The sequence below is a fragment of the Mesoplodon densirostris genome, chromosome 10, assembly GCF_025265405.1.
Source record: "Mesoplodon densirostris isolate mMesDen1 chromosome 10, mMesDen1 primary haplotype, whole genome shotgun sequence".
In the NCBI taxonomy this organism is placed as follows: Eukaryota; Metazoa; Chordata; class Mammalia; order Artiodactyla; family Ziphiidae; genus Mesoplodon; species Mesoplodon densirostris.
Genome location: NC_082670.1, coordinates 42,853,553 through 43,141,910, shown reverse-complemented (window position 1 = coordinate 43,141,910; position 288,358 = coordinate 42,853,553). Strand labels below are relative to the sequence as shown.

General features: G+C 36.5%; 2 protein-coding genes across 4 annotated transcripts; one reads left to right on the top strand and one right to left on the bottom strand.

The window, feature by feature from the left end:
* The first annotated feature begins 73,160 nt into the window (after nucleotides 1–73,160).
* Nucleotides 73,161–209,384, top strand: HMGCLL1 (3-hydroxy-3-methylglutaryl-CoA lyase like 1). 3 transcript variants are annotated; one of them, XM_060110213.1, is made up of 9 exons: nucleotides 73,161–73,268; nucleotides 114,722–114,802; nucleotides 115,030–115,137; nucleotides 134,687–134,782; nucleotides 137,112–137,260; nucleotides 147,906–147,969; nucleotides 152,268–152,456; nucleotides 204,979–205,104; nucleotides 209,283–209,384. In XM_060110213.1, the coding sequence occupies exons 1-9, from the start codon at nucleotides 73,161–73,163 to the stop codon at nucleotides 209,382–209,384; spliced, it is 1,023 nt and encodes a 340-aa protein (XP_059966196.1). The 3 variants fall into 3 exon arrangements, with proteins under 3 accessions (XP_059966196.1, XP_059966197.1, XP_059966198.1); XM_060110214.1 differs by lacking the exon at nucleotides 134,687–134,782; XM_060110215.1 differs by lacking the exons at nucleotides 134,687–134,782; nucleotides 137,112–137,260; nucleotides 147,906–147,969.
* Nucleotides 209,385–227,964: 18,580 nt separating this feature from the next.
* GFRAL (GDNF family receptor alpha like) lies at nucleotides 227,965–287,179 on the bottom strand. Its single transcript, XM_060111459.1, is given in 10 exon segments — nucleotides 227,965–228,018; nucleotides 228,020–228,038; nucleotides 230,469–230,538; nucleotides 230,625–230,720; nucleotides 261,596–261,846; nucleotides 267,069–267,399; nucleotides 268,304–268,360; nucleotides 280,663–280,821; nucleotides 282,942–283,076; nucleotides 287,158–287,179. Coding segments are annotated over 10 exon segments (1,194 nt in total).
* Nucleotides 287,180–288,358: the final 1,179 nt, after the last annotated feature.

Sequence of the window (288,358 nt, the reverse complement as noted above, 5' to 3'; positions counted from 1 at the left end):
TTTTTCAGGTAGACTGCCTCTTTCCTCTTCATTTGTTAGGTCTGGTGGGTTTTTGCCTTGTTCCTTCATCTACTGTGTGTTTTTCTGTCTTCTCATTTTGCTTACCTTACTGTGTTTGGGGTCTTCTTTTCTCAGGCTGCTGGTTCTTAGTTTCTGTTGTTTTTGGTGTCTGTCCCCAGTGGTTAAGGTTTTTCAGTGGGTTGTGTAGGCTTCCTGGTGGTGGGACCCTTGTCTGTGTTCTGGTGGATGAGGCTGGATCTTGTCTTTCTGGTGGGCAGGTCCCATCTGGTGGTGTGTTTTGGGGGTGTTTGTGTCCTTAGTATGATTTTAGGCAGCCTCTGTGCTAATGGATGGGGTTGTGCTCCTGTCTTGCTGGTTTTTTTGGCATAGAGTGTCATGCACCATAACTTGTTGGTCATTGAGTGGATCTGGGTCTTGGTGATGAGACGGAGATCTCTGGGAGATTTTCACCCTTTGATATTACATGGAGCTGAGACGTCTCTTGTGGACCAGTGTCCTGAAGTTGGCTCTCCCACCTCAGTGGCACAGCCCTGATGCCTGGCTGGAGCACCAGGAGCCTGTCCTCGACATGGCTCAGAATAAAAGGGAGAAGAGAAAGAAAGAAAGAAGATAAAGTAAAATAAAGTAAAATAAACTAAACAAAGTTATTAAAATAAAAGTACAAAATAATTTTTAAGAAAAAAAGTTTTTTAAGTAAGAAAATAAAAAAGACAGACAGAACTCTAGGACAAATGGTCAAAGCAAAGCTATACAGACAAAATCACACACAGAAACATACACACTCACAAAAAGAGAAAAAGGGGAAAAAAATATATATATATCATTGCTCCCAAATTCCACCTCCTCAATTTGGGATTATTTGTTGTCTATTCAGGTATTCCACAAATGCAGGGTACATCAAGTTGATTGTGGAGACTTAATCCGCTGCCCCTGAGGCTGCTGGGAGAGATTTCCCTTTCTCTTCTTTGTTTGCACAGCTCCCGGGGTTCAGCTTTGGATTTGGACCGGCCTCTGTGTGTAGGTCACCTGAGAGCATCTGTTCTTCTCTCAGACAGGACGGGGTTAAAGGAGCAGCTGATTCAGGGGCTCTGGCTCATTCAGGCCGGGTGGAGGGAGGGGTTCGGATGCCGGGCAAGCCTGTGGTGGCAGAGGCCAGCGTGATGTTGCACCAGCCTGAGGTGCGCCATGCGTTCTTCCAGGGAAGTTGTCCCTAGATCACAGGACCCTGGCAGTGGCGGGCTGCACAGGCTTCTGGAAGGGGAGGTGTGGATAGTGACCTGAGCTCACACACAGGCTTCTTGGTGGTGGCAGCAGCGGCCTTAGCGTCTCATGCCCGTCTCTGGGGTCAGCGCTGATAGCCGTGGCTTGTGCCTGTCTGGAGCTCCTTTAAGCGGTGCTCTGAATACCCTCTTCTTTCTCACCAGGAAACAAGGCGGCTAGAAAAAGTCTCTTGCCGCTTCGACAGCTCCAGACTTTTTCCCGGACTCCCTCCCGGCTAGCTGTGGTGCACTAACCCCCTTCAGGCTGTGTTCACACAGCCAATCCCAGTCCTGTCCCTGGGATCTGAAGGAAGCCCGAGCCTCAGCTCCCAGCCCACACCTGTCCCGGCGGCAAGCAGACAAGCCTCTCGGGCTGCTGAGTGCTGGTTGGCACCGATCCTCTGTGCAGGAATCTCTCTGTTTTGCCCTCCGCACCCCTGTTGCTGTGCTCTCCTCCACGGCTCCGAAGCTTCCCCCCTCTGCCACCCACAGTCTCCGCCCGCTAAGGGGCTTCCTAGTGTGTGGAAACCTTTCCTCCTTCACAGCTCCCAGCCACTGGTGCAGCTCCCGTCCCATTCTTTGTCTCTGTTTTTTCTTTTTTCTTTTGCCCTACCCAGGTACGTGGGGAATTTCTTGCCTTTTGGGAGGTCTGAGGTCTTCTGCCAACGTTCAGTATGTGTTCTGTAGGAGTTGTTCCACATGTAGATGTATTTCTGATGTATTTGTGGGGAGGAAGGTGATCTCTGCATCTTACTCTTCTGCCATTTTTAAGCTCCTCCCTCTATGATATTTTTAATAGTCGGATTTATTTTTCAACACATTGTACATTTATTTGGATTAAGAATTATTTTAAAAATATTAGCAAATTGAATTTAACAACATATATAAGAAGGATCATACACCATGATTAAGTGGGATTTATTCCAAGGAGGCCATGATCATTCAATATCCTCAAATCAATCAATGCGATACACCACATTAACAAAAGGAAGGATAAAAACCACATGATCATCTCAATGAATGCAGAAAAAGCATTTGACATAATTCAACATCCATTCATGACAAAAACTCTCATCAAAGTTGGCATAGAGGGAATATATCTCAACATAATAAAGGCCATTTATGACAAACCCACAGCTAACATCATATTCAATGGTGAAAAGCTGATAGCTTGTCCTCCAGAATCAGGAACAAGACAAAGATGCCCACTCTCACCACTTCTATCTAGCATAGTATTAGAAGGTCTTAACCATAGCAATGTGACAAGGAAAAGAAATAAAATACATTCAGATTGGAAGGAGAGAAGTAAAACCGTCACTTTACAGAGGACATTTCCAAGGATAGAGAATTGGCTAAACAAATTATGACCTAACAACACAGTGGGATAATTTGCAACATCCTTAAACCTCAATTGTTTCATTTGAACGATTGGGATAACACATACCATTGAAGTTGTGAGGTTTCTATGAGGTTATATAAGTAAAATATTGAGCACAGTGCCTGGGACAAAGGCACCTTCATCTTATAAATTCATGTATAGATGCATAGAAATATATTTGGTAGTATATAAAAGTAGGTGTAGATTATGGTTGACTTTGAATAGTTTTATGACTGTTTAATATTCTTGTATAGGCCAAGTTTCTTATACTTATGATAGAACTGTGATATTTTATTTTACTTTATACATTAGTAATTTGGACTACAGCAATGACAACAGTAATTGAATGGAATCAATAAACCCATAATAAAGAAATTAAAGCAAAGGATCTGTTATTTAGAAGGATTATCTTATCCAAGCCTTTCCTTCTTTTTCCTATTTTTCAATTTATTGCACCTGCTCTGATAATGAGTTAATATTTTAACATGTATAAATTTTCATTTTGTTTTATTTCTACTGAGTTTATATATCTTATTACTCTGGCATACACATACATATTGATTTATAAACTAAATTAATATGACTAATATAAATAGGGAAAAACAATAATATTTGAATGAAAATGAAATTGAAAAAATCAAACAAGTATAAAATCTTTCAAAACCAACAAAAATTCTGAATAAAAAGTCAAAACTTCTCAGTGATGTTTCAAGGGAAGTACTTTGTGGGATTCATTTCTTACCAAATAATAATTTTGCCAAAAAACCTTATCTAATTAAATAGTTTCTTCTAAATTACTTTCAGCTGAATTGCATGTCCTTATTTTGGAGCTGGAGAACATAAAGCAGGGTAGTCAAGAGATTTGTGTCATAGGGTAAATTAGAATGCATGCTTAATTCCAAATCTTGCATATTGTATTAAAAAAAAAACGTGAAGTTTTTCTAAAGCAGTGGAAAGCACTGAAGGTTTTATTGGACAGGAGAGCAACATCATAAATGTGATCTTTAAGCAAAATCACTGTTGGCATAGTGGTCAATGGACTGAAAGGGACAGAGTTAATTGAGCTGAAAACCAGTCTTGACGAGCAAAGACTCATTTGTGTGTTGCTTTATGTGTGAGACTCTAGTTTCAGGCTTGGTTTAATGCAACAGGGCATTTTTCCTGGAAAAGTTGTTTTCACACCAGAGGACTTTCCCAGTGGTACTTACAACCTTTCTAGCATTATTACACAAGGACACCTTCCAAAGAAAGGCATTCTCTTTCCCATTGATCTGTTTCATATGTTTGGATATTGACTACAGAGGTATGAGGGGTTTTACTTGAAAAACAAGACAACTGCTGCTAAAACTCACTTGAAAAGAATCACAATTCTGTAGACCCTGGAGTGTATAGGTAGACAGTCTTCAGTTCCATTATTTCATCATTTTTATTGGGAGATTTCATTATGAAACCACCTGCTTAATATCTATCTTGAAGATATTGCAGCACTGCTCCTTATTATAGCATGTTTCATTTTGGCTATTATCTGCTTAGAGTGGGAACTTAGTCTTTGGAGATACAAGTCCTCATTAGAAATTTAGTAAGGGAAAATATGTAACCTCCTTATTACAATCTATTCTGTGAAAGGAAAGCAGGTGTTATTAAGACCTTCAGTTTTAAGCTAATGTGGATTGAGAAGCAGTGTTAATCACAGTGTGATCTCTGTACAAGCAACATGGGTATCTCATTGCAACCCGAGCCTACAAAATCAGAGTCTGCATGTTAACGTGATGCCCACGTGACCCTGAGCCAATTAAAGTCTAATAGCAGCACAGTACAGAACACAAGAGGCACCTAAGCCCAGCGAGTGAGATGCATGGGTGTACACTGTGCATTTGAGTATTCATAGGAGAAACTACACCCAACTTATCATACAAATAAATATTTAATAATACTATGTGTTGGGGATCTGTCCACTCTCTTCCTTTTCTCCTTTTCCCCCATCTCATTTGTTTCCTAACTAGTTAATACAGAGAATTCTGGTGAAGCCTTGTGTCTTTTTTCAGACTCGTACTTTCCAAGGACAGGAACAAACTGAAATGTCAATAAGATGATTGTTTTTCTAAATGATAGAAAACTAGTTTTTTTTTTAACTAAATGACAGTGAATGAGATCACATCCCATCGAAACAGCCACCTTCTCTTTGTGGTTTCTCTTCTTTTTTGCTCAGTATCACTAGGCATGTCGGATGTCACAAGCTCTATACCTGACAATGCAGGTCCGTTTTACTATTACCTCACTTCTAGTCCTTGCACGTGGGTTGGTCCCCTTAAGACCATAAATCATAAATAAATTTTTTATTTATCCCCTGTGTTTCCTTTTATTCCACACGTCATTTTTCTGGTGTGTATAATAATATGCAATGGGGCTTTACAGCTTGTGCCATTGGTCTTTTCCTGCCCTTGGTACATTCAAAAGTCTTTGCAGCTATATCTCCATTTTTAATCTAGGTGAAGAATAATGATAAAGGATTTAGAAGAGAAAGGCAAGGATAGACCTGGAATGACCTTTCCAGAGTAAATATATTGGCCCATGCCAAATATTTAAATCCCTACTTAATATTATTGTAATAGGGAAAAACAAATCTGGCTTTATATTAGATCTGTTCCTTTTATTTTAACCCTGTACTTTGTTGCCTGTGTTTAGTCATGCTGGCCCTGCACCTTTTATAAAAGAATGTTTCCTATAGCCTGAAATATACAGGATAGCCTGTTCTCAGGGCTCTGACCTTTAAGAGTCCATTCATATAGAGATAAAAAGTTTCAGAACAGAGTATAACATTCCTCTTGTTGGAGGTTTACAGGAACATCATGACCTGACCTATGGGGACAGCTACAAGAACAAAGCATTCTGACTCCAGGAAGTTTGTAACAATCAACCATGCCCCTCCCTCACCTTGCCTTTAAAATGACTTTCCTGAAACCCTTCTGAGAGTTAGAGGTTTTTGAGCACAAGCCACCGTCTCCTTGCATGGCCCTGCATAAACCTTTCTCTGCTTCAAAATCGGACCTTTTGATTTGTTTGGCCTCACTGTGCATCAGGATAATGTCAGATAATGTCAGTAACATTATCTCAGCCATAGCTCTTGCCTTTCAAAATACCAGCCATCCATGAGGTGATGTCCTGACCCAGAGAGGTTAATAATTCTTCACATGAGGTAGCTTTCTGGCTGTTAACATACCATGTAGGTGTTTTCAGCATGGCGTTGTAGGAAGATTCTGGGGCCTGGGGTATGTCCTTGAGTCTAGTCTGTGGTACAAGGACACAGTCTCACTGAGTGCCTACAGATAAGTCATCATCATCATCAATACCACCATCACTGTCAGACCCTAATATTAGGTTCTTTCACATGACAGGTGGAAGAACTGAGTCAATCAACATGCCTAAAATATATGCTTCCTATCATTACCTATGGGATAAATGTGAGAATGAGACAAGATGCATGTGAACAGCCATGGAAAGAGAGCATGGCCACTGTGATATTATCATGTAAAGTTTGCTTCACACTTACTCTCAATTACTAAAGATTGAGCTGTAAATAGATGTGATTAGGTTATTTGGCAAAATAAATACCTCTTTACGTAATCATTTGATAGCAGGGATAGTCTGAAGTAGGATTATAGCATTCTGTGACACATTTAAGACATATTTTAATTGAAGAATGACTGTAACAGAATGCCCAATCAGAGAAATCTCAAAAATCCTTTCGAATCTAACATAGCGGCCAGTCACATATATCAATGGAATATTACTCAGCCATAAAAAGAAACGAAATTAAGTTATTTGTAGTGAGGTGGGTGGACCTAGGGACTATCATACAGAGTGAAGTAAGTCAGAAAGAGAAAAACAGATACCATATGCTAACACATACATATGGAATCTAAAAAAAAGAAAAAAAAAGGGTTCTGATGAACCTAGGGGCAGGACAGGAATAAAGATGCAGATGTAGAGGATGGACTTGAGGACACGGGGAGGGGGAAGGGTAAGCTGGGACGAAGTGAGAGAGTGGCATGGACATATATACACTACCAAACGTAAAACAGATAGCTAGTGGGAAGCAGCCACATAGCACAGGGAGATCAGCTTGGTGCTTTGTGACCACCTAGAGGGGTGGGATAGGGAGGGTGGAAGGGAGATGCAAGAGGGAGGAGATATGGGGATGTATGTATATGTATAGCTGATTCACTTTTTTATACAGCAGAAACTAACACACCATTGTAAAGCAATTATACTCCAATAAAGATGTTAAAAATAAAATAAAATAAAATAGCAGCCAGTAGGTATTAGTAGTCTTTACTATTGTAAGAAAAACTGTCTTGGGTTTAGATGTGTGAGTTTTAATGGGGTAAATTTCTCCTTACAGTATATCTCAGACTGTGAAAGTATTATAGAGGACATATTTTGTAAAGTCATATCATTGACTTTTTTGTTATTCGGGCTTGATTAAGCCTAGGAAATAATAATTAGATGACATTTGCTAACACTCAGATTATATCTAACATAATACCACCTCTCTCAGCCATTGTAACTATGTGCTAACTGCCTCTGTGTCCAAGTATATGAAGTCATAAATAAGCCCCAAGTGTCAAGCAAATACAAAAGCAGACATAACATTTTTCCCTGCATATGGGAACCATCTCTTATGAACTTAATTTCAATCACGTTAGGCAGTTTAAATTGTTTCTTGATTTCCTTTGTTAAGAAACTATTTATATTATTAAAAACAAGCTTTCACTTGTGGTTCTTACATGAAAACAGTGGACAACTTAAACATTTTGCAAACTGGAGTGTTCTAGTACACAGTGTTTGTCTGAAGCCTTTTTTGAGAGAAAGTGTATGAGGATTATAATAACTTTGGATATTTCAGGTGCTATAAAGATTAGTCTCCACATTCGGTCCCATGTTGGGCCTGCACTGATGTTATTAGGTTTGGGCAAATGTGTATAGTGAGTGAAGGAAATGTTTGGAAATGGGCCAAGCAGAAAGGGTGAGGAAAAGCCAGACATTTAGGCTACCCTGTTGCCATCAGCACTTCCTCAGTGCAAGGCTATTTAATGAACTTAGCATTTACAGATTTTTACTAGTGTCAAAATTTTGGAAGGCATCTTGTTTGAATATTCACACTGTTTTGCTTTTTTTACAAAAAAAGAAGAAAAGAATTGAAAGAGCATTTGCTACACCTCTGTATTGCCAGTGCTTTATAGTAGCTGTAGTGCAGCACCTTATTTTTTGTTTATCTTTGCCTGTTTTTATGTTGTCCCTTAACTGAGCATAAGAATATCATTTCTCTGACATGCAGAATTGTACTTTGATGGTCATTAAAAGTTTGGAAATGAGTGGTGTTTGGTAGTAACCAGCTGTGGCCTTGAGTGATGAAATTCTAAAAATATGTAGTGTGCCTTCTCAAAAAGCATATGCCTTAAATATGTAGAAGTAATTAAACATATAAGACCAAACTTTAGGCAAAATTGGCTGAAGGTGATATAAGCATCCCGTTCTTGACTCGAGGGACTGTAGTACAGGAGCTGGAGACTTTGATATGTAAATGGGAATAATTGCATAACTATCAATTCTCAAATGAACAATAAAATAAAAGCATTCCTATTTTATTTTATTTATTTAATTTTATCTGTGTCAGGTCCTCGTTGCTGCACGCGGGCTTTCTCTCGTTGCGGCGAGTGGGGGCTACTCTTCGTTGCGGTGCACGGGCTTCTCATTGAAGTGGAGCATAGGCTCTAGGTGCATGGGCTTCAGTAGTTGTGGCTCACGGGCTCTAGAGTGCAGGCTCACTAGTTCTGGCGCACGGGCTTAGTTGCTCCGCGGCATGTGGGATCTTCCTGGACCAGGGATCAAGCCGTGTTCCCTGCACTGGCAGGCAGATTCTTATCTACTGCGCCACCAGGGAAGCCCCTATTTTACATACAGGTATAATAAAAATGAGCACATGCACATACCCAAAGAATGCCATAATTAGGTCAGATCTATTAAAGGAGTCTTAAGGATTTCAAGAAGGTTGATGCAAGACAGAAAAGAAAGTCAGTGACTGTCACTGTGTATGTCTCCTGCCTAAATTCATTGACTGCTTGTTATTTCACTTTGTTGATCTTTCAAATGCCTTAGGAACCTAGGATCCCAAGAATTACAATAAGATAGCTAGTCATTACAGCTTTAAAAAAAAAAAAAAAAACAACCAACCAAACATTCCTGGATACTTTAGTCAGTTAGAACATAGCCACTGACACCTGAGAAGATTTGTAATTTATTCCAAGAATGAAAAACTTTTTATTATTACTAGCAGTGTTAGTATCAGTGTAATTGGAAAGAATAAGAATAGACCAGATAAAAATGTTTGCATTTTTTCTTTTGCCTGTGTTAAAACATAAAATTTATTCTTGAAACTCCCTGTAAAGAGTTTTTAGTATATTCTATACTAATTTTAATGACTATGTTCTACCTTACGCCTATGATTACATGGAACTTTTCATTTAAGTATTTTAATCAAACATATTTATTTAGCATACTAGCAGATGATGCAACAAAAAAATACTACTTAGGCACAAGTAAATGTTTTTGTTTCTTTCCTGGAGAATGTACTGGAGTGACTCGGTTTTTGCCTTTTATGAAATTGTTTAAAAATATTCTCAAACATTAACTCATGGATTTTTTTCTTTTTTTTTAGCTTCAAAAAATATGGGGTCATTATATCAGCTCAGCAGATGTCAAACCTAAATTTCTCTTGTCATAATTGAAGCCTGTCTCCTCTTCCTCCTCGTTCACTGGGAAAAGATAACAGCTGTTGGACATCAACCTCTTACAATAACTGTTTCCTCCTTAACTTTGTCTTTTTCAGTTCATTTGAAAACCCCAAGTCCTAATTTTCCTCATAGTTCCTATTATTCTTGCTAAAATTGTTGGATGTGATCTTAGAGTCACACTGCCATGGCCTCACATGTGGGGAGCCCCAAATTGAGAAGAGCTGCCTCAAAAAGACCACAGTCATCAGAAAGGTATGTTTGCCTAGCTCATTTGCATAACATGTCAAGTAATTATGATAATACCATAGAGGAATGGTACATTTACATATTCCATGTGATTCTTTCCTTGTTTTTCACAATTTAGTAATTTTGTATTGCATTTTGTTTAAATTAGTTCTTCTTGTGACTTATGACCTAGATTAATTTAAGCATTTTTCAAATCATTCATTCTATCTTAGATTAGGTATTTCATTTGTAAGTAGAGGTCAGAACGAGTCAGGAAGTATCTCAGTTTTCCTCAGTTTTCCTCAGTTTCCCTACTAATTCACTAAAGTCCTTCTTGGAGTCAGGATATATAGAAATGATGACATCTAGAGAATAATTTGAAAATGGTGATATGTATCTACACATTTTCATGTATAAACATTGCAAAATGTGAGTAACTTTTGAAGCAATCTCTTCTTCCTTCCTTACTCTCAAACTTCTGAATCTATTTTTATTCTATTTGTATTCATAGATGTTAACTGTATATATGCTATACATGTATGTATATATATACATATATATTTATTATATATATATATATATATATATATATATATATATATATATATATATATATATATTTCAGTAGTTAAGAACATGGATTTTGAGTTTTACCTTTGGCATTTATTAACTCTCTGATACACATGGAAGTACTGAAAAATTTTAAACCTCAGTCTCTTCATCTATAAAATGACAAAACCAAAGCTGACCACAATATCACAGGGTGGCTATGGGAATTAAGTGGGCTGATACATTTGGTACTTTGTAAAATATCTGACACACAATGAACATACAATACTTATTATCACTAACACTGCAATTCTATTATTATTTTTATTATTATCATCATCCCCTGAGTGACATCACCACTAACATAGAGTACTCTGTTACACATTACTCATACTTAAGTTGTAATGTATTAATGACCTTAGGAATATTTTAACCTGACTGCTTTCCAATCATGTATTTTTGTTGTTATTGTTTATTTGCTTGTTTAAATCTGTTAATTGTTGTTTACTATCTTTTCACAAGCTGTATATTTGCACCTGTGCACCTTAAACCTTTACTTCTGTCTTGGTTTAATGTTTTTTGGTCACACTACATCATTTATCTTTATGTGGATAGTGTTTTTTTATGTTCGACAATCATAGAACACAGGGAGAAGACAATAACCATATAAAACAACTAATACAGGCTCAATGAAGCTCACAGTTGGAGGCTGGCTCTCCACAATATGTCTACTTTGTTTCTAAACAATAAACTTAGGCTGAGTATAGCTAGATTCCCCATGAAGAGAGGGACCCCATTTCCTGTCTCTTTTGACATTTATACAGGAGCCACAAGGAGGCAGAGCCTCACTCAACAGAGTTGGAAAACTCTGGACTTTCAAGCTGACTCTGAAATCATGTTGGCAAGAGAAACACTTTCTATTTGGACAATGGCTCCCTAGAAAATTTGCATATTAGTATTTATATCAGTGGAGGTCTTGGAGCCCAATTTGCTAAGCTACTTCTTCTAGAGCTTCTGAGGAAGACTGTTAGGGTCATCCACTGGCTAAACTGAGTCATCAATGATGATTGTCTATTTGAGAAAATTGGAAATCTTAGTCCAGCAAAACTTTAAAAAAAATTCCAATATTTGTGTGCCTCACAGTTTTCCATGCTAATGGGTAATACTTAGAGTCAAATAGTTCCTATGGCAAAACCAATCATTTTACATTTAGCATGCAGGAGTGCTAATTATTAATAACCCAAAATGGAAAATTCAAGTGGGATACAGGCTCCTATAAAGAATAAAATCTATAGACTATTATAATGCTATACAATTACATAATAGTAATTTTAGTGAGGCATATGCACTCTTGAATAGTTCTTCTTATGTTTAAACCTGATGTTAAGTAATAATACATGTCGGTGAATGTCAGTTGCAAAGTGTCTACATCCTAACTTGACCTTGTTATTCTTTTCCATTATTACATACCCTTAATCTCTGAAAGAAACAGGGTTTTTCAGGAGAAACAGTATATTTGAGCCCTTTGGCAAGAAAATGCAAGATGTATTCAAGGAAAGAGGAAGTGGTTCCATTTGATTATAATAGGAGGCTTAGTAAGGAAGCCAATAGTGTGGGTTAGGAAGTTAGATTAGGTATAAATGAGGCAAAATCTGGAATGCTAGCACAAGGAATTAAAGTGTACTCTTTAGGCTAAGAATTTGAGCATAATAAGTATACTTTTATTTTATAAAACTTAAATTCATGAAATTTGTTTTTTATATTTATTCTAAACAACATGGAGGACATAGAAAAGTATGCAGACTCAATTTTAAGGCATCAGAAAAATTTAAAAGTAGTATACTACTTTATTTCTCTCTCCTCTCTTTTCTATAAAAGTATTTTTAAATATGACCAGGATAATATGGATTTTTTAAAAATTAAAATTAGTTATTGATATTTGAAAAGGTAATACATTATTAAGGTTTAAGATTCAAAAAGCACAAAAGGGCATACATTGAAAAGCTCCCTCTCAACTCTGTTCCCCGGCACCCAGTTCTGTCCTCCAAAGTGTCAATTCACTCACCCTCCCAGGCTGATCACAAGCACACATCCACATAAACACGTGTCCTTACCTGCTAGCAGATTTTTACTTTCTTTTGTACCATACCTTTTTCAACTAACAATGTATCTTAGAGATCATTCCATATCAGTATCTAGAGAGCTTTCTCATTTATCTAACGTTCATATGGAATCTTATTACATGAATATTTTGTAATTATTTAAATAGTACCTCTTTGATGGAGGTACTATTTAAATAATACAGTTTATTATTAAATAATAAACTGTACTTGGGGATTTTTGTCATTGTTACTGCAATAATATCTAGCTTCTTTGCTCAATACAAGACTGTATTGAGCAAAGAAGCTAGATATTATTGCAGTAACAATGACAAAAATCCCCAAGTCTCAGTTGTGTATATAACAGAAGTTTAATCTGGGTATCTGACTCCGTCTATTCCTTCCTCCAAGGACTGAGTTGAAAGCCTCCACCATTTAAACATAAATAAGTGACAAATCTCAATGTTAAGTTCTTACATATCTTTGCTGGTTTTCTGTCTACTAGTTCTATCTATTACTGAGAGAGGAGTGTTGAAGTCTTCAACTAGAGACTAAAATCTTTAATTCTCCTTTCACTTCCATCAGTTTTGGCTTTATGTCAAAACTCTTTAGTTATGTGCTTGTATTACTTTTCTATTGCTCATAACAAATTACCACAAACTTAGTGGCTTCAATCAACTTAATTTATTACCTCAGGGTTCTGGAGGCAGGAGTCCAGGAGGGCTTGACTTGGTTCCAAAGAGAAGGCAAGGAATGGTCAAGTCACCACAAGTTTGATGATACTCTGAATTCTAGGGCATTTCCTCTGCCCATCTGCTGTGTCCACTTTTCGTAGTCCTCCAAGTGTGGCACATTCAACCTGTGCAAGGTTTTATAATTGTTCTCAGGGAAGGAGACAGGGTGGCATGTGTTTACTCTCCCTGTACCCAGACCCAGAACCCCCAACTTGAGGTTCTTAAATATAAGTGATGGAAGTTGACTCTGGTAGTTTTTTTGTTTTTTTGTTTTTAGGTTATTGGATAACATAAGGAATTGGGAGTGTTGAAGAATGAGTCTAGAGGTCATGCTCCAGTGACAATGCTGCTAATCCCATCACAGAACCTGCTTAACCAGGGAACAGCTTAGCAGGGAACAGAAATTCGGGTTTTCCACAATGGCTACTGCTGTCAGTAGGAAGTCAATCTCCATATCCAGAACCCAAACCAGTGTTCATCTTCACCTCTAATGTTTTCTTGCTCAAGCCACTCACTTCTAAATCCAAGCCTCTCATAGGTGAATCTAATTTATGAAAATCATGTCACACACCTCTATGTGCAAATCAAGTCCCATGCCTGTATTTTTAACACTAAAAGGCCATGGAAGTGAGTTCTATGGGTAGTACCTCATGGAGGGAAATGCCCTCAGCACACTGAGGATGTTCAAAACGTGTTGGGTAACCAGGAAATGTGAAAAATGTATACTGCATTTTGAGTATATTGTATAAAGCAAGAGAAACTTTGATCCTGCCTTATTTACTAAAACTGTGTAATCAATTTTCCTGATAAAAGTACTAATGTGTTTTGTATACCTAGAAGGTTTAATGAAATCAACTGGTATTTTTAAGTGCTTTTATTGTGACATTGGCCATAGATAGATGAGAAAAACATTATATAGATAATGGTACTCTTGTGCTTAAGAATTCATAATGTCATGTTTCCATTATAGGACTGTGCTATAAACAAACAGACACACACACACACAACGGATTCTTGCCCTCTGTAGTATTTACATCTTGACGTGTCGTGGTTAAGAGCACAGACTTTGAAGTGAAAAAAGCCTGCCTTGTACCCTCTCCTGTTACTCAATAGCTGAGCAATCTTGGGCAAGTTAACTTCTCCGCTCCCATGCTTTGTATCTGTAAAATGAGGGTGATAATGTCAGTTCCAAGCTCATAGAATTACTGAGAGGATGAATGGAGATCAATGTAAAGCCTGGTACATAGTAAATGTTCAGTAAATTTTAGTTATGCTTAATAGTATGAATGCTTTTTCTTTGATATGATAATAAAATGTATTCATTTTACCTCCTAAGATACTCAAAGAATCTTCAATGTCGAGTAAAATGAAAGTATCTGTTTGCAACAAGTGGATATTTTTGATTTATTATGTACTCTTAGTAAGTGAGTAGAAATAAATTGAAAGGCTTCTAAATGTTAAACAGGTCCACCTTCTTGTATATTGTGGTCTTAGCAGGTAGCTGGAATCTGGACTATCTCTGCTGGAAACCCTTATGCTTATCTTCAAACAGAAGTCACAGGGCTCTTCAAAGTTAAGAAGCCAGGGCAAAGGTCAATGGAAACTCAGCTCATGATTATTATAACCTAGTCTGTATAAGCACATCATGTACAGAAGTCCAAACTTTTGAAAAATATTGTGAATGTTTTTTGGCTTCTGTGGCTAATGTTATGATAAAAGAGACTCGACTGCAATGTCTTTTGGTCCTTCCTCCCTGTCTGTTTAAGGGTGTTCCATGTAGCTTTGGCAAATGATGTTTCCAAAATTTTGAAAAGTTTAACTGGTACAGCTTTCTGAACTGGCTGACTCCCATGAAGTAAGATTTATTTCCTTTCGGTATAAATCAACCCTTTAAGATGATAGCTCAGAGAAGATAATTGGAATTTTATTGCTTTGAAAAGAATATCTGTGTGAGTCCTTCATACTCTGTTAGAAAATATTAACAGAAAATTAATGAATCCTACTATGAATCTGTGATAATTTGTGGCCTGGTCTCCCATAATAAAAAAATAAAACTCTAATCTTTACTAAACTTTAACATGTAACATTAGATGTAACATGTAGGTTTTATTTTTTTCTTTCACATGGCAACAAGCGAAAAAAAGAATGTAAGTGTTTTTGCTTAAGGTCTTAGAAAAAGTACCTCCCTTGACTAACTCAGAAAAAGTACCTCCCCTGATTAACTCAGACACTTCGGAAAGATCACTGATTTCTGATACTTTGAATGGATAAAATGTGGTTTTCCATGAAGAGGGTTAACTTATTACTGAGGACCCTGTGGATTAATTCTTGAAATGGGATCCTATTTCTGGCATATCGCAGAGTTTCATTAATGCTGGGCTTAGGCCTTATTTGTAAAAATTATTTTCATGGCTGGGTCATGTTGGTTCCATTACCTTTTAGCATACAATTGGGGCTGCAGAGTCTCTAATTGATTCAGAACCAATGAAGAGGGTTTACAAAAGTGTGTTCCTGTGGAGGAAAAGCTTGGGAGCTGAGAATTTATGAGCATAGGGGTTCCTTTCCTCTGCTTCTCTATGTTCTGTCATTGTCAGAAGCATATGTTCTCATCAAGGGAGCAGTAGATTTTTGTATGGATATTGTGGGGCCATGTGGTCCTTCCTGTAGGTTTCGGATTTATGGATTTGTCTAACTTCATAGTGGCTGTATTACATTGTTTTGTCTTTATAATAAAAAAAATTATTGAAGAATAATTCACTTACAATGTTGTGTTAGTTTCAGGTGTACAGAACAGTGATTCAACTATACATACATATGTCTACTTTTTTCAGATTCTTTTCCCTTATAGATTATTCCAAAATATTGAATATAGTTATAGTTCCCTATGCTATAAAATATAAACTAGAGCTCAGGAAAATAGACATTTCAATGATACTTTCCATTGATTTACCTACCAAATTTTAGAGTAGGTTACATCAAGGATTTTTAACAATGATTTCAAAAACTCCCTCCTGTAACTAGATCAGTTCACAGGACGATCTTTTGCACCACAGCTGAGATTTGGGACAGATGACTTTTCAGTAATGTTTTAATTCCAGTTAAAAGCTCAAGAGGATTTTCCAACAAGAACAAAAGGAAGGGTTTGGAGCTGACTTGGATGAGAAAGCAACTTCTCCAGCTGCAAAATTGTTGCATGGGAGAAGCAGACAGATCACGTGTTAGTGAAATTAGCAAGAAAGGGGCACCCCCTTGTTTCTGCCCTGGAATCTCCTCCTAAATCTTATATTCCCCAGTCAACCGTAATCTGACTACCATTTCCCTGTTCACAACATAAAGGAACAGCCTAATTAGGAAAATGTGCGTACTTGAAAATTACCTTGTAGCTGCTGTGATGAATGAAAACATCAATGACTCAACCAGGGAGTATATTCTTACTTTACGGTCACAACCTTATTTGGAGTAAATCACATCACCTAACTTATTATCCACCATACTTTTCATTTTCTATTTAAGAAGATAATTGTTTGCTTCTAAAAATCAAACCAAAAACATCAAAAAGATTGCCCATGAAGGCAAAATTAAAATTTTCTTGCGTGATTTAGATACACATCTATCCCCTTAAATAGAGATGTAAAACCATGCAGTAGGCAGCTCCTAAACAGCCTGAACGATTTCCATTTCCTTGTATTCATACTCTTGTATAATCCCTTCCAATTGAGTATGATCTAAACTTATTCACTCACTTCTAAAGAATTGTATATGGTAGAAGAAATAAGGTGACACTTCTAAGTTTTGCTTATTTAAAGGATCATGGCTTTTTCTCGGTCTCTGTCACTCTCTCTCTGATCACTCGCTCTGGGAGAGGCCAGCTGCTATGTAGGTGAGGAAGGAGTCACTATGTGTGTGGAGAGGACAATGTAGAAAAGGATTGAGGGCTGCCAACTATGATATAAGTGAGCTTGGAAGTGAATCCTTAGTGCTAATGAAGTTTTGAGATGACTACAGCCTGGCTAGTAATTTGTACTGATTCAAGAGAGACCTTGAGCCAGAGGCATTCACCTAAGTTTCATCCAGATCCTAACTCACAGAAATTTGTACATAAAAGTTTATTCTTCTAAGGCTACAAATTTGGAGGTAATTTGTTACCTGGCCGTAATAGATAGCTAAATCAAAATATTTCAGTTGATTGTTTAAAAATATAACATTTTACTTAATAGACATAGCTTTGATAGTATATTCACTAACGCATATCTGCACATACGTAATTCATCTCTGTAGATATTTGAAAAGTAAGTTTCTCTCTCATCCTTTGCTCCCCATTCTCCAGTGTCCTTTCCAAGAAGTAACCACTGTTACTGTTTCATGTATCCATCTGAAGATAGTCAATACATGAGTAAGTAGGTATGGTTATACATCTTTCAAAAATACGTAGTAGCCATCCACATAACTATTATACATGTTGCTTTCCAGGTTACAGACATGTTTTAGAATCAAGTTATCAATTGCCTTATTGTTTTTAATGGCTACATGCCATAATTCATCCATCAAATTCCCAACTGATGAACATTTTGGTTTATAGTATTGTGTTATCACAAACAATGCTAAAATGAACATCTTGTATTTATGCCTATAGGATAACATTTTTAAAAAATGGAATTGCTGTGTCCAAAGATTTTTAAAAATTTTAGTTTAGATAGATGTTGCCCAGGTTTCCTCTGTGAACTTTGTTTCAGTTTACACTCCCACCAACAATGTAAGACAATGGTCACTTCCCCACACTTGTATTACATGGTTTTACAACTTTTATCTTTGCCAGTCTCAAAGTCTAAATAAATAAGTTCTTAAGATCTAATATTAATTACAAGTGAGGTTGAACATCTCCCAAGGTATTTAAAAACCCTCTGTATTTCCTTTCCTATGAACTGTATATTTATATTCTTTCCCCATTTAAAAAAATCGGATCGCTGACTTTTTTCTTTGTGATTTATAGAAGCATTTCTTATTTAAGGACATTAGTCTTTTATCTATTTTATATGTTCAAAAATTTTTGCCCCATTGGTTATCTGTTTTTCTATTATTATTATTTTTTTGTCTGTGTGCAAGTGGACATGGAATTTTGAGATAACTGAACCAGTCACCAAAAGATGATTAATGGGAGTTCATCTTTACTTAGATCACTTTGTGTTTATTGAGGGCCACCTACAAAGTGTCAGTGGAAGACTCTATGGATGAACAAGGATCAGTCACTTTCCTTTGGTGATATGACTTGTGCAGGGGCATAGAAAAAACTTCAGGGAAGTGCTGTAGTTAGCATTTCATTTTGAAGAAGACGCAACCATAACAAAGACAAAACCGTTCAACAGATGGAAGGGGAGGAAGTCAACTGAAGGGACCTGAGCAAATTTTAAAAATAGAAAAAAAGTAAAAGCAAAATAAGAGGCATTAAGTACACTGGTTTAGTCTCCGACTTTCTGAAGCAGCAGACAGAATGCCGAACTACTTATTAATTATGTAACTAAACTTACATAACTACTTACTAAATACTTACTAAATATTTGTTAGTCATTCAGGTATGTCAAGTGAATTATTGAGAATTCAGTTCACTAACCAGTTGTTCAATTGACTCCTTTCTGAATTAGGGGGAGGGTCTAGCCTGGATGAAAACACTAAAGGATGCATTTACTTTTGAAGTAGCTTTGCCCCTCTATGACATTGGTACTATGATACCCTGTGAATGTAGTGAATTAAATGAATTGTGAATTCTGCAGCCCTCTGTCATGTGGTCAGAGAGTGATATTTCCAAAATGTAAAGAGAGATTAATAACTATATGATCTTACAGCTACATTATAAACTGCCATATCTCTGAGAAATGCTTTGGTAACTTTATGCCTAGAGGGTACTGTGGGGTCATTTACCTCTCAGCTGTATTGAGGAAGGATTATCTGGTACCTACACAGCATAAAGTTAAGAGTGAAGATCCATGCTGTGGAACTTCAGGGAAATTCACTTTTTTATAAGAAAATCAACGTCCCAGAAAATGTAAAAAATATAAATATATCAGTAAACCAGTCAATGAAAAATTATACTTCATGTACACCTCTTGAACAGAGGAAGAAAGAATATGATAGATATCTGAAAGGTATGGAAAATCACCAGCTTCTAATTGCATTTCCTTCCCTTCTCAGTTACTTGACAACCACCAATTAAGCAATTACACCAGTTATTTTCTTTAGCATTCACTTTGACGTCTAAGACATATGTTTCTGATTCTACCTCTGTAGACTGTATTGCCCCCTTAGAGGGAAGGAGAGAGAAAGAGAGACAGACAGAGACAGAGAGAGAGAGAGAGAGACAGAGAGAGAGAGAGAGAAATAGAGAATAGATTCTCAGGTTTCCATTCCTGAGAGTCTTTGATTCTATAATTGAGACAATATCCAATGAAATCATACACTGTTTCAGTTAGGTGTATCATATAATTCTATTGCATTATTCATTTAAAAATAGCCATTTGCCCTTCCCTGCTCCCACTCTCTATCTTTTTCCTGTATTCTCTCTCTCTCAAGGAATGACATCTCCATCCAGTCAATTACATAAGCCAGAAATATGGAAGTAACCCTTAACATGACCACCTATATCTCTCTCTCACCACCTATATCCTCCCATGAGTGATAGATTATTTCTCCCAAATATTCCTTGTATCTCTCCACTTCTCTTCATTTCCCCTCATATCACTCAAGTTCAATCTACTATATGAATACATATTTTATTTTATATATATTATAATAAATGGTATATATATGTACCATTTTATTTATCTATTCATCTATTAATGGAGACCTAGGCTGTTTCCATATCTTGGCTAGTGTGAATAATTCAGCACTGTACATGGGAATGCAAATATCTCTTCAAAATTTTTATTTCCTTCGTATATAAACCCAGAAGTGGTATTGCTGGATTATATAGTAGCTCTATTTTTAAATTTTTGAAGAAACTCTATACTTTTTCCCATAATGTCTGTACCAGTTCATATTCCTACCAACGGTGCACAAGGATTTCCTTTGCTCCACATTCTTCCCAACACTTATTATCTTTTGTCTTTTGGTTAATAGTCTTTCTAACAGGTGTGAGGTGATATCTCATTGTAGTTTTGATTTACATTTCTGTGATCATTAGTGATATTGAGCAATTTTCATATACCTGTTGGCCATTTGTATGTCTTTGTTTTTCGAGAAATGTCCATTCAAGTCATCTGCCCATTTTTAAATTGTGTTATTTATTTATTTATTTATTTGCTATTGAGTTGTTTAAGTTCCTTGTTTATTTTGGATATTAACTTCTTACCAGATGTATGGTTTGCAAATATTTTCTTTCATTCCATGGTTGGCTCTTAACTCGATTATTTCCTTTGCAGTGCAGAAGGCTTTTAGTTTGATGCAATCCAACTTGACCATTTTTTCTTTTGTTGCCTGTGTTTCTGGGGTCATATTCAAAAAGCCATTGCTCAGACCAATGTCAAGGAGATTTTTCCCTGTTTTCTTCCTAGTGAAAACTATGAAATTAGTTTCATAGTTTCAGGTCTTACACTTATGTCTTTAATCCATTTTGTGTTGATTTTTTTTTTTTTTTTGTGGTATGCGGGCCTCTCACTGTTGTGGTCTCTCCTATTGCTGAGCACAGGCTCCGGACATGCAGGCTTAGCGGCCATGTGTCATGGGCCCAGCCACTCCATGGCATGTGGGATCTTGCCGGACCAGGGTACAAACCCGTGTCCCCTGCATTGGCAGGCAGACCCTCAACCACTGTGCCACCAGGGAAGCCCTGTGTTGATTTTTATAAATGGTATGAGATAAGGATCCCAGTTCATTCTTCTGCATATGGATATCCAGTTTTTCCAACACTGTTGAACAGACTGCCATTTCCCTATTGTATGTTCTTGGCACTCTTATTACAGACTTCTTGACTGTAAATGCATACATTTATTTATTTATGGGCTCTCTATTATGTTTCATTGGTCTATATGTGTGTTTTGATGCCAGTACGATACTGTTCTGATTACTATAACTTTGTAATATATTTTGAAAACAGGGAATGTGACCCCTCCAGCTTTGTTCTTGCTTAAAGTATCTTTGGCTATTTGAAGTCTTCTGTGGTTCCATATGAATTTTAGGAATTTTTTTTCTATTTCTTTGAAAAACTGGCATTGGAATTTTGAGAGGGATTGGATTGAATCTACAGATCACTTTGGGTATTATGGACATTTTTACTATATGAATTCTTTCAATTCATAAACATGGGGTATTTTTCCCTGTATTTGTATCTTCTTAAATTTCTTTCATCAGTGTTTTATGGTTTTCAGTGTATAGATCTTTCACTTCCTTGGTTAAATTTATTCCTAAGTCATACTCAACAGTGAAAAGCTGAAAGCTTCTCCTCTAGGATCAGGAACAAGTCAAGGATGTTCCCTCTCACCACTTCTCTTCAACATATAGTGGAAGTCCTAGCCAGAGCAATTAGACAAGGAAAAAAGAAAGCATCCAAATTAGAAAAGAAGAGGTAAAATTGTCTCTGCTTTCAGATGACATGATCTTATATACAGAAAACCCTAAAGACTCCAGACACAAACACACACAAAACTGTTAGAACTAATAAGCAAATTCAGTAAAGTTGTAAATACAAAATCAAAAATACAAAAATCAGTAGCATTTTATACACTTGCAGTAAACTCATTGAAAAAGAAATTAAGAAGAAATGTCATTTACAATTGCAACAGCCTTTTAACTGTTCTCCCTCAACCTGCTTACAAGTTGCCCCCTACTCTTTTTCATCGCACAGAAACCAGAGTAATATTTTTAAGTTTAAGTCAAGTTGTGTCATTTCTCTACTCAGAAAATTCTAGTAGATGAACTAATAGATGAATTCATTGTTTGTTGCTAAGTCATTGTCCTGCTAGTAATAGTATCAGTGGTAGTAAAATGTTATCAGTAAAAGTAGTGATGGTAGTGCTCATGCCAGTGATAAAATGTTGTTGTTAGTGGTAATAACCACTAGTATTTAGTGAGATTGCACTATATGTCAGGCACATTAATTATTTAATCCAATCACTTAACTATCCTTTCAGTAGGTAAAATTAGCATTTCATGAGTAAGGAAACAGCAAAGAAAGTTTAAATAATTATTGCTAATTAGAATTTACAGAGCAATTACATATGAACTGAAAAAAATAGTCTTTATCTTTCAGATGTAAATATTATCATTTCAGAGTTCACTTGGGCTGCTAGGGAACACAGATTTAGAAATGTGGCTCATCTTTAACAATATTTAGGAATGTATGGTAAAAATTTAGTTTTTATTATACTCCTGGCTTTATTTTCCTGTTCTTATTTTCCATTTATCTTAATTTCCTAAACCCTTTAATCAACCTGTTTTACTGTATATACTTTTGAAAACTACCAGGCTACCTAAAAAAAAAAAAAAAAAGGTCAGGGATACATCAAAATAAATTTTTCCCTTGCCCTATTTCTTGTCATTTGTAGAAGAACCTATAGATTAGGCAGGCTTACCACATACACTTTACATATGAAGAAATAAAATTTTCAAGATGTTCATGATAATGACAGTTCAAGAAAATAACAGTTGAAAATGAAAAATCCAGGACTCAATTCGGATTGAACTTTTCTTTTTTTTTTTTTTTACTTTGTTGTTTTGTTTTGTTTTGAGGTTTACTTTTCTGGTATTGAACTGCTCTTTGTCATTAAAGTTAGTTTGGAAAATATTGATAAACTCTTTCTCAATGGGATGAAATTCCTATTTCTAAAATGTCTTTTTATGTCTAATTTCTAGTATCACTTTGTCCTATACTCTATACTCCTAATCAAACTGTAGTAAAATGATCAAGATTGCAATGTTGACATAACTGTATCAGTTTTAGGCATTGAATTCTAGGGTCAAAGACATTTAGAGCACGTGAAGATGAGTTTTGTAGTTCCAACGTTTGGCTGTAGTATGGGTAAAATAAATGACGCTTTGGGCAGCCACTGGGCAATCTTACCTGTATACCTTCTCACTGCCCTTTGCCTTGAATTCACAAACCCCCTGTCGTGACAAATGGTTTACACCCAATTCTCTACTGGGTAATTTTGTCAACAACATTATACATTTATGTATATGTGCACATCAAATTGTAGAAGAAAGACCAGTGGGCATATGTGTCATTTTAATATTTATCCTGTGCTTCATTATTCCAGGAGAAATACAGAAAACTATATGATCAGATGTCATCTCTACTCAGATAATCATTTAGTAGTTCTCTGGCTGAAACATTTAAATGAGTATTAACAGAGATGTTCAGAGAAGAGAAGAAATGTCTTGAATGTGTATATTTCAGAAAGAGAATTATCTCTTTGTTTTTATTTTTCAATTGACTTTTTAAAAGTCACTTTTCAAATGTGTTTTTTTGTAGGAGAAGTAATTTTATTATCACACTTCTTTCAACTTTTGAGGGACAATTGAATTGGGGTTTTAAAAGTTTATATCACTGCAGGAAGCTACTTACAGCATCCCTCACCCCAGGGAGTCTGTCAGATGTGAGTAATGGTGCCAAGAACTCTCTTCCATCCACCTTTTTATACAGCACTTTTTTCCTTTTATTAAATTTGTTAAACAGTTCATCACCTTGGTCTCTAAACTTTCTTTCTTTACTATGGCACAGATTTTTAAATGATACTATTTGGTCTGCAATTGTTATGAGAAAAATATCTGGGGGACCTGGTGTGAATACAAGGCACCTCTTGGTTTGAACTCTCTAGAGGCATATTATTCACATGTTAGTTTAACACATCCCCACAGGCAACAACTCATTGTTTAAACTTAAGAAATATGAATCCTTACACTATGCCATAAGCTATTTAGCTTACCAGCAATTGAGTTGAAAAGATTTAGGTTGTGAGTCCAGCTGTAACACTGGAAACAAAGCATTTATAGTAAGAAGGACATATGGAAATTCAAGGGAGCTACGAAAGGCAAAGCCAGGAAACTTCGACCATCTGTTCTCAGTGAGAACATGTTACTATAAGTTGGACTCATTCTTCATATTATCCTTCCAAGTTCTATTGCTGTCTCTACTGAATTCCATCCAGATCTTTATCTGAAGATTGATGTGTCTGCTATGCCTAATATTTATAGAATGTTATCGATACATCAACCTTTTAGAAATGCTCAAAATGTCTATTTCTAATTTCGAATATTTTTGACCAATCCTTGCTTATATCTCCCTTGGAGATGGTCTCAGTTTTATTAACGTGTGAGTAGGTTCTGTAACACATCCTGAGTCATCTTACTGATTGGCTTTGAAGGTGACAAACACATCCTAAAAGCCAGTGCTTCCCTTGATGATGAGATTTACAGTTTCAGCATTTCAGAGTGGAGTCTGGTTCTATCCAGTGGTTCAGTGCACTGTGGAAGAACTTCTGGGTACATGAACATCTGGGTCAGATGGCAGGAAATGCTAGCAGACAAGTCAGATTCCCAGAGTAGCTTCTGTGCTCCATTCTCTTGGATACAACAATTCTCTAAAACTTTAACTCTGCTCCTCTGGTCACATTCTTTATGACACATCACCATATCTCTGAGTTCAGGGTCAAAAAACTGAGACAAAGTATTTTTCATTCAGAGTTTCTGCCCTGGCACTTGAGCCCCCTTTATTCTACCCCTGCCACATTCCCCTAGAGATGAGTAAAGGTGAAATACTGCTTTTGATGCCTGGCAGAGAATTCAAAGTGATGGACCTTCTCCACAAATGTAAGCAAAAGTGAAAATTGACCTCCTGTAAAAATGGCATCTAACTGACAGCTAGTATGCATTTTTGGAAAGAAGGTACATAGTCTTAGTAATTTGATATGATCTTCAATTCAACCACAGAAAATTAGATAAAATATATATGAAATTCAGTTCCTTGTTTTCAGCTAGTATATTCCACTAAAATGGAGTGTTTCTCACCGAGGACCCTTAGCTAGGCTTGGAACATCTGTTCTTCATCATATGTAACTTCTAAAGAACATCCCTAGCTCTCTGATTTCTGATGTTGCAGACTAAGTTATGGGCTGGCCTTTACCTAGTCAGTGTTTCCCTTAGCTGTGTAATTATGTGAATTCAAAGCTAGGTCTCAGTTGTCTGTTTAGCTTTCTATTGCACGTGGATGGAAAGAGAAAATTTACATGGAAAAAAGTTCCACATATAGTTCAATTCTTCTATTTTTGTTGTCAGGGCATACAATTTTTTTCTGTAAATTACAGCTCTCCAGAATGACGTGACTACACATGTATTAGAATCAGCTCATTTTGTCTATCCAGATGATATAGTTTTAAGTGTTTTGTCTAGGTCAATTTATTTCCAGTTTGTAGGAACATCTAACTATCCCTTAGGGAGGGTTTGAGTTATTGCATTCGGAAATTTGTTTACTTGGAGACTCAGGATATGTGTGCCTTAAAGATGATAAACTGTCTCAGTTATTTTTAGAATTTGTAGAAATCGTCATCTGCAAATTACTTTCATGTGATGAAATTTTCCACCCTCATATTAAACAGTGTTTGATTGTATTCACAAAAGGTCCCATTAGGTGGTGAGCAAGAGAAGTAAAACATATTCTAGGGACTAAAATGATCTTCCAAGATATCTTCCTTTGTCCAGGATAGGAACTATGTACCACAAATGGATGTGAATTTACTTGGAGTGCCTTGAGGGTTACTATTATTTCAACCAAGTAACGTTTTGGAATTCAGGAGAGGTCTCAACAGAGTGATCTACTTAGGAAGGAGCTGTGATGTGTTTCCCTTCATTATCACAGACATTTGCCCGCAGGAATGATGGGCAGAAGCGTCTTAGTCATTTTAGAAATGTCATTGATCACTTCTGGCTACGTGGATTAAGATGTTCCAAGTCATTTCTCCAATTCCTCTTTGTCTTAAATTCCTGCTGGGTTCGCAGCAGTAACCTTGAGGAAAGAGTGCTAAAGTCAATAGCAAAACTTACTCAGGGATTCTGAGGTTTCAGACATAAAGCTGCTCTGTTATCTCCCTTTCCTTCCCATTTCTTTTACTCTTGCTGGCTGTTGTAGCCAAACAGATGTTTCAGCAAACATTGAGCAGACACACACACACACACACACACACACACACACACACATTTTCAGTAAGACCTATATCCATCAATTTTATTATATTTGTCATCTGGCTAATGGCCTCCCTACTTTCAACTGCTGGTTGACACTTAATCCAGGATGCCCTGCTCTGAGTCTCACTCATTACACATCAAGTTTGCTTTCTGTCTTTGACAAGAGGGCTTCAATGCTGTTTTTAGCAAACATTTCACCTTCTTTCAGGTAAAAAAAAGTCATGGTAAAACCTTGACAAAAAAATTAAAAATTTAATTCTTTCATAAGTGTGAAAGTGTTGATAGTAATAATATACGAGAATACATTACTGATTTGAGTGTAATATTTGCTAAAAGGCAGGCTGAAGCAATTGTAAAAGCTAGATGTTTTGAGATTTGCAAATTTCTTTGGAAGATATTTTCAACAACTGAGGAAACTGGCTTAGAAGTAAAACAATTTTTTGGCACTTTTATCTCTCCTTGCCCAAATCCAGTCACGAAGGTTTGGCCATAATACAATTTAATGTTTTTAGATTTCTACATTCCTCATCACTTCTCATTGCCCATAGTTTAATGAGTCATTTCAGAGCTTTTCCATGATTATTCTTGCTCTAAAATTGTAATCTCTTTGGTCTGTTCTGCTCACCAACATTGACTTACTTTTCCTAAAAACACTATTTGCTTGCATCACTTTATTTTTTTTATATATTTATTCTTTTATTTTAATTTTTTTGATTTTTTGATTTTTTGATTTTTTGCTTTATAACAAATTTAATCAGTTATACATATACATATGTTCCCATATCCCCTCCCTTTTGCGTCTCCCTCCCACCCTCCCTATCCCACCCCTCCAGGCGGTCACAAAGCACTGAGCTGATCTCCCTGTGCTATGCAGCTGCTTCCCACTAGCTATCTACCTTACGTTTGGTAGTGTATATATGTCCATGCCGCTCTTTCATTTGTCACAGCTTAGCCTTCCCCCTCCCCATATCCTCAAGTCCATTCTCTAGTAGGTCTGTGTCTTTATTCCTGTCTTACCCCTATGTTCTTCATGACATTTTTTTTTCTTAAATTCCATATATATGTGTCAGCATACAGTATTTGTCTTTCTCTTTCTGACTTACTTCACTCTGTATGACAGACTCTAGGTCCATCCACCTCATTACAAATAGCTCAATTTCGTTTCTTTTTATGGCTGAGTAATATTCCATTGTATATATGTGCCACATCTTCTTTACCCATTCATCCGATGATGGACACTTAGGTTGTTTCCATCTCCGGGCTATTGTAAATAGGGCTGCTATGAACATTTTGGTACATGTCTCTTTTTGAATTATGGTTTTCTCAGGGCATATGCCCAATAGTGGGATTGCTGGGTCATATGGTAGTTCTATTTTTAGTTTTTTAAGGAACCTCCATACCGTTCTCCATAGTGGCTGTACCAATTCACATTCCCACCAGCAGTGCAAGAGTGTTCCCTTTTTTCCACACCCTCTCCAGCATTTATTGTTTCTAGATTTCTTGATGATGGCCATTCTGACTGGTGTGAGATGATATCTCATTGTAGTTTTGATTTGCATTTCTCTAATGAGTAAAGATGTTGAGCATCCTTTCATGTGTTTGTTGGCAGTCTGTATATCTTCTGTGGAGAAATGTCTATTTAGGTCTTCTGCCCATTTTTGGATTGGGTTGTTTGTTTTTTTGTTATTGAGCTGCATGAGCTGCTTATAAATTTTGGAGATTAATCCTTTGTCAGTTGCTTCATTTGCAAATATTTTCTCCCATTCTGATGGTTGTCTTTTGGTCTTGTTTATGGTTTCCTTTGCTGTGCAAAAGCTTTGAAGTTTCATTAGGTCCCATGTGTTTATTTTTGTCTTTATTTCCATTTCTCTAGGAGGTGGGTCCAAAAGGATCTTGCTGTGATTTATGTCATAGAGTGTTCTGCCTCTGTTTTCCTCTAAGAGTTTGATAGTGTCTGGCCTTACATTTAGGTCTTTAATCCATTTTGAGCTTATTTTTGTGTATGGTGTTAGGGAGTGATCTAATCTCATACTTTTACATGTCCCTATCCAGTTTTCCCAGCACCACTTATTGAAGAGACTGTCCTTTCTCCACTGTACATTCCTGCCTCCTTTATCAAAGATAAGGTGACCATATGTCTGTGGGTTTATCTCTGGGCTTTCTATCCTGTTCCATTGATCTATCTTTCTGTTTTTGTGCCAGTACCATACTGTCTTAATTACTGTAGCTTTGTAGTATAGTCTGAAGTCAGGGAGCCTGATTCCTCCAGCTCCATTTTTCATTCTCAAGATTGCTTTGGCTATTCGGGGTCTTTTGTGTTTCCATACAAATTGTGAAATTTTTTGCTCTAGTTCTGTGAAAAATGCCAGTGGTAGTTTGATAGGGATTGCATTGAATCTGTAGATTGCTTTGGGTAGTAGAGTCATTTTCACAATGTTGATTCTTCCAATCCAAGAACATGGTACATCTCTCCATCTATTTGTATCATCTTTAATTTCTTTCATCAGTGTCTTATAATTTTCTGCATACTGGTCTTTTGTCTCCTTAGGTAGGTTTATTCCTAGATATTTTATTCTTTTTGTTGCAATGGTAAATGGGAGTGTTTCCTTGATTTCATTTTCAGATTTTTCATCATTAGTATATAGGAATGCCAGAGATTTCTGTGCATTAATTTTATATCCTGCAACTTTACCAAATTCATTGATTAGCTCTAGTAGTTTTCTGGTAGCATCTTTAGGATTCTCTATGTATAGTATCATGTCATCTGCAAACAGTGACAGCTTTACTTCTTCTTTTCCCATTTGGATTCCTTTTATTTCCTTTTCTTCTCTGATTGCTGTGGCTAAAACTTCCAAAACTATGTTGAATAAGAGTGGTGAGAGTGGGCAACCTTGTCTTGTTCCTGATCTTAGTGGAAATGGTTTCAGTTTTTCACCATTGAGGATGATGATGGCTGTTGGTTTGTCATATATGGCCTTTATTATGTTGAGGAAAGTTCCCTCTATGCCTACTTTATGCAGGGTTTTTATCATAAATGGGTGTTGAATTTTGTCAAAAGCTTTCTCTGCATCTATTGAGATGATCACATGATTTTTCTCCTTCAATTTGTTAATATGGTGTATCACGTTGATTGATTTGCGTATATTGAAGAATCCTTGCATTCCTGGAATAAACCCCACTTGATCATGGTGTATGATCCTTTTAATGTGCTGTTGGATTCTGTTTGCTAGTATTTTGTTGAGGATTTTTGCATCTATGTTCATCAGTGATATTGGCCTGTAGTTTTCTTTCATTGTGACATCCTTGTCTGGTTTTGGTATCAAGGTGATGGTGGCCTCGTAGAATGAGTTTGGGACTGTTCCCCCCTCTGCTATATTTTGGAAGAGTTTGAGAAGGATAGGTGTTAGCTCTTCTCTAAATGCTTGATAGAATTCGCCTGTGAGGCCATCTGGTCCTGGGCTTTTGTTTGTTGGAAGATTTATAATCACAGTTTCAATTTCAGTGCTTGTGATTGGTCTGTTCATATTTTCTATTTCTTCCTGATTCAGTCTTGGCAGGTTGTGAATTTCTAAGAATTTGTCCATTTCTTCCAGGTTGTCCATTTTATTGGCATAGAGTTGCTTATAGTAATCTCTCATGATCTTTTGTATTTCTGCAGTGTCAGTTGTTACTTCTCCTTTTTCATTTCTAATTCTATTGATTTGAGTCTTCTCCCTTTTTTTCTTGATGAGTTTGGCTAATGGTTTATCAATTTTGTTTATCTTCTCAAAGAACCAGCTTTTAGTTTTATTGATCTTTGCTATCGTTTCCTTCATTTCTTTTTCATTTATTTCTGATCTGATTTTTATGATTTCTTTCCTTCTGCTAACTTTGGGATGTTTTTGTTCTTCTTTCTCTAATTGCTTTAGGTGCAAGGTTAGGTTGTTTATTCGAGATGTTTCCTGTTTCTTAAGGTGGGATTGTATTGCTATAAAATTCCCCCTTAGAACTGCTTTTGCTGCGTCCCATAGGTTTTGGGTCGTCGTGTCTCCATTGTCATTTGTTTCTAGGTATTTTTTAATTTCCCCTTTGATATCTTCAGTGATCACTTCGTTATTAAGTAGTGTATTGTTTAGCCTCCATGTGTTTGTATTTTTTACAGCTCTTTTCCTGTAATTGATATCTAGTCTCATAGCATTGTGGTCGGAAAAGATACTTGATACAATTTCAATTTTCTTAAATTTACCAAGGCTTGATTTGTGACCCAAGATATGATCTATCCTGGAGAATGTTCCATGAGCACTTGAGAAAAATGTGTATTCTGTTGTTTTTGGATGGCATGTCCTATAAATATCAATTAAGTCCATCTTGTTTAATGTATCATTTAAAGCTTGTGTTTCCTTATTTATTTTCATTTTGGATGATCTGTCCATTGGTGAAAGTGGGGTGTTAAAGTCCCCTACTGTGATTGTGTTACTGTCGATTTCTCCTTTTATGGCTGTTAGTATTTGCCTTATGTATTGAGGTGCTCCTATGTTGGGTGCATAAATATTTACAATTGTTATATCTTCTTCTTGGATCGATCCCTTGATCATTATGTAGTGTCCTTCTTTGTCTCTTTTAGTAGTCTTTATTTTAAAGTCTATTTTGTCTGATATGAGAATTGCTACTCCAGCTTTCTTTTGGTTTCCATTTGCATGGAATACCTTTTTCCATCCCCTTACTTTCAGTCTGTATGTGTCTCTAGGTCTGAAGTGGGTCTCTTGTAGACAGCATATATATGGGTCTTGTTTTTTTATCCATTCAGCCAATCTGTGTCTTTTGGTGGGAGCATTTAGTCCATTTACATTTAAGGTAATTATCGATATGTATGTTCCTATTCCCATTTTCTTAATTGTTTTGGGTTCGTTATTGTAGTTCTTTTCCTTCTGTTGTGATGCTTGCCTAGAGAAGTTCCTTTAGCATTTGTTGTAAAGCTAGTTTGGTGGTGCTGAACTCTCTCAGCTTTTGCTTGTCTGTAAAGGTTTTAATTTCTCCATCAAATCTGAATGAGATCCTTGCTGGGTAGAGTAATCTTCGTTGCAGGTTTCTCTCCTTCATCACTTTAATTATGTCCTGCCACTCCCTTCTGGCTTGTAGAGTTTCTGCTGAGAGATCAGCTGTTATCCTGATGGGGATTCCCTTGTGTGTTATTTGTTGTTTTTGCCTTGCTGCTTTTAATATGATTTCTTTGTGTTTAATTTTTGACAGTTTGATTAATATGTGTCTTGGCCTATTTCTCCTTGGATTTATTCTGTATGGGACTCTCTGTGCCTCCTGGACTTGATTAACTATTTCCTTTCCCATATTAGGGAAGTTTTCAACTATAATCTCTTCAAATATTTTCTCAGTCCCTTTCTTTTTCTCTTCTTCTTCTGGAACCCCTATAATTCGAATGTTGGTGCGTTTAATGTTGCACCAGAGGTCTCTGCGACTGTCCTCTGTTCTTTTCATTCTTTTTTCTTTATTTTGCTGTGCAGCAGTTATTTCCACTATTTTATCTTCCACCTCACTTATCCGTTCTTCTGCCTCAGTTATTCTGCTATTGATCCCATCTAGAGTATTTTTTATTTCATTTATTGTGTTTTTAATTGATGCTTGATTCATCTTTAGTTCTTCTAGGTCCTTGTTAACTGTTTCTTGCATTTTGTCTATTCTATTTCCAAGATTTGGGATCTGGGAAATAGAATCTTGGATCATCTTTACCATCATTATTCTGAATTCTTTTTCAGGTAGACTGCCTATTACCTCTTCATTTGTTAGGTCTGGTGGGTTTTTATCTTGCTCCTTCTTCTGCTGGGTGTTTTTCTGTCTTCTCATTTTGCTTATCTTACTGTGTTTGGGGTCTCCTTTTTGCAGGCAGCAGGTTCGTAGTTCCCGTTGATTTTGGTGTCTGTCCCCAGTGGCTAAGGTTGGTTTAGTGGGTCGTGTAGGCTTCCTGGTGGAGGGGACTAGTGCCTGTGTTCTGGTGGATGAGGCTGGATCTTGTCTTTCTGGTGGGCAGGTCCACGTCTGGTGGTGTGTTTTGGGGTGTCTGCGGACTTTTTATGATTTTAGGCCACCTCTCTGCTAATGGGTGGCGTTGTGTTCCTGTCTTGCTAGTTGTTTGGCTTAGGGTGTACAGCACTGTAGCTTGCTGGTCGTTGAGTGAAGCTGGGTGCTAGTGTTGAGATGGAGATCTCTGGAAGATTTTCACCGTTTGATATTATGTGGAGCTGGGAGGTCTCTTGTGGACCAGTGTCCTGAAGTTGGCTCTCCCACCTCAGAGGCACAGCACTGACTCCTGGCTCCTCAATTTGGGATGATTTGTTGTCTATTCATGTATTCCACAGATGCAGGGTACATGAAGTTGATTGTGGAGCTTTAATCCGCTGCTTCTGAGGCTGCTGGGAGAGGTTTCCTTTCTCTTCTTTGTTCTCACAACTCCTGGGCCTCAGCTTTGGATTTGGCCCCGCCTCTGCGTGTAGGTCACTGGAGGGCGTCTGTTCTTCGCTCAGACAGGACAGGGTTAAAGGAGCAGCCTCTTCGGGGACTCTGGCTCACTTAGGCCGGGCGGGAGGGAGGGGCACGGAGTGCGGGGCAAGCCTGCAGCGGCAGAGGTCAGCGTGACGATGCACCAGCCTGAGGCGCGCCGTGCGTTCTCCCAGGGAAGCCGCCCCTGGACCCCGGGACCCCGGCAGTGGCGGGCTGCACAGGCTCCCAGAAGGGCAGTGTGGGCAGTGACCTGCGCTTGCACACAGGCTTCTTGGCGGCGGCAGCAGCAGCCCCAGCATCCCACGCCCATCACTGGGCTCCGCTCTTTCTGTCGCGACTCGCGCCCGTCTGTGGAGCCCCTTTAAGCAGCGCTCTTAATCCCCTCTCCTCGCGCACCAGGAAACCAAGAGGGAAGAAAAAGTCTCTTGCCTCTTCGGCAGCTCCAGAGTTTTCCCGGACTCCCTCCCGGCTAGCTGTGGCACATTAGCCACCTTCAGGCTGAGTTCTCGCCGCCAGCCCCAGTCCTCTCCCTGTGCTCTGACCGAAGCCCGAGCCTCAGCTTCCAGCGCCACCCGCCCTGGCGGGCAAGCAGACAAGCCTCCCGGGCTGGTGAGTGCCGCTCGGCACCGATCGTCTGTGCGGGAATCTCTCCGCTTTGCCCTACCCAGGTATGTGGGGAGTTTCTTGCCTTTTGGGAGGTCTGGGGTCTTCTGCCAGTGTTCAGTAGGTGTTCTGTAGGAGTTGTTCCACGTGTAGCTGTATTTCTGGTGTATCCGTGGGGAGGAAGGTGATCTCCGCGTCTTACTCTTCCGCCATCTTACCCGGCTATATTTATTCTTTGTATCACTTTATCTTGCTGAAAAACCGAATTGTTCCCTGAGCCTTCTGTATCAAGGTTGAATTTTTCAGGTTAACTTTAATGTTTGTTTGTTTGGGGTTTTTTTTTGGCATAATATCATTCCTCAATAGTTTCCTGACCTCATTTTCCATCTTTTCATACATCTACCTTCTACTTGCTTTCAATTGGTTTCTTCATTGTTTCATGGTCATCATTCTCATTTTGACCTTTATTCCTAAATTATGCTCATTTACGTACTTGGAATTCTCTCTTTGTTTATTCAAACGCACCCTTCTTCTGAGGCTACGTATTTCTCTTCCATGAACAATTAATGACTAGACAAACTCATTTTGGCCTACCCATTTTTTTGATTCCTGTAACTCAAGTGCACACTTAACCACATATTAGACCATAGACATTCTCATATTTACACTGGTGGTTTTGACCTTTGCAAGATCACAAAAGTCCATGTAATTTTTCCATGTAACTTGGTGAGGCAGACCTCTGAATCATAGAAGATTGAGGCTGGTGTGGACTAGTGAGTCACTTAATAGTCAGCAAACTGGCCAATACCTTAGTCCTTTGCTTTATATTCACTTTACAGTCTTTTGTAGAGTAATAAAATTTAACACCCCCCCCAATGCAAATCCTTGTCAATACAGAGATTCAAACAGGACTGTAGATGATCCTCTCAGAGATGTCAAGAGCTTTGTGCTTTATGTGGCTTCCTCTTTGCTTCATGTATAGATATGTTGTCTGCCCAGCCAGTCAATAAAATTCACAGGAGAATGAATCATTCCAAAAATCCCTAGAAAAGTCCAAGGAAGAATACAATAATACCTTTACTAAACCAAAATGTATTGATTACCTACCAGACATGGTACCTGTTACTGTATTTTACTCATTCTCAGGACCTCAGCATCCCCTGTGATATGATATATGCTATCATATAAATATTTACAAAATTCACCTGTCTCTCAATTGATGTGGTGAATAGGTCCCTTAGAAAGGAAGTTAGTACTTCCAAAAAACATAAACTGACATGACTTTATCATAAAATTCTAAAATGGAACAAGAAATCTATTCTGCTAGTTTGATTCAAAATGTCAGGCTTGTTTTTTTTTTATATTTTATGCACAAGAAAAATAAATTTTCAATTAATAAATTACATATATTATAGAGAGCTTTATTTAAAATTTAAATATAGATAGTAATTATTAGTTAATAAAAACTACATATATAACATAAACATATTAAAATATATTCATTCAGTTAATAAAGATGCAGTGGTTAAGCCCTGATTAATTTAGCTTATTATGACTAGCTATGTTATTCCCCATTTTCTCTCAGTATAAAAATTCTTACATATAATGGATTAGAACTTTATTTACCCTTCTTTGGATTGCCACCGTATGGTATGTTTTTACTAAGGTGAAACGTGAAGCAAGTAAAAATGGTCCTCTAACCTTTTTTTGTTTTAAATGCATCCTTCAGCTTGGCTCAAATGTCGTTAGACGTTCACTGCTTATTTATTGGGCAGCCTTCTTTTTTTTTTTTTTTTTGCGGTACGTGGGCCTCTGTCTGCTGTGGCCTCTCCCATTGTGGAGCACAGGATCTAGACGCGCAGGCGCAGCAGCCATGGCTCACGGGCGTAGCCACTCCACTGCATGTGGGATATTCCCGGACCGGGGCACGAACCTGTGTCTCCTGCATCGGCAGGTGGACTCCCAACCACTGCGCCACCAGGGAAACCCTGGGCAGCCTTCTTGATGTATTCATCTACTTCAGTCCTGGCCTCAGTTAAAATTTTTAAAAAGAAAGAAAAACCTCAACGGTTAGGAAACACAGGAATTCACAGAGATTATGCTCAATGCAGGAGTATGAGAACAGAAGTAAGGCTAATAGAATAAAACATATCCTTGAAGTGTTCTGCCCTTTCCTTTGCTATTCTTCAGGATTTCTAAACTACAGTGTCAGTACCAGACCTGACATAAGACAGCGGGGAGTATAAACATTATTACACCAAACTTAATTTGTACTTAAAATGTATTCCTTTACTTATCACGTTGTATTCAGAACATATGAATCAACTCCAGAGTCAGTTGTGGAAGTGGTACCCAGTAATGGTACTAAGGAAATCAATAAATTGTTACTGTTTTTTCATATGAAGTATTTTATTTTATTTCCAGTTTACATTTTTAAATGTGTGAGACAATTGCTCTAACAATAGCATCCTTTAGTTCTCACTTAGAATCAGGGGACTTAATAGGAAATGCACTGTGCTGCAGGGGTCCTGGGTACCAATGCCAGGTGTGGGCTATCTGTTGGACAGCCCACTTCTGAAAGATTCTGTACTGGCATCTTGGCTTTTGGCAGACAACCATGATCTTAGTGTCTTTATCGTATTCTTTCTTTCCTGGGGGAATTGTTCTTAGTTGTAGTGGTGTGAATAGTTCATTACAAAGTATTAATTAGCTCCTTGGTTTGTGGAGGAATCAAAAGCATGTAATTGACCAAATTTAAATCTAGGTAGCCTACAGAAATCGTCCACTCTTTCAGTTTTGGTTTGAATTTGAAATCTGTGAAAAGGCATTAGAATCAGTTGCCTTATTAACTCTGCAGAAATATAATTTTTAGTTTATATTAAAAGCAAAATTACATTTTTTAGATACTGTTTTATGGAAAGTACTCATTTGATGCATTTATGCACAATTCTTCTATATCAAGACATTTTTCACTACAAGTACTACGCATATTCAACCTCATAATAAGTGAGTGCATGGAAACAAGCATGAAAGTCCTCTCTTCCCTATCCACGTTTTCCAAATGCATCCAGCATCCTATCAATTCTATCTTCTTTGTGACATCCCTCTTAGAATCCTCCCTCCTCCCACCTCAGTGTTGCTGGCTTTTTCTGGAGGGCTGCCGATGGTCTCCGTCATCCTGTAATTGATCCATCATCCCCGGAATCCATGTTTTCCCCTTTTCTGGTTTTGACTTCTCTTTGGAGGAAACACCTCCTCTGGTAATTTCCTGAGAAAAGTTGAGTGAGAAGTCAAAACTTCAAAACTTTCCATGCCTGAGCAATGTCATTAGCTCCTTTTCATATAGGATACAGTTTCACTGGATGTATAATTCTGGTTGAGAATTATTTCCCTTCAGTATTTTCAACGTGTTTAGTTTTCAGTGCCTTTAAACTTTCAATGGTTTTTAGCTTCTTCTGCTCCAGTACAAGAAAAAGTTACTTTTATTACTAAAATTACTAAAAACGTAACTTAAAAGTTACTTATCTAACAGTCCTATAACGTTCTCACTCCAAGTACTTTGTATATGAACTCTTCTTCCCTTTCCTCTCCTCTCTGTAAGTTTTTAGGATATTTGTTGTTAGAGTTGTAAGGTTTCAAAATCATATACCCTACGTCAGTCCTTTTTAAACTATTGTGCAGTAATCTGGAATATTAATGTTCCTAACTTTTAAAACAATTCTTGAATTATTTATCTGAAAATTTCTTCTCTATTTTTTCTGTCTTCTATTTCTTAAATGTCTCTTACATTATTTATACTCGGATTCTTAGACTTATTTTCAAATTTTGTTATCCTTTCCTTTCTATTTTTTTCTCCTTGTTTTATTGTCTTTGATTCTGGAGGCTTTTCTCAGTTTATCTTCCAATGTTTCTATTCAGTTTTTCATTTCTGTTATTGTATTTAAAATTTCCAATAGCTCTTTTGTTGTTGTTGTTAAAGATTCTGTTTCTATAATTATAGTTTCTTGTTACATAGTGAAATATGATCTCTCATCTCTCCAAGAATATTAAATAAGTTTTCATGAGCTTTTATTCTTTTGTCTTTACTGGTTTTGGGTTTTCATCCTGAAATTTTAAAGAAAATCTGTTTTGGTCTCAGTTTTCTAAGTGCTTCTTTCATATGTGAGTTAAGACTGTTCTTGACTTTTAGTGTTTTTTTTAAAATTTTTATTGAAGTATAGTTGATTTACAATGTTGTGTTTGTTTCAGGTGTACAGCAAAGTAAATCAGTTATACATATACATATATCTGTTCTTTTTCTTTTTTAGATTCTTTTCCCATATAGGCCATTACAGAATACTGAGTAGAGTGCTACACAGCAGGTTCTTATTAGTTATCTATTTTATATGTAGTAGTGTGTATGTGTCAATCCCAATCTCCCAATTTATTGCTCCTCCCCTTTATCCCCTGGTAACAATAAGTTTGTTTTCTACATCAGTGACTCTACTTCTGTTTTGTAAATAAGTTCATTTGTACCTGTTTTTAGATTCCACATATGATACTTGCCTTTCTGTGTCTGACTTACTTCATTCAGTATGACAATCTCTAGGTCAATCCATGTTGTTGCAAATGGCATTTTATTCTTTATTATGGCTGACTAATATTCTATTGTATATATGTTCCACATCTTCTTTATCCATTCTTCTGCTGTTGGACATTTAGTTTGCTTCCATGTCCTGACTACAGTGAATAGTGCTGCAATGAACATTGGGGTGCATTTATCTTTTTGTATTATGGTTTTCTCTGGGTATATGCTCAGGCATGGGATTGCTGGCTATACCAATTTACATTCCCGCCAACAGTATAGAAGGGTTCCCTTTTCTCCACACCCTCCCCAGCATTTATGTTATTGTAGATTTTTTGATGATGGCCATTCTGACTGGGGTGATATGACACCTCATTGTAGTTTTGATTTTCATTTCTCTAATAATTAGTGATGTTGAGCATCTTTTCATGTGTTATTTTGCCATCTGTATGTCTTCTTTGGAAAGATATCTAATTTTTTCCTAGTTAGGAATTAGCTCCTATAAAGCTAGTACGAAGTTCCCTGTTCAAAAATGGGTCTTTTCTGACATAGGAAACAAACTTATGGTTTCCAAAGGCAAAGGAGAGGAGGGATAAATTGGGAGTTTGGGGTTACCAGATACACACTACTGCATATAAAATAGGTAAGTAACAGGGACCTACTGTATAGTGCAGGGAACTATATTCACTATCTTGAAATAACCTATAATGGAAAATCATCTGAAAAACAATATATGTATATATATGTATGTATATCATAAACTGGGCAGCTTAAATACCAAACATTTACTTCTCACAGTTCTGGAGGCTGAGAAGTCCAAGATCAAGGTGGCAGCAGATTTGGTGTTTGGTAAAGGCCCCTTTCCTGGTTAACAGACAGCTACCTTCTTCCTTCTTGCTGTATTCTTTGTCTATGGTGGGGAGGGAGACAGAGAGAAAGAGAGAGAGCGTGCATTGGCTTTTGCTCTTCTAATAAGGGCACTAATATCATCATGAGCAATCCACGCAAGGGATCCTTCCTCATGACATAATTACCTTCCAAGGGCCCCATCTCCAAATCCTATCACATTGGGGGTTATGGATTCAACATATAAGTTTTGAGGGGACACAATTCAATCCACAGCATATAATCTTTTTAAATGAAATTTATTTATATAATGAATCTACACATTTCCATATATAAAGCTATATATAATATCATATAGAAAAGCAGCATGGTGAAAATGTGTATATTTTGAAAAAATACAATATTAAAGTCATATTAGTATTGAATCATACTATTTTTCAGAATATAACATCTTTTTGGTCACTAAAACAGAAATATTAGTACTTTTCAATATCCTTAAATGCAACTTTAAGAATGGTTATTCAAACAAATTTTATAACACTCTAGGGCTTCTGCAGTGTGAGTTTTAGAAATTATTTTAGGTGAGACTGGAAGGAAGACAGTTATTTTTCTTTGATTTTCCCACATGCATTGGATGAAAAAAAAATATTAGAAAAAGAGGCATTATCTTACCAGAATGAATTGGGCTTTTATTTTCTCTTTCTTTTGGTACAGTTTTTCTTTTTTTTTTTAAAAAAAATTATTTATTTGGTTGTGTTGTGCCAGGTCTTAGTTGCAGAAGGCAGGCTCCTTAGTTGCAGCTCACAGGCTCCTTCATTGCGGCTCATGGGCTCCTTTGTTGTGCCATGTGAACTCTTAGTTGCAGTATGCATGTGGGATCTAGCTCCCTGACCAGGGATGGAACCCGGATCCCCTGAATTGGGTGTGCGGATTCTTAACCACTGCATCATCAGGGAAGTCCTTGATGAAATTTTTCTGACTGGTCTTCTTGGCTGCCCTAAGATCAACTTTAGATGAGTTAGCTCAGTGCTCTTCTAACTTCTTTTCTGTTCACAGTACTTTTGTCTAAATGATCTGATTCTCTAGCAGAAATATGTAGATGTTAGCAGGGTTTCAATCTGGAGCAGGGCAAGGGAGAAACTAAACATGTGCAAATTTTCTGGAACCACTGACTTATTCACCAGTAAACTTAGAATTTATCTCTGGCAGAGACAAGTGCATGGTGTTGACTGTCTGTAAAGATAATATATGTAACTGTGGGATTCCATGAAGGGGATATTAAAAGACAGTCTAAGACTTTTGAAGGAGGATCAGAAGTTAATTGCTGGCAATAGATTCCAGTTGACCAAGGAAATGGTTTAGAATAGGACCAACTCTGTGTAATAATTGAGAAAACTAGGGAGACTGCCAAGATTTATATCCTAGATGCTTACTAAAATAAGTAAATTAACATTTACTAAGAAGATAGAAAATGATCTCAGTACAGCAGGAAGAGGGGCTACAGTTAGCTGCATTAAAAGAAAAAAAAACATTTTTAAAAAATATTGTTTTTCAGATGAAAGTAGAAATCACAATTAGAGGAACAGGAAGAGTTACTTTCTCTTCATCTCACAAATACTTAATATCAGAGAATTTCAAAGAATCTTCTGTCTTGCAGGTTGGGTTCTGAAAGAAGTAGAGTTTTGAGATGTAGTTTAGCTGAAGTTAAGAGTGCTCTTGGGATCAACAGGTGGAAAAGGAAGGAGGTATAAACAAGAATGAATAGAGGAAAAAGTCAAGCCTTGTGACAGTCACAGTGGACCCCAGGGAGCTCTGGTGCTGGTGGCCTTTGCTGTGTCTTCAGTTGGCTGAAGTGCTAGGGCTTTATACCCATCCTTTGGTGTAGAAATATAGATCAGCCTTTTTTGGGGAGACCTGCTAAAAAATCCCTAGAAAAATTTGCTTAATTCTTAGTTTACACTGTGCTGAAGATTAAATGAAGAACTGTGAGTAGATAGTTCATGAAATGCTGATTGACTAATGAAAGAGTTTTGGACCAGGAATCCAGGTATTTGGGTTTAAATCTTGCCTCTGCCATTAACTGATTGTGAAAACACATGGTTCTTAGTTTCTCTTTCTAAACGTAGGGTGGTCCATTAGAGGTATAAAGTATAAAAAAACTTTTTTTTTTTTTTTTTTTTTTTTTTTTTTTTTACAGTACCCGGGCCTCTCACTGTTGTGGCCTCTCCCGTTGCGGAGCACAGGCTCCGGACGCGCAGGCTCAGCGGCCATGGCTCATGGGCCCAGCCGCTCCGTGGCATGTGGAATCTTCCCAGACCGGGGCACGAACCCACGTCCCCTGCATCGGCAGGCGGACTCTCAACCACTGCGCCACCAGGGAAGCCCTAAAAAAATCTTTTTTCTACAAAACTTTAATGGGTTATTTATCTCAATCATGGGGATATGTTATATGTATAAAAAAATCACCTAGATATCTCAAATTTTATGTATTTTTTTCAAATTGTAATATCCTTCAACCAAAGCTTTGATTAGAGAAATGAACTTCATTCAGTAGCTTGAATTCTCCTTCCTTGTTTCCTTTAAGGCTCTCTTAGTTAACCAGGAAGCAGAGGCCTTACAGAGAAATGAAATATTCAAAAGGCAGCAACAGAAGTACAGAGAAGGGTGATCTTTGTATTGGATGACTAGCCTTTCAATAACCTGTATCTTTTCAACCTACCGAATAGGAAAATTATAAAGACTTTCTACTACATCTATTTCAAAAAAGTAAACATTACAAGTTGTCCTGCATTGTTATTTTGGTGGAGGAAAATTGCAAAGCACGTATGATATTGATGAAAACTTAATCCTAAGATTTATATAACAGTTAGGAATGATTTATGAAAAAAATAATAGTACAATATTTGGAACAGATTTCTAAGTCAGGGACTTGGGGAGGTGATTCTGCGAATTGCTGTAGTGGTGATGTGGCTCAATCATTACTGCAGAAAATGACAAAGAGAATAGATAAGGAGATCATTAGTCTTAAAAGATTTACTGTTGGAGTTGGTTGGGAGATTTACAATTAGAGAGCTATTGCGTTAGGAGGTTGGGATTAACAGATACACACTACTATATATAAAATAGATAACCAACAAGGACCTACTGTATAGCGCAGCAAAATATACTCAAATTTTGTAATAACCAGTAAGGAAAGAGAATCTGAAAAAGAATATGCATACATATATATATATACATATACACATATGTATACACATACATATATATATATACACATATATACATACATATATATATCTGAATCACTGTGCTGTACAACTGAAACTAACATGATATTGTAAGTCAACTATACTTCAATTTCTAAAATTCAAAAAAAAATGTGACTTTTGCAAATCAAAATATGATAAATCCTTAGGATAGGCTATGGAATACTAACCTGAAGCAAAATTAGCCATCAAATTAAAAAAATCATATCCATTTGAGTATGAAGTTTCACCAATACCTATACATATATGTACAAGGATGTTTACTGAAACACTACAAAGAGTAATTGGAAATGTGTATTGTAGACAAGTATGTTTCATTATTAGGCAGACACAATGTTCCAGGTTAGGTTCTCTGAGAAGTAGATTCGGAGATGGAGTTTAGAACATAAGGTATTTATTAGGAAGTGTTCTTGGAATCAATATCTGGGGAAGGGAGGGGAGAGGGGAAGGACTGAGTGAATAGTCAAGCCGAAATGTATGCCTGACTCTAGCCTCTGGAGCTAATAGAACTAGTCAGAGTTGGCCCATCTTGGAGAGAACGGCCAAGTCTTTTACCCCTGCTCCATCGATCACTGGACAGAGGCCGCCCTGGCGAGGGTGCAGATCCCTGCAGCTGAGATAATCTTTGCAAGCGCTGCCAGCTGAAGACTTTATGCCAACAGTATTTCTAGTAGCTGGGGCTACAAATTCTTTGGGAGAATCTGGATGGCAGATCTCCTTGTCCATCACATACACAGCACATGATGGGTTAAAATATCAACAAATTAAATACTATGACCAACAGTACATGATCTATGACTAACTGACCATGGACTTTACTTTCCTCATTTTTTAATGGTCACTTTTACCCAGGATTGTTGAAAATTAATACATGTCAATATGCTTAGAATGCACCTGTAATATAATGCCCACTGTATGAAAATAGTGATTTTATTTTTATTTATTTTTTATTGAAGTATAGTTGATTTGCAAGGTTGTGTTAATTACTACTATATAGGAAAGTGATTCAGTTATACATAAATATATATATATATATATATATATATACATACACACATTATTTTTTTAATATTCTTTCCCATTATGGTTTATCATAAGATATTGAATCTAGTTCTCTGTGCTATACAGTAGGACCTGGGTATTTATCCATACTGTATATAAAAGCTTACATCTGCTAATCTCAACTTTCCACTCCATCCAAGAGTGATTTTAAAATAGTACTATAAGTTCCTGCATTCAGAGAGGGTGAAGTCTTCATAGCTTTTATCTTCCTAATAATTGTTCTGTATATTTAGGTTTTCTGCCAACTAGAATGTTTTCAAGGAAACCATTTCATTTATCATTAATTTAAAAACCAGAAAAAAGCCTTAAAATTGCAAGCTTTATATCCCAGTAGCCCTCGAAAATTCTGTTGACTTTCCATTATGTTTATAATATGTTTCCCTAGTATAAGTATCAGTGTTTCTACACTAATATTTTAAAATTTCTTTTGTCTTTGAAAGTTTTAGGAAGCTAAATGTATAATCTTTGAGAATGTAATTTAAAAATTATGACATACACACTTAGATAACTTGAACAATACAAAAGTTAATTGAAACTAATCTAGAAATACAAATTCAGTCTTAAGGCTTAAAATGTATCTGGTTATGTGTTTGTCACATACTTTGGCAGAGGTAGAAGGAGTTTGTTTTGTTTCAAAATAACTATGGAAGTTAAAGAATGTGTGTGATTTTCTTTTCCTCAAACTAATTTATATGTAATATTTGTTTTCTGAGGAATTGACTTAAAGGTTCATATTTCAGGGCTTCTTTGTCAGTAGGAAACTTGGCAAAGACCTCTGCAGATAAAACATTCACTGGTGGTGGAGCCGTCCACTAAAGGGCCAGTTCTCTGCTACACTTGACTTTTCTTCTACTTTAAAAGGAAAAAGCGGCAGAAAATTTTGGAGGAGACAATTTTATGAATGACCTTTCTCTCCAGCAAACTCTCTAGACACACCAACAAACAACTTTTCTATGGAAATAGATATTGAATAAATATAACTTTTGTATGTACTTATGGAATAAAATCAATTTTTTTTAGTTGAATGCTTCTTATGCTTCTGCTCTTTTGTTTGCCCCTACTAAGAAAAAGTAGAACATTCTTGTTGAAGAAATCATAAAATACAAGAGAAATTACTGATTTAAAAAAATAAAATTTAGGGAAACATAAATATGCTATATAACTCTGGGTTTTTCAGCTTAAGCAGGTAACCTAATAACTTTCAGACTGATGAGATGTAATAAAACTCTAAAGCTAATGAGCCATAGGAAGGAAATCACCAATTTTTCTGAAAGAAGACACAAAATTGAGCAAGCTGGTGGCATGGACATTTCTATCCCCCAGATCATGAAGTGAATGAAACAAATACTGAGACCACTGAGAAGAGTTTAGCGTTCAGAATCTGTACATTCTTGTGTTGAATGAACACAAGAGGTTTTATCAGCTAAAATGGCAAACTATAACTTCTCCCAAGTTGAGCAATGAGAAACCCAGATATGAGTAGATAAACACCGGTAGCAAGGGCACTCATTCACGAATTTCTCCCTATCTTATATTTCAAAATGGAGATTAACTAAAGATAAAACCTAAAATAAATTAAAACCTAAATAAACTTGAAATAAAGCAGTTCAAAGTCATTACCAAGTGTATGAAATTATCAACTAAGAATAAGTTAAGGACGTGATATCAATGTTCTAGATGACAAAAATTTCAAACTTTTCTTGGTCATATCATCCTTAATCTGAAGGATTAATCTGAAAGCATCTGCTTTCAGGTTAGCACAGAGAGATAGCCAGTTAGATTAAGGTACCTAGAAAATGGATTAATTGATCCAAAGAAGCAGTAAACTGGAGACTCAAGGATAATGAGTTATATAATTTTTATCCTGTTTCATCAAATCCCTCTGAAATCAGTAATTCTCAAACTTTGGTCCCTGAAACTGCAGGATCATCATTATATGGGAACATGTTAAAAAAGGCAAATTATCAAGCACCACCCCAGACCTACTAAACCAAAGACACTGGGGTGACTCTTTGTCTTAACAGGCCCTCCAGGGGATTCTGATGCAAGCTAAAGATCGAAAACCATTGTTTTAGAAAAAAAAAATCATTAAAAAAATGTCATTCTATTAAATTATATACATAGCTAAATTTTCATATGTTTGAATTTCAGATAAAATGTACTTTAGACATTAGCTGACTCATTACCAATTGGTTTCATCATACAGTGATGCCAATAGTTTGTCTTCCTTGGGGTCATTTCTTAAACAGTATGTAAGTCTTGTTTGATTGTTGAATATGATTATTTTTATTACCTTTTTTTTTGTAGAAAGAATGAAAAATACCAAAGGACTGATATTACTTATTGAAACAGAATTCTCATAACTTTTATGAGTGAAACAATACCCGAAATTATTAGATGCATAAGAAGTTACAAACTTTTAGTTCCACTTGGATGATTATGGACTTAATCTTACTGATTCTGTGCTTAATTGTGGAAGAAAATACAAATGAGTCAAGAGAATGTATGAATTTTGGAAATGTATCATCAAAGATTGTGATTTAAAAGGAAATATAATTACAGGTTGTAAAATATTTTTTGGCTCTCTGGGAATGGAAATACTCTTAAAACAAATGTAGAAAAACCCTATTCTCTCTTATAGTTTTACTTATCGAATTTTGTGTGTGCATGTAAACAACATTCAATCAATTGTTCTCAAACTAAAATATCTATGAAATTTCTTTTGGTACCAAAGAGTCAAATATAAAATACCAGTTCTATACTACTCTAAGCTCTACACACTTACTTTTTGCTGATTTCATTATTTGGCTAGGAATTATTTAAATTGTAATCTTCATATATTTTATTTAGCAAGCTAAGAGACCTAGAACCAAATGTAAAAAAAATTAAAGAGATAACATAGCTATTTTATTAATAAGATATTATTACTCATATTAATCCCATTTTAAAGTTGAGAAGCTTTCATAGAGGTTATAAGAAAATGAGTATAAGGGGAAAAGCTGTAGGATTGAATAGATTTCATTTGTCTATATTGGAAAAAAGTATAAGAAAATAATTTCTAGGGGTGCTGAACCAAGATGGTGGAGTAGAAGGACATGCTCTCACTCCCTCTTGTGAGAACAATGGAATCACAACTAGCTGCTGGACAGTCATCGATAGGAAGACACTGGAACTCACCAAAAATATATCCTACATCCAAAGACAAAGGAGAAGCCATAATGAGATGGTAGGAGGGGAGCAATCACAGTAAAATCAAATACCATAACTGCTGGGTGGGCGACTCACAGACTGGAGACCACTTATACCACAGAAGTCCACACACTGGAGTGAAGGTTCTGAGCCCCATGTCAGGTTTCCCAACCTGGGGGTCCAGCACCAGGGGGAGGAATTCCTAGAGAATCGGAGTTTGAAGTCTAGTGTGAATTGATTGCAAGGCCTCAACAGGATTGGGAGAAACAGAGACTCCACTCTTGGAGGGCACACACAAAGGAGAAGCAGCAGTGACCCCAGGGGAGACTGAACCAGACCTACCTGCTAGAGTTGGAGGGTCTCCTGCAGAGGCAGGGGGTGGCTGTGGCTCACTGTAGGGACAAGGACAAAGGCAGCAGAAGTTCTGGGAAGTACTCCTTAGTGTTAGCCCTCCCAGAGTCCGCTATTAGCCCCACCAAAGAGCTCAGGTAGTCTCCAGTGTTGGATTGCCTCAAGCCAAACAACCAACAGGGAGGGAACCCAGCCCCACCCATCAGCAGTCAAGCTGATTAAAGTTTTACTGAGCTCTGCCCACCAGAGAAAGAGTCAGCTCTACCCACCACCAGTCCCTCCCATCAGGAAACTTGCATAAGCCTCATAGACAGCTTGATCCACCAGAGGGCAGACAGCAGAAACACGAAGAACTACAATCCTGCAGCCTGTGGAACAAAAACCACATTCACAGAAAGATAGACAAGATAAAAAGGAGCAAGCTATGTACCAGATGAAGGAACAAGATTAAACCCCAGAAAAACAACTAAATGAAGTGGAGATAGGCAACCTTCCAGAAAAAGAATTCAGAAAAATGATAGTGAAGGTAATCCAGGACCTTGGAAAAAGAATGGAGGCAAAGATTGAGAAGATGCAAGAAATGTTTAACAAAGACCTATAAGAATTAAATAACAAACAAAGAGAGATGAGCAATGCAATAACTGAGATGAAAATTACACTAGAAGGAATCAACAACAGAATAACTGAGTCAGAAGGACAGATAAGTGACCTGGAAGACAGAATGGTGGAATTAACTGCTGTGGAACAGAATAAAGAAAAACGAATGAAAAGAAATGAAGACAGACTAAGAGAAATCTGAGACAACATAAAATGCAACAACATTCACATTAAAGGGGTCCCAGAAGGAGAAGAGAGAAAGGATCCGAGAAAATATTTGAAGAGATTACAGTCGAAAACTTCCCTAACATGGGAAAGGAAATAGCCACCCAAGTCCAGGAAGCACAGAGAGTCCCATACAGGATAAACCCAAGGAGAAACACACTGACACACATAGTAATCAAATTGGCAAAAATTAAAGACAAAGAAAAATTATTGAAAGCAGCAAGGGAAAAATGACAAATAACATACAAGGGACCTCCCATAAGGTTAACAGCTGATTTCTCAGCAGAAACTCTAGAGGCCAGAAGGGAGTGGCATGATATACTTAAAGTGATGAAAGGGGAGAACCTACAACCAAGATTACTCTACCCAGCAAGGATCTCATTCAGATTCGATGGAGAAATCAAAAGCTTTACAGACAAGCAAAAGCTAAGAGAATTCAGCACCACCAAACCAGCTCTACAGCAAATGCTAAAGGAACTTCTCTAAGTGGGAAACACAAGAGAACAAAAGGACCTACAAAAACAAACCCAAAACAATTAAGAAAATGGTCATAGGAACATATATATTGATAATTACCTTAAACGTGAATGTATTAAATGCTCCAACCAAAAGACACAGACTTGCTGACTGGATACAAAAAGAAGACCCATATATATGCTGTCTACAAGAGACCCACTTCAGACCTAGGGACACATACAGACTGAAAGTGAGGGGATGGAAAAAGATGTTCCATGCAAAAGGAAATCAAAAGGAAGCTAGACTAGCAATACCCATATCAGATAAAATAGACTTTAAAATAAAGAATGTTACAGAGACAGAGAAGGACACTACATAATGATCAAGGGATCAATCCAAGAAAAGAGATAACAATTATAAATATATATGCACCCAACGTAGGAACACAACAATACATAAGGAAAATGCTAACAGCTATAAAATAGGAAATAGACAGTAATACAAAAATAGTGGGGGACTTTAGCACCTCACTTACACCAATGGACAGATCATCCATAATGAAAATAAATAAGGAAGCACAAGCTTTAAATGACACAATAGACCAGATAGATTTAGTTGATATTTATAGGACATTCCATCCAAAAACAGCAGATTACACTTCCTTCTCAAGTGTGCACAGAACATTCTCCAGGATAGATCACATCTTGAGTCACAAATCAAGCCTCAGTAAATTTAAGAAAATTGAAATCATATCAAGCATCTTTTCTGACCACAACATTATGAGATTAGAAATGAATTCCAGGGGAAAAAAAAATGTAAAAAACACAAACACATGGAGGCTAAGCAATACATTACTAAATAACCAAGAGATCACTGAAGAAATCAAAGAGGAAATCAAAAAATACCTAGAGACAAATGACAATGAGAACACGACAACCCAAAACCTATGGGATGCAGCAAAAGCAGTTCTAAGAGGGAAGGTTATAGCTATACAAGCCTACCTCAAGAAACAAGAAAAACCTCAAATAAACAATCTAACCTTACAGCTAAAGGAACTAGAGAAAGAACAACAAACAAAACCCAAAGTTAGCAGAAAGAAAGAAATCATAAATGTTGGAGCAGAAATAAATGAAATAGAAAGAAAGAAAACAATAACAAAGATAAATAAAACTAAAAGCTGGTTCTTTGAGAAGATAAACAAAATTGATAAACCATTAGCCAGACTCATCAAGAAAAAGGAGAGGACTCAAATCAATAAAATTAGAAATGAAAAAGGAGAAGTTGCAACAGACACAGCAGAAATACAAAGCATCCTAAGAGACTACTACAAGGAACTCTATGCCAATAAAATGGACAACCTGGAAGAAATGGACAAATTCTTAGAAATGTATAACCTTCCAAGATTGAACCAGGAAGAAATAGAAAATATTAACAGACCAATCACAAGTAATGTAATTGAAACTGTGATTAAAAATCTTCCAACAAACAAAAGTCCAGGACCGGATGGCTTCACAGTAGAATTCTATCAGACATTCAGAGAAGAGCTAACGCCCATCCTTCTCAAACTCTTCCAAAAACTTGTCGAGAAAGGAACACTTCCAAACTCATTCTATGAGGGCACTATCACCCTGATACCAAAACCAGACAAAGATACTACAAAAGACGAAAATTACAGACCAATATAACTGATGAATGTAGATGCAAAAATCCTCAACAAAATACTAGCAAACAGAATCCAACAACACATTAAAAGGATCATACATCATGATCAAGTGGGATTTATTCCAGGGATGCAAGGATTCTTCAATATACGCAAATCAATCAATGTGATACACCATATTAACAAATTAAAGAATAAAAACCATATGATCATCTCAATAGATGAAGAAAAAGCTTTTGAGAAAATTCAAAACCATTTATGATAGAAACTCTCTAGAAAGTGGGCATAGAGGGAACCTAACTCAACATAATAAAGGCCGTATAAGAGAAACCCACAGCAAACATCATTCTCAATGGTGAAAAGCTGAAAGCATTTCCTCTAAGATCAGGAACAGGACAAGGATGTCCACACTCACCACTATTATTCAACATAGTTTTGGAAGTCCTAGACATGCAATCAGAGAAGAAAAAGAAATAAAAAGCATACAAGTTGGAAAAGAAGAAGTAAAGCTCTCATTGTTTTCAGATGACATGAGACTATACATAGAGAACCATAAAAATGCCACCAGAAAAACTACTAGAGCTAATCAATGAATTTGGTAAAGTTGCAGGATTCAAAATTTATGCACAGAAATCTCTTGCATTCCTGTACACTAATGATGAAAAATCTGAAAGATAAATTAAGGAAACACTCCCATTTACCACTGCAACAAAAAGAATAAAATACCTAGGAATAAATCTACCTAGGGAGACAAAAGACCTGTATGCAGAGAACTATAGGACACTGATGAAAGAAATTAAAGATGACACCAACAGATGGAGAGATACACCATGTTCTTGGATTGGAAGAATTGATATTGTGAAAATGACTATACTACCTAAAGCAATCTATGGTTTCAATGCAATCCCTATGAAATTACCAATGACATTTTTTATGGAACTAGAACAAAAATCTTAAAATCTGTATGGAGACACAAAAGACCCTGAATAGCAAAAGCAGTCTTGAGGGAAAAATATGGAGCTAGAGGAATCAGACTCCCTGACTTCAGACTATACTACAAAGCTATAGTAATGAAGACAATATGGTACTGGCACAAAAACAGAATCATAGATACATGGAACAAGATAGAAATTACAGAGGTAAACTCAGGTACCTATGGTCAACTAATCTATGACAAAGAGGGTAAGGATATACAATTGAGAAAAGACAGTCTCTTCAATAAGTGGTGCTGGGAAAACTGGACAGCTACATGTAAAAGAATGAAATTAGAACACTCCGTAACACCATACACAAAAATAAACTCAAAATGGATTTGAGACCTAAATGTAAGACCGGACACTATAAAACTCTTAGAGGAGAACATAGGAAGAACTCTCTTTGACATAAATCACAGCAAGATCTTTTTTGATCCACCTCCTAGAGTAATGGAAATAAAAACAAAAATAAACAAATAGGACCTAATGAAACTTCAAAGCATTTGCATAGCAAAGGAAACCATAAACAAGACAGAAAGACAACCCTCAGAATGGGAGAAAATATTTGCCAACGAATCAATGGACAAAGAATTAATCTCCAAAATATATAAACAGAACATGCAGCTCAATATTAGAAAAACAAATAACCCAATCCAAAAATGGGCAGAAGACCTAAATAGACATTTCTCCAAAGATGACATACAGATGGCCAAGAAGCCCATGAAATGCTGCTCAACATCACTAATTATTAGAGAAATGCAAATCAAAACTCCAATGAGGTATCACCTCACACCTGTTAGAATGGGCATCATCAGAAGATCTACAAACAACAAATGCTGGAGAGGGCGTGGAGAAAAGCAAACCCTCTTGCACTTTTGGTGGGAATGTAAATTGATACAGCCACTATGGAGAACAGTATGGAGGTTCTTTAAAAAAATAAAAATAGAATTATCATATGATCCAGCAATCCCACTACTGGGCATATACCTAGAGTAAACCATAGTTCAAAAGGACACATGCACCGCAATGTTCATTGCAGCACTATTTACAATAGCCAGGTCATGGAAGCAACCTAAATGCCCATTGACAGATGAATGGATAAAGAAGATGTGGTACATATATACAATAGAATATTACTCAGCCATAAAAAGGAATGAAATTGTGTCTTTTGTTGAGACGTGGATGGATCTAGAGACTATCATACAGAGTGAAGTAAGTCAGAAAGAGAAAAACATGTATGGTATATTAATGTATATATGTGGAACCTACAAAAATGGTACAAATGAACCAGGTTACAGGGCAGAAATTGAGACATAGATGTAGAGAACAAACATATGGACACCAAGGGGGTAAAGCGGAGGTGGGTTGGTGGTGGTGGTGTGATGAGTTGAGCGATTGGGATTGACATGTATACACTGATGTGTATAAAATTGATGACTACTAAGAACCTGCTGTATAAAAAAATAAATTAAATGAAATTAAAAAATTTAAAAGAAGAAACTAATTGCCAAAAAGTAGGAAAACATATTAAGTTTAAATCATATTACTTATGGTTTATATATTTATATCATAAAGCTTAAATCATATTACTTATGATTTAAATATTTATATTGCATAGCCTTTAATTTGAGAAATTAACATTATAAAACATACTAATTATGAAATTTGGTCAAAGTCACTAATTAATAGCCAAGTCAGTCTTCGTAAGCATTAATTTACATCCAATTCATCTTTTAATCAAGAACATTTTATAATTAGAAAGTGTGCTCACCTACCAAGAGAAAAAATAGTTTTTAGAGCCAAACTACTTGAATCCCTGAGTGGTAAATATTGCAATAATGGCCACAATTCTCCATTCATTCCTATAGTCAAGCCTTTTGCAGGGTGAATCAGTAGCTTCAAGGAGTAAAATCTATATCCTTGCCCTCTGAATTTGGATTAAATTTGGGACTGGTTTGGCCAATAGAATGCAGCGGAATTGATAGTGTGTCAGTTAAGAGGCCTTGTATGCATCCATTGTTTCTCTTGGAAACTTTTCCAACTGCTGTGAGAACAAGGCAGGGCTATCCTACAGAATGACAAAAGTCTTGTGTCCCAGCCACCCCAATAGCCCCAGTCAACAGTTAGAAAACACCCAGACAAATGAGTGAGGCCATCCTCCAACAGCCAGCCCTTAACTTTCCCATCAAGTGAATACAGATGCTGGAGAAAGCCCACCTAAAATTAACCAAGCCTTGTCCAGATCAGCAGAGCCCTCCAACTGACCTGCAGACTCACAATTCACAGCACAATTCACATTCACAAATGTATGGTACTGATATTTTGTTATCTGTGGTCATTTGGTTGCCAGATTTAGCTAATAAAGATACTATAATAGAGGCCCAGTTAAATTTGAATTATTTCTGGGCTTCCCTGGTGGCGCAGTGGTTGAGAGTCTGCCTGCCGATGCAGGGGACGTGGGTTCGTGCCCTGGTCCAGGAAGATCCCACATGCCATGGAGCGGCTGGACCCGTGAGCCATGGCTGCTGAGCCTGCGCGTCTGGAGCTCCGGACTGGGAGAGGCCACAATTGTGAGAGGCCCACGTACAGAAAAAAAAAAAAAAAATTGAATTATTTCTACTTAGCTATGTATATTTCATTGAGATAAAACAAAATTTGTGTGGGCATGTCTATACCAAAATTATTTATCTTTAATTATAATTATAAATTATTTATCTTCAATAAATTATCTTTAATCAATTATAAAGTATCTAAATTATATACTTCTTTCTTTAACTATATTTCCCTGATGGTTTGGCTCTATGGAACCAACCATAGAACCAAAACAAGGTTCTATGGAACCTTGTTTTGCATAATTGGCCTACCAAATACCTTGCAGTTGCAGTCTATGTTTTATTCCATTGTAACATAGCTTCTATAATCATCATACCCAACGTTTATTCTTTGGTCCATTGAGAAAACACAGTCAACATTAGCATAATGAGTTGAGATACTGAGTACTTACTGTGTAAAGTTAACAATTCTGATAATTGATTTTCAAATGTGATTCCTTGAAGCACATGATACTATTTTTAATGACATAATTTGCTTTACCATTCTTCAGGATGACACTGAATATTTTGATCAACAACTTTTTAAAATGTTGTCCATTAACAATAGAGGACATTGTTATCAATTTTTATTCCCTTCATCTTCAATGCTACACATGATGATTTCATGTTCTCATGTTGGAAGAGTATTTACTAACATCCTTGTACAAGAATTGAATTCTTTAAGGGATGAAATCCATTTCAGAAAATAGCCATGACAACTACCTTAACAATTATATCCTTCAACTCAGAATTTATTTTTCTGTTAAGTGTTACTAATTTTTTGGGGGAAATATTTTCCTGTTAAGTGATAATGATTTTTTTTTTTTTTGGAGAATAGCCTTGACACTTAGGATACATTTTTCATTAATTCTTTCTTTAACACAGTCAACACATTCCTATAAACAAAGGGGTACTTCAATAACACGGTTTGCTCTTCTTTCAATTTGCAAAATCCTATCATTAAAGAGATATTCTAGGTTTCACTTAATGGATTATTAAAAATGTCAGTAAGAATTTTGGGGACCTTTTCTTCAGAATTAAAACACATTTCAGAGTTTCTTGTAAATTGAGGATTCTCTCAACTGCATGTGATAAAGAGACCCCTAGGGTTTTGATTATAAGAAAATTAAAGAATGCTGAATGCTAGCATAATCACAAAAATTCTTTAATCCAGTATATTGAACAGGACAAATACAGAAGTAAGACAATAATTTTATAACAATTACTTCAATGTCAATAGAAAGGACATCCAATGATGCTTGGGATACATTACTAGAAAAGGGGCAAGACAGCCAACACCTTCCTTTCATGCTTTGCTTCAACTTCAAATAAACACTTTCTATATCATCAAGCTAACATTCGCAAATTTATATTTGTATCACCTCCCCCAAAAACAGTACATTTTTTTTTCTTATTAACTGCTAACTTAATAAGAGATTCTCTGGAAATTTTTCTACTGCTTCTCAAGTCTTATAAGTAAGATTTTTCACAAGATAAATATTTCATGGGCAAAGGGAGAATTTTTTGCATTGTGATTACTTGCAGCCTTGGTCTATGCAGGAATAAAGTGAGACATTTATATCTTTGATAATCCCTGTAATAGTAAATGGAATCAGTACTTTTTTTTTTAATTATTGCAGATTTTGTCTAGGCCCTTGAAAATTTGCTTGCAATTTGGGAATAAGAACATATTTCTGGTAGTAGTACATATTTCTCATTCATTTGCTACCTTTCAGAAATGTGGCTGTTGTTGACTGGAAGATATCAGAGATTGTGTACAGATTCCAAGTTCTCTCTCTTTAGTGGCGGTTACTTGACTTGACTTAGAACTCTGCCCATAGCAAAGTTCTTCTTTTCCCCTTCTTTGAACATGAAAAATAAGTACAGTTAATTAATTCTGAGTCCCCTCAGCTAAAACTGCAGGAAAAACTATAAGCGATTGTACAGAACTTTATTTGTGAGGTATGGCTTTCAGCTAATGTTCTCAATTTAAGTGATTTAAGCACCAATACTGTGGCAGAAAAATAGGTCTGTCATAGTTTTGTAATTTTTGGACAAAATCTGAATAAAGGGCATTTAAGGTATCCAACCAAATTTAGTACAGGACACAGAACAAAATAATTAAATACAGGACATGTTCTGTACATACAGGACACAAGGCAACCCTAATGACATGGATAACTGATAAGTCCTTCTACAGCAAAGTTGGGGTTTTTTTGTTTTACTTTGTTTTGTTTTTGTTTTGTTTTTGTGTTACTTTTGTTTTTTTACTTTGTTTTGTTTTAGTTTTGGGGTTGTTTTTCATCTTTATTTGAACACATCTAGTGAGAAGGCCTTATATGCCTTATATGCCCTGGATACCTGCAGGTTAGCTGACCATCCTCTTATTGTGGGAAACCTACTCTTCATTACATTGAACCTTGATTTTCACCCACTGATCCAGATTCTAATCTTTGAAGTCACACACAACCCATCTCATCCTTTTATGACAGATTTTCCCAAATATATGCTTTTAGTTATCATGTTCCTTTGTGTGCTTTGTCTTATTAAGGTGAAATATTCAGATATTCAACTCCATTTCCTTGTCTTACTGGGCTAGTAAATCTGCAAAAAAAAAAAAAGAGAAAATGTGTTTAGTTTAAAATGCCTTATTTTTGTGAAAGTGTGCTGGCATGATTTCCATTTCCATTTTCTGTACTTACAAATTGTCCCATTTATAATTTCAGTTAGTATCTTACCTGGAATTAATATTTTAAGCTCTTGGTTTTGAACATAATTGCTTAATTTTGCCATTGTTGTTGGTGTTCCATTCCACCATTCCTCAAAGATAATGGAATAAATGGAGAGATTTGTTTTTTTTGGATTTCCACAGAATCCAGACATGTAATTTTCTGGGCTATGAGCCCTGAGTTCTTACAAACTCTTCCTTTTATGAGTTTTTAATATATCTTGTATTTCAATTCCCTCTTAACAACTTCTGTATTCTTTTCAAACACAGCTTTGAAAATCTGGGATTAATTCTTACATAAGAACTGTTTTGTTATGGAAGAAGCTATGTCTTTACAGATAGAAAGCTGCTGTAAATCATATTTAACCTTTTATTTTAATATGCTTTTAGTACTCTTGTGATGAAAGGGGAAGTCTCATAGAGGCATCATATTTTGGGCTTTATAAAATAAAAGTACATATGATTCCAAGATTTTTTTCAGAATTTCTTTATTAAATTATTATTAAGTTTGTTGACATGGGGTTTGTAATGAAAGCCAAAAATCACAATATTTTTACTTCCTTATGTTAGGTTCCAATGAATATCTTGCATTATTCATAACATCAAAATGTTGCAACTTGACCTTGAAATAAAACCCAAGTGAAAGGTGGAAAAGCAAATGATACCCACACTGTGTCGCTGATCAAGAATCATTGCGTTTCACACATAACATTGTACTTTTTATACATCACATGTTATTTTAATATATTTTTCATTTCGTTGGTAGTATTTAAATATTTTTCCATGTTGGTAAGTTAACAACTGGCTTTCATTATGGGCTATGTGGATTTTAGTATTTGTCATTGATTTTCAATATCTACTTTCTAAATATAGTTGTCACAGCTGTTTTAAATGTAAAATGCTTAACTTGGCAGACAACAGTTTAAAGCAAAATCGAGCTTCTAGTGCTGTAAGCTTCATTAACTAATTGATAACAGATTTGAAAGAAAAAAATTTTAAGTGTGTATGTAATATATTAAGTATGTATGTATGTAGATACAGAGAACAAATAGGTGGTTAACAGAAGGTGAGTTTGGGGATAAGTGAAACATGTGAGGGAGATTAGGATGTACAAACTTCCAGCTACAAAACAAAAAAATGAATCACAGGGGTGAAATGCACAGCATGGGGAATATAGTCAATTATATTGTAATATCTCTGTATGGTGACAGATGGTAATAGACATATCATGGTGATCATTTTGTAATATGTAGAGGTATTGAATCACTATGTTGTAACCTGGAACTAACAGTGATGTAGGTCAGTTTTACCTCGATTTAAAAAAAAATATGTAGACACTGGGAGGAAATGCATCAAAATGTTAATCATGGTTATCTCTAGGGGTTGGGAATTACAGGTGATTGTGACTTTTTACTTTATGCTTTTATGTATTTCTAATTGCATGCAATGAACATGTATTATTGTAAAATAAGAAAGAAAACAATAAATGTCATTAACAATGAAAATCAAGTAAAATCAAATAAAATGTAAGTATGTAATTTAAATTTATATGGGAAAATGTTCTTGGAAGGATTTTAAAATGCAAATCTATGGGGTTCCCAAACGTTCACTATTTTTTATTAATAGTTTTGCCAGACATTTTGAGTTATATCAGGATTTCCTGACCTCATGGTTTAAACAAAAATTGTAAATCAGTCCTCAATATATATTCTATTACAGTTACTATTGCTGTACAACAAACCACCTCAAACCCAGAACTATAAGCAACAGCCACTTATTGTGTTTATGGATTCTGTGAATCAGGAATTAGGAAAGGGCACAGAGAGGACAAATATTCTTTGTTCCACAATATTGGGAACCTCAGCTGGGAACACTTAGGGATGGCTATGGCCTTGAACAGCTGTGGCCTGGAGATTTACTTCCAAATGGTCTCTTCCCTCACATTCTGGCATCTGGGCCGGATCTGTTGACTGGAGCACCTACCCATGGCCTCTCCACATGATAGGGAGTCCTTAGAGCATGAGGGCTGGGTTCTGAAAGGGTGTGTCCTTCAAAGAGCACGTGATTGAAGAGAATCAGGCGAAAACTGTGTAACCTTTTCTGACCTAGTCTAAGAAGTGACAGCACATAATTTCCTCAGGGTTCTATGGGTTAGAAAAGAGTCAACGCAGGTTGGTCCTGAGTCCAGAAGTGGGGTGTAGACACCACCTCTCAGGGTTGGGGTGTCAAAGAACTTGTGGACATATTTTAAAACCATCACAATATTATAAGTAATATGCAATCATACACCAGAACATTCATTTTTAAATTTTGAAATATCTAATAGCGTCTTTGTTATGAACAAACCCTAAGATGACACTCAATTATGCCATTTCCTGGGATCATACCTTTGTGTAATCCCCTCTCTGCGAGTGTGGGCAGAATCTGAGGCTGGCTTCTAACTGACAGAGCGAGGTGATGGAACATCATTGCTGCGGTTGTATTATACCATCTGAGGGGCTGTCTTGGCAGACTGGAACAGATGCCCCTGTGGGTTCAATGAAGCCCTCAGCCCTGTTGGAGAAGCCCACTGGGTGAGGAACTATGGGTGGTCTCCTGTACCTGAGGGCAGCCTCCAACCTCCAGCCAGCAAATGTCAGGACTTGTAATCACATGGCCACAGAGAAATGGGTTCTACCAACAACCCAAATAAACTTGGAAGTCGATTCTTCTCTAACAAGCCCCAGTTTAGAATTCAGCCCACTTACTGTGATTACAGCCTTGTGAGACCCTGAGGAGAAGACCCAGTCAAGCTGTGCCCAGACTCCTGACATACCAAGCTGTGAGGTGATAAACATGTGTTGCTTTAAGCTGCTTAGTTTCTGGTAATTTGTTACAGTGACAGAAAACTGATACAATCGTACTGCAAGTTCCCACCTGTGCTGAGGTTTTAATCATATAGAAAGCCCATATGATTTTATTGTCCAAATTGAGATCCTTTTGAATTTGAAAAGTGCACAAAAGTAATTAAAATTATATTTGTTTATTGGTCACCAATAAAATAGCTTTTCAAAAAATTCTTTTCAATTTTCTTAAAAAAATAAAAATATACTCCCATATATTTTAAACAGATTTCATTGTAGTAATTTCCTGACCATTTAAAAAAATCTAAGCACTACATTTATTCATGAACTTAATCCATTTGTTAATCACATCTTCCTCTAATAGCATATCACTGATTTTTTCCAAAATGTGTGTATGTGTATGCTTTTTCAGTACAGACTTAACATCAAAATTTTCCATGACATTTCTATATTCTTTTCCAAAGTTATATATTTTGTTTAATAAAATAGAAATTTTATCACTTTAGTGGACTCTTCTCAATGGGTCTTAATATTTTTTTAATAGAGAAAATATTTTTATAGTTGCTGCCTGGCAAGCACAGAATAAGATCTTCCAAATAGAAGGTATTCCTAATTTGTATGTTTTATTCAAACTTTAAAACATTTTAACCCAACTAATTTTAAAGTAATGTCTTTTTAATTGCATTTAGAATACTTTTGTTCTGACAAAAAATTTTGCAAGATAAAACTCATCAAGCAAGTTGTCTCTATGAATGCTTGTTATTTTATTCAAATTCAATATCTTTCAAAATAAATATCAATATCCTATTCAATATCTATTTAGTTGAATGTTTTCCAAATTACATGTTGGGAAAGTATAAACCTTCTCATTTAATTTAATTTGCACACAGAGTATAAATTTATGCAAGAAAACATAAGAATTTTATCAGAAGATTCTTCCCCAAATTCAAGATATCACAAAACTCCGTTATTCAATTTTGGATTTAAATTTTATACAGCATTTAAATTTCACCATTTAGCTTAAAGTAGTAAAGATAAATATTAAAGAATTCTCTTTGTGAGATTTATTTTCTATAGTTGCAATTTACTAAAATTTTCAAAAGTTGAAGTCGTGGCCACTCCATTAATTGAACATATGTATTAAAGATTTCCAACTGTTTTTGAACAAAATACTAACACAACTTAGAGGAATCTTTTACAAAAATATTCTATACATATTAGAGATGGAGTCTGGTTTACAGAGTTGTACACAAAGGCTCTAATTTTAAAAAATCAGATCAAAGATTATCAGTGAAGAAGAAATGTTACATCATTAAGCTGCAGTGTTTTGTTTTGTTTTTAATATCACTTCATTGCAAAAAATTGTGGTCCAATTATATATTTCCTAATATGTGTAAATTTTGACATCTATATCTTCAATTGTTATTAGTAGAATATTTCCCCAGTTTGACCACGTTCATGAATTATTTGTGCTTCTCAGCCAATTCCAAGTACATTTTTTCTCCATAGGTTCTTTAGAAAGAACATTGCTTTTACTATACTGTTGTGCTCCAAAATTTTTATTTTTATTATCACAGCAAGAAAAAAATGTATCTCCAGCATTGAACTTTTAACTGAACGTACAATAGCATTCACAGTAAAGTCAGATATTTTATCTTGGTAGAATAAATTTCGACAGCTTTGATTCCATGAGTCAGATGGAAAAAAAATCAAACTTAGGTTGTAATTAGTTGAGCTGATTTTCTATTTGAAATCTCTGAAGACAAAGTAATAATGTAAGGCATCTTTTACAAGCTCTCTTCCTCATGGAGTGAACATATTAACAGTCCTCTCTTTACCATCCACATGAACAAACACACACACACACACACACACACAAACACACACACACATACCAAAAAGTCTAAGAATGTAAATAGGCAGAACTAATTTTGAATAGTAATTTATCTAAATGAAAAAGTATGCTTTATAGATTGATATATATTCCACTTCTACACTTGCATGTGTTTAGATGTTGTCTTTGGGCACTGTCTTCTTAAAATGCTGATGCTTGTATTGTCAATTTATGTCTTCTGATTTTCATGTGGTCAGTACAATTCTCATGGTAAGATGGTAAATAGTGAAACACATTTTGTTCAAATTACAAGTGCATTGTCAACTTGCTTGAGAAATGGAAATTCAGCACTTACTACTTTAAATGCACATTTCTATTTTCTCATTCAATTGTTATCTAAAGACTTTGTTTCAAAATAAAAAGTATTAGTATAAATATAACAACTATAAATGTAAACAACTATAGATTTGCATTGTACAATGCATTTTTAAAAAGTCCCACAATATATAGAGTGTTCGCTACTCATTATACCCTGTAGCAGAGCTGCCCAGCCTCCATTCCCTTACGCAATTCCTGTGTGCTTAGCCTATAATTTTCATTGTTTCCCGTTGACCAAGATGATTAGTATCCTGACAGCTTCAGGCATCTCACAAGACAAAGAAGGGGTTATGGGGCAACTAACTAACTGCCAAGGTCAAGGGACCAATAGAGACAGATGGACAGATTTCTTCTCTCACCATTATCATCCGAGAGCAGAGGGCATCAGCTGTCCATAGCTGCTTCTCACAAAGCACGTTTTATTTTATCAGCTGGCACGCCACATTCTGTCCTTGGAAGAGAGATAGTAGTTATCTGTTGCAACTGGAAAAGATCAAATAAAGAAAGAGGTTTGCGGCCGGTCATCTTACAGATTTAACCACCTGTTAAAGTGAGAGCTCCATTCTTGGAACAAATGTCTCAGGCACTGCAAGACGAGATTATGGCAGGCGCTGGAAGGACACAGAAGAGGTTGACTTAACTCATTCTGGCTTATTTTAATACTATTGGTAAATGAAAGTTTTTGTTAAACATGAGAAATTCAGGAAATTCTAAATAGTAAAGGAAACCAGGACAAGGATAACCCAGGACTGAACCAAGCAAACTGAGAAACTTGGTCTCACTGACATAGATGGTGTGAAGGACATGGAGCATCCAGATATTTGAGCTAATGAGAGGGGAAGAAGGAAATTAAGTGAAATGTCTAAGGAATAATTTAGAATCGTTGGATTCAAAAGCATTTTTGCAGTTATTCATTCATTTCTTCATAAAATGGTGTTCTAACCCTCCACTGCCAAGAATTTCACAGATTGAGAGACCAAGTACGTATTTCCTACTGTGCCAGTATAAGATAGATTTTCTAGTTTAATTCATTTACTTACTACAGTGATGAATAATATTATATGTGGTGATAATTCCCCCACTTTAGAAGGTCAGTATACATAAGTGATACTAGCAAAATTTTGGTGCCAAACTACTTGGGTTGATAAACCAGCTAAACGTTTCCTAGCTATTTGATTTTGATCAAACTCTTTAATCTCTCTGTGGGTCCAATTCTTTCATTCCAAAATAGGGATATTAAATGTACCTACCTAAAAGGGCTTGTTATGAAGATTAAATGTTAGCCCATGAAGAACTGTTAAGATAGTGCACGGCACAGAGAAATCAATCAATAAATGTAAATATAGGTCATTATTTTTATTTCAACCAACTTTCCTAGAAGCTTGAAAGGAGATAATATATACCATTTATTTAACATTATATAAATTAATTGTGCTTGATTAAATGTAAAACTTTGCTTATTACACTATATTCCTCTTAACAAATTATAGTCAGCCTGAAACAAATTAAATTTAGAGCAAGAGAGAAATCACATTTTATGAAAACACCTTCAAAGGCTAAATGTTTATAAATTATGCTGTATGATAGTTTTTCTTTTGTGTGAAAATAGCACCTCTGCCACACACAGTTAATATAGAGAAGTGGAAAAAGAAATTTAATTTTTGCTGGCTATTATTCATAGTACAAATACTATAAATAAATAAGATAAAATGATATTTGAATGCTAAGGGACATAGGATAAATGTTATGAAGTAATTTTAATTATTTTCTTCTAAATTAATTATAATAAACATAAACAGACCCTCACTATTTGAATGATGTTATAAAGTAATAAAACATGTAAGCATTTCTATGATATTCATGGGTCTCATACACATGACCATGGTTTTGCCAGGATCTGATCCAAGGACTCTAACTCCTTGACCTGAGCTTTAACTCTCTGTCTGGGAAATCTCATGTTTGATAGAATTTCACAAGCTCAGTGAACATGACTAGGCGAATAAGGGAACCTATTTATCTGGAGAGATTTTGAATTTGCAAGAAGTCTATTTTCCAACGTTTAAATGTTGGACACCATGGAAAAGAATTTAAACCCCAAATGATCCATGTTTTTGATGGATTTCATTCTTGCTTGTGTGATTTCAAAAAGCAGCTGTAGCCTGACAATTAAAAATACAGGCTCTGAAGTCACACTGCTTGAATTTGAATCCCAGCTAGCTTACTCACTAGCCACATGACGCTAAGTGACTTAGTAACTTCTCTGGGCTCAAGACATCTCATCTGTAACATGGAAATCACAGAACGTTTCCTGTGAATTAGATAATGTGCAGTTAAAGACTTAGAATATTTACTAACACATGATAAGGTTTTGTTATCATCATCCTCATCATTTCAACCCGTGGTTCTCAACCAGTGGTGACTTTTACTTCCCGGTGGACATTTGGCAGAGTCTGGAGGCAATTTTTGTTTTCACAACTTGGTGGAGACCACTGGCATCTAGTGTGTAGAGGTCAGGGATTCTGCTAAAATTCCTACAAGACACAGGACAGATCCCACAACCAAGACTCATCAGGCCCCAATTATCGATAAGGCTGAGGTTGAGAAACATCAATTTAAGTTATTCCGTTGTTGAAGGTGAAGTTTAAAGGCCAATGAACCTTTTCAAAATGTTGCAAATAATGTTGATTAATCATAACATTAACTCTCTGTCTTCTAAGCTTCTGTTAAGCAAACTATGAATTACCAAGCATCAGAAATCTCCATGATTATATAATCATGGGGTAAGAAAAAATTTCTGAGGAAATAATAAAGTAAATAAGGTAGCAAATGAGTTCCTACAACACAGATTAAGAAGGTGAAAGAGACAACATTGGAGGAAAACATTTTGGGAAGAAGAAAATCTCAGAGGGCTCCTATTCAGTCACCCCCCACCCCCAGGTTTCTGGTGTGGGTTTATAACATTTTAGTTAATTTTGAACTTTAAATGAATGAGTGAAAAGTTATCCAAATATCACATATGAGTTTTTGAAAGTTGCTAAATTAATATTTCATTACACAATAACTGTAGATTATTGCCTTGAAAGCTCATATGATTTATATTGATGCATTCGCATTTGTGAATTTAGTGGAGATTTGAGGCTAGAAAAATGCAAGGCATTGGATAATGCCAGTTATTAAAACACTTGTGACTTTCTGCCCTTATAATTTTATAATGAAAATGTAGTTGGAATGATGTCATTTTAGTAAGAAAGGGTCTCCATTATCCAATCAATTGTGAATTCTACAGAGATTTGGACTCTCAAGATAACTCTGGAAACTGTTGGCAAGTCTACTACTTTTTCCATGATGGAAAAATTTTCTTAAGAGGTAGAGTAAGACTTAATTATTTCAGGGAAAGCAAGCAAACAAACAAACATATGATATGTGAGGAAATATACTAATAAGTGGGCCAGGTCACAGAGAGAAAATAATGGAAAGAAAAAAAAAGTGAGCAGGACCTCAAAAATCATAATCCCCACCAGATACATGTATGTTTTGATAAACTTATAGCCACAATAAGTCCATGGCTTGAATGGCTCATAAAAAGTGAAATCTCACCACCACCCATGTTTAGCAAGATGAAGTAGCCCTCTGCAAATTTTCTTAAAAGACCTCTGGCTGAGACTTAAACCCTCTAATAAGACAGAGAAGGCATGGCTGCTGAAGTTGTTAAGATAATTCTTTAACCTTATATCGTTCCCATGGACAGTACTTTTAATGTTGTAAAACCTGAAAAGGTCCCTGGGTTTCAAGGAAGAGATTGGTTCTTCCCTATACGGTAGAAATCTGGAATGCAGAGTCAGAAGACTGAGTTCAAGTTCTAGCTCTAAAGAACCACCCTTAGAAATATTTTAACCTCTTCCGAGAGCAAGGGTTTTCATGTCTGAAAGACGTTCTGAGGAGCACGATTGTGTGTGAACAATGTCTTTTTAAACAATGTCTTTTAAATGTCTTTATTCTTGAAAAACATGAGATGAAAGAGAAAGAGCAAAGGCTTTGAGAGGCACAAATTTGAGTCCATTTCTTATACTTCTTCTTATACTTTAGTGTAGTTGTTCAAGGTCTCTGAACCTCGGTTTCTTCACCTGTTAAATGGGGATGATAATTCATGCACTGAGTTAAAATACCCAGCAAAATGCTTCAAAGGTCTGTTCACTTAATAATTATGATCTTTCCACTCCTGCCCATGGAGAACAAGAAAGACACAAACAGGGATGATTTTTAAAAATCTACAGCTGTATATTAAAGTCTGACTTGCAAGATAAATACTTTAAAGTTAGCTCTTTAGCACTTCTGGTGGATTTATGTGTTTATATTCATCTGTGGCAAAATAGGAAATGATCGTTTTACTTACAATATACATAGTGGAATAATCAAGGACAAAAAATTAAATCTGGTAATTTTATGAAGATTTTTATTTGAAAGTTATTTACACATCTTGATAGTTTTTGGTGGTAATACAGCCTCTTATCAACTGATATTAATGTATCTCTCCCCTCCTCCCCTTCCCTCCTCCATGATGGGCTCTGTCTGTCCAACCCCCTCACATGTGCCCCTTCCTGATGTCTTCTCTTATTTTCCTAACTGAACTTGGAGTCTACTCTCTTTGCTTCCATGGTTCTCAACTTATATTATCACTTGGCAATTATCAACATGATGCTCTGTTGTAGATATTTGAGTGACATCATATTTCACTATTAAATTAGAAGACTTTATGTGTTAAAGACTGCCTTCTTCATCATTACCTTCCACACAGTATTATAATGCCCTATATTTATTATGCAATTAATTATTCAATAAACATTTGATGAACATGCAAATTCTGTTGTAAATGTTTTCTTATCTAGATTTTACAACTGTAGAATTTAATTTCTTACATTTCTCTGATGAAGACATATCTGCTACATCTAATATTTATAATTAGTTTTATCAGATGTTGCCACTAGAATGTGAGGTCTTTAAGGTCAAGAAGGCATATCTTATATATCTGTTCATATTTATTTTCCCATTAACTACTGAGTATCAAACTTAAAAAAAAACAAAATTTCTTCAGTGAATTAAACTAATGTTCTATAAAAATCATTAAATTTGGGTTTAACAGATTCCCTCTAATTGCGGCAACATCATATATCCCTTCTTAAGAGTGGACTGATTGATTTGATTTGTAAAGAGGAAAAAGATAGAAAGCTAAGATTTATTGAGCACGTACTATGTGCAAAGCAAAATACCAAGTGCTTTGTACTTGTAATCAATTGTTTTGTACTCACAATGACTTGTTTTTCATTCAATAGTAATTGATGTAGATTCAGAGGATGATACTGTCCATGGGTAAGAATTAATATAAATTACCTGTTAAGGTCACATTTACTCTAACTCATCAGAATATACAACTGGTTGATAAAACAATTTTTCAAATAGGGTCTGAATTTGTAGGTAGTGTAATAAAAAGATGCTCTTGCATCTATTGACAAAAATTAGGTGCAATGCAGCCATCTAATGAACTAATAATAGTTAATGAGTTGTCAACGTCTGTATCTTTTATTTTACAATATATTTGGCAAAGCTAGTGTTTTTGGATCCTTTTGAATCAGTGAAAGAATAAATAGGCTCTTACATCTGGAGAAATGTGGTTTGCAGCTTTGTTCTGATTTCTGTATCCAATGCCAGGTATCCATCACCTGGGGTGGAGTGCTATTTTCGTAAAATAGATTTCATTACTTATTCTCGAAAGAATGTGTTATTTCAGAATGATGCTATTGTTAATGGAACTTTGATTTTAGTGACCAAATGCCAAGAATGTTTTTAAACACTCTGTTATCCTTCCATCAATTTAGATCAGCCAGACATAACACTTGTGAGAAGTTATCTAAATTTTTCAGCAATAAAACTGAGATTATGAAAGCTTTGCTTCCCCTTAGGTATCATCCAGTATCGGTAACCAAGTTGTTTTCATTCTTCCCTTTTTATTGTTTAAGGCTGGAGCACATTACTCTCATGATTCTTGCCAAAGTTCTATGGCATCATTGTTTGAGACTTACCATATGTGTCTTTGATTCCTGCCTGGTAGGTACCTTGGCTACATGCCGGTTTGCATTTATTGCTATTACAATTTTGATTTTTTTTCACTTGCTTCTGATTCTATCCATCCTGTTCTCTTAAAGAACCTTAAATACCCATCTTTGAGACCAAAGGGACTCACATGATAACATATTCTAAGTGGACCCTTCTTTCCCAAGGACTTTCCACCATTTTTGAGAAACTTTGCTTAGGATATAAGCAATGTACCACTCTATAATTTATTACTGTCATTTTAAATGGAAAAGAGATAAGGAGAAGGATGGGAGAATGTGGTTTTTGTCTAGTTTTCTCTCTTGTGAGTTAGTCAAGATGTCAGAACTATATTGTAAGATCCTCAGGCCCTCTGAGATAAAGTTAATGTTCTCACTTCAGTTCAACATCCCTTGGTTCCTACCCTTACTTTCCTAAAGGGTACAGGAATTCCAGAATGTATTCAAAAGTATGCACAAACACTAATCACAGAAAAATGTTCAAGTTACAATTCTGATAAATATGGAGAACTAAGCTGATGTGAGATATACCTCTCCCTCCCCTCAGAAACTGATATCAAGGTTATACTCAGGGGCTTCATACTTCCAAGAAGCTCACAAGAGGACACAGGTTCTGTTAGCCAGAGGCTGGAGCTTTAATCACATGGGAAAGTCCTCCTAAACCAATTGTCATCTGAGGGTAGGGAGCCAAGATCATGAACCACTGGGTCTCCCAAGGTGGTTCCATGTATGAGAGATGGAAAAAGTTCACCTAAGTCTGTGAGTGAGAAATTAAATCCCTGCAAGAAAACTGAAGCCAAGTTACACTGTGTATGGTTTTAAGATTATTTATTTATTTTTTGGCCATGCCGAGCAGCTTGCAGGATCTTACTTCACGGACCAGTGATGGAACCTAGGCCCTTGGTAGTGAAAGTGTGGAGTCCTAACCACTGGACCACCAGGGAGTTTGCCGGTTTTAAGTTTTAGATTCATAATATTCAATGGTACCCCAAGCTAAGATATTAGCAAAAAATAAATCCTAGAACTGTCAAACCAAACTCATTAGAAATTCTGGCCAAGCAAACATGAAACCATTCTTTAGGGATATTGCAATAATCCATGAGATTCCCATAGAACTCCTCCCACATAAGAAAAGACAAAACAACAAGAAAACATCACCAAAGATAAACTTACACAAGCAAATCTCCAACCAAGGAAATACTGTATACTTAAAGCAAAACTTTGTGAAAAATAGAAATAGAAATTGACAGAAATACAACTGTAGTGGAAGATTTCCATAGTCATGCTATTTTTGGAACATTAATTAGATAATTATTTATACAAATATTCACAAGATCACAGTCTAGCCACCAATCTTCCTTTTCAAAAGTAAGTAAAAGGCTATACTTTAAAAGATTATTGAAAATATTATATATATATATATATGAATATTGCATAGCCATTAGCATCTTAATGTTTTAAAGTATTTAAATCAATGTTAAATGAAAAGGGCAGAATAAAAAACAAAGATAGGAAATATTAATTTATTTTTTTCTCAAAAGAAAATATATTAAAGTATTTCTAGCATTAGAATGATGGGTGATTTATCTTTACACATCGTCTGTATTTCCCAAAGTGTCTATAATAAAGAACAAGATTAGAATGATTTGAGAGCATGGAAGAGGCTAAAACTTGGGAAATTAAACATTATTTGATATTTCTGGAGTGAAGGATGAGTTTAGAAAATGCGAAAGAGTTAAGACTGGAAAGATAACTAAGAGTCTCATCAAGAAAAAGTGTATTATTTTAAGAAACAATTTCTCTGCAAAATCTCTAAGGATTTTAACCTTAGAAGTATTGACCAGATATGTATTTTCAAAAATTTCTCAAGCTATATAGGTTAGATTTGTGAATGCAAAATAAAGCAGAAAACCAGGCTACAGTAGTAATAATAGCTAACGTTCATTGGGTGTCTATTATGTGCCAGAGACTCTATTGAGTACTTTACATATTCTAGCCGTTTCATCTTTGTAACAGCTCTGACAGGTAGGAACTTTTATCATTGCCCTCTTACAGATAAGAACCAAATAAAGAACTTGCGAAGGTCACTCATTTGCCAACGGGTGGAGCCAGACTCCCATCACGAGAATCTAAAACCAGCACTTAAGCTCCACCACTGCACTAAGGTGATGCCTTCCAAGAGAAGGGGCACAGAGACAAGCCAATAGGAGAACAGAAAGAGACAGTGGATGGGTGGGTCCAAGATGTTAACTAACTTCCCTGGTTGACAGATGAGATTTGGGATAGGAGGTTAAAGAGCGAAGGGGGTCGAGTAATTCAGGAAAGGCAGGTAAACTTGAATGATTTTGCATGTATCATGCCATTTGCAGCAACATGGATGGACCTAGAGATGACCATACTAAGTGAAGTAAGCAGACAGAGAAAGACACACACCATATGATATCACTTACATGAGGAATCTCAAAAAATATGACACAAATGAACTTATTTACAAAATAGAAACAGACTCACAGACATAGAAAACTAATTTATGGTTACAAAGGGGAAAGGAGGAGGGGATAAATTAGGAGTTTGGAATTAGTAGATCCAAACTATTATATATAAAATAGATAAACAACAAGGTTCTACTGTAGAACACAGGGAACTATATGCAATATCTTGTGATAAACCATAATGGAAAATAATATGAAAAAAAATATATATATATATATTCTTATTTTCCTTAGAGCTTCTTAGATTTGCACTAACAGGGGTACCTATTGAGAATTTTCATTTTAATCATAAAAACAGAAAATATGTACCATAATATTATTCAAATTTATAAGTTGAAGCTTTTTGGATTTATAAATTTTAAGCATTTATTATTAGATTTAACATCAAAGTACAGGCCAGCAAAAGTGCATCTACTTTCACTCCCTTTTATATGAGATTAAACATTCTTAACATAGTCTTTATTTGGTCCTTATTATTGTTAACGGTTTTGGTATTTATGGGAATCATAATTTCAATTTTTGATATTATAGATTTTCCACATGAAATGCATGAAAATAAAACTGTATTCAATATTTTTATGTTTATAAAGTTTCTCTGTAAAAAACAACAAACCTGTATTACTATGGTGAGCTAACTGAGATATGAAATTTTCATTTTTTTATTTATTTTATATTATATTATATTTTTGGCTGTGTCAGGTCTTAGTTGTGGCATGCGGGATCTTTCGTTGCAGTGCACGGGCTCTTCATTGCGTCACACGGCCTCCTCTCTACTTGCAGCCCTTGGACTTCTCTCTAGTTGTGGCTTGCGTGTTCCAAAGTGCGTGGGCTCTGTAGTTTGCAGCACGTGGGCTCTCTAGTTGAGGTGTGCAGCCTCAGTAGTTGTGGTGCGTGGGCTTAGTTGCCCTAAGGCATGTGGGAATCTTAGTTCCCTGACCAGGGATCAAACCCTCGTCCCCTGCATTGGAAGGTGGATTCTTTACCACTGGACCACCAGGGATGTCCCTAACTGAGATAAGAAATTTTCTAAATTTCCCCATTTAGAAAACTATTAAGCAGTAAAGTTTATATCTGGGTGTTCTTTTTCTTAGCAGCAGAGAATCATACAATATCTGGCTTATTTTAGAAGTTATATTCTCCAAAAGTTTAGATTTCAATATTAATTGTCTGACTGATGACAAATAATTAAACAGCTGACTCCATGATAAAATTACCTTGCTAAATTACTGTTGTTCAAATTGGGGCCTTTCAAATTCTTTCAAATATCATGTTCCCTGTTATAGAATTACAAAAAGGAGAGAAGAGTGGTAATAGGCATTGATGCAACCTCTAAGCTTCATTTCAACTGTGTTGGAAGAATAACAGTTGAGCTCTACTGAAAACAACTTATCATAGAGATTTAGGCCTATGAATATATACCTCTAAAATAGTCATGTTCAGATAAATAATAATTGGAATTTTTGGTGCATTAGAGAGTTTTTAAAGGCTTCCAAGAGTTGCATGACCTCACTTTGGCAGCTCAGATCGTGTTCTCCAAGTTAACTCTCCTTGATCAAAGCGATGAGAGCTATAAGATCACTTCATCCTCTTTGCCTTTCCAGTCCTGTTTCACTAAGGATCCAAAAGATCCCTCTCCCATTGTTTGCCTTTTCTGTCCTTAACTGCTTTACTTCTATTACCAATGGGAGTTTCACCACCCTCACAAGTATGAATGAAGGTTTGCTTATTCTGGGTGTTAATTTCCTTGTGTGTTTATACTATGATGTACAAAGTAATCTGTGAATCCTTTTATGTGTAATTAGGAGCTGGCTGAGTAGGTATCAGCCAGCTCCTAATTTATATTTGCCGCAGCAACCGGTGAGGCTGACTGGTACCCCTGGCCATGCCACTTGGCAGCACAAGGCTGCTCTTGATGTCCGTTCAATTGCAGGTGCTGAACTCAGCTGAAGAATTTTAGTGTGGGTAGATGTAGGTGTGCTTGTGAAAGAGGGGGATTCAGGGAGGTGGTCTGTTCCAGGACCATCATCCCAACACCTCCCCACTCAAGACTAGTGCTCTTCTAATGATGTAAGGATATGTTTACACTTTTCAGTTTGAATGACTTTAGCTGCTTCAATAATTTTGTGCCCTGTGTGTCTTTAAACAACTGAACTCCATTTCAGTGCTTAACCTGTACTACCCATTTACTGACAACTGACTGACTTACCGAGTTATCTGTGACATCTTCCCTAATTTACCACCTTCTATCTTTTCTTCTTTATTAGAATGTTGTATATAAGTGTTCTAACCTTGCAAACTGCCTCAGAATATTTATTTATTTTTTGTTCATATATTGTAAAAAAAATTGAAGTGTAGCTGATTTACAATGTTGTGTTAGTTTCAGGTGTACAGCAAAATGATTCAGAATTTTTTAACTCTCCAAGAAATTTATTTTAGCATATGCCATAGATTGATATAATTGATATAATAATTTCATATAAAGAGAAACCATTGCAGAAATAACTAAGGTGGGGCCCTAACAAGGAAATAAAGGAAAGGTCATAAAGAAATGCTTCCATATGAAGACTTTGGACCTGCATCATTTTTTCAAAATATAAAACCTTAATATTAGAAGCAAATAGAAAAACAGCAAAGAAAACAAAAAACAGAAGCTTGGCATATGTAGTATAAATGTATGGGATAAGTTATAACATATATGTGTTCTATGTATATATATATATATTTATTCTTATAAAAATATATATATATATATATTCCCTTACAGGTTATTACAAAATATTGAACCTATTTCCTGTCTCATAATATTTAAAAATCGAGCTTTTAAAAAATAGAGATATTTTTTGAGCAAATGGGACACTGTTGAGACAGTTGGTGAAATTTGTATGGGGTATGTAGATTGGATGATAGTGCTGTGTCAAGGTTGATTTTCTGATTTGAAGGGTTGTTTGGGTGGGCCTTAAGCCAATATGACTGATGTCTTTATTTTTAAATTTTTATTTTATATTGGAGTATAGTTTATTAGCAATGTTGTGTTAGTTTCAGGTGTATAGAAAAGTGATTCAGTTGTACGAATACATGCATCTATGCTTTTTCAAGTTCTTTTCCCATTTAGGTTATTACAGAATATTGAGCAGAGTTCCCTGCGCTATACAGTAGGTCCTTTTTTGTTATCTTTTAAATCTGTGTGTATATATCAAGTTTATTGTCATGAAGATAAACTCAGGTGAGTTCAAGGCCGGACGCATCTACAGTGGACGCCAAAGGCTGGGAATTAGCAAACTGCCAGACAAGAAAACGCAGACCCTCTTCCTTTGATGGAGACCTAACCCTTTCTTCCCTGTGGATTCTGAACCAGGTGAGAAGCCGGTGAGTTGGGCGTGTACAGATGCGATCAGCTCTACGTGCTGGGTGCAGTGCGGCAGGCGCGCCATGCTGGGAATACCTCCTCCGCGCTTCGGCTCCGGGTGGCCCGCGTGCGCGCAGGTGTCTCCCGCGCGCCCTGCTCTGGGCGCTCTCGGCTTGGCGCCGCCGCAGTACACAGAGCGGGGCCGGGCTCAGCGCGCGCGGGAGGCGGAAGGCGCGCTCGGGGGCCGGCGCGGGACCGCAGCGCGCGCGCGGCCCGCATCCCTCTCTTCCCCTCTCTCTCCCATCGCCTACAGCCGCCCCGGACCTGGCCATGGGGAACATGCCATCCGCGGTGAAGCACTGCCTCAGCTACCAACAACTTCTCCGGGAGCATCTCTGGATCGGGGATTCAGTGGCAGGGGCGTTCGAGCCCGCGCAGGTACCACCTCGCGGCCCAGGGGGTCCCCACCCTCTCCCGTCATCCCGCAGGCCTCCTCTCCCCTTCTTGTGTAGTCTCTCACCCCGGGCCCTTCCTGCGACAGTTCTGTAATATCAAACCTCACCCCTTAAAAGGTTTCCCATCATCTCTCTGGGGTGAATTGCAGACCAGCCCCTGCAGTTCGGACCCACTAACATCCCTATCTTGGCCACGTGCAGGTCGCCTAAAGGAAACTGTTCCTTCTCTGTGTTTCCCTTGGAAGGGATGAGTCATAATATACAGCACTCCTCCAAGGATAGCGCCCTTCTTTTCAGTTCTCTCCTGATTATTGTGTGACAAAGACGACGAATTTGTCAGAATATGAGGCGGAAAAAGGAACAAAGCCAACACAGAAGGTTGGGAAAACACGGTGGGATGAAATCATCCGTCATATCATTAATTATCTCTAATGTATTTATGCTTCAACACACTTGAACAAGCTGGGGGAAAATGGTAAATAACAGCGATTTCAGTCCAAAATGTATTCCCATGTGATTCCTGAAAGCCCATTTTAAGACAATTATTAGGCAAGTGAGTAGTATCCACATACTTGTGATTTAATGCACTCTCAACTAGAAAGGGCAAGTAAATGAAGAAAATCTATATAAAGAAATTGACTTTTCCCTTAAAAGAGCTTAAAATTTAAAGTTTCACAAAGGAATGACAGTGATAATTGTTAAGTGAATGTGAAAACGTGAGAAAAGGGAGGGAGACTCAGGGTTTAGCTATTAATTTTTCGCATTTTGGTGGATACAAAAATGTTTATTCCTGATTCATCTATGTACAAAATAATAACTTGTATTAAGTATAATATTTTAGTGGGTAAGCATAATTTAAGTTTGTGTTTTTAAATCAACTATTCTAATATTAGGCATCCATTTTTCTATAGTTTTATACTTAGTGTATTTTCAGTTCAATGTATCAATATGTGGCATTGTAATTTTAGTTCTACAGATTGGAGTTCAGCGTTTGTGGATTCTCTAAATGATACTTTGCTCCTCATTACTTAAAAGATGGCCCTGGTCCTCTGACTCAGACTGTTGCTGACAATCCAGAAAGGGAAAATAATTCTTTATCTTCCTGTATGTTCTCTTGTCTTCTATTTAATTTTCCTGCCTTCTCATTTGATCTTTGTATTATAAAGATAATATAACCTTCATATTCACTCTGTTACAGAATCAGGAATCCTTACCTTCCAGTCCCGAAGCCTGAGACTTTATATGACTTTTGTTGCTGGGTTAATATTATTTTTCTCTCCCACGACCCCCATATTCTGATTTTGCGGGTTTTGGGGAACATGACAAAGGCTAGACTGCTAGGTGAGGATGTCTACTTTGCCTTGTAGGGATGTAGAAACAGGGTAATTGAAAATGACTAGGATAAAAAAAGAAAGAAAATGACTAGGATGACTGATCTAGGAATGCGGGGAATAGGGTTTTTGGACATTTCATCAGCCTAATAAAGACTTTTTGTTCCTTTTTGGAGAAATAGCAATACATTCTCCAAATATTGTCGTTTTAACCCTGGACTGCTTTAGTGAGAAACTCCTATTTATTCCTCAGACACAGCTTAAATATCACTTCTTTTGACCAACCATTTTCTCTTTCCAGAGTTGCTAGCCTTTTTCTGTGCTCTCATGGCATTTTATGTATAGTTTTGTTTTAGTTCCAGTGTTGTGAAATGGTAATGTTTTAGGTCATGTCCTATTGAATTCACAGCAGCAGTGAAACTGCACTCTGAAATTTACCTTCTTCTTTGGCTTGTGTTTAACAACATTGTTGCTGCTTTAAGCCCTACCTCTCTGGTTCCTCAGGCTAGAACCAGACTGGCTCAGGGGTAAATCTTCAGATTCCTCATGACTTTTTATCCACATTCACAGTTCCTATTACTATTAGTATACCCATGTCTCAGATTCATATTACCATCTCTCTCTTAAGCTCCAGTCCTGATTGTTCACCTGCTCACCTGACATCATCACTTGGGTATCTCAAAAGTAATTCAAACCCAACATTTGCAAAATCGGATTCACGTTCTTCCTCCCCTTCCAACCCCAGACATTCTCTAGAATTTCCTATCACAGGGTATGCCATTGCAATTCATTCAGCCCTGGAAGCACAAACCAAGGGCTCCTTTCCTTCTTTCCCCCATATCCAAAGTATCACTAAGTCCTGCACTTTTACCTCGAATTTCTCACAGATCCATCTGTTTTTCCAACTCTGCTGCTGCTATCAATTTTAAAGTGGCATTCTCTCTCCAATGAACTACTAGACTCTTGCGATCCTTCAACCCATTGTTTCTACAGCTAGCTGGGAGAAGTTCTCTGTTTCGCACAGAATCATGTTATTCTCCCGTTTCACAACCTTCTGTGAATTCTCATTGCTTTAGGAATGAATAGCAAGCAAAATCTTTAATGTGTTATTGGAAGCCTCAGGTGATCTCTTCATTGCATCTCTCTGCAGCATCCTCTTAAGCTATGTTCCCTTATCCTTGCCACTGTGTCCTTCTTTGAATTTTCCAATCATCTTTCCTCTGGAAACATAATCTTTACCTGTTTTCTTCTCTGATAGGGACTCTTTTCAAATAACTAACCTTGAGATCTTAACTCAAATATTGCTTCCTCATGAAATCTTTCCCAGACTCTCAAGGCAAGCATTTCTTGTTATCTTACTGTTTGCACTGTTCATTACAAATAATATGAATTTTACATTTATTATTGTGATCATTTTATGTTTAATTCCCTACTGGACCCTAAGTGTCATAAAAGTAAGGAAAAATTCCACCACAAAGTCCTCAGCAATGAACAAAATGTCTGATTAGTTTTTAATGGCCAATGAATACTTGTTGAATGAACAAATGAATGGATGTTTTTCCTTCTAGGTCATAAGCATCTCAGATTTATGGGGAACGTGAAATCCTTCATAGCACTTTTCAGGGTCCAAAACAATGATTGGCACATTGTAGTAAAATGCTAATTATTTGTTATGTGAATGCCAAAGTGATGAGAATTAAGACAGGTGTCAATAAAGTTTGGTCTTAGTGCTGTTAGATAGGTATTATTACTGTTTGTGTTTAACCTTTTTTTATTGAACTATAGTTGATTTATAATGTTGTATTAGTTTCCGGTGTACAGCAAAGCGATTCAATTACACATACACATATGTATATGTATCTATTCTTTTTCAGATTATTTTCCAATTTAGGTTATTGAAAATAGTTTCCTGTGCTATACAGTAAGACCTTGTTGTTTATCTATTTTATATATAGTGGATTGTATTTGCTAATCCCAAGATCCTAATTTATCCCTCACCCTGCTTTCCCCTTTGGTAACTGTAAGATTATTTTCTATGCCTATGAGTCTATTTCTGTTTTGTAAATAAGTTCATTTGTATTTTTTTTTTAGATTCCACATATAAGTGATAGCATGTGATATTTGTCTTTTTCTGACTTACTTCACTTAGTATGATAATCTCCAGCTCCATGCATGTTGCTGCAAATAGCATTATTTCATTCTTTATAATGGTGGAGTAATATTCCATTGTATATATGTACCACATCTTCTTTATCCATTCATCTGTCGATGGACGTTTGGGTTGTGTGTTATCTTTTTATCTTATAGAATCTAGTCATACTTTGTTGGAGAAAGAGTTGAAAATGGATTCTGGAAGCTGTTAAAAGATGCACAGAGCTTAACTGTTTCTCCACTGTTAAATCTGGCAGAGGGAATTGTGGGCAGGACCCCTAAGTTTTGAAATAATTTGGCTGCAGTTGGGACAGACAGAGTGCTCTATTTTGAAAGAATACTGTGCTCATCAATAGAAAGATTCAAAATCTTGCCCTTTTTCTGCTACTAATATATTATTAAGATGAAATTAAATATTGTGTGTGTGTGTAAGTACAAATATACACATTTGAAGTTTAGCAATTTATTACCAAATATAAAATGGGTCAATGTGAATTAAAGGCTTGCACTACCACAGCTCCACTAATTAAATTCTTTAGTTCTCTTCCTCTCTCTTTTTTTTTTTTTATATCTAATGGCATTGGTTTTTCAGATTTCCTTAATAGACCAGGAGGTTAAAATTGATCCTTCTATGGTCCAAGCTATCTCTTAGGGCCTGTTTTATTTTCTATATTTGTCTCGGTTAAAATGGATATGATGAAGCTGGCTTAACTGGTGGTTTAAAGTTTGGATTAAAATTTAGGTTCCCTGTAAAGTAGTCCTTCTTTGACTTCCAAGTGCTGCTTAAGCACTTCATGTATTAATACCCCATTACAGCAATAAAATTCCTAAGGACCTAAATTCTATCATAAACAACACTTAAAATATATTAGTTTTTTAAAGACAAAATTGTAGATTTTGTGAGATTAAATTTATAGTTATTTTACATTATATCCTGATCCTTTAAGTTACATTTGCTGTCAGCAAATATTATGATTCCAAGTATTTAGTGTTAAACTATCTCTTGAATTTAATTGGAATGTATAATATTTTTGCTTAAATTTAATTAAAAGATTAAAGTAACTATATGCTTTTCAGTTTACAACTCTGAAGCTGTTAGTACATTTACAAAATACCCTAGAGTGAGTGGGGAGGAATTTTCAGAAAGGAACCAAACTACCATTTCCACTGTTTGTTTTCTGTTTGTCTCAGGTGTTCTTTTGTCCTTTATTGCCCTGTTTCTCTTTTTTATGACTTCTTTTGAAATTATGTAAATTTTAAAATTCATTTTTCCCTTGGGTTGGCTTGTTAGTTATGTACTGTTTTTTATGGTACTGGTAGTTGCTACCTATAAGAGGTCAACATACAACCTTGACTTATTAAAATATTATATAAATTAGTTCTATTGCAACTTATTAAAAATATGATAATTTAACTCCCTTTACTGCCTTCACTTTCTATATTGTTGTTGTATATATTAATTTTCTATATGGTATATTTGTAATATGTATTTATAGTCAATATACATTTATATCTATGCACATATTTCCACTTTTCTTTGCTCTTTTTGCTTTCCTCATCTCCATTCTTTCATCTGAAATTATTTCCCTTCAACTAGAAATATTTGCTTTAATATTTTCTTTAGTAAAAATCTGGTGGTGATAATTTCTTTCAGTTTTTCTTTGCTGAATTACATTTATGTATATACATGTTCAGTGTGCATAAATGTAATGAATATTGACTATAAATATATGTTCCATATAAATAATTAGAATACATGACATGACAGCAGTATGAAATGCAGATTTCTCAACAGGTAAAATGGAAACCAGAGACAAACCAGAGGGAAATCAGCTGTTAGTTTTACTTTTAGTTCTTTGATGATAATATATCTTTCATTCTCTTCTTGTTATCTTTGGTTTCCAACAGTATGACTATGATGAGTCTACAGGTAGTTTCTTTATATCTGATAATGGTTCATAACACTTCTTGGATCTTGATGCTTGTTGGCTTCCATATGTTTTGGAAATCTTTCAATCAATTCTCTTCAACTATTGCTTCTGTTTCTTTTTTAACCACCTTCCAACTTGGACCTATAGCTTGAAGAATCTTAGACTGTTCCTTGTGACCCATTTATTTCTTATACCCATTTTTTGTATTTTTTAATCTTTTTTTCTCACCATGTTCAGTCTGAATATTTTTTCTCACCTATTCCATTTCAGTAATACCCTCTTTAGCTTTGTTTAATTTGCTGCTGATTTAATGCTAGTTCTTAATTTTAGTTATATTTTTGAATTAATGGACTTCTATATGGTTTTTAAAACCAATTTTTAGCTCTCTGCCACAATTCTCCATCTTATCAAGAATTCTTGAATACTTATCAGTTATTTTAAGTTCCATGTCTGGTACCTCCAATATTCAGATCTCCAGTGGATCTCTTTCATGTATCTTTCCTCTTGCAATGCCTACTAATTTTTCAGTTTAGTTTAGACACCTGTTATGAAAATGTTATAGACATAATTTGAGGCTCTGAGACATACTGTCCTCCAGAGATGATTACCTTCCCCCACTCCCTTTTGCCCACCCTCTACACCCTGCCTCTGGCAACCACCAGTCTGTTTTCTGTATCTAATTTTTTTTTTAAGATTTCACATATAAGTACTTGTCTCTTTCTGTGTGACTTATTTTGCTTAGCATAATACCCTCAGGGTCCATCAGGTAACAAATGGCATGATTTCCTTCTTTTTATGACTGAATAATATGTCTTTGTGTAGATATATACACCATATTTTCTTTATCCATTCATCTGTCAATGGGTACTTGGGTTGTTTTCATGTCTTGGCTGTTGCAAAGAGTGCTGCAATGAACATGGGGGTGCAGATATCTGTTCAAGACAATGATTTCCTTCCCTTGGGATAAATAGCTAGAAGCAGAATTGCTGAATCATATGATAGTATTATTTTTAATTTTTTGAGGAACCTTCATGCTGTTTTCCATAGTGGCTGCACCAATTTACATTCCCATTGCACAAGGGTTCCCTTTTCTCCACATCCTCACCAACACTTATTTCTTGTCATTTTGGTAATAGCCATTCTGATGGGTGTGAGGTGCAGGAAGGGTTGATTATCTTTTGCTTCTAACAGGCAATAAGTGCAAGGGTATCTTACCTTAAGCCAATCAGATGTTTAGCTGATTCAAGGCTGGACCTACTTCATTTGTGAGGGCTTGTCTTTTCTCTTCACGCTTACTTTTATTTTGTTGCTCTCCAGGGGTTCTAACTAAAAGCCTAGAGTGTTTACCAGAATGTATTCTCCTTGTTGAACCTGAACTCAAAAATATTTCCTCCCCAACTTCTAAGACTCCTGGAAGCTCTGATGCTCTTCTCAGCTTCTCATCTGATTGCATAGAATTGGCGAATGCCTCAAGAGGAAAGTTCATGCTGAATTTTGGTATGAACCCTCTGTGTTTTTCTTCTGCGAGTATCTTGGCCACTGAAGTACACCCTCCCTTGGAGACTCCTAAGGCTATCAAACAAGTGTTTTTCACTAATATTTTCACCAGATTTTCTGGTTCTCTGTGAGAAGTTTGTTCTGAACAAGTTAGTTAAAAAATTACTAATATAACAGAGGGAATATTAAAAAAAACTATTTTGTAATATAATTGGAGTTGAAAAAATATATTCATTTACCATATTACAAAACTTTTGAAGTGGTTACATTCCAGGTAATATGCAAACTGTTGAGAGTAACAATTTGTGTATTTATTTTTCAAGGTTTATTGAAATATAATTGACATATAACATTGTGTAAGTTTAAGGTATACACATTTGATACATTCATATATTGCAAAATGATTATCACCATAGCATTGGCTAACATCTGCATCTCATCACATAATTACCATTTCTTTTTTGTGCTGAGACCATTTAAGATTTACTCTCTTAGCAGCTTTCAAGGATATAATATATTATTAACTGTAGTGTTAATCACTATGCTGTGCCTTAGATTCCTAGAACTTATTCATCTTATAGCTTGAACTTTGTATAGAGTAACAATTTAAAGTCAAAAAATTGAATTAAAAGATTGGCTGCTTCATGAAAAATAATATTTTACAGAAAAACTGACATAATGATTTTCACTATAAGTAAAAATTTTGACAGATATTTTTTAAAGATAAAAATTAATATGCTGCCTAAATTAAGTATCTTGCTTTGGGAAAACAGTATGCTATTTATTCCCTCTTTATGTGTGACAAAATTCAATAAAATTTGTTAAATGAATGAATGAACCAATGAGTGATTAAATTTACAGTATTTTATCTCTATTGATATGAGATTATTTTGGATCTTTCTATTTAATGACCCTGAAGTGGGTAAAAACATTTTCTCCTTATTATTAACCTTTTCTTTACAATGCTGTCTTTCGCTTTGTCTTGATTCGTTTCTGGTTCATATTCAATATACATTGGGCACTTCTAACTGCTTTACATGCCATAACTCAATCCCCATAACAATCCATTTTATAGGTTTAGTAACTGGGATATAGAAACATTAAATAATTTGTTCATGGTCAGTAGTTGATGATCTAGGAATTGAATTCAGTCAGCTGAGGTTCCAGAGCTCCCAGTTTTCACCACTATACCAGTGCTTCCTGACCTTTCTGGTGATAGGAGTCAATGGAGGTGTTTATTAAATGTGCTAGAAATTCAGATTCAGTAGCTCTGTGTTGGAGCCCAGCTCTCACTGTTTTTGCTTCACCTACCTTTTGGGAAATGCTGGACTGAGTGATGCTGCTGCCCCTTCATCCCTGTATCTTCTGTCAAAGGGTCAGCTGTAGGCTCATGTTTCCTCTAATCTGTCTTCTGAGAGCTCCTGGCTCCAGCCCATGAAAGGCTCCTATGAGTTTTGACTTCTCTTCTCTCCTCTTTGAAGGTGAGACTAGAGTTCTGCCTGGAATAGAATTGCATTGGATGCATAAGGAAAAACAACTTGGTTTCCAATAAATTTCCTGTTCCCTCCCATCTCCAATACTTTCTGTCCTTGGATTTCTGTTAGCTCCTCTCTTCCTTGCTTTCTCTCCTTCCAGCTGGCTTTCACATCCTTTCCTCCCCCTGCCCTGTGTGCTTGTTTTTTTCATTAGCTCTAAACTCCTCCAAGTCTTCTGGCTTCCTTTCTGCTTATTCACCCTGGGCTGTAACTTTCCCTGACCCTTTCTTCTTTCCTCATTTTCCTCTTCCAAGTTTAGCTTTTATTTTTGTTTCTTTTCATTTTCCCTCATCAACTAAGGGGCTAGACTGTGCAGACCCATAACTTGATGGGTCACTTTTATGGAGCAGATGGTATTTAAAAGAGATCGTACAAACTCATATATGTGGGGAATATCATTTTAGCAGAAATTCTGATTCGAAAGTGTTGTCCAGCCTGCTTGAAGATCTCACAGTAAAAGCAACACAAGAAAAAAAGTTTCCTGGTCTCGTGATTGTTAGTTTAAGTAGGAGATGCAAATTTGCTGCTACACAGGTGAGCCATATTTAACCTCTGGAAATGTTTTGTTTAGTCAAGACTACACTAAAAAGATAAGTACATATGAATGCCTTAAACAGGATTTGTACTCTTTACTCATATACTAGCTACCTTGGGCACCCAGGTTATCTTCCTGTGCATGTGGATATTTGATTCTGTGGTCCTTACTGGACAGACAATTACATGGGGGTGCTTTAATGAGACCATCCAGGGCATTTATAAACATTGGCATATTTTCCAACAGGGTAGAGTGTAATCGTAATCATTCAGCAGGAAGCAAGTTGTCTTTAAATTACAGGAGTTTGCCATTTTTCCCTTTGGGACCATCTTCCTTTTCATAGTGATCAGAATTCATTCCTAAATGAAGGCTCAGGTGTTTGGGGATTTCTTCTCCTGGATCTAACCAGGAGCCAATGTTTATGTTCTTTTCTCATAGAAAATAAATATTGATCACCAGATATTATTCCTAAACACATTCATTCTGAAATTAGACTGATTTTTACTTGAATTTTACTTGAGGATAATTTTAAAAGTTATTCACGTTCCTAGAGGTATATTTTGGACTTTATTTTTTCATGTAATTTATGTAAAAGCCAAGATTACAAGAATGGAAAAGCTCTCTGAAAAATATAAAACTTATGTGAAAGCTGTTGTTTCTAGGTAGTGATGAAGGGGCTGGAGCTGTGAGTTGTAATCATGCTCTAGAAAGGAGGAGCTGACACTTCTCCGCCTGCTCCAAGGAGGAGAAGAGCTGTACCCTGGCCCTGACGCTTGCTGGGTGGTGAGGATGCTGTGGGGCAGGAGGGCCAAATGTCACATGGGAGGTAGAACCACTGGAGATTCTGTCCCAGGGGTGCAGCCCAGGCCACATTTTCATTCTTCATTGCTGTGCTCCTCTGAAAGCTCATTTCTTGGCTTTGCTTTTTATTTGGATCACTTCCCCTCACCCCCTACCCCCCACAATCCTTTCTTGCAGTTCAGTTAAACACAAGCTTGTACATTTATTCTAATTCAGGGCCGGGGGAGTTAATGATGATGATTGTAGTCTATGTGGTAAATATATATGTGTATGAATATAAAATATCAATCTGTATCTGTATCTGTGTTTATCAATCTGTCGCTGCATCAACTACCTATCTATCTGTCATTCATATATCATCTCTCTCTCTCTCTCTATCATCCATCCATCTATCAATCAATCTATATATCTATCATCAATCTATTATCTATCATCTATCTATCTGTCATCTATCTAAGCTACTCTCTTACAAGAAAAAAATAATTTAAAGGTCCCTAATGTTAAGTATTGTCTTAACTATATCTATCACCTATCTGTCATCTTTCTTTCTTTCTTTCTTTCTTTCTTTCTTTCTTTCTTTCTTTCACCCATCTGTCACTTACCTATTTATCTATCATCTTTCATCCATCATCCATCCATCCATCCATCCATCAATAAATCAATCTACCTATCATCCATCTAACATCTATCTGTCATCCATCAAGCAATCGATCAATCAATGTATCTATCTATGTATGTATCTATTTTTCATATATCTAATCTTTTACAAAAGTAATAATTTAAAGATCCCTAATTTTAAAAAGTGCCTTATTATTACTTTCATACTTGATTTGAAGATGGATACTCGCCTTTTACTTGTGGTGAAACTTTTCTTTATAAGTATTTCTCTGTGTTCTTCACTGCTGCCCCTGCCAACCCCAGTTCTTGAATACTGCTCAGTGGACCCATGTTTGTTTTCTTCATTGAAGCCCAGTTCCTTCCCAAAGATGGTTGAGTAGGTAGAAACATCTCTTTAGTAAATATGTAATATTTGCAGTGCTAGACTGAGGTCTTCTCAAGGAGTGAAACTATGTTTTATTTACCTTTTCTGTTATCCAGAAGTCTTAAGTACTTAGATCCTGGTAAATGTTTGCAGAATAAATTAGTTTGGATATGATAAGAATTCATTCATAGAGTAAACTTCAGCTGGTTTAAGCCACATTCATTGACTTTCTAATTGGCAAAAATATGTGTTTAATTATATCAAAGATATTATTTTTGTAAACAAGAATTAGTAGCTTTCACTCTTATTTATTATTTTTGTATTGGAATAGAATGTCTGATTTTTAAATTCATGTGTTCATTTTGGAAGTTTGAAAGTCAATTTTTTTCTTTCATGGCTATCAGCTATCATTGTAAAGGTCACAAAAAAAAAGGTAGAATCTAGCTTTTCGTGCACTTTCCATTTTTTTAGGTTAATCCACACAGCGTATGATATGCATATTCTCGTAACTCCATTTTACGGGAGAAGGAGTAGAGACGTCGAGGGGTATAATGATACCCTCAGGGTGATGCAGCTTCTCTGTTGCAGTGTGTAAGCTATGGTCTCTGGTGTTGGATTCAGCATTTGGTCTGAGTATCCCACTGATAGCACATCAAATGTCACCCTACGCTTGCAACTTTCCAAGTCATGCTTTCTTGGATTTGTGAAGTAGGGAAATGCGGATGGAAGGAAACTTCAACTAGAGAAAAATGTCTTTAATATAAGTTCCACACTGTGAAATCAGCCTTTCAGAAAGTCTTTTTGGTGAACTTTATTAACAACTGATGGGGTCTAGGAAGCTTGGAAGACAAGAAGGCAGGAAACGCCAAAGAGGACATGTCTGTCAGACATCTTTCCTTCTGGGGTTTCCTTCCAGATGGATCTTGAAAGAAGTGGAGGGGCTCTCTGCCACTACTTTTGCATGTCTGTAACCCACTGGATGTGCAGAGTTTGGCATCCACTTTTTAAATTCTTTCCTCAATCTATATTTATTTCACTGTGAAATAGAAGCCGATCATAGCTGAATGTTGAAGTCAAAATATGAATCTTATTTTAGTTAGACACAATTTCTACTTTCTGAGAATTTTTACAGAGGGACCAAGGATTCTCTGATTTTTAAAATGCTATGTCACCTTTCAAACCTTGCGTTTTGCAGAAAGCTGTGGACCTGATCACACATAAAAGCTGAGGGCAATTTGGAATTCTCTTTGCCTAGATTTTAGGGGTGCGTCTAGAAAACATTTGCAGGACCTGTGGAGAACGAGATGGAGTGATTCAGAGGTTCAGTCATGAATGTCTGCTGTCATTTAGTTCCCATTCCCGTATGACAAGATTTTAATATTTAATTCACTGTAATTCTGCTGAGTGTATGCTCTAGGAAATGTTGAAGGGAAAACTTGAGCTAAAGGAGATGGAACAGAAGCTTGCATAAACACTCATCTCTAGAGAGCTGGATCTCTTAAATCTATTTGCTCTCCGAAGCATTGTATAGATGCTGACCTTTTCATGGGAATGCCATAGTGATAACTGGTTATTATTTAGGGGCAGGAGTATTATTTTAGCATACTTGCAATAGATTTGTAACTGGCTTATTGCATGGGACAAATTTAAGAATATATGAGAGACATAATATTATGCTAATTGTTAATAGAATATTATTAATAAGAGTTTAGGAAATTATATGAAGAAGATGATGATACCACCAACCACTCTTTTTTTAAAAATTTATTTTATTGAACTATTCTTTTTTTTTACTTTTTAATAAATTTATTTATTTATTTATTTTTAACATCTTTATTGGAGTATAATTGCTTTACAATGGTGTGTTAGTTTCTGCTTTACAACAAAGTGAATCAGTTATACATATACATATGTTCCCATATCTCTTCGCTCTTGCATCTCCCTCCCTCCCACCCTCCCTATCCCACCCCTCTAGGTGGTCACAAACCACCTAGCTGATCTCCCTGTGCCATGCGGCTGCTTCCCACTAGCTATCCACCCTACTTTTGGTATTTGTATGGAAACACAGAAGACCCCAAATAGACAAAGCAATCTTGAGAATGAAAAATGGAGCTGGAGGAATCAGGCTCCCTGACTTCAGACTATACTACAAAGCTACAGTAATCAAGACTGTATTGTACTGGCACAAAAACAGAAATATGGATCAATGGAACAGGATAGAAAGCCCCGAGATAAACCCACTCACATATGGTCACCTTATCTTTGATAAAGAAGGCAAGAATATATACAGTGGAGAAAAGATAGCCTCTTCAATACGCGGTGCTGGGAAAACCAGACAGGTACATGTAAAAGTATGAAATTAGAACACTCCCTAACACCATACTCAAAAATAAACTCAAAATGGATTAAAGACCTAAATGTAAGGCCAGACACTATAAAACTCTTAGAGGAAAACATAGGTATTGAAGTATTCTTGATTTACAATGTTATGTTGATTTCTGCTGTACAGCAAAGTGATTCAGTTATACATGTATATATATATATTTTTTCTTTTTTTGCGGTATGTGGGCCTCTCACTGTTGTGGCCTCTCCTGTTGCGGAGCACAGGCTCCAGATGCGCAGGCCCAGCGGCCATGGCTCACGGGCCCAGCCGCTCCGCGGCATATGGGATCCTCCCAGACCGGGGCACGAACCCGTATCCCCTGCATCGGCAGGCGGACTCTTAACCACTGCGCCACCAGGGAGGCCCCATGTATATTTTTTTCGTATTCTTTTCCATAATGGTTTATCACGGGATATTGAATATAGTTCCCTGTGCTATATAGTAGAACCTTGTTGTTTATCCATTCTATATGTAAAAGCTTGCATCTGCTAATCCAAACCTCCCACTCCATCCCTCCCCCACCCACCTTCCCCCTTGTCAACCACAAGTCTGTTCTCTATGCCTGTGAGTCTGTTTCTGTTTCATAGGTAGATTCATTCATATCATATTTTAGATTCCACATGTAAGTGATATCATATGATATTTGTCTTTCTCCATCGGACTTACTTCACTTCATATGATAATCTCTAGGTCCATCCATGTTGCTGCGAATGGCATTATTTCATCCTTTTTTATGGCCAAGTAATATTCCATTGTATATATGTGTCACATCTTCTTTATCCATTCATTTTTCAGTGGACACTTGGGCACCAAACACTCTTTATCAGCAAAGTTTGCTAAGGAATTTACATACTTTCTGAACTCTTATAGTCCTGCAAAGAAGGTCCAGTGATTTCCATTTTTAATATGAGGAAAGGGAATGAATAATATTTACTTCCTCCAGGCCAAGTACCTGGTAGCGGCACTAGATTTGAATCTGTGTAATGTTCCAAAGCCTGTATTTCTTCACTACATCACATCAGTCAATTGAACAGTAGGAACTTCAGTTACAGGAAAATTATTTTGTACTCATTTGTTTTCTTTTTACCATATTAAAAAAGTTCTAGCTTAATCTATCACCTCAGTTGGTTACAAATGGCTTAGGATGATATAGCTTAGCTTTGAACTGTAGTTTATTTTGAGATCCAGCATTTAAAGCCTGAGGTGGATGGACCTGAATAAATCACTCTTCTTCAAAGACAAGTTATTCAGATTTTTTATGAGGATTCCAAAGACTTTTGTGACTTTTCATGATCTCCTCCTTTCACTCTGATCTACCAGCAGCCTTCTCTTTCTCCTGAGCTCAGGTTAATAGTTTTACAGGATATTTCTGAGACACACATCCTTCCTTAGTTTTTTAGTAAGTAGGTCAAATGAGCAAGTACCATCATATCAAAAAGGTCAGATTTATTTAAAATGTATTGTTGCTTATATACCAAATATTGTGTATGCAGACTTCATATACATATTGAAAGTTCTTGGATAACTTCTGTCAGAAAAGTCTATTTACTTTAACTGTTGAATCTTTATTCTTTTTTTTCCCCAGTGGACATCCAAGACCATAGTGTGTAGAGAAAAGGCATACTACAATGCAACAAAACAAAAAAGCAAAAAACAACTCAGTGACCTAACATATTCTGAAGAACTCTTGTCAGGTTAATAATATTTTTTATTAATAAGACATGGGCTGCTTGAAGCATAGAAAATGATAATTTTCTGTCATTTGTCAAAGCAGTTGTTCTAATGTCAAGAATATGCCCTCAGGAGAAGGACTTCAGTATCTTCCATTTGAGAAACTCAGCCTGAGTAACTCAGGAACCAGACCCAGGCACGTTAGGACTGAACACGAGTTAGGACTGAACACTCTCACACTGCGCTTTCCTGCAATTTTGCTATCCTTGCATTACTGCTCAGCGTTTCTCAAACCTGGGCTGGGAGTGCAGGTTGGTGAGGGGTCAGGAGCTCCCATGGCCCCTTCCCCTCTACGTGGGGCTGCCTCGGTTCCAGGGGTGCTCAGGCTTGGAGGCTGCACCATCCACCTCTGGGGAAGCTGCAAGTCCCTGGATAGTTGATGCCACTTTTCTTTTTCCTAAAAGCAAGTGTGAAAGACCAGCAACTCCTTCTCAAACTTGGGAAGGAGAAGACAAAGACGATCCTTGTCATTCATTTTGTGTGAACTCCTATTTAGCTATCAATAGTTTTAATGAATCCACATGTAAAACTTGGTATCAAATCATTTAACTAGTCACGCTACATGTAATAACCATCTTCTGTTTTCAGATTCATAGTATTGTTGGAGGTATTTTCTGTTAAACAGTAGGGACAGTAAAAAGTGAATGCTGAGAACTCTTATTTTTTTATTGAAGTATAGTTGATTTACAATGTTGTGTTAATTTCTGCTGTGCAGCAAAGTGATTCAGTTATGCATATATATACATTCTTTTTAAATATTCTTTTCATTATGGTTTATCACAGGATATTGAATACACTTCCCCGTGCTATACAGTAGGACTTTGTTTATCCATGTTTATCCATTTTATATATAAAAGCTTACATCTGCTAACCCCAACCTCTCACTCCATCCCTTCCCCAACCCCCTCACCCTTGGAAACCACAAGTCTGTTCTGAGAGCTCTTTTAGAGAGTTTAAAATAATTAAACTGAACTGAGACATGCTATAACATAATGATATCTTATTAATTTCCAGGAAGGAAAAGTGTGAAAAAATTGAATATGTGCCTAATCATTAGTAAAATATATAAATGTCATATACCATAGAAATCACAGGAATTGAAAGTCAGAAAAACTGAACAGATTCTTTACAGTTTTGCTGTTTGTATTACTGTCGAGGCAGAGTGTAATCATATTCAGTCTAGAGGCTGTGTGTTTTATTTTTTTCCATTTTGGCTTTAACATCCCTGCCAGCATATATCAATATTTTCCTAGAACATGAGTTTATAATTTACTAGTTATTATTAGCTAAAAATTTGAATACTTTTCAAGTGTTGATAAATTTTAGTTGCTCTAATTTTCATGAAGGCAAAAATTTATGGCTCATGAACTAGTTCTTGTAAAAAATATATATATGTATATATATAAATATAAATATATATCTATATCTATATCTATATATCTATATATATCTCAACTTGTGCATGAAAGAGACACCATCCATATCCAAACATGTCTGCAAGTGCATGGATGTAGGTTTATGTCTATGAATATAAATGAGTATATATTTATTACGGTTGGGTGAATGGGAATATATCAAAGCATAAATTTTGGAGTTAGAGCACTTGGGGAAATTCTGACCTGGGGTAGTTGAGGACATTGTATATGAGATTGATATGATAAGAGCTGAGAGGAACCCCTGAAAAGTGGGCGTGTAGGACAAGGTGTTCATTAGGATAGAATCTTCCACAATGCAGCTCTGTTTGTCCTGCCTGCCTTGTAGTTGACTGCTTAGCCTGTTCTGCTCTCATCTTTGAGGGTCCTTGAGACTTCAATATATTATCTCAAATAAGTTTTCAAATGACCATTTTAAGTTATTAGATTTATAGTATGTGACTTTGGACACTTATGACTGCTAACTGAACCCACCTAAGGTTTGAGGTCCCAGCCCCTTCCCTCCACAAGGACTAAAAGGAGACCCCTTGAGGGCAGGTGGCCTGGTGGTAGGGGCAGCAGATCCTGAGGCCTTTTCTGAACAACCATCTTTCATTCTCTCAACCATCTTTCATTCTCTCAAACTACCCAGCATTAAAATAGTTTCTGTGTGTGTATGTTTCTTTTAGTGATCTCTAATATACGTAGATGTTCCTGTTATTGGTATTTATAAAATACCACTGGACATTTAAAGAGGGATAAAAAATGTTTAAATGACTTGTGAACTTTGTAAAGAGATATTATAGAATTGTTTGAGAATCTGGTATTATGGTTTAAAATCTCATTCGTTTTTGACTCTAGTGTATACTGAGAAGACCAGCTTGGAATGGTCCAAGTGAGGAAAGAGAAATCATTTCTACTTAGGAATAAAACAGTGGCATTTAAAAGGAAGAAGTTAGAAAGTGCTATTCAAGGTACAAAATTAGAATGGGTATTAATATAACAATTGGAATTTTAATTTTATCAGTTTAACATTATATTGATAGAGGGATTTTATTGATTTTATAGTTGATGATGATGGGCTGTTACTTAAGCTTAATCATATAGATTTTTAAACAAAATTTATTGAAGTAGAGTTGATTTAAAAATGCGTTAATTTCTGCTATACAGCAAAGTAACTCAGTTATACACATATATACATTCTTTTTCATATTCTTTTCCATTATGTTTTATCACAGGATATTGAATATAGTTCCCTGTGCTATACAGTAGGACCTTGCTGTCCATCCATTCTATATATAATAGTTTGCATCTGCTAACCCCAAACTCCTAATCCATCCCTCCCCCACCCTTGGCAACCACAAGTCTGTTCTCAGCGTCTGTGAGTCTGTGTCTGTTTCTTAGATAATTCATATAGTTTTTTTTTAAAGTTGGCTTAAGATAGAGTAGAGGATTTCCAAATAGAAGCTGACTTTGCTTAAATGGAAGGCAGAAAGACTAATTAGTCATTGCATGTAACCTGTTTGTTAAGTATTCCTCTGAGGAGAAATTGAAAATCTGCCACTACAGTTTATTTTTCAATAGAAATTGAAAAGAAGAACATTGATTTATTGCCTAAAGTGGCCGAGAAAGTTTGCATCCAACTTTAGCAGAACCATGCACAATTTTTTTTTGTTTTGATGTTCCAGTCTGCAGATGTTAGCTGTTTTTGTGAGGAAACAATGGTGTTAGCTCTGAGTTTTCTTGGAAAGAAAGAGCTTAAAAACTCTGGAGTGCTGCACTCACAATCTGCCCGGCCAACTGACCATGATGGAATATTCAGGAAGCCGATGGGGAGTCATTTCACGGCAGCATCTGGAAGGAAACAATAAGTGGCTGGACGGTTTTACTTTACAGGCAAATGATTAAGAGGCGATTAAGGGAAGGTGTTAGGATGGGAGAGAGGGAAGGAGCACTGAAGGTGTATATATAATATGGAGTGGAGGGATTATGGAAAAGACAACAGAATGAACTGTAGATCACAGCAGAACTTAGAAAAAGCTGGAATTGGAATTTGGACAGACCGACTTAGAGGTATCAAGTGAAATAGAACACAAGATTCACATAATACAGAACATACTGGGACGTGTTTTTTTGGAACAGTAAAGGACAGCGGTGATGTCTCGTTATTCCGAGCCGCTGGAAATCACGTCTTAGAATTGGAAAGACATCCTGCTATTACACCTTTGCAGTCTTACTCTGATTATATTGGCCCTACTTTAAAATCCTAAGATTTTGGGTTTTGGGTTTTGGAAATGGAAATCAAGGCTTTAATCAAGCGAGGGGTTTTACTTTAGCAGTTTGGTGCTAACTCATTCATAATGTGTAAAGACAGCAGTTGCTTTAAACTGTTTTACACAATCTCTTCTTCCTGCCCTTCCCTCTTGCCTACTCACAGTTCCCCACTCCCAACTGCAAATGAATGAATGAGTGAATAAAGGGAGGAATGAATGAGTGAATAAAGGGATGAATGAATTTGTGAATAAATGAATGAATGAATTAATGAATAAAGGGATGCATGAATGAGTGAATAAAGGGAGGAATGAATGAGTGAATAAAGGGATGAATGAATTAATGAATAAAGGGATGCATGAATAAGTGAATAAAGGAATAAATGAATGAATGAATACAATTCTTTTTTCAGTTTAGATGATACGGGATGAAAGACAGTTTATTTCTCCCCCAAAGGCTCATGTTTATCCTTAAAAACAAAATCAAGTTTCCACTGAATACAAGTTCTTCTTCTTGATGCCAGATACTTGAGCATCTGGAAGAGTTAGATATTAGAGAGAAAGATAAGACAATGTTTGGAAGTGAGTGCCTGGCTCTACCCGCAGTCATCCCTTCCAGAAATCACTTAAAAATCCTTTAATCTCAATGTATGGAGACTCAGCAGACACAAGACTCCATCTCTACTCAAGGCTCAAAATCTAAGAGTTGGGTTTCATTACCCAGGATGTGTAAACACTGCAACACAGAACTCCACATTTTCTGTGCCTCAAAATCATCACAGGTGATTTCTTGCTCAAGTCCAGGTTGGGTGATTTGGCCATCAGTGAGCCAAAGTCTTTCTTCTTGTGGCACTGCCCTGCTCTAGGTCCTTGCTATTTAGAGGAGGGAGATAGAGACCAGGGGAAAGACATATCTATTTCTTACCACTTCCGGAGTGAAGTGACACATTTTGCTTTGCCCCATTGTCCAGAACTCACTCGAATGGTTCCACCGGATGTGAGTGTGTGCATGGTAGCCTTTACCAGAGAGACTTAACCTTCCTGTCACAGCTCTAGGCAGGCTCTTTTTCTGGATGATAGTAAAGTGTAAATCTAATTGGGCACCTTCAAGGACAAACTAACTAGGCAGATTAAAGAGAGGGCTGAATATGTAGTATTTGCTTCTCAATAAAACTTTGGAACAAAAAGTCTCATTGAATTCCATTTAAATACTTCTCTGGCTTCTCCTCCTGTCCAGTCCCAGTGAACATCGGGCTCTTTAGACTGGCATTCCCTGAGGACAGTCATTTCATCAGGTGGCCCTGACAAGTCAAAACCTAAGGCAGATCAGATTGCTAAAGTGTGTCTTAGGGTTGGTTCCACTGGTAGGTGAAAGAGATGGGAATGCCAACCTGCCCAACATTTGTTCAGGGCTACCTCCACCTGTAACCCTGATAGATAACAGGGATCATAGTCCTGCCAGATTAAGTACCAGGTCAGGCAAATTCTGATGAGATTTGGCAAGGAGCAGCAGTTTGGATAATTCTGAGGATGGTGGACATATTGAGGGATAGAAAGAACATTTTTAAAAAGAGTCAGGAAGCAGCTCTGTAGAAAGAAATGTAGAGAATAGGGCTCCTTTTTCACATTGCCTGGAGCTTACCCTCATTTCCAGAGAAATGCTCTATAGAAGCAGAGACTGGGAAAGGCTTAGTTTCTGGGGGTTGTCCATGTATTGAGATATAGGGATTCTGGGAGGGGTGGCTTTGTTTATTTGTGGTTGTTCTTTGTCATTGTAGTCACATGTAGTCACATGAAAATTATATGCCACGGGGGACAGGAAGCTTGATCTTTACTGTGAAAGCTGTGCATTCTGGTGTGTTGAGGAGGGATGTGGAATATAATTAAGCCTGTATTTCTTCCAAGTAAATTTACAGGGGTAATTTAAGTGAGATGATCACATAATATGGTTCAAACACAGGCACATTAAACTAAAAGGGAATAGTATTAATTACCCTCGGACATCAGGTGTAAATCAAGACCACCTCAAACTAAAAGGGATGTATGGCCACCTTAATTTTATTTATTACTTTAATTTAATTTAATTTAATTTTATTTTATTTTTGGCTGTGTTGGGTCTTCGTTGCTGCACGCAGACTTTCTCTAGTTGCGGCGAGCGGGAGCTACTCCTTGTTGTGGTGCAGGTGCTTCTCACTGGAGTGGCTTCTCTTGTTGCAGAGCATGGGCTCTAAGTGCATGGGCTTCAGTAGTTGTGGTGCAAGGGTTCAGTAGTTATGGCTTGCAGGTTTTAGAGCACAGGCTCAGTAGTTGTGGTGCATGGGCTTAGTTGCTCCGTGGCATGTGGAATCTTCCCAGACCAGGGATCGAACCCGTTTCCCCTGCATTGGCAGGTGGATTCTTAACCACTATGCCACCAGGGAAGTCCCGAGGCCACCTTACTTTTAAGACAGTAATAATGCATTTATCTAACAGTCACCCTTTTGAGTATTTAGCAGCCCTCACTTTAAGAAAATTTCATCTTCATTCCCAACCTACTGTTTCAATTAATTCCTGTGCTAACTGAAAAGCAACAGAAACACTAGTCTTTGTAGGGTAACACTTTACATAGTAAGTTAGAAAACTGCCCGTTAGTTTTTATATTCAAGGTTAAATATTCCCAGTGCTTTTTATCCTCTCTCACCCTTTCTGTAAGCTGCTATTTTAATTGCTTTGCAGAACTTTTCTTAGTTCTCTGTCTCTTTAAATGAGGACCAACCAAATCCTGGGTGAGACAGGGGTATTTTAGACTGACTCCAATAGGTTACACTTTTGTCTAAGTGTCCTGTTGCTCACTTGTTCAGCTTGAGAATAGAAGATTGTGGAATGAATTAGGCACAGTCTTCAAGGTTATGAAGCACTGTTAAGTACAGTATGGATACCAGCTGTACTTTATTCAGGCAACATAATTTATTGAGTAACACCCTACACCCCCAGTATACAGAGAACATTTAAGCAGGGCAAGATTTTGGCTTACAGGGAATGAACACACACACACACACAATGTGATTTAGGAAGGATCAGAAATTCAAACCACCCCTCACCAGCCTGCTCACAGCCTCAACATGAGAGCCACTTCTGGGGTTCGAGATAAAGCATCTCTAGATGAAATTGACCACCTGGAAAGGAAGGCATGTATAATAAAGCCATTAGCGAACCCATCAGCTGGGCTCAGAGCCCTCTCGGGAAGCACAATATAACGTTTTAATCGGCGTTGGGGCCGGGAGGGGTCAGTGTGTTAGCAAGTGCTGCCCTCAGTGGGAGAGAAGCCATCTAGAAATCCCCAAATGCAGAGCTGGGGATGCTGATGACAAATACTGTCCTGGAGGATGGAGATGCCCCAGGCAACCTGGCATGTGGCTTTGTTGCTGGGGGCTGGCCTGGAATTAGCTGTCATAGGAAGTGCGACCCAAGTGCGTGTGTGCCCTGGCTCTGGAGGGCATCCCCTAAAGTGGGAAACAGATTCAACACAGCCATATGGTACTTTCAAGCTTAGTAAATGGAAAAAAATGCATCTTTTTTATAAGACTATTTGGTATCAATTAGTAGATGCAGGTGAACTCTCAATTTTGGATGCTAGGGAGTAAAACAGAGCAAAATATTGGTGTTGTTAGGATGATTGAATTTAACTATGTAAAATGTGAGAAAGTTTCTTGTGGGAAAATATTTAGTAGTATTCTGGGGGAAGTTAGAATGGAGTTTCATGGAGAAGCAGATTTTTAAATATATTTAACAATTTCTTTTTCTTATATTTGGGACTCTGGATTTTCGTCTTTTAAGTATTCTGACTTTATCTGAATTTTACATTGTCAAACGTCCAGAGAGAATCAGGTATAAGGTTCTTACCTGTCCTGCCCAGCCCAGTAAGACTGACTTTGTCAGGGTGAAGTGTTCTTGAACCCTCAAGGTCTCCTCTTCCATCTCTACCCAAACCATCCTAATCCACACTGCCATCATCTCTCACCTGGATTATTGCTGTAACCTAATTTTTGCTCTCCTTGTTTCCACTCTGGCCTCCTTTAGCCTATTCTCAGTACGGCAGCCAGAAGAAGCCCAGTACAATGTCTCTTAGATCATTCCTCTCCTCCAAAGTCCTCCAGTGCTTTTCCATCAGCCTGTGACTGAGTCTTTATCTGGGCCTTCTCTGTACTTCTGGTCCCTTTATCTTTTTATTTTACTCCTTGCTTACTCTTCTTCCAAGCCTTGCAAGAACAGCTAATACATGAGATACATTTCCCATGTCAGTTCAGTGAACATTGCACTGGCTGTTAGAAGGCTCTTTCCCAGGATGTCTGTAGAGCTATGCACTTACCCCATCACCCACCTCCTTCAGTTTTTTTCTCAAAGCACACCTATTTATAGAAAATTGCAGCATGGCTCCTGTCCCCCAAATTCCTCTTCCCCTTTTGCCTTGGTTTCTTTATAATACTTATCATTATATATTTTACTTTTTACTTTATTTAATTTTAATTAAAAATTTTTTAATTTAATTTTTATTTTATATTGGAGTATGGTTGATTTACAATGTTGTGTTAGTTTCAGGTGTACAGCAAAATTGTTCAGTTATACATATACATATATGCATTCAGATTCTTTTCCCATGTAGGTTATTAAAGAATATCAAGTAGATTTCCCTGTGCTATAGTCTAGGTCCTTGTTGGTTATCTATTTTATATATAGTAGTGTGTATATGTTAATTCCAAACTCCTAATTTATCCCTCCCCAGATTTTTATTCCTTCTTCTTCTTTTTTTTTTTTTTTTTGTCTGCAATCTCTAGGCTTCATGAAGGGTGTTTTGTCTGTTCTGTTCACTGCTATATTATAGAGCTCATCAAATGAATGGACAAAAGAAAGCTCAGCTCATCATTACTCCCAGAATTCCATGGGGCCCTTAGTAAGTGGATACTGATAACTGTGATCACAGTTCTTCCCCTTCCAATTTAGAGAAGCTCCCAGAGTTTTGGCACACTCGTAGTTATTTGGACCCTCAGGGTCAAACTTTTTTTTTTTTTTTTTTGCGGTATGCGGGCCTCTCACTGTTGTGGCCTCTCCCGTTGAGGAGCACAGGCTCCAGACGCACAGGTTCAGCGGCCATGGCTCACGGGCCCAGCCGCTCCGCGGCATGTGGGGTCTTCCCGGACCAGGACAGGAACCCGTGTGCCCTGCATCGGCAGGCGGACTCTCAACCACTGCGCCACCAGGGAAGCCCAGGGGTCAAGACTCTTGATGAATTATCTTAATATATCAAAGCCAGTAATGCCAATGGAGACTTTCTACTCTACCCCACCCTGCCCTAGGGAGTCTGTTCAGCAGAAACATGAATATTCCTTTAAATCGCAGGATATTGTGTACTTTAGAAAAGCAGTGGTCCAGGTGTTTGGCCCACAGTTCTTTGGTCGAAGCTTCCTCACCCCATTCAGCTCCCTTTCCAAGTGTTTTTGAAGGCTTCCTTTGCACAGTTTGAGTGCAAATAGTGATTCTAATTGTCTTCCTCGGAGTTTCCGGGAGCACTATGGATAGTGGATTTTTGTTAGTTTCCAAAGCTGTAATATAACTTCTGTGAACTCTGGTTGGGTGAATCATACCTGTTTATTTATTCCACAAGTGTTCACTGGACATGGTGTGTATGCCAGGTGTTCTAATGACTGGGATACAGCAGTGAACCCTCAAGGGGCTGCTTGTCTAATAGGAAGAGATAGACGGTAGACAGTAGACAAATGAACAGATATATGTACAACGTCCTAGGTGGTGATGAATGCTAGAACCATTATAAAGATTAAGGGTGAGAAAGTGGAGAGGAGTGTTGTTCTTGTGAATTTTTTTTCATATTATATTATGTAGACTTTTCAGAGAGCAGATGCCTGAAGGAAATGAGCCACAGAGATGTACAGGGGAAGAACAGTCCAGTGAGGGTGATGTAAAAGCCGAGGGGTTCAAGGGGCAGCAAGGAATTCAGTGTGGCCAGAGCTGGGGTGCAGGAGGGCTGGGCAAGGGGCTTAGGAAAGGGGTTCTGTGCAATGTCATGGAGGTAAGGATGGGATTTTTCTTTAATGGAAATGGGAAGTCATGGAGGGTACTGAACCAGAGGAGTGATGTGATTGGATTTCTGTTTTAAAAGAATAAGCCTTGGAGAGTGGGTGTCAAGAATACAGACAGACATAGAACCAACTCTCCACCATCCCACCCCTCCTTTTTTTGTCCTGGAACAAGAAACTAAGATCCAATTTGCTTGTTACCCCCTCAGATACATTTTAGGCATCAGTCTACCACATAGAAGAATGTCCATTTTGTTATTTGGATCGATATGTGTGCTTTGGGGATAGCTCATGTGTTACCACCCACTCTGGTGACAATCCTGGTTTTTTTGTTTTGTTTTGTTTTGTTTTTTTGCGATGCGCGGGCCTCTCACTGTTGTGGCCTCTCCCATTGCAGAGCACAGGCTCCGGATGCGCAGGCTCAGCAGCCATGGCTCACGGGCCCAGCCGCTCCGTGGCATGTGGGATCTTCCCAGACTGGGGCACGAACCCGTGTCCCCTGCATCGGCAGGCAGACTCTTAACCACTGCGCCACCAGGGAAGCCCTGATCCTGTGTTTTCTACATCGCTTAAATCTCTGCAGGTCCATCTGCTACCAAAAAAGTGGGAGGAGCAGACAGACCACTTATAAAGCTCTCCCAGTCATTCAGGGGAGAAGTGATTATTTTGAAGATAGAACATGGCTTGCTTGTTGATCTGATAAAGGGTATAAGAAGAAGAGGGGTGTCCAGGATGAGTCCATGTGTAGGCTGGCATTAGGGATTATCTTAGTCTGTTGGGGCAACTATCATAGAACACCATAGACTGGGCAGCTTGTAAACCACAGGAATTTTTCTCTTCTAGTTCTAGAGTCTGGAAGTCCAAGATCAAGGTGTTGGCAGATTTGGTGTCTGGTGAGGTCCTGCTTTCTAGTTGGTAGACAGTTGTCTTTGCACTGAGTCCTCACATGGTGGAAGTAGATTGGGAGCTCTCCAGGGTCTCTTCTATAAGAGTGCTAATCCCAGTCATGGAGATTCCAACTCTCATGACCCAATCACCTCCCCCAAGGCTCTGCCTCCACCTGCTATCTCATTGGTGATTCGGTTTCAACATATGAATTTGTGGGGGTGGGTGGGGGAAACAAAAACATCCAGGCTATAGCAGCAGTTTAAAAGAAAAGATAGGCCATCTACTGAGATGGGGAAGCCTTCACGGGGACAGGTTTCAGGAGAATTAACTAAGTTTTAGGTTTCGACATAAGTATTCTTGGACTTGAAAAAGCAGGGCCCCTGCCTGGGCTCCATGCCTCCATTGGCATAACTTTTACAAAACTGTCTGAAGTCCCACTCCACTGCTTTAGTTTTTCACAGTTTATTTCATATTTTGAATGTCCCAAATAGTATGGTTTCTGAAAATTCTGACAGATTTTGTGGTCAAGAATCTTTTCCATTCCATTAGCTTTAGTGACATTTAGAGTAATCAGTGTCCTCCAAGAATAATGACAAAATGAGTAATTGAGTTACTTTAAGGCATTGTGAAGTCTCTTTTGCACAAGGGTGTGGGTCCACTTAAACCGTGGGCTGTGGTATGAATGTCTAACCATCCATCTGACAGCTCTGATTGCACAAAAAGATCTACGTTAAAAAAATTGTAGATCTCCTATACCCCCAAACTACTCTTTGAAATTGAAATGAAGCTCCCTGGGGTGAAAGAAAAAGTTAAAATCTAGCTTGTGAAGAGGATAGAGGGCTTTTGGGGTACTCTTGTCTCTGAGCATATGAGGCCAATCAGAATTATTCATGCATTTAATTTGCCTTTTAAATTCGTATTTTTTCCGTAAAAACATTTCCAACAAGTAAATAGCTGTGACCGCCATGCTCGTTTATGGCATCATGCTGCCAGGTTTTGAATATGAGCACTTATTTACCCTCATGATGAAGTGAGTGCCCCTCTGTTGCCTCTTAAAGGTTCAAACTGAGGTTGACATTGCCAAGTGGAACAGGATGGGTGGAGCTGGTGGTGTCAGCACTGGAGGTGGAGAAAATTGTTGGCGGGCTCCAGAATGGGATGATGTCTCCAAAGTGTTTAGAGCTCCTTGCTGAAAAGACCTTGAGTAATATCCATGTATTATACGGGTTGTATAAGGTAATCTGCTCTGCTATCAACCATGAATCTTTTAATTGCACATTTTAAGCAAAGTAGGTCCATTTTAAAATGATAACTGGAATAATTTTAAGCTATCCTACCTTTCAAAATATTAGAAATACTTTCTGTGTCTTCAAATTAGCCTTAAGAAAGGCAAAAGATAAACATGGATCAGGTGTTAACACCTCACCAAGCACTGTGGGAAATGCTTTATATTCACACCCTCATTTAATTTTCACAGAACAAAGGGCCAAGTGCCATTTGGCTCAGAGAAGAGTCAACTTCCCACTTTAAACAGAGGAGAATGAGGACAAGTAATTCAGTGATTTTCTTAGGTCTGAGCACCGGGACAATGTGGAGCCAGGTGATTTTTCTCCAGGATTTTTTTGCCACTGCTCCGGCTGGCTTACTACACCTTCATTTTTAAGGGACTTCTGAGATTTGCTTCAGTAGTAGTGTTAGAAACAAAGCTACTAGAGTAACTAAGGCTTTATTTTAGGAATGTCTTCACTAGAATAATACTTTTTAAATTTGATCTCCATCCCAAAATGGGCTTTCTTTTCTTTGACCAAGTTCTAGCATAGGGTTTTGCATATGTTAAGTGTCCAATCAAAATTAAGTGAGTTAATCAATGAACAAAAATTGATTGCTTGTATCTCTGATGAGTCTAATGGCTATTATAGGTACAGCACTAAGCTTGGCTTTGCCACAACTCTTTATAGCTATTATGATCTCCATTTCATAGAGGAGTGAAGGAAGTACATAGTGGTGAGAAGAACATTTCCATCACACCAGGGATGGCAAATAGATTTTTGTCTTGGGTGCTGGGTTCAATCATTGATAATACTGGATGTCTGGAGCTAGATAGTGGTCCCTACCTGGACAGTAGTATCTAACTGATGGTATGTACCTGGATCGGAGATACTTCAGGAGAGGGCTATACTGCAAAGCCAGGAGCCCATACCAGGACCCATTGTGAGAAACTGCCATGTTTGATTTACTCTTTTCCACTCTGAGTCTGAAATGGAGGAGTGGTCATATTCACGCCTGACATTTTTGGCTAATACAATATCCTTTGGAGGTGGCTTTTCTATGGTATTCATCAGGCTGTTTGATGCTTTGAGTTCTGTATTGAGTACTGCAGTCATTTTTATTTTGTTTTGTTTGTTTTTGGGTGCCTGCAGTAAAAAACAACGCCAAAGACCCCTGAATTACTTTTACAATTTTTTTTTCTTTGCGGTACGCGGGCCTCTCACTGTTGCAGCCTCTCCCGTTGCGGAGCACAGGATCCGGACGCGCAGGCTCAGCAGCCATGGATCACGGGCCCAGCCGCTCTGCAGCATGTGGTATCCTCCCGGACCAGGGCACAAACCCGCGTCCCCTGCATCGGCAGGCGGACCCTCAACCACTGCGCCACCAGGGAAGCCCACTTTTACAATTTCTTAATGCACACTGAGTAGCCTTTCATACTGTTAGAATTTTGATTAACTCTTCATTGATGTCGTGGAACGTTGTGACGTTCTGCAGAATGTCCAGATAGTTTAGACCCCTTGAAATATGCCACATGGTAGGAGAGTTATTATAGCCCTGTGAAAATTCTATAAACGTCTAATGTGGTTTGTCCCAAACAAATGGGAATTATTTATGGTCTCCTTTCCATCAGTTATAGAAAACAATGTGCTATCCCGAACAGTGGCTACATACATGTACCTGAGGCAGTGTTAATTTGTTTTTGCAAAGATACCACTACTGGCACCGAAGCTACAATTGGGGTTGAGTTTGGTAGTCCACTGTACTGGTGATTAAAGGGGGTTTATCAGAGAGCAGGAAAGTGGTTGCTAGGGGCTAGAGGGTAGGGGAAATAAGGAGAGGTTGGTAAAGCATAGAAACTTTCAGTTATAAGATGAATACTGTCTGAAAATCTAATGTGTAATGTATAACATGGTGACTGTAGTTGGTAACACTGTGTTATGTAATGGAAATTTGCTAAGAGGGTAGAACTTAAATATTCTTACCAAAAAAAGTGAGTAAATATGTGAGGTGATGGATGTTAACTTTATGGAGGAAATCCTTTCACAATGTATAAGTATAGCAAATCATCACAATATGTACTTTAAGTGTCTTAAAATTTTGGCAATTAAACCTCAAAAAAGCTGGAAAAATAAATGGATTTATGATGGGGTCATCACTTCTGCATCCTTTTCTTTAGACACTTGAGGATGGCAATAATCTCTGCCATTTCTCCAAGATCTCCCAAAATGCTTTTTGTTTTCTTTTTTTTCCCTTTATTTTTCTTTTTTCTTTTCTTTTCTTTCCTTTCCTTTTTTCTTTTTCTTTTCTTCTCTTTTCTCCCCTTCACCCCCATCCCCTTTTCCTTCCTCCCTTCCTCCCTCCTTTCCATCCTGTCTTGGCTGAATGGGTGGAATGAACATTTTCAGAGACTTCCACTTGCCCTTATGATAATGACAAAGACAACTCCCGTGATAGGTCTTATAAGGTCAAGGAATGAATGTATGGTTCAGGATGTTCCAACTATCAAATACGTCTATTCTAACTATACGTTCAGGGACTGGAAATGACCATGGGGACATAAGGGTCCAGGACTCCATATATGATGTGATCCCTCTACTCACCATTCTAACAAGGGAGCATAATGACACTTTGGGTCCCGATTATCAATGTTAACTTGGGCCCTGTGTCCAGGAGACTGTAATGTTTGGTATCCCCTTTGCATAGTGTGCATTTACTCAAGTAAGTGGCTGTAGGTACCTTTGGGAAGCATTAGATGGATTACTGTAAATAGTTGCTGTAGCAGTACAGGATCTGGGAATCTGGCTTTTTCTTCAGGCAGTTGGGTTTTGGTCTGAAAATTGGCTCAGATACGGAAACCAGGCAAGGGAATTTTTATGGAGGCAGCTAACCTCAGCTAACTGCTCAACTACATCCTGGTTTATTTCACTTGTATAGATCAGCGTGCCTGGATCTGAAGACATTTCAGGCAGGATACTTCTGTGCTGGAGGCCAGTCTTGTGCACTGTAACGGTTCTAGCGGTATTCCCTGACCACTACCAGCTAGTTGACAGCAGTGCCCAGTGATTGTGACAATCAAACCTGTCTCCAGATGTTGCCATATGTCCCCTGTGAGGCAAAAGTACCCCCAGTAGTGTGTCTTCTAATAATCTTTAAACATTGCTGTAGGTTTCCGGGGAATGTTCATGTCAAAACTACTTCATGGATGAGAAGCAACTGAAAATAACCAGCAAGGTAGCTCCCAAATCCCATTTTAGAGACTGCTTCCTCAGTTCACTTCTGGCACCAATTTCCTTAGGTCTAGTTCCCAGAAAACAGTCTCAGATAAAGATTTGAGTTCAGGAAGTTGTTGCCCTTGATTCGGTACCTGTGGGGAAGTAAGAGCAGTAGGACCAGCAGAGGGAGGCCTGAGTCCATCCCTCAGGCCTCTCCTAAGGTGAGTTGTACTCCCTCAGGCAAAGGAGCTGGGCTATTATGACCCTGCATCAACCACTCAGTGGATGATCATGGGGAGGGGACATGACTTGGGGTAAGGTGGATTTCTTTAGTTGAGGGCAATTCCTGACACAGGGCTCAGTGAAATGGCATCGGCTGCCAAACCTCTAGCTTCTGGGAATGTCTCAGTCCTGAAAGGGGTATCTGAGCAGAACATCCACTAATAATAGAAATAAAAATTTCCAAAGATACAGACTTTACCTAACTTCACTAGCATATGGTAGTATCTCATCCACCTCTTATTCTGCCACCTTTAGCACACAACAGTTCATCAAATATCAAAAACTGTTTACACATCATGAGGTGTAAGACACCACACTTTATTATTTAGATCATCTGTTTTGGTGCTAGTGTATATAACCATGCAAATACTCATGCATTCCAATTGATTTTTACCAATCAGAAAATACATATTACGTAAAGGAGTGTTTTGATGGAGGGGCTTCATTAAGATCTGAAAAATTTTATTCAGAGTCTGAGTGGATTCTGTGGTTGGCTGAATAGGGTTATTGAAATTAATGCAAAGCATTATAAAGCTGAAAACTCATGGTATATCTATGATATGATTGCCCATTTTGTTATTGTTATACAACCAACATGGCATAATAAAAAAAGTCATGTAAAACAATATAATGGCTTGTTGTTAATAATAACAACCCAAATTTAAATAACTATTTAGGACAATGAATTGTGTCTTCCTAACCAAATAATAAGCCAAGCTTCCCCAGCAGGAGCATTGCTGTACCACTTGGGAGTATAAACTCTAAAACTCTGACAAAATTATATATCCCAGTAGTTTTTTTTTTTAACTTTGTGATTATAAGGTCATGCTGCTTGTATAACTAGCTTAATATAGTTAGTAGCATTTTTATTTTAAACCACTCTTTTCAGAAATTTATTCTAAAAATATTTCCGTGATGAAACTTGGTATCTTATATGACATACTGCATTTTATCCTCGGAGATTCAGCCTTTCCAAAAATATCCATATATTTTCAATCAATTTTACTGCTTCTGTGTTTGCAAAAAGCAAAGCAATCTTAGTGGTTTCATAAAAATGTTATTAGTGAAGACCTTGAGGAAAAGGAAACTTTTCATACTTAAAGTATTTCAAGTCAAACATTTTCTTCTGATTTTCTAATTAACACTTTTATTACTATCCTAAACTTCAATTAAGTAATACTGATAATAGTCATGAAAAATCTATTTTTTTTCCATAGTTTATTTTTTTCTATTCTTAAGTTGCCTTCAATGCAGGAATAAATAATGGTATTTCTTGAAAGTAAATAATGTCAATAAAAGTCACCATTTAAAGAAATATAACTAGGTATGTGGGGGTCTTGTGCTCTATCAATACATGGAAGTTATTCTCTTTTGAACTTTCAAGTTTATGTTAATGCTTCTATAGAATGGTTTATTGAATTCTCTCATTAAAAATTGCTATTCTTGATTTCTTCAATTTGTTTCTTCTTACATGTGTTTCATCTTACTTTTGTTTCTCTTATTCTATTACTATCTACATTTCGTAAACTGTTTACAAAATCTATTTTAATATTCTCTATTTTCTGCTCTCATACACTATCTTATTTAAAATTCAGTTTTTTTGTATTAAAACAATAATTAATGGATGATTATTAAATACATATGTATACATTTATTTCTCAAGACACATTTAAAAATGGAATTTATTTAATTAGGAAGTGAATTATGTGGCACAGATGTTAACAGCCTTATTTTTTATTTTAATAAATAATTTTGGATGATTTTATATTGCCATCATTCTACTACATTTCAATCTGCCATATATGACAGAAGCCCCTATATAATAGTCTTATGCTTTATTGTGACTCCTCTTGATTTATTTAAGTGTTCATAAAAATTTATATATTTCCAGAGGGAATTCATATTTAATCATGTTATATATCTACACTAACACTCAGTACTAATTTTCCATCTGGTGCCAAGAACAAATATTAGTACACATACATACAGAGGAATGTTCACATTTTAGAACTTGCTTTTAATCTCTGTTAAAACATTGACCAAATGCATTTGGGAATGAAGTAGTGCACATTTTCTTTCTGGCTGTCCAATAATTGCTAAAAGGTAAGTGGATACCTTCCTTTACCTTTTGATTCAGGAAAATAAGGTGTGTTGTTCATGGAGTTTGACTTAGTCGTCTATTATAAATTAATTTTCACTTGGCTACAAATAAATTCTTCTTAAACTGTCAGAGATCGCCTTTGAATTGACCTTGGGGCGCAGCTATTCTGAAAGAAAGGTTTCAGATATCAACTTTGTTGATTCAGCCCTTCATCCCAGAAAAGCACCCAGGGAGAGAACCATCTTTAGACTGCTCCAGAGAACCAAGGTTCCTATGATAATGCTTTATGTGTTTCTGACTATGTTTCATTAAAAGATAAATTAATATCTAAGAAATAACAAATAGCACAATGTGGATTGTTTACCATTACTGCAAGATACACTATGTGCATATGTCAGATGAGATGGCAAAATGAGATTCTTTTGGAAAAGTGGAAATCTAATGCCCCCTAAAAAGTCAAATTTAATTTCAAAAGAAAAGCATGCAGTTTTCTGATTCAGACATTTCATCTGTGTAGTGGGAGCATTTGATTTGGTCACTGTAGCAGTTCTCCAGGTGAATACTGGCTATGAAACAGGGTATTTCAATATCCATAAAGACTTTTTTTACACATAGAATTACTCCTCAAGAAATGAAGTGAGTAGAACATATAAAATTCTGTTTAGAAATTTCTACTGTGGATGTTATCATTTTCCTAGGGAAAAAGAAATCATGCTTGTAGAGTGAATAATGAGGAATCATATCTGTCACCACCTGGAGGGTTGATTGTATATATAGAAACCACCTATTATGGGAAACTATGCATATACACACATATATATGTGTATATGTATTATATAATACATATAAAACATATATAATATAATAACACACACACACACACACACACACACTAAAGATTTCAGAGAAATTCCCATCAATATATGCCTTCCATTTAATTTTATGTAAGATTGAAAAATGTGAGTTAAAGCAGCCCATTTATGTTCTGCATGAAAGAATGGTTCATTATTACTTTTTCAACCAAAGCTTTTTCAACAGTTGGTGAGGTATTTAACCTCATCCTAAGGAAAACTAGAATAGGAGCCAGGGACCATAGTTAGGTAACCTTAGAAAGTCATTTAATCTCTCTTTCAGTCTGCCTACCCCACAGAGTAGCTCCACAGATGAAATGTAGATAGAAAAGTGCTTTGGAATAATAAAGCAACATATAAATGCAAGATAGTATTGCTTTGGTTGTTGCCCTGTGAAAGTGAACCATTAGAAATCTGATGCCAGATGTGGGCATACATTCAGCCATGTAACTTGGCTTTTTGAAACCCTCATTCTGGATAATACATCTTTTGTTGTTCACTAGTATCATACACTACTCCACATTAAACAGGATACAGTGAACTCAGTAATAGGGCTTTTATTGCCATAAAAATATATTTAGACCAAAGACCTGTTTAAGGATGATGGTGCTTACTTCTGCAAACTAGAATGTAATTCCTTGGAACTTATAAGTCATTCATCAACTCTTATATATGCAATGTATAAGAACAGTGCCACATCCCCAATGACCCCCGTCCCAGAAGGTAACACACAGATCACTGTGCCACTAAAATGTAATCTTGTTATGGGCAGAGATTTTTTGTGTGGTTGGATCATTTCCATATATCCAATAACTATAATAGTGGTGGCTAATACGTGTAGTATTCAATATAAATGAAAGGTTAACCTTGCTTTTCTAAATTTTAGATGTGAATTTGTTCATTCATTCATTCATTCAACAAACAGTGTTAATTAAGCACTTAGTATATGTCCATCCTGAAAGTTTAAAATGAAAAATGGCAAACAGGCAGGCAAAGAAGTAATTACAGATCTATTTTAACATAAGTCTCTACAAAGTGTTATTGGGTCATAGAAATGAAACTATGGTTGACTCTTGAACAACAGGGTCTGAACTGTGGGGTTCTACTTATATGTGGGCTTTTTTCAATAGTAAATTCTGCAGTGCTACCTGATGGGACGTGCGGTTGGTTGAATCTGCAGGTGTGGAACCACTTGTAGGGAGGAACTGTGGAAGGGAAGGAGTTGAGTATACATGGAAGGCTGACTGTAAGTTACATACAGATTTTCGACTGCACAGAGGGCTGGCACCCTTAACCCCTGTGTTGTTCAAGGGTCAACTGTACTTAATTCTATATGGGGAGGTCAGAAAAGTCTTAAGTAGATGACAGATTGAATCTTGGTTAATGAGTAAGCATTTTGATTGAGGACGGTAATTAATGTAATCATAGTGTTGAGAAATGATTCTTCATGGGTGTCTCACATTTTTGCATATTCTACTAGTTCCTTTGGAAATATCTTTCCAAGGTGTTTGTGTAGCAGATGGCCTTGGGTGATAGTAGTGTGTCCTTTTGAAACAAAGGGCAGATGTGCTTGTTACCCCTTATGAAATGTTCAGGTTCCCCAAACACCGTCCCTGCAATGCTTAGGGAACTGGTACAAGAACTGTTGGTGCTCTGGCTACTGCTATTAAGGCGAGTAGTAAAGCCTCTTGTCTCTGATTCAAGAGTCGCATATCTTCTGTCAGCATCCAGAACACTGTGGCAGGGTTACTTATTACTTAGTATGTAGGGTAAAATCTCAGCCTTTCACAGGTTTGACAGTTTTGTTGATGAAGATGGAATGTTGAGAGAGACACTTCCTGGAAAAGGAAGAATGAGGGCTTTTCAGGTGGTTAAATTGATTTGAGGGAAGTCCATGGGTATTGGTAACAAACATGCTGCCCAGATTTTAGTCAACTGAGCAACAAATGGTCCTCTGCTTTATTGTCTATTAAAGATGAGGAATTGGGAAAGATGGTTCCCTGATTTCAGGGAAGTAGGTTCAAAGACTGAGTGGTGCCCTTGTTGTGCTAACTCTTCTCAGAGATGGGGAACTTCCTTGGAGATCTGCTGGTCAGCCGCAGGTCCACCCATTGTGAAAAGTAGCACTAAGATGAGTCCTGGGTGGACTGAAGGTTCTTTTCTCTCTGTCCATCAATAATTACTGGGAGTTGGGCTTCCCTGGTGGCACAGTGGTTGAGAGTCTGCCTGCCGATGCAGGGGAAACAGGTTTGTGCCCCAGTCCGGGAAGATCCCACATGCCACAGAGCGGCTATGCCCGTGAGCCATGGCCGCTGAGCCTGCGCGTCTGGAGCCTGTGCTCCGCAACGGGAGAGACCACAACAGTGAGAGGCCCGTGTACTGGAAAAAAAAAAATTACTGGGAGTGTAGAAGGAAGAAATTTGGCCAGCATTATTGGAAGAAGCTAGGTGAATCATAAGAGCTTTGATTGGTTGAGTTGGGAGGTGATGGGATGGGATAATTAATGCTTGCTAATAAGGAATAACAGTAGCTGGACCTTCTTAGCCCATCCAGCAGTCTGTCCTCCATAACTTAATACAACTAGAGATGGCAGCAAAAGGTCTGCCATGAGTCTTGGCTACTATACAGAAACTTTGGGGAGATTTCACTGGGATGGACAAACTCCTATGTGAGGAGCCATAGGTGAGTCATTGACTAGTATGTGGGGTACTCCTGCCCCAGGTTATGTATAAGGTGCTGAAAAGCAACCCACTAGAGAATGAGAAAGGACCCAAAGAACTGTAGATGAATTTCAGAGTCAACCTTGCTACCTTGCAAGACTCCCTTAGTCCTTGTATTGTAACTGGATGAAGACTTAAGAGACGGTATCTTGACAATGGAGCATGTGCAAGTTTAGCACTTGACAGCCAGAGGGGGGAAAAAAAACAGTGATCCTGCTGGAAACCAACACAGCTAAGGACGCTAAGGCCAGGGGTTCCCAAGGTTAAAATAGATGGCGTCAGGAATGATGATTTTTGCTGCCTGATACAGGGCTTTGTGTGGACCAAAGACATTACAAGTTAATTGGATTGAGCCAGTGGGCAGCTGTTGTGATGATTGCTCTCTTCTGCATCCCCTCATCTTTCCCAACCTTCCTCCTTCAGCTGTTTAAGGAAAAAAATGATTACTCATGCATGAAGGTCATCCATCCGAGTGTGCCAGGGAGTGGTGGGGAGAGCAAGGACTCTAACCTTCCTGGTTCTGTCTGATAAAGGCATCCAAGTCACCATCCTATCAGTCCCATGGGGGTGGGAGTCCTGATTCAATTGATGGGGTTGGACAGTGTTCTCAGTGGGAAAGGGGACCTGACGTAGCCTTGTGGGTGGGGCCTTCATGACAAATACACTCTCCTGTTGTTGCTTGCATGTCTGAATGTATAGTAAAAACTGATGTGTGCTGTGATTGTAATTCTCTGTCCCATAAGTGCCAGAGGGTATCATCTCAATGGGAAGAGCTGCATGTAGTGAAGTGAACATAACTCTGGGGGTCCCCAAATCCTCCTGACCTCTTTGATCTCTAAGTCTCTGTGACTGGTGATTTTGCAAATTTGAGCTTCTGTCAAAGTCAGGCAGCCTCTACCTGGTGGCACTTTGGGGGGTTGTGGATCCCTTACTGCCATGACCCAGCCAACCAAGTCTCTTTTAAAAATCAGCTGTTGGCTTGCCTTGGAGCTCTTTTTGAAACTGGACACCTGAGTTAGGGAGGCTGTTGTGACTCTCTGGCCCCTATTTCCATTTTGGGGGTTCAACTTGGAGTCAATGACTAACGAGGTTGGACATTTTCAACAGGTCACACTAATCAAATGGAAATTGTATATTCGAGAAAGTGGTTGGCCTGTCCCCAGTGCAATCTCAGCTTTACCCACAAAAAGTAACCCTTGCCCTCTGTTGCCTGTTCCACTGCCTGGAACAAAGCTACCAGCTCAGTAGGGGCCCTTCTCTTCATGGTGCTTTTCTTAGCCTGGTTGGATGATGTTTTGGCCGAACTGAAATCTGATGATGACCACTGGGCTCCTGCAGTTGTAAAACCTCTCCAGCTGCCATGCAGAACCGAAAGGGGATGTGATTGTTCTACTTGTCCAACAGAACTTGAGGCCATTGCCATGTTTTTATTGACTCTTGGGTTGGGGTCATTGGCCTAGCTTATTTGTCTGCCATTTGGGAAACTGTAGACTAAGATATTAAAGACACCTTTTGGGGGAGGCTATGAATTATGGCAACAAATTATGGCTGCTGGTGGATCATCTGAAGCCCATACTCTGATGAGGCACACTGGAATCACGCTGTGGATCAAGCCTCCATCACCTATATTGTCACTGTTGCTGCCTGGATAAATCAGCATTGAACATGGTAACACATCCACCATCATAAAATAGGCACAAAGTAAACAACGCTGAGCTTCTGATACAGAGGCAACTACAGTATAGGATTCGTTCTGCTGGTTGGATCCAGGACCCTGGGGAGGAGTGGCATGGCAGAAGTCAATATTGCAGGTTGGCCTTCTCCTGCTCCTTGAAGATCTGTTGAGAGTAGCCTTAATTAAATGTTTTCTGAGATAAAAATGAGCGGATTTGGTTCCAGCCTCTGTTCGTTAATCAGAGGGGCCAACAGAGTGGTTTACTGGTAGGAAAATTTGCCATAACCCAGGATGGTGTAAAAATGAACAGTGGATACTATTGGGAAATAATTCTCCATGAGTTTATTGAATTTCTGTATTTCTTGCAAGCAGAGGCATAATTACCTTTGTTCCAGACAATCTTTTCAAGGATTTTTTTAATGCAAAATAGTTTTGAATGATAGAACTAGTGTCTCCTTCTGGAGCCAAGGGGAACTGTCTTTCTCTCAGATCAAAGGCAGGCATACTCATGGTCAAGCATGATAAACACAGTGTCTACCTCTGTCACCAAGGAACGATATGTGTACTGCCCATTAGCAAATGTTCAAGGTCCCTGTGCTTGGGGTTCCTTTCCTATAATGCAACCCATTGTCTGGGCAAGCATTGTATGGTCCTCTTTTTTTCCTGGGAGTTGGGGCTTGGGGAACCAGCACAAATCCTGATTTTCTAGCTACTGCTGTTGCTGTGAGTGATAAGCCTTTTTTCCCTTCTCTGACCAATGAGTCTGTGTCTTCCACCAGCATCCATGGCAGGCTCACTTGTTAGCTTGAAAGTAGGGTAAAACTTCAGACCCTTCATCATTTTTCACAATTAGGAGCTATAAAAGATATACCTATACCCTCAATGGTGTAAAAGAGTTGACATTTATTTTCATCTCTATGAGGGACAAAATAATTGTTTCTTATAGGCATGAAATTCTTATTAAAGCAGTGATTCTGGTGTAGGTTCCTTCAATTTTTTTTTTTTGTCTTTATCACCTTCCAAGTCTGCCATACTCATCTGCATCAAGCTGGCTAGATGGGAAAGAGCATGGAAGCATGTGCATGGGATATTTTCATGGGCCAAGACTAAAAGCAGTACATAGTATTCATATTCATGTTCCATCAACTGGAACTTGTTCAAACGTAACTCTTAGGGGAGAAATGGGGTCAGGTCCTGTGTCTGCGAAGAAGAGAAAAGGTTTTGGTGGAAAGTTTTCCCCACAGATAGAAGCTATTTCCAACCAATAGTAACTTCATGTCTACAGTCATGAAAGTGGGCAGGACATGACTTTAGCATGACTAAAATCACAGGATGCATGAAGTAGAGTGCGGTAGAAGGTGAGAGGCTAGTCATGAATCATCTTTTACCTTAGGTTGATAGATCTCTCCAAAGGTGACTGGTAGATTCTGAAGCATTTTAATCATGGAAAAACAAAATTAAGGAGAATACTTAGGAAGCCACAGCAGTAGACTAAGTAGAAAAGGATGACAATTTAAATAAAGCCAGTGACAAAAGAGATTCACTAATACAATCAACAAACAATTATTAAGTGCAAGCTAAGTGTTGGGTGTTGGGTATATGCCAAAATAAAACCAGTAATAAAGATACCAATTAGGTACCAATTAGATATAAGTGGTAAGAGAGATGGAATCGGATATTAGGTGGTGGGAGAATATCTGAGGAGAGGAATGAGGCAAGGAAATCATGAGATCAGTTTTGCATCACTGAATTCTATGTGCTTTTACAACATTTAAGTGGATTTGCTCACTAGGCATTGCATTATTTATGTAAAGCTGAAGTTGCTTAGAAACATCAATACAGAGATAGTAATGCCCAGAATGACACTGAAAATACCAAGATAGGGCTCTCACATCACACATACTCAACAAGTATGTATTGACTTTATTTATATATTTTTTTATATGCTGTTTAAAGGGAAACTTGTTACTCTTTGAACTTACTGAACACATTATAACTTTCTTCTGATTTCTTGGGTATTCAGATAGAGGGAATACAGACCCATGACTAGAAGACAAAATGGGAGTGTTAGGTTCAAGAAGAAATGTAAAATAATATTAAGTAAACACATATTCTGCTTTGACTTAAATGACTATAATTAGTGGGAGATTACACTTTAATTTCTTCAGATTGTTACTTCTGCCAGCTATACCAGTGATGCAGAGGAAGGGCCCAAGCTCTTTAATTGTACTCAGCATATTGTTTACCTTAAAAAACACTATGTTCCTTTTTTGGGGTTAATCACTGCTGTTTAATAAAGTAGTATTCTTCATCTATGTATACTCCAAGCTAATTGCTGTTGAAAATAAGTTTCAGAAAACAAGCAGTGATAATGGGACCACATGGCTTAAGATTGCCTAGTTTTGTTTTTGTTTTTTCATCCCTGAAGTTTTAGGACTGGAGGTAATAAGAAAGAGGAGTGAGCTTCTCTTTTTTACTCTGCCTTCCCATGCCATCCCTCTACTTTATTGCCTAGTTGAAATGATGGCCACCCTGTAAATAAGGCATGATTTCATGATTGTCATCCAAAACTGAGCCTAAAGCTGAGGAACTCCATGTGTCCTCGCTCAAACCTCCACCTTCCCAACTGCATGCATCACAGCCTGCTCAGGATATGCAGAGATGAGAATTCTTTTCCTTCTCAGTTAATTTTTGCTTATTGAATTGCCTGGTTTCATGGAAATTGTGGAGGGTGGTATGTAAACATTGTAACAGGGACCATCTGGGTTCCTTTGCTGAGTCAGCACAGAATGCTAATAAAACCAGGTAACAGCTATGGACCCTAGAATGGGCAGGGAGCATTGTGCTGTGTGATGGAAATAAACTGGGTCATGCATCCAAAATAGCCACCTTATCGGTGTGTGCCCGTGATTGTTACAAGGACAGGGTGAGACAATGCAAATTGGTCAGCCCAGAGACATCAGCCTTTATGAAAGGCAAGACAAAAATATAACTTTGAAGTACAGGTCATGCTGATCTGGGTCAGTTCCATCAGCTATCCATTAGAAGACCTTGATGATTGATTACCCACACTTAACTGGGCTCAGAGATACCAGGAGGTTATGTTTGTCCAGTCTGGAAAGATGTAACCTACTGCCGATTTTAACTGCAGTATGAAGTTGAGAAAGTCAGTTTCAATTTTTCCTGTTTCAAACTAGTGTCCTTCTAAACATGACGTGACCATAATACTTAATTTAGGAACAGAGGGGAATATCAAGGATTAGGTACTCCTGGGGGGAGTTTGTCCTTTAGGAAGCTGTGTTTAGGTGCTGGTTGTGCTGTGTGACACAAACAAGAAATAAACAACACATCTTATTCTCTGACACAGGCAAGAAAACTGAATTCACACTTGGCAAGTTCAGGGTATGGCATCTGGATGACTGTGCCTGGTAGACGTCTGTTAATACAAAGATCTAATTTTTTAATGAACTCTAACAATGGTACGTTTATCATCATGCATAGAATTAGTCAGTAGATTGTCTCTTTAGATCCTGAGTAAGTCACCTTCTCCGCAGTTTTATCTTTGAAATTCATCTTTTAGATTTTAATCATAATTAGACTGAATATCACTGGCTTGTAAAAAAAAATGACCTCATGTTGCTAATAACATAAACTTGGTATTTGGATTATATCATTATATTAATTTCTTACCTTTCTTAACTTTCCAGGTTGAGAACATAATCCAACAAAGTGAAATTGTTTGACTTTTCAAATAAACAAGTTTGATGATCTGTTATCTCTTTTTCTTGCCTTGTATTTTTCATTTTAGGAATCATCCCAGCCATCTGGACTCCCTGAATATGTTAAAATAGTAGAAGTTGGACCTAGAGATGGATTGCAGAATGAAAAGGTAACTTGATATTAATTTTACACATTTATTTAAAAATACTAAATCTAAATATTTATTGAGTCTAAAGACATATGGATTTCATATATTAGATGATTACATTTGTTATTAGTTGGTACTTGAATTTATAAATCTTAAATAGTATTTGCTCTCAGTTAGGAATTAATTTTCTATTTATGCTTCAATAAATAATTTATGCAAATTACTTATAATTCTTAATGTTTTCTTAGATTATAGTTCCTACGGATACAAAAATTGAATTTATCAATCAACTTTCCCAAACTGGCTTGCCTGTAATAGAAGTGACAAGCTTTGTGTCTTCCCGATGGATACCACAGGTATGCAAATCCATAATTCCTTAACTAGATTCTTAATTCAACATTGACAAGATTTAGTGAACAGTGTGATATACATTGTGAGATTAACTTGATATATTTTGTAAGAGCATAGCAAATTAGTAATTATTAGCCCATGCATTAAGATACGATTAAAGGAAAACCTCTTTAATGAAATATATAAATTAAGTCCTAAAAAGTTATTTGGACTTAGTTGTTAAAAAGTTATTTGGAACTCCATCCTAAACCTTCAAGAGTGTATGGTCTGATATAGTGAGTAGAGGCTAAGACTCTTAATAGCAGTTTTGGGTCCTGTCCTCCATTTACCATTTTACTGACTTTATGAGTGATCTGAGTATATCCAGGTGATTTATCTTTTTTGTCTGTTAGAAGGAAGTAATGCTGAGTGTTGCCTGATACCTTCCCCATTATAATCCTATTTTAAGACGTGAGAAATGTAGATATGCTCTCTTTTTTTAATGCTTATATTTGCTAGAGGGTTATATATATTCATATATATTGATGAAAGTATACGTATTCATCAAAGACAAGGCAAAGGTAGTCATCCAGAATCTTCTCTTGAAGAGGATAGAGCCTTATCCAGAGTTGTCTGGCATATGGCAGCAATCATCACTTCTGAGACTTGGCCCTGATCTTTGAAACGTGATTAATAATTAGCAAACGGTGACCCCCACCACCACTCCCTTCCCAATCCAATTCTCATTCCCTGGATCCCTGGATTCCTTGGACCCTGTTCTCATTTCTTGGATCTTTCAGTCTCTGCCCAGCACTTAACTTCACTGATTATTTCTTCATGTGATTCCCTTGGTTTCCTCTATAATCCTTCTTCACTTATCCCTCTCCATTGCTCTTTTTGTCACCCCTGACATCATTTCTCCCACCACCAAGTTTAAGTTTCCCTTGAGATTCTTTAGTAATTTTCTCTGCCTGTGCTTTCCTCTTTGCCAATCCTTCCAAAATCAAAAGTTGCTTCTGAGCGGATGACAATTCTATATTTCCAGTCCTGCCCTCTCTGATAAGTTTCAGCTGGACGTGCCATTAGCACCTGAAACTCAGCAGGTTCAAAGTCAGACTCATCATTGTTGATCCTACTTTATGCTCATAGTCTAACTGTTCCTTAGGGAATCTTGAATTTGAATTCTCAAAAGTCTTTTATATCTGGTCAGTTACAAAAATCCTTCCTCCTCAGGAGAGCCTATACATGAGTCTCTTCTTTTCAATCCCATGGATGTATTAGTAATCCATACCCTTATGGACTGATTATTGAGATAGTCCCTTCAATGATATTCCTAAGCACTGTTTCTCCCTTCCTTATGTATTTTGCCTATTGCTTCTAAGATAATCTCCCAGAAATACTAGCCTCCCCAAACTCACAACCTCAGTTCTTTTGAACCTTCCTTCTCCCTGTTGAAAAAGTCTGGAAACCTGGCTTGAGGTTCAAGGTCTCCTTACCTGGCCCTACTTCCTTTTGCAGAAGCTCCTGGCAAGCCAAACTGCCTCTTGGTCCTACTTACATCCTGCCTCTGTAGCTATACAGCACTTTATCTATATTCATTTATGTACATCTCAGTTTCTACACTGCCCTGCAGTTATAGCAAGATGGTGTAAGAAGGCTTAAAACATTAAAGCCCTTTTAATTACAAGGTGTTGGAAACAACAGAAACCACAAAAGGATTAATAGTATTAGTAATACATCACTTTTCACAGAGTCAGTATTCAAATATCAGGGTTAGTTTGCTTTCTCCTCAAAACAAACTGTCACTTTTCTTTTTTTTTTTTTTTTTTTCTTTGCGGTACGCGGGCCTCTCACCGCTGTGGCCTCTCCCGTTGCGGAGCACAGGCTCCGGACGCGCAGGCTCAGCGGCCATGGCTCACGGGCCCAGCCGCTCTGCGTCATGTGGGATCTTCCCGGACTGGGGCATGAACCCGTGTCCCCTGCATCGGCAGGTGGACTCTCAACCACTGCACCACCAGGGAAGCCCAAACTGTCATTTTTCTTCATCCCAGTTGCCACTGTATATAATCCTATATATTTTTTGTAAATGTTGGCTGATGATCTGCTTCCCAGACTCTGAGAGTTATGGAGGTAGTGACCGTGTCTCTCCTGTTCATCACTTGTATCCCCAGAGCTTGGTGCAGTAAGTAGGTGCTCAATAAATATTGTGAAATGAATAATGAATCCATCAGCCTGAAACCATAATAACATAGCTGAATTCTCTGGCATGGACAAGTGACTCTTACTTTTTGATCATGTATTTTGTCTTGTGTTACAAAGGCCACAAATATTTTCCTTAGGAAGACACAAACAGTTTGATGAGACTAGACTTATTTCCTTGACTTGTCATTTTGTAAAATGTGAGCTATTATTATTTTACTAGCTGTCATGTGAGACCCTTTATCATCTTTAAGTCTTCATGACATTGCCTCTTTATTTGATTTAGTTAATGCTCTTTTCACGTATTTGATTATTGTTGGAGAGAAACTGGATACGCTGGTGTAATTTCAGAGTAAAGTTGAGGAAGGACAGGTAACATTAATGATGACCAACCAAAGTTATATTTCAGATTTTATATTATCCTAGTCCTTTTCAAGATACTTTTATTTCCCAATGGTTTTGTGAAGCTGCCTACAAAATACGCCTCTTGGCAACAGTAATGCTCAGGAAATTCTCTTATTCCACAATACTGGAATTGTTTGATGGATTATTCTTCAGTCTGATCTAGGACACACTCCGGGACATTTCAAGGGACGAGACTAGAGCCCCTTGCAGAGAGCCACTCTTCTCCTTGAACAGCTACTTAAAAGAAAAAGGGACAAAACAAAAGGAAGGCCGTCCCTCTGTGAGCAGTAATAGGAAAATGTTTTCTGACCTCACAGGAAGTAGATACATATGATGGGACTATAAAATAACATGATTCATTGGCTTAACCTATTGAGATGTAATGAACTCGGCTTAGGCTCAAAGTATTATGGAATAACTGATGGAGTTCCCCACAAGCTCGTGAGGACAGCTGTGGCAGGGCAGAGGTACCTCTGTTCTGTGTTCTGTCTACACTCTGTCTGGAGTTGGAGTAAGTGACTTAACCTTCTTGAACCTTTGGTATTCCAGCAATGAAGCCTGCAGCCTGGGAGGGTTTAGGGCAATAAAGCTCATGAATGGGTCCCTGTCTGTGGATGCCCAGAGTCCAGGGCATCTGGCTCCAACCAGGCTCATCAGTGTTATCTGAGCGTATGCCTGACCGACAGACAACTGACTGAATTATTCCGGGTTCCATGCAAGTCAGTTACCTTCTCTGTGATAAACAGCCTTTTTCTTAAAGATTGAAGTATGTGTTTAGTTTAAATATTGGCTTGGAAAAAAAATAAAGGTACTCATCCTTCAAATACTAAGGAATATGTTATATATTTCACTTTTAATACTCATCTGGTTACATGCATTCCAAGTCAAAAAAAAAAAAAAAAAAAGAAAAAGGAGTGTTTTAAATAAATCACATATCTGTAAAAGAGCAGTGTGCCTGGATCAAAGATAATATCAGATTGAACTTCCAAAGTTATAGTGGTCACATATTACATAGCATATCAAGGGTTTTTCAAAGAGCAGTCTTGAGAGCATCCCATGTTTTACAATTTGTTTTTCTATGGTGGTGTTTGGATCCTAGATTTCACTGAGCTTGCCTGAGTGAGCCTTTTCTATTGTTGTGTTTGGAGGTTATCTCATTATGTAACTGCTGATTTCGTTGTTCTGATGCTAATGAAAATGGCCTTAAATCAACAGAACTAACTCATAATGGTAATTTGAACTTTTATATTATAACCTCTTATTTTTTTTAAAAAAATTTATTTTTTATTGAAGTATTGCTGATTTAAAATGTTGTATTGTTTTCAGGTGGACAGCAAAGTGATTCAGTTATACATATATGTATTCTTTTCCAGGTTCTATGACCTCTCATTTTTTGAGAAAATGTCATGACACCAGGCTTGTCTAGCTCAGAATAACGTCTGAGATTTGTGACAGAACGATTTTAGTGCACCAGCTTACATGTAATTTTCTGAATAATTTCTAATCCTTCTAAAGATCCTGAATATGACTCAAAATTGGTATTCTGTTAATTCTCTGCATTTTCTGTTTCTTTCCCTTAAACGTGGGTCATGGGAAGAGTCCTCCGGTTTATGTTTAGATTGCTGCTTGCTCACTTATTTCTTTTTTTAGCATTTCCAAACGTTTTTACAGCTTCCCTCCTACTGTTTTGTTTGGCAACAGCTTTTCTAATTAAAGCAGCTGAAAGAAAAGTTCCACAGTAGCAGGGTGCCATATAAAACAGGATCTCACACCTATAATCTAAATGACCAGAGATGATAAAATACTTGCCATTAAAAAATACATGTTCTTTACAACTTATCTGGGAAAAGGGTTTCCTTAGAGTGACGTATAATCTAAGGACATTTGAAATGAGTCCACATAGCCCCTCACTTCAGTGGAGCTAACAGCAGTAAGAGTAGAAAGAAAATGTGTTTATAAAAACTCGATGGGTTTACTGCAACTTTGGAATGTGGCTCTCAGTAATGAGCCTTTTAAATCATTATAAATACAATAATTTTTGAAGGTGAACTAGAGTTTTCCATTATCTTTAATGTAGCCATTTTGTTTTAAACATGCTCATTCACATGAGTGATTAAAGTGAATACCATTTATTTAAAAATAAGAACACATGAAAAGTACAAGACACTGTATGTTTATGTCTGTCGTATACAAAGTCTCAGTTATAAATATTTGCTCTCCATCTCATTAACTTTTAACTGTTGGAATGGGTGGGTCCCAAGTCTGGCCACATCAGCAAGGGGCAGAAATAGATTTTCTCTGTAAAGTAGAAAGAAATATGCATAAAAGGTTGTAAAAATTATTTGCCAATCAGTCTAACACTTAAAAATATGGCCCAAGCACAGTGTAAGCAGGAAGGAATGCGTAAACTTTTCCTTGCCCTCCTTTTAGTGGTGATGCAATTAATGCTTTATCGGTAATGAAAACACATTTACTGGATTGAAGTTTAAGATTTAGATTTACATGGATAGGTGCAGGAGGCAGTCGCTTCTGCTCCTGAGCGCCCCCTGGCTTCTTTTTCTTGTTCTGCTCTTTTTGAGGGGGATGGGTGTGTGAAGAGGTAAGGAACGGGGTAATTTGGCAGAGATGTTGAGTGTGTGTGTGTGTGTGTGTGTGTGTGTGTGTGTGTGTGTGTGAGGGCGTGACTGAAGGAGAGAGAAAGTGGAAGAACTGGTGTGGAGAACTTTTGGGGAGAGCCCCGGAATTCTTTTGCTTATAAGGCACAGTGTCCTTGGCAGGGTAATTTCATCTTCTGCAAGTCTCATCCCCTATATCCCAGAGGAGTTGTCCTCTGCCATCGGCCAGAGAGGAGACTGGTGAAATTTACAAAACCACAGTTCCCATTTCGTGGGGTTACAGGAGTCCTTTCACCCAGATAGGCTAGTTTGGATATCACATGGTGATTTAGAATTGCAAAGGAGAGTGTTCCAAGAGACAAGCAAATATGGTATGTCTTTTATAGCCAAGCCTTATAAATTTTCTAGCATCACTTTTCCATACCATATTAGTTGATGTAGTTACAAAGCCACCCAGTTTCAAAGTGGGGGGGATCCATGCCACCTCTTGACTGGGGAGGGGCGTTGTAGAGGAGCACATGGGCGGGGAGATATCACTGGAGCCATTTTTCTAATCTGTGACACATGTCTTTTAAAATGATGTAGTAATTAATCTAGTTCTGCATGTGTTTTTTTCTTACTGATAATTAAAGAATAAATACAGCTGATAGAAAAGCGTGTTCTGTATTGTGAAACCCCCAAATTCCTCCCACACACACAAAAAAATAGAGATTTTAGTACTCTGAAGGCTGCTAATGTTTACCTGACCCCTATCCACTCCCTATATACAATTGTGTTGCCTCACATGGGAGTCAGGTTGGTATTTGAGTGATTAACCTGAAATGCAATATTTTAAAGTGGTTCCGTCCTTCAATTATGTCATTGCTACTGTTATCACAGAGGGCATGCAAATTGCCTAAAGCATAGTCACAGATTTTTAAAACACCTTTGTCTCTCTCAGAAAGGAACAGGGAAATATGAAAATGTTTTCTTCTTTTTATTAGGATGGTGAGCACTACATGTTTTTTTCTTTTTGAACTTGTTTAAGGTTATACTTTGGAACAAAATTGGAAAAAAAAATGAGTTGCTAGCACTGTACATATTACTTGGCATTCAACAGTAACTCATTCTCCACCTAAGATGTAATTTCACTTCTGTGTGCAAAGCAAAAAGCAAAGCTTATAACGAAAAGCAATAATGTCACAATTTTACTGGTTAGATTTTATTATTTTTTTCACATCGTAGGGTATAATTCAATATTTTTTTAGACTTTTTTCCACATGAGGCCAAAAACTATGATTCTACTCAAAGATTTATTATGCTCAAAGATTTACTATGCACTGCTTTTCTAATTGCTTAATCTGATCAATTACATTTTGACTAAAAATTTGTTTTTTTTGGTCCTTAGATTTATGAAATGTACCAAAACTGTTCAAATAAAATACTTTATCTCACTTTTTATTCAATTATATTGTGTTTATCAATTTTTCTAAGTTTACCCATGAATGAAACAAACTTTCAAAGGCATTTTGATCACATGAAAATTCCATTTTTGTATCTGATTAAAATTATATTAAAATTGGACCATGAATTATCAGTATGCAGCGATAGTTTGAAAGGTCTTGCATATAATACAAGTGCATACAAGCTGAATAGAGTACAGTTTGGCACAGAAAGACTTGATTCTAACTTTTTAATGGCATTTTCTGCATTATGCTGATTAGTTTGTCAATCTCAATCCAATTTTTTTTTTTTTTTTTTTGCGGTACACGGTCCTCTCACTGCTGTGGCCTCTCCCATTGCGGAGCACAGGCTCCGGACGTGCAGGCTCAGCGGCTGTGGCTCACGGGCCCAGCCGCTCCGCGGCATGTGGGATCCTCCCGGACCGGGGCACGAACCCGTGACCCCTGCATCGGCAGGCGGGCCCTCAACCACTGTGCCACCAGGGAAACCCGCAATCCACTTTAAGAGAAGCAGAGTTTGTCCTGTGGACCAGATTCCAAGGAACTAAAGTATTTCCTGGGTTCCACGGTTATGACTCTCACAGGAAGAATCACAGCCATTAGTGAAAACCAGGTTTAAAGTTTAAAGTGTTAAGATTAAATGTGGACTGTTTTGATCATAAGTTTTAAGTATGCCAAGCATCACTTGTTTTTAAGAATTCACGATCCTTGTACGTTGAACACTGAAAATGAAACATATACTAATTATTTTAAAATTGATTATGGTTTTAAAAGACATGTTTTGTTCATATATTTATAAAGATTTATTATTCCAGTTAATTTTTTAAAATAAAAATAATGTATTTTTTCCTAATTTTTAGATATACACACAGACAGACAGACAGACAGACAGACACACACACACACACACACTACATGCACACTGATCTAATATTGCCTGGTTAAGTTGCTGGAAAGTTCTCTAGGAGTCATATGGAATAGTAAACATAGGAAATTAGATAAATCTGAATGCTAGAAGTAACATTACATTCCAAAAATAATATTAAGCAATAAGTTAGTTTTATATTTCAAACTGACACATTAATGAGACATATATATGCTAACATTTCACTTCTTCCATATTTGATAAAATAAAAGGAAAACAAATGTATATTTTTTTCACTTAGAGTAAATATAAAACATTTGCATTCTTATACTTAAAAATTTTTATCCAAATTCATTTATCCTGAATATCCAATTTATCAAATTAAAGGCTGATTGGAATTATATTTTTAGAATAATAGAATATTTTGTAACATCTATGAATTTTAGCTATTTGTTCACTGTCAATGTATAGGACATTCTTTTGAAGAATGCTGTTCATTTTATAAATATCTTGGATAACTTCAAATTTGCAAAGGCAAAAGTTCAGAGGTTATAACTGAGCTGCTTTAATTGTTCTAGGCACTCACATCCTGTTTGCTTTATAAACTAAATTAAATACTCTTTGAAATATCAACATATTGAAGCAAATTCACGCTAACAACTTGAGAGCGTTAATACTACTTACTCCAGACCTTGTACTGCTGTGATGTGGGACTATCAAGAAATTTGTACACTGTTCTTAGTCAAGACTGATGCATCCTGTATTGAATTCAACTTATAGTATATGGTAAGAAACATATTTCTTAGTAATCCCAAAATAGTTATTTCTTCACAAGTCCTCCAGGTTGTAGGTTTCCTGAGCTTTCAGTGACATCATTATGTCTGGTTAGAAATAACAACATACACATTTTCTGACAGAAAATCTGAGACCTGACTCTTACTTATTTCTGATAGGATTTGGCAAAGTATTTTCACCCTTTATGCCTTGGATTCTTTCCATTCATTTATTCACCCATTCACTGCTTTTATTGTGTCTCTGTTAAACACTGCATTGAATTCTTTTTTGTAATCAAAAATTGAATAATGTGTGGTTGATAGCAATATCTGTATAATGATCCAATTGTAAAGTTAAAATGGGTAATGGGAATGAAATCACTAAAAAAAATTGACTCATATAATGGGGTTATAAAATCAAGTGAATATCTGTAAATGAGCTGTCATAAAATATAACCTAGGAATCCAAATATGTTAAACAGTTTATCTTTAAAAGGTTGTCTGCCCAGGCTTTTTAAGTTTTGTCTTCTGTAGTGCTTAGCCAGACAGAGCTCTTCAGAGCCATACGATGTCAAATCATTGCAGTTAGATCTTACAGGCTATTGTGACTGCATTGCTTGCCAGCATAACAAGAACTTTTTTGCTACAGTGCTCTCTTATTGCCAGTGAGATGGTCTGCCTCAAACCTCCCAAGCTTCCCCTCTGCTCACCAGCACAGCTCTCCACTGTGGGCAGGAGGGCTTCCAGAAGGAAATGTAAGTATAGAGGGGAAAGTCCATTTACAGTCATTGAGAATGAATACAATTAGACACAGTATTTTAAAAGTCACTTCTGCTCCCATGCATGAGAAATAACACTGTTGACAGTGTTATTAACAAACACAAAGGCATGATATATGAGAGGCAACACAGTTGAATGGAAAGAAAATTATACTGGGAGCTTTGAGACTTCTTGCCCCTACTTCAGAGTCATGTTGGGAACATGATTGTTTTGACATGGGGCGACCAGGAGGGTGGTCACCAAAGGCATTGACCCGAACAAAGAATCACTAATGCATATTTGTTATGTTTGCCTTAGGAAATGGGAAATGTTATTGAATAAGATGACTCTGGTTTCTCTGTCTGGAACATTGGTCTCCCAGTGTATAACCCACAAATCCATTGGGTAGATTGGGTTTATTTTATAATTTAAAAATGAATATTTGTAGACATTAATAGATTATGATGAAAATGGCTTGCAGGTTTCACAGTAAAAGAGTGTGGGTCATGTATGCTACTTGCTTGGGTCACTCCTGAGAAGCCTGCGCATTCCTTCCCATAGAGGGCGGTACAGAGGCCCTTAGAACACAAAGGTGATGTTAAATAAGGAAACACAGGAAATTATACACCAGCCCAAATTAGTTTTAGGCTTCTGGACTTAAGAAGTTTTGTGAGTACGGTGTCAGACCATTTTAGCAGTGGCAGCCAAGACAGGGTACTGGGTAGGAAAAAAAAAAAAAAAAACTAGATGTTCAATTTTCCAGAGATTTCCTGTGTTTATTATTGTAAGACTGTGATTTATTAAAACTGTCTTACTTCTTCAAGCAGACCAAGATTACCTCTGTGCTACTGAGGCTAAGATATATGGGGTTTGTGGAAAGAGTCTGTGAATGAGACAGGGTTACAGTACCCAGGCTATAAGCTATTCATGGCTGGATAGAGCGTTTTCACTTATGGCTGTCAGGAAGGGTGCTTAGTCCCATTTTTTTTTCTCATGGCTGAATTTACGAATGTGTTACATTTAAGAGGAGTTACTGCTCAAATTGAGTTTTGAGTTATAGGTTCTGAAACCACATTATTTACATTTGTATAGTAATCTGTGGTATGTGTTGAAGAAATGACACATCCTGTAACCATCCTTCCTGCTGCATAAGGACAAGTATTACCATAAGTGAGATATCATCTAGCCAGTGGAGATAGTATGCAAACACCTTCTGATATTGTCTGCTCATCTTGAAGAGATCTGAATGCTGTCCTGGGTGATGGTGGGGTAAAAAAAATCCTTCAAATATATTAAAAAAATATTATTCAGCACAGTGTATTAGTGAGGGTTATAGGTCCATGAGGATAAATCTATTTCCTGGCAAAATTTAAGATGGTTTATTTAGCAGAGACTTTATAAAAATAAATATATCCAGAAATATTATGGATATAGCAAGAATAAGACATACCAAACTGAACTCAAATGGTAAGGAAAAGAAATACTGTAGACACCATGGATCTTTATTTCAGATAAATTCTTAACTATCTTGATGATATGACTAAGAGCGAGGTAGGAAATTTCAACCAGTCTTGGAGTCTCCGAAATGTTATTAGTTTTCTTTAATCAATGGAACTTTTTTCACCCTGGATGAAACTTTATTTAGAACCTCAATATACGATACAGACAGAAAAATTACCACAAAATATTTGTATAGTTTCCTCCCAAGAACCTGGATGGGGCCCTAGCAATGTGCTCACCTGGTCATGTGTTTCAGTAAAATTTACAAAAGTTAGAGATTTTTGAGTTTTTTTTTAAAGGCTCCATTCCAAATAGCAATAATTTCAGATCCACAAAATCTGGATTCATCTCTGAATAAAAATAAAATGAGGTGTCCCATCTTGAAGCAGGTGTGGGTGGGCTTGGATGCATTGATTTGACCTCCCTTCAGCCTAACTGGTGGCCTTTGTGACTGAAACCACGATTCCAAGATTTTTTGATGTCTGACATCTCCTGAGAATTTTTAGGAACAACAGATTCCTGGGTCCTTTGGCTGAACAGAATCAGAATCTGTACTAATGAGCCCAAGGAATCTGTTTTTTTTTTTTTTTTTTAAGAAGAACCTCAAATAGTTTTGATGATCAATCCAGTTTGGGAGACATGGGGTTTGATGAAAAAACATACTCTCAAAACTGTTCAGCCTGAGGGTGGGATCTTTCTAGAAATTCTTCCCTTGATATTGTCGTGTGAAAAATCTTGAGCAATGACTAAGATGAAGAGAGAGAAGATATTTAGACAATATGGAGGATGTGCTTAACAAAGAGGAATTAGAGAGTGTGCTTTACAGTCAGATAGGGTCCCATCCCTTCTCCCCCACTCACTGGATGATTTGCCTCATCCTTTCCATCTCTGTCTACTTCTTCTACAGAAACTGTCCCTCTCATTGGGTGGTTAAAAATTTTTGAAGAGGTAATACACTTAAAGGACTCAACACATAGAGACCTTCCATGTAGACCAGCATAAAGTAAATGTTTGCTTTTATCATTATAACCATCATTACTAATAATAAAATCTTAGAATTAGTGGAGAAAAAGAATCATGATTCAAAGTGGATTGAACTCAAATTGAATGCAAACTAGAATAAAGGGCAAGGAGGAGAGATTTCAGTTCAATTCGACAAGCTTTATTAAATGTCCCTTTTGAGTGAAGTGTTCAGGGAGCTAATAATTTAGTTAGGGAGAAAGATACATAAATCAGTATAAATTATACAAAATTAGATAAGAGTAACTATAGATAGATAGATAGATAGATGATAGATAGATGGATAGATATACACACAGAGAGAACTATGGCAGTAAACAGAGGTGGAAATCAAGCTTGTTGTTGAGAATGTCTTATAAGAGGAGTTTTTAAGTTGAATATTGTGAATATTGGAGGATGAAATAAATTGACTAGCTGAAAAAAGGAATGGTATCTTATTAAGAAAGACTGTCTTTTCTCTTGCACCATTTATCAAGATTTTTTTATTATTATTATTGAGAGGTTAGGAGGGTGTATTTCAGTTTAATAATTCATTATTTGTAATATCATGCTAAGATACAATCTAATACTTTGTGATATGTAACCTTATACACAGATATATTGTTTTAGAAGAATTACTGTAGTTTTTGTCCTTCCCAGTGAAGAATTTTGATATATATATATATTCTGTTCTATGTGATTTTCATAAAAAATAAAAGCAAAAATATGAACACTTTATTTATAATTGTATATACTATATATTGAATATATTTCTGATAAGAAAGGACTTCCATTTAATTTGACATTGATGCCAACTGATTCATTCACTTACAGTTTTACAAATGTGATGTTTGGAACAATTTTCTGTAGACTAACTTCTGGCTCTGTATATTTTGAAACTTGTTTTTCCTCAAATATTTACATACCTCTGGTGCCAGATATCATAGGACTCTTGGCTTAACTCTAGAGTGACACTTTTAATAGAAGGTACAGTTGAATACTCTATTTTATGTTATACAATATATTTTATAGATATTAAATATATGAGAATATTTACACCAATATTCTTGGAGAGCACAGCATTGTGAATTCTCCCAAGTAGCAAAGTCTGTGCCTGGATTTACACATAAGGAAAATTAGGAGTTTGGGATTAACATATACACACTACTATATATAAAATAGATAATCAACAAGGATCTACTGTATAGCACAGGGAACTATACTCAGTATTCTGTAATAACCTAAATGGGAAAAGGATTTGAAAAAGAATAGATATATGTATATGTATAACTGAATCACTTTGCTCTACACCTGAAACTAACACAACATTGTAAATCAATTATACTCAATATAAAATAGAATTTTTTTTAAAAAGAAATATAATATAGCAACCTAAATGAATTAAATGGTCTTCCCATCTTTATGTGCATTACTTGAAGACAATTACAGGAGACTCACTCTATAGATTAGAGCAAAACTGTGTGTAATTGTCCTTTTGTCTTCTCTTCTCACACTTCTTCACTGCTCCAGAGCAGTAAAATAATCTTGCCACAAAAACAAAGCTCCCAAACCCATCCTGTCCCTCTCCAACATCATGGCTCTATAGATTACTTAAATTTTTCTGGCTATCTTGTTCTCTTTTTCCTACCACTTCTCACCTTCCTCCTTCTCCTTCATACATCATGACAAAGAATCAGGAGAAGGACTCTTGTTAGATGGCAGGGGAGGGAAATAATTTGAGTCCTTTAACACGTGAGTGGAGGGAAGGAAGGAAAAGTGGGTAAAGCTCACCCATTGATGGTGCTTGACTTGGTCATACTGACTGGACCAGGGCAGAGAGAAGAGACGAAGCAGAGTTTTATATTTAGGTTGCAAAATCCAGTGGTAAAAGAAGTGGTCAAGTTATATAACTTTACCGATATTGCTGTAAAGATGGAGTATCTTACCTGGATTTTAGATTACATGGATTTTAGATTCTACTTACATGGATTTTAGATTCTACTCTAAACACATTTGCCATTTAAAAACAGTGCTAACTTCAACTCTGAGTAATTCTACTCCAACACACAATACAGTTGCCTCACCAGAGCCACCATGATGTATTGAATAATTTCTGTGGTGATGCAAAACAACTCAATTCCTCTCAGGAAGCTTGCATTCTCCTTATTGACTCACTGAGTTAAAATAATAAAGGAAAAAGGTTTATGTGTCATACAAGTGTGTGAGATTTCACATAAAAAATTTATAGTAAATGCACCTCTGGAACTTTGTGACCTGTACAATGTGATATCTATAATTATATTTGTTCTGGAAAAAGGAAAAAAAAATGTTCATTAGTGATTAGATTCTAAATGAACGTCTCACACAACATATATTCAGTTGGAACTGAACAAAATTTAGTCAATGAATATTCTGTTTTCTCTATCAACTGTTATTCAGAAGAGAGGTAAAGCATATAGATACTTTTACTTTTCATTTCATTGGACTTGAAAATGAAAGAAGGGTATGAATTTAAAAATTAATTTCTATAGAATATCTCACTCCATAATTATCAGAAGAATTTTAATAAACAACTATGTTTTAAGTTTGGGCTTATTAAGCCCTTTCCTTTTATAGTATACTAGAGTATAATTTATCATAGAAATTATATTTGCATATATAATATATGAATAGTTGTGCTTTATGACTATTTTTTAATAATTTCATACTTTATGCATAGTCTTGCTCCATTAAACTCTATGAATATTTTGCTCCTTTAAAAAACAGTCTCCTGAGTTATTTACATTTGGCCTAGATAAGGGTTAGCTTAAATATTTGTCATTATTCTACTTTAGGTTGCAAAGAAAAGTACTTCCTTACCTGCTTCATAGAACTTCAGATCACATGGCATTTGTATTATTTTGTATTTTTGGTATGTACACACACACACACATACACACACATTTCTCACCACTAGCCTGTGTGTTATATGTATATGGACTGCCTCTGCTTCATTTTTTAATGCCATAATGTTAGATATATTGTAAGTGTATAAAATGTTGAAATGAGTCAATATTCAAACATTGAAGGGCATTTAAAAAGTCCATTTTTAAGGTCTCACGATATTTTAAAATTAGTTTTTGTATCCACCAATGACAAATTTTATAGTCTATTTGTAAAATATATACTCATATGCATTATTTTGAAATTCCAATAATCTCAGGGAATTCGGATGAGCACTTAACAATGCTTAAACTATATTTTAGCCATTGCTGTTGTCTGGAGAATGCATTGAAAGCATAAATATTTAGGAGAGATTATTGTATTCAGATAATGACAAAGTATTAGTAAAATGTTTAACTATGTGTAATGTGGAGTGTCCAAATATAATCACCCCATGATCGAGTTAGTAGCAAGTAAAATAAAAGCTCTAAAAATTACATTCTAATTTTTGTGATGCTTTGCATATCTTTAAGATGCTTGCAAATTGTTGCACAATTATTGTGACTACTTGAATCCATATCAAAATTTGGATATCTAGAACAATTGATTCACCATGCCTGTTTGATTGGCTAGGTAGGTATGGCCATTCCCACACCATGGCCAGATGAAGGCAAATCCTGTTACTAACTAAATAATGGGAATTTTTATGATCTTAAATGAAAAGTTACAGCAAAATCTTAAAAATATGTTAAATCAAACCAGATGTAGAAAGATTTTGTTAAGATGTCAAAATAGTACTGTAAAGGAATAATTCTATTATTGTTTGACTAATAGTTAGACTTTAGACATTAAAATAACATCAAGATTGAAGTATAATATAAACTCACTGAGTAAAAAAATAAAGTAAAGCAAGGATTTTATACCTTTAATTGAAACCTGCTCTATTTTATTCACTGTAATAAGATTATATCCTATCATGATTTCCTAAAGCTCTTTACATAATTGTCTTTATTGACCAAATTTAGACAGAATACTATTATGTCTTAAATGACCTCATTATAGTGTGGCTGTTTTTAAAAAGGAAAATATTCTGATTTTTTGGATTCTAATTAAAGTATTTATCATAATTTCATTAATTTCATTAATTTCAATGATTATCAAAGTTTAGCTTTCATGACCTGGGAATTTGGTTACTGTCATCTCTGCTTATTTTCTAGTTCTGCTGAATGAAATATCTATTAAGTCACAGTTTAATTACATAAATTTCTACATAATGATTCAAGATTTTTGTTAAACCACATATAGAGTGAAATAATCACTTACAGGTTAATATGACCTATATTTCTTGAAGATTAAAATTTGTCTTGTCTCCTTCATGCTGTGATGCACTGCCATACCTTATTTAACCGCATATTAGTTTGAGAAGCACTCTTTATTGATTTCTGTTATCATGTTAATGTAAATGTGTCTCATAAATAAACATACTGTGTTTAGTTAGACATAAGTATTAGTAATATCGATGAACATTATTCTCTAGTAAGAGTGTTTTAGATTTCATTACAATGTACTAAAACTAGCAACAACTTTACTTATCTTTCTGATTGAAATTAGGAATAAGTGTTCTAAATTTTTTATGATAATTTGTGAGTGCTTGTTTGCATATACATGTGTGTGAGAGAGAGAGACAGAGAGAGACAGAGACAGAGAGACAGAGCTCACACTCTAGCCTCAGACACAAAGGCTAAATTTGTGGATATATAATCAAGAACTGTGTTGAAATCTGCACAAATGTTAACTATTTTAAAAAGAAGTTATAAAAGAGTGAGGATTACATTTTTGAGTAAAGTCACTTTCCTTATACTACCAGCCACTATGTCCTATTAATTTTTCTCCAGTACTTCCATTCCCAGTGCCATTTCAGTGCAGTGGAACTTGTCACAAGCTGCATCCTCACCATTACCTGAGAATTGCCTCTCTTTTCTCTTGACTGCCCTCTGCACCACTCCCAAGTTAATCTTTCTAAAATACTGCATCTACCCCAGTCTTCCCTTGCTAATTCAACACCCACTTTTCATGGCTTTCTATTGTCTTCACAATAAATCCTGAATTTTTAGAGTAATGTGAACCTAACTCAAGACACATCAAAGTGTGTGGCCCCCTGTCTTAACTTATAATCTATTTCTTGACTGTTTACCAATAATCTTTTCTAGCTGGATAGTGTATTCTTACTGCTACACCCACCTCTTCCTCTTTTCCAACCCTATTGATTTTTCAGTGTTTCAGCCTTTATGGCTTTGTAATGAATTATCTGAGAATTTAGTGTTGTCAATAAACATTTGCCATGCTCATCAAATCTTAGGGTCAGAATTTGAACAGGGTACAGGAGCAAAGTTTTCTCTGGTACACAAAGTCTGGGGCCTCAGGCTGAATCATCTGGAGCTCCTTCAATCACAAGTTTAAGGGTTAGGGTTAGGGTGATGGTTAGGGTTAAGGTTAAGATTAAGATTAGTGTCGACTGTTGGCTGGGGGCTCACCTCCTCTTCACATGGGACTCTTCATGTGACCCTCTTCCTGTGGCTGCTCTGCAGGAGCTAGTTTTTTTTTTTTTTTTTTTTTTTTTTTTTTTTTTTTTTGCTGTACGCGGGCCTCTCACCGCTGTGGCCTCTCCCGTTGCGGAGCACAGGCTCCGGACACACAGGCTCCGCGGCCATGGCTCGCGGGCCCAGCCGCTCTGCGGCATGTGGGATCTTCCGGGATCGGGGCACGAACCCGTGTCCCCTGCATCGGCAGGCGGACTCTCAACCACTGCGCCACCAGGGAAGCCCAGGAGCTAGTTTTTCTCAGAGCATATCAGCTGACTTTCCCATGGTGGCTCCCCCCAAGGAGAAAGCCATATAGAAGCTCTATCCTTTTTCATAAGCTAGCCTCATAATTCACGTGGCATTATTTTTGCTGTGCTCTATTTGTCGGAGCAATCACAAGCCTGCTTAGGTTCAAGTGGAGGATAAATAGCATCCACTTCTTGATGGAGATCGGTGAGGTTTTGGAAGAACATGTGGGATTGGAAATACTGCTGTGGCCATTTTAAAAAATTGTCATTATGTTATATTAGGGACTGTAGTTCTTATCCCATATACTCTTTTATTTTATTTTTTATTTTTATTTATTTTTTTTTTTTTTTGCGGTATGCGGGCCTCTCACTGTTGTGGCCTCCCCCGTTGCGGAGCGCAGGCTCCGGACGCGCAGGCTCCGGACGCGCAGGCTCAGCGGCCATGGCTCACGGGCCCAGCCGCTCCGCGGCATATGGGATCCTCCCAGACCGGGGCACGAACCCGTATCCCCTGCATCGGCAGGCGGACTCTCAACCACTTGCGCCACCAGGGAGGCCCCCATATACTCTTTTAAACTTTCCTAGATTAGCATAGGCCCTGCTAACCTTTCCACATTCGGAACTCTTATAAACTGCGCTCTTGTTCACAACCAGTATATTTTTTTGAATTGTTAACTTTCCTAGTGCATCTCTTTGATCTCCCCAAACATATTGCCAATTGCTCAGTGCAAGGATGTTACTTTCCAGTGTTTATATTTCCCACAGGGCCTAGCATAGGGCTTTGGACACAGTTGATGTTCAATAAACCTCTAGGGTAAAGTGAAATAGGCTTTGAATAAAATAAGCTTTGGCTTTTATGCATCGTAGATGTCTGTGGTGGATGATCTTTGTGAAGGATGCAGCTATGGGGTGGGCAATGGTGGCTGTGATCCTAAGAAATAAGTGAGCAAGAATCACATTTTAGACAGAATTAAATGTGCTTGGATTGAATGAAACATGAAAGCTTAAATGTCAACAAGGCATGATGGAAGTCAGTGGAAAGTTCTTTTTTGCATCTTAAGTATTTAATTTTAAATTTAAAATGTATTTAAAAATTCATTTAATTATTCCAAATAATAATCATTGAAAGTATTAAATTGAATTCTACTGGCATTTAACTCAGAGTCAATAAGACTAATGGACCCGTAAGGGTAAATATTGTAACATTTCACATTAAAAAAAATGTGTAGCTATGCTAATAAAAGCATTTATACTCTAATTTACTTTTATTTCCTTTTAAATTAAAAACAATACATGCTTATTTTAACAAGTCAAGGTATATAGAGAAAAAACAAGTCTTCCCTCAGCCGTTCCCATACTGAAGATACAAAGTTTGGTTTGGTGCATGTTTTTACAGCTTTCTCCATGTTCATTTTGTATACTTTTCATTGTTTATATATTATTCCTTATATTTATTGTTCATGCCATAATTTATTATTCTCCAATATGCAAAGCTCATGGTTATGTCAATGGTAATTTCTCTAGGTGATGATTATGGGATTTGATCATCAGTTATTGCTCTAGGAGTCTAAATTATAGACTTTGTAGCAAACTGGTAAATTTGATATTTTAATTCAAAGTTGGCTTTTTTAATAGATTCATAGAAAATATACAAAATAAAGTCTTTGTAGGATAAGTTTCCTGCTGTGTGCTCCATTGTATTTATTTGTTCACGTTATAAGAACAAATAGTAACTCAAGGATAGAACTACATAAAGCATTATGACTGTTACTAACTAAAACCAATAATATACTAAGGTCTCAACCTTGTTAAATTCTTCTAATGGACATGTGTAATTTACACTTTACTAAATACTGTAAAATTTCATATGTTAAAAATTATTTGGATGTACAACTTTCATGTGGAAGGTAAATGCACAGCCTATGGCCTTTCAAACTCTTCCCACTATCAGGGGTATTGGAGTCTTGACCATAAAATGAAAGGAAGAGAATAAAGATCAGTCAAGTGAAAACACCAGAGTTCAGAATTCCTGACTGTCTGTAATCAGTTACTTAACTAGATCCTATTATGTGAGGATCTTACACCCAGATCTCATTATTATGTATTTATGACATTGAGAACTACTTATCTGGCATGGTTTTGCTATTTCAAACATGAATTGATAGAATATAATTGCCTGTATTATTATAACCTCCTGAAAAACTAAAAGCATGTTTGATAGAATATTCCAAGTCCCATATCTCTATATAACTATTATGTATTTAAGATGGCAGATCACACTGAAGTGATGAAGGGCATTCGTCAATATCCAGGAATTCGATATCCTGTCCTTACTCCTAATCTTCAGGGTTTCCACCGTGCTGTAAGTGTGCTACTAATTTTTCTAAAACTGATATGCTTCTTGTTGTAAAGATCTTTTCAAAGTTAAATTGGTGTGATATGTGACTCCCTTGTTATCCTGAATAAATACTATCACTAATACCCGTAATGTAGGTACATGGAGATCAGTGAAATTGTGGCATTGTTGGGACTAAAATGCTCCACATAATGGCTCTTCCAGTCTAACCATTCAAGAATTAAAATACAGAAATACAATTACCCATTTTGATGAAATTCTTTTGAAAGTATATTTTGTGCTCCCCACTTAAACAAGGAATACAAAATATAACAAAGATTTCCCAATACAATATTATAATTATTAATATTATTGTAGTGGGTAATTATTTTTGTCACTTTTTCTGAGGTTGCTGTTGTTCTCGCCCTCTACATGGAGCTAATCACTGTCTTTGGAATTGCCTCTACCAACTTCCCTTATTTGTCTTCCAGTTTGTTTCTTCCAATCCTATGTGCCTTGGGAATTTATATGCCAAGAAGCTTTCATAATTACACATACTAGAAGAATCAGTGTAGTTTTAAGTAAAGGCTTGAGGTGTTATGTTTACATGGCTTTATTGTAAAAGTTGAGCAGCAGCTATTTTTGGTGTTAATGGATATTTTTCATTTTTGTATTTGTGACTAGGTTACATGAAGTTGAAATTGTGGGTGCTAGTTGGTGTATCACCTGTTAGTGTATCTTGTGAAACCACTTTTATTTGAATTAATACAAATTTTATCACATTGTAAAGAAAGAGACATTTTAAGAAATTATAAATATTGCTGTCATCCGGTCCTAAAGAAGTAGGGAATGTAACCACCTTGAGAAAGATATGAGAGTACACCCTCAGGGTAGCTTAGAAAGTAATAGGAGAAACCTTGGCTTGGGAGTCAGGCAAGCCTGTGTTTGAAACATGGCCCAAGAACTTTTATTAGCCTTGGGACCTCCTATTAGTGTTTTAGCCTCTTTGAGCCGCAGTTTTCTCATCTGTAAAATCGTCATAATAATACTTCATTTACAAAATTGTTGGTGGATTAGAAATAGGGCATGCAAAATACAACATCAGCACATAGTAGGTGTTCAATAAATAGTACTTTAATTTAGTTAAATTAAAAAAAATTAAAAAGTGAAGTATAGTTGATTTACAATGTTGTGTTAATTTCTGCTGTACAGCCAAGTGATTCAGTTATATATATATATATATATATATATATATATATATATATATATATATATATATGTTCTTTTTTAATATCCTTTTCCATTATGGTTTATCATAAGATACTGAATATAGCTCCCTGTGCTATACAGTAGGAACTTGTTTATCCACAGAATTTTAATTTTAAAAGTTAAAAATTTATTTTGGATGGAAGAGTGGAAACCAGTACTTTTTTAAAAGGAGGAGAGATGACAGGATTTTTTTTTCTTAATGTATTAATAGGGTATCAGAGAGAAAGGGGAATCTAGGCACAGTGCTAGAGATATATTAATAGAAAGTCTTAAAAATCCAGCTGGAAAACTAGGAGGCTTGACATTGAAAACAAGCACTGGGAAGCCTGGAGGAAGGAGAGAAGATGGCCAAAGGGGCAAAAGGGAGAATTGATTAGGTCAACATTTTGGATTTGAAGACTGGCAAGAGGATTAAAGTCTTAAGACACACAAGACACAAGAGGGAAGGGATATGGGAACAGATGTATAACTGATTCACTTTGTTATAAAGCAGAAACTAACACACCATTGTGAAGCAATTATACTCCAATAAAGTTGTAAAAAAAAAAAGACACGCAAGAGTTTGGTTGTCACAGTCAAGGTATGAAACAGTGGAAGTGAGGTTAAGGGTAGGGAGAAAATTTGGAGCAAAATCTAAATGGTGACTTGGAAAAAATATTTTTCTGTTGGATGGTAAGAAGAGAAGAAAAACATAAAGCATTTACTAGCCTCACTTTTAATAATTAGGTAAAAATAAAGTTTTCCATAGATATCAAGTGGTTTCATTAGGGTGCTAGTATTTTCCATAATTACAGTTAAACTATTGCTGAGGATAACTTTTAGGAAAGGCAAAATTAAATTGGAACGTCATCATTGTATATTCTGTGATTTATGAGTGTTGTAGTTTGTGGAATTATTGTGCTATCATAAAATAATTTTACATTTCAGAAGGGTGTATGCAGCAAGTTGAGAAAAATCTAATTTTAAATTTTAAGGAGAATGTTAAAAAAAATTAAGTATTCCTTTATAGAATAGTTAACATTGCTTCTGCTGCTCTTGTTTATGTTTTTGGAATTACTAGCTTTGGCCTTTGATTTGTATTTTTCAGGTTGCTGCAGGAGCCACTGAGATCTCCGTTTTTGGTGCTGCCTCTGAACCCTTTAGTAAGAAGAATATTAACTGTGCTATTGAAGAAAGTATGGAGAAGTTTGAGGAGGTCGTTAAGTCTGCAAGACACATGAATATTCCAACACGAGGGTACTTATGAAATCCCACAAATTCTATTTAGTTCATTAACATCAACTGTTAAAACTCTTTATGAACTATCTAGACATTGTTTTATGACATATAATAATATACATAGGGTATATTATTTATACCCTGATCTTATGTGATCAGGGCCATGATTATATACTTATTACTATAACTACCTCATTAATATCAGCTGATAATTATGAGGGCATATCTAGCCCTTATGTTGTCATGCATTTGAGGTCAGAGGGACCAAGATTGCAACTGACATTGTTACTCATTTTATTAATTCCAAATTATCCAAATGCAGTCATTTTTGGATCTCAGCCTAGTGTAACTGGATAGATTGTTATGAACTCATAGTAGCATTTGGAAAAGAATCATCTAATGTGGTTTCCAAATTTTTAAATGTTTTTAAGAACCATGCTTTTTCTTCAAAGAATATAGTGTACAGAAATTCAATAGATTATGTAAAACGTAAAATTGAGAACTGCACTGGGGCGCTGGGCCCATCATTCTACCCATTCAGCCTCCCCTTAACAGCTGACTTCCAGGTTTTCTCTGTGTGACCCCCAAAGCAAAATTATTTGGGGAAGGAGAAGAGAGAGGAAACTGGTTTAGTTCTTGCCTGCTTCCAGGCCAGCAAGGGAGCATCTAGTGCAAACAGGCTCTATACTCAGGGCCATGTCTGTGAAATGTATAATAAATTCTCTGTTACTTAAGAAAGAAGTTGTTTCTCAGACATTAGCTAATTTTCTATTTTTATAATTATGGAGATATGATAAACATGCCATATCATCTTCATAAATTAAAATGCATAGTGTTTGTAACAGAAGGCTGAGTGCTGTCACTGGGCTTAGATGCCTGTTGTATTTCCTATGGTTGAAGTAAGCAAAGTTCATAGTGGCAAGAAAGATTCAGTCATTAATGAGAAAGACAAGTGGATCCAATTTGGAGTGACTGGATTAGAAAAGGATTGGAATTCAACCAAGGTCATTTGGAGAGCAAGTAGAATCAGATTACACCATAATTAGCTATCTTGTTGGTTTGCTTCCTTTTTTTTAACTTCTTTTTCCTTTCTCCTTAGTAAATTTCCAACATGACTTTTTAAATATATAAAGATATTTTTGTAACTGACATGCATACATAACATGCAGAGGGCGTGCAAGAAAGTTTAAAAGCCAAGATAATGTATTTCCATAGACAGAAAATAAAGGATGTCTCTTCTTAAGGCAAAAGTTACATAACCACCATCAAAAAGGAGAGATGTCCTTTAAGTTTCTAAATTCAAACATACATAAGTTGATTTGTCTCTCTTCCCTTTAAAAGAAAGGGAAAAATGAAGAAGCTGTTCTTCTATTTCAATTTATGTTTAAATGTGGAGTAAAGTAATTCACATTGGAAAGTTGAAAAAAACACAAAACTCTAAGAAGTCAGATACATGTAAGCTTATGCTTCAAATGCAAAGTGTTTTTTTTAAATGTTGAAAGATGGATGTGAAAAAATTATATAATAACAAATTTTATCATTTTACGTTTTATAAAATAGAATAGGTAACTTAATAAGGCTAATAGAAACCCTAACTCCCCTTTAATACTGATTGCTGAACATTTAATATTGTCATATCAATAAAGAAACTTCTAACCATGCTACAACTAAGAAGTTTTTCAGGCTTTGATAAGAAGAGTACAGAAGTGCAGATGGATGAGAGGTCACCCACAGCCAAATGAAATCAGTGAAAGTACATCAGACACTTATTGTAGTTATACTGTAGACAGATGTATGTTTTCCAGCACAGAATTCCTTCCTTCCTTTGGAGCACAAGCCCTCAATTTTCTGAAACACTAGTCACTTTTAGAACTATGCCTTCAGATGGATGGATATGAGTTCACTATTTGTGCAGTTGAAAATTATCTTCTCTCCCAAACTTTTACAGAGTTTAAATTAGATTTTATTTTCACTGGCAATCTAGATGGTAGGTACTCATTATTAAAAGTCATAGGCCATTGGTACTCATTTAAGGGAAAGAGCCATGCTCAACTAGTTGAACCTGAAGTAGATGCTCCAGCCAGTGTTACTATGGCAACAGCTGCATCAACATGGATCATCACCCAGAAAATGTATATCGCCAGCTGCTGTCAGATTTAAAGGCCATGAGGCAGGACAAATTTTATAAAGGCTCACTAAAGCCATTTAAGCTTCTATAAAAACAGTAAAGTTTCATATGTTCTAAATAGCAGCTTTTATTAAAATTATGAAGGCTATTGTTTGTTTCCTCCCCTCCCGGAAACACACACATACATTTGCCTATGTACACGTTTTTATACATGCTCTGAACTTTATGTAACATATGGGACGCATTGGGGAAAGACATGGTGCCAGATCGTTGACATAAAATGCAGAGTCAGCTAACTACTGCTGCACATACATTGTATGTTCGTGAGCAATGAAATGTCTACATTTTGGACTTCATTCTTTAATGTGTATTTCACATATGTTTAAAAAATATAGGTTATTTTTCTCTTATCTGTTTAATTTTTAAAGCATTAAAAAGACAGAGAAAAATAGAAGCCTGTTATAAATTTAATCACTTTCTTTCTTTTTATCAATGGCATTTATTGAAAGAATTATCTCTTGGTTTGTCAAAATCTGTTTAAAATTGAAATCCCTCTGATATGAAGTAGTGTTCTCATCGATCATATAAGGCATTCAGGTTTTTGTTTTAAATTTTATTTTATTTATTTTTTTATACAGCAAGTCCTTATTAGTTATCAATTTTATACACATCAGTGTATACATGTCAATCTCAATTCCCCAATTCAGGCATTCAGGTTTTATTCCTTTTTGTTTGAAGTGAGTATCAGCTTCTCTTTAATGACGTCACAAGAATCACATGCTCACTCTTCTTGTGAAAATATTAATTTAGAAAGGAAACTATCCCTAAGGTGCCTTATTCATTTCATTATTAAATGCTTATAAACATGTTATAAATTCACAAAGTCAGCAGGTGTGCATATAAAAGCAATGTGCTTTTACATGATTACATCTTAGGCCTCTTCTATAAAGTGGCCTAGAATGATCTGATCCATGATTAACTTCCTGAAAGTCTGAGCCTACTGAAAGTTGAAGGAAGTCAACTGATAACATTTTTTTTAGGAGCCAAACAAAATTATTCACCCACTGTTAAAGAAATACAAATTGCAAAAATATTTCACTGTGAACTGTCAATGCTGAATTTATTCTCAAATTCCCAGAAAAAGTAGACATACAAAATAATGAGAAGGAAGAATAAAAAGCAAATTACTGATTAAACTAATATAGATAGCCATAGAAAACTTTTAGGTATGGAAAAACAAAGACAGTTTTAAGATGCGATAATGTTTTGCAATATGATTAATATTGCAATGTGATTAATATTGATAGGTATTTTGGAGGAGCCAAGGAATCAGGTTTTCATAGAACCATAATGAGTCTAAGGTGCATATTTTATATAGCTCTTCAACTACTGTCACCTTCATCACCTACTTTCTTCTTATACAAAACCAATGAAAACCCAATCAGCTTTTAAATGCTTCTGAATAAAATTTTATCATTTATATCAGTGACCAATTTCTTCGAGGAAAGACCCTCAATGTTAGGAAATTCTTCCTGTGCTAGTTATTTTTGACTGGTTGCCTAACTCTATATAATTTCTAGCCTTTAAAATGGCAACCATTTCTAACAGCTGTGAAGTCAGGGCTCAGTGTTCTTTCTCAAAATGGTCAGCTTTCACTGGATTTCCCTTGGAGAGAGAATTTGTAACTCAACACGTTTCTTCAAGAATTTGCAGCCTACTTGTTTGTTAGCCAAACCATCTAGGTCATGTGAACATGTATTTTCTATCCTTCCCCAGCCTCATGCAAAATGTCATTATGGATCCTGATCCTGAAATAGCAGCCTTATTGAGTAAGATAATGAGCCTCCTTGTTTAGGGCTTAGTGTTTTATATACACAGTGACTGGCAGGCAGTGTTTCTCATTGATGAAGCAAATGTGTTCCATCAGGTAATCTATCCCAGTGGAATTCACTTGCATATATGGCACCATCTTCCTATAAGTGGACAGCTTATTGGTCAAAGTTTCTTTCCAATTTCTACTGTTAAACTGAGACCTTTGCATTGGCGTGGAAGAGCAATTCAAATCATCATCTACCAAAATATGGCACATGAAACTCGAACAGTGAGACATCTGTTAAAGCTATTTTCTTTTGTACATATGTTTTGTTTGAGTTCTACTTAGTTTAGCCTAACATATTATTCTGTCACGGCTGTCTGCCAGATAACACATACCCAGCTACAGTTAATATGTGTAAGTTGTGTTTGTGAAGTTACATCTAAATAGCCTTCATGTACAGCTTTTGAGCAAGAATGTGTTTTGTTATTTCTTGTGAAATTTGCATTTTAGAGCAAAAGGAGAATTTTAGCAGAATTGCTTTTTGAGACCAAGGGAAGGTCATTATTTCTTATATCGTCCACAGAGATAAGTGCATGATAGGCTCTCAACTTTATTTATAAGTGACTTGTTAATAATGGAATACCATTTTATATTGTTTATAGGTTGATATATTCTTCACGGGTACATCAAACTTGTTTCTATATTTAAATGTCTTAATTACCTTTAATTGACATTACATGTCATCTCATCTCATCACTCTTGGCATTGTTTTTCTCTTCTGAGGATAGGAGTGGTTGACTCTTTACACTCCAAGTGTTTGTGATATTTATTCAAGGCTTTTACTCAGTCTTTTTGTTCCTTTATGCCAGGATGATTTGAGGAACATGGGCTAATTGTGGGAAGGTAGACCTGTGTAAGGCCTAACTGTAGGTTATTTTTCATGATTCAGTTCTGCTAGGTAAAGTTGTTAAAAACTTGAATGCTTCTGTTTTATCTTTTATCATGATTTTGCAGAATATTGATAAATGGCCTCAGCAAGCACAAATAAAAATAAAACAATTCACATTTCTAGCCAGAGTTTATTGTAATTTTAGTACAATTGGCTTTAATATAGTTGGTGATTCCTGTATTACCCTGTCATCCTATGTAATGTTGAAAACATGGTTCCAAGTCTGAACTCCCAAATATGTGCTGTCATCTCTGACTACAGAATTTAGAATGTTAAGAACCTAAATCTGGCTATACCTTGATTGTAAAGATTAGGAATTTCATAGGAAATTATTCAGAAGGTTAAACTGACATCTTTACTCACATATTTTTGCATTAAGTCATTCAAGAAATATTGTTTTATATAGTGTGCTCTCTTGTGATGCTATGTGTAATAATGAAAATAAAAAAGAAGCCTAACTTCGAAGAGTTCCCAGCAGACTGGGGATGTAATATGTATAGAGATAATTATTATATGGTCAAAAAAGACAAGTACTTTAAGAGACATGCAGATAAATCCTATGAAAGTTCAAATTAAGACTGCATTAAATTTCTCTGGAGTTATTTGTAGAAGCCTTCATGGAGGTGTCAATAATGTGAAATCATTAAAAATGGGTAAAAATATGGAAACATAATCAGAAATGATGGCCTCCTCAGGCAGGGTAGGAAATCTACAAAGAGCAAAGGCATAGTGAAGAGAAATCTCCAGAAATGTTTGGATAAGAGGAAGAAGTTTATATTTACTGTATAAGAGCTTTTGAGGCCATGAAATGCAAAAGAGGTAGAAAGATGAGGCCTCACAAATTGCTGAATTTGAATATCAAGTTTCTTCAGTAGACAATGGCAAGCCATTAAGGATTTTCAGAGTGTAAAAATATGCTCTAGGAATATTATTTTGGCAACAGATACTGGAGTGCAAATGAGGGAGTGGTGTGAGACTAGAGGCAAGGAGGGCACTTAGGTGACATCTGTGACCATCCTGGGGAGGGGCTTGGGTACTGTTCTGTCCATGTGGGCTGATGCTGGCAGAGCTCATATGCTCTAGAGCCTGGAGGGAAGAACCAGCCAATGCTGGTTAATGAACGTGTTCTCAAAGTTGACCTTCAAGTGATTTAGTGGCTGAAAATGACTGTATCTTTTTTTTTTAATGGCAGATGTGGGGTAAACAGGAATGAGCATCATTTTGGATATATTGAGCTTCATATGCCATGTGAATGTGTCAAGCAATCAATTTGTAATGTTCATAAGAATATTGGGAATTTGTTCCTGGAATTATCTGTGTAATAGTGAGAAAGAGAGAGACTATAGGGGACTGAGCTGATACAGAGACTCCCTTTTCTGTTCCCATTACAGACACATAAATATAACAACTTGTAAAACATATAGCCAAGCTCAGAAAAGAAAAGAAAGTCCTCAGATTTCATCAAAGAAAGTGTGGTAAGGATGCAGGCTGATGCCACTAACACATGGGGTTATCTATTCCAGATATAATCCCTGGTGGCTTGGAAATGAGATTTTAAAATCTATATGGGAAAAGATAGATGTTCTGCTAAGACTGGATTTGGAACTGAGTGTTTTTGGAGCCTGGAAGCACTTCCTTGCCAGTGCAAAGTCACTAAAATATGTGCCAGTGTTATGGGTTGTGGATTTATGACATATGAGTATTGTGGAAACCCAAACTGAGAAGTGAAGGTAGGCATTTGCCTGGTAACTGGTAGAGTCTGCAAGGCAAGAGAAAAAGGAAATTAGATATCCTTTATAGGAACATTAAAATAACTCAGGACTGTCACTTCAGGAACTTCTACAGAAACTGAAATCACCATGAAAAGGCACTAATGGTAAAAATTACAGGCCACATAAGGAAACAAAATATCCTAAGAAAAATAAGCAGAAGAAAAAGAAAAAGCAGGAGAATTTTCACTGAAAAGAAAGACATAGAATAACTTGAAAAGGATATTGTAAATTAATGCTTGACCTATTTATAAAGACAAAGGAAGAACATAATAAAAGAACAGGTCTTTATGGAAAAAAGAATGAAGATTTAAGGAAAAGAAATGGAAATGAAAAATACATGTGCTAAATAAAAACAATAATTGCATTGAACAGCAGATTACAGTTGAAGAGAGGATTAATGGTCTGGAAGTAGTATTTGAGGAAACTGCAGTCATGAAACACAGAAAGATAATAGAAATTTTGAAAGTGAAATTAAGAGAGAATGCCTAATAGAATTCCCAGAAGGAGAAAACAGGGAAAATAGGTATTTTGATGAACTAGTACTTTGATGATTTTCTAGAATAGAACAAAAGCATTAATGTTAATATTGAAGAAGTATAACAAGTCCTGACATACTCATTATAAAATGTAGAGTATTAGGTATAAACAGATAATCCTAAAACAGTAGAGAAAAAATTACTATAAAAATAAAGGAATTATCATTAGACAGAAAAATTCTCATCAGCAAAAATTGAGATGAGAAATAGTGAAATAATATGTTCAAAATGGCAAAAAAAACCACCCTGTCAACCTAGAGTTCCATACCTAACCAAACTATTATACATTGATACAAGTGAAATAAAGCCATTTGTTGACAAAGTAGTCTGCAAAAGTCTACCCTTGCTGAAAAAAATTACTAAAGGCTGTAGTCCAATAAAATGGACATTGAACAAGAAGGAAGGAATGAAAAGAAAAAAGAAATGGAGAGGTTGCAGGTCAGGGCTTCAGCCGAGTAGAAACTATTTGGAATAGGTCTATAAGAAATCAACCACCAGCCAATTAAAGATGGATAAATGTAGTGAATACTGTGGGTCCAATCAAAGATAGATGCTGTGGGGTAGCAGTGAGGAAATCCCTGAGATTAGATACTCTCACTGCTGTGTAACGTCACTTTTACATAAGGGTGTCAATCCAACAATCCAGGTGAGGAAGTATTGCTAATAGTTGAGTGGTTTTCAATTTTGGCAGCTTAATGGAACTTTGAAAATTATTTTAAAATAATTAATGGTTAGATTCTATTCCCTGAGATTCTGATTTAATTGATTTGGAGCGTGTCCTACCCACCAGTGTCTGTTTTATTTTTTAAGCTCCCTAGGTGATTCTGTACACCCAAGATTGAGAAGCATTGTAATAGATTGTCAGAGAAGATCAGAGGTCTAGAAACTGACTTCTGCCACCAGTCAAAGCAGACGTGGTAGCCTATTTTCATCATGAGGGAGGCCATTTCACACTCACAAAAATTCCTCACTTTTTACAAGTGGTTGGCAAGCTTTCTGTGTAAAGAGCCAGATAGTAATATTTTAGGTTTTGTGAGTCAGATGGTCTTTGATGCAACTACTATTCTGCTGCTATAATGCAAAATATCCATGGAATATATGTAAACAGATGGGCATGGCTTTGTTCCAATAAAATTTTTATTTGCAAAAGAGCCATGAGCAGGATTTGGTCTCTGGGACTTAGCTTGCCAACCTCTGCTTTCGAGTGTTAAAGTACAGTTAATGAACACAGTTAAGAACCATTGCATTCACTTTGCAGAAAGTAGCCACACATGTGAATAGGTTAAAGAAGGGTGGAGAAGAACATATGAAGATAACATGCAATGGAGAATGAAGACCATGCCAACCATAGACCAGGGAAGGACTCAGAGGGAAAACTCTAGTGAATTAAAATGCAAATGGAGAGAGTTAGGGTCATGGCATAAAGGGGTAGCTATAGCCAGGTTGTTACTTTTCAGTTAAGAGAATGCTAGAGAGGTTTGTTTGTTTTTTATTGTCTTATATTTGTTGGGGTTTTTTGCTTGTTTTTTTTTTTTTTTTTTTTTTTTTGCATTTAGAGGGATTGCATGTAAATGAATAGCTTGGACTTTCTTTTTAATCACATCTAGATAATTGGGGTTCAGAATAAATGTACTTCTCTTTTCAACACATTATCATCATTGTACATGAATTGATAAATAGCTAGTGGGAAGCAGCCGCATAGCACAGGGAGATCAGCTCGGTGCTTTGTGACCAATTAGAGGGGTGGGATAGGGAGGGTGGGAGGGAGGGAGATGCAAAAGGGAAGAGATATGGAAACATATGTATATGTATAACTGATTTACTTTGTTATAAAGCAGAAACTAACACACCATTGTAAAGCAATTATACTCCAATAAAGATGTTAAAAAAGAAAATCCTTTTTCATCCCTTGCCACCTTCTCCAGTACTATGTTCACATAAGAACAGTTTCTTTTCTGCATATCTTGAGTAAATTTATACAAATTATTTGAATATTAAGCTTAAATTATAGTGATTGAAAGAGCAGAGAGATGAGTTTCCTGTCCAACATAGGCTTTCAAATTTTACTTGACTTCATCTTCTTTTTCTCCTTCTTTGTCCTCATAACTGCTTGCCTGGCTTATGAAACTGCTTAGTTATTTTAATTCCAAAACCCAATTTTTATTCACATTTTAATACTTTCAAAATTTGGTTATATCTTAGGATCAATGAATATGTATTGAATTATTGAATCTATATTTCATGTTTTTACCCCAAAACCTGTTGTGAAATTAGTGTAGCTTCCAATTGACCGCATTTTTTTAAATTGAGGTATAGTTGATTTATAATGTTGTGTTAATTTCTGCTGTACAGCCAAGTGATTCAGTTACACATATATATACATTCAATCAAGGAAACATGGGATCATCTTTGCTAATGTTTTTGCCTCCATCTTTCCTTTGGCACCCACTTCCAGAATTTATGAAGAGTTGCATTTCTGGAAAACAAACCTGATCTTGTCATACAAATGTCTCAAAATAATTTTCAGGGATCTCAGAGTTTCAGCTCCATGGCACAGTATTCAAGGGCTTGCTATCTAAAGCCTTTCATATTCTGGCCCAAAGAACTGGGTTTCCAGCCTTCTTCCCCACAACCCCTCTCTCCCTCATGTGAATTGCTTCATTCCTGATGATCAGACACATGGTGCATTATTTTAATACAAGTGTTGTAAAATCTCTGAGAAAACTTTAATAAAATGGGATTGGTGTTGAGCTGAAAATAGCTAAAAGAGGCTTTTTCTAAAGTTTCATACTTTAAGATGGAAATGTATCATCATCCTTGCAAGAAAAGCTTGACTTTTTATATTAAATTGTTGAAGAAGCTTATGGAATATCTTTATTTGGAGTCTTTTAAACATAGACTAGACACTCTTCTGTTGGGGATGATTTTTAGGTACACCCATGAGAGATAAACAAGGTGAACTTTGAGGTTGTGTTCAATTCTGGGAGTTTGGGGGTGATTAATGACTGTATCTACGTGAGGCCAAAACATCCAGATGGAAATGAAGAGAGAAATTCAGTTTGTCATCTACATGCTTTCTATATGTTTCCAGAGACCTGGATATTTAACAGTTGAATGTATATACTTATTGAAATAAAACAATATATTTCACTGGTATTTTCTGCTTTGAATGTTCATGTATTGCTATAGTTTAAGCAACCTCACGAGATAAACACTTGTCTTATTCCCATCTGCCATCAAATAACATATATCAAATTGTAATTATTAGAAAAAATAAAATGTGAGTTAAATTGAAAGTGTTCCCAATTGTTTTTGTTTGGTCTGAGAATAATAATGAAGGAATAGAGTAAAATAAATTCTCTTGATGACTCTTTGGCTGTTTCTTCATTTTTATAAAATGGAAATTAGGAAATGGCTTATCCACCAGATGCATATTTATATGGTTCTGTATTTTAAATTTAGGTATGTATCCTGTGCCCTGGGCTGTCCATATGAAGGAAACATCACACCGCAGAAAGTAACAGAAGTAAGATATACACCTGGTTTTCTGGTTCATGGTAAAATGATGTGTATTATTTTTATAAGTGGGCTCTTTTTTCCTAATGTTTATTGCATTTGCACAACTAGACCAAGGAGAGCCATGGACTGGGAGGCATTTATTTGATCACTTAGCTAATAGTTTTATTTTAACGCTAAAGACTTAGATAGTGCCTATCACTGTCCAGAGTTAACATTTGATTCTTATCATATGGGTGTCCAAAGTTTGCGGGAATAAAAACACCTGATTTGTTTTTATGTGAATAGAACATATTGAGCAACCTTTCTACTTTCTATCTGAATTCTGGGGCAGTTTTTGCACATACACTCAGACTGCCTTGGTTGCTCAAGTAATGTCCTTTTGTTGTCTCCTGCGTATTTTGGCATTTGTATCAGAGTACATACTGCTTCCGTGTTTTTGTTCCTTTGAGATTCTATAGCTCTTTCTGCTGAGATTCAAGTTGCTATTATTCCAGAGCAATTTTACAGCAATTGATTATAGTCATTAAGGACCTACTTATTGAAGTTCATTTTCTACTTCCTGTTCCTTTTTCTTAATTGATACCAATGAATACAAAATGCTTGTCTTTGAAATTATATTAGACTCAGAAACTCATTTGTATATGAAATAGCATATTCTTGTGCACTTCTGTTAAGGTTAATTTTTGTAAGTTTAGGAATGTGGTGCTGAAGCAGTGAAGATGGGATTGTTAGAATATAGAACTTTAGACAGGATAAACTTTCAGTTTGGTTAAAGCCATTCCTGTTTTGTGTATTCATTTGAACTGCAGATGTTTCCAGTGAGAGATATACCATCATCTATTAATTAAGCAAGACAATTGCCCACAGAGGCAGATATATCAATACTATAAAATAATGAAACTTAAATATTAAAAAAAATTTATTGAAGTGTAGTTGATTTACAATGTTGCATTTAATTTCTGCTATATAGCAAAGTTACTCAGTTATACATATGTATTCTTTTTCATGTTCTTTTCCATTATGGTTTATCACAGGATATTGAATATAGTTCCCTGTGCTATACAGTAGGACCTTGTTGTTTATCCATCCTATGTATAATAGTTTGCATCTTTATGAAGCTGAAATTTTGCAGTCCTTCACTGGCACGGGGCCCTTCTAAGTCTCTGTTATTAATTTGTATTCACAACTATATATCCTTTTTTAAAAAATCAGTTTACTGTTTTTATTTTTTTTTAAATTTCTATTTATTTATTTATTTATTTATTTATTTATTTATTTATTGCTGTGTTGGGTCTTTTTTGCTTCACACGGGCTTTCTGTAGTTGCAGCGAGTGGGGGCTATTTTTCGTTGTGGTGCATGGGCTTCTGATTGCAGTGGCTTCTCTTGTTGTAGAGCATGGGCTCTAGGCGCGTGGGCTTCAGTAGCTGCAGCACGCAGCTTCAGTAGTTGTGGCTCACAGGCTCTAGAGCGCAGGCTCAGTAGTTGTGGTGCACGGGCTTAGCTGCTCCATGACATGTGGGATCTTCCCGGACCAGGGCTCGAACCCGTGTCCCCTGAATTGGCAGGCGGATTCTTAACCACTGTGCCCCCAGGGAAGTCCCTATATATTCTTTTCTTAAAGAACATTTCCAAAATAGTATAACTTCAGACTCTACAAAACCTGAATCCAACTCTGCCTGTACACCCACCCCTTGCTTTTCTTCCTTCTGGCTTGTGCCACCTCTGGACAGACCACACACTGTCTCAGGCTCTGCATTCCTGCTCCATAATATCCAGGGTGTTGCTGAAGAGAATCCTGGAACAGGCAGATTGGAAGCGTTAGGAATTCATGACCAGCGACCTTACCTGGTCTTCTGTTCCACACTACCCTGTGTGGAACAACTCCCTGTCTCCTTTCCAAAATGACTCTTGCAGACTGTGTTCCCTCTGTTGAAGCCTCTAGTCCTTCCTCTCGCTTACTCCCCTGTACATGCAACTGCAGAGCCCTTCCCACTGATACTCGAACATGTTCAAGCCTCTTCCATGTGAAAACTTCCTTAAGTCAGCATCCCTGGCTAGTTGTTGATGATCTATCTCCATCCTTCCACATCTACACTTCTTCAAAGGGCTGCCTGCAGCAGTGGTGCCCATCTACCCTTGTGCCACCAACTCTCCATCAGGCTCCAAAATGACATCTAGACCGTTCACTCCACTGAAATCCCTCTTTGTTAAGATCACTACTGAGCACCTGGGTCAAGAGTGTGAGATCCTATTCAGTCCTTGTCTTGACTTCTCAGCAGAATTGGGAGCTAGTGACCATCCCCTCCTTCTGGCCACTCTTGTAGCCCTTGGATTGCCTTGACCCCACACTTAGGATTTTCCTCCAGCCACTTGGATGGAAGCCTCATTCTTCTCTATGTGGCCATTAAGAAATTCCAACATTTAATAGGCAGTTTTGAGGTGATTAATCGCTCTATCTATGTGAGGCCAAAAACATACAGATGGAAATGAAGAGAGAAATTCAGTTAGTCATCTACATGCTTTCTATATGATTCCAAAGACCTGTATATTTAACAGTTGAATGTATGTACCTTTTTAAATAAAGGAGAAGAAAGAGGAGAATCAGCATTATGCTTTTTTTATCCAAGTTTCCATCCAATAATTGTCTCCTACCTGGACTAGGTAGCTCTTCTGAGTTCCCTTCAAACTATTTTTGATGTTGTATTGATACTGCCTTTCTGAAACATAAATTCCATTATGTCACCACTACTCCACATTCGGTCAAGGCTTTCTACTGCTCTTATGATAGACTCCTCAACCAAAATCCTAAACCCGGTCAGTTTTCAAGGTTGTGTGTACTCTTTGTATGCTCTGCCGCGGGCCTTCCTCCCCAGGTTTATGGAGCCCCATCCCCCCTTAGTTTTTGCTTTCTTGTCACATCTGTCCTTGGCATCTGACCTTCCTTCCTTTTTTTTTTCCTTTGGCCACACCCTGTGGCATGTGGGATTCTAGTTCCCCAACCAAGGATTTAACCCACAACCCCCTGCAGTGCAAGTGCAGAACCTCAACCACTGGACCACCAGGGAATTCCCATGACCTTCCTTCCTACTTGGAATCCCCTTAGTATTTGATATTTCAGCTGCCTGAAATTCCATCTGAATGTTCTTCTCACACCCTTCCTCTGCAACCTCTTCGACAAGTTAATGCTGACTTGATCTCAGGCTGTCATTGAGGCCCTTCCTGCTTGACAGATCTAGGTCAATTTCCTTTGCTACATGCTCTTAGAATCCTGTTTCTTTGTTCCAAAATTATTATGTTAGCTGTGTTTACACATTCCTGAGTGGAATTGATTAGCGTCTGTCCTCACTTGACTCCAAATTCCATAATACCTTGAGCCCGGACCCTTAACATCTGCATCGCCATCATATCCCAGCATCTAGGGCAGCACCTGATGTAAAATAAGCACCAAAGACACACATAAGGCGTGAGTTAAGGGGTGACCATGTGTCTGATTTTGCACAAAGTGATTTTTATATATTCTCATTTTCACAACCAAACATGTCAACACTCACTTCATCATTATTATTGTAATTTTGAAAAATTAAGTAGTAAGGCTTAGAAAACATGCTAAATAATGGTGTTTTATTGTTTGTATTTTACAGAATAGGGACTGAGGTTTCAAAAAGTTCATCTTCTGCCTGACTAGCATTTGTGGCAGCTGAGATTTCAATCCAGGCCTGTCTGATTCCAGAAGCCATGTCTTTGTCAACATACCATGCTGCCTTCATGAAAATTCATATTGCTCTTTGAAAGTAACATCAGTTATTTGGCTTGAAGGGAGCACAAAATTTACCGGACTCAAGAACCTATTTATGAGCTAGAAAATTTAAGCCAAAAATATGAAGTGTCTGTACCAATTACAAAGCTACTTCATTGACATCTCTTGACCACCTTGAGAAATACGAGTTCAAAAGTAAATTTTTGATGCTTCTGTTTGATTAAAGGGCTGAGAAAATAAGCCTCCCATAAATGAAATTGTAGTTTATAATTTCGTAAATGAACATGTAGCTACTTAGATAGATACGATTCTGAGGCAAACTTGAATATTAGAGAAAGATAATTACAGGAATGTCATTCAAAGTTTTATAGAATGCTTGGGATTTAATGAGCAAACAAAAGGACTAGAAAACTAAAATATACATTTTCCGTGGATATGCAAGTTATCTTAGTTGTGATGTTTACTTCTAGATGATGTTTGCTAAGGAACAACAGGGTTTGAGTGTGTTCATTTCCATTGTTTTACTAGCTGTCACTTTTCTTGATAGGTGTCTAAGAGATTGTATGGCATGGGCTGTTACGAGATTTCCCTGGGAGACACAATTGGAGTGGGAACTCCAGGAAGCATGAAGAGGATGTTGGAAAGTGTCATGAAAGAAATCCCACCCAGGGCTCTTGCTGTTCACTGTCATGACACATACGGACAAGCCTTAGCAAATATCCTTACGGCCCTTCAGGTATTTTGTATTATTTGTGTGTATGTGTAAAGGTGTGTATACTTATTTGCCATATAAACATATTAAGAGCTTTAGTGAGACAATGTTTATAAATTGCTGTGAATATAACATTTTTTTTTTTTGAGATTCAAGAGTTGATACTTATTGGGCATCCACAGTGTTCCAAGCCCTTTGTTCACCTCTTCCATGTACATTATTTCATTTAACCCTCACAGCAACCTTTGCAGTATACATAGCATTAACCTGTTACAGATCAAGAAACAGTATTTGGAGGTTATGTGACCTGCCCAAGATCACACAGCTACAAAGTGCTGGAGTTGAGACCAGAGACTGAGGCTCCCGACTCCATGCCAAGCCTTCTCTCCTAGTTTCCTAACATGCTGACCCAGTAAGAAATTGTTATTGTAGAAATATACAGTAATCGAACCATTGTTTGAACGCTGTGGTTAGGTTTACAATCAAGGGAGAACATTGAATAGCTATAACTTGGTTGGTAGAAAACTAGAAGGGAGGCAGTGTGATATGACAGAAGAAAAACTAGATTAAAAATCAAGAGACATTTAAACAGTACCTTACACATGACGTGCACTCAGGAAATATTTGTAAATTGCCCATGCTTTTCAGGGCAATTATGTCTCTTATTACTGTTCATTTGATTTGATAAAATCCCTGAATTTGTTCTTTTTAAAAGTATTAATCTTCTCAGAGCTATGTCTGCTTTTTTCAACTCCCACTTGCTCTCAGACTGAAAAGTTGATAGATTGAAAAATGATGGCATTTTTGAGGAGCGCAAAGCATGGAGATAGTAGCGTGTACTGTTGTAATCATGTAACTTATGCTCTTTTGGATAACTTGGTGCTCTGTGATGAGGAGATATGCTGAAATATAGACTATTTTGTTTAAGATGTCTTCCTAATGTTGGCAAGCATCCTTTTGAAAGAACCCCTGGTTTTTATCAAGTATATTCTGATCAAACACAAGACAGCTAGAAAGTTAGAGAATTAAGAATTGCTTATTACATTCTAATGACACCTCAGTTCTTTTTAATATATTTATTGAAAGGAATAGATATAAATTGCATTTTGAGGTATTTATTTTTAAATTTATGTTATTTCTTAAACTCGGCTAAAAATAGATTCACTGGATGTTCTTCGAGCCCAAGATTTTGACAACTAAAGATAAGAGTGTCTGAAAGCTTTTTGGTGAGGCTGAAAATCAATACATAAAGCTTAATGTCATCATCCTGCAGTGCACAGTTTTTTGACAGAAGTTAAAAAAACCTGTGAATATCAAGCCCCACAAGGGCTTATTTGGACTTTGTAACATATGTGCACAAATCCTTATTTGTCCTCTGGAAGCAGGCAAGGAACATTGTATTGAATTAGAAGAAAAAAATGATATCCCATGGACTTTGGGGCATTTTGACAATTTTCCTTCTCTATTCTAGTTTCTAAAACAATAGAGAACTAGGCATCACTTCAGGAGTCTGTGTTCAGCTGCAACTGTAACTTATTAAGTGTTCCTCACTAGCAAGTTCCTGGAGAGGTTTGTGTGTGTGTCAGTGTGTGTGTGTGTGTCTGTGTGTCTCTCTCATTTCTCATATGGATATATCCTGTAGATGGTAACACTTGAGTCATGTTTTATTCATGTAGCATATTTATTATATAATGAGTGATAGTTTAGGGTTTGGGATCGAGGGCTATAGTGCACATTCTGGGAACCCAAAGATCTGATTCTGGAAACTTTCTGCCTGTTGAAAATGCCCCATTGCAAAATATTGCTGTTACCCCATTGTGATTGTGACAGTTAAGGCTGTCTGAGGAAGTCAGATTTAAAATCAGATATAAAGAATGAGAAGAAAGGAACCTCAATAAGGGGTGTGTGTGTGTGTGTGTGTGTGTGTGCGTGCATTTGTGTGTGTGTATGGGCATCAATGTGTGAAAAGAATTTTCAAGCACATGAAACACCACTCGGGCAAAAGGCCTTGGAGAGGGAGGAGCATGTCCTAGGAGCTGAAAGACGACTATTGTATTCAGAGGGGAACCTGAGCTTTATAACATTCGCTGAATTAGATGAACTGCAGACTCTCCATTTACAAAGAGATGAGGACTGCAATTCTGGGGCATTTGCCCATCCATACTGTAACAGCAGTACGGGGTGGGGACAGGAAAGAACCCTGGGCCCAAGCAAGATGGGGAGCACAGGCCAGAACCTGTATAAGGCTGAGACCCCTCACCCCGCAAAAGAAAACACCACACCTTCAGTCAAAAAGGGTGAACCAGCAAAAACCACCTAACAGTGGGAGAAGGCGGCAAAGATATTTATTCTAATGGCCTTGGCTATGGGTGAAGGAGAAATACACAAGCCCCCTTTATATGTCATAACTTTTTGTTGACCCTGTTGTGAGTTTAGGGTTGAAATTCACATTGCTTGCAGAATGTGAAAGACACAAGCAGGCAAATTATTTTCAAATGGGTGTGAATTAGTAGCACCTACAGGTGTCAGGAAGAATATAAATCTTTCCAGAAGGAACGTATCTTCAATTTAAGCTGAATTATTTGTGTGTGTGTATACGTCTATGTGTGTATGTGTGTGTGTGTGTTTATGTCTCTCTGTGTGTGTATGCCTGTGTGTGTCCCTGTGTGTATGTGTGTATGCAAATGTGCGTATGCATGTGTGTGTACACATATATGTGTATTTGTATGTATGTGTCTATGTGTATCTGTATGTCTAGGTGTGTATGTGTATGTCTGTCGGGGAAGGGTGGATATTTTGCTCTTTGGCAGCTCCTGTACAAGTTAGCAGGAAACGTGTCCACAAGTATCTGTCATTGTGTTTTCTGTTCTTTTACTATGTGCACAAGCTCTAAGCATGTACGTGAGGCGGGAGGGAAGAAGGGAGGCGAGGGGCCTGGGAAAGGGCACTTGGAGTGTGGCGGTGTTGCATTGCCCAGACCTTGACTTGTAGTCACAGTGTAAGTGGGTGGAGGAGAGGGTAAGAGCAGCTTGTGTAAGAAGCAATATACAGCCCGAGTGGCCAGTTTAAATGAACAATTTAACGTTGAAGTTGTAGAGTTTGTGTTTGCTGCCATCCACTTTCAAACAGTTTCATCCACTTTCATCCAGTTTGATAAGCCAGTGCCAGTGTAAGAAAAAATATACACTTCTGCTCTCTTTGAAACTGTGTGTAGCTGAGACAGTCTGTAAATGTTTGGGAAGGTGTATGCTCACACAGACAGTGGAGCATTGTCTTGGAATGTCTTTGCAGACATATGTGTACTGGTTGGTCCCTGGAAACGCTGAGTGAGGCAGAGTCCTCCAGGGCCCCTTCCCAATAAAAGCAGCAGCAACAACAAAATAACCAGGATTACCTTGAGTGGAGGAGAAAAATTGTCTTAGGAAAAAAAAAAAAAAAAAAAACAACCAAACCTGCCAGTGTTTAAGTAGAAGGGAAATCAGAGAAAGTCCCACTTGGTTATGAACTAGGCTAACTCTGGCTTCAGGAAGCAGTGGCCATACTTCATTCCTTAAAATGGAATCTTTGAAGTGGCTTCTAGTCAGATTGCTGGTGCATGTGGAGTGGATATCATTTGTTTTAATTTAGGGGTTGGAAACAGTTTACAGTGCTCCAAACTGGAAGTTAAAATGATGGCAAGGAGACATGTAGTAGGTGGAAACTTGGCCATGATGGTAGGAAACAAATGAGAGTTATAAATGGAACATCTCCCTCAGTCTGGAAAGCACATACTAATAATGTAATAGAGGGATCATTCTTGGGTTCCCAGGTTTATTGTATTTTTTTATTACTTAAACATATGACTTATAGGGCTGTACATGGTAGTATGGGAGTCAAGAATTCATAATTATCAGATATTCTTTAATATAGAGAAATAATTGACACTATAGATTTGAGTGGGGGATATTTATAACCACCCAAACCCAAAAGAGCAAGAAAATGAGGTGACAAAGCGTACAGTATTTCAGTAATGGAAGAAACGTACATGGCCCAATATACTTGTCTTAATTTTTTATGTAAAAATTGAGTCTCACCCTTTTGCATATTCCCAAGTACCTAAGTAAAACACCAGTGAACAGATTACTTAATCTACTTAACCCTAAACAATTGCACAGTTTTTCTTCACTCAAATGATCTGAGTCTTCATAACTGGGTAAAAACAGAGTAAACAAATGAGTTCCAATATCACCAGTAACAGTACCACATTAACTGGTAGCAAAGAGAGTAGAACAGGCAATATTTAGCTTTCCCCTAAAGAAATACCATGTGCGTTTTTCTTCTCTTAAACTTAATAGACATTTAGCTAATGTGTCTTTCCTCATGATGTTTTCCATATGTTTAGTATTCTCTTTTAGAAAAACCAAATCATTTGCCTAATTTTTACAACAAAGCATTCATTTCTTTATATTGACTCTTGCTAAACCATGTTTAAATGCTACCAAACAATTTCCTCATGTCATTTGTTTTTGAGGTTCTCAAAGAAAATTTTTAGAATTCCAGATTCTCTTCTCAATTCTATACCTATAGAATGTGTACAATGATGTCTACGTCCTCAGATTTTACAAAACTGAGATGAGGTGCAGAGTTTCTAGAACATTTGTCTTGGTGAATGCATTTGGTTGATACTTCATACTATTACGGTCATTACAGTTAAAACTATTACTACTGCTGATATACTAATAGCAATAATATTATAACCTTTATTACTCAAGGAACCAGAAGCATAAAGCATTGTTTTGCAAATGTGTAAATTTGTAAATACATGCATTAGATATTATTCATTTATTCAACATCTATTAAAGAGCTAAATAGAAATCAGCGAGCAAGAAAGAAAACAAAAAGTTGAAAACTGGATGCTTCTACATAGGTTTTACAAAATGCATCACTAATTTATTCAACAAATATTCATTTTATCAGACACTGTTTTAGATGTTAGATTCAGATGTAAAATCTCTGAGGCAGTCCTGCTGTGGAGAAAACTGTTTTAGTTTAACTCAGTACCTCCAGAAGCTTTTTGAGTATGAAATAGTATTTCTGTTTTTGTTTGTTTTCCTGATTGTTTGCTTTTTGCTACACAATTAACTTTCTCCAGTACAGTATTATGTTGAAAATATTCTCAGGTGGGATGAGGTGTAAGTTATCATCGAAAAATAAATTAACTAACTAACACAATAATAAAATAAAACTAACACAATATTGTAAATCAACTATACTATCAAGTATTTAAAAACTACTTTTAAGACAAAAATAAGTAAATAAAAGAGAACAGGGAGTCCAGCAGAAGTTAATACCGTCCAATTTTTGAGTGCTTAAAAACAGGGCTTTGAGCCATAAATGTCAGTAAGAAAAGGTGAACAAAGTTCCTTTCTATTTTTTTTTTTTTTGCAAGTGGCTGGATTACTTATATCAGTGATAAAAATGAGAAAACGTGAATAATTTTGTTTTGTTTATCTCCAACATCTTTTTATTAATATAAACTTCTCTCTGATTTTGACTATAGGTAATCAGTCAGGTTTTTTTCCAGAGATAATATAACTTTTATCTATTTCTATATCCTCAGATATTGAAGGGGCAGTTAGAAAAAAACTCCTTCTGAGCTAGACGGCATTTTAAACGGGAATTCAAGTAATAAGTGTTTAAAAATAATACACGTGAATTTGATTCTAATATGCTAAATATTTAGCATAAGTATTTAATCTCTATGTAGTGGGTTACACTTAGATCATAAGCCTGAAACTCACCAAGAAAGAAGATGCCCCAAACGGCTTTGCCTCTCCCATGGTAATTAATCCATGCTGATCAGTTAGGCAAATGTTACAAAAATTGATTATTGTTAATGGGGATTAGGGCCAGGATATGATATGATTTTTCCTTTGACATAAGAGGTGGAAATTTCAGAACTCACTACATTTCGAGCACCTCTCTAATTCATTCTGTAAATATCTCATCCGATTGTTTTAATCTCGTTTTCAATATCTTATTTTCAATCAAGTACTTGTCACATCTTTCTTAGCACATGCGCCTTTAATTTGGAAATCTTGCTGTTTTGCTCTGTTGTTTGTATAGAAACACATTAAGCTTTTTGTTTTTTGAATATTGTTTCACGTTTTTTGTTCTTATTTTTTTCTCTCACAAAAATATCTATTTACAAGGAAACTTTATGAATATTTATACTCTTGCCCATTAATGTAACGTGACCCAGATTTTTTCCTTAAGAATATTGGCTTGAAATTGGTAGTTTGGTATTGAACATAAAGTACTATTCTCATAACTATTTTTTTGCCTATTGTAATGCAACCAATTCATGGTTGTAGGCTCACCACTAATAACAAAAACAAGTATGTGTATGTGCACGTGCACACACACACACACAATTAGAACTGCTAATAAACATCATAACCAAAATTCAAGAATGCTTTAGCTTTAATGTTTGAACAACTTTCTCATATGTTGCCACATATTCTAGTTCTGAGCCTGAATTAAGTGGGAGTGATCTACGCTATTAGCTCACACTGGTTCACTTTTATAAATTGTCACTTTAGAATACTGAACTTAATAGTATTAATAAAAGTTAGATTCAAGACTGAAAGATGACTGAGGATAAGGAGCTTACTAAGTGCAAGTCGAACATGTGGAATCCCAGTCTGGAAGCTACAAAGTTTTGTGGGTTTTTTTTCCCATATATTTATAAATCCCTTCAATATAGAGCAGAATATAAAATGGAAATTATATCTATCAACAGTGATCATTTATAATTATTTTATGTATTATTTAAAAATGTTTATTTAACCAAAACTATTAATTAGCTGCCTTCTGTGTGATAGGTATATATATATGTATATATAGATATATATAATATAGGTATGTTAATATAATATATTATATAATATATATTACATACAAATTATGTATAATTATGAATAATATATAATATATGTAATATATATTATATAATACTATATAAAATATATTACATATTATATATTATTATATTATTAATTATAATAATATAAAATTATATATATTAATATACCTATAATATACCTATATATGTTAGAAATACTAATATATTATATAATGTATAATATATTAATATATTATATAATATAAATGTATTTTATATATAGTATATATTATATACAATATAATGCAATACATAAATATATTATTATATAAATAATACATTGTATAATTATATTAATATACAATAATCATATATTAATATATTAATTATATTTTATAATATTGTATATTACATATAATATTTGATATTTTGTTTAAATACAATCAATATTTTGTATATGATGAAATATAAGTAATATATGTAATGTTTAATATATTATAATATATGAATAAATATAATATATAATACATAATATATAATATACAGTGTATAAATGAAATATACTATATAATATATATTTCATTAACATATATTATATAGTATAAATATATATTTTATTAATATTATATTAATAATATTATATTATGATATAATGTAATATATTAAGGTTTAATTATATTAATATATTAATGATATATTAATGTTATATATTATATATATTACATGTATAATGTATAATTGCAGAAAGGTGGTCAAAAGGTAGCAACTTCCAGTAGTAAGGTAAATAAAGTACTAGGGATGTAGTGTACAACATGATGACTATAGTTACCACTGCTGTGGTATATAGTCATATTATATATTAAATATTATATAATATGTTAATTATAATATATAATGTATAATATATTGATTATATATTAATATATTATATAATAGGGAATATATATTTGTATATTACATTATATTTATATATGTTTTATATAAATATATGTTAATATATTATATATTAATATATATTATATGTATGCTATATATATTATTTAATATTATATATAATATTCCATTATATAATATTATATATGATATTATATATTATATGTACTATTCCATTATACAATATATAATACAATATTATATATATATATATTCCATTTTATATATATATATATATATAATCTTTTTTATCCATTCATCCATCAGTGGACACTCAGATTGTTTCCATGTCTTGACTATTGTAAATAATACTGCAGTGAACATGGAGGTACAAATATCTTTTCAAGATAGTTTTTCATTTCCTTTGGATATATTTTCAGAATTAGAATCCCTTGATCATATGGTAACTCTATTTTTAATTTTTTGAGGAGTCTACATACTGTTTTGTCTAGGTTCTGTTCCCGTTTACAAGCCCATCAACAGTGCACAAATTTTCCCTTTTCTCCATATCCTCACCAGCATTTGTTATCCCTTCTTTTTGGTGATAACCACTCTAAAATGCATGAAGTGATATCTCATAGTGATTTTTATTTGAATTTCCCTAAAGACCAGTGATATTGAGCCTCTTTTCATTGACCTGTTGACCATTGTTGTATCATTCTTGGAAAAATGTCCATTCAGGTATTTTGCCCATTTTTTAAATGAGAGTGTTTGTTTGTTTTTTTTTTTGATATTGAGTTCTATGAGCTTTTTAATTTATTTTGGATATTAACTCCTTATGAGATGCATGTTTTGCACATCCTTTTTCCAAGTGGGTGGGTTGTTTTTCACTTTGTTGATTGTTTTTTATTTTTGCTGTGAAGAAGCTTTTTAGTTTGATGTAGTCCCACTTGTTTATTTTATTTTTTATTGAAGTATAGTTGATTTACAATATTGTGTACAGCAACATGATTCAGTTATACCTATATATGTATATATATTATTTTTCAGATTCTTTTTTTAGATTATTAAAAGATATTGAATGTAGTTCCCTGTGCTATACAGTAAGTGCTTGTTGTTTATCTATTTTATGTACAGAGGTGTTTATCTGCTAATCCCAAACTCCTAGTTTATCCCTCCCCTGCCCTTTCCCTTTTGGTAACCATAAGTTTGTTTTCTACGTCTGTGAGTCTGTTTTCATTTTGTAAATAAGTTCTTTTATATCATTTTTTTTAGATTCTGTTATCATATGATATTTGTCTTTGTCTGACTTACTTCACTTAGTATGATAATCTCTTGGTCCATCCATGTTGCTGCAAATTGCATTCTTTTTTATGGCTGAGTAATGTTTCATTGTATATATACCCCACATCTTCTTTATCCATTGATCTGTTGACGGACATTTAGGTGCTTCCATGTCCTGGCTGTTGTAAACAGTGCTGCTATGAACATTGGGGTGCATATTTAATTTTGTTGCTTATATTTATGTGTCATATCCAAAAATATCAATGTCAAGACCCTTGTCAAGAAGCATTTTTTTCTATTTTTTCTTCTAGGAATTTCACATTTTCAGATCTTACATTTAAGTCTTTAATTCATTTGGTGTTAGCTTTTGTGAATGATTTAAGACAGGGGCCTTGTTTAATTCTATTACTTGTGAATATCTGTTATCCCTGTGCCATTTATTAAAAAGACTCTCTTTTCTCCATTGAGTATTCTTGGGTTCTTCGTTAAATATTGGTTGAACTTATATACTTGGTTTATTTTGGGACTCTTGATTCTGTTCCATTGATCTATTTGTTTGTTTCTGTGCCAGTACCATACTGGCATACTGTTTCTGTGCCAGTACCATACTATACGTTTATTGTATAGCTTCAAATCAGGAAATTGTGATATCCCCTGCTTTGTTCTTCTTTCAAAGAATTGCTTTTCCTTTTTTGTTTCCATATAAATTTTAAGATTGTTTTTTCTACTTCTATAAAAAATGTCATTGGAATCTTGGTAGGGATTGGATTGAATCTATAGATGGCTTTTGGTAGTATTGGTATTTTAACAGTATTAATTCTTCCAATCTGTGAACATGAGAAACCTTTCCATTTATGTGTGTCTCCTTAGATTTCTTTCATCAGTGTCTTGTAGTTTTCAGAGTAAAGGTATTTCACTTCCTTGTTAAGTTTATTCCTAAGTATTTTTTGGGTACTATTTTAAATGGATGATTCTCTTTATTTCTTTTTCAGATAATTTGTTGTTAGTGTACAGAAATGCTACTGATTTTTTGCACATTAATTTTGTATCCTGCAACTTTACTGAATTTGTTAATTACATGTAACAGTTTTTTGGTGTAGTCTTTTCAATATATAAAATCATATTATTTGCAAATAGAGATGGTTTATCTTCTTTCTTTCCAATTCTGATGTCTCTTATTTCTTTTTCTTGTCTGATTACTTTGGCAAGGACTTCCAGCACTATGTTGAATAGAAATGGCAAGGGCAAGGCTATGGATTAATTCCCCTGCCTGGGTGTAGCAGAGGAAAGCTCCCTGTCCAGTAATAGCTCTTCTCTGTGGATGATCAGCACTGCCTTCCTGCCTCTCGGCTCCAGTGTTGCCAGGCTATGAAGCTTCCAAGTGTTCTCACCAGCCCTTCTGGTCAGGTCCTTCAGTGACATTCTGAAGCTTGTTGGGCTGTGACTCAGCTACCTTGCCTGGCAATGGGCAAATCACGCTCTTAGAGCCACCAAAACTCAGGTCCTTGTTTGAAGACCTGAATTAGGAAGACCTGCACCCATCCATTTCCCTGGTCAGACTGCAACAGGAACTTGGTTCTGCAGTTGAGCAAAACTGCTGGCTGGCACTACTGCTTAGGTTCTGCAGGTAGGAACTCAAGCTGTCAAGATCCAGTTTCTCTTGTTGCAAACCCCCCACCCCATCCAATTTCTCTGTCATGGTCAGATTCCCAGTGGTTGATCCCTGAAGATTCTTCTGAAATCCCTGTGGGGCGAAGTCAAAATAGGGGTTCCCAGAAAGTGACCCACAACACTGGGTGGAGGCTGGATGTTTCCCTGGGCTCTCTTTCCCACTGGAGGTGTCATAGGCTCAGGAGGGACCTCTTGACATAATGCTGCTCCAGCCTGGGGGATAAGCAAGGTGATCAGTGTGTGGCTACTTCTCTTACCTTCTAATGAGGTCTCTCTTGGTGTCTGTGGTGCAGGGGTACTCAGCCTCATCCCTGTGTTCTAGGATTCTCACAGTGGTGTCTTGACTATGAATAGTTGTTAGTTGTTATTCTTGGGAGGGTGAGCAAAGGCAGGAATGACCTATGTTGTCATCATGGTGACATCACTCCTCCTACTAGTTGGTTTTCAATGGCTAAAAAATAATGTTGATGTTCAAATATTTGGAAAATATAAACTAGTATAAAGAAAAATTAATTACTTATAATCCTACCTCAGAAGGAAGATTAGTATTAGCTACCAAAATACGTCATTCTCATTCATATATATGTGAATATATATATAATGTATGTATATAGGAATACTACGATTTATTAGTGTTTGCTTTATTATTTATTTATTTATTTATTTATTTGATTTTTTTAAACAAATTGAAGGGTTGTGGCAATCCTGTGTTGAGCAAGTCTATTGGTGCCATTTTTGCAACAGCATTAATTTTAAATTAAGGTACATACATTTTTTTAGACATAGTGCTATTGCATACTTAATAGCTACAGTATAATGTAAACATCATTTTTATATATACTGGGAAACCAAAAAATTCATGTGACTTGTGTTATAATGATATTCTCTTTATTGTGGTTGTCTGAAACCAAATCTGCAGGATCTCTGAGGTCTGTCTCTTTGTTATGTGTGTGTGTGTATGTATATACATAAAATGAAGGAATATTTGATAGCATATTGAGCTACATAAACTGCACTTCATGATTCCTATAACTCCCTTCCCTCCCCTTACCCTTAAATGTAGGCAGTTGGTTATATAAGAATTGATTTGGGGTGAGAAGTCTTTGCTAAAGATATGAATTTAGAAGTAACAGAGTATATATAGTATTTAATTCCAAGGAATGCATGACATGATAGAGAAGAAAGAGGACAAAGGATAGAGCACCAAATATTGATCATTAAGAGATCAGAGAAAACAGGATATTGTGGAGACAGAAATAGTGACTCATGAGGTAGGAGAAAACCAAGACAGTCTTGAGTGCAAGACTCTAAAGGAAGAAGTCTATCAAAGAGGAGGAGGTGATCCTCGGTGTGAAATGCTGGGTAAAGGAAGATGGGGATCAACACTGATAATACTGTCTTCACTTTATGGCTTCTGCCTTTGGAATTTTGCTGAGCAGGACCTTGAGTTCTTCAAAACTTTAGTACTTATGTAAACTGATTACCTATCTTTTCTTTGATTTTATTTCTTATAATCAAATCGTTCATCCAACTGTACTGCATTTTTATTCGTGATACAAGATGAGAATCTATATTTTATATAAACACATAGATATCGCTTCATTACATAACCTATTTTTTCCTCAGAGATACAAACTATTCAGTTATGACACATACTATGTTGTTATATTCTTGAGTTGATCTCTAGAGTTTCTATTCTGTGATAACATTGGCTGATATTTATTGAATTTTTAAACTATGTTTTACATGCATTATTTTATTTTGTCCCTGTAACAATCCTATGAAGTAATTTTTTTATAACTATAACTTTTTACATGAGGTAACTGTGGCTTTCCAAGGTTAGGTCAGTTGCCCAAAGCCCTTTATCTGAAAGGTAGTAGAACAAGGATGACAACCCAGTTTATCTTACCTCTTCCTGTCCCTTTGGTCATTTATTCGTGTAAGTACCATACTTTTAATTAACATGGCTTTATGTTAGATTTCAAATCTAGTATCACATGACCCTTTTATTATTCTTTTTTATCAAACCTGTTTAAATTATTTTTATATACTTTATCTAATTGAATTTTAAACTGAATTTGTCCCAAACTCCATCCCCCAAATATCCATTTTATTAAATAGCTAGACTAATTTAGAGAGATTGACTTAAGAATATCATCTCCCCATCCAAGAAATTGACAGGTTTTTCCTTTTATTCAGGTTTTCATTTGTATAAAAATAAAATTTGGTGATTTTCTTTATGTGGAAGGCCTACGAATTTAGGTTTCTTCCCTGGTTAAGAATCATTGTAACATGTGCTACTGTTTTTCTTCCTGATTTTGAAATGCTTCTTCCTGTGTTCTATCAATCTTTCTTCCTCCCATGATTCAGAAATTATAAGTCTCACATTAGTGGTATAGTGGCGAACATAACTGCCTTCCAGAAATTATGTCTCACCAAGACTCATTTCTTCATTAATCAATAGTACTTCTTCAAATTTCTCAGAGCATTCTTGTATTTAGTTGTGTTTAAAATATTTAAATCTATTTATAGTAAATGTTTGAATACCTTGAGCAATTTTTTGGGGAAAAAACTTTCCTTGCAGGATATGGAAAATATGTTTATATCATCAATTTCCTGAGGTAAAAAAGTTGAGGTTTGAAGAGTATGCTTTGAGAATTAGATTCTTTTACTTTGATCTCATAATAACAACAGATAACTAAATAAAGCTCACATTTCTTAGTAAAATGTTTGCAGTTCAGTAAACATTCTTAAAGGAAACATTCGCTGCAGTAACCAAAACCCACTGTTTTCATTGAAGGTCCAAATTAAAAGAATACTGTTTCTATTCTGTAAGGAAAGAAAAATCTTATTTATTTTTCTACATTGACATTTTGGAACATTTCCCCTTGAAAATACACAAGGCTTTATAGATAACAGACCTTAGAGTGAAAAGAATTAGGACCCACATCAGCTGTAAGAAGGCCAACAGTGTTATCCATAGCAAATCCATAGCAAATCTACTAAAAAATTGTTAAAAAGAAAGAAGATTCTTTTTGATTGCTGAGACAACTTCATTAAAGAGATAAAGGCAACTTTCTGAAGTTCATCATACTTTATTGTTGCCTTGTTTGCTTAAAAATAAAGACACAGAATTCCCCAAGGATTAAGAGTTCCCAGTATCTGAAACCATGTTAATTTAAAGTTAATTATGATTTTAAAATATTACTAGGTTTGCCAATGTGGTTATGGTGTTTATTTAAAACCACGATATCAGGAAACAAGGAAAGTGTTCTTGTCTGAAATTCCAGGTAAGTGAGTTCATGTGTGGTCTAGGTGGGAAGATATCTCTAAATCATGAAGAAGTGAAAATGAAACCGCTGTTTCCTTAAGGAAATTTTATATGTGCATTGAGCAAAAAGGGGGAGAAACAGTAAGGAGGAAGCAGAAAAGGAGACCCTCTTGGCCATCTGACTTGAAAAGTACAATTGGAAAGGGAGTGTTAGTAAGGAAATATGGCAAATATGTGTATTGTTTTTTTCCTTCAATCTTTTTTTTTTTTTTTTTTTTTTTTTGGTACGCGGGCATCTCACTGTCGTGGCCTCTCCCGTTGCGGAGCACAGGCTCCAGACGCGCAGGCTCAGTGGCCATGGCTCACGGGCCCAGCCACTCCGTGGCACGTGGGATCCTCCCAGACTGGGGCACGAACCCGCGTCCCCTGCATTGGCAGGCGGACTCTCAACCACTGCACCACCAGGGAAGCCCTTTTCCTTGAATCTCGATGCACAAAGTTAAACAAACAGATAATAGGTATAAAGCCATTGACTGTTTACCTTCTTAAATGGTAAGAATACTCAACGAAAATCCTGCTTTGCTGTGGCTTTTCATGAAGTGCTAACTTGGTTATCAAAGTGTGTTCATATTCTGGCTTGACAAAACTAGGCTGGAACTAAGGTACAAGTAGCCCCTGAAATAGGGCCAGCCTTTCCAGCTCACACTGACTGACTGGGTGTGCTCTTAAGTTCTTAGATCTCGTTTTCATCATGTGTCCCACTTATTTGCTTACTCCTGCAAGCATTTGAGTTTTAGAAACATGATCTAAGTATTGAAGGAGGAGATAGTGGTGGTGGATTAGGTCATGGTAAATTGGTAAACAGAACTTGGGGCATCTTACTAATTCGGGACACAAATAGAGATGGTGGTCTTTAGTAAGTAGAGGAATTCTGGATTAAATGAGTAGGTGATGGAGGTTAAAATGAATTTTGTTGAACTCTGTTGAGTTAAAGTGAATAAAAGCTGTCCATCAACAGATGAATGGATAAAGAAGACGTGGCACATATATTCAATGGAATATTACTCATCCATTAAAAGAAACAAAATTGAGATATTTGTAGTGAGGTGGATGAACCTAGAGTCTGTCATACAGAGTGAAGTAAGTCAGAAAGAGAAAATCAAATGTCATATGCTAACATATATATATGGAATCTAAGAAAAAAAAAAGAGTCATGAAGAACCTAGGGACAAGACGGGAATAAAGACACAGACCTACTAGAGAATGGACTTGAGGATATGGAGAGGGGGAAGGGTAAGCTGTGACAAAGTGAGAGAGTGACATGGACATATATACACTACCAAACGTAAAATAAATAGCTAGTGGGAAGCAGCCACATAGCACAGGGAGATCAGCTCAGTGCTTTGTGACCACCGAGGGGTGGGATAGTGAGGGTGGGAGGGAGGGTGATGCAAGAGGGAAGAGATATGGGAACATATGTCGGTGTATAACTGATTCATTTTGTTATAAAGCAGAAACTAACACACCATTCTAAAGCAATTATACTCCAATAAAGATGTTAAAAAAGAAAAGCTGTAGAATAGATCTATCTACAAAGTAGATATGTTCTACAAGGAGTAGAATGTATCTACAAAGTACACTTGTAATTATCTTTCTGTATATCCTTTTAATGTTCAGGCTTCCATACACTGAAGTAGTGTTTTTTTTTCTTTAGTTCAGAAAGAAAATCATTAAATTTCTACAAGTGAGTTTCTGCATTGTACTGACGTGCTCTGCAAAAACAAAAGTGAAAAAAAAAGAACATTTATATCAAAGATGGAGAGAAAGGATAATATTGCCTGAGGATCACTTGCAGTTATAGAAATGGAAAGGGTAGGATGAGAGTGGCAGGGGACTTGTAATTTCATATTCCATGAAAATGGTTCAGGAAATTTATTCAGCCTGCTTAGATTTTATTAGGACCCCATATTTCAAATAACCTACACCCCATACTTTCAGACATATGTTAGAATGTAAACATATATGCAGCACTAAAATACAAATATAATGTAAGGAAAATTGTGCCATTTCTATGTGTTTCATACATGTGATTAAGGACAACAGGATTGGCAAAATTTTTTCAGCAGATACTAGGCTGACTGACAGTAAACCTCCCATAGAGAATGTGGACAGGTTGGTAAAGAGCTTTCCTGTTGCACAGGAAGTGATCCATATACAAAGTCCAAGCTGGGTGAAGATGGATCCTACATCCATAACTTTGGTTTTCTTCAGCTGAAGATCGGAGAATTGACTCAGTGATCTCTAAGATTCCTTGATTGAATGTCAAAGCCACTTAAAGTTATGCAGAGTTCCATTCACTGTTAGAAGATCAGGGAAACAAAAAGAGACAAATTGAGAGACATGAGGGCATTTCAAATCCATGGTCTTCCAAAGTTTTAAAATTAGGTAGAAATACTAGTGAAGAATAAATTTCTAGAGGAATTTTTCTCCCTCGACATATTGAATTTATACTTTTTTCATTAAAAGAAACTAAGTGGGATGAAATATTTCAATTAGTACAGTCCCATGAGAGAATAGCCTAAATCAGAATTAGTTTAGGGAAGTGACATCATCAAGATGGCCAGGTAGGTCATTCTTGACTTTGCTCCCCCTCACAAGAAGGGCAGTCAACAACTTCATGTACAAGACAGTGCTGAGAGAATCCTAGATCATAGGGGTAAGGCTAAAGCACCACACACCACCATCCCACCCCACAGTGTACCACAGAGACCAAGACAGATTACATTAGAAGGGTATGAGGAACAAATACATTCCAGTTTCATTGTCCTCTCCAGATCCATGCAGTACCATGCTGTGAGGTCTTCCCTGAGCCTGTGGTACCTCCAGTGGGAAAAGAGCCTAGGGGGACATCCAACTCATCCAGTCAACACTTACCTCACATTGTACAAAAAATCAAGTCCTGGTGGAGTGTAAATCAAAGTCAGGAAAAAAATAGCATGAGAGATAATATGTTGAATAGGCAGAGATTTATTATGTGTTACATAATAAGGGGCTAATGATAGAAAATATTGATAAACAGGGTACATTAAAATTAGAATTTTCTGTCCATAATAAGATATATTATTAAATTTTGGTATCAACTCCACATGTGAAAGTCGCCTCCTTAGACACAGGCCAACTAAACATCTGAGATTTACTGATAAGATTATAGAATGGTTCCCTTCCCCTACATTTTATCATCATGCCAACACGTCCCCAATATAGTTATTTACAGATAAAAGAGCTGCAGATGCAGACTCTCCTTGAGGAGATACACTTAGGGCAAACCACAGTGAAGAGGGAAGGCAAAAATCAAAGACATTAGAGAAATTGGAACCCTCTGGCTGTTACAGCTACAACAAACATTAAACACAGCCAAACTCCTAGCTAGAATGACAAACTCTCACACTTACACAGCCTATTTACCTGAGGTCCTATCATCAGATACAATATATCTGGTTTTCAACAACAACAACAACAAAAAAAAGCACAAGGCAGGTCCCAGGCCAAGAAGAAAATACAGCCTGGAGAGAAAAAGCAAGCATCAGGACCAGATTCAGGTCCAACAGAGATCGTTAGAATGTTCCAACAAGGAATTTAAACTAACTGTGAGTATATGAATGTCTTTAATGGCAAAAGTAGAAGCATACAAAGAAGAGGTGGAAATAGAAGCAGAGAGATGGAACCTCTAAGAGAGAATTGAAAGGAAACGTTAGAAATTTAAAAAAAAAAATGTAACTGTAACAGAAACGAAGAATGCCTTTAATAAACTCAGCAGTAGGCTACACATGACCAAGGAGAGGTCAGGGAGCTTTAAGATAAGTCAATAGAAACTTGATCTAAGGAAAATGCAAAGAGAAAAAAAAAACAGTGAAAAATAAAAACGGACTATACAAGAACTGTGGGACGATTTTAAAATGTATAACAAATGTGTCATTGGAATACCAGCAGGAGGAGAAAAAGAGAACAAAGTAGAAGAAACATTTGAAACAATAATAGCTGAGGATATTCCAAAGTTAATGACTGACGCCATGGATCCAGGAAGCTCAGACGACACCAAACAGGATAAATATAAAAATATCAACACCTATGCATATCATATTCAAACTGCAAAAAACCAAAGACAAAGAGAACATCTTGAAAGAAGTGAGAAGAAAATAAACATCTTGCATATAATGAAACATAGCTAAGGATTACGTTGGATTTCTCATCAGAAAACAGGAGAGTGGAGTGAAATATTTAAAGTGTTTAAAGAAAACCCCACCAAAAGTGCTAAAGAAACAAATGTTTTTCTCAAAGAAAAACCTAAGGCTTTCATCATCAGATTTGCCCTGCTAGAAATGTTGAAGACATTCATCATAGAAAAGGAAAATTATATGTTAGAAAATCAGATCTACATAAGAAAGAAAGAACATCAGAGATGTAATAAATGAAGATAGAATAGAGTCTCTTGTTTTAGTTATTCTTAATTCATTTAATAGGAAACTTTTTGTTTAAAGTAATAATAGTTACCAAATATAGGTCAATTTTAGCATATGGATAAGTGAAATGAATAACAATGTTATAAAGGATGGGAAGGAGGAAGTGGGAATACTCTGTATAAGGTATCAGCACTGTGCATGAAATGGTATAGTATTATTTGAAGGTGAAATTAGACTAGTTAGAAATGTGTATGGGAAACTCTAGGAAAGTCACTCAGTGTTTTAAAAAGAAGTATAAAAATCATTTAAAATGCTCAGTTAAAACCAGAGAATGATGAAAAAGAGGGAGGAAAATAGAAAAAAATGCAATTAATAGAATACATTTACAAACATTTACAAAACACTTTTATTTACAAAGAAAATATTAATCCACCTGTGATCCAACTGTAATCATTTATATGATTAGTGTCATATTATGTGATAGTATAAATATACTAATTTGAACACAAAGATTGTCATAGTGAATAAAAGACCCAACTATTTGTTGTCTACAAGAAATCCATCTTAAACATGAAAACTCAGAAGTGTTAAAAGTAAAGGGATAGAGAAATATATACATACTATGCTAACATCAATCAAAGGAAAGCTGGGGTAGCAATATTCATTTCAGATGAAGCAGACTTTATAACTAGAAAAATTATCAGGGATAAATAAGTACATTACATAATGATGAAAAGATAATTATCCAGGAAAAATAACAACTGTAAATGTGTATGCATTTAACAGCACAGCATCAAAATTTATGAGGTAAAACCGTTAGAACTAAAACAAAGAATAAATTCATTATTATGGTTGGAGACTTAGACATGCCTTTTGCAATAATTCACAGCTCAAGCCGGCAGAAAATCAGTAAGGATACAGTAGTTGATATGAACAGCGCTATCAATCAGTTTGTTCTAATTCATATTTGTAGAATACCAATGACAGCAGAATACATGCTAGTGAAAGATGTTGATAATAGGAGGAATTATATATGGTAATTGGGTGTAGTTAATATGAAAACTCCCTGTACTATCTTTACATTTTTTTTCAGCAAATCTAAAACTGCCCTAAAATAAAAAGTTTATTAAAACAAGGAGATCCATGGGCAAGCTGCAATTTTACTCATGCCTGACGTTGATGACAGAGGTTCTGGCTCCTTGCTGGATTCAATTCTATCTACCCTCCTGAGAAACCAATCCAGTGATGTCTGGGTAGTAGCTCTTTTTTTCTCATAGGTGACACGAGTAGCTCTGGATTGCATTCTGAAAGGCTGCTGCGACATTCATGTACTGTTGTACATTGGGGTCCTTTGCCTCAAAAACTAACAGTACCTCCTTAAATAAAGAAAAACCCCTTGCCAAAAAACAAACAAACAAAAAGCAAGGAGATCCATTATGAGAGTGGAAAGAGAAGCTACAATGTGGGGAAAGATATTGGACGTTAATGTATCTAACAAAGCAGTAGTATACTGAACATATACAGAAATCCTACTAATCTATGAAAAAATAAAGAATAATGAACAAAAGACTTGAAGAGACATTTCACAAAAGAAGGTATGCTAATGTCCATTAAGCCATGAAAAGGTACTCAACTTCATCAGAGAAATGTCAGTTAAAGCCACAATAAGATACCACTACACAACCACAAGAACTGCTAAAATTATCAAGGCTGCCAAGTATTGGCAAGAATGTGAAACAGATGGTATTTTCACGTGATGCTTTGAGAGTTTAAATGGGTACACCACTTTGTAACACATGCATATTTTAGAACCCAGCAATTCTATTTGTAAATATATACCAACACAAATGTGTACACATATTCACTGAAAGATATGTTCAAGAATGTTTACACTACCACTATTTGTAATAGCCCCAAATTGGAAACAACTCAAATGTACATCAGTAAGAGAATTTACGTAGAGGTTGTGGTATCTATATTTATCATTTATGAGAACCAACAAAACACTGAATTTAACAATGCAACATTGTTAAATTTAAAAAAAAATGTTGAACAAGAGAAGCCAGATATGATAAAGTCTTTATTAAACTATTACATTTATATAATATTCAAAAACATGCAAAACCAATCCATAGTGATAGATGTTAGGATGGGAATGAGATAATGTGGTAGGGACATGAGAGGGGCGTCCTGTGTTTGTCATATTCTCTTTTTTGATGCGGGTGGTGTTTTCACTTTGTGAAGTCATTCATTGTTCTGTATACTTATAATTTGTGCTCTTCTCTATATGCATGTTATACTTAAAGAGTTTCCTTAAGAAATAAAGAGAAAGGAAGAAAGAAAGAAAGAAAGAGAAAGAAAGTAACAGGAAAACGGTCAAAGGACCGTTATACATAAAAGGGAACACAAATGCCACGTAACCATAAAATATATTTAACCTTGTTATTAATCAGAAAAAATGCAAATTAAAATACATGATTCCATTTTATGCTGGTATATCAGCAACAATTTAAAAGTCAGACAATATCGAGTGTTGGAAATGATGTGGATTTACAGAAAATCTCACATACTGCTGGTAAGAATATGTCGTTATACAACCACTTTTGGACAAGTTTGGCTCTTTATAGTAATTTTGAGTATGTGCATACTGTGATCCAGTAGCTCATTCCTTGGCATATACTTAGAAAATCTCTTGTAGATGTACAACAGGAGACATGACAAGACAGTTTGTAGCAAAATTGTTCATAATTGTAAAAACTGAATCAGTTCTAATTTCCACCTCAAATTACTTGGAAGTATTCTCTGATAAGTAATGTCTAGAGCTCTGTGTGATCATGTAATTGATCTCCAAATCTTAATAACACATGAACAAAAGCAAATTATTGAAGAATATATAAAGTAATATTCCAGATATGTAAAGTTTAAAAACAGACAAAATTAGCAATCATATTACAGTGTTACACTATAAAGAAAAACAAAATAATGATTTGCAGAATTTTCTGTGAGGGAGTGGGTGGCATGAGACATGCTAACAAGGAGAGCTAACAGGGATTCACAATTATTGGTGATGCTCTATTTCTTAAACTGTGTGATAAGTAGAAGTATGTTTTATTTTATTATGTTTTAAACTGTCTATTTTAAATTCACATTTTACATCAACAATAACAGAAATGCTTACCCTTCCCCCTCCCCATGTCCTCAAGTCCATTCTCTACGTCTGTATCTTTATTCCTCTCTGGCCCCTAGGTTCTTCAGAACCCTTTTTTTTTTTTTTTTTGATTCCATATATATGTGTTAGTGTATAGTATTTGTTTTTCTCCTTATGAGTTACTTCGCTCTGTATGACAGACTCTAGGTCCATCCACCTCACTACAAATAACTCAATTTATTTTCTTTTTATGGCTGAGTAATATTCCATTGTATATATGTGGCAAAGTGAGAGAGTTGCATTGACATATATACACTACCAAATGTAAAATAGATAGCTAGTGGGAAAGCAGCTGCATAGCACAAGGAGATCAGCTCGGTGCTTTGTGACCATCTAGAGGGGTGGGATAGGGAGGGTGGGAGGGAGACACAAGAGGGAGGAGATATGGGGATATATGTATATGTATAGCTGATTCACTTTGCTATACAGCAGAAACTAACACAACACTGTAAAGCAATTATACTCCAATAAAGATGTTAAACAAATAAATAAAATAAAATGCCCCCCCCCACACACACAACAATAACAGAAATGAGAAGTGAAAGAAAAAGATATGTCAGTATAACCACATTTGGATTTTTGGCCATGATTTTCTGAACCAAAGCTATCAATTAAAATAAAAGATATTATTTTACAGTTACTTTAGAAAGTGTTCATCTGATATCTTTCAGCCTATGGTCAACACAGTGGAGCGACCAATAGTGTAAATCACCAGGGCTTGTTTACACAACAAAAAATGTGGCTGGTAAAATATTCTCTACGGATGTTTCTGAAACCAGAGACCGGAAACATACAGTGGAAATGAGACCCTTTACTTTTCTTGAGCCAACACAAACAATAATTACAGCTCTGTGTGAGAAAGGTTGTAACAAAAAAATGCTGGGTTTCAGAGGTTCAACCAAGTCAGCAGATTTCTGTAATTGTGGCAGATTGGATCCCAGAAACTTTACAGTCTTCAGCAAAAAATGGCTCTTAGATGTTAAACTGATCCCTGATAAAACAACCCTGGGGTCATGAGAAGGCTGCTCTGCCAATTTTGTTTCACGTGGGACCCACTGACATCTGGCTTAGTTGCAGAAGCTGGAAAACTTCTTTAAAACTCTCTTGACAGTAAAAATGGACATGTGGAAAACATTCTAATCTGTTAATCTTTGGTGCTCCTGAAAAAGGGACATTTGGCTTGATACTTCACGATGATAAATATGAAACCTTCAGATCAAGTTGTAAATAACTTAATGCCATTAGAATAAAGAATAGAATTTTCATTTCCCACATGAGCCAAAAGATGGATATCCACCTGCATCAAGCCCATGGCTTAAGAAGCCTCCTGGATTCTGTGTTTACACTTGGGTTTTGTAATTTGTCCCCTTCTACATGTGTTCCATTTGGCTGGTGAAAATTAGTGAACAGTAGCAAGTCATTCTTCTTCTAGTCCTCTCCCTCCCCTCTCCTCTCTCTCTCCCTTTTGTCTCTGCTCACTCACTCTCCCTCCTGATCAAGAACTCCCTCTTTTCTTCCCTCCCTCCCATTGCATTAAATATTTCAAATAATCAAGGAAATAAAACAAAAGAACTATTTTCACATATATATTTGCGTGTTATCAATAAGTGACTTTTAGGGTCACTGTATAAATGTCTGGCTTCAAGGTCAGTGGAGGGTAGAAGCTGCCTCAATCTTGTTGTGTGCATGAGCCATAAAGAACAGCAGTACACTGTAGCCACGATTTGGACTGGATTTTTCTCCCTTTAGCTTCCATGATGGTTTGGGCTGCCTACCACTCCCCACTTCACCTAGCACATTTCCTTACTTTGAACTGCTATTTGAAGGTCTTTTATTTGTTTTTTTACCTGTCTTTTGTCTTTTTTTTCCAGTTTTTTTACTATCATTAAATCCCTCTTTTCAGCATTAATATATTTTTTCCAGGGACAAAAATTATCCTAAAATCCTAGATTGAAACTCATAAAATGAATTAGTGAATAAAGGAAATACAGACAACTACATATAGGTCTACAGAATTCCCCACTAAATCCATGCTGTTCAAGATGTTTGCTCTCCCTGTTTTCAAACATCTGGTGTGGTCTCTCATTAAAATAAATGTGCAAATACATAAATGAATTCATTAATTAATTTAAAGTAATAAAGCACAGCTATTGCTTCTAAGCCAACACATAGTACTTTTTGTGGTTGGTATGGTATGGTATCTTTGCCCCTGAATGGGACAGAGGAGCATACAGGTTTCAAGCAGGGCCTCTGGAGTCTAAGTTCTAGGTTCCAATGTTGACTTGAGCAAACTACTTTATTTTCCTATGCCCCATGATTTCTCATCTGTAAATTTGGGGTATTCATAGTATTTACTTGTGAGTGATGGTGAGGATTAAATGGTTGTAGGTCCCCAGTAGGCACTGGAAGTGTTAGCTTTTCTCAACTTTCCTATTGGCTCCATTCCTCAGCTAACAGTCAGCTTTGCCTTCATACCAGAATTGGGAACATCACTCAAGAATTCCACGTTTCCACTGGAAACTTGGCTTCTTCTCTTCTCTCAACCCTGAGTTTAAAATTTAGATGGGTATTTAAGTGAGTGTGGCAATATTTCATTATGAAAGAACTTTTCAGTATTCCTTGAAGGAATCCATCCAACATTTATTGAGTACCTTCTATAGGATACTGTTCTTTGCTAGGGGCTAGACTTGACTGGTTGTTTTGTTACTTTGTTGTGGGTGTATGTATGTGTGTGTGTGTGTGTCTGTGAGATGAGTTTGGGTCATTCATTTTCAAATAATCCCCAAGTCATGAAGCTGGAATCCATTGTTACTTTATGAAGTACATTGTTAGACATAAGAACTCGTATTCTGCTTAGTCTTCTGTGACTCCATGGTACCCTTAATCATCAAAGTAGATACAAACCCCTGGCAGGCTGCCCTCAGCCTGCCACCCCAGCCTCATCTCTAGTCCTGCTCCTCTTCATTCCCAAGATCCTAATCTGGAGAATGTATATTCAATGCAATCTCTATCAAGATTTCAGTGACATTTTTCACAGAAATAGAAAAAAAATAATCTAAAATTTCTATAGAGGCACCAAAGACCCCAATGGCCAAAACAATCCTTAGAAAGAACAAAGCTGGAGGCTTCATGCTTCCTGATTTCAAACTATACTATGAAGCTATAGTAATCAAAATAGCATGATACTGGCATAAAAATAGACACATAGACCAATGGAACAGAACTGAGAGTCCAGAAGTATACCGTCACGTATACTGTCAACAAACATTTGATACGAGAGCCAAGAATACTCAATGGAGAAAAGATAGTTTCTTAAATAAATCATGTTGGGAAAACAGGATAACCACATGCAGAAGAACGAAATTGGACCCCTATTTATACCACTCACAAAAGGTAACTTGAAATGGATTAAACTCTTAAACATAGTACCTGAAACGATAAAACTGCTAGAAGAAAACATAGGGAAAATGCTCCTTCACATTGGTCTTGGAAGTGATTTCCTGGGTATGACACCAAAAGCACAAGCTACAAAAGCAAAAATAAGTAAGTGGGACTACATCAACCAAAAATCCTCTGCAGAGCAAAAGAAATAACAAAATGATAAGATAGTATGGAATGGGAGAAAATATTTGTAAATCATCTAGCTGATATGGGATTAATATCCAATACATGTAAAGAAGTCACACAACTCAATAGCAAAAAACAAAGCAACTCAATTTAAAAAAAGAGCATAGGAATTAAATAGAATTTTTTTTTCCAAAGAAGGGGCTGTACCTCACTAATCATCATGAAAATGCAAATTAAAACTATAATAAGGTATAACTTCACACTTTTTAGAATGACTTTCATCAAAAAGACAAGATATAACATCCTCTCTGGAGAGGATGCAGAGAAAAGGGAACCCTTGTGCTCCACTGGCGAGACTGTAAGTTTGTGCAGCCCATAAGGAAAACAATATGGAGGACTCTCAAAAAATTAAAAATGGAACTACTATATGATCTAGCAAAAGATTGGGTGTACATTTGAGGGAAATGAAATCACTATCTCAAAGAGAATCCTGCACACTTACAATTGCATGTTTATTGTAGCAATATTCACAATAGTCAAGATATGGATAGGACTTGGTGCTTTCACTGCAGGGAGCCCGTATTCAATCCCTGGTCAGAGAACTAAGATCCCACAAACTGGGCATGTGGCCAAAAAAAAGATATGGAAACAACCTAAGTGTCCATCAACAGATGATAGTATGCATGTGTATGTGTGTTTGTATGTGTAAATGGAATACTGTTTAGCCATGAGAAAGATTAAAATCCTGCCATTTGTGACAACTTGGATGAACCTTGAGAGCATTATGCTAAGTGAGATAAGTCAGAGAAAGATAAATATTGTATGATGTTACTTAACTGTGGAATCTAGAAAAGACAATCTCTGAGAAACAGAGTAGAATGATGGTTACCAGGGGCTGGGGGGGGTAGAGGAAATTGGGAGTATTGGTCAAAGGGTACAAACTTCCAGTTACAAGATTAACAAGTTCTGGGAATCATTACACAGCATGGTGATTATAGCTAATAATACTGTATTATATACTTGAAAGTTGCTAATTGGGTAGATCTTAAATGTTCTCAACACAATGGTAATTGTATGATGGGATAGAGATATTAGCTACTGCTGTGGTGGTATTCATTTTGTAATATATAAATGTATCAAGTCAACACATTGTACACCTTACACATACACAGTGTTACATGTCAATTATATGTCAAAAAAGCTAGAAAAGAAAAAGAAAGAAAACAGAAGAGTAAAAAGCAAAAAAGTAAACACGAAATATTTTAGAAGATAGGAGAAGCTGCCTTATCAAGTTTTTATCAGAAAGACTTCTTTATGATAAAGCAGATTCTAGCCAGAGTCCTAGGCAGGTTCACAAGGCCTGCGATTATGTTCAAAACTTTATTCTAAGAAGATGTGGTGTATATATATATATACCACATATATATATATACACATACACACAATGGAATTACTCAGCCATAAAAAAAATGAAATAATGTCCTTTGCAGCAACATGGATGGACCTAGAGATTATCATACTAAGTGAAGTAAGTCAGACAGAGAAAGACAAATACCATATGATATCACTTATATGTGGAATCGAAAAAAAATGATATGAATGATCTTATTTACAAAATATGAATAGACTCATAGACATAGAAAACAAATTTATGGTTACCAAAGGGGACAGCAGGAGGGGTGTAGGGATAAATTAGGAGTCTGGGATTAACAGATATATACTACTATATGTAAAACAGATAAACAAGGACCTACTGTATAGCACAGAAAACTATACTCAGTATCTTGTAATAAGTTATAATGGAAAGGAATCTGAGAAAGAACTTAACTGAATCACTGAATCATATCCCTGTACACTTGAAACTAACACAACATTGTGAATTAACCATACTTTAATTTTTTTTAAAGTAACTTTATTCTAGAAGGCTAGCAAGTAGGAGAGGGCAGGGGAAGACCTGGGATCTCAGTGCCAAAGCCCTCACTCTGGTAGGGATTTGGTTTTACCTATGGAGATCCACACAAGGGAAATTTAGCTTTATTGTTAATCCTGACCAGGTTTTTAATCTGAATGCATTTTCATTACAATCAGAACTGAACATCAGGCTCATCTATTGCCATATGATTTATTTATGTTTGGAGAACTTTGTTTTAGGTAATATCTATTAAAAATATACTTTAGGTGGTTTTCCATGTGGGTACATTGAGGCCTGACAGTAGAAATGTTTTCTTAAAAACTCAAAAAGTCATGAAAAGTTACATTAGTCAGTGTTATGGCTACAGAATAAGACTTTTACATCTTTCATTTTGTCCTTTTTTATTTGAATTCTACCTGCAACTAGGAGTCTAATTTTTTTCTCTAATAATCTTGTGAGTTTTTTATAACCAGTAAATAATCTTTATGAAAATGTAATGTCATAGATTAATTATATTTTAGTTGATACCACATATTAGCAAGTTAAGAGAATTGATATCTCTTGAAATTTAATGTTAATATTGTTCAGTCATCTCTAGAAATGTGTAGCTTGACAAAAATTTCAATTCTAGGTAATTGTACAAGAGCCTCATTACAATATCATATTTAAATTTTAAAGTATATAAAAGAGTGAGGAATAAACAAACTAAAATCAAATGACATGAGACATTTTAGTCTAAAGCCTTGTGGGGTTCCTGATTTCCACCTGTTTTGTATTCTCTAACTCTCTCTCTCTTTTTTTTTTTTTTCTTTTTTTAATGATCCTGTACATACAGAGTATCGCCCTGGAGGTGAGACTCACAACATTCCAAAGAGCTTGGAAATATTTTATCCTGAAAGTATATCCCATATGTTCTGCCAGGAAAGCAGGAGTATATGGAGTAGAAAAATGAACAGCTGAATCAGAAACAGGACAAAACACAAAGATTACTTTATTTCAGTGATGATTCCATCTGGAGAGATGCCTAGGAGCATTTAGGGGGAAAAAAGTAAATATTTTGTTTGAGATACCTGAAAGTCTGCAGTTGCACAAATGTTTCAGTCCAGAAATTTGTATGCTTCTGTTGTTATATTTTAAAATACTTGTAGCAGAATATATTTTATTGTCTTACAGGAGTGCTTTGAAAATGTGTATATTCTAACATGTTTCTGGAATTTTTCCCTTAGTAGAGAGTTCTAAAGTAAGGAAACTAAGGCATATGTGTAAATAACTTAAATTATGATTTATAGCATCCCCTTTTCATATGCTTTAAAATAGCTACACAATTTTTCACATGGCAAGGACGACTTTTCCCACATGTCCTTTCTCTCCTCAGGCAAAGATTGTATGGACTCCACACCCCAAACCTAGCATAATTGGTGAATTTTGACCACACGTATTGTTCCAGTTGGGAAGAGATTCTTTGTATTTTCCATGAACAATTTTGTTCATAAACATTGTTTTTAACTGTGATGGAGTCAACGTTATGTCTACACGTTCTGCACTTTACCCCTCCTGAGAAGCCTGTGGGCTGAAACCTACAGCAGCAATAGGAGGTGTAGAAAACGGACACATCCCAGGTGTGCCCACTATGGGGAGAGTATGCACAGTCAGCTCTATCTCAGGCTCTGTCTCTATCTCAAAATAATCCGGAGACCAAAATAATCCTGAGGCCATCTTATAGCAGTTTATCCAAGCACAGATAAAGATGGCCGGCATTTTCATTGATCATTTGCATGCTCGAGTTTACATCAATTTAAATAATTTATAAGATTCTATGGACACAACATTATAGATTATATTTTGAAACTTAAATCTCTAGATGAAATTAAAATGATAATTATTACTTCAGACAGGGGTCGAAGGCAGATATGTGAGAGAGAGGAGGGCTCTGGAGGTCAAGGAGTGGGAAGGAGGAAGCTATGATGTGGTATAATTGAAAAAGAGAGCAACACACAGATTCAAGAGGTGAGCACACGTGGTCAGGACAGGAAGAAAGGCTATGATTTTGTATATGGTTGCAACAAATAAATGTGGGAGTTTTCAGGAAGGCAAAGTCCCAGGACAACAGATTTCAGCATCTGAGACAGGAAGTAATTTATATTTTAGAAAAGCAAACATAGAAAAAAATGGTCTTTTTTATCAAACCTTTTAAAAATTTATAAGGTATTTTCATAGAGTCTTCCTTTTGACAGAAGTTTGCATGAGGATATGCCGAAGGACCGAGAATCACATGTATGTATGGCATATTTGATGGGACCGAAAGATTGTCTTGATTTGTTGGGTTGGTCATTCATATGGATTGCAATGAATCATCCAAACTTCTACTCTATTAGTAAATGGCCAGCCCAAATTATATATATATATATATATATATATATATATATATATATATAGTATTTTGGAACAGAGAGTTTATTGGAGGGCAATGCAAGGAAAACAGGTGGCTCATGCTCAAAAGACCTGAACTTCCCACAAATTATATTCTTATTTAATTTTTCCACTATTTAACTTCCCTATCTAAAGTTACAAATATTATCGTTCAATTATTAATATGTTTTAGAGCTAAGAATTTTGGAGGAACCATAGTGGCCAACTTTTTATTAACTATTTTGAGTACTTCAGTTTATTTAAGGCCATACAGTCCAATCAAATGCACCCATATTTAAAATATAAACTATTACTTTGTAGAATACCAAAACAAGTCAGTTTTCAGTAAGTGAATTTACGAGTCAAAGTAACATGAAATAAAAAATTAGTTCTATTCATGTTCCAAATATTCTACCCAACCCTCACTGTATTTCAAAATTTGCAAATCTTCTCATAGTTAGTTTGAGCACCCCTCCAGGATTAATTAGTAGGCATCAAAACACTAGCTAAACCTTTTTGATAGCAGTAGTCTTTGGTACACATAATATTGTTTATCTGGAGAATTTACGATATGATTGGTCTTTCTTATTTCATATTTTTGAAACTTTCAAATACTATTGCATGTGTCACTCACAGTTAGAGATTTTGGAAAGCAGAGGGATGCCTTCCACATGTTTCTTCTTTCACTCTCCAAAAAATTTTACCCTCTCAAAAAACAAATCTTTACTGCCTTAAAGAATGTCTAGATGAGTAAAAGATATAGTGGGTCATTATTCTTTAGGATGTTTACACTGCTTGCCAACAAAACACCACAGAATAGATTCTACAAATTAGGTTATATATATCTATATATCTATATATATATATTAATATTCAGGGCATGGAGTTAAATGATTTTGGTTCCAAACCCTGTAGCAGCACGATAAAGGCAAAAGTCTTAATAAAACACATTAAGTTGTTTCTCATGAGAAGCTATTACATCTTATGTTTTACATGTCTGAGAAATTTCCTACTTTACTTGGTCAGCTAAATCTTTAAATGTTGCCGTGTTTTAACAATAAATAAGGAATCAACATTAAAACTTATCTTCATATTAAATTTCAGAAATTGCTGAGTTAAAAAAGACTGACAAAAATGTTTAGATACATGGGCTACAGAGCTCACAAGTAACAACAGGAAGTTTTTCCTCCTTTGAATAAGGGTGATAATGAGTTCAGTATATTTCTTTAAGAAAAGCATTCTGCCCTTGGATCAGATCAATATACACAATTTTGAGTGTGTCTTTTTTGTGAAATTTTTTCTAGCAAAAGGATACAATGTTTTCTTCAGATTCCTAAAGGAATCCATGACTTGTGAAATATTTAGAATTGTGACTTAGAAGAAGAAGGGCTTTTCTTTGTATTATTGAGAGGCATGAATATTTATAGCACAATAAACATGCTGTTCTCTTTATGTTAAACATGCATTTTAACTGTCATATATTTTATCAAGAGAATAATCTATCAGAAGCACAAAATATATTCCTTTAATCAACATTTATAGACTGCCTGCCTACCATATGCAAACCAGTGCTGCAGATGTGTGATGTTTGGCAAGTGTAAATATTAGCACCTTGAGTGCCATCTTGTTAAAACTTTATAGGGAGCTTTTAAGCATCTCTCATTTCCTTTGTAATTAGGAGAGTAAACTTGAACTCTGTTCTAGATCCTATTTTTTTTTTTTTTAGAATATTTTATAGACTCTAAAAGTAAGGCTTCGAAGGGAATTCCTTCAGCAGCTCACTTTGCAGATGTGGAAAGTGGGGTCTAAAGAAGTAAAGTGACTTTTCTAAAGTCAAATATCCAGTTACTGAAGAATTGAAAACAAAATCAGAGGCCATCTTTGTTACCGAAAGAAAGTTATTGTATGCCTGACTCACAGTGAGGCCAAACAAACCAAAACGTCAGAGTTTGGAGCAGAGAAAGGTTTATTGCAGGACCATGCAAGGAGATGGGTGGCTCTTGCCTAAAACAAACAAAACAAAACAAAAGAACTCCTCAAAGGGTTTCAGCAAAGCATTTTTAAAGGCCAGGTGAGGGAGAAGTGTGGTTGGTTGTTGCAAACTTCTTGGTGCTGGAATCCTTTGTTCTTGCAGCTGTCCACATAGGTCAGGTCACAATGTTCCTGCAAACCTCCAAGACAAATGTTTTTCTCTGTTCTGCAAGTTTTTATCTCTATATGAATGGACTCTTAAAAGTCAGAGCCCTGAGAACAGGCTATCCTGTATATTTCAGGCTATAGGCAACATTCTTTTACATAAGGTGAAGAGTCAGCATGACTAAGCACAGGCCACAAAGCACAAAGGTTAAAGAACAAGAAACAGATCTAATATGGAGCCAGATTTGTTGTTCCCTTATTACAATTTCATAGGGATCCCTCAAACCTTGTTTGGTTTTGAATCATGTTTATAAATATGTGGTTGGTGAAAGGGACAAAAACTTGAATAAAATTAGACTTAAGTGTTTTCTATGAATTTCAGTTGTCTAGCATTTGTCTGTGGTAAAGTGAAAATGAATTATTTGTATACGTGCATGGTTCAGTTTAGAGCTAAATACCAACTTGAAAATAGTATTTTGGGTTTTATATATATTGAAGTAAATAGCTAGCACTTTTTTGCATAGATAACTATATTGTACTGTGCTTCTTTTTGTGTAAGGTTTTGGATTTCTCTCATCCTTAGTGAGATATGATGCCTGGAAGCGTTCCTCCTTGTACAGCCTCTAATACATCTGTGTCAGAGAAACACGCATGTGTCTGTGAGATGGCTCACAAACTTTGATGTAAATCCCTCCTAGACACGTGAGATGATGTGAGTAATTGATACAAGATTAGGTACTGGCCTGGAATACTGAGCAAGAACAGACATACTTCTATTAAGAAATGCAATAGTACTTACAGACGTCCTGTAGACACTAGCCATTATGAAAGTGAAAATTTCTAAATTAAACAGTTGTTGTGTGGTGCAGCTGAAACACACACACACATAGATAGCTAATATAGATATGCCTATCTCTACATATATTTATATATAGCTATCTTAAACGATTCAATACTGTAGCAGACTGAAATTTTAAAAGAATATATATGGATATATATATATTCTTATATATAGAAGACATACATACATCATAATGCTATCTTAAAAATCCATTCTATCAAGCATCTAGAATTATTTATAATACCACATCTTACTTTTATTTGTGTCCCCCATGATGAGTTGTCCATAGAAATCACTTAATAAATATGTTTTAATAAATAGGGACTGATTTGGGATACTTCTCCCAGACTGTGCTACACACAGGGGGGATCCAGCGTTATGTCAGGGCTAATGTTAAACGACAGCAAACAGGAGACTGATATTAATTAGTTTAGTCACTGGTGTTGTTTTTAGTTGTTTTTTAAGGACTGCTCCCCAAGCCCCATACTCTGTAGAATCATCCTACTCCTCAAGGCCAAGTTCAGATGTCATTTCCTCCATGAAACCTGCTCTGATTAACCCAAACTGAGATAATTTCCTTCCTCCTTGAACTTATACAATTTTTTCCTAATTGACCTAAATTAGTACTGCTCACAGTCTCCCTTTTATTTTAAGTATTCACCTATACATCATGTCTTTTCTACTAGATCATAAGTGTTTTCAGTCAGACTGTATCTTACATATATTGGCACACTAAGCCTTTTGAAAGTAAATAATTAGTCAATAGTGGCTGATTGCCTGATTTATTCTTTGACTTACATAAAACTGAATGTGCTTCTAAGAGCTGTATCCTTCCATAGTAATTTTGACAGCAGAGGAGGTCTCCCTGTAAAATTAGAACTTGTTCAACTAGTAGATATTTATGAAATTCATATAGTCCAATGAGAAACTCAAATCTCCTGTAATCAATACAGGAGACTTTTGTTCAAGTAAACATATTTTATTTGACAAGAAAGCATTAAAATGACCCCAATGGGGCTTCCCTTGTGGCACAGTGGTTAAGAATCCACCTGCCACTGCAGGTGACAGGGGTTCGATCCCTGGTCCGGGAAGATCCCACATGCTGTGGAGCAGCTAAGCCTGAGTGCCACGACTACTAAGCCTGCTCTCTGTAGCCCAGGAGCCACAACTACTGAACCCCGCGTGCCTAGAGCCCGTGCTCCACAACAAGAGAAGCCACCGCAATGAGAAGCCCGCACACCACAAGGAAGAGTAACCCCCGCTCGCCACAACTACAGAAAGCCTGTGCACAGCAACAAAGACCCAACACAACCAAAAATAAATAAATTAATTAAATTTAAAAAAAAATGACCCCAATGAATTTGTCAATTACTTCATATGAGCTTTGGCTCAGAACATGCTCCCTTGTCAGTTGTGGTTTACTAATTCAACACATTGTGGCCTGTCAAACAGCAGAGTGTTTTGAGATAAGAAAGTTCAATGCACAGAGATATTTTCTATTCTATTCCTATCATTGAAAAAATGCTGATGGGGCTCCAAACGGACACACTGATTATACTGTGGAAGATCAGTCCACAACATCTGGCCCTGCCACATGTCTGCTGTTATGTTTTCACGTTGCCTCCCTGGGTCCTTCTATTCCAGTCCTAATGGTCCCCTCCTACTCTCTAAACATACCCAGCAACCTCCCTGTTCAAGACATCTGTTCTGACCTTGTTTATTTTTCATTAAACACTATAATACTATAACACTATTATTTCTGATAAATTCTTAGTTCACTTTCCTGCTTCATGCAGGTTTCAGTTCAAATACCTCTTAGCAGAACAGTGTTCATGGAATGAATGACCGAAACAAACATCTCTGCCCTTGCTTTCCTGCATTCTTCTTGTTGTTTGACCATCACAGGTAGTTTCCTTCTCCATCACACAGCTGGCTCCACGAGAGCCCAGATTTTGTAGGTGTTATTTTCCATTACTGTATACCCGGCACCCAGAAAAATGTAGGAACTCAGTAAATATCTGTTCAGTGATAGAGTGAGCAGTTGTCACTACCAAGCATTAAATCATGTTTTTAATCCCCTGAAAACAAAGACAAAAAGAGATGCATGAGAGCTTAACACTCATTAAACGTTTTATGGTATTGAACTTTAAATGGAAGATGTTGAATGGCTTCTAAAAAAAGGTATCTAGAGACTATTATTTGGTCTTCTCACAGCCATATCTCCCTTCATCTAGGAAACTATCCCCTCATCACTCCAACCATGGGGTTCTTTGGGAGGGCCTAGAAATCACAGCATTTCCATCCACATTCCCCTCCCCTCCTGGGTGTGCACCAGCTTCAGTAACTGGTCCAGGGATGGAAATGTGACTCAAGGAAGGTCAGTAAATTTTCCTCTCCCAAGAATTTTCTGGCTGGAGCTCATGAAAAAGTGCTCACTTTTCTTATATTAGACCCTGTAACTTTTGGCATAGTAGACATGAAAGAATATAGCCAACACAGTGAGAAAAGAAATGAGGGAGGAGGAGAGAGACAGAGACAGGGACAGAGAGAGATAGAGAGAAAGAAAGAGAAGGAGAGAGAAAGGGGGAAGAAAAGGGAAGGGAAAGGAAGGGAAGGGAAGGGATGGGAAGGGAAGGGAAGGGAAAGGAAGGGAAGGGAAGGGGAGAGAGGAAGGAAGAAAAATAGTGTTGGAGTCCTTGGTCTAGTTTTTCCCAAGATCAGCTCCACCAAACTCTTTCCACTTAAATGAACCCAAAAATGTTCCCTCTTTTTTTTCCCCTCAAATATTTCAACCTAGTCACCCTGATTAATACATGACACAATATAGTAAAATTAGGGGACAATATCTTCAGCTGGTGTTTTTAGAATAAATGTGGGGAAAGACATCTATTTTTTTAATGCTTTATACTGACTGTCCATAAAAGACAAGAGAATAACCTTAAAATGGGATTCAGGGAAGCTATCTCTGCAGCAGTCTGAGCTAATGAGATCCAGGTATCTGTCTTTCTGGTGAACTAGATTGACATAAAGATAGAACTGAAATACTTAGAAAAGGATGGACGTATATTTCTTAAAGTGTCTTAATATTCTCTCAGTATGCCTCTGACAAAAGCTAGGTAGAAGCAAATTCATGATTAAACTCCATGAAAGGGATGCCAGAATTTGTCAAGGTCCAGCCAGAAAGCCGGCTACATATAAGCAATGGAATATAGAGAATTGGTTATACAGTCAAAGAGAGAATGCTACAATTGAACAGCAGACAGTGAGGTACCCCAGAGGTAAGCAGGGCCTGAATTAGGGCAGGGCAAGCCAGGCACCTAGGATACAAATTTAGGAGGCATTCATGTTAAGGTGCTGACCTTGTTCTGCCCTGAGAGTGTCTCCTAAAATCTTGCTCCCTGGGTGCCTCACTTCTAAGGAGGCACTCCTGAGATTAGCAACAGCAAGGGGACAATGGCTGGCACTGCACTGAGGCCCCCAGGCTGGATGGACAAAGGAAGAGGACAGTGTTACTGGAGCTCCTCATCCAGAGTCACCAAGAAGGAGTTGGCACCATGGTCATCAGCGACCTTTGGAGCCACAGAGGTATCACCTGAAGCAGTCAGAGGGGGGCGCTATTCTTCTCCATCCAATGGAGCCTTCTGTTTGAATCCAGCAGGAGCCCAGCAGACATGGGAGCCTGGGGATGCAACCTGCAGGGATCAGTCCCCTGTGAGAAGATGCACAACAGGGATGGAAAAGCAAGACCTCTGGGAGCAAACAGCTTGACGGTCACAAGGCTGTGTCCTTTGGAGAACAGAGGTGCAAATGGCACCTTTCTTGTTCTGTTGGGAAAGCTGAGAAGCCTAACTTGTATTCTTGCCCAGAGAAGATATTTGGCCAATCTGTTTTTTTTTTTTCATGATTGATATTTAGTATATTTTCCTGCATATCTCATAAGGGATTTTTTTTTCTCTGAATGTTATCTTGCCAGTGAGGGAAATAGTTTTTGAATTGGACTCAGATCTCAAGATTTCCATCTGCTTTTCTACTTTCATTCTTAACGAAGGGTGGCATTGAATTTTAGGTGCTTAGAAGTATTAAAGTTAAAAAAATCCTAAAATATGTTACAGGTCATGTGGAAGCTTTTATATGTCCATGGTATTTGGCAGCCTGGCCACAAATGCCAAGTATGTGTGGGTTTGGCACCTTTAAGGAGAATCTTCAACAAGTGTTTTTCTTTTAAAACTGTGTTTTATATGACTTTTTCTTGGCTATTAACATTGGACATCCCAGTTGGATGCCATCTGGAGGCTTATGGCATGCGGCCTTCCCAAGAAGTCACTGTCTTGCTTAGAATTTTCCTGTCATATGTTCCAAGGGATGGACCTACAGCAGTGATGTGTTGTCTCAACTACAATAGCAGAAGCCCTTAATTTTATTTTTATTTGGCTATGTTTATAGCTGTATGACAGAATTAGATGTTATTGAACAGGCTACATTCAACATGCATTTGTAGAAAGCCTTAAGATTGGATAAAACCCTAGGAACAATCAAAGTCAATAAGCTTCGGTCACCATAGAAGAGATTCCTTCTACAACCTTTAGATGGTCTTTGAATACCTTCAGTGGCAGGGAGATAATTATTTTGAAAATGAGCTCATTTAAGTTTGGGGAGCTTTGAAAGGCTAGAGAGTTATTTCTCATATCAACCAAAATCTACCTCTGTGCCTATTTTCCTCTAGAATTATACAGAATATGTCTATTTTTTTGCCCATGTAATGATCTTGAACTATGTAACTATAACCGTCATCTACCTCTGAATTTTTATCCAAGGTAAATACTCACAAATGCCTCAAACACTGGTTGTATCATGTTTTCCAGATATGTTGGTTGGCTCCAAACCTTCTTCATCTCCTATATATTTAACTGTAATTATACCTATTTTTGTTTCCTCAACTTTTTGAATAACTGGCTTTAACTGGGGAGAAATCCATTCTTGATTTCATGTGTACTCAGATTTTTCTCTTTTTTCAAGTTGTATTCACTGCTTAGAAAAATTAATACCATTGTTACCATAACTGTCTTGTGAGATATTTTGATCATGGTGGCTCTACCGTAAGCAAGATCCTTGGTAACTCATTTAGAAATCAAGTTGAACTTGAGCTATTGAAAATGAACAATAAAGAGGTGGGTGGTAATACTCAGTGATGTAATATTATAAAATATTTTAAACCCTATTATCCATGTAAATATATGACAATGTCCAGTTTAATGAATCTGTCCATTTAAATGCACCCAAATGAATATCTCCTAATAAATGGCTGAATACATTCATCAGCTTACTGTTAATCAGCTCAGTCATTTCTTATTTAAAATAGTGTCTCAAGTTTCTCCTGCACACCTTTTCCTCTCGTTCCTACAGGAGAGCTAAGTTTGATGGGAGCTGAAGTATCATCCTGCCATGGGGCAAGGGTCACCTGGTCTGATGGCATCTTAGTCCTCCCTTGTTACCCTGAGATGGAGTTCTCTAGCCTGCTCATCCTTTGTCCTTGTGATGGTACTGTGACCATGGTCTGTGGATGTTGGCCTATTCTCTGAACCTTCCTGGTCATGATCCTAGTTCCTTCCTGCCCACCAGTGATCTCTCAGCCCCACCGGAGAAAATGAGAAATTGTTGTATACTTTCTATGCCAGGCGTGAGTGCCCTATTGTCTTTTCAACTGCCTTGAGTCCTACTTGCCAGGCAGCCCACTTAGCCTTTGCTGCCGTGGCATCCCACAGCTGGATGGGAGATTCTTGAGTCTTGTAATCCCCCTCCAGCCCACCCTTTTGGAAGCAGAACCAGTCCCTTCTGTTCTGGGGCTCCTCTAGATGTGTCTGGGATTTCTGTCACACATTACCCACAACCACATCCCTGGTACTCAGCAGAGAGGAGGAACCTTGGACTCTTCTCAGGGTCCCGGGAAGCACATGGTTATATCTTTTAAAATTATTTTACTGCCCCATGGAGACCAATACTTTGAGTTATAAGAATATTGAATCATGAGTTTGAGCATTACCAAACCATGAGATCATCCCCAAAGCAGTGGAAATGGGTATGTAATGAAAGATTAAAAAAGGAATTAAAGTTGGTTTGGAACAATCACGAAGACTTTAAGAAACATTGTGTATTAAATATCCAGTTTTCTCTATCTATGATGATTTTCAAGAAAGCAGCTTCTACCTTCCACTAGAGTTGATGATTCCCATTCATGAAGCACATTCCACCTAGCTATTAAGCTAGAAATCACAGGGCTTCTGTTAATGACACCTCATATATATGTATATATGTATATATATATATGTGTGTATATATATATATATATATATAAAACTGAATATATATATTTTTTTCAGATTCTTTTCCCTTATAGAGTATTACATAATACTGAGTAGAGTTCCCTGTGCTGTACAGTAGGTGCTTGTTGTTTACTGTTTACTTTATATATAGTCGTGTGTATCTGCTAATCCCAAACTCCTAATTTATCCCCCCCTTTCCCCTTTGGTAACTGTAGTTTGTTTTCTATGTCTGTGTGTCTGTTTCTGTTTTGTAAATAAGTTTATTTGTATCATCTTTTTAGATTCCACATATAAGTGATATCATATGATTTTTGTCTTTCTCTGGCTTACTTTACTTAGTATGTTATCTACCATTAGTCTTCATTTATTTAGACACCATTTTATCTCATAAATTTATCTCAAATTTATTCTTTAACAAAAAACCTTTTTTTTTACTTTTGCTTCACTTTAAATACTCACCACCATTGATTGGATGCACTGCACTAATTTTCTGACTAGTATTTCTACTTCGATATTTCTCAACCTTTTATCCGTCTCAGTTATTTCTCCCTTGCTACCGAAATCTGCTTGAAACAAAATGCTGATGATGGCACGATTATTTATCAACTTTAAGTAGGTCTTTATTTTCTAGAGAATAAAATTCAGCTCGTACAGAAAGGCATCCAAGGCCTCTCATGATTAGGAGCTGTACTCCATCCACACCCCAACACTCCCTACAATAAAAGTCTCATTAAAATCTCAGTGTACCCTTGGCCTGTTCATCATCTGTGTATTTTCTCAAGCTGTTCCCTCCCCGTAGAATATCCCTTCCCTCACCATCCCCCGCTTGTCAACATCCTTCAAGCCCCAATTCAGAGCCAAACTAGTCATCAAACTTTTCACCGTACCCCACCCATCCTTGCTTCATGATAAAATATAGAAACCATCTCACTGATGTGTCTGACAGCTTCGTTTATAATTTTCCTAATAGCTACCACACTCTACTTTGCATTGTAGTTCTTTGTATTTATGAATATCTTGTCTGCCGGGTCATTAACTTAATGATGTGTTAGTTACTACTCTTTGTTTCCAAGCAACAGTGACCAACTCAAGCTACTTTAAGCAAAAAAGAGACTGTATTATGAGGATATAGGGGTGTGTCACAAAAACCTCTTAAAGGAACAAGACAAGCAAAGAGCAGAGATTTGGAAGCCTTCCCACTTGATTCTGAATCTCAGCTCTCACCATTTAGCCAATATGTGTCACTATGTGTGGTCATAGTAAACATTCTGTGGCTCAAGTTTCTCACATATAAAATGAGGATGATAATAATAGTACATACTTCCTAAGATTACTACAAGGTTTACTTGGCACAGCTCTCATTAAATGTTATTTCAAAAACAAAGGTGGGGCTTTTTGGGAAAGACTACTGCCTTGCATTTGTGGTACTAGCATTTGCTGGGATTCCAAATAACTTGATTTGGGGAGAGAAGAGGAGGCTTACCAAACTTCTTTGTGGTTACCATTTAATGCTTTGGGGTCCTTTATTTGGCACGGAGTTTGGTAAAGTGAGTAATACACTATTTTTGGAAAATAAACCTGGACAATTTTAAAATGTTAAGTTTGGACACAATATTTAACCCTGGACCTGCACCTTAAAAACCAGCAGAGTAATAGAATGTTCTGTTGCCTGGGTGCACATTGAAATTTATAAGGAATTCCAGAAGATACTTGAGTGTGGGTAGGTCTGTTAAGGCAGTCTGGTGACATGGGAGGCCCAGAGCCCCTTTCAGGTTTCCTATGAGGTGAAAACTTGTCATAATGACATTAAGATATTGTCCCTTTTTACCATTCTCAAATAAACCGTGGATCTTCTGAGAGAAAAGCAGATGCCCATGAGAATCTAGATGTTTTAATAAAGATGACTATACACACACACACACACACACACACACACACACACACAAACAAAAACAAAAAAACAAAGGTGGGGAGAAAATGAAGCTGGATCTCAGGAAGGACCAAAAAGCTGCCTGGAATTCAGGTGGCATTTCTCTAATTCAAATGTCTTATTCCACCCCCTCCTACAGACCAAATTACCCTGCTGCTTGTCACCCATGGAAAAAATTTCTTGTCCATAGCTCATGTGCTGTACATCTCACCTCTTAGAAAGATAGAGTCTGTCTTTGTCTCTGTGCCACATTCTGGGGGAGGAGCCTGTGATTGACTCAATTTTGGTTCCAACAGCTGCCGCCAAGATTCACAAAGAGTCACTGTGCAAACAAACAAACAGGAACCATAAACTTATCTTTATGGCATTTCCAAGAGAAGAAGGTTTAGGGAGCAAAGTAGGTAGTGATCCACTGACATGGCTCACTGATTTTGCTATCCTCAGAGCATCATTCTGTGTCTCCAGTTGGATTGGATCAAGTTCAGTTCACACCATGTATAGTCAGACTTGCCCTCAGGCCTTAATCCTGCAATTGTTCTTCAAAATATTTGAATTTGTTCAATTACACTTTCAAAAACATTTGAATAGTAACTTGTTCTGTTCTAGGTATTATGCCATATACTGAGGGTATCATGGAGTGAGGTAGCGTGAAGTTCTTGACCTCATGATGCTAATGTATATTCTTGCTGCTTTGACTTAAAAAAGAAAAAAAAATTGTAATCTTTCCATTATCACAAGCCCTGCCTGGTTTGTGAGTATTGATAATTCTGTTAGTTCTTTGTCAGCACCACTGTGTTTTCAATTCTTTTTTTTTTTCTCTCTTAACGCTCTTTTTTCTTTTCTGAACATTTAGTTGTATTTTCACAATATTAGGCAGGCCTCCCAATAACATCCATTTTGGAACTGGAAATTATTTATCTCCTACCAGTGCAACTCCAGAATCATCAAGTCCTGAATTCTAGACCCGTCTCTACAGCCAAAGACCGCTGCGACTTTGGGGAAACCCCTAAGAGCTCTGAGGCTTAGCTCCTTCCCTTTAAACCAGAATCAATCCACTAATCAATTAATCATATAAGGGATTTTGACTAAAATACATGGTGACTTCTACCTTTATATGTGCAAAATCTTTAATGTTTACACAGTGTTAGTTATCCATCTGTGTGCCCTTTTCTTCCCCCTCACTTTGTTACCATTGTCTCCATTCATCACTTTTTCTGCACACGTTGAGAACATCATGGGAGCGGGGTAAGGCTGGGTCTAAGAGGAGCTGGAATGAGATGGTCAACTCTTTCCAGGACTCTCAGCCGATGAACTCAGTTACTGTGTTTCTGAGAAGATTGATTGTTGATTTTCCTTGGAAGCTTTGGGGTCACTGTTCCTTTAAGAGTCTCTGTCACTCTGTCTGTCCTCTCCTTTTACCCTACCTCATGGCACAGTTTTATCTATTAATTTCCTGGCTCAGCTCTATGTTTCTGCCCTAACCTCAAACTCATCCCCACCTCCCTAAGGCTTTTTTGGTTAATTTTCTCCTCTAGTGCAGCCTCATTCTTTACCCCCATTCAGTGAACCCCATCCTTCATGGCTGCCAACTCACCTGTCTCTCCATTTGCATACTTCCACACTGAAATCTGCCCCAACTCTCTTCTTCATTTGTCACACACACATCCTCCGTCTGCCTCTATATCCTTGTCGTATACTTGTGAAAGCCAAGACTTCTCACATGTTATGTACCAAGCTATGGGATATGCACTTTCCGTGGAACATCACATTGTATCCTGAACAAGGCCGTGAATCAGTACTATTAAATTCATTTTACAGCTGGGGGAACAGAGAGGTAAAGTTGCATCCTCCAGATCACACAGCTAAGAGGTGGCAGAGCAGGTTCAAGCAGAAGTCTGTCTCCTGCAACTGATCTTGAAAGCACAAGGCTGTAGGTTCTCTGTTTTTGAATCTATTGCCACCTCACCCCTGTTCTATCTCTGCTGAAACGACCCATTTTAAACTTTGTCAATGGCATGAATCCAATAAATTTTATCTGGTCTCATTTTCTTTAACTACCTTCAGCATTCATCACTGTGCTATATTTAGGGAAATTTCTACCCTGTCCTATGACACTGAACTTCCCCCCGCACTAATTCATCTCCCTTCTCCTAATTCCAAAAAGTGAGTATTCACTAAATACCAGGATTTGAACCTCTGCTCTTCTTTTCTAGACAAGTTCCTTCAGAGAACTCAGAAATGAAATAAATCAAGATGAAATTACTTTTTTCTTATTTTTAATTGCTCTAAGAGATAACCGACTGTCTAAAGGAAAAAAAGTAGCAAGGTATTGTGAGTTTACACATGTAAAAGTAAAAGGTAGGGAAACAGTAACACCAGGGATGGGTGGAAGGAATTGAGAATATATTGTATGCAATGCTGTAAGATCCTTCCCTCCATGTGGCATAGATATTTGAAGGTAGGCTATTATTAATTAAATAATATTAATTTAATTGTATTAAGTTATACTATAAATTGTAGGGTAACCACTCAACAACTTAAAGAAGAGGTAAAAATATTAAGGAAGAGATAAAATAGGATCATAAAAAATACTCAATTAACAAAAGATAGAAAAAGAAGAAAAACAAAACATAGAACAAATAGAGCATATAGAAAATAGCTAGCAGATTTTAATCCAACCATATCAGTTGGTGTATTAGTTCTACTTGGCTATGCTGATATAGCAGACCCTGAACCCCCCAACATAAATAATGGCTTAAACACAGGGATGTTTGTTCCTCACTCATTAGATGGTCCACTGCACGTGTTCTTGGCAGCGGGCATCTTTCCTCCAGGTGTTTGCTCAGGGACCTGGCTCTTTCCATTTTGTGGCTACACCATTCCCTCAGGCCTCATTGTCATGGGCATTTGACTATTAAAAAGGAAGAAGACACATAGTTTCTGAAATGACTTGTTCTGCAAATGGCCTGCATCACTTTGCTCTCATGCCATTGGCTAACCCACGGTCATGCAGCCTCACCTACACAGAAGGGCAGTTAGGTAATGTTGTCTAGCTGAGTCCTGGAAGAAGAGGAGACAGATTTTTGGGTGAAAAGCCAGTACTGTCTGCTACAGATGAACAGCTAAACTGAAAGGTTACAGATCTTCAAACTTTATTATCCATAAAAGTCAACTTGGCGTTTGAAACAATTGCATGTACTTGGGCTTTACAAGAAAAAAAATCAGATTTTGGGGTAAGGCACAGAAATCTGTATTTTATTTTGTGCCAGTAGATTGGAAAGCATGGATGGTAACTGAAGGAGTGCCCATGGGAGCCAGTGATATCCACTCACAAACAGAAAAGAGGAGATGATTCTGAGAGGAGTAATCTGTAGGGTTTGGATTGAACCCAGGAAATGAGAAAATAGAGACTGAGGTCGGCCAGTGTACTTTGGGGTGTTGTCCTGGCAGAAGAAGGAAATGATTGAGAAAGAAGGGTACACATTTATTAATATGGCTCATTTGTAGTAATTACAAGTGGTATATATTTATTACAGATAATTGTTAACAATCTGGAAATACAAATGAGTTATACCAAATATAGTTACTCTCCTCTTTTATCTTCCATTTTCTTATCAGCATTTTTCCATACCATTATATATTCTTCAGAACCATTTAATTGTCTCATAACTGTCTTACATAACTTGTTAATTATTTCCCTATTTTTGTCCATTTCATTTACGGGCTTTTTTCTCACTGTTACAAATAATAATACAAAGAATAGTCATCCTTGAACATACGTCTATATTAACATTTCTGGCTATTTTCTTGGGCTGGCTTCCTAAAAATACAACCATTGGGACAACAATCCTTTACTTTCTCAATTTCTTGATAATGTTGAGTCGTGCAGAAACTTCTTCAGAGAGTTGAAAAAGTATGATGAAAAAATGGAGCTTTTTTGTTGTTGTTTTCAGTCTCCTTTTAAAATTTTAATTTAATTTTTATTTTAAATTAGAGTATACTTGATTTACAATATTGTGTTAGTTTCAGGTACACAGCAAAGTGATTCAGTTATACATATACATATATCCATTCTTTTTGAGATTCTTTTCCCATGTACGTTATTACAGAATGTTGAGTAGAGTTCCCTGTGCTATACAGTAGGTCCTTTTTGGTTATCTATTTTATATATAGTAGTGTGTAAATGTTAATCCCAAACTCCTAATATATCCCCCCCTGCCACTTTTCCTCTTTGGTAACCATAAGTTTGCTATTGAAGTCTGTGAGCCTGTTTCTGTTTTGTAAATAAGTTCATTTGTATCATTTTTTAGATTCCACATGTAAGTAATATCATATGATATTTGCCTTTCTCTGACTTACTTCACTTAGTATGATAATCTGTAGGTCCATGCATGTTACTTCAAATGGCATTATTTCATTATTTTTATGGCTGAGTAGTATTCCATTGTATATATATACCACGTCTTCAGAAAAATGAAGTCTTTTGATTTGTAAATGGCTCTCTTCCTAATTCACACCCTTACCCCTGGAGTTGTTATAAGGATTAAATGCAACCAAGTGTGTAAAGTGTTTAGTGATGCATCTGGCATTTAATTAGCACATAGTCAGTTAACTATTAATACTGAACAGTAGCACACAAATGTTATACCTGTTAAACTCTGTCTCATACTAACTGTGTGAAGCACGGACCGTCACTTCCCTTCTCTAAGCCTCAGTTTCCTCATCAGTAAATGAGCATAAATTACTGCCCACTTACCATGCTTTTGTGGAGTTTTCTCATATGTGAAGTATGTGGCACAGTATCTGTGATATAATAAGCCTTCAGTCAATGTTCACTAATAGTATTTATTATTTCTCAGTCTACGGAAATTGGGAATTTCCTTATGATTTTCCATTTCCTTATTTCTTTCTATGTACACACTCCCATTTCTATCTCAGTTTGAAATAGACTACATGAAAGTACGGATATAATCTATCTCATCATGTGTGGTAAGGCAGGGAGGAGTGAAACGTGCAGGAAACCCTTTTCAAAAACGAGAGAGGGTCTATGAAAGCATTAGTAATCCATCACGTTAGCTTACTCACCCCCAACAGCAAGGTATCATGCTTTACGCACCAATTTTGGTGTATAACTTCAGTGTATGAAAACACTGGGCTTTATTCATGCATGCCAATAGTTCACTATCTGTGGTTTACAAAGCATGGTATGTTCACAGTACACATGAATGTCAAGTAGTTGGTACCAAAACTCAATATATGGTAATTCTTTAGAGTGCTGGGTGAGTAGAATCTCAGAGCAAGATCTGGGCTCCCTGGAAAGAGTGCTGTGACCCACTAGTGACACTGGTCTGGCTGCTGGGGGAGAAGTAGTGCATCACATGTGGATAATTACAATCCTCTGTTGGAGGGAGTATTAGCTGTGAGGAACAAGTTGAAGGGAAAAATATTAGAAAAATTAGTATATTTGTTATATTTTATCCTACATGAATATTTGTCTTTTTCCTCATGAGTAACTTAAATCCTAAAATGAGTAATTTCCCTGTCAGAGATTTACTTGTTATTTTAATTCAAATGTAACATTATTACAGATTTCTAAAGAAAAATTTGGTCTTGGCAAAAAAAGTAGACGTCACTTCAAAAAATAACATTGTTTATTATTCCAAAATTCTTCTGTATATTCCTTAATACTTTACTAACTTCAATACCTAAAATTGTAGATTTCATTAAATATTTTGAAATCAGACATATATAGAAGATTATACGTTTTGGAAAATGATTTCTTTGACTCCTCTTCTTTTCATATTTCTCAGTTTTGTTTGGAGAATAAGTTCTTACAGCATGAGAAAAAGTCGGGATGATACTTTTAGTTATTGTATCAGCATGATCTGGGCATCTAAGCACTATGCAAAATTAACAAAGTTAACTCTCCTCATAGCTCACCTGAGATTGTAGTACAGAGTGATAATGCTCGTGTTATATCTACAGCTAATTTGCAATTTTCCAGGAGAAGTGGTCATTCATATTTTATCCATTTTCCTCAGCCTTAAGTCCAAGTACACATCTGGGAGCTCAAGCAGATGAAGCCCATAACCGCACTCACCAGGCTTTTCATAACCTGGGTCACTGTGTTAATGGCTTTGGTCATGAGCTTTGAGGAAAGTGGAAGCCAAAGTCACCTCCCCTTTGAGTTCTGTATTTGTTTCATTTTAGGGAGAATTAGCTCCCTGAGTTCTAGAGAGAATCGTTTCTCATTTGGCAATAGTGAACTATTTCTCAGTGACAGACAAAATGTATAGTAATGTTAATTTCTAAAACTAATCTCCATGAGCTACAGAGCTTTGTATGTATTCTAAGTCCCTGGCACATAGAACATGCTCAATAAACATGTTCAAGTCAAAGGAAGAATAATAAAAAATATACTGACTACATTGAACCACAGATGATGTGCTACGCACCATTAGTAAAAGTTTCCTTATTTTAAAGGTAACAAAATATTTATTTGCATAATATAAAGCTATTTACTTACGTATTTGCTGTTTCTGGGTTGGAACACAGTGGCAGTTCAATGCTTGACTTTAACTTGGTGGATTTTGGTGTTACATCGCCATCTTGTGGTTATTGATCTGAAGATATTTCCTTCAAAACAAAATCCAAATGCTTTGTTTTGCAACATACTGTATGGTGCAGAAAAACGTTTGTGTTTGTGTGCTTACACACACACACACACACACACACACACACACACACACACCCGCCAGGAATCTGACCATCTGAAAAGCAGTGTTTTAGATTTGGAGACATCGGTAAGGAAATATCTAAGATTAATCTTTTAATGCAGTCTCTTGTATGATAAAATCAGCTATGCAACCCATCTACTATTATCAAATACACGAGGATATTATAGCAATGTATTTTCTATAATACTATGATTTCAGTAGCAAAGTAAAAACATGTTTTCTTTGTTTACCATAAAGAACAGAGAAGAAATAATGTTTTTCTTCCTGCTCTGTTAAGAACTTGTTTACTTCATAATATGTACCATTTCTAATGGAATAGGGAAGTCGAGGTAAAGAAAACATACACAGTGAAATCAAATTTTCTTAGATGACTATGACTAGCAATTTACAAAACATCTTGTTCCAAAATACAGTCATCTAACTTAGTGTATGGGTAACACTATCCATTGAGAAGATATGTTTTTCTGGGGAACAGAAATGCACGTTTGATAGAGGACAGAATTGAGATGATATTACATAGAAAGTTCTATTTTTAAAGTACTGTGATTTATTTTTTGAAGACAGACTTTAAAAGGAACACATATCTTAATATTCTCCTTCACAGCTAAGGTATATTTTAATAAACTCTCTTTAAATTTGCTTATTGAAATTTTAAATCCACATACTGCTCTTAGAATTGATTTAATTGATTTGTGACTAGCACTCACAGAAATATAATCTGTTCCAGAGCGAATGTGATGGTAGAAAAGAGGGAAGGACCATTTTCCAGGGAGGCTTTCACCCAGATCATGTCTGCCTTTACGAAATTATGCACACAGATTAGCCCTGCACACTTACACCCTATAAAGATCAGTTAGTTTCAAAATAAATTGTTGGTCAATAAACTCAGTCATAGGTTTATTTATTCTCATTTTCATTTATTTACTGTTATTCTACGACAGGCTACAGTTTGCAGAAACCTTTCTTTTTCCTTTTCTAATTATATATGTAATTACATTCATTGTGGGGCCATTAGAAAACAAAGACAAACAGAATTAAAATAAAATAAATTACCTATAGCCACACCACCCAGTGATCACTGCTGTTGGCATTTTGGTATATCATCCAAATTCTACCTTTTTTTTTTTTAGAAAATGGGATTATGGTTCCATACACCATTTTAATGTCCTGTAATCTGTTTCTTTCCCTTAACTATGCATTTACATAGCATTTATCATTCCATTTTACAGCTACACCTTAACTAATTTAAATTAGTCCCTATTACAGACATTTGGATGGTTTTCAAATTTTTATTCATATAAAACCTACTGTAATAAATCTATATATAAGGGGTGTGTTTCATGTGTGACACACATACACTCATCCATATATATCTATTTGTTTTTATTTCTTACCTAATTATTTACTTAGAATTTGTGAAGTATTCCTAGGAAGTACCTTTTTGATAGGAATTTCTAGGATAATGGATATTGACAATTAAGACTAATTACTAGTTAATTGCTCAACAGAAAAAGTGTTCCAGGTTATTTTCCTACCAGTTTAAGTTTTCTTGTTTACCTTCAGTTCCAACAACACCTGCTTTTTGTCATTGATGTTAATCAAAGTCTAATGCACATACAGAAAATTGCACAAATCATAAGCCCTCATGGTAGACTAAAGCCATCTTTCACCTCTCATGCTGGTACTGCTGACATTCACTACCTCATACTTTTTGGGGTGTTCTTCCAAAAACAGGTTTTCTTGAAAAGCTGATCTGTCCTGATTAACTCTTTGCTGCCCCAGGGTACAGAGCATCTCTAAATGAAAGCTCACTCAAACCCACAGTTGATAAAGTCTGAGATGGATGAGAACCTTACCTCAGGGGTTCTCACACTTAATTACACAAGAGAATCACCAGGGGGGAGCTTTAAAGAAATACCAATGCTTGACCCCATTCCCAGACAAAGATTCTGGGGAGAAACTTGGCTGTTAGTTTTAAAAGGTCCCCGGGTGATTAAAATTGGTAGGGATTGAGAACTACTGAAACCTCTTTCTCCTGGAGTGATAGATTCAATTCCACTAAATAGATAAATATTAACCTATAGGTGAAAAATGCCTCTGTCTATTTGATGTTCTGGCAGACTTCCAGAGATGAGCTCAGTGTCTGAACCTTTATCTTTTCCAACTACCGGACAATTCCACAGATTTCACTCCTAGAGCATAATTCTTTAAACTTACTATTTTGATTCACTGCAAATGTAGACTGTCCTAAATGGACCAGTAGTTTAGCTGGTCCGTTATTAACACCCAAATATGATTGAGCTTTGAGAGAGGTCGTGATAAAGGAAGAAGGGCCATTGCCACCTTCCCATGTTGAGTAGTATAATAAGGAGAAATGGAGGTACAGAAGCAAACCAATTATATCTGTAAACTTTGCATTAGTCCCAAAGGCATCTATGGCTTTTGGACTATGGTTCTGCCCTTGAGAGCCTTGGTAAACATTTTAGGTCTCACCAGAGAAAATTCAGAACAGTAAAATTGTGCAGCCCCTTGAACCATAATGGAAAAGAACATAAAAAAGAATGTGTGTGTGTGTGTGTGTGTGTATATATATATATATATATGTATATCTGTATATATATATGTGTATATATATGTATATACACATATATATACATATATATGAAACTGAGTCACTTTGCTGTACAGCAGAAATGAACACGACATTGTAACTCAACTATATTTCAATTAAAAAAATGTGCAGCCCCCTTGGCACGTCAAAGGAGATAGGAGCCACCTGAAGATCTCCCAAAAGCTAAATCTCAAACAACGTGAGTGACAAGACATATAAAGGAACATTGGATTACAACCCGAAGTACTAAGTAAATACCCATGAGTCTCTACTGATATAAACAAATGTTTAAATAAATAAATAAATATGGGAGAAGAGACAAATCTCTCATATGGGAAATTTCTAAATAATTTAGGTAGGTATTCTCCACTCCTTAGGTGTGAGCTGCACATAGTGACTTTTTTCCAAAAAGTACCATATGGAAAAGGGGGCGTGGGGTCAAGGTGAACATCATCAGTTGTAAACCATATAGTAAGCACCCTTGATATGATGTGTTAAGACTGGCACTTCCCCTGTGTTGTTCTCCTCACAAAACTTCAGGACCCCAGTCTAACCATGAGAAAACATCAGACATACCCACATTGAAAGACATTGTGCAAAACACATGACAAGTAACAATTCAAAATTGTCAAGGTCAATGAGAACAAAAAACGTCGGAGAAGGTGTCCCAGCCACAGCAGGAGATAAGACAACTACATGTAATGTGGCACCCGGATGAGTTCCTGGAAAGGAAAAGGACATTAGCTTCTAAACGAAGGAAATCTAAATCATGTGTGGACTTTAGTTAATAATAACATATTAGGGCTTCCCTGGTGGCACAGTGGTTGAGAGTCTGCCTGTCGATGCAGGGGACACGGGTTCATGCCCCAGTCCGGGAAGATCCCACATGCCATGGAGTGGCTGGGCCTATGAGCCATGGCCGCTGAGTCTGCACGTCTAGAACCTCTGCTCCGCAACGGGAGAGGCCACAGCAGTGAGAGGCCCGCGTACCACAAAAAACAAAAACAAAAACAAAAACAAAAAAAACATATTATATGTGTTTGTTAGTTGTGACAAATATATCATAATGATGTAAGATGTGAACAATAGGGGAAATTGTGTGTAATGTATGGAAATGCTGTGTATTTTCTTCCCAAATTTTCTGAAAATTTAAAACTATTCTAAAATAAAAAGTTTATCAAAATGTAAAGGAAAAAGAAAGAAAGTGTGATTCCCCAGAGCAGCAGTGAGAACAGCATCTGGGATCTTGTTAAAAATTCAAATTCTCAGGGCCCAGCCCAGACCTCCAGAATCAGAAACTCTGGGGATGTAGCAGCCATTTGTGATTCTGCTTCTGTGACTGAGAACTGCTGATCTAGCAGATTGGCCAAGGGCTCTGTTTCCCAGCACTTCTCATTTTAGATGAGGTCATGTTACTTTTTCTTCAATGTCCAGGAGTTAAGAGTCAGATTAGCCTCTTAGTGGCTTCTGATTTCCCAATTGTCCCTTTCCACAGAGGGCTGCTCTGCTTGCCTCTCTTCTTATGCTATTCAAATCTGATCCCCAGGGTCCCTTTCAGACCCTTTTGTGCTCATGTCTTTCACAACTTTTCCAGTCCACAGAGATCTCCACCTTGGATATCCCCAGACTCATAACATGAACCAACTTACATGTTTCCAGAGGCCACGAATCACAACAGAATGTGAATTCTCTGGAGACACGGGTGACCTTGGGCAAAATGTGTGATCCCTCTGTACTTGAGTTTCTTCATCTGTGATTTGGGGATGATGGAAGAGTATCTACCTCCTGGGTTTTTGTGGGAGTTGTGAGTTAGTATCATAAGGTATTAATAATAATATCCAGCACTTAGTGAGGACCCAGTAAGTGTCTCTTCACTTCTCCCAAAACAGCAGGGTTTTGTGCACAAAATAAATTAATGGCTCAGTAAAGATTGGGTGAATTGAGTGAATACGTTGAGCTCACAAAATACAAGTTCAGACATAGGACAGCTCTCCACCCACCCCCCACGTCTGTTTTCGAAGGCACCTTGATTTTCAGTCAGGATGTTGGAAATCTTTCCTGTTGGTTATATAAGGTTTTTAGACTAAAGCTCAAAATTAAGTTGGAAAATACACCCCATGTGTGTATTTATCTTACTTCAGTCTTCATCCCCTACATTTGTTCTGTTATCAATGAAAACACCATTTCAATTTTGATCTAAGATTATTCTCATTCCCGAGATCCTTAGCAGAGTGTCTGTTAGCCCAAAAGATGAGATTAGTCAGAAAAGAAATTAGCACCTCGGGGACTGTTCTAGCAGTAGGTGGGTAAGTGAATAGATTGGAATCATGGTTCAGATTTTCCCTATTTGCTCTTTGGAACAGGTTAAATAGAAATGCAACAACTTACATTCCATAAAGAGACAAACCTTGGGTGTTTGGGTTTGTTTTCCAGATGGGGATTAATGTGGTGGATTCTGCAGTATCCGGATTAGGTGGTTGCCCTTATGCAAAAGGTGCTTCTGGGAACGTAGCCACTGAGGATTTGATCTACATGCTTAATGGCCTGGGGGTCAAGACAGTAAGTTAACGTAGCATATTTTAATATTCATACATTCCTTGCAGATTCAAATTGGAATGCTTCTTGGATTTGGGAAGCAACTTTGAGGTCAAGTTTTACTACACTTTTGCTCTTTGCTAAAATGCATAGTGGGAAAATACAATAAAAAATTCTTGGGGTGGGTTTTATAAAGTAACTTATTGCTACAGTTAGATCACCAATAATGCTACCATTTTGCATTTTTATGGGGCTTCATGATCTCCAAAGTCCTTTTTCATCTAGTATCCAGTTTGATTTCACACACTTTGTGAATTTGAGCCTGTCTTTGTTACTATGATTATTGTTTTTGCTGTTTTGTTTTCCTTGGAGGAAAACTAAGATCTTGATTTTCTCATGGTGACAAGTAGGGCTTCTGGAAGAGAGCCCAGGGCATTTTTAAAATGGCCAGTGGAGGACCAGAGCTTAATAATACTTAGCATGTGAGCAAGAATACTCTCTTTACAAGTGCTACCTGAAAAAGTCACATGCTCTATAATAACCCACCAAAATTAGTACCTTGTTTTGCCACATGTTGTTAAAATGGCCTACCAGTTTCTAAGGCAGATTTTCTTTTTTTTAAGGATAAAATATAAAAGGCAAAAAACTGTTCACAGATTATCAGAAGTTCAAAACGTTTTCTGAGATGTAAAGCATCACCTGGATTACAGAATGGAATTGTCCTCTCCATCTCTCCTCTCTCTCCTCTCCCCTCATTCTACTGAGTGATGCTCCTGCAGCAGCCAACTTGTCTGCAGTCTCCTTCCCTGTGGCATTCGGTTTCTCACCTCCACCCCTTGCTCTTGCTTTCACCACCCCTTGGAATAGCCTTACTGCCCATACTCGATTTCACCTGGAAAGCGAGACACCACCATCCTCAAAAACGCACCTTCTAGCATCTCCCTGCTGATTTCCCAGGCCCACACTGCTGGGTTCCTCTCCTCCGTGTTTCCAGGCTACCTTTGTGTCTTCCGCTGAACCTACCACAAGGTTGTAGAACAATCTTCTTTCTGTGTCTAGGTCCCCCTGCAGGTAGAAATATAGTATGACAGCTGATTCACAGGTGCCTGTTGCCTAGAGACCCTCAATAATGTTCAGTGAAAGACTGATACCACTTGGCACTAAACACCAGGAGCCTCTCTTCTCTGGTTAGAAATGGCTATTACAAAGTAGCCTGATTGTTTTTGTCATTTCCATTAGAATTGTATGACCGTGACAGAAGTAGAAATCCTTTCTTTTCTTAAAATTTATTTTATTGAAATATAGTTGACCGGCAATGTTGTGTTAATTTCTACTGTAAAGCAAAGTGATTCAGTTATATATATATATATATATATATATATATATATATATATATATATATATATATATATATATTCTTTTTATTTTTTATTAAAAAATATTTTTTTATTTTATTTTCTTTTTCTTTTTGCGTTACATGGGCTTCTCACTGTTGTGGCCTCTCCCGTTGTGGAGCACAGGCTCCGGACGCGCAGGCTCAGCGGCCATGGCTCACAGGCCCAGCTGCTCTGAGGCATGTGGGATCTTTCCGGACCGGGGTACAAACCCGTGTCCCCTGCATCGGTAGGCATTCTCTCAACCACTGTGCCACCAGGGAAGCCCTATATATTCTTTTTAATATGGTTTTCCATTATGGTTTATCACAGGATATTGAATACATTTCCCTATGCTATACAGTAGGGCCTTGTTGTTTTATCCGTCCGTTATATAATAGTTTGCATCTGCTGATCCTAAACTCCCAATTCATAGAAATCCTTTCTTGAACATTTAAGTGACTTGGTTGAACTCAGCTGAGTTAACATATGAACTCTGCTTCATATGTGTCAGGCCATGTGGGTCCAAACGCAAATAAGCCATGTTTCCATTCCTAAGAATTTCACAGTTCAAGGACAGTTGTTACATTGGATATCAGCCAACAAGCCAAGATTCTCTGTACAACCTGTATCACTATGTCTCCCATTCCTAGTCAACTACCAAGAGCTACTGCTTCAACTTCTAAAATATTCTGGTTGTTTGTTCCTTCCTTACTATCCTTGCTGTAGCTACATCAGCACAAGTTCTTATCTCTTTCCTGGATATTCATCCTCCACACTGGTCTGCTGGTTTCAGACTGCCTTTAAATTCATCCTCCATGCTACCATAAAAGATTTTATCTAAAATACAAATATGAATATTCCTTGCTCCTATTTGGGTACTCATCAGTGGATTCCCATTTTCTGAAAAGCAAGGCTGTGTTCTACACCTTTTATAACTTTTCCAGTCACCTCTGCCCATTACTTTCCATGTATCCCATGGTATTTTTCAGATGTCTCGTACTCTTCTCTGCTGACAGTACCTCATTCCTCTTACTTCTTCTCAAGGACTCATACTGTCCGTACAAGCCAGGATTTACCTCCCTGGCACCCTTCCCTGACACACTCCTCTCCACTTGTTTCTATACCCTTTTCCTCAGTGGGTTGACTACCCTGCAACTCTGCCCTCACAATCATCCGTACATCTCTCTCTCTCAGTGACTTTAGTGGAAATACTGGATTTCCTGTTTAGGGCTCCATATTGCCTGCTTGACCACAGGTACCCTCAAGACAGAAACCATATTCTGTGAGAAGTTCTTGAAACCGCAAAATGGATCATAGTACATGAGACATATTTAAGCACCTGGTTTAAGTGCTACAAGATTCAAGAATAAATGCAACATTATTTCATAAAGGTATCTGTTCATTAAATAAAATGGTAGAGGAAGGCCAAAACAGAATCCTTTAGTATGATACCAACCAATCCCACTGCATAATTACTATAAATGGAATTACTGGAAAGCAAAGAAGAATGCTGGTGACTAAAATCTTGTTATCTTTTGTTAGATGTTATTCAGAAATGAAAGACACACATGTAGCTTATTATTTACAAAATTTACATATTACTAGATTACGGATGTAAAACCAAAATCTGCCTAACAGATATTCCACCCAAAACCATTACCATGACAAAACCAAAGCACATGTTAGCATCCTAAAAACAACTTCATAATAAAAAGAAACAGTGAAAATTACTTACCTGTCATTTTACAAAATATTTTTGATGATTTTTAAACAGAAGTAAACTACAAAGAAAACAGTGCCCTAAAAGTTTCTAGAGAGAAATGACTACCTATATTAAAATGATGACCTCTTTTTGATCACTTATATGAAAAGCCCCTATGAGTATTAATACTTGTCTGTTTTAAGAAAACGACAAACTTACATAAATTTTAAAAACTACTCCTTAATAGCAAGGGAGCCTGAGTCTGTTTGATTTTAAGTCCCTGTTGTTTCTAGTCTGTGTAGACGGAGGGCATACGAGCTTATGAAATACTACATGGGCAAATCTCTGGTTAATCCACCTAACACTGTGCCCCCGTTCCACCCTCCTCCCCCCCAGTGACAGCACAGGTGCAGGGTGGAAACCTCGATGGTGATATTTGGCTCCACCAAGCCCAAGATGACGGGCCTGCCTTGAACTTGGCCTTCATACCCAACTGTCGATCTGTCATCCATGGATTTACCAAAGCCTTTGTTGATCCTACTTATGCTTTCAAACAGTGCAAGCTCTCAGGCAAACAAGTTCCAGATGTGTACTAAATACTACTTCATTTTATTGGACTACCTCCTTCAATTTCATGCCAGTAAGAGTGTTTCTAAACATGATTAAAAATTATACATTCATCTGTCCCATATTTCTTACAGCTTTATCAGGTTTGTTTCTTTATATACTAAGAGGAGTCCCCCCCCAAGTCCTTATCTTTGAACTCCTCCAAACGATTATCATTTTAATTGCCCTTCACTGATATTTTGTAGAATCTTTCTGGTTCCACTGTTGTCCTTTGTAGAGTTTAGGTACCAGCATGAATTACACTGAGTTATTCAGGTGTGACTAGCCTATGGTTTTATAGGGTCAGATTCAAGATACGTTTTAATAAAGCAGAAAAATCTAAATCTACATAATTCACGGAGATAAATGTGGCCACCCCCATCAATAATGAACAGCATTTTGTTTAGTAATTTTAAATGGTTAAGTAACTACTAATACAATTAAAAGGAATCCGTTTTGTCTTCTTTCTCCTTAACCCCCCTTCCCACCTGGTATCACTGTCATCTTTGTCTCACCAGGGTGTGAATCTTTACAAAGTGATGGAAGCTGGCGACTTCATCTGCAAAGCTGTGAATAAAACTACAAACTCTAAAGTAGCACAAGCCTCATTCAACGCTTGACTTGAATGTATTTGTGAGTTAAGGCTGAGAAGCTCCATTTCAGCTACAGATACTCATCTGAAAATCATTACTGCCAACTTGTTCTGAAATGTGAAATAATAGACAAGAGTGGGGGAAAAAAGAGATACTTTGAAAAAGAGTAGGCTGGATAGATTATGAAATTGATGGGAAGATACACCAGTCATCAGGTGAATTGCAAGCTGAGGCTAAATAATAAAATTTGTGGACATGCTTTGAACTTGGAGAAAAGTCTACTCTTTTGCTCTTATAGAAATAACTTTTTAATTTAGGCGACGTGAAAATTGGCTTCAGATTTCCCTAAGTATCAAAAACTGTGTTAATACTTAATCAAGCTGGCTTAGCACAGCATACATATCATCAGTAGTTTATGAGCTCCTGCATGGTGTGCAAAGTGTGTGGCCTCCATATTATACGTTATGTGCCTCTGGATCTCAACGTCCCATTTGCCAAGTCAGTTAAATTATGGGCAAAGTGCCAAATCTCCATCTGACCCTACATAATTTTTAGCGATAGAACTTTTATATTTCAAGTATGCTAACATCTGTTAATTATTTCAGTGGCTTTATCTTGTTCCAAGAGGCTGTGGTCAGTGACAAGATGCCACACCCTGGAAACATATTACCTTCCGTGTTTGTCACATGCATCCAGTTTACCTTGCTTTCCCCCTCATGAGCTGTAGTGAAAACCAGGAGCATGTTACTCGGCTTTTGAGAAACAAGAGGTACAACTTTCATCCCAATGTCTAAGTTGCAGTGATGAGAATAGAGTGATACATGTACTTTTATCATTTTCAGCTCACTTCCAAATTGTCCAAGAAATGTCACTGTGATCCTAAGAATATTAAGGCAGTTATTAAAATTCATGAAAAAAAAACAACTTTTCCAGTGATTCAGTTTGATTAAATCACATCTGTTTGGGGTTGACTTTTTATGGTTACTTTTAATGTTGAAGTGGCTGAAATTATATCTTTTGCAATAGCATTGCCAGAAATAGCAAACATTAATATATCAAAGTTGAGAAGAGGCACAGGACGGCTATGTTAAGAAAGAAACATTTCTGTAACCTATGCAGATCGTATGGGGACAGTATTATTCCATGTGGATCTGAATTGCCAGTTTTATTATTTATGTAGACTTCTCCAACGATAGTGGGTGATCTTATCTTTGAATAAATTTGAATAGAATTTGAAATATGAAAGTGAGCATTGTGGGCTTTCTATTAAATATTCATCAAAACCACAGAAAGGAAAAGAAATTCAAGAAAATAAGAGAAGTACTGATTATAACTACATTAACTTTAAAGATACACAATCATAAGAAAAGGATCACAAGGGAAGCGTATTGGAAATTGACCAAAACTAAGTTCCTATGGAGAAGGCTAACGCTCAGGTCATGATGGGTGACAGAGCAGGAGCTTGTCACCAGAACTGAATGACTCTTTGCATTTGGGTTAGTGCTGGGGCAGGGTCAGTGCAGAGAGCAAGCAAAATGGCAGCTCTTTGTGGATCTGTTACATCATCTCTTTTCAGGAAGAACATGACACTGTACCCGGGGGCAGGGGTGGGACACGGTCCCTAGTGTGCACAGCAGGATACCTACCCATCTTCTGAGGAGACTGACTTTTCCTCTCTCTTATGCAACTGTGGAATTCTTAGTTTTGAGATGTTCGGCAAAGCATCAGTTGATGCAAACTGCTTATAGAAACAGTGAAGGACCAAATTTTGTTTAGAAATAAAAACCACGGACTCTCCAAAAGGCAGAGCAAGTTGTGAGAACCCCAGGTGCAGCCTAGCACACACTTACATGGCACACACATCAGTCTACCAGTTCGTATCCCAGAACACCTGGAAGATTCCTAATCACATGCACCACAGGAAACGTTTGTGTTTTAAGTATCTGTTATCCTTTCTCCACCCAAACCATCTAAACCCTTCTGCTAACTTAAAGAGAGCTTCTTTTCTGGCTTGGGGGGGAAAATCACATAATCAATAAATCTGCCTGAAGTCCATAGGCAGAATCCCCTCAAAGCTATGTTTCCACTAACCAGAAAACTTTGGAATTGTTGTAGGACCTACCCAAACAACCCACCCACACATAAACCCACACCAGGGTTTGCCCTGGGTGAAAGCTTAGGAATGGCAAAGAAATTATGAAATACATATAGAAGTAAACTTTTATGGCATCTGTCCTTTAAGACTACTGTAAAATGTAGAAATTTTCTAAATTCTGGATTCATGAAATTCATAAAGCAAAGAAACGGAAACTGCCTATGACTTGCTGAGAAAATTCAGAATGCCCTTTTATGCTATCTATTCTGATCACTATAACATTTAATAAATACACTTTTAGCTACACTTATATGGCTATTCATTTCTATTTATGTGCATGAACTCCAGACATGAAAGTGGCAGGTTACTTAGCATTGAATACGTAAGCCACCAATATCCCTATCATAGCAGTAAAGGAGAGATAAAATAAGGCCTGGGAACCCTCCAGAAATCTGTATTAAATAGGCACGTGAAGAATTGCTGTGAATACCCATGATCATTTGCAAAGTGCTTTTGTGGACTAGAAGATAGAAGTTTTATGCTTATGTGGGGCAGGTCTAAAACTTAAAAAAGAATAGTTTTGGAGGTGTAGAGCTCGGGAGGAATGGGTGGGCTAGGGAGGAAGGCAGGGAGGAGGGATGCAGGATGGAAGGAGGAGGAGACGGTGGGGAGAGAGGGAGGAAGAGAAAGAGAGGGATGAGAAACTGTATTTATGTCCTGCCTGTGAGCAGCTCCAGTGGAAGGCATCTCCTGTTCTGGTAGAAGCATCAGTTAGTCTGCTTTAAACTGCAGGCAATAGAAAACCTCAACTCCATGGGCTTAAGCAGCAACAGTTTTCTCAGATATCTCAGAAACATTGCTTTTCCACCATCATTTAGCTTCGTGACTCATTTATGTTACAAGATAAGAGTTTCTGCCCATTTCCCTGTTGGCACCTTTGGGCTCCTGCACCTGGGAGTTGCAAGATGGTTGTAGCACTTCTGGGCTTCACCCTTCCCACAGGGCTCAGCCTCTGCTGAAGGCTTTTTCTTCTGGAATGCCTGTTTTTAATCAATGAAGAGCATTTTCCCCACCCCATCCCAAACTTCCTCTCCTGTTTCACTGGGCAGAACATCATCATGTGCCCCTCCCTTAACTACTTACGTGCGGAATAGACCATTAGGATACACAAGCCAAGGTTATGGGTGACCTTGAGTGGATCCGTGCAGTGGTGGGGAAAGAGGACCCTGTAGGACCACGTTTCCTGGTGAGGCAGGGTGGGAGAATTGAAGGCAGAAGAGCTCACACCTCTCAGGAAGGAGCTGTATCCAAGTTCTCTGAAACTGGAGGAATGGATGGAAATAGAAAAAAGTTTCAAACGTGAGAGGAGTAGGTTTCAAGGGTAAAGTAGTCCATCTTGCTAATTAGTCTCTATATTTTTCAGGAAGGTAGGAAGTGAGATCTGCGAGCATTACAACTGGGGGTGGAGTGAGGGCTTGAGAAGAATGGTAACGTGTGAAACCCACCCAGAGCAGTATTAGAGGTTAATGTACTCTAAAACAATAGTACAGATGAACTTATTTACAAAAACAGAAACAGACTCACAAACATAGAAAACAAACTTATGGTTACCAAAGGGGAAAGGTGGGGGGAGGGGAGATAAATTAGGAATTTGGGATTAACAGATGTACACTACCATATGTAAAATAAACAAGCAACAAAGATCCATGGTATAGCACAAGGAACTATATTCAGTGTCTTACAATAACCTATAATGGGAAAGAATAGAACAAAAAGAATATGGATATATACATATATATGTATGACTGAATCACTTTGCCGTACACCAGAAACTAACAATATTGTAAATCAACTATACTTCAATTTAAAAAAAAAAAGGAAGTGAACTTACTCTATAACAGTTTTCCAGGGGCTGTTATGTGCTAAATCTAAGTCCACTTCCTGGTCCTCATGCTACCTTTACACCTCTGTGTTCTACACACTTCCCCCTACTTGAAGCACTTCTTGATTTCTGTGACCCTGCTTTCTCCTGGGCCATACTACATCCTTGGTCCCAGGTCCTACCACCTCTTTCATTGTTTGGTCTCCTTCCTCTCTCCATTGTGTTTAACTAGAGACTCACAAATGCAAAATTGCCTACACCCCGCCCCCTCATCCAAATGTATTCTGTGACCAGAAGGGTTGTCATCACCTGGGAGCTTTTGGGAAAAGCAGAATCTGGGGCTCCACTCCAGACTGACTGCATCACCATCTGCATTTTTAACAAGATCCTTGCAGGACTCATATGTTTATTAAAGTTTGAGAAGCACTTGCCAGTTTGACACCTCCTCTCCGGTATTTAACAGGTATTGGAAGCTCCATGTATTCCAAGTACCTTGTGGCACTTCCCCTTGTGTGTTGTGTCCTAGCCTGTTGTCTTTTCTCTGCTCCTGGAACAAGCCAGCCTGGGACCCATTGCAGGTCCTTACCTGGTTATTCTCTCTTCCAGTCATGGGTCATGCTCCTTCCCTGGCTGTGATTTCTGGTCACTCAGGTCCTGACAGCATAAATACCACCTCCTTAGTGAGTCTTCCCAGACAACTCCAACTAAAGTAAGGCTTTAGTTACTTTCTCTCACATCAACTTGTTTCATTTAACTCTTTACTTGTTTATTTAACTCTTTACTTGTTTATTTAGTTGTTTATTTTCTTTCTTTCCCCAAGAGAATACATGCTCTAAGAGAGCAGGGTCTTTGCTGTGTTTAACATTCTTACTTCCTTAGGGTCTGGTGTAATAGCTATCTATTACATGGTGGTTAGGAGAAGAAGGGGAGTATGTAACACAGATGTCACATCCCCTGCCACCTTCCTCCCCTTGACTCTGTTTCCTGGAAAGATCCAATTGAATAGGCTCATCATCAGGATTTCTCCAGGATGCTTGGATTGGAGACAGATTTCACCAATTTTCTATATGTGGTGTCCCTCAAGCTTATTATAACAGCAAATAAAAATATACACATCAGTTGTGAGAAGGAGACACTGACCCAAATGCTCAGCCCCAGAAGAGAGGATGTGTACTGGACTTACTGCCCATCCATCTGTCCTGAGTTGTCTTTGGCATCATCTGATCTATTACTTAACCGCTATGCAACCTCAGTCGATTTACCAATCCCTTTAAACCTCACTTCAAACTTCACTTCCTTTACATATAAAACTTGGATAATAATGGCACTTATTTACACAGCTGTTGGAAAGATTTCATGAAATAATGCTTACAAGTGTTTGGCAAAGTGCCCATAAGTGGTCAATAAATGTTAACTATCATCATTTTTATTGCCCCTTTCTAGGGCGCTGCCCTGGAATGGAACTCCTCCTCCCTTATGAGTGGTTTAACCCTCATGGAAGCTCTCATAAAAGATCATCCTGTATTCTGTTCCATGAAAAGGGTGCATTGTCTTAAAAGGTCTGCCACGATCCTAAAAGAGACAGCTCACCATTAAACCCCAGAACCATGTAATCTTAAATTGGCACCAAATTTCCATGCTTCACTTCTTACACTGCATCATTGAACTATGCCTTCTGAGCTGACTTTTCTGTATTTCATGGGACTGTAGTTACTGTAGGAACTTACTATGAGACCTTTGCTGAGTAACCCTGTCTAAAGAACATCATAACAGCCTTAGTCTCCATATCCTGAATCACCTAAAGACAGAAATTTCACAAACATTAGGAATTTATTCCTACTCTTTTGATGGTTGCATGATTGGATTGGTGTCTATTGCCACCTTGGAGCTGCCAGTGTTTCCTTGGTGGGCTATCAGGTTAGGCAGACTTCTCTTTTCTCCTTATTCTACAGAATATCATTCTACATGTTTCGATCATGAAGTCGTGAGCTTTGCTGAAAAAGACTATTGTTTGGTTCCATGGGAGCCATCCATTCTCTGACCTGAGCCATAGTACCAAACTTATGTGGCTTAGGGAAGGGCTTATACCCTTCTAGGAATCAAATGGTAATATCTCACAACTTCTGGTAACTCTTTCATCTGAACTTTCCTTTCTACAGCTAGTTCTTTAAGATCATTGGTAAAGTAGACCAACAACATGTCACGGCTAACCACACCATTATCCTGAGTCGTCTGAATCTTGAAGAGCTGTCTCTCAATCAGATAGTTTCACGGTGGCCCCTCTCTATCTGTACATGGATGCTAATATATTGGATTGTTGGGCAGATATTCTGGAAGCTTTCTGAGAAGCACCACCTGCTTTTCTTTTTTTCCCCCAAGAGCTTCATCTAGATGTAACTGGATCATCTGGGAGTCAGCTGATAAAATTCATATTCTGAATGTGTGTATGTTCCAAAGTAGAGGGGAAGCAATGAAATTGGAATACCAGTGTCTGGCTCTTCTTTTTTCTTTGTTACTTCCTTCCTTCTTTCCTTCTGAAAATAGTTTATTTGGAAATGTTTCCATTTTTAGATTTATTTTTGCTAAAAACAATATATGCCTCCCCCATGAAAACTTCCTATCTTCTCACTATAAGACAACATTGGAAAATGACTCCTTCACTTTGTCTGAAAACCTTCCAACAAGAACCCCAGTAGTTTTCTTTGTAAAATTCATTTGCTTAAAATATAAAAGTCCAATTTCTTCTGGTAACTTTGTAAGAATAACTGACATATACATGGCAGCCACCTAGTGAATTTCAATAAAACCTTTTCTATGAAATTGCTGGATGGGACTTAAAACCTCAGTCATGGTTTTGTAAGTTTAGCCCTGGGTGCATTTCTGTTTGTAGTCACCTATCTTTGGTAGCTTGCTTTCTTTCCGCCCAACTTTATTGAGATATAATTGACATGTAACATTGTGTAAGTTTAAGATGTACAATGAGGTGACCTGATGCACTGATATATTACAAAATGATCACCACCATGGTGTTAATTAATACCTCCACCATGTCACATAATTACCATTACTATTTTGTGATGAAAACATTTACAGTCTACTCTCTTAGCAACTTTCAAGTATATAATATAGTATTATTAAGCTCATAAGTACACAGAACAGGTTGGTGGTTGCCAGAGACAGGGAATGGGGAGTGGGCAGAATGGGTAAAAGGGGGTCAAAAGCCACAAACTTCCAGTTATAAAATAAGTAATTCATAGGGATGTAATGTACAGAATGGTGACAGTAGTTAATAATACTGTATTGCATATTTGAAAATTGTTGAGAGTAGATCTTAAAAGTCCTTATCACAAGAAAAAAAAATGTAATTATGTATAGTGATGGATGTTAGCTAGATTTATTGTGATGACTATTTTGTACTATACACAAATATTAAATCATTGTGTTGTACAACTGAAACTAAAATGTCAATTATACCTCAATAAAAAATAATAAGTATTTATTGAGCACCTACTGTACAATTAGGATTGTATATGTCTGTGACTAATGAGAATACAGAGGTACATGGTTGCAGTTATTTTTCTAATGCCTTAAATAATAAAATGTCTGACACCATTTTTTACACATGACCACTGATAACATTTAAGTACCCCCATACCCCATTATCCTTCTGTGCCAGATCTGGTCAAGCTCTTAAGAGAGCCCTGGTGCTCTGTCCATTGGTGCTGGAGGGGAAGTTCAAACCATGCCATCACCAGCAGGTAATTTCAAACTGTGCAGGAACCACCCCGCCCCTTGGCTCTACTCCCCAGCACAGTAAAGCCCAGGGCCATTCACCCCTTTCTTCCAGAAGCCATTTTCAGACCTGCTTGAATATCTTCCCTGATCTTCTCAGAAAGAATCCCTATGTGAGAAATACATCTCTTCATACCCTCTTGGTGTGTTTGGCATCATCAGTCTCCACATCTGAACTCGTTTTGGTGGAGGCCCATCCCATCTATGTAAGTAGATAGCATTACACCCTGTAATGCTATCTTTCTGCTTCACCACAGTGAAAGCAGATTATTTTTCATTTTTATGCTGGTTTCCTCATGGTCCCAATATGGCTTCTGTAGCTCCAGTCTTTATATTCACATTCAAGGCCAGAAGGACAGACAATAAAAGACTTGGAGCATCTGTCTCTTTTTCTCAGGAAACTTGTAACTTACTCATTGACATTGGCCAGAACTGTGCCACATCACTGTGCTTAGCTGCTAAAGTCAGGGAATTCAAGCATTTTACTTGAGTATATTTCCACCCCAAACAAAATCATAATTCTCTGTATGGACATGCATAAGACTGGATCCCGGGAAAGCAACTGTCTATATCAGCCAGGCCAAAGAGGAGCCTGGGATATAATAATGAGCAAAATGACCAGTGGTCCCTTATGGAACTGTCTGATGGCGGGGATCATAGAAAGTATCATCAAGTGCCAATTACATGTGTAATAAGTGCCATGAAGGAGAAACTAATCTTTAAATGTGTATGGTAGAAGGTATGACCTTGTCAAGTATTTCCATCTGTAGGACATGATTCAAGAGATGAGACCTGAAAAAAGAATTAAGTTGCTAAATAGTAGAAGAGGAGGGAAAAGACCATTTCATGTTGAAGGGAACACTATGTGTAAAGACCCTTTGGAAGGAAGGATGCATCTGGGAAACTCAAAGAATATGGCAGAAGCACAGGGGAAAATGGGGGAATGTGGGTGTGTGGACACAGCTGGTTGATAAAGAGCTCAGAAATTATAATATGCAGAAATTCAGATGGGCAGATACTTGGGAGTTATGTTTAGAGGCTCAAACTTCTTCCACACCCAGGTGCTCATGAATAAGACATAGCAATCAATCTTTGCATCTATGTATTTGTTTGGTAAAAGAAAGCAGACATTTAAAAAGGGCTAAATTACTTAAGAGGAATTAATTTTGCCATGTGATATGTCATTATTCCAGTAAATGTTTCTCAAACCGCACTCAATTCCTTAGGTCTAAATAAATATAAAAAAGAGACGGATGCATCTTTCCTCCTATTGACTGTCTGTTAAGGAGCATTTGGCGTGAGAACCATGTCTTTTAAATTTTTTTAAGTTACCTTGATATTCCTGTAATGGAGGAAGGGAATGAATGGTCAACTCCTCCCCATTATTGCCTGTCAAGTTGATTTTTTCCTGGAGATGCTCTAGTAACACAAGAGAAAATTATGTTCTCTTTGGATCTGGATACTCAGTCGTGAATCGGAGGGTAAAATTGTAAAATATGTTTCAGAAAACAAATAGGGTATAGTAACAAACTAGAGATGTGTCATGAAGGTGAAATGATGAATAATTAACACGGCTTTGTGTTGTCCTGCTTTGCACTGGATGATAAACTAAATATGGAAGAACTTGAAAGACTATGCTTTGGGAACAGTAAGGAAAAAAAAAGGATAAATTATCCCATAATTAGATTTTACTTGACTCTGAAGAATGTTTAGTAGACTTAGCATTATGCAGGGTTCAACCTAGGAGATCTTTAAAGAATGGTTGAATCATTTGACACAAAGTGAATTTATGTATTTGATAAGAACATCTATAAGCCCTGGTCTACATAGCTTTAAGTTAAAGTTTTATGTCTTGTTTTCTAGAAGTATCATTTAGGGAAATAAAGTATGTCTTTAAATTTCTTTGTGACCCTCAAAGTACCTAAAACAGTGACCACAAACTGCTGTTGTGAATTTCTTTATTTATATGATGTTATAATATTTTTGTCTGTATGTTGGCCTTTTTCAGGAATACTGGCCTTATTCTGGACAATAACCTGTATTAGAGGTTTTCAAATCTGCAGTTCTTTGTAGAATCATGTCATGGTGAACAAATAGCAAGTACTTAGGATGGAATTAATAACAGTTTTATTGATTCAAGGTGCTTTGCACCAGCTGTCAAACACGGACCAGAGTCCTTAGCTATTCTTCACTCTGAATTCATAAAGAATAGTGTCCCTATACGACAATTTTAATTGCAAGCATATTTTTCCCCCATAAAGCAAACTCTGGGTCACAAGTGGTAACCTGAAAGATTGCTCCACCATATGTTATCCCCAGAAAATATATTCCCCCAAATATCACGATACACAAGGGGCAAAGATTACATAAGTCTTAAGATAAACTTCCCATCAAGTCAGTTTACCATAAACTGAATGGTTGTGCTTCAAATGAAGGCAAGATGCAATTTAGACTCTGGTATACACTAGGACAATGAAAATTATGTTATCCACCTGCTTGAGGGCCTGTTTCTTTCATGCTAAATTCCTAGTATGTATGCTTCAAGATATTCAAGGATGAACATAATGTATGGTTATATATTCTGGAAACCAGAAAATGTAAGGCTTTTTATTATAGTAAAGTTAAATTTACAGTACTTCTTATTTTCATAGACTTTAAAAGAAGTCTATTATAACATAATTTCAGTTCTCATAAGAAGAAATGGAAGAAATTTTAACAAAAGATATTTTCTACATTAATGTTTGCTCATAAGTACAAATGAAATTATTTTTGAATGTTGATGTGTAATCTATTAAGTACTAAGTAGAATTTTTTTTAATTTCATGAGGAAATTTTTAAAAATTGTAAGCCTTCAAAAATGGTCAGCTTCAAGATATAAGTTTTCAATTCTGATAAAAAATATTTCCATATCCCTGCCTGGGCATGAATAGTTATCTACAAGACTCCAAATGCCTGCCTTCTATTATATAGTATAAATTAATCATAGTATGTCTTAGTCAGTTTGGGCTGCTGCAACAAAGTACCATAGACTGGGTGATGTATAAGGAATAAAAATTTATTTCTCACAGCTCTGGAGGTTGGGATTGTGAGATGTGAGTTCTGGCAAGTTTGGATTATGGTAAGAACCCTCTTCCAGGTTGCAACCTGCTGGCTTCTTGCCTTGTCTTCCCATGGGGGAAAGAATGCTAGGGATCTCTCAGGGTCTCTTTTATAAGGGCACTAACCCCACTCATGAGGACTCCACCCTCATGACCTAAATGACCTCCCAAAGGCTCCACCTCCAAATACCATCACACTGGAGGTTAGTATTCCAGTATATGTGTTTGGGGGAGATACAACCATTCCATTGAGATTCAATCATTCTGTTGATAGTAAACTTGAAATGAATACATTTGCATGTTGCTTTCCTGTCAAATTCAGGATACCAAGTAATGAAAGTGCAAAGGGATGTATTGCCAAAATGTTTTAATGTTGCCTCAATTGATATTAATTATTATTTAGTCTAAGTCAACCCTACTTGACTTTCAGCCCGTGGCTGTCATGTCCAGGTCCACCACAAAAACTGGTATAAAATAGTGTCTAAAGTTAAGGTTAGGGTTAGGGTTAGAAGAATGCCTGTTTTAGAAGAATGCCAGGTTCTGAAGAATTATTTAAATAAATGCTACCTATTTTGATAGACTGTATTGTTACCCCCAAATATTCCCTGGGCCTCTCTGGAGGAAGATTATACTTCACTGATTCAGGCAGCTATATGACTTGTTTTGGCCAATGAAATGTGAGTGGAAATAACAGGTATTATCCTTGATGGAACGTTTAAGACCCAACATGTACTTTGTTACAATCTCTAATTTACCTCTGGTAATAGTCTGGAGAAAAACTGCTTTGTCAGCCTGGACCTCCCCATTATGGCATCAGAGCTTCTGTGTAATGACCTTTGTTATTGTAATCCACTGATATTTCATGATTGCTTGTTACTGTAGGATAACCCAACCTATCCTGTTTGCTACACTTATTACTAGGAGTATTATCATAAATAAGGTAGATAATGAAGGCAAATTCAAATATATATTGGAAAATAAAAATATCATAAAAGTCTGTATAACCAGAGGTACTTTAAACGTAAATCAATTCCTAAGGGGAATCAAACTACTTCTAGTTCAGAAATCTCAACTATGCCCTGTGGACTTTAACAAAAAAATTTTACATTTGAGAAGCAAATTAAATCCAATGTGGGGAAATTGTTTGATTTGGGGGCTTCTCTGATTGACCTGTGGTGATGATAATTCCAGTGATCTACAAAACTACAACCTCCGAAGGCCTAATCTGAATAGACCTGCAAGCATTGTCTCATAGGTGGTTTTATATTCGGGGTTCTCCCCTGTAATAGGCACCCTCTTGTCTTCTGCCTGCAACAGAGTGGAAATAATTCAGAAAATGGAAAAAGAGGGAAACAGCCAATTTGTCAAATCCTCTGGCACCTTGTTCTCTTTTTTTTCTTTTTTCTCTTCTCATTTCTTCTCATCACCTCATTTCTTTTCCTCTCATTTCCCTTGTCTTTATTTCCTCTCTAATAACTTTAGTTTTTAGTTGAAACATTGTATGTCTGTGATAGAAACATAATGGAAAATCTTAAGCCATCACATTTTTTTTTTCATTTTCCTTGAATCGTGATTCTCTACAGCTCCAAAACCAGTAAAGCAACAAGTCTCCATTACTCCTGCAAAAGACTGGGTACAGTCTTAGAACAAAGGAGTCATTGTTCAGTTAGAGCTTAAAATCTAGCCTTTTCAAGTACTTAAAGGAACAATGGTATTGAAAGCCAGGCTTTGTGAAGAGAATACGCTTTCTAAGTTCTATTGATAAAACCGTCCTTGTATATATCATGATCCAACTCTGGCAAACTTGAGTCATAAAGTTGCACTAAAAGATATAGCATAAAAAATATGGAGGACATAGGGCAAGAAAAGGCCACTTTAGATGGTGACCTTGGAGAGATGGAGGAGAGAGAAAGGCATAGGTGAGAGTTTAAGCTTTGGCATCCTGCCCCAACTCCTTCCTAACCACCACTCCCCCCGTTACACCGTCACCATCCCATCCCATCCATGAGAGATCTCACTGGGTGTTAGGGACCAGGGCGGAAATGAGGAACAATGTTTATACCCATATAAGTTTGGGGAAAATCCCAGTATAAGAGCCCTTACTTCTTTCATCTCAGCAAAGTTGTACACTAATTATATTGCCAAATATAATTGCACTGGAACTCTAGCAGGACAGGAGCCATGACTGAAGGAAGGATTTGAAGTTAGCTTCAACAACATAGTGCATAATATAGCTATGTGCAAAGAAAGTAGATGGCCCTTTTGCTCCTCAGAGGAATGCAAGAATGCGGAGGCCCTCTCTAGGGAGCTAGAAGAGGCCTAACCTAAGAGGCAGAAAGCTGCCATATATGGGAGCCTCAAAACTGAAAGCCATGAAAAGGAACCACGGTACCCAAAGTAGCAGGGTGGACCAGCCATCCTCAGCAGACTCTGCTGCAGTGTGACCAGAGACCAGACAGGATGGTCACTCACAGCAGACACTAGCAAAGATACAGAAGGCAGCACGCATATACCAAAGCATACTCTACTTTCGTAAATATACCCTCTTGGAGAGGGAGAGGAGAGAAAGAGGTGAGATGTCCTCGAACTGGGAATTCAAAGTTAAAATAGCTGATTCATTTTCCAAGAGGACCGAGTTCAGGTGAATAAGCATTTTGGTTACCTTTCTTGGCAACTTTAAGATATGTTTCTCATCGTTAGGGCTTAATGAGACCAGACCATGAATAAATAAATGTAAATATCCATTACCATTACATACATGCTATAATATGTTGTAAGGCAATAGTATAATGTTTGGATCCTTTCCTGTTTTTAAAGTGGCTTTGGTTACTCAGACCTGTTTCCTATGTTCCTATGTGAGACCAATTACCAATTAAAATATTAGAGCTGCCACTATCGTAAATTTAGTCTTAATAACAAAGAATATCCCCAAGAAACATACTCTGAACAGCAGAGGATGAGAATGTGGCTTTATAAAATGGTATCCTGACAGATAAGAGGGACTATTTGTCTTCTTCAAACCCTAAAATATTTAGATTATAATTTTGTATACTTATGCCTCCCAGTCACTCAAAGAAGATGAATAAGCTGAAATGCAACTGGCAGAAGCCAACTTCTCTAGGTGTTGCCTGTCCAAACATGGGTTACATGCATTACATCAGACACCCACACTAACAATGTTCCCTTCATGCTTAGTCCATAGGTTTGGTAGTCCCATAACCAAAATCTGGCTATTCTTACCAATTTTCTGAATATTTATATAAAAATATAAGTTATTTGCTAATAGTTCTCTCTACTTTCTCTTTTTTTTCTACTGAATGATTCAAAGACTCAAACATGTATTTTTAGACATGATTGGAAATCAAGATTAATTCTTTTTTTTCCATAGCTTTATTGAGATATAATTGACATGAAACATTGGGTAAATTTAAGAAGTACAATGTGATGATTTGATACAATTATATATTGAGAAATGATTGCCACACTAGGGTTAATTAACACCTTCATCACCTCACATAATTACCATTTCTTCTGATCTACTCTCCTAACAACTTTCAAGTATAACATATAGAATAGTTAACTACAGTCACCATGTTGTACATTACATGCCTAGAACTTATTCATCTTATAACTGGAAGTTTGTATCCTTTGCCCACCATGCCTCCATTTTGTCCAGACTCCAGCTCCTGGGAACCACCACTCTACCCTCTGTTTCTATGAGTTCAGCTTTTTTAGATTCCACATATCAGTGAGATCATGCGGAATTTGTCTTTCTCTGTCTGACTTATTTCACTTAGCAGAACGCCCTCAAGTTCCCTCCGTGTTGTTGCCAATGACAGGATTCTCCTTTTCTTATGGCTTAATAATAATTCTGTGTGTGTGTGTGTGTGTGTGTCTGTGTCTGTGTATCTTCTTTATCCATTCATCTATAGATGGACACTTAGGCTGTTTCCATATCTTGGTTACTGTGAATAATGCTGTAATGAACATGGGAGTGTGGATTTGCCTTCATGATTCTGGTTTCATATCATTTGGGTATATACCCAGGAGTGGGATTGCTGGATCATATGGGAGATCTATTTTTAATTTTTTAGGAACCTCCATACTGTTCTCCATAGTGGCTGTACCAATTTACATTCCCACCAACAGTGCAGGAGGGTTCCCTTTTCTCCACATCCTCACCAACATTCACCTCTTTTCTTTTTGATGATGACCATTCTCAGAAGTGTGAGGTGGTATCACCTTCGATGTCTAATTGTCTTCAGGCTGATAGCTTATGAGATAAAGAATGTACTTATGTTACTTTATAAGTTATTTCACTTGAAATGCATTTGTGAAAGAGAATGGGATGTGAAATGACTAAAAGCGTGGATCTGAATGTTCTTGTGGGTGGTGCCTCTTTGTTAGCCATTTTACAGTATTCTGCTGCTGATTTCTCTTTTCCTGAAGTTGTTTCCCTCCCGTCCTTTATGAAACTTGAAAAAATTAGAGGAAAGAAAGATGGCAGGAGTGGAGGGAGGAAATATGGAAAATGATTAATACCTGTGATGAAATTTACAGTATTTGTAAGACAGCCAGATGAATGTGTAAAATGATGTTTTGTTTTCTTTATTACCTAGTTGTACACTTGAAATAAGAACTACCATCATGGGTGGAATACACCTTATAATTTGTACAATGAACAATCCTCGTGAATTTCAATACTTCCGCCAACAATGCTGAGCACTACCCCTTCTGCTCACTCCTGATCCTCACTCCTACACCCCCTTCTGCATGCCCCCAGTTCTAACAAGGTTCAATACAAACATGAAATGCTAGACAACATGTTCCCATCCACATTTTCACTCTTCCAAATACCTCAAAACTGATCTTAAAACATCGGAAGACCTCTACTATTGAGGTATCAGGGGCATTAACAAATTTTGGTTTCCTATTAAATACCTTTAAATTCTACTGTTTTAGTCCAGTTGTTTATTGTTTGCAGAGAAAAATTTTGATGGCATGATCCCAAAAGAATAGGTGTCTCTGAAGCTTGCTCTTAGCAGAACATCTATAACTTCTGAATTTCCTCTTTGTGGAAATTTTGTTTCCCAATGTTTTTCTTCATAGCTTGTATCTCACCTTTACCTTCTAAGCATGACACTTCTGTCCTGATGGTACACTTATTTGGCATCAGGGACCCCTGATGTTTTATTTTATTATATCTGGAAACATTGTATACTAATACATTGTCTACTAATACTAATCTGGGAAACATTTATTTAACCTTTCTAGTGCTACTGAGTCAGAGGTTCCCAACACAGATGAGTCCTCTGAAGTGCACCTCTGCTTGGATGTCAGTTCCTACAAAAAACCCAGACAGTAGTGTTTACGTCATCACTCACTGGATCCTGTAACTTGACGGTCAGTAGTACAGCCTTCAAGTGTTTCCCCTGCCAACGAATGGATGATATCCATGTTTCTGGAAAAAGATTCACTGGAAGATGAAATGTTCTTGCCTACACAAACCAACCAATATTGTTTTCTACCAGACGAACTGTGTTCGTTAATGAATAGAAAAAAAATCCTGAATTGGGAGAACTTGAGCTCCTTGACAGCCTGAGAAACACTGTTTTAGATTTGGGCTCTTTAGTTGCAAAGAGCCCAATGAAAAATAGAACTTAAGCCCAAACTGTTCAGTTTATTTGTTTGAGGTCATGAGAGGCATCATTTAATTTACAAAGGAGATAGTCTAGACTTTTATAGCAGAAACTGTTGACTACCTACCCAAGATCCCTCTCCTGTTCATCCTTGCTAAGTAGAACTCTGATTTTACTTGGAAATTCACCCTTTCCTCAGGTGATTCAGGGATTAGACTATCAATTATGGCAATTTGAATTCCTATATTTCCACATCTTCTTATAAAGTCTGACCTGTGCTAGTCATTCATTGACTATGAAAAGGGTGGAAAAGAGAAATTTGAGTCCTGGAAGGTATCACTGAACTGCTAAGTCAACCGACATTTGAGATGTTCTGCTTTGGACCTCTTGATGTAGGAAATATTATGTATTCCTTATCGTTTAAGACATTTTATTACAGGTAAAAGCATATAATTACTAGACATGTAATCTAGGTTGATATAGATGGTACTTTAGAGAAGAATATTTAAAACAAGTATTTCCTGGTTGTTTATGTACAAAAATGACACAATTACAGCTGGGATAAGTGATTGGCAGTAGAGTTTAGGAATTAAGATAAAAGATTCTAAAATCTGCTATACCTGTGTTCAATTACTAATTTTTATATTGACTAGTGTGAGACTGAGAAATTGCTTAATCTCTTTATTAGTTATTACTTCACACTCCATCTCCCCCTTTTCTGCTCAACACAAACATATTTCTAAAAGCAACTTGACTTTGTTCCTCTGTTTTCTAGGGCACAGTTCTTTTCCCAGGCATTAGCAAGCCTGCCACAAATGGCAGTGACTTTGAGATGGAAAGACCTACATTCTCTTCACATAACTAAGAGAATTAGCAGCCACTGGAATATGGAGAGCTCCTTGAGGGAGCTTTGTGACTCACCAAATTATTTTTCCCTGTTTGGAAAGACAAAGGATGGCTTTTCCATTATTCCAAGTAAACATAGCCAAATGTTAACTTTAAATTTGATTTAATGTAGACAATTTGATCTGAAGTATAGTGAAGAGCAATAGATCTGATACCAACAGGTAGAAAATGTTTTATTTTAAATGTTTTATTTAAATAGTGATATATTTAATTGTAAATATATCACTAAATATATGTTCCTGTTCTTGAACATTTGAGTCTCTGTGTCACTACAGATAAAACTAACTCATGTGTGTTCTTAGAAATGGGTATAATGTGATTGCAGAGAGTTAAAAACACATATGTATTAAAAACTTAACAAACATCTTTTCCACAATTTTCTATTCACACTTATATTCTGATGTCAAATCAGGCCAAAAGTAACATTATAGTAACAATATAGAAAGTCACAATTTTCATGTTATGTTATTATTGCAGAAATTCATCATAATTAGCATAGGAAAAAAATAAATTTACAAATGAAATATATCATTGAAATGTACATGGATTTTTTGGCCAGTGTAGTTGCTTTACATCTTTATGAACATGACATAAAAACATCAAGTTAACAAAGTACAGTTCAATAGTATTCAAATTACAAAAGTCCAAAGATATCACTTCCGATTTTTAAGACTAATCATCTAATCAAATATATTTAGAAACTTAAAGTTAATGCTAATGATGTAGTTGATGATTCGGAAATGGATATACAAATAACACATATACTGGTTATTTTTATTAGCAGTTTCCTTTTGGCCAGTTAATAGGTATTTATAAAATTGATCAGAAAATACTCTGCTAACTATAAAATGTTATATTATGATACAACCAATTACTCTTATATGGACTCAAATTTACTATGAAACAAATCACATAGAGTGTAGCTTAGAATAACACTATTTTTTGCCTTCAAGGGTAATTCTGTAATTCTATACTAGTGTCCAAAGATACCACTGTAAATTTATACTTGAATTTTTTCCTAAGAAAAAACAAATCTAACATCATTCTAATTATTATACCTTACATGAACATACTTAAAGATCCAGTATCATTAAATCCATCCTAACATTTTCTTTGTTGACAATGGATAGGGTATTCTGTTGACTGGCTACAAAGACTTGTTTTAAAGAAAGTGATTGTTAATGATTCGTGACTCTCAATGAATCATGAGTCCTCCAGGTATTTGGATTGGTGAAGGGTCTCTTGTTTTGACTTGATATTCTGAAGGTTCTGTATAAAAGTAAAAGTAAAAGTTAACAATAAGCTATTTTAAGGATTTTACAAATGAGTCTGTGCTTATTTTTTGGTTGGATTCTATGCATGGAGGGGAAGATAATTAAGTTTTTGAATATAAAGTTTCAAAAGTAGAATATTCTATGGTCTTTCTAAGTATCATGCACTTAACTATGATCTCCAAGTAACCATTTTCGAAAAGAAAAATAGTCTTCTTTCTCAAATATTTAAACTTTAATGATTGGTCTCGCTGCAAATTTCTTTGAAGATTTAGGGCTGTTTTAATTTAGCATAACATGGAGCAAATGCAAAATCCTTCATCTTTACTGCAGAAGGTATTCACATGGATTAGACTTGCCCACCAGGTGAGTGGAAAGCAGCCTGCTTTATGAAAAAGGTATTATTGATCTCCAATGTGAGGTAACACAGGTTTTGTTGTTACTGATGCTTCTGTTTTGTTGTTACTGATGCTTCTGTTTTGTTTTGTTCCTTCTTTCCATGATGGCTTTTACTTTTGTCATTTCTTAACCTTGGGTCTGGATCTTTCAGATTACATGTAAGGATCAAATTTAAATTGCATGGAAAATAATTGATAACTAAATGTAATATAATAATAATGGTATAATATAATTATAATATATTACAATGTGATATTATAACTAATAAAAATATTATAATATATAATATGAATGATTTGCTTTTAAATACATATTAGAGTCAATTCAAGATTTTTGCCTATAACACTCCCATTGTCATCCAGTAAAGAAATGTGTCTTTCTCTACAGGCAAGAAAGGAGGTTAAATAACAGCTGATATATAGGAAATTTTGAGTAGCCATATAGGCCTCATCTACCTGGGGCACAACAGTAATCTGTAAAAAAACCAAGGTGGCAGATGTGAACTTTATACATTAAGTGAGTGACTAAAAAATAAAGATTGAAAACCTTGAAGATTTTTGCTAAGCTAGAAAGTTTTCTGTGCTTCTCTCAAACAATACCTCTGTGATGGAATATCTAGGCAGGCCCAGTAACTGAACCATGCTCGCAAATATTTTAAACCAAATAAAAGAAAGTTTAATAAATTCCAAATGCTATTTTTCCCCCTTGAAACTGACTCTTATTTGTTGGCCTTTAAACTATATCTTGGAACTCAAAGAATATCTTTTCATACAAATACAACTTTTAAGGCCTTGGAGAGAAGCAGTGTGTTTGGTATTGATATTGGTCAGCATTAAATTAAACAGTTAGAGAAGCTGGATCCAACAAGGGAATATGTTTAGCTGGGATTACTTTTAAAAATAAGTAAGTTTGAATGTCTGTAGACAGAGCACACACTCATCACGTGCCCAACTCTTTGATACCACCATACACCTTCCCCACTAAATCTTGCACTTGATCTGTCTGGTCGTCAAAGCCTTGGAGTCTGATGAACCATATTTGTACAAGCACCATCAAGTTTACTGACTTCTTCTCTGAGCATCATGAGATCAGAGAAATGTCCACCACCTCTGCTGCCCTCAGGCTTAATCTTACTGATAAGTATATTTTATGTGTATGTATATAATATATATGTATATACACACTTAATATATATAGTTCTTCATTAACATTTACGATACTCAAATTATACCTCTGTGATGGAATATTTGTATTCCATTTTGTATAAAAAAAGTATACATTTGTATCATGAATAAGCAAATGAACAGCATTTATATTTAAATATGAGGGTTTTTTAACATTAAAACTAAGCAACTGAACACCACTTTATATCTATTTGTAAGTGTTATATAAGTAGAAATATTTTAAACCCTAGACATGTAGAAATCTAGAAGTTGATGTGTCTCTAACCTGAGGTCTCACATTCACAATGAAGGTAGCTAAGGAAACAGAAGATTTGGGAAGAGTGAATTAACATCAGGCAATAGTAATACGTCTTTCTAAGGATACCCAGTGAGGCCTCATTACATGTCTCATTTAATAACTACATGGTAAAATATGAATAAAGCTTATTAGCATATAAGAAATTAGAGTGAAGAGTAAATTTTCAGTTAAGTGTAAAGTGTATGAAGTACACAGCAGGTCCATTATATGAGCTGATTAATCCTGCAAGTGATCTGATTAAGGAATGCAGCAAAGTTCAATCTGGGTTTTGTAGGAAAACCAGGGAAATGATTGGGAGCCATTTTATTGGGAGAACAATGCATATGTGATTATAAAATGCAACATGAAAGAATCCCTGTGATCACATTTACCTTACATATGAAGACAGAGTAACATTTTCATGTACCCATCCCACATTAAGAATGGTTTCCTAAGTCTTAATGGAGAAGCTTTCCTTCTCAGCCCTGGTAAGCTCTATCATTGTGAAATGTGCTTTCACAGGGCTGGTCCCTTTCTAGTCCTTCCCTTCTGAATTGCATCCAGTTACCTCAGTTTGACCATCACCAAGAGAAGAATTCCACAGATGACTGTCATGCACATGACAGCATAGATGACTTCTAGAAACAAAAGATTTTTTTTAATTACTGGATTTTTAGAGAGAATAAATACTGAAAATATTTTAGGGGATGGATTTTTCACTGACCATTGAAGGGGGAATGAAATCTGCTGAGAGTTATTTCCTTTGCATGTTTTCCTTTATGCAGTGCAATGCCTTTGACATTATGCAGTGTCACATAATCTGAAAGAAAATAATGAAAATGAGATGAAAGTATTTAAAAGTCATGCATTATCTTTATCCTGTGGGTTGTAATTTGCTTTGTATTATAAGGCAACAATTTTTATTTCTATGACATTATCTTAATAAAATATGATAGATTTGGGTGAAACGGGGCATACTTTTATTCAATTTTAACAGCTTTTTTTCACCCTTTAATCATATAATTTCATAATAGAAGTTGTGTGCTTGTTTGTTTGTTTGTTTGTTTTTCCAAAACCATGACTAGGAAAATGATTACATTTTATAAGACAGCTCATTGTACCTTATACATAGACTAGGAAAAAAAAAACCACAGTAATTTAAGGCTACACATTGTGATATAGAAAGAGTCCTTCTTTACAAGAGTGATTGTATGAATGTGCTTTTAATAATATCTCATTTCCCTAAGACTCACAGTATTTATGAATTCTTAAAGTACATAAAGGAGACTCCCTAAACAAATCACACTCTTTGCCTCTCTACCTAGACACTTCAATATCCGGTTTTGTTATTTCCCTTATTCTGTCTCCCTTTTTTAGCCCCTTCACTTTCTATTGTTTTTACCTATTTTTGCCTTACTGAAGGGATCCTCTTGGCCATTCTGTGGCCCTTGTCTTCTCGACCATGTTTTCCTAACCACATTTCCACCCTCACTTCACAACTCATAAGACAAGATGTAATCTGTAGACTTAACTGATAGATCTATTTTAGGTGACTTTATTGATAACTTTGAAGTGAAATCATCCCTAGTTTTGATTCAAGTCAACACATATATATGACTGTCAAACATACCAATAACACAATAACCAATTTCTTTGATGATAATTTGTTCAGGTGGGTTTTGAGGCTTAAAAAAGGGGGGTGGGGAACAGATAAAGCCTCCACTTGAGAGAGCCTTTGCTGTCTTTTATAGATGTTTCATGCATTTTGAGACCTGGAAGTCTAAGTCTGAGTGGATAGTTTTTTGTGGAAGTGAGTGTATCAAGTAGTGGAGTATTGCATCCAATGACAAGAGTGACAAGAGGCTCTGAGCAGGAAAGGAGATGAGAAGGTATATTACCAACAGTTCCATTCAGCCTCTCTCCACCCAGGGCTGATGTTTTCAGAAGCCAGCTCCTTGGAAGCCAAGGTTTGAGATCTGTGCTGAGCCTAATTTGTAGAAAGCACAGGAGCCAGACTGTTTCAGATCAGTAATAAAACTCTCAGGGTGGGTCCAGGAGAAGCAGCCCAATACAAGAGCTAGAAAAGTAACTGAGGATTTTGTCATTAAAAACTCATTCTCAAGGTGTCTGATCTCCAACACAGTTAAGACATTTTTAGTTCAAGATTGTTTTAATCCCCAACTCATATCAGATTATCCTATATTTATAAAAGTCTGACCTTCTTGGGAAGTGAAAAATCAACTTCTTCTGAATGTAAAAACAATAGAGGTAGAGCTTGTGATTTTTTTTCACTTTTGTGGTTATAAAATAATTCTGTTATTCACTAGAAAGTCGGAATGGAAAAACTGAGCTATTTCAAATAATACCATTTTTATAATAGTGGTCCTTTTTGGGGGAAGAATTAATTTCAATCAAATTAAGCATACAGATTTTTAGTGAAGTAAGTGATCATAATCAACTCATATTTAAATAAGTTGGAATATTAAGAATAAACTATTTTGTTTCTTTTTAAATTTTATGGCATTTTGTGATATTTTAGGCAGATTCATGACCTAAATGTAAATGTATATAATGTACACTGGCTGATTATTCAGTACATCTTGCCTAGTTAGGTATTACAATTCATCTTTGTATAAGAAAAAAGGTATGATTTTGATTAATTAGGCTATCTTTTAGATATATAACTGCCTAAAGTAATTGTTAAACATTCACCTAGCAAGGCTTAGAAAGAATTGTCTCATTCACTAAATTTCACTCATATGGAACTCATTAACAAAGTTATAATAGATCAATGACAGAAATGCTAGCTAATGATCCCAGTGAAAATTTTAATGTGACTAGCAGTCACTCCACAATCTTAAATATTGCACCCTAGGAGGATACCAAATATCAGTCAGAGAGATTAATGTTACAGAAGGTTTCTTGGCTACTGAAGCCCATTGGAGATTCTTTCCCACCTTTTATAAACAGTGAGATTTACTGTGTTTTATAACCATGAAATTAAAGTCGGCAGAGTTAATAACCAACCTCAGTCCCACACCATCTGCTATATTTATAGATAAACACTGTCAGTGACTTGTTTATCTTAACTCCTACCCTAGAGTAATTAAACATTATTATGAACTATATTGTAAAATCCCTGTACATTTGACAGGAAATCAAGATTAATTTCAACCTTACAGTAAGAACAAATTTATATAGTATTCTCCCCAAATGAGCTTCAGAGATGGGATCATTTCTCCTTTTTTCTTCCAGAAGCCTTGTACAGCAGTGGCTGAGAGCTGATGCAGACCAAACCTCTACTTTGTATAATTTATATGAAGTGATAAATGCATTGTAAAAAATGTGGTAAATCAGACACAAAGTAATGATTTAAAAATAAGTGTCAGAATTCTTTAAACAGAAATTAAACTTAGCACAAACTGCAAATCTGTAAACCTTCAATTAAAATTTAAATAAATCATAATCTAGAAGAGTCTCATTGGATGAAAAATTTGATGAAAATGAACATTTTCATAGAACAGTTTTTAAAATATATTCTTGTAGCTGTTTTTTTTAATGGAAGTATAATTGATTTACAATGTTGTGCTAGTTTCAGGTCTACAGCAAAGTGATTCAGTTATATATATATATATATATATATATATATATATATATATATATATATATATATATATATATATATATATATATATTCTTTTTCAGATTCTTTTCCATTATAGGTTATTAAAAGATATTAAATATAGTTCCCTGTGCTATACAGTAGGTCCTTGTTGGTTATCTATTTTATATATAGTAGTGTGTATATGTTAATTCCAAAATCCTAATTTATCCCCATTAATGCATCTCATGGCATAGTTAAAATTCTATTGTCTTCTTTCTAAGTTTAAATAAAAACACCAATACCATGGCAACATCTTAGTGAGAATGAAAATTCAAGAATGATCTTCTTGGGTATCCCAGGGTCAGTTTTATTTATAATTTTGTCAATATTGTCTCATCTGAAGGTATGTAAATTAGAAGTGAGTTTTGAATTGTTTCACCTAATGATCAGGATTGAGATTACATGTATCATGGACTCTTTTGATCATCAGTGTATGAAAACGTCCTGCTGAAGTGGATCTAAGGAGCATTGCTGCTGGGAAGAAGGGAAAACATATCAGCATCTACAAATTTGAAAAACCAATACTTTAGTAATACGATAAATCAAGGTGTAGACACCTAACATGGATATAACATCATTTTTACTAAAATGTATGTAGTAAAAACTAAACGAACTAAATAATATGCTTTCCCTAAACAGTCATAGCATGCATCAATGAGGCATATTCTTTTATTTAGTTCACAAACTTCAAATAAGATAAAAGCATGTCTTAGGTTTATTTTCTTCCACTGTGGCTAAACACACTGTGGTTGCCAGGGGCAGGGAGGAAGTAGAAACTTAGGAGTTATTAGTCAACGGGTATAAAGTTTCAGTGATGCAAGATTAATGAGTCTAGGAATCTGCTGTACACCATGGTGCCTATCATTAACAATACTGAATTCTATGCTTACAATGTTTCTGAGAAGGTAGATCTTAGGTTAAGTGCTCAAATTATTACCAAATGCAAGTTCGTGTGCCCAACACACAGTGAGCCCAAACAAACTGAAACATCGGAGTTTGGAGCAGAGAAAGGTTTATTGCAGGGACCAGCAAGGAAAACGGGTGGCTTATACTCAAATTACCGTGAACTCCCTGCAGGGTTCCAGAAAAGCATTTTAAAGGCCAGGTGAGGGGAGGGGTTGCAGGGTATGTGATCAGCTCATGCACAATTCTCTGATTGGTTGATATTGAGGTAACTGGGCAGTTAACATTATCAATCCTTAGGCATCAGAAGTTTCAGACTATATGCTCATGATCAACAAGTAGTTAATTTCTTCCATTTGGTGGTGGTTTAAAAAGCAATCTTGAGAACGAAAAATGGAGCTGGAGGAATCAGGCTCCCTGACTTCAGACTATACTACAAAGCTACAGTAATCAAGACAGTATGGTACTGGCACAAAAACAGAAAGATAGATCAATGGAACAGGATAGAAAGCCCAGAGATAAACCCACGGACATATGGTCACCTTATCTTTGATAAAGGAGGCAGGAATGTACAGTGGAGAAAGGACAGTCTCTTCAATAAGTGGTGCTGGGAAAACTGGACAGGGACATGTAAAAGTATGAGATTAGATCACTCCCTAACACCATACACAAAAATAAGCTCAAAATGGATTAAAGACCTAAATGTAAGGCCAGACACTATCAAACTCCTAGAGGAAAACATAGGCAGAACACTCTATGACATAAATCACAGCAAGATCTTTTTTGACCCACCTCCTAGAGAAATGGAAATAAAGACAAAAATAAACACATGGGACCTAATGAAACTTCAAAGCTTTTGCACAGCAAAGGAAACCATAAACAAGACGAAAAGACAACCCTCAGAATGGGAGAAAATATTTGCAAATGAAGCAACTGACAAAAGATGAATCTCCAAAATTTATAAGCAGCTCATGCAGCTCAATAGCAAAAAAACAAACAACCCAATCCAAAAATGGGCAGAAGACCTAAATAGACATTTCTCCACAGAAGATATACAGACTGCCAACAAACACATGAAAGGATGCTCAACATCTTTACTCATTAGAGAAATGCAAATCAAAACTACAATGAGATATCATCTCACAGCAGTCAGAATGGCCATCATCAAAAAATCTAGAAACAATAAATGCTGGAGAGGGTGTGGAGAAAAGGGAACACTCTTGCACTGCTGGTGGGAATGTGAATTGGTACAGCCACTATGGAGAACAGTATGGAGGTTCCTTAAAAAACTACAAATAGAACTACCATATGACCCAGCAATCCCACTACTGGGCATATACCCTGAGAAAACCATAATTCAAAAAGAGACATGTACCAAAATGTTCATAGCAGCCTTATTTACAATAGCCTGGAGATGGAAACAACCTAAGTGTCCATCATCGGATGAATGGGTAAAGAAGATGTGGCACATATATACAATGGAATATTACTCAGCCATAAAAAGAAATGAAATTGAGCTATTTGTAATGAGGTGGATGGACCTAGAGTCTGTCATACAGAGTGAAGTAAGTCAGAAAGAGAAAGACAAATACTGTATGCTGACACATATATATGGAATTTAAGAAAAAAAAATGTCATGAAGAACATAGGGGTAAGACAGGAATAAAGACACAGACCTACTAGAGAATGGACTTGAGGATATGGGGAGGGTGAAGGGTAAGCTGTGACAAAGTGAAAGAGTGGCATGGACATATATACACTACCAAACGTAAGGTAGATAGCTAGTGGGAAGCATCCGCATAGCACAGGGAGATCAGCTCGGTTCTTTGTGACCGCCTGGAGGGGTGGGATAGGGAGGGTGGGAGGGAGACGCAAAAGGGAGGGGATATGGGAACATATGTATATGTATAACTGATTAAATTTGTAAAATAAAAAAAATTAAAAAAAAAAACATCTGAAAAACTCAGGAAATGTGCATCAGATGCTAGGAGCTAAAGCAGAGGGTATGGGGGAGGGGTCTGTCCCAGGAGAGCCCCATAGGGTCCTGATCATTTACATTATCACACAAAATAATAATAGAGGATGGCAGGAAATCTTTGGAGGTGATGGATATGCTTATGGTATAGATTGTGGTGATGGTTTCATGGTGTATACTTATCTTCAAACTCATCAAGCTGTATGCATTAAATATGTACAGCTTTATGTATATCAAAAACAAAACCAAAACAAAACCAAAAAACATATAAATGAATAAGTATACCTTCAAGAATATTTGCCTAGATCTTTTGTCATGAGCCAAAAGCTCAGTGTTAGTAAATGACTGCACTGACAAGCCTGGTAACCACTCCTTTATCTGTGGTTGAATGACAGCGGTGTTCACATGTCTAATGGATTTGCTTGGTGATTATGGTGAGTTTCAATTGCACTACTAAAATATTTCAAATGTTCTATGTTTTTCTTAATAGTTTCTGCAAATAATGAAATAGTCACTGAGATGGCAATTGGAATGCAAATTATACTCTTTCTGAAAACTAACACTAGATTTGATCAATATAGTATTATTGTTTTAGAAGCCCATGTTTTAAAGCTTGAAAGTAAGAAAAAAAATCTGTCATCTGTAGTTTTGGGCTCATACAAAATAGATCTAAAGATATAGATCGAAAATAGGAATAGAATATTTGTGGTTAGGGTATATATCTGTAAATACACAAGTGTGCATGTAGGGTAGAATTACAAAATTGGATGGGACTTCTTAGATTATTTTAGTCAAAAATTCAGTGCAGTGATCCATTCTGCCTCATTCTGGACTGTCATCACCATTCCAGGAATGAACCGTTTAATACTTTTTACCCTTCGATTACTATTGAAGGTCAGTTCTAATTAAAATAAGAAGTAGCATTCTAAGCTGTTCTTTTATCAACTCAAGATAATAAATCTACTTTCCTTTGTTGGTATCACTGCATAGCTCTCTGGCTGCTACATGTATATGTGTGTTTGTTGGGAGAGAGATAGATAGATAGATAGAGAGAGGTCTCACTGTCACTAGACCACACAGAGCAATGCTTTCCAAACATTAATATGAATCTTCTGTTTATCTTAAAATGCCAATTTTGATTCAGTAGGTCTGGGATAATGCCAAGATTCTGAATCTCTTAAAGCTTCCTAGGTGATGATGATGATGCTGGCAGAATATATATATTCATATATCTGTATACAGAATGGTAGAGAGAGATGCATGTACGTACTCATGTAACATACAAAATGCCTTACTTCCATGTATATGGTGCTTAATACTTTACAAGGCACTTTGACAAACACTGTTTAAATTTTATAACAACTAGCCACATAGGAATTATTAGCTCAACTTAAAGAAACTCAGACTCAGAATAGCTGTCTTGTCCAAGATCACAGAGTTGATAAATAGTAAAGATGTAATTTGTAGCAAAATTTTCTACCAAATATATATTTTAAAAAATGTCGTGGAGACCACAAAAGCATGTAAAACATTTTCAGCTTTTTTTAATGTGGCAGCCATATGGATTAGGAAATAGATTTGAAAAATAATAGGGACCAGTTGAATTTAATAGTGTTATACAATAAGAAGCATTTAGTAGTAGTATCTGATCACAAATATCCATGATTATATATATAATATACATATATATAATTTTCTGTTGATGAAAATCACAATAGAAGACATAAAATCTAAAAACTAAAGCATCTGAAATGCCTCACATATACCTGTAGGATTTTTCAACTTGCACACACCTCTGAAATACGTTCATCATTTTCAATTTCAAATCAAATAAATCAACCACTTTAACTTTGACATTTAACAGAAATATTTTAAAAAATGAATACCGCAATTTTCCAGGTGATATCTTAGACTATGATGTCAATATGAGTATTTTCCATTTTATAGACGTAGAGTTATGACCATATGTAAAGCTTTCCAGAGTATTCACCAGGCAAAGGGCATACAAAGAATAATACACAAAAGAGCAGTGTAACTATTTTTTGTTGTTGCTGTAATGTATGCCTACATCAATACAACCTGAGTCTCAGATGAAAAATGTAAAGTAATCCCACAGTTTAAATCTGCCTATATCTGGAATGAGTTCAATAGACAAAAATATGTTTCCAAAATTGAACAGTAATTTTTACTGTGAATTACATTCTAGGAGATCTTGAATTTTTACCTTGAATTATATAGGAAGTCTTGTAATAAGACAAATGTAAACTAAGAATGGGAATAATCTACACTATATTTATCAATTTTAAAAGTTTATGTTTTCATGTTTGGAGGTTTTTAACGTACATAATTTTTTTTAATGAAAAAGTATACGTGACAATACCATTAATTGTCCAGATAGCTTTCTGATGTCTTTGTTTGGAACTGAATGATTCACTAGTGTGCACACTTTTGGAAATGTACAAGACTTTATCTGGCAGGTGTACACAATTTTTTCATACACTGATGGAAAACACCAAGGAAAAGAGAGCTAGGGAAAAAAATAAAGGGTAGAGATACATTTTTGGAGAGTCTTCATAGTCATTTGGAATGATGAGGTGATTCAGAAAAGTTTGTAAGTTACCGAGTTTTAAAATGAGAAAAAAGTATACACTTGTAGTATTTTTTCAATGCACATACATTTGCGAATCTTCAGCAAAATGTTGAATATCAAAGTATGAGATATACTGTTAATTCTTCTTAGACAGCAACCTTCTTGAGAATAGACATCATATCCATCTAATTCACAGTATAACATGGATGACACAATGCCTTGCCCATGTGATTATCTGATGGCCGAAAAGTGTGTATGAGCAAGTTTCATGTCTGAAATAACACATCTGTCCCTGTGCAGTGACATACATTTTGAAATATATAGCTATATCATGTTTAGTTCTTTCTCATCTTTAACTGACATTAGCCAAGGGTCTTCACATTAATCACATATTTTTCACATATTATCACCACTTCTTAAAATGTAAATTCAGTGTCCCAACTGCCATGCATATTGTTGCCCAATCAAAAAAAAATCTGTTAAGAAACTATTTCACCTGGTGATTAATTCTAACAGTCAAGTTTTTTCATTGATGGGCGAAGAGTAAGCATCTTGGTCATCGGATGAGGAGAATTTTGAGAATTTCTCTGAGTTTCAGTTTTCTCATTTGTAAAATGAGACTAGTAATACCTATGTTTGCAAGATTTTTGAGAGTGAAAAATACTATTAAAATAACAGAGCTCTTGGGAACTTCCATGAGAAGAAATATGCACAGGCGGGGATGAAGAGAAGGGAAACAGGGATAAGAGAAGGGGTTCCTTTTATGGTTCTTTATCTCCTTCTCTTTTCCCTTCCTTCCTTTCTCCCTTGTCCCCTTTCCTTAGAAAGATCTCCCGAGGCCAACTGACTGAAGTAAAACCTTCTGTCATTTTCTATTTCAGAAACCTGATTCCAGGTAGACATAATAAAGTCCAGGTTTGTTAGAAGAGGCAGAGTTTTCTAAGCTGTTCCATGAAACACTAGTTCTGCAGAATACTTTTATGTGCTGGAAAAATCAAAGAGCCCAGAAGTAGACAACTTTGTAAAATTCTAGGTAAGACAAAATAAACTATGTGCTTGTTTGCTGCAAGTATATACTATACTAGTGGGGCACACTTTACCTACATTTATTTTCTCCATGGGTTATATCTGGGAATCCATTTAAAAATCTTGCAAAACAGGGGCATATGTGACTTAGAGGCAAATATTTATGTATTTGGGTGGGCACAAATATTTATTAAGGATTCTTATTTGTACTTAGTCAATGGAAACTCAGAGAACATCATACAAACAATATTTTGTGCCCATCAATGTAGGCTCTAATTTATAACCCTTCCCTCTATTAAGCATACATATTCACAAGCACCTGACACCATAATTTCTCTTGTTCTCTACTCCTGGGAGTCAAGCAAAATTTTCACCCTGTGGTTTGGGAGATGTCTGACCTCCCAAACGCTACTCTTATTGCCTCTTGGAGTGGTTGGTGTGATGCAACATTAATTCCAGGTCTGCTGCTAGTTAATCTGCTATTCTTCAATTTCTCAATGTGTCCTCATGGGATATGGAGAACTTAGAGTCTGTCCTCTACTTCGGAGAGCCATTCCAGCAGAGCTAATTGTTCATGGATCATTTATACCTAATCACCTATAAATGTCCACAGGACCATGGGACAGAAATCAGCATATTTGGACCCAAGTAAAGATTTTCCAGTTGAGTAAATATTTCCTACTTCAAAGCTAGCACCATGACAATCAACATGGGATACATTAGTGGGATGGTACGTGACCCTGTTCTCATGAAGTTCTCACTGGAATTTTGGGTAAGGTGAATAAGGTGAATCAAGTGCAGTGGGAATTGATAAGGGACACCTAGGGGAAAGGTACGCATTTGATGAATGGTGGGAAATAAGGCTGATTTACATTTTGGGTGTCCTTGAAAATTGGATGAAGGCGTTCAGATGTGGGAAAGATGAAAGCAGGGGCAGTGGAGAGCACACAGAAATAACAAGATCAAGTTAAAGTTTGAGAATTAGTCTATCCATGATGGGCAGATTTAATAAGGAAGCTACAGCAGCAGTTTAGGCATGGGAAGATGAAAACTAAAAATAGGTGGGAGAAGTTGGAGTAGAGAAGAGAGGAAGTGTAAGGGCATATTTAAAACAAAGAGCTTTCTGTTGGAAAGCAGAATGATCAGAAAGCAGAGTAGCAGAAGCATCAGAATCAGATCTGGATTCTGTCTCCCCCCAGAGCTGTCATTTTAGGCAACTTACTGGTCCTCTATTCCCTTAGCTTTAAAGTCGGATAATGCCAACCACAAAATTTAATTAAAAATTAAATGTGACAATATATAAAGAGAGTTTGGAACTGTGTTTGGCACAAAATAAGTGCTCAATAAATTACATCATTTTAAAATATTATATAATTTAGAGTTTTATTTGATATTAAAAATGCAAAGTTAAATCAAAGATGACCCTTAGGTTCTTGAGACAACACGATGATCAGAACAGATTTGATGTGAAAGATGAAAGAGTCATAGAGGGGAGAACTGCAACGTTTACCTCTCTACTTTTCAACTTGACTGCTCATAACAAAGAACCCTGGCTTTGGAACCAGAACTCCATCACAATCTTAGTTGAGTCATCCACTGGCTGCAGTAGCCTTGGACAAGTTAGTTTAACATCTGAGCCTCATGCTGTTCACATGTAGAAAGGGAGTTGAAATAGATTATATTATTTATTTATTTATTTTTAAGATTGAAGTATAGTTGATTTACAAAGTTGTGTTACTTTCAGGTGTACAGCAAAGTGATTCAGTCATATATATATATATATATATATATATATTCTTTTTCAGATTTTTTTCCATTATAGGTTATTACAAGATATTGAATGTAGTTTCCTTTGCTATACAGTAGGGCTTTGTTGTTTTTCCATTTTATATATAGTAGTGTGTATCTGTTAAATCCTAATTTATCCCTCCCCCCAGACTGTATTATTTTGTAGGAGGATTCACTCCTCTTTCTTTGTAATGAATTAAACTCCTACCACCCAACGCCATGTGGCTTAGAGAACCACCTTCCGTGAGAAGAGTCTGTTTTACTGCCCCCTGCCGTTGGGCTTGACCTTGACTTGAGTTAGTCAAAAATGTGAGCAGTTGAGACTTCCCTTGTGGCACAGTGCTTGAGAATCCACCTGCCAATGTAGGGGACACAGGTTCGATCCCTGGTCTGGGAAGATCCTACATACTGTGGAGCAACTAAGCCTGTGTGCCACAACTACTGAGCCTGTGCTCTAAAGCCCATGAGCTGCAACTACTGAGCCTGCATGCCACAACTACTGAAGCCCTTGTGTCTAGAGTCTGTGCTCTGCAACCTGAGAAGCCACCACAATGGGAATGCCATGCATCGCAATGAAGAGTAACCCCCGCTCACTGCAACTAGAGAAAGCCCATGCACAGCAACAAAGACCCAATGCAGCCAAAAATAAATAAATAAAAAATAAATACATTTATATAAAAAAAGTGTGAGCAGCAATCATGTATGTTATGTCAAGCAGAAGTCTGAGTGATTCCGTCACTTAGTTTTTGTTTCTACCACAAAAATGTCATGTTCCAAAGAGTGACCATGCCTTTAACCTAAGTCTAGAAATCGGGAGCAGAGCCTCAGCTGTCAGCCCAGAGCTGCCTAATTGTGGCATAACCTAGAAATCAGTCTTTTGGTTTGTAAGTAACTGAAGCTTGGAGATTGTATGTAACTGCCTAACCCTGCAAAAGCTGACTAATTCAGGAGTAATAATGTACCACAAATGAAAATTGTTGACAAATGGTAGCTTCTTAATTAATATTACCTCTTTTTCTTCTCTCCTCTCTTATAACTCTCAATTGAATAGTAGGTAGAGGGAGAAAAAAAGTGATAAAAAGGTTAAAGAAAGGTGAGAAAGGAGTAGAGGGCACTTGGAGAAAGGTGGTGAGACCATTGAAGAATGGTCTTCATTTTGGGGATGAGAATGCTTTTCTCTGTTTTGGGGGAAATATGGGACCATGGGATGTATAGTCATGCAGTCTCTCCTTATCTTTCGTGCACCAATACTAATGTCACATTCACCATATTCTTAAAAGTAAGTGTGAGATGCAATATCATTATCTCTACTGGGGTTAAATTATACCCAAATCAAATAGGGCCCCATTATTTTAATTCCTAAACTCCTTTGACTTGCATTACAACACAAGATAGTAGGACTTTGTTAATATGGATTTTCCAGCTGTTTCTTCACATTAAATAATCCCACAAAGACATAATGAGAATTGAAAATAAAGAGAGGCTACCAGTAAATACAGACAATATAGTGAGGAGCAGTATGGCATTGTGGAAAGAGACCAGCCTTTGGCTTCAAGCCACAGACTCAAGTCCTTGCTCTAAAATTTGCTAAATGTGTGACTGGAGGTACTTAAACAAAAAACTCTTCTGTACCCACTTTCCTATTCTATTCAATGAGAATAATAACATTTATTGACTTGTGAGTATTAAGTGAGACAAGACATATAAAGTATATTGCAGAAGGTCCACATAGAACCTATAATTTTTTTTTAAATTTGAAAAGTATGTTTTGATTGTGGTTGCATATAAGCATTAACTCTGGGCCATTTAAAATTAGATTCCTTGTCCTTATCACTATAGGTTTTGATTTAATAGGTCAAGAGAGAAGAGAGAATTAAAGTACTAGACATTCTTAATTTCAAAATCTCTCTAGATGCTTTCAGTGTTTTGGTCAGGATAGAGAACCATTGGTAGAGAGTAGAAAACACATGGTTTTGGAGGTGAAAGCAACAGATCATATTGTAAATCACAGTATTGTGAGCTAGTGGAATAGAAGTTGTTAGAGAGGAAGAGAGGAAGAGTTTGGAGAGTTATGTTTTTTAATAGATCACGGCTTTGAAAACAATCAGGAATGGGTGGGCATGACCAGATATAGGGATAGTCACTGACGAGCCAGTTTTACCAATGGAAAATAACTATATTTGGATCAGTAAGAGACCTTACCACCTCACAAGTTCCCTTTCAGCTACCTGGCAGCATTAAAAGAACAAAAACAATTAAAACCAACAATATTTTCATTGTAGAGGAGGGGTGTTGGAATGGAAGTTTGGGCCAAAGAACAGTGAGAAAAATTAACTGGGTTGATGCAGCCATGTAGAAGTGTTGGAAGGAGCTATTAGGATTGTAGACATATGCTTAGTGTACATTCTTAATATAATAACTACCATATGGACTTCAAACAAAATACCATTGTACATTTCTGGCTGTCTGCTACACTAGGAAGAGTGAGAGACTTGAGATGCAGGTATGGAATGATGGCTGGGCTGGAAACTTAAAACATCACCCACAGCATCTTCCTACATAGACCTCAGGGACACACAGCAGTGTATCCCTAAGATAAGGTGCCCTATGGAAAAAGCTCTGCAGTCTGATTTATATGGCTTCCCTCCTTTCAGATTGCCTTGATTCCCACCTGAAGTAGATGTACCATCAGGGACTAGTGGGCTCTGGCCTCTTTCTGAAGTTGAGTTGCTTTGAAAGTCCCTACCATATGCCTACAGTGTCTGACCAGCTGACCCAGGTACTAATGCAAGAGTAAAACATCAGTCCCAGAGTTCTGGCAAACTCTGAGTGTATTGCAAATTGGGAAAGCCCAGTGTTCAGTGTCAGTGGAAACCAAAGGAAACCATTCCACCCTAAGCTGGAAGCCAGCAGAAATTCAAGAGATAGTGGAAATAATCTCTGTCACAGACACACACTTTAAAAACATCACCAAACACTCACACTGCCCAACAAATCAGCTTTTATCCATTCCACATCTTTTACCTAGTTTGAAAACCAATTTGTTTACTATGATTTGTACCACAAGCCCCCAGTAAATGCTTTCCAAAGAGTAATGGTTGAGAAGAATAAGAATTATGTTTACTAGATACCAATGTAGTGTTAGGGCATTCTTGCAACTTTGAGATTGGAAGAGTATTTACTGATGTTTGCAATGCTGTAAAGGGTCTTCTTGAACCATGAAAAGAACTCAAGAAGAAGATTTGAGACAATCTGTTACTAACAGAAGTTGAATGGTTGTCATTATCAATGGATTCTTAAATCTTTACCCCTTACTAACCTGTCTCACTTAGGTGATTTTATCTGTGTAAGTACCAAACGTTTGTTTTTTGAAGAAGTCCTCCTTTAAGATGATATCCCAGCATGTAGGTGCCAGGGCAATAACTATTAAGTGTCCACATGTGGTGTTTTATGGAAATACATTTGATGCTATTATATTGTTGTCACAAGAATACTTGGCTCTTTAAGCCGGGAATACACATGCTCATAATAAATGATTTTTATGACTTCACATACACAATCATGATACACAGAAAGTATAAAGGAAAGACTGCTTGTTTTATGTAGCTCTGGCACTAACTCCATCCCCAATTATGGGCAACAAGGGGATTGTATGAAGCCAATGAAAGCGTAAGGGTGGAAAATGGAAAAGATAACACTGTGCTTTCACATACTGGAGTCTGTGATTTTTCAAATTGTAACAGTATTGTTTTGTTGTTTCATTTCCCTCCATGATCTAAAATGCTCCTTCCTTCTCTAGTGATGCCAAAATGTGAGTTGTCTCACTCATCAATGGCAACTCTTTAATCTTTCCTTTTTGGTTTAGAGCAAAAGACAAAGGTAGTCATGGATGATTCATAGAATCATGCTCAGAGGCAATCTTTCCCCTCCCTTAACACCTAAGCCTTTAAGGATAGAGCTGGGAAAAAATGAAGGTAGGGGACAGCTGTTCTGTTGTTTCTGTGGAGGGTTTGGACACTTCAATATTTCCAGATTATAGCTGTGTGAAGCATTTTTTGCAAAATAAAAAGCCAAGCCAAATTTGCTGGTTTTCAGGTCTGCAGACAAAATTTAAACCAGCTGGATTTTATTGGGAACTTTTGCATGCAAGTAAACCTAGTGGTGAAACTCAAGCCAGCATTTGTCTCCACTGGAATGGGCTACATCTTTAGGGAAAACCCCCCTACCCTATGTCGCTTTCCTTAAGGGAGTTTTGAATTTTGAAAGTTCCTAAAAGAAATCTGCCTGGTTACTCCATAGAGTATCTGATTGGAACCTTAGCCAATGAAGATGGAAGGTACAACCAGGTCTGATGTCTATCTTAGCCAAATCTTCAGAGATGAGAAGTTGTGTGTCTCTCTGAAACCTGATTTTAAATTACTCCAATTAAACCAGCTAATGATTCCCTCCAGACAAGTACTTCCAAACACAAAAGCCAACACACACACATTCACTTAAACTCACACACACACACACGTGCCTGGTCAGAGTGGCAAATAATGACTAACTTATTGGATTTGTATATAGCAAAATTTCACATCCTACTTTGACTGTGTCTTAAGTGAAAATTACCATATTCCTCATTAAAAACATGTAATTTTATAGATTTAAACATATAAGGAATAGACGCAAAGAAACCCATAGGATGATGATTTTTTACTAAGTCTGGGATACATTATTTATAAAGCTATTTAGAATTTGGAAAACAAAGCAATAAAAGGCAATTCAACATTAGAGGAAATCCCTTTTACTCCAAATCTCGACTTAGATCTCTGAAAGAATGAGCATTTTTTCCAAGGGCAAAGAAAGAAAGGATACATGCTTTCATAAGATTTTAGTATAATCATAGGAAGAAAAATTCTTGGCAGACTACTGTTTTTTTTTTTTTTTGATATTAAAAAAAAAAAATCTCTCCAGAGCTGGTCCTATACATAGGCAGCAGGGAGGTTTGCCAAAAAGGTACTGGCCTCAAATATCATGTCACCTAATCCAAGAATATCAGGGCACATCTAATATCAAAGATCATCTATTTCTGTTAAACTGTTACCAAAATTTAATTTGTGAGAAACCTGAGGTCTAGGGTGAGTGTAACTGATTTCCTCCATACCACCTGGGGTATTAGGGATCAAACTTGTTTCCTAAGCTTTTGTTCTTTACATTACAACATACTCCCTTTCCATCAAACACACTTTCAAGGATGCTTTTGTTCTATACACATGTTCCCTGGGAAATGTAACATTTATAATCAATGACAATTATAAATTTCACATCATTACATGAGAGAAGTACATTATGGTTGTGTAAAAATCACAATTTCTGGTGCCCCAAACGGCCTTGTTTAAATTCTGCCTCTGTTGCCTTCTGTGGAACCTTGAGCAAGTTACTAACTTCTGGCTGCCCCAACTTTTTCTTTGGTGAAAGAGCAAGCATCTCCTTCATCTGTTGCTTACACAAATTAATTAAACAAGACATCAAATGACCAGACTAGTGTTGAACACACAGTAAGCCCTCAATTAGGTCATAAGGCTCCAAGGAAATAAAAGATAAGTAAGCTAGTGTCCATAGCCAAGGGACAGGTTTAAACTGGCAAGCAGTATTTTTATATGTTTATTAAACCTTCATCTTTCTTTTAAATTATTTTTAAATTTTTATTTTATATTGGAGTATAGTTGATTAATAATGTTGTGTTAGTTTCAGATGTACAGCCTAAGTGATTCAGTTATACATATACATGTATCTAATCTTTTTCAAATTCTTTTCCCATTTAGGTTATTACAGTATCTTGAAAAGAGTTCCCTGTGCTATACAGTAGGTTCTTGTTGGTTATCTATTTAAATATAGCAGTGAGTACATGTCAATCCCAAACTCTCAATCTATTCCTCTCCCTAAACCTTCATCTTAAAGATATTGTATCTTATATTACTTCAGTTTTCTCCATGTTATTATTTCACATTGTTGAAGTGAATTGTCAAACATATCCATTAAAATGTTCTTTGTAGTTTGTCAAATGGGAGGATTATTTTCAAGCATTGGTCCAGATCCTGACAATCTTAACACCCTGTTGTAGGAATCTGCTTCTGGCTATCAGTCATTCTTTCTGCAGTTTCTTTGAGGCATGTGATAATGAGCTTGGAGAGCACCAACACCTGATAGCCATTGCTTTCTGTAACAAGTGATGTCAATAGAGCCAAATGCACAGGAAAACCTCATCTATAGGCTCCACATCCCTATTCTAAAGATGGTGCCTTCCAGGGCAGCCCCAAGGACATCATCAGAGAGGTTCGAGCATCCCACATAGTCAAACCTGGAAACTGAGTCTTGCTTACTCACCACTCTCCTTGGGAGGGTGGGCAAATCTAGGGCGAACTTGTAACAGGTCACAAGGATGAAACTGATGGATGATTTTTATATGAAACTGTTTTGCCCATCCCTCCCTCCGTTGCTGGGAACAAAAACTTACATTCTTTGTTACTGATTAACATGGGTGGGCATTCTTGCTGGTTTTGCTTGTTTCTCTCATCTTAACCATAGAAACCCAAGAATTTCCTTTAAGACTGCTGCTTTCTCCCCAGAGGCAGGAAGGTAGTTTTCAAGACACTAGTCTGTTACCCTCCTCATTTGCTGGCAAATCAATAAATTTCTCTTTCCTTTGTCCTCAAAACCTAGTCCTTGTTACTCTCATTTGGCATCGGGAGGCAAGGACTAATTTGCGATAATGAACTTAGGGAACCTGAGATGTTTCTGTGTGGAGGTTAGTGTGGGAAATATGACTTATTCATATATATTCAGGTTTCATTTTGGAGTTTCAAACAAGTAACCTTATCTAGCTGATCCCCGCCCCCTTCCCCGTGGTTACTCTTCACCTCCAAACACAATTTCACTCAGTTCTGCACTATTTTCTGAATATTGGGTGTTGTGTGCAGTAACTCAAGTGATGACACTGTTCTGAGGTTTTCTGACTTGTGACTTTTATCCATCACATCAGTGGTTATCACTGTGGACAGTGAAATTGTGGGACCAATGAGACTTCCTCCAGGGATCCATGTTTGCTTTTTCATGTTTATAACATGACAATCTTTGTCCTAATACATCTGGGGTATATTAATAATTTATTCATAATAAGAAACAGGCATCACCTCACCATTCTTTAATCAAAACCAGCACCTCTCTTGCTGTTGACTTGGGATATCTTATCGCATGGGGATAAATGGGAGGTGATGAGATCTTTTGTTCCATTGGCTTGGTAAGCAAACTAAAACACACTTAGGAATCATGATTCTAGGGATGGCATTTTTTTTCTTTTCTTCTTTTTTTTCTTTTTGGTTCTGAAACCAATTCCAATGGGCAGGTGATCTGCACACCTACAAGCAATTCTTGGGTCACCAGAGAGGTGTCTTAGTATTCAACTCAATTCGGATACCATCTACCCAGAGATGGCATCAGATTCTAAAAGTCCTACAAGACTCCACCCCACACATGTCCACATTGTTACTTGTACTTCTGTCCCACTAGCCATAAATGAGAGGTTCTCAGGACTTCTTCTTCGGGCTCAATTAATTTGCTAAGAGTGCCTCACAGAACTCAGAGACACATTTTAGTTACTAGATTGCTGGATTATTATGAAAGGATATAATTCAGGAACAGCCAGATGGAAGAGATGCATAGGGGAAGGCGTGGGGAAAGGGCTCGGAGCTTCCATGCCCTCTCCAGGCATCACTCTCCATCACCTCCATGTGCTCACCAACCTGGAAGCTATAGAAACTCTGTCCTTTTGGGTTTTTATGGAGGCCTCATTACATAAACATGACCACTGATTAAATCATTGACCATGGGTGTGATTTCAACCTCCAGCCCCTCTCCCCTCCCTGGAGATTGTGGGGGTGGTGCTGGAAGTTCCAACCCTCTAATCCCTTGGTTGGCTCCCCTGGCCACCAGCCCCTTATTCAGGTTACCTAAGGGCATTCCCAAAGTCTTCTCATTAACATAACAAAGGACACCTTTATTGCTCTTATCACAGGGTTTTAGGAGCTCTGTGCCAGGAGCAGAGTCCAGGTTGAAGACCAAATATAGTAGAGACAAAACCCTTGTATCTTGGGTCCTACATCTGAGGATTGAAAATATTTGGAAAAAATATTACAGAAAATTCCAAGAAACAAAACTTGAATTTGATGCACGCTGGTACCATTTTTTTACATAGCATTTCCATTGTATTTACAATTACTTACAAAGCATTTACATTGTTAGGTATTATAAGTAATTGTAAAAAGAAAATAAATAAAAACCAAAAACCTCAATTAAATAGAGTTGGGAGAGTAGGATGGGGAGCTCTCACATGCTATTACAACAGCAGAGGCCACAAGAAGAAGAAAGACTCCCCTTCTTTCCTGGCAAGGACTCAGCCAATGAAAAGCCATGGAATCTATTTACTCCAGCCCTCCTGACTTCCTTTTCCCCTTCTGTAAAAGCCTTCTCCTTCCCTTGCCATTTGGGAAATTGCATGTGGCTTGCCGTGATTGTAGACCCCAAATTTCAATTTTCTGCTGATCCCTAATAAACCCATGTTTGTGGAAGAAATATCTGAGTCTATTTGTTTCAGAACAGTATAATCTAGAGATGATTTAAAGTATATGGGAGGGGCCTCCCTGGTGGCGCAGTGGTTGAGAGTCCGCCTGCCGATGCAGGGGATACGGGTTCGTGCCCCGGTCCGGGAGGATCCCATATGCTGCGGAGCGGCTGGGCCCGTGAGCCACGGCCGCTGAGCCTGCGCATCCGGAGCCTGTGCTCCGCAACGGGAGAGGCCACAACAGTGAGAGGCCCGCATACCGCAAAAATAAATAAATAAATAAAGTATATGGGAGGATGTGTGTAGGTTATATGCAAATACTATTGATACACCATTTTAGGCAGGGGACTCAAACATACATGGATTTTAGATGGAACCAATCCCCTGTAGATACTGAAGGACAGCTATATGTATTGCTTATTCTAATTCACAAGGTCACAGTATCTCAAAACAACGAATGTTGAAGCTCCTCCAATGCAGATAGTGTATGCTTATATAGATGACTCATGTAAGAAAACATTGGTAGACTTTGTCTGACTTCAGAAAAGAATCAATGCAATAAGTACTCCAAGCCAGTGTTCTTGTGGACCATGAAGAGCAAAATGTAGTCACTTATGTCAAAGAAACCTAAAGTGGAGGTGGAAGGCCATTAAGGAAGTGAAACACACATCCAACCCTGAACGCAACATACTTTTGACCCAGGCATCCTAAGACCACTTGGAACCTGTCTTCTTTACTCCCTAGAGACAACAGTTTAGCAGCCAATCTACTACCAGCAAGTGGCTGAATGCCTGCCGACATCGACCCATAGTTCTGTAAAAATAACCTATGTAACTTCTCTGGGATACCTTCGTCTGTTGCCTTTATGAACCTGATCATTTTATATTTCCCTCAGAGCACATTTGAGTTGCTACACGAATCAGTGCCTCCAAAACTGCAATACTTAAGACCGCAAACAAACTATTTTTGTTACTTGCACTGTTCAGCATTTCTTGGTTGACATTCTTGACATATGGTACCCAGACAAGCTGTATCTGCAACACCTGATGCCCTAATTTCATCTCAGAACTACTTAATCAGAAACTCTGGGGTTGGAACACAGCAATGTGTTTAACAAGCACTGTAGGTGATTCTCTTGCAGTTAAAGTTTGAGAACCACTTCTCTAAGCCACTATCTCAATAAAAGTTTTAGGAATGATAAGAACATCTGCTTGGACTCTTTCATGACGCTATGATGCCTACTGATTACTAGATTGACACAATATACCACGCTGATTAATTTGATCTGTTTCTTAGTAGCAGACAGGTTACGAGATATGTAAGTTATTTGATATTTATTAAGTTATACGTTTTTTTTTCTTAAAGGTCTTTGAGAGATTGTCTAGGTCCATGCTACTCAGAGTATGACCCCTGGACCAGCAGCATTAACATCACCTGGGAGTTTGTTAGAAATGCCAATCTCAGGCCTTCACCCAGAACAACTGAATCAGAATCTGCATTTTAACTAGAAACTATGTGATTCTTATACACATTAAAGTTTAAGATCAAATGTCCAACTTCATCATCTGACCTAAAATCATTCAAACATATATTTAAGAAGTCACTTATTCTGAGAAAATATGACACCTTAGAACTTCTGGAAATTAGTCTGTTTCCCACATCATCTGTGTGACATCATAATGGCTATGGAAAAATTATTGATTTGTGTGATTTTCCAAATCCCTCAAAGTCTATAGTAAGAGTTTATATTTGCTGAATTTTACTTTGTTACAGATATTTCTTTACATGAATTAACTGATATAATCTTTGCACTAACATTCTGGGTTAGCATTGATTTTCCATTTCACAGACAAGAAATTGAGGCCAAAAGTGAGTAACTTGTTCACAGTTACTTATCCTGTAAATGATGGAGAAATTATCCAAACCAGCATGCTGGTGCCATATTGCCTCTCTAAGACTAGGCTCTAGAATAAGGTCTATTAACACTTCCAAACATGACATCTGACTATTAGAGGCATTGTTGTTGATCATGGTTTTTAACCAAAAAATCAAGGCTGGGGCCAAGGAAGAAGGGAGGTGAAAAAAGCTCTGTGTGTATTTTAGGTTTGAAAGTTAATAAAGGTTTAATGCACTGATTTACCTCTGAGGCCCAGAGCCAAAGAAATATCCAGAATTCTAAGTAGCATAAAAGCCTAGAGTTACAGAGTTTACCATGGGTCTGATTTTTTTACATTGGGTGGTAACTTAAGTCATTCTAAAGAAATGGTTTATTTGTTTTTATTATTCTTTATGTTGCTAACTTATAACACACATGCTGTTCTCTAAAGAGTTCTAAAGAGTTTGCAAATAATGAAAAACAGGTTCCTAAAGGAATAATTTTTAAGGGGAAAAACATACATTTATAAGTGAGTGTCTACGAATTGGATGTACTACAAATTCACCATGGAGCCACTTTAATCCTGAAAATACAAAATACTGGACAATTTAGAGGCTATGTTATAAATATGAATACAGAGTAGAGAAATTATGTTGAATGTTCCTTGGAAAACCAAGAGATTTTTTAGCACCTGGACTGAATTTGAAGGAAACTGGACTTGAATTAGAGTTTTGTGTAGGAACCAAGAAAAAGTCAGTGGTTTTGGCTAGATGAAGTGATTTATTTAAAGCCAAAACTTAACATAAAGCTCCTGGAATACCAACCTATACGAATTGGCTATAAGAGAAGGTGGTGTGAGTGTGTGTGTGTGTGTGTGTGTGTGTGTGTTGTGTGTCTGTGTGCATATGTGTGAGCATATGAGGGGGAAAGAGAGAGAGAGAGAGAGAGAGAGGGAGAGATTTTTGCAATGGAAATGTCTTTCACAATTCACTTCACTCACTGTTTTATTTATAGTCTATAACCTTACTTTCTCAAACAGCCAGTGACCAGATGATAATAAAAATTAAAACAAGAATTGAAAAAAAGTGAATTTGAGCCTCTATTAATCCACTTTGCACAGTCTTTAAATTATTTTCCTGAAAATAAGTGTAAAATGATATGCAGTTTAGGAAAAATATACAAAACTATGTGTTAAGCACTTCTATACCTAAGTGGGTGTGTTTAAAGGACCTTCTATAAGAATGCTCATTAATGGAATGTTACTTTTAGATCAAGACCTTCACTGGAAATAGACAGATGAAATATTGTAAGGCAAGATAAAACAGTGAAATAAATAATCTATCCATTGAACAGAGACAAATATGTAAGACAGTCTTACTGGCAATGTTGATATCTAAGACGCAACCTCAATAGACAGATGGGTGAGAAGTGTGGCTACAGGAAGAAATAAAGTTGTAGAAATACTTACTAATCTGAGGGCTCTTTTTCCAAGTTTCTCAAAAGGCTATACCCATGTTTAGGAGTTTTTATATGAATATTTCACAAAAGCCAGGTAGTTTTGTAAATCTATTGGAGACTGTCTTTTCTCATCCTTGTTGCTAACGGACAGGGCTACCTGTATCCTAGAGTTCATTAAGGGGATAACACACATTTAAGAGCAAAAATGTGTTAGAACCAATTGCCTATTTCAGTGTTGACACCACACAAGAATCAACTGTAAAACAGTTTCCCACTATTCAGACTTTTTGAAAGTAGAACTGTGAAGAGGAAAAGTATTGGAAAATATAAGGACCCTGAAATGTTTTTATTAAAGTGGGCAGTAGCAGCCCAGTCTTATTAATTCCTGATTCTTTTGCTCAAATATTTGAATTGAAAATTCCAGCTTAAGTGGAAACAGAAATGAGTGAGGCTCTTAATAGGAAAGCTATATTATGAAGAGAGGTCTAATAAGGAGGGAAAGAACAATGGTATTCAGAAGGCAGTGCTGCCATAGAGATAGAGTTGATTCGTTGATTCATTCATCCATCCATCCATCCATCCATCCATCCACTCAATGTTTACTGAGTAACTAATGTGTGCCAACTGTGTTTCTAGGCACTGGGGTGAAGCAGGGCAACTTAAGAGCTGTATGGTATTAGTCTTGCCTTTCTGTGCACAGGAGTTTCTCATTCCATGAGAGTTGTGAGCTAAAAGAGGTTCTGGGTTCTCTGGCCAGTGCCTGGGTTTTTCCCACATGTGGAGTAGAGCAGTTGTTCCCAAACTTGGTTGAAAATCAGAAACACCTGGGTGATTTTTTTTTTAATACAGATTTCTGAGATCTACCTCAGGCCTACTGAATTAGAATAATTGAGGTTAGGATCAAATATCTATATTTTAAACAAAACCTTTAGATATTTATGAAGGATGAACAGGTTTGAGGGACAAGAATTCCATATCCATCTTCTCAGTACTTTGCGGTTGTCTTTGTGATCATCAGGCTCTTCATGAATAATGAAAAGATTGTTCCTAACAGAGTTGGGGAACCAGCTGTCTTTAGTGAAACATTAATATAGAAACTCCTAAACATGGGTATAGCCTTTGTTAAACATCAGAAAAAGAAACCCAATAGTCCAGTCCTGAATCCAGGGCCAAAAAACAATGGTATCTAAAGTCAGGGTGATTAAAATGTATAGAATATCTGCTATGTAACAGTCAGTTTATACACGTAATCTCATTCAAGCTGTCTGGATGCATATGGCGTCTCTGGCAAGCCCTAATAGAGGTACAACACAGACCCCTTGAATTCTAGAGCAAAGCTCCACCCTCTGTAGGAGAAGCCCATTTGCCATTTAAAATATAGCTCCTAACATGCTGCTGGGTATTAAGAAATTCATTAAGTCATTGGTTCCCAGAAAGGTGAGTACAGGATATCATTGCTAACTAAATGGACAGCTGTCACACCACAGACCCACCTAGATGTGGCCTGAGAGACCAGTGGTGAGGGGACGTCCTCTCCAAGGGAGAGCATGAGCAGTGCTCTTGATTGCCCACTTTGCAGAGACAGACATGGATAGAAGTTAAGACTGGTGGGCAGTGGTAGATTGCTTGATCAGAGAGATGGAAGGAGTATCTTTGAAAGACTGTAGACAAGGGAATGAGGGGAAGAGGCGTATGGAAGGTCCTGTGGTAGTAGCACAAAGTGGGCAGATCGGATAGTATGCACCATGGAGTAGGCCCTCAACAACCAGGTCAACTGGTGACCTGCCCAGAGGAGGCCAACCACGCCCTCTTCAGCCACGCAATGCCTGTGCACTGAGCATGTGGTGGCAAGGATGGCAGTCATGCGTGGCCCCACAGCCTGGACTCCCTCTCCCTCAGGCTGGCCTATCAAAGTTCTGCCAGTGCTAAATCCCAAACAGCCCAGCAACAGCAGAGACCTGTATGGAGCCCACAGTTTGGCAGGTGGGTGGCAGCCTGATGATACCATAACCCTTCCACCCTGAAGAAGGCAGCGATGCATTCCTGCTGGAATTTATACCTATTCTGGGTATGGATTTGCCTTTGCTCCTTACCATCAAATACTTCCTCCAATGCCTAGTCCATCTTTGTGTAGATACAACCTGACAGTGCTTCCCCTTGGATCTGGCCCTGGACACCTCCTTCTTCCCTCCTCAGTGCTTTTCTGTCCCTGCAGCATGAGATGGACATTAGGCTCCACTCAGCATTTATGTATGTACAATACACAATTTCCAGGGAATCAAGGTTCATGGGGCCACCCCTGAGAAATGGGACACAGAATCCAAAGGATGTCTTTCCTGTCCTTCTGCCATGAAGACAGTTCTGAGATGCATATCTCAAAGCACCTTGGAAGGTCCCAAAAGGAACAGGAACACTTGAAAGAGCTGGAGTGATAGTGTGAGTTGATTCCTCTTGACTGCATTGTATGGAGTTTTACAATAAAGATATGAGCTCACGTAGAAACTGGCTGGTTTTCAAGCAGAGATCAGAGAGATTAAAATGAGGACCCTGTGACATAAAAGCTGACTGTCTTAGGTCCCAAATAGTAAGAGATACGACTGAACAAGATTGTCCAGTCATAAGAGTCCCAGTATTTATGAGTTAAACAAATTGACTCAGCTATGCAGCAAAAATCAGATTAAGGGGAATACATTTTCACTCAAGTCCATTGTTTAGATTAGCTTAAATTATTGCATAAGAGAGAGAGGAATGGGGGTGAAGAAGCCAGGCAACAAGGCAGACTTGGGAACTAGTCAAGAAAACACTTTTTTTATTGTGGATACTGGCACATGGAACTGACTGAAAGCAAATATATTAGAAACCTAACACATTTTAAAGAGATTATGTTGCCAAGGAAGCCACCGGTTGGCTTGCAAAGAGTCTGTGACTGCTAAATGTTAAAGCAACTCACGGTCTCTCAAACCTCGTGAGCAGGATATGGACCCTAAGAGAGCTCCTGTTCCCGAAGGAGGGCATCCTCTCCCCCAGCCTACTGCAGATACAGCTGTGGAGGATGGTGGATAAGGAAAAAGCTTCCAGAGGGCAAGATGGGAACATTAAGGGTTGTTCTTCCCAGGTATCTGTCAGAGAGGCTTCAAATGACTACCAGGCAGGATTTCATTACTGGGTGCTATAACTCTCCCTTTTTGCCTTATTTTGAATGGGCGTCTTTATTGATGTTATGCTGTCCCTGTTAATATACCTATAACATGCGTGCGTGTGTGTGTGTGTGTGTGTGTGTGTGTGTGTTATTTGTGTTGGAGGGATGGTAGGGAATAACTGCTCTTTCTAGTTCATGGGCTGCCTGTCCACTTCATGGTGCTACATCATCTGGATTGCACACCACCCAAGATCCAGGTCTTTGAGCTAGTGACTGTCGCTGGATGAACATTTGGGAAACACTGGGTCATCTCCCTTGGGGCAAGGGTAAGTACATTCTCTTTGTAGACAGAAGAGTGAAGTAGACATTGGGTGAATTGTGGCAGAGCCTTACTTGTCAATTAATAACCACAGTTGCCTTTTCTTCTGGTTCAAAATTGTACTACAGTTTCCCACCTTTCTTGCAGACAGCTGTGGCCATGTGGTTGAGTCATGGTCAGCAGGACGTGGGTGTAGGTGATGTGCACGGCTTCCACTACCAAACCATAAAATACTCCTCTGTGACTATGTTGCTTTCTGCATTCTGTCTTACCCTCTTTCCAGCTGAGTGGAGAGGGCTTTGAAGTCCGTCATGAGAAAGAGACACACATTGGGAAGAGGCTGGTCCTCTAAATATAGGCTACTATGCAGCCTTTAAAAAGAATAAAGCCATCATATGTGTACAAACTTGCAAATGGGTCCATCATATATTTTTATATTAAAAAGGGAGCTGTAGATCAGGATGTATAGTTTGATTCCATTAAAAAATATCTGTGCGTGTGTGTAAGGGAGAGGGAGGCACTGCTTGAGTGTGTACAAAATGTATAAGGTACGTATATCTTACAAGCCAAAAAAAAAAAAGTGTTAGAAAGAATGTACACCAATCTTGTAAATGTTGGCTCTCTCTAGAGAATGAGATTGGGGGAAGAATTTAACTTATTTTTGTTCCTATATTTTTTTAATTTTGTTTAAGCTTGTATCCCAATTATAATGTTTTCTGTTCCCTATAAGATTTAATTGAAATAGGTAGTCTCCTTTTATGTATTTATTCTTTTTAAAAAAAATTCTTCAAAAAGAAACTGAGCCTTCAGGGGCAGAATGGGTTTATTTCCAAACCTCTTTAAGAGATTTGTCTACAGTTGGCATAAAAAGACAATTGTGCACTAGGAGAAAAGAGAATATTCCTGTCAGCATGTGGTACACACACATCTATAGATTGAATTTTTCAGTGTAGCAGGGAAAGGCAACAGCAATCTCTTAATTCTTTCCATTTCTGTGGTCCTCTCTGTCTTAACCAAGTTTTTTCTCTTCCATTACTCTCATGCCTCTCTCGGCTCTAACTGTCAACAATTTACTCTGGGCTGCAGGATGCCAGAGAGAAGTGAGTCTGTGGATGCAGAGGTGTACAGGTGAGTGCAAGTTGGTGGCCAAATATCCAGCACCTTCAGGATGCTCAGTGCCCAAATGTGGTCCTTCAGACTGGAACCAAGACACACTCTTCAACATGTTTTCAAAGCTCAGATCTGAGACAAGAATGAAGAGGTTCTGCCTGAGAGGGCTGTGGAGCATCCTGAACCAACACGAGCTTGTTGTCCTCATGGTGTTACAGGCAGGAGAACAGTGTGGGCTGCAGTCAACCACCCAGGGCTGGGATCCTGCATCCACTGCATCCTGGACATGGAAGCCAAGTGATCCAGCTCACCTCTCAGCTGCCTTTATCTCCCGTGTGAAACTGCAGAAATAGTATTGTCCAGCTCATGGAATGATTAAGGTTAGATGAGGAACGTGACCCCAGATAAGCACTCATTCTAGCAACTCTCTCATTTTTTATAATTATTATAAGACTCTGACTTGGATACATCAAGGTAGATGACCTCCAGATTTGTTTCAAGCAAGTGTTCTTCAAACTTCCGAGAGCAGCACATTACTGAGTCATGAAGTCAATTTAGTAGGTAGTCAGCATTGAAAAAATATAATGCAATCAAATAATAATTTTTAAAAAACCGAAGACACAGCACGTAAAAATCTAATGTCGAATGCATTGCTTACTGTGGTCTGAGGTCAAGTGAGTTTGAAAAACAATGACTTGAAGCCAGACAAAAGTGACGAATGGAAAATTTTCTCCAACTGTCCTCTCTGTTCTATTCAGTTCTGCCCCTTTCAGGTAAAATGAGCAGAAGGTGAAGGGCTTTGGAAACCAGCTGTAATGAGAGCTGTTTTTTTTTTTTTTTTTTTTTTTGAGAGGTTGATAAAATGTTCTAATATTTTTTTAATTTTTATTTTATATTGGAGTATAGTTGATTAACAATGATGTGCTAGATACAGGTGTATTTTGATAAAGTGTGAGCATGCTGGGCTGATGTGAAAAGTCAGAGGCAGTGGTTAGAGTTCATTCAAAACTCTCCATGTGCTACCACTTCCCAAGTATATGGGGCAGGGGATGAGGGTTTGTTAGAACTAGCCAGGCTAAGGATTTAATTTGTGTTTTTGTCTGAAACTTTTCCTATTAATTCAAGTACTCAGAACCCTGACAGAAGGCCTTTAAGGTTCCTTTAATTCTATAAGTGCATCACTTAAAATTCCTACTTTTAGTAAGTAATGTTTGAGGAGAAAACCTCATCATGTTTAGTCTTCCGAAGTGAGTGAAGAAAAGTGAAATCATTTTGAATTTTTATTTTTCTAAAACATTATAGAGTATGTCAATGTTTATGGATTTTTGTGTCCATTTCTACTGTTCCTTCATGAATATATATATGTATTTTTGCTCTATACAGGTAGTCAAATACAATGAAAGCAAAACATAAGAATTATTAAAAACACATGGGAGAAAACCCAGTTTGGAAGTAGAATTAGGTTGCTCGCACTGGCATTCTTAGGGAATTTATGCCCAAGGAATTGGTTACCACTAACTTGTAGAAACTACATTTTTTTTTTCCGGACACCATTTAATATGGAAAAACCACTTATAAATAATCATGATAGTGTAATTGTATATATTGTTGTTGGTTTAAGTTACTTTATTTGGTATTTCCTTTTGTAATATTATGAGCCATTCATTATAAATACCTTTAGTTCCAACAGAATTAGCCACTAAGTATTAATCAGAGAGGAAGATTATTTAGAAAATATGGCTCAACATATATCATGCGATTTTCCTCTTTTTATCATGATTTCAATTGAAATATGTCTGTAGTGCTAATTATAGAAATTCCACAGAGAGCTCTGTTGGGATCAAACCATACAGTCTGAGTCATATGTTTATTACCTAATACATAACAAATCACAATTTGATCATCTTGGCTAATGTGTATCACTTTAGTATCTTTAAAGAAAAATAGAACAAAATTTAAAAAATGTGTATATCTGTTTATAGTTAGATAGATATATATAAGATATATACAGATCTATATCTGTCAAAATTTATATAAATATAAAGATTTTTTTGCAATGAAATGGTAAATGTCTATTATTCCTTCCTGGAAATGGTGCTTGTGGTTTGGTGGTTACACATAGGGGCTTAGGAGCCTGGGATGTTTTGGGACTCACATAGTTGTATGGATTAACCTTGAAGGTAGATGATGGAGAGGTCTTGAATTAGTGTGTGATCACATCGTCAGGCTTTTTCCTAGAAGACTTATAGCCAAATCCCTCTCAACCATTTGTTCCCTTTGAGACTGTAGACAAATTATTTAAATTCCTAAATCTGTTTTCTTATCCCTAAAATACTGTACATATAACTTTAGAAAATGTGTTTTCCATTCCCTCATACAGGTAGATCAGCAGACATATTAAAGACCAAGGGGAGATAACTAAATCCAGGGGTAAATACATTTTACTTAGGTTGGGACAGCCATATAGTAGATTATTAACTGCCCCCTGATGAATCCAGCTTTGGATATACACATCTTTCTCACTGTGACTATGAGATTGGCCATGTGACTTGTTTTGTCCAGTGGGACACTTGCAAACATAGCAGAAGCTTGAAAAGTACTTGTTCACTGGGGATTAGCTGCTAGGGATGCTGCCATCACCATGAAAGATCCAGGGTCTACTGCTGCAGAGGTCATGTGGAAGAGAACCACGCCATCCCAGCCAACAGTCCTTGCTAAACAACACCTGAACAGACTGGCCTCAGTCTCACCACCAGATGATTGTACCTTCATGAGAGACCCCAAACAAGACCATCAGAAGAACCACCCAACTGAGCCAAGCCCAGTGAGAATTGTGAATAAATAAACAATTATTTCAAGCCACCAAGATTTGGGTTGGTTTGTTACTTGCAATAGATACCTGTTACACTCAGTTATCTGGTATGATAAACCTTTTATGCTGTTGATATTGAAGTCAATGTGACACCTAGGAGTGATCATTCACATAAATTAACAACATGTATCACTTGCAGATAAAAGAGTAAATTAGCAAATATGCAAAGCATAATCAGAAAATAAATTTTAAGATTAAAAATATAGAGTTGACTTTGTGACCAAATTTTCTGTGCTGGATTACTACTTTGTGCTGTATAGGCAAAAACAAGAAATATATTAAATGTGTGTGTGTGTATATATATATGTGTATATATATATATATATATATATATATATATATATATATATATATATATAGTTGGGTAACTTACTGAAACATGATTTTCTATGAAGCATATGCTTGAAAATCTTGCACAAGGATTCTTCACTTTGGGTAGTGGTCTTACAGGTGCACTGCACTTGAAGGACTGTCCCAAGGGTACCAATGTAAGCAGCTTTGCAGTCATTACTTCCGGAGCAAGTGAGGTCTTGCTTGCTTAAGGTACTGATACAGGTCTCATCCTCATGGCACTTTCTTATCACACGCTGCCAGCACTTTGACTGGAATGTTCTATAGCGCCTCCTAGAAAGAGTCAATAGATGGAATTAGTCTCTGAATAATATTATTTCACACTAACATGTAGTGTTGCCTCACCTAACAAAAGATTGACATAAAGCAAAATGCCTTCTAGATGCTTCTAAACATAGTTGAAAACTAAGTTTGTACATTCAAACATCCCAACAGAGAGTGTGGAAGAAAACATAGAGAAAACTTGTGAATTATTTTCCTTTTGTGTTGAAAGACAGAGGTTAAGTTTAGGATTCCCTGGATGACTCTTCCTTCACTACTAATTTTATTTCACTGGGAGATGATTTGCAGTAAGAACTCCTTGGGAGATTTTTTAGCAATAATTTCTGAAGCAGAATGTGGTTTTGAGACTAGCATTTGGCCATTGACTCCTACCAAGTGATTTCAGAAAAGTCCCTTGACTTTTCAAGAGAGTTTTCCCACAGGATGGGAGGTACTGTATTCTTTCTCAATATTTCTAGGCAGACTAGTTAGAGTAAACAAAATGCTCTGAGGTTCTCTGGCAGCATGAGCTAATTTAAAGCAAAACATGAGTTTATTTAATGGTCGAGATAATACATTAGAACCATATCCATTCATAACTTTTCTGACTACATATATCATTCTTGCTGTATTAGCTTTGAATAAAATCTGGATAGTGTACAATAATTTCATATTTGGAACTTTCACAGTAAGAAAATATCTACTTAGTGGAACCAAGAATATTAATCTTCCTATTTATTATGTATAATTATTTTTTCCCTGTCTTGAATATGTCATCATCAAACATGCATGAAAACCCTCTGAGTACATGTCATTTGTCCTGCGCTTATTTGCTTTCATGATGTTACTCTGCTTAAATCCATAAATCACATTATTTTCAATAATCTAGTATTTTAAGTCATCTTAAAGGAATCAGCTTTTAAATAGTGGTAAAATTTAATTAATATATTAAAATTTATATTTAATAAAATACTACAGAGTTTTTGAGCATATAATTCTGAATCCAGAAGAACAAATATGTTCCTTTAATGCAATTAAGGGTTTTATATATAAGATGTCATCTAGATGTAAGCATTGGCAGTATTGGTTGTCATCTATGAGGTTGACAGGTGCCATTTAGTCTTTCTTAAATATATGTTTTACAAAGTTTAAGTTGCATGATTTATCTCCTCATAAAAGTTATTTCATTCAAAAAAGTAGTTGTGAAATTTTGCAAAAATGATGAACTGAAGGATATTTAATTAAAAATTAAAATATTATAAAAATACTTTGGAATACTTACTATCTAAATTATTTGAAAAAATTAAATATGGCAAAATATTTTATATTATAGAAATTTTGTTTTATGTTTGAAATGTTTTGCTGTGTACCTGTTTCATTATCCTTATTTTCTCGATATACTGAAATTTCTTTTTCTGGTTTATTACTTGAATCATTAAGTATTTAAAAGAGTAATTTTTAAAATAGAGTTGATTATTTTGTTTTTAGTTTTGCTATAAGTTTATGGTTATATTGTAAAATGTAAGAGAATATGGTCTGTGTAATTTCTACACACAAAATGTATTACATTTGCCTCTGTGACCTAATATATAGTCATACTTTGTGAATATTCCTTGGCACTTAAATATTTCTATTGTGGAGTTTTGCTTTTAAAAAATAGGTTAAATTTCCTGTAAGCAATTACTTTTTTTCAGTACTTTCTGGAGTTCATACATATGGAAAAACAGTGTATTGTAATTTCCTGTAAATTCCTAAACATTTATAATTGGCAAAATATAATCTTACCTCCCAGCGTGTATCTGTATTGGGCAAATGAATTGAAAAAATAGTTCTTTATATCATTTTCTTTGGCTTTTTCAAATAAACAGAGGAGTTTCAAGACCAATCATGAAAAGAGTAAGTGGGTACAGGGACAGAAGTTGTATTTTAAAATCCAATTGCTCTGCTTTGCCCCATGTATAAGTGCTTCTGCAGGAAAGATCCATGATAAAGTCTTAACATTCTCACTGAAGAAGTTGTTTTTCATTTGGAGATTTTTTTTCCATCTGAATTACATTAAGGATTATTTAATATAAATACTGGAAATCTCCCTAAGGCAAAATCTGCTTGAGAAAATGACAGAATTTGTCTTTTCATCTTGACAACTAATATTGTATAATATTTCCATCACCTCTATAAAGTGTTCATTCAGAGACTATTTGCACATGGTGAAAAGAAAAAGACACACAATCCTTACTCCCTGAATTAATATATAAAAAAACAGGAATTACATAAGAAGAGACATGTATCTGTATATTAAAACATTATAAAAATTAAGAAAGTACAGATATTCAAAAGTGGAGGGAAATGAGATGAAGTCTTTTGAGAGCATATCATGTTCCAGACCCTGGACCAAGCACTTTGGAGAGGTTGTGAAACCCAGGAGTTCTTGTGGAGGAAAATCACCAACTCTGTGTCAGTCAGTCTGAGGAGGTGTTGATGCCAAATAAAGTTCCTGCAAGAGTGTGTGTTTCAGAATCCATCACAGGGCTTCTCAAGAATTGTAGCAGCAGATCCCATCATTTGACATTAAAATATGGTATTTGATAGGGAAACTTAGATATATCATCCTGAGAAAATTGAGTACTAATAACTCAAAGATAATGACGTAGACTATCCGGGGCTCTGGCACTGGAATCAGGTAAATCTTGGTACCGTCCATGGAGACATCTGGCATTTTTACAGGGATTACTTTTAAAATAAAGTGTCCTCTGGCTGGGTAAAATGTTATTTGGTTTCACTGTTAGTGAAGATAGATGATAGACAGTAATATTTTATTTGTGATATGAGAAAAATAGTGCAATCAAATGTTTTTACCACATTTAATTGATTATAGGAGATACCATTATTTTATTACAACTAAAATCACTAAAATCACTTGTTGGCAGTTGTTATTGTTTTAATTTAATACTTTTTTTTTTTTTTTTTTGGTCACTGAGCTTAAGATGCATTCCAAACATGTTAGGGATATTAAAATGTACAAAAATTTTGCGTCTTTGAATCAATGAAATATAATTGTACACTGAATAAGGATTTTTGAGATATAAATGAGTTTGAAAAATTTTAATTTCATTGTAAAAATATTTTTATTATTAATTTTATTATTCATTCAAGAGAAATAATTAGTAAAACTTAAAATAACTGATAAACATTTGCAGGAAAAGATCCGCAAATAAAACTTTCTTAAGAACTTTGACATTCTATATAAGTTGAAGCAAAAAAAAAAAAAAAAAGTCAATGCTTTAGCATTTTGCTGAGACCTTTACCCTTTATCTTACAGAATGTGTGTTATAGGGAAGCAGTTCTCTTTTTTTGACAAATGTTTACAAGATCTGCAGCTACTTTGCAAGTTGGAATGACTGACAGTAAAGGTGTGAGGATAGTTAAAAGGCGGAAGGAAAACAGTTCACCAAGAATCAGCCCATTCAGGAAGTGATGTCATTAAATCTCATTTGCCAGTGGTTCAAGCAAGGTGACAAATGTGACAAATCTTGCCCTGAGCTATCACACCTAGCCACTTCTCCACACTAAACGTTTATTTTGACCTTTAAAGAAATTTGCTATATATGGAGTTTTATTCATTTAAATACAATTAAATAAAATAGTCCCTAATAGAAGGTACTGGGCAAACAAATTAATATGAATTTCTTGGGATAATTATTCCAAGAAGAAGCAGAAGCTTCATCCCAATTAATGATGGTTGTTAAATAAATCTCCTTTAATGTGATAATATCAATGTTACAGGTAGTTTTGATTCATCAAGTTTATTCAGTATCTTCTTTCTTTCCTCCATCTTCTGACTCATGTCCAAAGAGGCTCACTTAACTGTGGCTTTCTTACCACACAAAAGATCAATTCACCTTGAATATATAAGGAAATGTGTTAACGAAGACCACAGTGAGGAGAAGAGAAAGCGAAGTTGTTGGTTTCAATTTATGGTTTCCAAGAGGAGTTACCTGCAAAGGTAAAGTCTAGTCTCAACTAGCAGCCAGAGTGGAAATTTTAATAATTGAGCACATCATTTACACCTCTGTTCAAAATCTCCCAGTACCACTCTTCTTTCTCTGAGTAAATCCATTCTCCTATTTCTCTTCCCCTTGTGCACTCTACCCTCCTTGCCTGAGATCATGCCACACACATTTCTTACTCAGCCCTGGCTCGTCCTTTTGTTTGGTATCTCTTCTTCCCGATATTTACTGAGACAAGCTCATTTTCTCACTTATTCGACTCTGGTAAAATGTCTCTACTGGGGCCACCCCATTGTATTGCAATTCTTTCACTCTTTTTGCCCATTCACATTTCCCCTTAGTGTGTGTGTGTGTGTGTGTGTGTGCTCCACAGGGCAGGCATTTTTGTATCTTGTACCCTGATGCCTAAAATAATAGTAAGTGCCTGGTAATTATTATTATTATTATTATTATTATTTTGTGATACACGGGCCTCTCACCGTTGTGACCCTTCCCATTGCGGAGCACAGGCTCTGGACGTGCAGACCCAACAGCCATGGCTCATGGGCTTAGCCGCTCCAGGGCATGTGGGATCTTCCTGGACTGGAGCACAAACCCGTGTCCCCTGCATCAGCAGGCAGACTCTTAATCACTGCACCACCAGGGAAGCCCCTGGTAATTATTTTTTGAATGAACATATACATGACTAACATCATCACCTCGAGAATTAAGGGTGAGAGGTTGGGAAGAGAAAAAGGGTGCATTCCTGACACCATGGCACACGTGTGTTGGGGAAATCCAAACTCTAGCTCCTTCCTCATTTTCAGCCTAAGACACAAAATATTTATTTTGAAGTTTAAAGAGTCACCTCGTCAAACTTCTATGACATTTAACAGCCTTATATAATCACATGCCCAAAAAACAATAATAAAACTGACATACAAGACAGGTCTGTTAAGCAATTCATGAGTCTCACTTGAATATGAAATTTTAATAATGCTATTTCATGACTACCCAATCCTGACAAACTGAATTGCTTTTATTCCAAAAACATATTCTGCATTTGAATTTTGAAAAGGATACTACACATGTACCATGGATTCAAAACTATGAATTGTCTGGCTTTATTTACATCATGTTGGATAATGGTGGGAACTCTAGCTAATGTAATGAGATCAAGTGTTGGGAATAGACTGTAACAAATAAGGTGCCAAAATCAGAAAGTAAGGTATGCATGTTTTTACTCACCTGCATAATTCATCATTTTGGCAGCTGTGAATTATATCAAGGCAAGTTGGGGCTGGAACTCTGTTCACTGCACATGGCTTGCTGTGAAGAGCTTCTCTGGACTGCTGACAAGGTACGTCAGAAGGAGCACAGTCACAAAAAGCCAACATCTGGGCAGTGTTAAAAGGCATATTTTGATAGAATAACTGGATGGCTGTTTGGCAGTGATTCACATCACACAAGTTTCCATTTGCTGAGCAAGCTTTCAGGTAAAGGGCCAACTGTGTGTTACAGAGCACATCCGCCACACACTCCTCCACCACTTCCAAACAGGACCTGATCCCTCTGATTCCTAAAAGCAATGATATGCCCAGGTCGTGGAAAAGTAAACAAAAAGCTGTACATACAGAATCTGCAAAACACTGTGAGAAGTCCATGAGCAAAATACAATGATGTACCCATATGTTATTTTTGGCAAACTTTCCTTTTTTTTCCCCTTAGAGTTAGTATGAACTTACTGGGACCTGAATAGTGGACTATTTGCATCATCTTTCATCTACACTGGCTATGTATTGTGATCCAGAAGTGATGGGAAATGTGTAGGGCCAAAACTGAGCTGCAGAAAAAAATTCTTGAGTCAAAGTTTCTCAAATGTAAACAGTAAATCTTCAGAAATTGCATTTCAGCTATATAGCTAATGGTGCATTCAGTGGCTCGAATCAAAATGTTCTTGTTCTGTTGCACTTTTTATTTGGGGGGGAAAACCTTGACTAAAGGCTGTAGTTATTCCAACATATAAAAATGTTCACATTCTGGAAAACACAGGTATGTGTGAATGCCCCGCCCCCAACACATCCATATACACAAAAAGACCTCAATTTAATTTATGTGATCAAAATATCTATGACATTTAATGAAGACCTAGTCTTTGGTCTTAATTGTAAAATATTCTTCAGCATAACTATGAATAAATGATGGATGGGCAAAACATATGTCTTGTCACATGAGTGGAAGAAATGCAATGATTTTGTTGGCTTTTTTTTTTGTTTTTTAAAAATTATATTTATTTATTTATTTAAAATTTTACTGGAGTATAGTTGATTTGATTTTGTTGCATTTCGTAGTATTAGAATGATAAAATTATCCACACAATTTATTTTGTAATGGCATATCTTTAAGAAGCCTAGTAACTACATTTTAAATTATATTGTCCAGTATTTACAATGCAGATCAAAATAACAATTTATAAACATTACCATGATAAGAAAGAGTAGTTAGATTCCTCTTGAATTTATTATCCTCTTTCATATTATCTAGAAGGAAAACAAAGAGACTATTTTATTAGTGAACAATGTTCTAAATTTAATAGGAGCATGTGGACTACCTTTATGAGTGAATAATCAAGCAAAAGTACATATAAGCTCATGTACCCCTTATTTAACCCTTGATACACAAAATTAGTGAGGTACAGATGAAGAAAAATAAACCCCTGAAATATCATTCAAGTCAGTTAAACAGCCCTGCTCTGAGTATCCAGTTACTGGAAGATTTAAACAAATGCTAATGACTAGGCCATGTGCTCAGAAGTAAACAAAGAGTCTGTCTGGAGAGAAAGAACAGAAGGAATATTGTCTGAACCAAAAAACTCTTCCCAGTAAGGTCTTAAGTAGATTGAAAAGCAATTTAAAGACTATTTCCACCTCTATCTTAGCCTCCCAGAGTTTTTAGGAATTGTAAGTACAGAATTGAAGACTCTCATTGATGGAAGTGAACTTGGTGACCATCTACTGCTAAAACATTTCATTCCAGAAGCATTGGTTGAGAGAGCTGAATCCTAACCACTAGATCACCAAAGGGGAGGGAGAGGGATGGAGCGGGAGTTTGTGGTTGGTAGATGTAAACTGTTACATTTAGAATAGATAAGCAACAAGGTCCTACTGTATAGTACAGGGAACAATATTCAGTATCCTCTGATAAACCATATTGGGAAAGAATATTTTTTAAAAAGAATGTATATATGTGTATAACTGAATCACTTTGTTGTACAGCAGAGATTGACTATACTTCAATTAAAATAATGACATTTAAAAATCTCATTTAATTGTTCTTTCTTTCAAAGTTCAACTTTATAAAAAAAAAAAAAGAAAGGAAAAGAAGCACTGGTTGAGTCCCTACTATATACCAGGTGCCATATTGAAGACAAATCGGCAGTCCCTATTGTCAAACCTATTAGGAAATAGAGACACACAAACAAAATCAAAATAAAATAGATGGAGCACTAATAGACATATGCATAAATTGATAGAATAGAATTATCAGATTTTCATTTTAAAATAAAAATTCAATTTTTGCCATTGGCTATTAAGATACTGATTTCTGTTATGGCATAAGTGTCTCTTCATGTTTCAATCTGTCCTGACTTGAGCTGCCTGTCCAAACTCCCTGCCTGCCCATCTACTGCACATATATGATGGTACAATCATAGGAAAATTCTTTTTACCTCCTGGTGTGTCACAGCCTTTCTGGACTCCTTGTTCCATCTGTTCTCATTATACATGGTTTTTCATTTTTCTACTGGTTAATTCTCAGCTCAAGAATCACTGTCTCTTCTGGAACACACTCTCCTGTATTTCTGGGATGTTCCTTCTTCTGTGCTACTATTCCATATTGAATGAAATCCCAATAAGCAAATTTCAGAGAGTTCTACAGCCTTTGTAACATACAAAAGTCTAGGCTAGACCTTCTATGTTAGGTTAATAGCTCTGCTTTGGAACTGTTTGGTATGGCTGTGCCACTGACTAAAACATATTCAAGAAACTGAGTTCACTTATTGTTATGAACTAAATTTTGTCTCCTTCCAAAATTTATATGTTGAAGCCCTAAATCCTGGTGTGGCTGTATTGGGAAATGGTGTCTCTAGGGAAGTAATTAAGATTAAATGAGGTCCTAAGAGTGGGACCCTGATCTGGTATGATTTGTGTCATTGTAAGACGAGACATTAGTGTGTTTCCTCACTCTTCCCTCTTCACACCCCCCCCATGGAAATGTCCTGTGAGTACATGGCAAGGAGCCAGGAAATCTACAAGCCAGGAAGACAGCTCTCACCAGAAAATCACCCTGCTGGACTTTGATCTGGAACTTCCAGCCTCCAGAATGATGAGAAAATTAATTTTTGTTGTTGAAGCCACCCAACATCTGGTATTTAACTAGGGCAGCCTAAGCAGACTAATACACTCACAATATGAGTAATTATTACAAAAACAACAAAACAATTCTTTTACCATGGGGAAACAAATTCTATCATGGACCCATGCTATTTATATAATATGAGTAATGCATTATAATAAATTATCTGCACATTAAATCCTAATTCACATTAAATCTTAATCCTAATCCACATTAAATCCTAATGTATGGTGCATACATAGGTATATACACATTTTCTGGAGAATATTTTAAACAGTAGCTTAATTGCTGAAATGGAGCTAAAGGGCAGTATGTCATGGGAACACAGAAAAACATGCACCTACCAGACCTCCATCTGCATTGTAAGATCATACACATTAAAAAATGCACACTGTTCTTGCTTCTTGATCCATTAATATCAAAATATATGCAGACTCTGATATCTTTTCACCCTGCTACCACTCTCGTCCAAGACACCATGCATTTCTCTGTTGACCTCATTTAGTGACATGGTCTCATTTGCAATCCATCAGTGAATGACCCCCAGTTTATACCTACAGTACAGATCTCACTTCTATGTGTCATGCAATGAATTTAGATGTCAATTCTATACCTAGAACCGTCTACTTGATCTCTTCACTTGGATATCTAACATTTATCACTTGCCATGTCCCAAACTGAATCCTGACCTCTCCTCTGTCCACACCAAAGCCTCTTCTTCTGTAGTTGTTCCCATGTTAGTCAATGAAAATAATGGCAACCACATCCTTATAACTACTCAGGACAAAAACCTTGGAGTCAATGTTGATTCCTTTTTTCCCCTTGCATCCCCATATGATCCATTCACATCAAAATATATCGAGAATCTGACAGCTGTCCACACTGGTCCATCACCCATCATTACAAAAGCTTCCTAACTGGTCTTCCTACTTGGGCCTTATTTCTCTTCAGTCAGTTGTCAACACAAAAAACAGAATTATCCTGTTAAAGATGTAGATCAGACCATGACACTTCCTTGGCTCAAATCCTTCAGTGGTTTCCTGTAACACTCAGAATAAGAGCCAAAAGTTTTGAAATGACCTACAAAGCCTTTCATGATCCTGCCCCTGTTTTATTTCTGGCCTCATCTCCTGCATCTCTCCCCCTACTCTCTCGACTCTACCTCTAGTGTCTTCTTTGCTCTCCTCAACCTTCCAGACTATCCCCAGCTCACCTTGAGCTTGTATTTCTGCTGCCTGAAGTGTTCTTTCCCTAAATACCCACATGACTCATTCCCTTGCCTCTTTCCATCTTTACTCAAACATTAATTTCTTCAGATCAACTTTCTGGCCATCCTATTAAAATTACAAACCAACAACTCAGATTTCTTTTTTCCCCTACCTGTATTATTTTTCTCCTTAGCACTCATACTGTTTATTTTTTTAATTTTATTGGAGTATAATTGATTTAAAATGTTGTGTTAGTTTCTGCTATACAGCAAAATGATTCTGTTATGCATATACATATACTCATTCTTTTCCAGGTTCTTTTCCCATATAGGCCATTACAGAATATTGAGTAGAATTCCAGGTGCTATACAATAGGTCCTTGCTGGTTATCTATTTTATATATAGTACTGTGTGTATGTTAATCCCAAGGTCTTAATTTATTGCTCCCCACCCGCCATGTTTCCCCTTTGGTAGCACTCATACTGTTTAAGGTATACATATTCAAATTTTTATCCTATTAATTCCCTCTTACTGGATGTTACAGCCTACTACTAAGACCCCCCTTTTGGTGATCCCAGTATTCATTTCCCCATCTGCTTGTCCTTTTCCAGCATTGCCTCATCCAAAGGAAGTTGCCACATCCAAGGGGGCAGATTTTTTTAGGGGACAGCTCCTATCAAAGGGCTAGTCCATTAGAGGGGCTCAAAGGAGCAGCTCCCATGTCTCAATGGGCAACATCTCTAAAAGGCCATTACAGAACCAAACGTCTTGTGGAATCAACTGTTTGTTGTGGTCATTGTCTTGCCTTTCAATTTCTCCCTCCACCTAATCCTGTTTTTCTCACTTCTAGATTTTGTTCCTGAGCCCTCAGCCCAGTACTACTCTGTATGCAAACCTCTGTCTCAGAGTCTGTTTCCAGGGAAACTCACCAAGACACTCCTCAGCTGAGAGCCCTAGAAAGCAATGGTTCTTGTGATTTTTGTTCGCTTTTTTTACTGCTTTTTCCCCAGGTCTTAGAACATGGCCTAGGACATGGTAGGCACTCAAAGAAATATCTATTAAGTAAATAAATCATCATCCCTTACTACATTATCTATTTCTTTAATTTTTTAAAATCCCCTAAAAAATAAGAAGCTTCTTAAATGAAGGAGAGTTTTGTGTTGTTTTGATCCTGCTGCACCAGACTTAAGACTTAGGACATTGTCAATGTCTCATAAGTATTTGTTCAATGAATGAATAAAACTCACATTATTCTAAAACCTTTTAGCATTTATGTCTTTCTTCATAATCCCTTTTAGACATAGTCATAGTATTACATTTTTAAATTTTCATTGTCTAAGAGAAACACAGGCAGAAATGGCAAAGTCTTTAGTCAACTCATATTTGTGATTATACTTAAGGTTCCCAAATTCCTCCCTTGAATACTGACCTGAAACAATGTCTAGGTTGAATTCATCTTCATTGTCTTCACTGAAGGCTGGAACTGGATTCATCTGAGCATCCTGTATACAAATGTCCTCAAACAAGCTTTTCCAAATTTCAATGCATTTTGCTTCTGAAGGGTCATTGCACTGACAATTCCACAAGATTGTTTCTTTCAGACTTTCTCTTAACGCTGCACACAGGTAGCTTCCATCAAGGGTTTTGCATTGCTCTGATTCCCTCCCACAGGCTTTCTTAAAATTTTCATACAAAAGAGCACAATGTTCAGATTCCTGGCAGATATGTTCCGCAATGATGCAGTAGATCTTTTTTTCAATCGTTAATGATGTATCTTTCTGATGGAGCCATTTTGTGATGTTGGATTGTGCAGCCAAATATGAGGACAGTGCTGATTCTTCTATAAATAAAAAATGACTAAAAATTAAATATTATGACCTCTTAATGTTTTCTAAAAAGTGTATAGACATATCTTTTATAAATATACCAATATCTATTGTCTTTCAAAAGCCATTGAAAACAATATTGCAAGAGAGCTATTATAAATGATCTGGATTTCTTTTAAAAAATTGAAATAAAAATATTGATTATTTATAGTTTATGTAACTAAACAAAATGGTAATGCTCAATTTCATTTAATATTTTATCCTCATTTATTTCGTCTTTTCATTACATTTTGATGATGATTGGTAGAAATCATGTGTAACTTAAAATACTTATAATCCATTATTTCTCTTGTATAAATTTTTGTGAATTTCCATTTTATCCTAGATATGTACATATACTAAAGTGTTTCTCCACAGTTTTTCATTATTTCCCCTTTAAGAAGCATTTTTAGACAGTTTTTTTCCTAATTCCCTTACCCCCTCGTGAAATTTTAATTCCACAGATATATCGTGCATCTGTTTAGGAACTGTATGTATATCTATGCTTTATATATAAGTGAGAGGTTTTCTACTCACCCCTAAGAACCAATTTTCACCCCTTGGGGGTTATATCCTCATAGAGAATGCATGTTCTACTAGAGAGTTCCAATAAGCACATAATTATATAAAATTTATTTAAAAAGATAAGAAAACAACCTCAATATAAGAATCCTTACTTGCTTAACCTAAGCTTTCAGAAGTATACCAACTAATTCTAAAATGTCTCATCTTCCTCTGAGGTCCTTCATGTGAATCTCCACAATGAAAACTTCCTTGACCCTACCATTCTTCCCAAAGTAACTTTTTACCCTGGGGTATTCTTCTCTTAAAAAAAAAAAATGTTGTTCTCTTTTGTTTGTTAAATGAGCTTTCTTATACCTTAGTTTTTACAAATGCCTCATGCAACATAAAGATAATATAATCTATTTCATGATATTAAAATATTTACTTAAAAACTGCCAGGGCATTCTTAGAAGCACTGTTCAGAGTACAGCTTCTGTACTGCATGGGTTTGGAGACACGCACTGTGATAAATTTTTGCACATTTATCAAACAACAGCTCACATGGATTGCTATAATTAGTTAATCAGCCTTCTCTACTGGAACAGAGAACATCTCTCCTACCCCTTTTGGCCAGCATATGCAGGCTTGTGTGTATGGGATGTATGTGAATTAATTCGTATAATTAATTATATATATATATATATATATATATATATATATATATATATATAATTAGTTCTATTATATTGGTAATTATATATTTTGAAATAATCTGTAAATCTGTTTAAATGTCAATCTCTTTTACAGTACACATATATGTATGAGTATTTATATACATATTTATATTTACTAATCAAGGCTAAATGAAATAATCTGGCTAAATGCCAATTTTACTCTGCTATGCTTTTAGCTAACCAAGAACAGTGACTCTCTTAACCCATCTTTATTTCCATCCTCCAACATTTATATGATATCTACACATATTAACTGAATAATAAATATCTTATGAATGAATATATAATTTAGATGCTCAAAATGTGTTTAAAATTAAAAATAAATGATATATTTATTGATCAGTTACTAGGTGTCAGGCACTATGTTGAAAATTTATCATATTAATAAAAAAAAGGAAGAAATGTCAAAGCTGATTTACTCAAGAAGTTTACAATCTATAATAAAGAATAGAAAAGTGCACATCTGTTATATGTTGAGAAATGTTTTGGAAATGCAAGGGGGAGAGAGAGAGAGGCATCTTATCTTGTTGGAGTGATGACCAAAGAGCTGGTGGAGGATGCTGCAGTTGAAATAGGATGAAATAATAAGATTTCAATTATCATTTCCTTTTCCACTCTGAGCTAAATTATAAGCAAGCAGCTGATGCTCTGGGTAAACACCATGATCAGGCCAGGTCCATCATGAAGTGCATTTGTGAGATCATTCAGGTCCTCTGTACAGGGTTTCTATATTCCTGGCTTATCAACATTACCACAGAATAGCATTTAACAAGTATTTGTTATAGAAAAAAATGGTTTAAATGTGAACTGATTTCAATTTAACTGCTCTAAATTTGTATGTACCTGTGGCTGGTAACTACATTTTGCCAGCATCTTGGTCTGATAGAAATGGTAATGGAGATATAAATGAACTAGCCCTACTATCTTGAAACAAAAGTCAATAAATATTTTTAGTATTTCTATACGCTTTCGTTTCAGCCTACTTCAACCTAAAACTAGTAAAGACCTACTCATTAGCTAACTAATGTCATTTTAGTTTCTATCCTATTTGACTTCTCTGCATTTATAATTGTCAATTATTTCCTCTGTGTCTTTCTCTCTTTCACTGGCTTTAAAATTCTTCCTGTAGTTTTTGTTTTTCCTGTCTTTAAAAACTTCCTTTTTGGTTTCATCAACTAGATTGCAAATGTTGTTATCAAAATACTTATATTCTAATGTCATATCTTTTCCTGGCCAATCTTATCCTCCTGCATGTTTGTATCTGTTTCTTACAAACCATTGACTCCCAAATCTATATGTCCATTTAGGATACTCTCCTAAGTGCAAGACCCATGTTTCCAAACGCCAGCCAGATGAGGTCCACTCCATCACTGCTTTTTTAAAACTATATATTCATCATGTGAAATGTAAAAAAAAATACTAACATTTCTAACATGAATGTGCCATAGTGTGCCCTCCCAATGCAAACTCTCCAAATATAACTCACCACTTCTGTCCCCAGTCCTGTCTCCATGTACAGCAATACCCTTGTCCCAAGCCAGCAGCTTCTACCACACATTTAACAACATTCCATACTCCTCATATCCAATGGAAACCAATTACTATTGCTTGTAATTTACAAATATTTCTTAAATATCTCTTATCCTTACAGTCCTCAGCACCAGTGTGGTAGCTTAAGCATGAGTCACCTCTCTCCCAAACTCTTTTGATGGCTTTTTAACTGATATCCCTGGCCTGCATCCTTCCCTGCCTCCATTCCATCCTTTACACCACTGCCAACAAACGGTATCCTTCAAAATACTGATTCTGTAGTCTTCTGTCTAAAATGCATTAGTAGTTCCTCAAAACAACAGTTTGAAGTCTAATCTCCTTAGAAAGATATGTAAGTTTAATAAGTTCTTCCTTCTTATTAACATCTGGTTTCTTTCCAGTATCTCCTAAGACTCCTGTGTTCTATAATCCAGCTTTACCAAGAGCGTGTTGGTCTCCAATATCTTCTGCTTCATTCTACTTCCTCTGTCTAGAACATCCATTTTACTTCATCTCCCTATTGAGCCCAGTTCACCCTAAAAAACCCAAGTCTGTTATTTCTTCTATGAAGGCTTCTAAGTCTCCATTATTTCTTCCTGTATAACTTCAAGTGTGTAATTGTGTGTGTATAATCTCACGTGTATCACCTCACGTGTATCACATTGTATAGGTGATATTTAGCAGTTATCATTTTCATTAAGAATTGAGACCATACAAAATATGTTCTCTAATGCTATTGGAATTAGATGATTAACAAAGATATCTAAGAAATCCTCAAATATTTGGAAATTAAACAATAGTATTATGAATAAACCTTGAATCAAAAAGAAAGTCAGGGGCTTCCCTGCTGTCATTGAGAGTCCACCTGCCGATGCAGGGGACACGGGTTTGTCCAGGAAGATCCCACATGCTGTGGAGCGCCTAGGCCCATGGGCCATGGCTGCTGAGCCTGTGCATCCAGAGCCTGTGCTCCACAACGGGAGAGGCCACAACAGTGAGAGACCTGCATACCACACACACACAAAAAAAGTCAGAAGGGAAATAAGAAAATATTTTGAAATAAATAAAAATGAAAACACAAGATATTAAAATTAGTAGATGTGACTAAAATAACACTTGGAAGGAAATTCATGTAATGAGATGCTTACATCGCTAATAAGATTTCATCTTAAGAACCTAAAAAGTGATGATCAATTTCCAGTCAAATCAAATGCAAAAGAAATAATGTCGAGCAAAATTGAGAGAGAAAGACTGAGAGAAAAAAGACAGAGACAGAGAGATAAATACAGAGAAACAGACACAGAAAGAGAGAGAAAGAAAGGCACAAATATCCAGTACTTGAACAAAACTGAGGACATCACCTGAACTTCTTCAGACTTTTAAAGGACAACTTGGGAATATTAGGAACAACTTAGCAGAGTGATAGAAACTAAAAGAAAGGGTAAAATGGAAACTCTAAAAGTAAAAATTCAACATAAATCCAACAAATGTCTTTCAAATTCATTGAAAGACAAACTACAAAAGAAGAAATAGAACAGTCTTGAAACAAACACACTGAACATTTAAAAACCTTCCAGTGAAGAACAGCACAGATATCTTCATTGGTAAATTGAATTAAACACTTAAGGAAAAAATAATGTCAATTCTTTGTATATTATTCTAGAATTTAGAGGAGAAGGAAATACTTCCTAACTCATTTTGAAGACAGGATTACCCAGACAAAAACATCAGACAAATACTTTCTAAGAAAAGAGAATAACATGCCAATATGCATCATGAACATAGATTTAAGACCCTCAACAAAATATTAGCAAATTGAATCCAACAATATATAAAAAGAATAATACAATAATACGTCATGACTGAGCAGGATGTAGCCTCAGAATGAAGGGCTATATCCAACATTCAAAAATCAATAATAAAATTTACCAAATACCAGTAAAGAAGTAAACATATGATCATTTCAATAGAGGCAGAAAAAGCATTTGCAAAATTTAACATCTACTTATCCATTCATGATAAAAATTTTCTAAGCAAACTAGAAATAGAAAGGAATTTCCTCAGCCTGGTAAAGGGAACCTGCAAAGAAACTACTGCAAAAGCCATTCTTTATTGTGCAAAGCCTAACGCATCCCTCCTAAAATAGGTAAAAAGGCAAAAAATGGCCACACCAGACAATCCTATTTAATATTATACTGGAAGTTCTACTCAGAACAATAGAGCAAGAATAAGAAATAAAGGCTTACTGATTGGAAAACAAAGAATAAAACTTTCTTTATTCTCTATTTGTAGATAACAAGGCTATCTATGTAGAAAATCCTACAGATTCTACAAAAAAAAAAAACAAACAAAAACCCTAGAACTATAAAATGTCCATATAAAATATCAATTGTATTTCTATATACTAGCTATGATCAATTGAAAATTAAAATGTAAAATAAAGTGCCCTTTACAACAGTATCAAAAAGTGAAACATATCTGTAAATCTTAACAAAATGTAAGAACTGTTATATTCAGAAGTACAAAATATTGATAAAATAAATCAAAGGAGTCCTAAATACATGGAGAGATATACCACATTCATGGATTTGAAAACTCACATAGTAAATATATCAGTGCTACCCAAATTGATCTATAGTTTTGAGGTAAGCCAAATCAAAATGCCAGCAGGATTTTTCTGTAGACATTGACAAGCTGATTGTAAAATTTATATGGGATAGCAAAGAAGAAGAGTACCTGAATCAATTATTTAAAAGGAAAAAAATTAAAGGAATTACACTACTTTATTTCAAGATATCCCATGAAATTACCATAAATAAGACTGTGGAATATTAGCAAAAGTATAGAAATATACATAATTGGTATGGAAAAGAAAATCTAGAAGTAAAGCCAACAATATACAGCCTAGAGATCTTTTGAGAAAAGTGAAATTGAAAATATCTTCAGCAAATGTGGTGGGACAATTAGATATCTATATAGCAAAAGAACATATCTGACCCATAGCTTGCACCATATAAAAAATTAACTCAAAATGCATCATAGACCTAAATATAGAATGTAAACTACATAATTTTGGAGAGAGACTTTACCAAATAATATATAGAGGTGTTACATAAGCACATGAAAATATGATCAACATTATTATTATTTAAGTGTAAATTAAAACTACAGTGTGATACCATTAAATATGTTTTGGAATGGCAAAAAAAAAATGAGTGCTTCTGAGAATATGGAGCAACTGGAACTTTCATACATTTATGGTGACTTCAAATCTGAAATACAGTATTAAAGCTCCTTATAAAGTTAAACATACACTTTACTATATGACCCAATACTTTTTTACCAAAGAGAAATAACTTATATTCATACAAATCTTATATGTGACTATTTATAGCAGCTTTATAATCTCTAAAAATCTGGAAACAATGCAAATGACTTTCAGTGGTGAATGGATAACCAATTTATGGAATAACCTTACAATGGAATACTACTCTTCAAAAAGGAGAACAATTTTTTGATGAATCGCAAATATATTATTTTAAATAAAAGAACACTGGCTCAAAAGGCTACATGTTATATAATTCCACTTATATAAAATTCTGGTAAAGGCAAAATTATGGAACAGAAAACTGTCCAGTAATGATTGGAGGGGTTGGGCAATGAAACCATCCACAATAGATAAGAGGTAAACCTTTCTCTTATAAAGTGGGGGAAGGAGGATTCTGAAAGGCGAGGTGAGAACTCTGTGAAAACAGGTGCATTCCCAAGCTGACCACTTTTCGGAGAATGTACATAGGGACACTGAGGATATGGAAATTGATTACATTAAGACTATTGGATCCCACGTGTCTTTTGGAAAAGCTTTCTGTAAGCTCAGGACACATGTCGACAAGCTTGATCACCACTATTTCACCATCAGGCTGGCACTTTGAGTAGACAATAAATAAATGCATATTAAATAATCAAGGTCTCCTATCCAAAGGCAAGCATAATTCTGGGTAAGTGGTTATACTTTGGTCTTCCTCAGGAGACCATGTATTCTTATTTTTGTTTTTTGTGTGTGTGGTACGTGGGCCTCTCACTGTTGTGGCCTCTCCTGTTGCGGAGCACAGGCTCCAGACGCGCAGGCTCAGCGGCCATGCCTCACGGGCCTAGCCGCTCCGCAGCATGTGGGATCTTCCAGACTGGGGCACAAACCCGTGTCTCCTGCATCGGCAGGCGGACTCTCAACCACTGCGCCACCAGGGAAGCCCGACCCTGTATTCTTTACCAACAGAACTGGTACCTTATTTATCTTCTATCATTTAAGTCTTGTGCAAATCCATAGTGAGCCTCACAAATATATGTATTGAACGAGTGAATCTATAATACTAATGAATTATAGTAGAATGAAACTTGAAATTGTGGTTAGCAATTACAGAAATATGTTTTGCACTTACTGAGATCTACAGCTCACAGAACCTTAAATTACATGAAGAATTAATCAAGTCACCAGAAAAAACAAGAGTTCATCAAATTACATAGATGTGGTTCATTTTGACATTGTACTTTTCAATGACAGTAAATGTTTCATATGACAAGGTATTACCTGATTTGTTGATGCATTTTTTTCCAAGCAATTTCTTAATGGTACAGTAGAGGTCATCAGAGCAGAGACAATTTTTAAATTGGAAATTGCTTTCTGCTAAAGACTGAATACTTAAATTACAGATGGATGAATCCTTCATCTGGCAGGGGTTGCCTGGATTTCACAGTCAAACATATAACACTCTAGATATTCATCTGAATATAATTTTTGAGGCCTCCTATCCAAGGTACATTAAAGCTTTAAGGAGCCTCCCCTTACCCAAAGCTTTTAATGTATTAATTTTAGTAATTCATTATTAGAGTGAAATTATCTGGGGTTGCTACAGCATGTCCATATAATTGACTTCAAGCAAAAACTATTCCTACTGTTTTCTACCCCAATATTTACTTTCTAAAATAGAATAAAACTTTCTGTATTTTAAAGATTTGTCCCCACTTAGAATGCCAACTTTTTCTCTTTAATAATAATCTAGGCTGCCCTTACATGAGGTGACCAGAATGCTCTGTAATCTTAGCTATTTTGTCAGTTTAGCAATTGTATTAGCTGTTTGGTCTTAATCTTATTTTATTTACATGTCATTCTAAGATAGTAATAAGAGACAAGCAAGTGGCTCTAAATTTGTCATGGAAAAAAAATGTGGTCCTGACACTTAGAAAGCACTTAATATTATTGAATAGTTCGTCTTTCATATATATCAATATTTCATTTTCTGCTTTAATTTAAAAGGCCATATTCATCTACCCAACAATTTTCTTTTATTCAATTTTCTGAATAAAACTACTTGAGTACATTTCATTTGTGTATTTGAAAATATTTCTATTTCAACTTCATGCATGGTATAATTATGCAAATTTACCATTCACTGCAAATGACTTGCTATTTGCATACTGAAATCAATAAATATGTTATAATTCATGACACGCTGAATGTGATATTTTAAATTGCCTTATAAAATGTAACAAGGACCTTCATCATCAAAACAAATAACAGACTTTTTTTTTGTCATTGTCCTTTATTCTCATCTTAATATTATTATGTTATTTGAGAAAACTTGCAATTGAAATTCTTTTCCTGAACTGTAATGAGGATGTTGGATTAGAGACCTATAACTTTCTTTGGCGTATGAACATTGCATGCACTCCTTTCAAGGGCAGGGAAGAAAAGGAAATCTTGCTCTTTGTCTACATCCTATGTAACTCCTTGAAATCTTGTGGCTGGACAGGAGCTCTAATGTTGGAGATTGTGAATGTTGATATTGTTAGAACTATGGGTGGTTGCCTCTTAACCCAACACACTCCACCTTACATTTTTGGGAGGTGGAGGAAGCACAGGCAGATAGGAAAGGGTCATGAGCAGTAGAGAATTTATTCTTCATGAAATGGTTGGAGTAGCAAAGTGAGTCATGAAAGAACATATTTTTATTTTTCACTTTGGATTTCTCTTACTGAATATGCCAGAAAGTTTATTGGGTTTTTACAGTTTTATCATATTCATTATACAAGTTGATAAAACTTTTTATGTTAGTATAAGATTTTATGAAAAGTTATGTCATAATAATATTAGGGCAATGTCCCCTTACATAATAAGTTTATCTGTTTTTAGTGAATGGAGTCTTACTATAATGCTCTCATTCAATATATATTCAGTTATTTGATATATTCAGTACTTTTTTTTTTTCTGTTAAACAAATGACAGTGACTTTCCAATCTTCATACTCTCTACCCATTGGGCCTCCTCTCAAATGTTTGGAATGTAGGACTAATTAAAAATAAAAAATATGTTTTAACTTGTTCTTGACACAGTTGGAATGGAAAATAGTGTATAGGTTGCAAAAATATAAAATTCATGATATGTACATGCAAATAAATAATGTGTTTGATTATGACAAATGTTATCTTCCTATGTTATCCTGACATAGTAACATGTAAGCAAAAGAACATTTTATTTGAAAAATTGTTGCCATGCTTCTGAGAGGCATGTGTATAATTGTATCATTGGTGAGATAAGTGAAAGAATAAACTGAAATCCTGCATAAAGTTGCCTGCAGTGTCAATGCATTAGGGCCCTTGAGTAATTTAAGAACAGTCTTTTGTATCTAAATTCACTAATAAGTAATTGTAGGTGAATCATTTGAATACCAAGTTTAAGTAAGGTATTTAGAGAAAAAACTTAGTTCTAGGATAGTGAAAGAAAAGAACAAATTCTATTTTTAATCTCTGTAAAAAGAAATTATTTGAGTGTGTTTTAAACTTTTTATGTTAGTATAGAGCGTGTTTTACCTGACACATTGCAGGCATCTTCCATTATTCTCCAGGCATGTTTACATCCATCTGCATCACTTAGGCAGAGTTCTCTTAAATATGTGCAATCAATGGTTTGGGAAGTGGACTCACTGTCCAAGCATAGCCCCACAGCTTGAATAACAACAATAACAGAACAACAAAAACAACAGCAATATGGCAGTTACATCAAAACTAAGTTATTAATGATCAAGACCAGAATTATGAAAACTGAAATGTGATAAAATCATTACAAATCTGGAATGGATCTTAACCTCCCCTCTAGCTACAGATCTCTGTTTCTCTTATATAAGATTCTTAAATAAAAAGTCTGTATTTGCCCTCTTTCTTTCTTTCTTACTGCCTATTCATTTCTCAACTTATAATTTATTGTTATTTCTATTGATCCATTGAAACTACTTCTAAAAATGATCCAATCACCTCCATAGCATCAAATTTAATAGTTTTAAGACTTCATCTTGCTTACTTTTATCATTGGACATTTCATTGTCATTTTGTTCTTGAAACTCTTTTCTTTTGGCAACCCTCTATTCTAATTCTCTTGATACTTATTCGTTTGATATTTTCTGACCACAGTTAGAATTCTTCCCAGGATCCTCTTACTTTTCTATTAAAGTATATTTGAAGCTTAGGTTCTGTCCTTAGACTTTTCTTATTCTCATTTTACACACATTCTGTGGACAATTCCATGTATTTATGGTTTTATCTAAAATATCTAGACTGATGATTCTCAAATATCTAATTCAATCCTGTTATTTTCCAGTATTCTAGTTACAGATGATGTTATCTCCACCTAAATGTTCCAGACACACTTCCAGACAATATTATCATCAGTAGTGTCCTGCTTATCACCACTCCCTGCTGGACCACCCTACTTCATCAGCAGTTTCATCATTCACAATGGCACCCACACTGGGAACCTTGGGTTCTCTATCATGAGATAGGCTCCTTCTCTATCCTCAGCTTTACTCTCCCGTATCCACTCTTGTATAGTTCATTGATTCCCATTTTGAATATTTGACCAACTCATCAGTTAGTCAGTCTGCCTCCAGTTCTATCTTATTCAGGTAGGTTCTTTACACCCCCTAATCTGCCTCATGTACCATTCTAGTCCTGCTGTTTCTCTGCTTCATCCTTTGGATGGTTCCTCTTAGCATGACTCTCCTATTCTTCATCATGTGCAATCTGGAGGTCCTCGAGCATTTATAGTTTCTCAGATGCTCCATGCTGCCTTGTACCTCTGAGCATTTACTGTATGTCACTTCTTTACTTTTTACTCTGGAATAACCCTTTTTCTGTCACTTAAGACTCGACACAATAACAACCTATTTTAAGGGAATCATTCCTTGAATTCAATACCTGTTTTCCTACATTCAAATTGAATTCAACACCCCTCATCTGTTTCACTACAATCTTGGGAATTTCCCAACTATAGCATTTATTGCTCCATAATGAAAGTGTATATATATATTTGTCTTTACCACTGGGTTCTGGGGTTTTACTCAGCAGGCATTAATTCATGATCATATCCCTATCAACAACTCAGTGATGGATCATACATATTCAATTAATGCATGTTGACTTAACCAACTTGAATCGTTCTTTATGAATGAGTTATATATAAATAACACTTAATATTAAATAAATATAACACCTTCCAGATATTTACAAGTTATTTTGGATAGAAGAAAAAAGGTTCCAGCAAGTTTTTTAAAATATCAAGAAAGTACCAATGTTAATTTAGTATATTGTACCAATTACTCAAACTAATTCTGCAAGCATACAAACTGACACTTGCTTAATCAATCCATAGAAAAATATGGAAATTACAATTGAGTTCTAGAGACAGTATATTAACTATAATCAAGAGACCTCAAGCTATGTCTTAATCAGAGCCAAATTATTTGAATTTTTAAAAAGATGATGTTATTATGAACGACTTGTCACAACATAGAGTTATAGGCTTCAAGTAAAGCCACAACATCTTTTTTTTTTTTTAAATCTTACCTCTTTCCAAACCTCTTCTCCTAAGGAGAATACATGAAAACTGATTGGATCATATGTATTACTGGTTGAGTCACTGCATTTGGAGATTAAGCCCATGCATGTGACTTGGTCACATTTTTCTTGTTGAGGGCTAAAGTGGAAATTGACATATCAGCTTTCTGTGTTTTCATGTGTTCACGGATAACCTCATCTAGCCAAGCTCCTGTTCTAAGTTAGCAAGCCTAGAGAAAGAGAAAGAGCCACTTCCATTCTGGCCCAAGGTTACTTATTTCAATCCAGCTTGCCAAAGATCCTGAAGTAGGGATTTCATGTCAGAAAGTAAATTTATAAGCAACTAGAGTTTCATGTTTCATTGATCACTATTAACTTGTGAATACTTCTCTCGGGAAGCTTATAGGTGATGGTCTCCTGGGTATATCATCAAACCTCACTTGTACCTCAGTGCAATGATCATTAATGAATTCTACATATTATCTTTCCCAATTGTGTTTTATTTTCTTGCATATTTAAAATTTTAAGTTGAATAATCATCTTGATTGTTTTACGTGATTTCCCACACCTTCCACTCAGAAGAAATACTGAATCAAGTAGGAAAACCACTTCAGTGGTTTGGCCCATAAAATTCAAAATAACTTCAGCTTTCCAGAATCTTATCCATTCCTGACTATGATTTCTGGCCATGTATTTAAGCCAGGAGTATTCAAGGATCATCTTGAAATGCTAAGTGAGAAACAGGTTCTATTTTAAAATAAATAAGATGGAGAATATTGCACATTTTATCACCCTTTAAAGATCCATAACACTCATTAGGCTATTAAATGCTTTGTTTTAAAAATTCACTATGTCTCACATTTCTTTGACTGCAGAACTGTCCCACATCACAAAGCCTATTTAAATGATGTTGAACAAATATTCTGAAGCATGCACTATGGGAAATATTCATTAAACCTATCAAATAGCACAATTTTGACCCTAACAGTGTTAGGTATGATTTCTCTTATCTATGCAACCTAGTGTCTAGGTTAATTTAGAAGTGAAAGTTGAAAACAAGAGGCCATCACTACCTTTTCAATGGGGGCCATAATGAGGTTGTAATTTATTTTGTGTGTTTCATTATATTGCTGCCTGATCTACAAAAATTAAAGTTTCCTAGATTTCTCCTTATTATAAGTGATAGAAATAAGGAAACATTATTAGCAATAAATGCAAGGAACAAAATTTTGAATAACGATTACTTAAACCCCCTCAAACCTGAAAATATATAAATGATTTCTTCTTTCTTGCCTTTATTTTTTTGACTAGATTTATTTTGACTTCCAACATAATTTGAAATAAATTTCTTTGTTTTCTTGCCCACAAGTGTGCCTTTATTCATCAATATCTATTAGCAGAGAGTAAGCAGAAAATACACTGGCTTTGTTTTAATGAGTAAATTATTAATATTCAGCTACAATTATAACTACCCCTTTTTCTGAATGCAATTTGTAGATTCTACTGTGTGCTGATGAAAATATAAATAGCTTCTCCGATAACACATATAGCAAGTAGATATTCATAGAGTCTACTTTTAAGTATACATTATTTTTTACTAACATCTTACAATGCATCCACACTACCCAAGACAAGAGAGATAAGTTCACACTTTATCTCTAGGTTACAAAAATTGACTGAAATGTGAAGAAGCATTTGATGTTGTGTTGTGTTACTCTACTAACTGCCTCCTTCTTATTAAATATTAACACCTAAAATCAGGGAAATTGAATGGTTTAAATTAATCTCATTTCAATTTAATACCAAAGAAAAATAGATAATAATTCAAAATTTGTCATCTTCTAACTTGTAAATAGGTACTGGAAGGTTTCATTTCTAAAAGGTTCTAGTACAGATGTCAATTCTATAAATCCTGATCAATTACTTAAAGTTATTGGATTATTCTATATATAAAAAAGAAACATCCTGAGCTGTTAATGCAATTCTCACATTGTGCATTTTCTATAGATCTATAAATGAGTAAAAGTAAGTGCACATTTTTGCAAAATTAAGAAGCTATGTTAAAGTATAAATTTGTAATTAATACTTTATATTATAAACATGTGTTAGCTTGACAGTTAAGTGGCAGGAGACAACATTTGGTTCACTGAGAATTGGTGTTATGAATTCAGATAAACCGGAAGCATAATTCACTTACCGAAGAAAATGAAAACTATCATGGTAGCCAGCTTGGGGCTGTTCACCTGGAAGAAAAGCAGATATCTTTTTCCAACCACCTTCTTAACAGTAACTATCCACAACAAGGCTTCAGCTTCTACTCCTGCTTCCTAAAAACATCACCGATTCAAGTCAGCTTCCTGTCACCACTTCCTCACCAATCTTTCCTGAGCTGTGAACTTTCCTAAATAGGTCCAAATTCAATTATTCTCTTCTGAGTGTACTGATCTCAGATATTATGCTTCCAAGAAAGCCCAAGAGCCAGATACTAAGAAATGATACATACCCTGTGCAATCAGGAAAAAGGTGGTTTTATTTTTCCATTCAACTAGAATGCTAAACTGTGTACAAGCCTCCCAGCTATAACTCAGAATTTTCCTAGACACTTGAGAATGCTCAGTTTCTACTTCATTAATTAGTATCATTCAAGCAATTTTATATCTTTGAGGATAGGAAAAAGGAGAAAAGGCATAAGCAAAGCCCAGGAAAACGTATGGGGAATTCAAGTTCCACTAGGATCAAACCAGTGTACTTCATCTTTCCAAACAAGAAATGTTCTTTACAGGTGCCCCAAACCCCAGTGTGCCTAAAACTTGTGCTGCTCTAGCCACAGTTCCTCTGACACTTCAAACGGGGCAATGTGTACGAAATGACTCCTCGACATTTGCCACTCGACACTATTTTTCTGAGCTTCAATGAGAGGCATTGCTATGATCTGAAGATCTGTGTCCCCTCAAATTCATATGTTGAAATCCTAAACCCCAGAGGAGATAGTATTAGGTAGAGCATTTGGGGGTTACTTAAATCATGAGGTGCAACCCTCATGAGTGGGATTAATATTTTAATAAAAGAAACTCCAGAAAGTCCCTTGCTCCTTCCACCTTGTGAGAACACAGTGAGAAGTTGTCAGCTATGAATTAGGAAGAGGGTCCTCGTGAGACCGTTACTGTGCTTGCAGCTTGATCTTGGACTTCCAGTCTCTGGAACTGTGAGAAATAAATTTCTGTTATTTGTAAGCTACCCAGTCTGCAGTATATTGTTATAACAGCCTTAGTGGACTAGACAGGCAGTATTTATCTTCTCTTACTTAGATTATGCTCTTCCTCACCAGAATCTAGAGCACATCATCTACCTGGGGACAGACAGCCTGAGGCTTCGACTTTTAAAATAGCCTGAAACAT

What these genes read in the sequence shown, in the direction of transcription:
- HMGCLL1 (XM_060110213.1), top strand. Translation starts at nt 73,161, where the DNA reads ATGGGGAACATGCCATCCGCGGTGAAGCACTGCCTCAGCTACCAACAA. An exon ending in TTCAGGGTTTCCACCGTGCT is followed by an intron (nt 134,783 to 137,111) that starts GTAAGTGTGCTA and finishes TGTATTTTTCAG; the next exon opens with GTTGCTGCAGGAGCCACTGA. An exon ending in CACCGCAGAAAGTAACAGAA is followed by an intron (nt 147,970 to 152,267) that starts GTAAGATATACA and finishes TTTTCTTGATAG; the next exon opens with GTGTCTAAGAGATTGTATGG.